The 238,441-nt window shown below is 41.3% G+C and overlaps 2 protein-coding genes, 2 long non-coding RNA genes and 1 pseudogene across 8 annotated transcripts; 4 read left to right on the top strand and 1 right to left on the bottom strand.

The window, feature by feature from the left end:
- The first annotated feature begins 46,978 nt into the window (after positions 1 to 46,978).
- Positions 46,979 to 83,206, top strand: KIF3C (kinesin family member 3C). The gene is made up of 9 exons (XM_086325924.1): positions 46,979 to 47,243; positions 47,532 to 49,290; positions 65,689 to 65,790; positions 66,406 to 66,528; positions 67,613 to 67,731; positions 68,191 to 68,307; positions 80,043 to 80,151; positions 80,311 to 80,483; positions 80,721 to 83,206. Exons 2-9 carry the CDS (start codon positions 47,752 to 47,754, stop codon positions 80,815 to 80,817), a joined length of 2,379 nt encoding a protein of 792 aa, XP_086182050.1. The 5' UTR covers positions 46,979 to 47,243; positions 47,532 to 47,751; the 3' UTR covers positions 80,818 to 83,206.
- Positions 83,207 to 102,731: 19,525 nt separating this feature from the next.
- LOC147362851 (uncharacterized) lies at positions 102,732 to 117,697 on the top strand. Its single transcript, XR_015136546.1, has 3 exons — positions 102,732 to 102,872; positions 112,480 to 112,595; positions 117,591 to 117,697. It is a non-coding gene; the product is annotated as an uncharacterized LOC147362851 (long non-coding RNA).
- LOC147362852 (uncharacterized) lies at positions 109,575 to 112,583 on the bottom strand. The gene is made up of 2 exons (XR_015136547.1): positions 112,445 to 112,583; positions 109,575 to 109,973 (listed from the first exon to the last, which is right to left on the bottom strand). It is a non-coding gene; the product is annotated as an uncharacterized LOC147362852 (long non-coding RNA).
- Positions 117,698 to 124,418: 6,721 nt separating the features above from the next.
- On the top strand, positions 124,419 to 124,893 carry LOC147362850 (small ribosomal subunit protein uS8 pseudogene; annotated as a pseudogene). The gene has a single exon (XR_015136545.1). The product of XR_015136545.1 is annotated as a small ribosomal subunit protein uS8 pseudogene (transcript).
- Positions 124,894 to 128,313: 3,420 nt separating this feature from the next.
- On the top strand, positions 128,314 to 237,638 carry ASXL2 (ASXL transcriptional regulator 2). 4 transcript variants are annotated; one of them, XM_086325923.1, is made up of 13 exons: positions 128,314 to 128,614; positions 168,116 to 168,198; positions 197,537 to 197,645; positions 201,262 to 201,412; positions 208,308 to 208,423; positions 211,793 to 211,922; positions 213,000 to 213,146; positions 215,152 to 215,315; positions 220,340 to 220,436; positions 224,173 to 224,278; positions 226,742 to 227,453; positions 230,963 to 232,241; positions 233,016 to 237,638. In XM_086325923.1, exons 1-13 carry the CDS (start codon positions 128,558 to 128,560, stop codon positions 233,438 to 233,440), a joined length of 3,576 nt encoding a protein of 1,191 aa, XP_086182049.1. In that variant the 5' UTR covers positions 128,314 to 128,557; the 3' UTR covers positions 233,441 to 237,638. The 4 variants fall into 4 exon arrangements, with proteins under 4 accessions (XP_086182049.1, XP_086182045.1, XP_086182047.1 ...); XM_086325919.1 differs by having other exon boundaries at positions 230,963 to 237,638; XM_086325921.1 differs by lacking the exon at positions 168,116 to 168,198 and having other exon boundaries at positions 230,963 to 237,638.
- The last annotated feature ends 803 nt before the right edge of the window (positions 237,639 to 238,441 follow it).

Below are 238,441 nucleotides of genomic sequence, written 5' to 3'. Positions count from 1 at the left end.
AGCTGTCATATCTTTTAAGTCATAGTTCAACTCCTACACATAATTTTCAGGTGAGTCTAAGGCTCAGGTTAGGGAGTTACGAGAGGTCACACTGGCAGTGGCAGAGCCAGCACTGTATGCTAAAGGGAAAAAGAAAGAAAACCTCTACAGGACATCATATTGCATGAAGGCAAGAATTGGGAGGCTCAGCCAGTAATGTTTGGCTTCTCTAAAATTAAAAGTTTTGCTGGAGTGAAGCCTAAGCCTCAAACCCTACTTACCACTGAAGACCACTAGAATGATCAGGCATGATCTCTGATTCTGGTGGGGGTGGAGGGTGGGGAGAATAAAATGAGAGTCTATGTAGGCCTAAAAGGTAAACGTAGAGTTGTGAAGTAATGTTTGATAATAGTTGAAATAGTGAAAGAAATTACCGATTTAGTACTAGCTTAGGTTTTATACCTTTAAAAAAAAATTGATCTGTATAGAATCTAGTCCAAATAAATTGAAAAACCAAGAAAGAAAATAGGTGTATTTATATGTTCATATCAGTAATTATTGGGCTTCCCTGGTGTCTCAGTGGTAAAGAATCCTCCTCCCAAGGTAGGAGACGTGGGTTCAATCCCTGGGTTGGGAAGATGCGCTGGAGAAAGAGATAGCAACCCACTCCAGTATTCTTGCCTACAAACTCCCATGGACACAGAAGCCTGGAAGGCTGCAGTCCATGGCGTTGCAAAAGAGTTGGACACAACTTAGCGACTAAACAACAAACCAGTAATATTTAGGTATTATTTCTATATTTTTCTAGAAAGTGCACAGCTAGCCAGCACATGGTTCCACTCTTCAGCTTCAGCTTTCAGGCCCTGCCTCTATAGCATGTAAGAAATCCCTGCCTGAAAATATATTGACTCAGGATCATCTTTATCATTCTTCCCACTTATATTTTCCAGTCTCTCTCCTTGATTTCTTCTCCTTTAATCCTTCTACCCCTTGCTTGCTCTGAAGAATGAAGTCTTGCACCTTTCCTCATGGTCTGGTGGTTAAGAATCCACCTTTCACTTCAGGGAACGCAGGTTCGAGTCCTGGCTGGAAAACTGAGATCCCGTATGCTGCAGATTAACTACGCCTGAGTGCTCCAACTAGAGTCTAGAGAGTCCAAACACAGCAATGAATGCTCCCATGTGACGCATCGAAGATCCTATGTGTGGCAACTAAGGCCCAAGGCAGCCAAACAAATAAATTTTCTTTTACCAATTAAAAAAAAAAAAGAATTACATCTTCCCTCCAATGGCAACGCCACTGCTAAGTCATCACCTTACTGTAACACCTACCCCTCCAGTCTCGGACTTTGCCTGACTTCTACTACCTGGTTCCTTTGCTTCCCCTCCCATTCTGCCTAGGGCCATCTTAGAGGAAGGTCTTTGACCTTCCTGATGCTAGGTGCTGATTGCGCAGAGGCGACCAGTGTTCTTATCACCATAGCCTGTCAATATTCTGCTCTGCCTACATATCTTGATTTAGTCCAACCTCCTGTTAGAGAATGATTGCCCCATGAGCTTTGCCCAGCGCACTGGATGTGTTTGTCCTAGTCTCCTCCAGGGATATCTCAGTTCTGAAATGCTGGCCTCCTCACCTTGCACTTAAGGAACTCCAGTAAACTATTTCCTACCCTATCTTCTGCGTACTAGCCTCTAGACAGTCTGAACTAGTCACCTTCCTCACAGTTATTAGGTATCCTCTTGATTTCATGCTCAGTTTACTGTGGTTTTTCTCCATGTAAAATACACCCTCAGGACTTTGCTGTCAGTTCAGTGGTTACCACTCCGAGCTTCCAATGCAGGAGGTAGTGGGTTCAATCCTTGGTCAGGGACTAAGATCCCATATGCCATTCAGCGCAACCAAAAACATTAAAAATACACTTTCTCCTCACCCCACTTACATCCCTTTGGCTTAAATGTTCTCACCATAGCCTGTCTCGCCCAGCACATTCTCCTGTGAAGGAACTTGTTTCCCTTTGAACTTCCATAGCACTTTAAAAAATCTGGTATGTTTCCTCCTTTTCATTTCCACAAATAACACACATTTACTTTTAGAAACGTAAAACCCACATATAGGGGACTTCCCTGGTGGTCCAATGGTTGAGGATCTGCCTTCCAATGCTGGGGACATGGGTTCAATTTCTGGTGGGGGAACTAAGATCCCACATGCAGCAGGGCAGCTAAGCCCATGTGCCACAATTACTGAGCCCACACCCCTCAAGGAGAGAGAAGCCCATGCACCACAACTGCTGAGCCTGTGCCCCTCAAGAGAAGCCTATGTGCCATAACAAAGACCCTATGCAGCCAAAAATACATAAATAATAATAAAAAAAAAACCTATAGGTAAGCAAAACAATACTAATTTGGAGAAATAATTTGGAGACATTTTCAGAATGTTTGGGGAAATTTTTGAAAATTCAAGAGAAGTGAATGAGAAGTTAATACATTTAGAGTAATATTTTATTAATTTTAGAAAATACATGAAGAGCTTACTTAACTCCATTACAGAGTTTATTTCTATGAACATGAAATACCAGTAGAACAAATGGTACATCTGTGATATAGTGGAATGAACACTAAATTTGTAGTCAGATAACATAGACTCAAGAAACAACTCTCCTACTGACTGGCTCTATGATTCATTTAACCTCACTAAGCCTATTTTCCTCAGATGTCAAAAGGATATAATACTTCATGAGACTGATTTAGAAATTAAATAAGAGAGTGCAAGTAAATGTACTTTATATAGCATAAAACACAATGCAAATATAAATGATTACTATTATTACTAAGAGGTAAGAGCTTTGCACCATAAGGAAAAAGAAAGCAGAAAATTACAAGTAAAGTTAGAATAGTTATAAATTATCAAAGCAACAAGCCAGGTAGGAAGAAAAATGATGCCATAGGAAGTTGAACAAGAACAAGAATAGGTCATAACAAGGAATGAAAGATTAAAACTGAGAGAAACAAGAATTGGAACTGACGAGCTGTGAAGCTTTCATGGAATTATCAAAAGGAGACAAAAAGAAAAAATTCAGTGGCTGAAAGTAGCAGACAACTGCCCCCAATATAAAAAACTTCCTACCATCAAATCCAGCCATGAATCTCTATTCACCTCCATTGGAACAATTGATCCAGTCCCATGGTTATAAACATGGGTCTTGAGTTGGCTTCCCTGATAGCAGGCGGTAAAGAATCTGCCTGCAATACAGGAGACCCTGGTTCAATTCCTGGGTCAGGAAGATCCTCTGGAGGAGGGATAGGCTACCCACACCGGTATTCTGACCTGGAGAATTCCCTGGACTATATAGTCCATGGGGTTGGAAAGAATCGGACACAACTGAGTGACTTTCACACTTCACTTGAGTTGGCTAGACCTAAGATTCTATATCTGTCACATTGTTAGAGATCTTGGGTGAATTACCTAACCTCTTTCAACCTGTTTCCTCATCTGTAAAGTGAGAACTAGATAAAAACTACCATAGGGTTGAATGAGGATTAAATAAGACACAGTGTTTAGTCTTCAGTTAATGTTCAGAAATGTTATTACCACCACAAGAACAGAGAAAACTTTTTCCATTTGCAGGTCATTGACTTGTTGAAAAAAACAAATCTAGACGAACATAGATTTTTAAAAATCACATATTTTTGAGGCATGTAACATATTCTGTTAATCCATGGGGATCTCAAAAGGGAAGGGAAAAAATTCCTCTAAATCCATCTTTTGCAACTTTATGCCTACTCTAAAAGTGATTATCAATTAAGCAGGAACCCTACCCAGGCTAGGGACTGTTTATTTACATTTGCATGCTGCTGCTGCTGCTAAGTCGCTTCAGTCATGTCCGACTCTGTGCGACCCCATAGACGGCAGCCCACCAGGTATACTAGACCCCTGAATGAAGCAATACAAAACAGGGCTATCAGGCACACTTGTGCTATCAGAGGAAAATTGGGATGTTTATGGCAGGAGGGGTCAGAGCTCTGAAGAGCAAAGCTAAAGAGGCTTTCAGTAAACTGAGAGAAAAGGTCAGAGAGCAAAAATCATGGCAACTTGACCTGCGTGAGACAACTGGAAAAAAATCCTAGTAGCCATGAAAAGTTGGGACAGAATAGAGTTGGAGAGAAAAGGCACTTTCTAAAGGCAGAACCCAGTGCTTCCCAGGTAGCGCAGTGGTAAAGAATCTGCCTGCCAATAAGAGGCGCAGATTCGATCTCTGGATTGAGTAGATCTCCTGGAGAAGGAAATGGCAACCCACTCCAGTATTCTTGGCTGGGAAATTCCACAGACAAAGGAGCCTGGCAGGCTATAGTCCATGGGGTTGCAAAAGAGTCAAACACAAATCAGTCACTAAACGGCCACCACCAAAGGCAGAACCCAGGGGAGAGTTGTCAAAGTGAGGAAAGAGGTCTGCTTAAGGAAAGATTTGAAACCCAAATGGAACGGAAACTCCAGCAAACTTTATCTCGAGAATCAAGACCTAGAGAAGGATTCATCATACTTAAAAATACAATGACAAGAAGAGAATGCTTTAACTCTCTGCCAAGTCAAGTAATGTGAAGCTACACTTAAGACATAATTCATAGACTCATGGCATGGTATAATGAAGTCATGGGGATCTGATCTTGATTATTTGTTCCATCTCATTTTAGCTGATTCATCTAGACCATTGTTTAGCATTTTGAACTTCAGTTTCCTCATCTGGAAATTGAGGTTATCAGTAGCTACCAAATTCAATTTATTGTAAAGATTAAAATAATCTATGCAAAGAACCTGGCAGGTGGACAAGGGATTCACTAAATATTGATTCTCTTCCCTCTGTAAGATGTAAACCATCTAAGGAACTATTGTTGCATCTCTTATCTCTAGCCCAGTATCTTGCATGTAATAGGGACTCAATAAATATTAATTAGGTTGAATTGCATCTGCATTAGAAGAAAGCTTGGATGTCATCTAACCTAATTTCTGTTCCGTGAAGAAATGCCATAAGCAACCTATGTCCGCCTCTGCGTGAACATAGCCCCTGAGCTTGCTGATATCAAGAGGACTGATTTCAGGGATGAGAGAAACGTCTAAATGTGCTCCCATGTAATATCATCCATTTATTTTAATTCTGTCCTCTGGAGCAACACAGAATAAACCTTTCCCTACATTCACATGACAACTCTTCAACTATTTAAAGACAGCATTGACATTTTCCTCTAAGCTGCTCTGAGCTAACCCTCTTCAAATAAGATGACCCTTAGATAAAATAGTGCCACCATTCTGATTTGCCTATTTCCCTTTCCAAATGTGGTATCTATCATTGAACGCAGTGCTGAGTTGAGAACATAACACCTGTGAAAATGCCCAAATCAAGCTACCACCAGCAGATTATATTGATAATATTAATGGTAAGGTCTTGTTGGGATACTCTTTAAAACTGAGATAGTTTGGTAACTGATTGAGAAGAAACTACCTTCCAGATCAATTTTGTGTTGAAACCATTAAGTACATTACTTTGCCAACAAAGGTCCATCTAGTCAAAGCTATGGTTTTTCCAGTGGTCATGTATGGGTGTGAGAGTTGGACTATAAAGAAAGCTGAGCGCTGAAGAATTGATGCTTTTGAACTGTGGTGTTGCAGAAGACTCTTGAGAGTCCCCTGCACTGCAAGGAGATCCAACCAGTCCATCCTAAAGGAGATCAGTCCTGAGTGTTCATTGGAATGACTGATGTTGAAGTTGAAACTCTAGTACTTTGGACACCTCATGCGAAGAGTTGACTCATTTGAAAAGACCCTGATGCTGGGAAAGATTGAAGGCAGGAGGAGAAAGGGATGATAGAGGATGAAATGGTTAGATGGCATCACCGACTCTATAGACATGAGTTTGGGTAAATTCCTGGGGTTGGTGATAGACAGGGAGGCCTGGTGTACTGAGGTCCGTGGGGTCGCAAAGAGTCAGAAATGACTGAGCGACTGACTGAACTGAACTGCCAATAAACTGGTTCAGTTTATTTATTGAATAAAGTCATTCAATAAATTAGCATATAAATTACATTTTACGTATACAAATCTAAAATAGACAAAGGACAGCAACAGCCGATTCACTGTCATAAGAGAAGAATATGTGAAAAAAATGTTCAAATTTTCTGTAATCAGAGAAATTCAAATTAAAACAATAATAAGGTAAAATTTTCTACCCATGAAAATGGCAAAAATTAAAAAGATGAGTAATACCAAGTGTTGGTGAGGACGCAGAGAGATAAAAACTCTCATGTACAGCTGGTGTGAATACATTCGATCCAGCCATTTTGGAAAGCAATCAGGGAGTATTTTTTTTTTAATTTTATTTTTAAACTTTACAATATTGTATTAGTTTTGCCAAATATCGAAATGAATCCGCCACAGGTATACATGTGTTCCCCATCCTGAACCCTCCTCCCTCCTCCCTCCCCAATACCATCCCTCTGGGTCATCCCAGTGCACCAGCCCCAAGCATCCAGTATCGTGCATCAAACCTGGACTGGTGACTCGTTTCATACATGATATTATACATGTTTCAATGCCGTTCTCCCATATCTTCCCACCCTCTCCCTCTTCCACAGAGTCCATAAGACTGTTCTATACATCAGTGTCTCTTTTGCTGTCTTGTACACAGGGTTATTGTTAGCATCTTTCTAAATTCCATATATATGCGTTAGTATACTGTATTGGTGTTTTTCTTTCTGGCTTACTTCACTCTGTATAACAGGCTCCAGTTTCATCCACCTCATTAGAACTGATTCAAATGTATTCTTTTTAATGGCTGAGTAATACTCCATTGTGTATATGTACCACAGCTTTCTTATCCATTCATCTGCTGATGGACATCTAGGTTGCTTCCATGTCCTGGCTATTATAAACAGTGCCGCGATGAACATTGGGGTACACGTGTCTCTTTCCCTTCTGGTTTCCTCAGTGTGTATGCCCAGCAGTGGGATTGTTGGATCATAAGGCAGTTCTATTTCCAGTTTTTTAAGGAATCTCCACACTGTTCTCCATAGTGACTGTACTAGTTTGCATTCCCACCAACAGTGTAAGAGGGTTCCCTTTTCTCCACACCCTCTCCAGCATTTATTGCTTGTAGACTTTTAGATCGCAGCCATTTCAGGGAGTATTTAATAAATGATGTACATGCCTGTGACCCAATAATACCAGTGTTGGATATGTCCAAGGGAAATTATCACATAGATTCATCACCAACTTTCTTTGTGGCAGTGAGATGTTGGAATCAATCTCAGTGTGTACTGCTAGGAGAATGAGTAAATAAAATGTGGTGAATGCAAGTTGAGTTAGCCCAGATCATAAAGACTTGGCTTGGGCTTAAAAATTGGGTAATATGACAACTCAGACCGGGTCAGGATTGTTATCATTTTGGTTTACTAATAAATCAGCAAACATACCAAGAAAAATGTCTTCTTAGTTCCTCACAGAAGCATGCCCAAATTCTGGTGATCAGTGTAGGCCATTCAGAGGGAGAGAACTGGGCCTATAAGTTCGTTCAGTGAACACTTTTGTTAGATTAGGCTTGGAAAGAAGCTAGGTCAGCATTCAAGGGTCTACACTCTACCATGAAAGAAGATTCCTGTGGCACTATTGGGCCTATTGCAGGCCTGACCATGGCCTACCCCACATACTATTGAATACCTTATTGCAAGATTAAACTACTGACTAGCTACACATTCAGCAACATAGAACACTGAAACAATAGAAACAGAAACTGACTTATAGTACAATGCCATTCATGTAAGTTAGAAACATACAAAACTATATGTTATGAGGTTTCATACATATTTAATAACATCTAGTCCATGGGGCGGAGAAGGCAATGGCACCCCACTCCAGTACTCTTGCCTGGAAAATCCCATGGATGGAGGAGCCTGGTAGGCTGCAGTCCATGGGGTCGCTGAGGATCGGACACGACTGAGCGACTTCATTTTCACTTTTCACTTTCCTGCATTGGAGAAGGAAATGGCAACCCACTCCAGTGTTCTTGCCTGGAGAGTCCCAGGGATGGGACAGCCTGGTGGGCTGCCGTCTATGGGGTCACACAGAGTCGGACACGACTGAAGTGATTTAGCAGCAGCACCAGCAGCAGCATCTAACAAATCTGTAGAGGGAGAGGGCATTGAGAAGGGAGGAAGGGAAAAACATTAAATGAAATAAAATGAGAGGGGGAAATTCCCTGGTGGTCTAGTGGTTAGGACTCAGAGCTTTCACTGCCAATGCCCAGGTTCAATCCCTGGTCGGGGAACAGAGATACTGCAAGCCACACAGCATGGCCAAGTAAATAAAACAAAGACTTTTTTAAAAAGTGAAAGAAGGGATTAACATTGTATATGGAGATAGAGGAAACATTGGTACTCCTTATAGATACAAGAATACTAGCAAAGTAGGGACTTCCCTGGTGGTCCAGTGGTCAGAAATCAGCCTTGCAATGCAAGGGACAAGGGTTCTATCCCTGGTCTGGGAACTAAGATCCCACGTGCCTCAGAGCTACTAAGCCTAGAGAATGCAAATACCTCAATGAAAAATCCCACGTGACACAATGAGATGTCTTGACTAAGACGTGATGCAGCTAAATAAAAAAAATTTTTTTTAAAAAGGGAACATGTTCCTCCTTTAAAAAAAAAAGAGTAATATAGCAAAATGAAGGAAGAAGTCTGGTTTGGTTTGATAAAAAGAATACAGACTCTGGTTGTTTGCTTTTAAGTCTAACTGACTCATAACATAACAATAGTTATGAGAATTTTAAAATTTGTGGCAAATTGATTTCTTCACATTGATTTGATCACGGAAACTCAGACTTCAGGGAATTGGCTGTTCCCAAAGCTTGAACTCAGCTGTCACCTGTCAGCTCTCACCCAGCCCTGACTGGTTCCAGCTTTTCGGACTAAGCACCCAGTTATTTGCAGGCTGCCCAACCTCTTTCCTGGAGCCAGAGAGAGTGAAGAAGCACAGGGTATTAAAAGTCCTCATGCTACATACCAATTGAGTTAGACACTGCCAAGATAATATCTGAGCTCAGCCATCTCTTTTGTCCAAAATACCCCCAAGAGGAAGCCAGGCTCTCTTCTATGTAGTGTGAATATCCAGCATTCTGCTACCTTTCGCCCTAACTCAGGGGTCTGGTGTCCCTGACAATTGTACAGAGATCCTGTTTCTTTGCCTTGTTCTTACCAGCGCCAGTCCCCACCCCTCACGCGTAGTCACACTCACTTCTCTGTGTAAAAGGCATTTGTCAGGTCTTTGGCTGCCCAGCCTTGAACCCCCTTCCTTTGACTAAGAAACTCCCCACCATGAGTTTTCAGTATGCAGAGCCCTCCTCCCACTATATTCCTGGCCATAGCACCCACCCCCACTGCACGTCCAAACACACACCTACACTGGGGGACATGAGCAGGCCTCTTCTAGTCTGAAGCACCAGCTCAAAACCTTGACAAAGGGGCTAAGGACACAAAGAAGCAGGTACAGTGGGGTGTGTACTAAGAAGGCAGTAGGGTACAGCAGTGGCACCTGGCTTCCAGGGCACCCGTGGGCCCCAAAACCAGGTGGTTTTGTCCAATGCTGGCTGCTGGCTGCAGAATCTCTTTAGTGCCTGTGCTCGCTCAGTCGCTCAGTTGTGTCCCACTCTTTTCTATCCTATGGACTTTGGCCCACCAGGCTCCTCTGTCCATTGAGTTTTCCAGGTAAGAATACTGGAGTGTGTTGCCATTTCCCGAGCCACGGGATGTTCTGGACCGAGGTTTCGAAACTGTGTCTCTTGCGTCTCCTGCATTGGCAGGTGGATTCTTCACTGCACCACCTAGAAAGCCCCTTTAGTGCCTAGAGAGGGCAATGATGGCCTCATTGGCCTCAGCAGACTGCATGTGTGGCCTGTTTCTGTACCTCATTTCCTTAGCCTGGTTCTCCAGACCACAGTAATTCTGAGAGTGCCCCAATAGCCCTTCAATAAATTAATTTTCTGCTTCTATTTGCCAAAGTTAATCTGTGTTTGAAACCAAGATTTCTGATGAACACGCTTTTTTTCTGGTAGTCCCTGGGGTAACTCTACCTTTGCCTGACATTCCCATCATATCCACTTCTATTTCCTGTCTTCTGCTGTCCTTGCCACTTGGACCTGTCTCAAACTTGACCCCTGTCTGCCAGTCTCTCTCCCAAGGTGGCTGTATTTATTTATTTCTTGACTGCACCTTATGGGATCTTAGTTCCCTGAGCAGGAATTGAACCTGGACCCTTGGCAGTGAGAGTGTGGCGTCCTAACCACTGGACAACCAGGGAATTTCCAGGCTGCTATACAAAGGAGTACGTCAAGGCTGTATATTGTCACCCTGCTTATTTAACTTATAGGCAGAGTACTTCACAAGAAACGCTGGGCTGGAGGAAGCACAAGCTAGAATCAAGATTGCCAGAAGAAATATCAATTAACTCAGATATGCAGATGACACCACCTTTATGGCAGAAAGTGGAGAAGATCTAAAGAGCCTCTTGATGAAAGTGAAAGAAGAGAGTGAAAAAGTTGGCTTAAAAATCAACATTCAGAAAACAAAAATCATGGCATCCAGTCCCATCACTTCATGGCAAATAGATGGGGAAACAGTGGAAAGAGTGAGTGACTTTATTTTTGAGGGCTCCAAAATCACTGCAGATGGTGATTGAAGCCATGAAATTAAAAGACGCTTACTCCTTGGAAGGAAAGTTATGACCAACCTAGATAGCATATTCAAAAGCAGAGACATTACTTTGCCAACAAAGGTTCGTCTAGTCAAGGCTATGGTTTTTCCAGTAGTCATGTATGGATGTGAGAGTTGGACTATAAAGAAACCTGAGCACCGAAGAATTGATGTTTTTGAACTGTGGTGTTGGAGAAGACTTTTGAGAGTCCCTTGGACTGCAAGGAGATCCAACCGGTCCATCCTAAAGGAGATCAGTCCTGGGTCTTCATTGGAAAGACTGGTGTTGAAGCTGAAACTCCAATACTTTGGCCACCTCATGTGAAGAGTTGACTCATTTGAAAAGACCCTGGTTGGGAAAGATTGAGGGCAGGAGGAAAAGGGGACGACAGAGGGTGAGATGGTTGGATGGTATCACCGACTCAATGGACATGAGTTTGGGTTGGCTCCGGAAGTTGGTTATGGATAAGGAGGCCTGGCGTGCTGTGATTCATGGGATCGCAAAGAGTCAGACGCGACTGAGCAACTGAACTGAACTGAACTGTTACTTTTGATCCCTCTTTCCTGTATCTCCACTGTCTCCTTCCAGCTCCCTCCCTAGGGCTAATGCACCCTGTCCTGAAGCCTGGACAGCTGGGCAGTCATCCTAACTCTTTAGTGCGTCAGCACTGGACCTAGTACTGACCAGGGAGAGAGGCCTCAGATGGAAAGGAAAGAAGGAAAGAAGAAAGGAAAGGAAAGGAGGAAAGAAGCACAGAGGCAGAGAGATGGGAGGGTAGCAGATATTTTCCTGTTTCTATCTTTTAATCTAAATAATGCAAGTTATCCTTTACTGAGTTCCCATAGGCTGGCCCTTTATATGCATGACCTCACATTAATACTTTGAGGCTGGGTACAATATTTTCAAAGGACCAGACAAGAGTTTAAAGAAATAAAAAGGGATGGAATGAGATGTTGTCTGGGATCTCCTTTAAAATAATTGGAGGGATGGGAAATGGGCAGGATGTGGATGAGATAAGAAGCCCATGGGTTGATAAGTGTTTAAGCTGGATAACAGGCATATGGAAATTCATGATACTATTATGTTTCATTGGTATACATTTAAAATTTTCCATATTTAAAAGTATATTTTCTTTTAAGTTAAGAAATTTGATCAAAATCATACAAATAATAAATGATAAAGTCAGGTTTTGATCCCAGACCTTCCTGACCTCAGCACCTGCTCTCTTAACCTCTACCCCAGATTCCTGGCAAGGTACCTAAAAAGATCTAAGAGGGCAAATTTGTGATTTTCAGAGGATGCAAAGGGAATTCATAAGACTCTTAACTAACTTCTGCTCCTATTTTCTAGGTACGTTAAGGCAGGAATCAACAGGGTATGGTTAGGTTATTAATTCCCCACTCCTGCAGCTTATTATAAAGAAGATGCCCTCTTTTTCTCTGCCTGCTTCTGAGTAGGTGCAGAATCAGCCCATGAGAGAAGCTTTGGCAGCTAAAGTTTTCTAAAAACACCCAGGCAACAGCTGTCCTTGGCGGTCACCTGACTCGCCAGGCCCTGAGTCAGCACCACTCACCCACCCAGCCCCCTCCTGCTGAGCCAGATCTGACTTGCCCTTTCCTGGCTGGGCTGAACTGGTTGGACCAGCCCAGCCCAGCCCATCTGGTCCCAGCCTCCTCCTCAGTGGGTGGCTTCTTGCTCCCTTACTCTCACCAGGGATTCCCATCCTTGTCTTCCCACCTTCATGCCTGAAACTTTAGCTCCAAAGGGAGCTGAAAGACCACCCCTGAGCTGCTGGAGATGTGGACAGGACTCTGGAACCCATCCCTGAGTAGAAAGGATGAGCTGGACCCCAGCATCTCCCACCACCTACCAAAATAGTCTTCCTTTTCTTGGCAACTTGGGTTTGCTTTAGGGGAAAAGCAGAAGAAAATAAAAAGGCACCTCCCATCTCCTACAGAGGATTCCAGGCTTAGGCTCAAGCCCAGAAGAGACCAGGACTAGGGCAATATGGAGATCAAAGTCTTGATCTATGTTTTTGTGGAGAATGCTCATTGTCCTCTTTATTTTTTTTAATTTTTTTTATTGAAATGTAGTTGATTTACAATGTTGTGTTAATTTCTGCTTTATAGCAAAGTGTCTCAGTTATATCCATATATATGGTCTCTTTAAAAAAAAAATGTATTTGTTTATCTTTGGCTGTGCTGGGTCCTTGTTGCTGTGCGTGGGCTTTCTCTGTTGCGGTGAATGGGGACTACTCTTTGTTTTGATGTGTGGTGGCTCACTGTGGTGGTTTCTCTTGTCTCAGAGCACAGGCTTTAGGCGCCCGGGCTTCAGTAGTTGCGTACATGGGCTCAGTAGTTATGACACATGGACTTAATTGTTCTGTGGCATGTTGGGTCTTCCTGGACCAGAGATTGAACCTGTGTCCCCTGCATTGGCAAGTGGATTCTTTTTCTGGTTCACTGTACCACCAAGGAAGTCCTACATATATACATTCTTTTCCATATTCTTTTCCATATGGATCAAGGATATTGAATACTGTTCCCTGTGCTGTACGGTAGGACTTTGTCATTTATCCATTCTACGTAACATCTGGTGTCTGCATCTGTAATCTCAGCCTCCCAATCCATCCCTCCCCATTGTCCTCATATCATACCCTTTTCTTGGTCTAGATTTGAAGCTACTGTAAGTACTGACATGATATATTCCCCAGGTGTTGGTGCCCTGGCACCATGACTGGGAATACAGAGACTGACCCCAATGCTAAGTCACTAAGGTTAGCTTCTTCTGATGCCAGCTCCATCCTTCAGGACTCCAGGCCAGCCTGCTCTGAATCCTGGCCCTGTCACTTAGATGCATGTGACCTTGGGCTAATAACTGACTTCTATGAGCTTCAGTTTTTATAAAATAGGAATAAAATACCTACCGGGTAGGTTCATTGTGAGGGTCAAAGTTGTGTATGTATAGCACATAGTAGGTGTACAATACACATCACTTTCCCTCACTCTACTTGGGGACTGGCTCCTGCTCAAATTGGACTGACATCAAAGTTTTCAGGCCTGAGACCTAGTGCTACCCCAGCTCTTGTGTCTCTAGTCTGGGGATTCAGACCTACTTTCCCACATGGCCCAGTGGTTTTCTGATCATCTGCCAGCCCAGACCACACTACCCCACTGTCCTGACTTCATGATTCTATACACTTTTAATTTGTCACCACCATACAGTTGCCCCTGATACTTTCTTTTTTTAAAACCACATGCTTCTAGGCACTGAGCATGCTTTTCTGAGGCTCACTCCCACCCTTTAAATATTAATTTATTTACTGGGCTGTTCCAGGGCTTAGTCGCAGTATGTAGGATCTTTAGTGGCCATATGGGGGTTCTAGTTGGACCAAGGCTCCCTACATTGGGAACACCAAGTCTTAGCCACTGGACCACCAGCAAAGTCCCTTGAATCTGATTATTTCTGTGTCTCCCACTAACTTCTTCTTCCCTTTCTTTAACTTCAGAACTCCTAAATGTAATGTTCCAGGGTCACTTCTCCCAGCATCATCACCTTGTGCATGCCCAGTTTCTAAGAACCCTCTGCCTTGAGTCACACACGCAGATAAACAGCTAGCTTCCCACTCCCTTCTCTACTTGCCACTCTCTGGCCAAAGGAAGTGTGTTTCAAGTTTCCTACCAGGATCAGGGCTTTGTCTACACTCACGAGTTTTCAGTTCCTCTGAAAAACTGGATTGGGAGCCACAGTCAGGACAATATTCCAGGCAGGGTTTGAGCTGGTGTGGTAGAAAAGACCCACCACGTCTCATGGTATGCATAGGTACTGGGGTTAATGTAACCTAGGCGTATGGACTTGGACTTTGGCAACTGTGTCATAGTGTTGAGTATTTTAGGTTTGTGGCCAACTGAAAATCCTAGGCTTTTATTCACAAACTACAAGTGTCTCTTACATTTTGTACTGTTACAGCTGACTTTATAAGATCTAATTTTAGTATTACATCTATTTATTTCTACTGTCATTTTGTTATCAAGATTATTTTGGTTCATTAACAAACAAATTGCAAGGTAAAAAGTGGCAGAGGGAGCAACCTATAGAATAAAAGAGACCTCACATCAACCAATTACAGGGTATGGACTTTGTTTGGATCCTGATTTGAACAAATAAACTGCAAAAAAAATTTAATATTTGTGAGACAATTGGAAGTTTAAAAAATGGATGTTTTATGATGTTTAGAAATTATTGAGTTTTCTTTTTAATGTAATGATAGTGCTTGAGTTTTGTTTTTAACAAATAGACTGGGATTTGCTTCAAGATAAAATGAGGGAAGGGAAGGTGGGGTGGGGGAATAGGAGAAAGAAGATTGGCCATGAGTTGAAAATTATCCAATCTGGACGATAGGTTCAGTTCAGTACAGTTCAGTTACTCAGTCGTGTCTGACTCTTTGTGACCCCATGAATTGCAGCACGCCAGGCCTCTCTGTCCATCACCAACTCCCGGAGTTCACTCAAACTCAGGTCCATCTAGTTGGTGATGCCATCCAGCCATCTCATCCTCTGTCGTCCCCTTCTCCTCCTACCCCCAATCCCTCCCAGCATCAGGGTCTTTTCCAGTGAGTCAGATCTTTGCATCACGTGGCCAAAGTATTGGAGTTTCAGCTTCAGCATCAGTCCTTCCAATGAATACCCAGGACTGATCTCCTTTAGGATGGATTGGTTGGATCTCCTTGCAGTCCAAGGGACTCTCAAAAGTCTTCTCCAACACCACAGTTCAAAAGCATCAATTCTTCGGTGCTCATCTTTCTTCACAGTCCAACTCTCACATCCATACATGACCACTGGGAAAACTGTAGCCTTGACTAGACAGACCTTTGTTGGCAAAGTAATGTCTCTGCTAGATGGGGTTTATTGTACTATAATAAAATGTCTATGTTTGTGAATGTTTGAAATTATCGAGAAGAAAAAGAAAATTATTTTGAACCTTGCCTCTGTCATCCAACATATTAACTGCTCTTAGTCTTGTAATCTCCCTCCATCCAATAAGTATGACTTCTGTATCAGTATCTAAGTAGTTAGTAAACAGGTCAACCAGGTCACGACTAACAGCAGATCTCTGGGATCCACCAAGATCTACTAGGTTCACTTATTCATCAGTCCTTTTTGGAAATGGCTATCAATGAACCATGACTCCAGTTAACTCAGTTATCCAGTCTTTGTTTACAAAGATATCATGAAAAATTTGTCTGGCACCTTGCAAAAATCAAACTGCAAAATGCCAAGCATTTATCTGCCTCTTTTGCAATCTGTTTTTTAAATTAATAGTTTGATCCATTTGTTTAAGTGAATTAAAGGTGACTTGTTTTAAATAATTCAATTTTGAAATTTATAACATCAACAATAACTCACTATATTTTGCACCCTATCATAATGCTGGGCCAATATGCACCCCCTTTGCCACACATATGACCCAGGCCACAAAAGTCACACCTAATCCTGGATTTTTGTTGAGAAACATATTTTCTTTCCCTGCTAAATTAGGTTGTAATCCCATAGACACCGGTGGCCAACTTGCCATCATTTGGAGACAGTCTGCCTGAGAATGAAACCAACATAGAGGAAAGCAGAGCTGAAGGGTGGAGAGAAGGGGATTCTTGGATTACAGCATTTGAGCTTCTGGATTTGACTATGCCTAAAAGTCAACAACCCCTGTAATTTTCAGCTACGTGAGCCAGTACATTCTATTCTTTTCTTAAACCAGTTTAAACTGGATTTCTGTCACTTGCAGAAGAAGACTTGACTAACACAGTGTGTGTTTGGTTGAGCAATGAAATACATAATCTAAAATGTTCCATTTTGTGGGGCTTCCCTGGTGGCTCAGTGGTAAAGAACCCATGTGCCAATGCAGGAGACATGGGTTCGATATCTGGTCTAGGAAGATTCCACATGTTGCGAGGCAACTAAGCCCGTGGGCCACAACTATTGAGCCTGTGCTCTAGAGCTCGGAACTGCAACCACTGAGCTCACCCACTGCAAGTACTGAAGCCCGAGAGCCCGAGAGCCCACGCTCCACAATGAGGGAAACCTCTGTAACGAGACATCCACGTACCACACCTAGAGAGTGGCCCTAGTTTGCTGCAACTAGAGAGGGGCCTGCGCAGCAACAAAGACCCAGCACAGCCAAAAATAAAATAAATAAGATAAAATATTCCATTTTGTATACAAGTTTTTTGTTTTTGCATTTTATTTTACTTTTATTATTTTAAAATATTTCTTTATTTGGCGGCACCGGGTGTTAGCTGTGGCACACGGGGCCTTTAGCTGCAGCCTGTGAACTCTTAGTTACAACACGTGGGATTCAGTTGCCTGACCAGGACTGAAACTGGGCCTCCTGCGTCGGAAGGGCAGCGTCTTAACCACCAGACCCCAGGGAAGTCCCTAAGAATTTTTTGTATGGTCACATGAATAGGCAACATTTTGAAAAAACAACTTTATTGAAATATCATTCATACACCACAAAATTCACCCTTTATTCAAGTCAGTGGTTTTCAGTATAGTCAGAATGGTGTGCAACTATTACCACCATCTCATTTTAGAACATTTTCATCACTCCCCCAAAGAAACTGTTATCTATTAGCCGCCACTTCCCAACTCCAGTCCATGCCCTCCCCCCACAACCTTCCTTTACCCCCTGCTGCTGTTGCTGCTCAGTCACTCAGTCTTGTCTGACTCTTTTGCGACCCCATGGACGGTAGCCCACCAGGCTTCTCTGTGCTTCAGACTTTCCTGGCAAGAATAGCAAACACTAATCTGCTTCCATCGATATGAATTTGCCTATTCTGGACATTTCATATAAATGGAATCATACAGTAAGTAGACTTTCATGACTGGCTTCTCTAAATTAACGTAATATCTTTAAGGTTTTTGCATGTTGCAGCAAATGAATAATATTTCATCCTGTGGAAATACCACATTTTGTTTATATATTCCTCATTGACACGCTTTTGTGTTTTTTCTACTTTTGATTGTTATGAGCTATGCTGCTGTGAACGTTTATGTACAAGTGTTTGTGTGGACATGTGTTCAGTTATCTTGGGTACCTACCTGGGAATGGAATTACTGAGCCGTATGGTAAATTCTTGTTTAACTTTTCGAGGAATTGCCAAACTATTTTCCAAAATAGCTACACCATTTAAATTCATTCTAGCAGTGTATAAGGGTTCTAGTGTTTCCACCTCCTCAGCAACACAAGTTATTTTGTCTTTCTTATTTTAGGTGTCCTAATGGGTGAAGTGAAGTGAAGTGTTAGTTGCTTCAGTCGTGTCCGACTCTGCGACTCCATGGACTTAGCCCGTCAGGATCCTCTGTCCATGGAATTCTCCAGGAAAGAATACTGGAGTGGGTTTCCATTCCCTTCTCCAGGGGATCTTCCCAACCCAGGGATCAAACCTGGATCTCCCGCTTTGCAGGATTCCTTATTGTCAGAACCACCAGGGAAGCTTATGGTTTTGGTTGGTGTTCCCCAAATTAATGATGTCGAGCATCTTTTCATGTGCTTATTGTCATTTGGAGAAATGTATATTCAAAGCCTTTGCCCAGTTTTAATGTTTAATAAATATTTATTTATTTTATTTAATTATTTATTTGGCTGTGCCGAGCCTTAGTTTTGGCACATGGAATCTTTAGTTGCAGCATGTGAGATCTAGTTCCCAGACCAGGGATGGAACCTGGGCCCCCTGCACTGGGACTCTAGAGTCTTAGCCATTGGACCACCAGGGAAGTCCCCTGTGCTGTCTTTAAAAGAAACACACATTTTTCCTTTTCTTTGTTTATGGCTGCACTGGGTCTTTGTTGCTGTGTGCAGGCTTTCTCTAGTTGCTGCCAGCGGGAGCTGCTTTTTGTTTCACTGTGAGGGTTTCTCATTGCGGTGGCCTCTTTTGTTGCTCATGTGGAATCTTCCTAGACCAAGGATTGAACCTGTGTCCCCTGCTCTGGCAGGTGGATTCCTAACCATTGGGCCACTAGAGAAGTCTGTGTTTTCTTTTTAATTTGTAAGTTATTCATACAACCTCTTATCAGATATGTGATTTGAAATATTTTCTCCTAGTCTGTGGGTTTTCTTTTCACTTTATTGATGGTATTTACTGAAGCATAAACATTTTACATTTTAATAGAGTCTAATTTCCCTTATTTTTTTCTCTCACTTATGCTTTTGGTATCATGTCTTAAAAAAACCATTGCCTAATACAAGGTCAAGAAGATTTACTCCTCTTTTGTGCTTGAAGCACTTATAGTTTTGGCTCCTACGTCTCGGTCTATGATCCATTTTAAGTTTATTTTTAAACGCTATGGTGTGGGGTAGGGATTCAACATCATTCTTCTGGGTGTGGCTATCCAATATCCCAGCACCATTTATTGTATTCTTTCCCCCCACTAATACAACATTGCTTTTGTAAACACGTTTTATTTAGGACAACATTAATGTGAATTTATAATCTCTGAGCACACCCTACTTGCTTCTGGCAGCAATGTGGCCTCTGGAGATTGGGAAGGAGAGTGATTTTTCTGTGGGCGATAAAACACTGGACTAGAATATGCTGAGTATGTGTACGATGTTACATGCGATGCCCGATGTTAGGGTGCATCATAATCACCTAGGTAAATTTTTTAATAGGAATTCCCAAGCCCCACCCCAAACTACTGTATCAGAATTTCCTGGTAACATTCTGTCTCTTACATATATAGAATCACAGAACGTTAAAACTGAAAGGGCCCTTAGGGTCATAAATATACCTCCTCATTTTTAAGCTGATGGTCAGCTTTTGCTTCTCACTCTCTCTAAACATCAAGGCCAGACTGAGCAATTGGTTTGTATCCCCTCCAATACATTCAAATTCAAGAATATTTATGACTCATGAAGTTTTACTGAAGGCTTCATGGGAGCATGGAGAAGAGGATTACATCACACCCCACAATGCAAAACAATTAGATCCTCCATGTGACTAGCTAGACCTGTTCTTCCTCCCAAAGTTTTCTCCCTTGCTACCCTACTGTCAAGTCTCTTCTCTTCATTTCTCTCACCATACATCTTCTGAAATTCCTCCTTTTTTCCCAAACTAGTCGACGATGATCTCAAGTTTATACCCACTCAACAAAAGTATGCTAACTATCTGAAAAACAATCAACTACTTTTCCCCAAGCATGCTCCTTGGGAAATTGGGAAGTTTCCCAATTCATTCCACAGTCATAGAGCCATATCATATGATTTCTCATATCCTAACATTTCCTGAAGGGGCTTCTCTGGTGGTTCAGTGGTAAAGAATCCTCCCACCAAAGTAGGAGACTTGGGTTCGATCCCTGGATCTGGAAGATACCCTAGAAAAGGAATTGACAACCCACTCCAGTATTCTTGCCTGGGAAGTCCCATGGACAGAGGAGTCTGGTGGGCTACAGTCCATGGGGTCGCAAAAGAATCGGACACAACTTAGTGACTAAACAACAACAGTGTTTCCTGAAGGCTTACTGAGAACAAGATACTGGGCTAAGCATCTCACAAAATGACTTAACGTCACATAGCTCCTTAATGGCAAATCTGGTATAGAACTTTAATTGTAAGGGTCAAAGCGCAACTTCCAAGGCACTCATATTCACAGCCTTCAATTTTTTTTGCTTCACAGTTCTGTAGGATACATGAAAAAGGGTCTATTATTTCATCTTTCAAAGGTAGGGCAACTCAGGTCCAGAGACAATGAGTAACTTTGCAACTCATTTAGTGGAAGGTCTTAATTTGGGGTCTAGGATTGTTTATCTCGAGCAGGATATGTGAAATTGTGGCTGAAATCGCCCCAGGAAGCCGCAATGGGAAATGTAACCAATAGGGACACTGTGTAATCCTGGACACTGACATGAAGTCAGGCCTAAAGGACTGAGGCGTTATGACTGACAAGGAGTATGGAGCAAGGGGAATGGGGCAGGACAGACTGTCAGTATTTCTCCCTCAGTGACAGGAAAGGGATGGTGGCATTGGGCAAGGCAGGATCCTGTTTGGCAAGGGACGTCCGTCCCCCTGTGGGAAAGCGTGACTCGTTGGGGTGCCACAGCTCAGTGACACAATCTCTTAAGATCTTTCAAGTGCCCTTAGTCCACTCTGTATTTACCAAGCAACCCTCAGATCTACTTTTGGCTTCTAAAATCTGCCTTCCCACAGAGTAAAGAATGTGCTGACTGGGGTTTCTTCAGGCCTATTGTCAATTATATTTTACAGGATGAATGAATAATGCTATATCTGGTCTCTCCCTCATGAGTTTGGTTTAGAGTGAATTTGTTCATTCAATATTAATTCAACATATATTTACTGAGTGCCATCCAGGCATCAGGCAAGCCCTTGTGATACAAGTCAGATAAGATCCATATTCTCAAGGAATGCACACTCTAATGAGGGGTGCCATGTAGCAGAAAAGCAAACAAGTGGATAGATCATTTCATACCGTGACACTCCTCACCTAGGATTACTGAATTCCTTCCCACAGGTTCAGCTATCCCCCGGGTTCTGCAAACCTTCCCCTCTCATACTCACCTGGGAAATTTAAAAGAGGCTTTAGCCTAATCTCAGAGGCTGCTGCATCAGATTTCCTTTCTGGTCTGACCTGGACCTGGGTGTGTTTCAGTGAGACCCATTGCCTCCCTTTCTGCTGGAGGTCTAGCCCCTGGACCTCAGTCAAGTATCCTAGGCCATAACTTGATAACCTTATCCATTTGTTTATGGAATAGATACTTTCTGAACTCTTGTATGCGTGTGTGTGCCTGCTAAGTTGCTCAGTCATGTCTGACTCTGCAGCCCAGTGGGCTGTACCCCGCCAGGCTCCTCTGTCCATGGGATTTTCCAGGCAAGAATAATGGAGTGGATTGTCATGCCCTCCTCCAGGGGATCTTCCCAACCCAGGGATAGAACCCAGGTCTCTTATGTTTCCTGCATTGGCAGGTGGATTCTTTACTACTAGCGCCACCTGGGAAGCTCTTCTGTACCCTTGCTGCTGCTAAGTCCATTCAGTCGTGTCCGACTCTGTGCGACCCCAGAGACGGGCAGCCCACCAGGCTCCCCCGTCCCTGGGATTCTCCAGGCAAGAACACTGGAGTGGGTTGCCATTTCCTTCTCCAATGTATGAAAGTGAAAAGTGAAAGTGAAGTCGCTTAGTCATGTCCGACTCTTACTGACACGACTAAGAGTCACTAAGAGCCCCCTAGGCTCCTCCGTCCATGGGATTTTCCAGGCAAGAGTACTGGAGTGGGGTGCCATTACTCTTACGGGGCACCAATAATTTGGGGCTGGGGACTCAGAAGTGAATACATCGTGGTCATGCTTTTCAGTTCAGAGTCCAAGGCAGGAGGCACATAAGAATGATTTCTGTGCTTCTTCTGTGGGTGAGGAGCAGGGCGCTGCTGGAGAAATGGGTGATCAGGGAAAGTGTCTCTGAGGAAGGAATATTTAAACTGAGGTTTTGTTTGTTTTAAAGTAACTTCTCTTTTATTTCTTTACAAAAATAAGTAATGTTGAAACTTCACAAAATACAGAAAGGACAGGTGTTTAAAGCCAACCATAAAGGCACCATTGGTAACAATTTGGTGGTATGTATCTTCCAGTCTCTTCGCTATTTGAACTTAGTTTTTAAAAGTTAATTAATCGTTTATTTATTTTTACTCTTTTTTTTTTTTGGTTCTGCTGGGTCTTCATTGCTGTGCTCGGGCTTTCTCTAATTGTGGCGAGCAGGGGCTACTCTTCTTTGTGGTACACAAGCTTCTCATTGCGGAGGGCTCACCTTGAGGTGCACAGGCTCTAGAGCACAGGGGCTTCAGTAGTCGTGGCGCAAGGGCTTAGTTGCCCCAAGGCATGTGGAATCTTCCTGGACCAGGAATCAAACCAGTGTTCCCTGCGTTGGCAGGTGGATTTTTATCCGCTGCACCGCAGGGAAGTCCTGGGCTTGATTTTGAAGGGCAAAAATTTACCTTGACAGTGAACACAGGGAGCAGGAAATATTTGGTAAAAGCAATTGTCCTTAGGTTGCTTTAAAAGACCTGATGTAATAAATAAAGGCATGAAAGTATATAATCATATATATATATATATAATGTCTTTTGTTCACTGAAATATCTCTGGCACCTAGCCAGCAGATGACAGACAGTAGTTGCCAACACAGATTTGTTCATTAAAAAAAAGAGGAACAAGATATAATGGAAAGATGAACCTCTGACTATTAAAGCATAAAACACAATTCCATCTTTGAGGCCCAGCATCGGCCCAACGGAAAAGATGTCCCATGCTAGGCTGAGGTCCTCTGTCACTTGTTAGCAACAGTGTGAACTACAAAGACAGTTGTCCATGCTGTTCCGGGAGAGAACGTGTCAGAGGGAAGGAGGAGGCTCCTGAGTCGTCAGGTATGAGGAACAGAGGAGTCTCTGTATGCTGTGGCCTGGCCCCGGAGATGGAGGTAGTCAATAGGGGATGCTTATTTATCCCGCAGCTTTCCTTCTGGTACTGTTTGGAAAAGCTGGCATGGAGACTTTGAGTCATGTATAATATAACTAGCATTCAGGAAGATGTGGAAAGAAAATGTTCAATAGATTTGATACCTCTACCTATTGTTTCTCAGATGACTGGGAGGGGTTTTTCCTTCCGGAAGGAGAGGTTTTAGGGATCTTTATCCAGGGATACCAGGTACAGTGGTTCAGGCAGTGCACTGCACAAAGGCACCACATTGAAGGAGGCAATATTCATGGCCAGACGCACATATACCAAGCTGAATGAGAATGGGCAAGCTGTGCGGATAGTCTAGGCCTCCTGCTCCTGGGAGCAGCCCCACCTATGCAAACCCCACTTACAGACACCGCCATGCGCAGACTTGACAGCAAATGCTTGCACACACTCACAGCCGTTGCACAGCCATGTCTGCCTTAAGCACACTGCGGGTGGACCTGAGGTCTCTTTTCTCACCACCCATGCTCTCAGAACCCCAACTGCTAACACTCACTCCTCCCCCTCACTCTACACTTGACATAGTTCACCTAGGAAATTGGGGGAGGGTGGAGTTGTGGCGGGCTCGCAACTTGACAAGGGGAAAGAAGTGGCATTAGGCTATGTGGGAAAGAGCAGGGGTGTGAGCAGGCCTGAAACCAACCCTGGATGTTCCCCGCTAAGACCCTGACAGGCTCCCTGGGCCAAGCCCAGGAGTGGAGCCAGCACACACTACTGCACAGCTTGAGCTGGTTTTAAATGTTTTTCACTTGAAGAAGGGAACACTTTTCTTAACTCACAGAACCTAGTGGCAGTCATGGCCTTGCCCTATGTTTCCTCCCTATGTTTCACAGCCTAACAAGTTGTATAACTTTTGTTTCCTCCTGGGTTCCAAGGAGACAAAGTTCTGAAAGGATCTCAGTCAGAGTAACACATTAAATAAAGTATGTGAAAGAGCTTCAGAAACAAAGAACTAGTCAGAGACTGCAAACTCTCGTGGGTGCTGGAGGCAGAGAGGAAGTAGCAAGAACTTAACCTACATGTGTAACGCGTGCATGCTCAGTCCTGTCCAACTCTTTGCGACCCCATGGACTATAGCACCCCAGGCTCCTCTGTCCACAGAATTTCCCAGGCAAGAATACTGAAGTGTGTTGCCATTTCCCTTCTCCAGGGGATCTTCCTGATCCAGGGATCAAAACTCACGTCTCCTCTATTGACAGGCAGATTCTTTACCACTGAGTCACCTGGGAAGCCCTATGTGTGTCAAGTGAACCTTTATTTATTTAATTTTGGGGGATAAGCTTCACTGAAGTGTAATTTACATACAATAAAATTTACCAATTCAATGACTTGACAAGTGTATTTAGATATGCAACCGCTACCACAGTCATGATATTGTTGTTCAGTTGCTAAGTCGTGTCTGACTCTTTGTGACCCCATGGACTGCAGCATGCCAGGATTCCCTGTCCTTCACTATCTCCCAGAGTCTGCTCAAACTCATGTCCATTGAGTCAGTGATGCCATCCAACCATCTCATCCTCTGTCGCCCCCTTCTCCTCCCACCCTCAATCTTGCCCGGCAGCAGGGTCTTTTCCAATGAGTCAGTTCTTCACATCAGGTGGTCAAAGTATTGGAGCTTCAGCTTCAACATCAGTCCTTCCAATGAGTGTACAGGGTTGATTATCACAATCATGATATAGAATATTTGTTACATCAGAAAGTTGCCTCATGGTCATTAGCAATCAATTTTTTCCCTCTAACTTCTGGCCTTTGGCAACTACTTACCTACTATCTATCACTGTCATTTTGCCTTTTCCAGAATTTCGTGGAAATAGAAGCGTGCATTCTGTAGTCTTTTGTGTCTGGCTTCTCTATCTTGGCATAATGCTTCTAAGATTCATTCATATTGCACATATTTCAGCTGTATTTTATTTATGTATTTTTGGCTGCCGTGGGTTTTCATTCCTAGTTTCCCAGGCCATGGGATTGTGTGTCTTGTGAACTTATCTGCCCTTTGTGTGCAGCCTGAGACATGCTTGGCTCTGGGCTCAGTCTGTCTACTTACGCTCGCTCTCCACTACTTGCATAGCGCCAGCTTCAGTTTCAGTTCAGTTTGCCTTTGGCTGGTCTGCTTTGTGTGCTCCATTCATGAGTCAGCAAGGGTTCAGAGAGGTAGATAGTCTGATTCTGTTCTTTCTCTAGTATCTTCAGGTAGTTCCTTTTTGTATTGAGCCAAGATTTTACCATGTTTTCTTCAGGGAAGAGTCATGTGGTAGGGTCTTAATCTATCACACCCAGAAGCAGAGTCACAGCTTACTTGTTTCTATTTCACCTTCATTTTTTTAAAAAAAATATTTATTTGGCTGCACCAGGTCGTAACTGTGGCCTGTGGGATCTTTGATCCTCATTGCGGCAGACAGACTCTTTTAATTGTGGCATGCCGGATATAGTTCCCTGACCAGGGATCGAACCCGGTCCCCCTGCATTTGGAAGTTAGGTATCTTAGCCACTGGACCACCAGAAAAGTTCCGCATTTTTCTCTTTATCATTGGTTTTTTTAGCCATTTGGTTGTGACGTGCCTTGATGTGGTTTTCTTCATGTTTTCTCTGCTAGGAGTTTGTCGTGCTTCTTTGATTTGTTAGTTTGTAGTTTTCATCAAATTTGGAAATGTTTCAGTCATTATTTTTTCAAATATCTTTTCTGTCCTCTCCTGTACACACCCCCCCCTCTTTCTGGGACTCTAGTTGCATGTATATAAGGCTGCTTAAACCTGTAACAATTCACTCATTTTCTGTTCATTTTTTTTTAATCAGTCTTTTTTTTTCCCCCTGTGTTTTATTTTGAATTGTTTCTATTGCTGCATTTTCACAGTCAATAATCTTTTCTTATTTAATGTTTAAACTGCTATCAATCCCATTCAGTGTATTTTTCATCTCCAGGATTTTGATTTGGGTCTCTTTTATATCTTCTATTTACTCTCATGATGCTTGTGCTCGCCTCTCCTTTCTTGAACATCTGGTTTCCCTGGCCATATCTGGTTTCCCATAGCTGTTTTAATGTCCTTATATACTATCAGCAGCATAATTTCTGGATCTGCTTCTATTGGTTGATTTTTCTTCTGCTTTGAGTGACAGGTAATTTTTAAATTGGATGCCAGGTATTTTGAAATTTATGTTGTTGGATACTAGGATTCTTTTTAGAATTTTTTTCTTTTAGATACTTGGGGAGTTTGGAATTGGATACAGTTCAGTTACTTGGGAACAGTTTAACCCTTTTACTGTGTACTTTTAAGCTTTGTTAAGGTGGGGCCAGACGGAAAAGGCAATGGCACCCCACTCCAGTACTCCTGCCTGGAAAATCCCATGGACGGAGGAGCCTGGAAGGCTGCAGTCCATGGGGTCGCTGAGGGTCGGACACGACTGAGTGACTTCACTTTCACTTTTTACTTTCACGCATTGGAGAAGGAAATGGGAACCCACTCCAGTGTTCTTGCTTGGAGAATCCCAGGGACGGGAGAGCCTGGTGGGGTGCTGTCTATGGGGTCACACAGAGTTGGACACGACTGAAGTGACTTAGCAGCAGCAGGTGGGGCCAGAACACCTCTCAGATGGGGGCTAATTTGGCTTGGTATTGAGGCAGTCTCTTTCTAAGTACTCGTTGCCCAGTGTGTTGTGAAGTCTTTAGCTGGTGGGAACACCAACTCTTCAGGAGTTCTGTCTCTCTGTGTGTGGTAGCCTGGGAACTCTCTCCAGATGGTGAGCTGGGACATTGGTAGGACTCATCTCGTTTGTTTTCATTCTCTCAGGGATCACTGTCCTGCCTATTATCCAATGCCTTAAAACCATTGTTTCATATATTTTGTTCAATATTATAATTGACTAAGAGAGAGGATGATATTTGGGCTTCCCTGATAGTTCAGTTGGTAAAGAATCCACCTGCAACGCAGGAGACCTGGTTTGATTCCTGGGTTGGGAAGATCAGCTGGAGAAAGTACAGGCTACCCACTCCAATATTCCTGGGCTTCCCTTGTGGCTCAGGTGGTAAAGAATCTGCCTGCAATGTGGGAGACCTGGGTTCAATCCCTGGGCTGGGAAGATCCCCTGGAGAAGAGAAAGGTTACCCACTCCAGTATTCTGGCCTGGAGAATTCCATGGTCTGTATAGTCATGGAGTCGCAAAAAGTTGGACACGACTGAGCGACTTTCACTTTCACTTTCAAGGGTGAGTCTAATTATAGATCCTGCCACTTCATCATGGTTGAAAGTAGACATTGCTCTTATTCTTTTTAAAAAAATTATTTTTTAATTGAAGGATAATTGCTTTATAGAATTTTTGTTTTCTATCAAACATCAACATGAATCAGCCATCAGTTCAGTTCAGTCGCTAAGTCATGTCCAACTCTTTGTGACCCCATGAATTGCAGCACGCCAGGCCTCCCTGTCCATTACCAACTCCCGGAGTTAACCCAAACTCATGTGCATCCAGTTGGTAATGCCATCCAGCCATCTCATCGTCTGTTGTCCCCTTCTCCTCCTGCCCCCAATCCTTCCCAGCATCAGGGTCTTTTCCAATGAGTCAGCACTTCATACGAGGTGGCCAAAGTATTGGAGTTTCAGCCTCAGCATTAATTCTTCCAGTGAACACCTAGGACTGGTCTCCTTTAGGATGGACTGGTTGGATCTCCTTGCAGTCCAAGGGACTCTCAAGAGTCTTCTCCAGCACCACAGTTCAAAAGTATCAATTCTTCGACTCTCAGCTTTCTTCACAGTCCAACTCCCACATCCATACATGACCACTGGAAAAACCATAGCCTTGACTAGACAGACCTTTGTTGGCAAAGTAATGTCTCTACATTTTATTTTATTTTATTTTATTGTCTCTGCTTTTTAATATGCTGTCTAGGTTGGTCATAACTTTCCTTCCAAGGAGTAAGCGTCTTTTAATTTCATGGCTGCAATCACCATCTGCAGTGATTTTGGAGCCCCTCAAAATAAAGTCACTTACTGTTTCCACTGTTTCCCCATCTATTTTCCATGCCATAGGTAGCTTTTATTCTTTTAAGTCCTCTTTTTTATTGAAGCGTAGCAAACACACATAAAAATGTACAAATTCTAAGTGAATGGCTCAATAACCTTCCACAAAATAAACACACCTGTGTAACCACCTCCCATATTAATAAATGGAACGTCAGATCAGTTGCTTAGTCGTGTCTGACTCTTTTCGACCCCATGAATCGCAGCACAACAGGCCTCCCTGTCCATCACCAACTCCCAGAGTTCACTCAAACTCACGTCCATCGAGTCAGTGATGCCATCCAGCCATTTCATCCTCTGTGGTCCCCTTCTCCTCTTGCCCCCAATCCCTCCCAGCATCAGAGTCTTTTCCAATGATTCAACTCTTCACATGAGGTGGTCAAAGTACTGGAGTTTCAGCTTTAGCATCATTCCTTCCAAAGAAATCCCAGGGCTGATCTCCTTCAGAATGGACTGGTTAGATCTCCTTGCAGTCCAAGGGACTCTCAAGAGTCTTTTCCAACACCACAGTGCAAAAGCATCAATTCTTCGGCGCTCAGCCTTCTTCACAGTCCAACTCTCACATCCATACATGACCACAGAAAAAACCATAGCCTTGACTAGACGGACCTTTGTTGGCATAGTAATGTCTTTGCTTTTGAATATGCTATCTAGGTTGTTCATAACTTTCCTTCCAAGGAGTAAGCATCTTTTAATTTTATGGCTGCAGTCACCATCTACAGTGATTTTGGAGCCCCGAAAAATAAAGTCTGACACTGTTTCCACTGTTTCCCCATCTATTTCCCATGAAGTGATGGGACCGGATGCCATGATCTTCGTTTTCTGAATGTTGAGCTTGAAGCCAACTTTTTCACTCTTCTCTTTCACTTTCAACAAGAGGCTTTTGAGTTCCTCTTCACTTTCTGCCATAAGGGTGGTGTCATCTGCATATCTGAGGTTATTGAGATTTCTCCCGGCAATCTTGATTCCAGTTTGTGTTTCTTCCAGTCCAGCGTTTCTCATGATGAACTCTGCATAGAAGTTAAATAAACAGGATGACAATATACAGCCTTGACGAACTCCTTTTCCTATTTGGAACCAGTCTGTTGTTCCATGTCCAGTTCTAACTGTTGCTTCCTGACCTGCATACAAATTTCTCAAGAGGCAGATCAGGTGGTCTGGTATTCCCATCTCTTTCAGGATTTCCCACAGTTTATTGTGATCCACACAGTCAAAGGCTTTGGCATAGTCAATAAAGCAGAAATAGATGCTTTTCTGGAACTCTCTTGCTTTTTCCATGATCCAGTGGATGTTGGCAATTTGATCTCTGGTTCCTCTGCCTTTTCTAAAACCAGCTTGAACATCAGGAAGTTCACGGTTCACATATTGCTGAAGCCTGGCTTGGAGAATTTTGAGCATTACTTTACTAGTGTGTGAGATGAATGCAATTGTGCGGTATTTTGAGCATTCTTTAGCATTGCCTTTCTTTGGAATTGGAATGAAAACTGACATTTTCCAGTCCGGTGGCCACTGCTGAGTTTTCCAAACATCACTAGTACCCAAAAACCTCATGTTCCTTTCCAGGCCTTTACCTCTCCTCCCAGAGTAACCACTATTCTAATTTCTAGCATCACAGAACATGTTTTTGAGCTTTTATAAATGGAATCATGTAGTATGCACTCTTTTGTGTCTGGCTTCTTTCACTCAAACTTACTGTGTTTGTCAGATTCATCATGTTGTTATGTGAAGCAATAATTAACTCATTTCCACTGCTGTGCAGCATTCCATTTTATGAATATAGTGTAGAAATAGTGTTAGTTGCTCAGTCATGTCCAGCTCTTTGCAACCCCATGACTGTAGCCCAAAGGGCTTCTCTGTCCATAGAATTCTCCAGGCAACAATACTGGAGTGGGTTGACATGCCCTCCTCCAGGGGATCTTCCCGACCCAGGGATCGAACCCAGGTCTCCTCCATGGCAGACAGATTATTTACCATCTGAGCCACTAGGGAAGCCCATGCTGCTGCTGCTGCTGCTAAGTCGCTTCAGTCATGTCCGACTCTGTGCGACCCCACAGACAGCAGCCCACCAGGCTCCGCAGTCCCTGGGATTCTCCAGGCAAGAACACTGGAGTGCGTTGCCATTGCCTTCTCTGGGGAAGCCCATATACCACATTATTTATCCTACTGTTGATGGGCATTTGAGTTATTTCCAGTTTGTGGGCTATTATTAATAGTACCGCTATGATCATATTTGCACATATTTTTGTGTGTACATATGTATGTATTTTTAGCAATAGAACTACTTAGTCATAAAGCTAGGCATCTTTTCTACTTTAGTGGATAACACCAAATAGTTTCCAAAGTAGTTATCCCAATTTACATTCCTACCAGGATTGTATGAGAGTTCTAGTTGCTCCATACCCTCACCAATACTCACTATTTTGCCTTTTGCATTTTAGCTATTCTGATGGATTTTACTTACATTGCCTTTCAGAGCACCATACAGACATAATAAAACTACTGAGTGGAATGAATTAACAGTGTGCCAGTTTGAGATTCCTGTATATAAGCTGTTTCTTTCCAATGGCTTTGAGTATTTCTAAAAGCATCCCGTCACTACATTTGTGTTCATCAACATTATTTGAGCAGAATTTGAAAGCTAAGTGTTTGATGATTCACTAGGTGAAGATATGGTGAGAGAGAAGGCAAACAAAGGGCATTCTTGGCAAAGGAAGCAACATATGGAGAGAAAGTCATAAAAGGACTTGGCTCAGGGCTGCCTGGTACAATTGTGCATGACTCTAAGAATTGTTTTACACTTCTTTGTCTGTGTGAATGGCACCTCCAGGAATTGTGCAGTGCACAACCCATCAGGCTGTACACAGAAGCCATACCTGTAATGGTCAGAGATGATAAGAAGTTTGCTGTGACCAGAGGGTAGGGTGGGTAGGGTAGAGAAGCAGAAGTCAGATCCAGAATTGGGGCAATATAACTGACTCAGATTTTGACAGAAGCTTACTTTAAAACTCCACCCTGCCCCCACCTCTACTAGATGAGGGATTATACAAGCTTCCTCCTCTTGGATCCCTCAGCCTCTGAGCCAACACGGCTGCCACTGAACTGAGGCTGAGGTGAAACTCATGCCAGGAAGGAGAAATGCTGAGCGTGCTCCAGCTTGTCTTGCTACATGACTCTGATGTCAGCAAGTTGAGGAACCAACACCCTGTCCTTCCTCACTCTTGGGCTTCCTTTATTGCTCACAGCCTCAGCACACTCCTATGCCTGGGAAAACTGGGTAACCCTGGATGGGAAGCCATGCCCACCCACCTACACCTAGGTTTGTGTTACTGAGTCACTGGAGGTAGTTTCTGAAAGCACAAGAAAGTGAAAGGAAAACCCCAGGTCCCCAAATATCTTGGGGCTTCCCAGGTGACTTAGAGGTAAAGAATCCACCTGCAGGAGACCCAAGAGTCACCAGTTGGATCCCTGGGTCAGGAAGATCCCCTGGAGGAGGAAATGACAACCCATTCCAGTATTCTTGCTTGGAAAATCCCATGGACAGAGGAATCTAGAGGGCTACAGTCCATGGGGTTGTAAAGAGTCGGACATGACTGAGCACAGAGCACAGTACCACATATCTCCCCATGACCTGCCAGGGTGAAGGATGTCCCTCTGAAACACTGTCTGTAACCCCTCACTGCACTTTGTGTATGTGTGTGTTGCATGATTAAGGGCATTAAATAGTTGAAGTAGGGTCCCTCTGTTGGGATAGAAGGAACTACTCACTGTCTGTCAGAGAGGGCAGACTCTTTTCTGAAAGGTGAGGTTCATGTTCAAGTTCTGCCTTTCTTCCAGTTACTTGGACAAAAAGTATATTCCTTAAAGTAGAAACTGGGACTGATGGAAGGGCTCCAGGGAATGGCAGAGTAAGACTCAGTCTTGGGTTTGGCAAAAAAGGGAGTAGCTCTAAAGAAATAAATGGTAAGATGGCACCTTCCCAGGTGGGCACAAAAGGAGCACAGGAGAGGTTCCACGGTTGCACCAGAGCTCTGGGACTAGAGTGTACATGATGAAACCAGATATCAACTGGAGATTCGGATCTGGGACTAAATGAACAATAATATAAGTAGATAGATACCTTTCCAACCTAGCTTTTTAGTTTATTTTTCTGCTTCTTCACAAGATTAACTTTTTTTTTCCTTGAGTGCTCCATGTGGCATGCAGGATCTTAGTTCCCCGACCAGGAATAGAATGTGCACCCCTTGCAGTGGAAGCACAGAGTGCTAACCACTGGACGAGCCAGGGAAATCCCACAAAGTCAGCTTTTAAGTCAACCAGCGGGGATATACAGCACACTCAATGTGTGTTCCCTGTGACTTGAGGCTTATGAGGAGCTGAGAAGGAGAGACACAGGGTCTTCCCTCATAGAGAGTACTAAGTAACCAGAGAGAGGAGAATAAGGCATGTGAACTGCCTAAGGGATAGTATAACTGATACAACATTTTGTTTCTATTTGGAGCCAAAATGAAAATTAGTATGAACTCCCTGAGCACCAGCTGGGCCACAGTGAGAGTGTAAAGCATCCCAGGAGGAAGGGAGGAGCTATCCTGATCCTGAGATCAAAATTGTTTCCAGTTCATCCATAAGTGTTGACAATCCCTGTGTGAACTATCAAAGAAACTGTAGTAGCCCTAAAAAACAAACCAGCAAGATAGTGAAAGACCATAGCTAATTAAATACTAAACTGTGTGGGCTGAGGGGATCCACGGGTATCCAAGAGGCTCCAGGTGCTAGAAAAGGTCCCATTCTCTAGGGCTGAAGGACGGGTATGTCTGTGCAGTCACTCAATCATATCCAACTCTTTGCAACCCCATGGACTGTAGCCTACCAGGCTCCTCTGGGGATAAGCAAACAAAGGGCATTCTGGACAGGTGAACAGTATGGGGAAAAGGCAAAGAAATAATTACCTTCAAAATCACTCCCATTTCCATTGAATTTTAAAATTTTCAAAGAACCTTCATAGCCTCAATCTTTTTTTTAAATCTTTTCAGCAGCCTCAAACATTTGGCAGAAGAGAGATTCCCACTCACAAATTAAGTCTTCTTGATTTAAGCCAGTTTGAATTTGATTTCTGTTACTTGCTACTAACAGAGTCCTGGATGATTCAGAAAGCTTAGACAATACATTTAAATTCTGATCCTGTGTTCTTAAAACTATTAATAAGTCTAATAATTAGAGTGACAGTATTATAAGAAAGGATTATTAAGCATGGTGGAGTCTGCCTGGTTCAGATCAGTTTAGTCCAGTCGCTCAGTCGTGTCCGACTCTTTGTGACCCCATGAATCGCAGCACGCCAGGCCTCCCTGTCCATCACCAACTCCCAGAGTTCACTCAGACTCACGGAAGTCAGTGATGCCATCCAGCCATCTCATCCTCTGTCGTCCCCTTCTCCTTTTGCCCCCAATCCCTCCCAGCATCAGAGTCTTTTCCAATGAGTCAACTCTTCACATGAGGTGGCCAAAGTACTGGAGTTTCAGCTTTAGCATCATTCCTTCCAAAGAAATCCCAGGGCTGATCTCCTTTAGGATGGACTGGTTGGATCTCCTTGCAGTCCAAGGGACTCTCAAAAGTCTTCTCCAACACCACAGTTCAAAAGCATCAATTCTTCAGTGCTCAGCTTTCTTCACAGTCCAACTCTCACGTCCATACATGACCATTGGAAAAACCATAGCCTTGACTAGACGAACCTTTGTTGGCAAAGTAATGTCTCTGCTTTTGAATATGCTATCTAGGTTGGTCATAACTTTCCTTCCAAGGAGTAAGCGTCTTTTAATTTCATGGCTGCAGTCACCATCTGCAGTGATTTTGGAGCCCTCAAAAATAAACAGGGGAATAGTTATGGCCCATATATGTTCACTCAATTATACACACATGTTTTTTACTCTCTTCTGAATAAAATCATGATACAATGTATACTTTTGGAAAATGAAAAAGAAAATAATGTGGAGGTAGTGAGTGGAGAAGGAAATGGCAACCCACTCCAGTGTTCTTGCCTGGAGAATCCCAGGGACGGGGGAGCCTGGTGAATCCCAGGGACGGGGGAGCCTGGTGGGCTGCCGTCTCTGGGGTTGCACAGAGCCGGACACGACTGAAGCGACTTAGCAGCAGCAGCAGTGATTACAGAATGGAATGGAGAAGAGAGACCTTAAAATCAGAGATGCAGGAAGGAAGCTGTCTGAGATGGAGGCTTGGGGTAAAGAAGGATAAAGTAGAGCAGTGGAAATATGGATGGAAGCAGGTAGAGAGGTAAGAGATGCTTCCTGCATGAATGAGGGCATGAGAAAAATACAGCTCCAAATACTGGTAATGATGACAGATAAGGTAGCTGAGAGGGAAGGACCTGGCTGGGGATGTTAAGGGGGTGTATGCGGTTATATTTTGAACTTATTCAGGTGGGAACATCCCAACAGTGGGTCTGTAATATCAATATCGTTTGGTGGGAAGGAACAGAACCCTTGTTGAGTTAACTCATGTGGGGATCTGGGAAGTCAGAAATGGAGGCTCTTCTCTTTCTATCTCTGGGGCGCACGTGATCTTTCCTTGGCTCTCTTCTGCATCTGCCAACCAGGTCCTTCTGCCTCCTCAGAGGGATGGCCCCCCTGGAAGAAGCTGGAGTGCCCTGGGAACCTCACAGGTAGGCAAACCCATCGTTACAGCAGCTGAGTGAAGGCACCCCGTGGAAACTCTGTCCGAAATGTCTAGAAATGACCAGCTGGGTGACGAACAAGTCCTGGTGTGGACAAGGTGTAAGGTCTATGTTCAAGGAAAACCACAGGAAAAAGAACTTGGTTTGAGCCTGGGAAAGAGAAACAGCAAGGTTGAGAACAGAGGCCAAGCGTTGCTGATGCAGACAATGGTGCAAGAAAGGCCTTGTGGCCAGTGACGTTCTCTATAGGACTCTTGCTTCCAGCTCACACAGGCGCTCCCACCCCCAGCCTGCCTCCAGTTCCCCTTTGCCTCCCTTCCTTCACTTCAAACTCCTTCAAAGCTGCCTGTGCTCCCTGCTCCCCTCCTCTGCACTCCTCTACCCTCAGTCCAGGCCTACCCTGCTGGCGCTCCTAGAAGCATGCCAGCAAGGTCTCCAAGGACTTACTGGTCGCCATATCCAGGCAACAGATAATCCTCAACTCTAATCTTATTTCACTCATTCGTTGGTCATTCATTCATTTATTCAAAGAATATTTGTTAGGAGCCAACTGCCTGCCTGGTGCTGGGGATATGATATTGAGCAAGACCCATTAGGTACAATTTCCTGACAGAGAGTGTCTACTTCTTCCTAAGATGCCATACACTCATGCACACACACTCAGGCATACTCAGACAGGCACACACAGTTGCTTTTTCTGTTTACACCTTCCCTGGAGCCTCTACTAGGGATCCAGCTGCTAGGCATGCAATCTACACAGGACACAGACAAATGGGAAGGAAGTTGGGCCAGTAGCCTAAGGAAGCTGGGAGGAAGAGGGCCAGACGGCCTGGAGGGGCACCCCAGGATGTTCGAATCATCACTTGGCCATTTGGTAGGGCCTGGGGAGTGTGTGACTCTGAGCGGCAGACACCCAGTGGAGAAGGGCACACAGCCAGGATCTCAGGTTCTGGCCACTTCAGGCAGTTGTCCAGGCAAGGCGCTTCCCAGAGGGCCAGGGAGGAACCTGGGGGACTGATTGCAGCCTTTGGGGAGGCAAGCCATCTGGGCGCATGCCTGCTACATCATACTCCTTCACCGAACACTGGCTTTGCTCCTGGAGCATGAAACTCCTAGAACTGTCCCCATGAGGAAGGGAGTCTCTGGGAGGGACCCTGGATTCTGGGCTGGACACCGACACCCTATAAATTCAAGGAGCCAGCCTGTCAGGGGCCTGGCTGGTTGAACACTCAAGGGTTTGGGTGATGGAAGGTCCCAGAATTTTCCGCTCTTTCTCTTCCTAGGGAATTATATAAAGTAAATGAAGAATAAAAAGAAGGAGAAAGAAGATGGGGGAAGGAGAAAAGGAGCAGGAAAAAAGGAGGAGATGGAGAAGAAAAGCATTTTTTAAAACACCATCCAAATCATAGTACTAATATTTCTCTGCTTAAAACCTTTAAGTAACTTCCCATTGCTTTTTGAATAACTACACCCCTCCCCTCACCCCTCTCCCCCTCCCTCCTCACCCCTTCCAGTCATAGGAGGCCTGCTAGGATGTGTGCACACAGGTCTTATGGGAAATTCCTTCATGTGGTTGCAAGTGAAACAGAAGGAGCAGCTTAACAGGCTCATCATAAGGAACTACAAGAAGGGGTTTTAGGGGAACACCATGGCAGTTCAGTGTTTAGGACTCAGTTTTCACTGCCAAGGATACAGGTTCAATCCCTGGTCAGGGAACTAAGAGCCCAAAAACTGTGCAGGCAAATGGGTCAGTAGCTTAGTTGTGTCTGATTCTGCAAACATGGACTATAACCCACCAGGCTCCTCTGCCCATGGGATTCTCCAAGCAAGAATACTGGTGTGGGTTGCCATTTCCTTCTCCAGGGGATCTTCCCAATCCAGGGATCAAACCTGGGTCTCATGCATTGCAGGCAGATTTTTTTTTTTACCATTTGAGCCACCAGGGAAGCTGGCAAATAAATAAATAAATATATATATTTTTTTAAAAAAGAAGGGGGCTTTAGTCCTAGATGTGTGACTAGAGGACTATGGGAAAATCATGGCCTAAGCCTCCTTTTCTTTACCTGGTCAGTGATCAGGGAGGGTAAAACCTGCCCTGCCGGCCTTGCTGGGTTATTGGGAGGCTCAGGTGAGATAAAGAGCCTAGAAACCTTTGTGAACTATCAAATACTAAACAAATAAAGGATTGTTCCTGCTACTGAGGAAACTACCTTGAGAAGTGTCAGAGGCCCACACCTCTTTCAGCTCTCAGTGCTTTCTTTCTAATAATCCTTTATCACATTATAACACCTTACGCCTTTCAAAGTACTTCAGTATATACATTGTGTCATTTGTTCTGAGCCATTCCTGCACAGTGGCCAGGCAGGGCTGCCCCTTGCTGGGCATATAAGGGCACAGGCTCAGAGGGGGTGAAGTCACCAGAAGGGCCAGTGCCACGGGGAGTGTTGTGGCCGAGCCAGGCCTGAGCTTGGGTTTCCTGACCACAGTGCAGGGCCTGCTCCCAAGTCCTGGAGCCACTCTGCTCCCAGCACATACTGATGTTATTCTTTTAAATTCTAAACCTTCACAGAGGGTGCAGGCAGGCTCTTCTTAGAGGATGAACTTCCCCATGGTGGTTAGCATGGCCTTTGAAAAGTAAAGTGAAAGTGTTAAGTCGCTCAGTCTTGTCTGACTCTTTGTGACCCCATGGACTGTAGCCTGCCGGGCTCCTCTGTCCATAGAATTCTCCAGGCAAGAATACTGGAGTGGGTTGCCATGCCCTCCTCCAAGGGATCTTCCTGACCCAAGGATCAAACCTGGGTTTCTTGCATTGTAGACAGATTCTTTACTGTCTGAGCCACCAGGGAAGCCCAGCATGGTGGGGCTATTTCAGGGGACACTTGAGCTTTTGCAATGAGACAGGCTGGGTTTTGAGGATCTACTTACGTGGGGCCCCTAGGAGTTTGCCCAGGCTGCTCTGTCATTACTCTGCGACAGTGGTCAGCCAGCTGTCAGGCCAGAGGTGTGCCTTTTGGATCGTATTAGGATCCTCCTAACCACAAAGAGTGCTGTTGCCTAGTGCTGCACAAACACCACTCGATGGCTCATCTGCACAACCAGGGCGTGTCAGCCCCGTGTCGCCTCTGGGGTAGGGCGAGCCCGCTCCCTGTCCCCAAGTTCTCACAGTTGGAGACACAGCAGCGCACGGGCAAATAACAGCAGAGAGTGGCGCGAGCATCCTCTCAAGCCAGGGACACTGTGATCCTCCCGGATAAGACAGAATGAGCTCAGAAAGACCGAGACCTCTGGGGACTGGGAGGCTGGGAGGAAGCTTCCTGGCTCAGGACACCGGGTCCCCCTCCCCTAAGTCGGTCTCCCGGTCTGACTGAAACATTCTTGCTGTTTGTGAATCACACCAGGAAACCGCCTCTGCAACATTCCAGGATGCGAGAGCCACGCCCTCGGTCTGACTGCTGATTGGCGGTGGCGTGAGTCAGGGGAAAGGGCACGGGACGGGCAGTCTGGAGATGCGGGGCTCTGCGCCTTGATCTACAGCAGAGCCAGATCAGCCAAAGAGATTGGGGCGCGTTTCCTGTCAAGGTCAAATGGCTGGGTGGCCCCGGTCTGGCCTCAACCCAGGTCTCCTGAGTTTCTATTGTAGGAGCCTCCCCGCAAGTCGGTGGTGATGATGACGAGCATTCGAGAGGGGAGGGGGCAGGCAGGGAGACGCGATCTGGAAGGAGGGCGAGGCTGGAATGATAGCCCGCCGGGTGGGCCATTTCTCCCACCCCACCGCAACTCCACTTCCTTTCCCCGAGTCCCCCGAGGGGCTGAATGAGACTGAGAAGAGTGATGGGAGTTGTTCCCACGACATTTATAAGCGTTAAAAAAAAAAAAAATCAGGCAATCTAACTGTGCAATATGGAGAGTGATCTGAAATATATCCTAAAGTAACCATTCAAAGCAAAACTTTTAGAAAATAGAATGTGTTTGTGACCTTGGGGTCAGTTCAGTTCAGTTGCTCAGTCGTGTGTGTTTGTGACCTTGGGGTCAGTCAGTTCAGTTCAGTTGCTCAGTCGTGTCGGACTCTTTGCGACTTCATGGACTGCAGCACGCCAGAGGAAGAGTTTTTAAGCATAAGGCAAAAAGTGCTGATCATGGAAAAAGATTGATAAATGTTGTCTACATGAAAATGAAGAATCCTGGTTTTAAAAAGGTAACCACTGCACCAAAAGCATGAAATGTCAAGCCACGGTGCCCTCCTGCAGAGGATCTTCCCGACCCAGGGATTGAAGCCACCGCGTCTCTTGTGTTTCCTGCATTGGCAGCAAGATCTTTATCACTAGAGTCACCTGGGAAGGCCGGGTAAGCAACAAAAGGCTCAAAGCCAAAATAGAAAAGAAAAGTGACGGAGAGACTTGAAGGGAAGATTCACAAAAGAAGACACAATAGTGCTATATTAAGCATGTGAAAAGGTGCTCAACTTTATTTGGTGTCAGAGAAGACCAAACTAAAACCACTTTGAAATACCACATATCTAAAACTAAGAATACCAATATTAAGTGTTCTGGTTCTGGTGTGAAACCCCTGGAACCCTTGTACACTGCTGGTAATGAATATTGCTATTCCCGTGTTGGAAAATGGTTTGACATTATTAACTGAAGTTGAAGAGATGGCTTCCCTGTAACCCAGCAGTCACACCCCTGGGTATATGTGCAATAGAAATGTGTCGAGTGTGCATAGAACACATGAACAAGTATGCTCGAAGCGGCACACTTTGTAACAATACCAAAGGAAACAACCCACATGTCAGTCAAGAGACAATGATAGGTGATACATTCACACAACAAAATATTACGCAGTAGAAATGGATGAACGACAGCCAGACACAAGAACACGGATGAATCTGTCAAATAAAAGAAGCCGGAAGAAAGCCAGACACAAAAGGATACACACTTATGAGTTTATGTAAAGCTCAAAAAAGGGCAAAAGAAAACCATAATCTTTAGATGGTAAAAGAACAAAAAGAAGCAAGCAAGTGATTACCATGAAAGTCAGGAGAGGGGTTACCTTAGAGAGGAAGAAGGGATTGTGAGTGCAGACGGTCCTAAAGCAGATTCCTGAGATGGTGGCCATGTTCTGGTCTTGGCCTTGGTAGTGGCTACCCGAATGTTTAATGATAATTCTTTAAGTGGTATATTCATGTAATGTAGTGTTCTGAGTGTGTGTTTTATAGTGCTGAGTGAACTATGTGAAAGTGACAATATTCAACCATTCTAACCTAGTGGTTGGCTTCTCCGATGGCTCAGCAGTAAAGAATCTGCCTGCAATGCAGGAGACTCAGGGGACACAGGTTCCATCCCTGGGTCAGAAAGATCCTCTGAAGGAGGAAATGACAGTCCACTCCAGTATTCTTGCTGGGATAATTCCATGGACAGAGGAGCCTAGTGGGCTGCAGTTCATGGGGGTCACAAAGAGTCGGATATGACTGAGCAGGCAGCTAACTTAATCTAATGATTAAACCTAACAGTGATTTCATACGGTTCAACCTAATGTTTCATAATTTAAAATAACACCTTAAGTGAAGCAGTCTTTCAAAATGATGATCACGAAGGCTATTAATAACTTCATTCACTCATTTACCCATCAAACAAACATTTCCTGGAGGCTTGTTGTGAACAAGCCATTTTTGTAAGCACCAGGATACAGAATAAAGTTCTGCCCTGGTGCTCACATTCTAATGGGAAGATAATGCATAAGCAGATACTGAAACATCTAGAATGTCATATTGTGATACGTGCTATGAAGAGAAATAAAACAGAGCAAGGAGATAGAGAGTGATGAAGGGAGATTTCAGAAAGCATGGTCAGAAAGGCTTCTCTGAGAAGATGACATTTGAAAATGCAGCTGAATGAAGTGAGAGAGAGAAACCACGTGCAGCCACAGGAGAAAAAGCCTGTGGCGGAGGAAAGAGCAAGTGCACAGGCCCTATGGCTGGAATGTGCATGGTAGGACTGAAGAACAAGGAGGCCAGTGTTACTGGATTGGAGGGAGGGCAGGGGAGAGCGTGAAGACACGAAATGGGAGAAGCAACCAGGGACCTGTCACAGAAGGTGGACGCAGCTTGGCAAGGGAGTCGGGATTTGACTCCAAGAGTGATGAGAGGCTGCTGAAAGTTGAGAGCAGGAAGTGGTATGATTTGATTTGCAGTTTAGAAGGAAGACCTTAGCTGTGCTGTGGAGGAGGGAGTCTAAGGCATGGATTCCTCTTAAAGGCTACCGCAGTGTCCAGGCAAGAGATGAAGGTAGCATGGACTAGAATGACCGTGGTGGTGGCACGCAGTACTTTGGAGTCAGGATCAATAGATTTTTGTAGAAAGAACCCAGACAGGATTTTTTATTTATTTTTTTTAATGGATGGCATATAAGGGAAGAGGAAAAGGAGTCAATAATAAATATAATATTTTTCTTAAAAGGACGCATAGTTCTATAGAGGATCCAAACTCTTCAAAACATGTTCTTAAATCATTTCTGTAATGAGAAACTTAAATACAGCAGAGTCTAAGAAAGGCGGCTGGGGGACAGGATATTTTCATAGATGGATGGATAATACCATTTAGAAAAAGCAGAAGCTAGGGACTTCCCTGGAGGTCCAGTGGTTAGGACTCCAAACTTCCCCTGCATGGGATTCAGGTTCGACCCTAGGTCAGAGAACTAAGACCCACATTCCACACAGTGTGCCCCCCAAATTTGAAAAGTTAAAAAAAAAAGCAGAAGGTAACTGCCATAGGAGGTAAGGAAAAAAGAGACCCTCTGAGGCCTGGAGTAGGTAGGAAAGTCTTTACTGAGGAGGCTGAAGGTGAAAGGGGTACTGAAAGAAGAAAGCAAAGTTAGTCCAGGTGGGACGCAGACTGAGAGCTAAACCTGGGGGTCTAGTACAGGGTGGTGGAGTTAGAGAAATTAGGCTTATGAGCCAATATTGCCCTTTACCGATTGGGTTAGTGTGAAGGTTAAATAAGACAAATGTAATCCACCTGTTAGGTGCTCAATAGATGGTAGCTACTAAGGACAGCTCTTTTTAGTATTCAGATTTTTTTAATTTTCAGATTTTTCTTTATTTTGGGGGTTAGCAGTTGGCTCAAATTCCATTTACTAGAACTTACCCATGGTAGTGTATATATGTCAGTGAGGCTCTCATAAAGCAGAGGGAGCTCAGCTCGGTGCTCTGTGATGACCTAGAGGGGTGAGATGGGGGTGGGAGGGAGGCTTAAGCAGGAGGTGATATATACATGTAGCTGATTCACATTGTTGTACAAAAATAATATTGTAGAGCAATTCTCCAGTTTAAAAAAAAAGAAAGAAAAATATTACAGCACAGACAGGAAAAAATAAGCTTCTGGGAGAAGAGGAGCTATGAGTAATATAGACTTGGATACAATTGGAAACCCTCTAGTTAGATAATCTCACAGTGATTGAGAGCCCAGAAACTTGCAGCCCATCTAGTGACTTTGTCACATAGTCATATCTCCCTCTGCTGGTAGAATTTGTTTTTGCAAGGTAAACAAATACTGATCGACTTAACACGTGAAAATTTGCAGGCTCCAACCCCACCCTACACCCAACCCTGGTGGGTTACTGAAAAGCCAACTCTGCCTTCTTAACACAGTCTCACTCTGACTGTTACTGAGACCATACCAGAAGAAGATGCTGGTTTGGGAATCCCTTGGGAAAAAAGAACTTTCATTGTCAAAGGAAATGCAGCAAAGGGAGCTTCTTCCTCCCTCTAAAGAGATGATGAGTCTGGACTCCTAGGAAACTGTCATTCAAACCAGAACTAAGAAGCAACTGTTCTGCCATCTTCACAGTACGCTCTCCCCATGACAAAGAGGAAAGACCCAGGGTTTCAGTTTGGGAGTCTGAAGACTGACTGTGCCACTTGGTGACTGGGTTTCCTTCCTTAGTTACTTGATTAGCCTGAAGCTTAGAGTCCTCACAATATGGGGACATTAATATTTTCTCTTTTCCTAGGGGGTTGATGTGAGGGTAAAGTGAGTAATGTATATGATCATACTCTATTAACTGAAAATCACTCTACAAATATGAGCTTATTACTATCACTTCTTTGTCTTGCCTCCCCATTTTCTTGTCCTGAACTCTCATTCATTTGCTTAGCAACTGATACTGATTACTTTAAAAAAAATTTTATCAGCACCGGATCTTAGTTGCAGCATACAGGATCTTCAATCTTAGTTGTGGCATGTGGGATGTAGTTCCCTGAACAGGGATTGGACCCAGATCTCCTGCATTGGGAGCACGGAGTCTTAGACACTGGACCACCCAGGAAATCCCAGACAAGGGTTTTTTGGTTTTTTTTTTTTTTTAGAATATTTAAATAATATTGTATTTTTTATTTTTTTAATTTATTTTTATTTTTTTATTTTTTTCCCCATCCTGAACCCTCCTCCCTCCTCCCTCCCCATACCATCCCTCTGGGTCGTCCCAGTGCACCAGCCCCAAGCATCCAGCATCGTGCATTGAACCTGGACTGGCATCTCGTTTCATACATGACATTTCACATGTTTCAATGCCATTCTCCCAAATCTTCCCACCCTCTCCCTCTCCCACAGAGTCCATAAGCCTGTTCTATACATCAGTGTCTCTTTTGCTCAGACAAGGGTTTTTAAAAGAATATTTTATAGAGAATGAATGGGTAGAAGTAAGAATAGACCTAAGGAGATCAGACTGGACACTCCCGTGGAAAGCCAGGCCAGTGAAAATGATGGCTTGGGTCATGATATTGGCTGTGAAAAGGGAGAAGAAGCTGATAGATCTGAGAAACATTTAGGAAGTTGAGTCAATAGAATTTAGCATTTGAACAGATGTGTTGAGGGTAGGGAAAGAGCTGTTTAGAGGCCTAGGGACATTCTTGGAGGAGCAAGTGTGGAGGGAGAATGATGAGTTTGGTGTTCACAAGTACAACTTCAGGTACTTGGACCATCCAAGTGGCTGCATGTATTAGAGAACTGGATATATAAAAGTAGAGAATAGAGAAGTTTGGACTGGTAGAAATTTAGGTATCATTTAAACACAGAGTGAAGCCATAAGCTATAGTGATCACTAGAGGGTAGCATTGGAAGGAAAAGAAGACTTAGGACCAAGCTTTAGGAAACTCCAACATTGAATGTCGGAGAAGGCAATGGCAACCCACTCCAGTACTCTTGCCTGGAAAATCCCTTGGACCGAGGATCCTAGTAGGCTGCAGTCCATGGGGTCGCTAAGAGTCGGGCACGACTGAGCGACTTCACTTTCACTTTTCACTTTCATGCATTGGAGAAGGAAATGGCAACCCACTCCAGTGTTCTTGCCTGGAGAATCCCAGGGACGGCGGAGCCTGGTGGGCTGCCATCTGTGGGATCACACAGAGTCGGACATGACTGAAGCGACTTAACAGCAGCAACAGCAACATTGAATGTTGGGGTTCAAAGAGGTCAGTTGGTTAAGGACTGCCAAAAAAGGGAGACACAGAATGTGAACAACCTTACATAGAGAGCAGAAAAGGAAGGAAAACTACTGTTTCATGAATATGTTCTATGTCCTAGGAGTTTTCACATACATTATCTGACTTTATTCTCATGTAAACCCCGTGAGTCAGTAAGTGTTCCTATCTTCACTTTTCCCACTGAGAAAATAGATGTTCAGAGAAGTTGAATAATTTACTTAGGGCCACACAACTTATAAGCAATAGTCTCCTCCAGTCTCCCTCCCATGTGGGAGGATCTGGGCAAATGCCTTGTCAGGTGGTAACATTCGGTGGAGAGAACAGGGCTGGAATCCCCTTTATTCAGCACTCTACTGCCAAGGTTGTAAGCCAAAACAGAGAAAGGGTAGTCCAAAAACCAAAGCCAAGTGCAACAAGAAAACAGTTCAAGAGCCAAATGGTCCATTCAGAAGTCAGGTCACCAAAGCCAAAACCTCACCCAGTAATTGGTTCAAAAGCCAAGTTAATCACAAGCAGTAGAACTTGGTCAAAGAGAGGGCTGAGAAGGTCAGGAAACTTCAGAAGCGGGGAAGCCACCAGCTAAGCTTCAAGCTTCCAGCTGAGCTAGCATTTGGGTACTGGGGATTTGAAGATGGGGAGGAGGTGAGGAGACAGGTTTTGTAGAATTGAAGAACTGAGCAAATAGAAAATAACATGACTGGAAATGTTTTGTGAAAAGATTCTTCTGGTGACTCTGTGAAGAAGGGCCTCAAGATGGGAGAATAAGGACAAGTCAGACCCAATGCATAGATTCAACTCCCCTCTGCAGAATGGAACAGAGGTAGGACACTGGCTTGGTCCCTGGACCTGAGAAATTATACTTGATTTGTATCCTAGAGGAAAAAAAAATATGATGATCCAAAAGTGGAATGCCAAATGTAGACCTGGTCTGTCCAGGATACTTAAGGAAGCAGAGCTGTTGGGCAAGCCATGCCAGGACACAGGTATGTCTTAAGGGCTTTCTTAAAAATGAGTCTTCTCGTTGGTACAGTAGTAGCATTTGAACTTCACAACCATTTTAAAACCAATGGCTTTAAACAGAGGAGGAAACTAAGGCTAGGGCAGGGTAAACTGTGTGCCAAAATTCACACAGTTGGGTGGAGACCGGAACTGTAGCTCGAGCCCAGGTTTTGTTCTATGCAAACTCTGTGTCTCTGTAAAAGAAAAGAGATTGGTCAGGGAAGCTTCACAGAGGCAAGGGCAGGGCACCAAGTACAGAAGAGTAACAGGCAAAGGCACAAAGATGTAACAAGAAACAGCCAGAAGGCAACAAAATCTGGTTTCTAGTATTGTAAGCGCCTTGAGGACAAGAAGGTCTAGTTCCTAGAGTGAGGCCTGGGGTTTACCAGGCGCTTGTTGTTGTTTGTTGTTCAGTCACCCAGTTATGTTCGACTCTTTGCAACCCCATGAACTGCAGCACGCCAGGCTTCCCTGTGCCTCACCATCTCTCAGAGTTTGCCCAAGTTCCTGTCCATTTCATCAGGGATGCCATACAGCCATCTCATCCTCTGATGCCCTCTTTTCCTTCTGCCCTCGATCTTTTCCAGCATCATGGACTTTTCCAATGAGTCAGCTGTTTGCATCAGGTGACCAAACTATTGGAGCTTCAGCATCAGTCCTTCCAATGAGGGAAGGAAGAAATCAATTCAGGATTGATTTCCTTGAAGACTGACTGGTTTGAACTCCTTTTTGTCCAAAGGACTCTTAGGAGTCTTCCCCAGCACCACAGTTAGAAGGCATCAATTCTTTGGTGCTCTGCCTTCTTTATGGTCCAGCTCTCACAAACAAATGTGACCACTGGGAAGACCATAGCCTTGACTATATGGACATTTGTTGGCAGAGTGATGTCTCTGCTTTTCTGTTCAAAGGAATGAATGTCTAGAACACAGATTCTCTATAGGAGAGTAGCTGGAAGTGAGGCTGGGAAGTGGCAGGAGTCAGAAGATGGAGCGGCTTTTATACAATATGGAAGGCTGGTGTTGGAGGAGGGAGGGGACCAGAGTGCATGTGCAGAAAGGATGCTAAGAGAGAATCAGCTGGGAGGTGGTTCCAGGAGAGGGACAAGGAAGGCCAGAAGTAAACCAGGGCAGGGAGAGGAGAAGACAGTCAAGAAGAATTTCTGCGATAGAATGCCTGGCAACATCCTGAAGGGGAGGGGGTGACATATAGGGGTCTGCAGGCGGAAAGGCAGAGCAGGAGAGATAGAGAGGATGCTGGCTGTGGAGGAAACAGGTGTGGGCAGTGGATACCCCGCATCCTCCAGCAGCTAGGCTGCAACCTCAACAGTGACTCCTGAGGCTGCAGGCCAGAGAGGGAGGGGCCTCTCGGACTGGAGAAGTCATTAGCAACCTGCCAGAACCGGGTTAACAAAGGCAGGACTACAACTCCCAGCATGCCGCGCCCCAGTGGGGTGACGGCGGGCGGTGGCTGCGCTGCACCCGCTTGGTGGGCTCAGGACCTGGGTCGGCACCGGAGCCTGTCATTCCGGAGGGGGGCGGTCTGCGTGGCGGGGGGGCGGTGCGGGCGGGCGATGCACCCGAGTCCCCAGCGCACTGGCCGCGCCGGGCTTGCGTCTCCCGCCCCGCGGCCCCGCCCCTTGCCCCACCCCAGTCGGGCGGTTTAGCTGGGGCCGCAGCGCGGCGGCAACATCACTCTCGCCGCGGCTGCTCCGCCCCATCCCCTTCTGTTTTTCTCTCTCATTCTCCGGTGGCGACGGCGGGGAAGGCGGAGGCAGAGGCTGCAGCAGCCGCTCTGGCTGCAATGAATGATCCCCCAGCTGGGGGAGAGGACTCCAGGTGAGCCTCTGCCCTTGGGAGGGCCGGAACCCCCGGCCCCCCAGAACCTGCAGCACCCTTCCCCCCACCCCCCGCCATGGATCTCTAGAGGAGGAGGAGGACAAGGACGAGAAGACAGCTCTGCCGCCCACCCCCATCCCATTTTCCTCTTCCTTTATCTCATTGTTGCCGTCGCTGTTTACGGCAGCGCTCCCTCTGCCCCAGCATGGGGCGGGCTCTGGGTACTGCCGTTCGGCAGGCGCTGCTCCCGCGGCTGCCCGGCGATTCTGCCTAATTCTCCCTCCGCAGCCGGTGCAGCGAGGACCGGAGAGCGGTGGAGGCCCGGACTGCAGCAGCGGCGGGGCCAGCTCCCAGCATCTCCACCCTAGGAGGCTGCATGCGGATTGAAGAACGGTGCCTGGGGGCTGGGCCGGCCCCGCTGATCCCGACCTAGGGCGGACAGCAGGACTAACGAGGCTGCGGAGTGGGTCCGGGGGTGGGGGGTGTGCAGGAAGGACAGAGCAGAAAGATGGCCAGTAAAACCAAGGCCAGCGAGGCCCTGAAGGTGGTGGCCCGGTGCCGCCCCCTCAGCCGGAAGGAGGAGGCTGCTGGTCACGAGCAGATCTTGACCATGGACGTGAAACTAGGCCAGGTGACCCTGCGGAACCCCCGCGCTGCCCTGGGGGAGCTGCCCAAGACCTTCACCTTCGATGCCGTGTATGATGCCAGCTCCAAGCAGGCAGACTTGTATGATGAAACCGTGAGGCCCCTGGTAGACTCGGTGCTTCAAGGTTTCAACGGCACCGTTTTTGCCTATGGACAGACAGGCACGGGCAAGACCTACACCATGCAGGGGACCTGGGTGGAGCCCGAGCAACGCGGGGTCATCCCCAATGCCTTTGAGCATATCTTCACCCACATCTCGCGCTCCCAGAACCAGCAGTACTTGGTCCGGGCCTCCTACCTGGAGATCTACCAGGAGGAGATTCGAGACCTGGTCTCCAAGGAGCCCGGCAAGAGGCTCGAGCTGAAGGAGAACCCTGAGACAGGCGTCTACATCAAGGACCTGTCCTCCTTCGTCACCAAGAATGTCAAGGAGATAGAGCACGTGATGAACCTGGGGAACCAGACCCGGGCAGTGGGCAGCACACACATGAATGAGGTCAGCTCCCGCTCCCATGCCATCTTCGTCATCACCGTGGAGTGCAGTGAGCGTGGCTCAGACGGCCAGGACCACATCCGTGTGGGCAAGCTCAACCTGGTGGACTTGGCTGGTAGCGAGAGGCAGAACAAAGCAGGCCCCAACACCACTGGAGGGACCGCCACACAGCCCACTGGTGGTGGCGGTGGTGGAGGGGTTGGTGGCGGTGGTGGAGAGAGGCCGAAGGAAGCCTCCAAAATCAACCTGTCACTGTCTGCCCTGGGCAACGTGATCGCTGCTCTCTCGGGTAACAGGAGCACCCACATCCCCTACCGGGACTCCAAGCTGACCCGGTTGCTCCAGGACTCTCTGGGGGGAAATGCCAAGACCATCATGGTGGCCACCCTGGGGCCAGCCTCTCACAGCTACGACGAGAGCCTCTCCACCCTGCGCTTCGCCAACCGGGCCAAGAACATCAAGAACAAGCCCCGGGTGAATGAGGACCCAAAGGACACACTTCTGCGGGAATTCCAGGAGGAGATCGCCCGCCTGAAGGCCCAGCTGGAGAAGAAGGGGATGCTGGGAAAGCGACTCCGCAGAAAGAGCAGCCGCAGGAAGAAGGCCGTGTCAGCCCCAGCCGGGTACCCGGAGGGACCGGTGATCGAGGCCTGGGTAGCCGAGGAGGAGGATGACAACAACAACAATCACCGCCCGCCCCAGCCCATCCTGGAGACGGCCTTGGACAAGAACATGGAGAATTACCTGCAGGAGCAGAAGGAGCGGCTAGAGGAAGAGAAGGCGGCCATCCAGGACGACCGCAGTCTGGTGAGCGAAGAGAAGAAGAAGTTGCTGGAGGAGAAGGAGAAGATGCTGGAAGACCTGCGGCGGGAGCAGGAAGCCACAGAGCTGCTCGCTGCCAAGTACAAGGTAAGAGTCCCCAAGGGAGCAAGGGCTCTCCAGAGGCCCCCAGAGGGATCTGGGCTGGCAGGCTTTGCTTTGAGGGTCTGCGATCTGGCCTGAAGCAAAGTGTCCTGCCCTTCTGCCAAGTGCTCCCCTGGAGAAGCCAGGCAAATTTCTGTGGCTCTGGGCTGCCAGGCAGAGCTGCTGAGGAGCACCTAAAAGGAAACACACACTCAAACACAGAGCAAAAGCAGGCAGGCAGTGTCTCAAGCCAGTGAGCTTGGACTGGCCTCACCTGCGGCCTGGCAGTCTCTGCTGGTGGCCCCCAGAACCAGTCAGGTCCATGGACAGCCAGGCAGGCGTTCAGCCTCATTTAGGTGTGGGTTCTCACTCTTGCTTAGCTGCCTCCCTTGTGATATCCTCCCTTTGCAGCACCATCAGACCTCACGCTGCTTTAATACCTGACATTTGGATAACACTTCATGGTTTCCGTAACTGTGTATGTGCTCTCATTTGATCCTCACGGTAGCTATCCGGGGTCCTGGTTGTTAAATCCCCATATTTACAGGTGAGGGGCTAAGGCTCAGAAAAGTGACATGAGGTTCCATCCTACAAAGTAGCAGAGCTGAGCTGGAACCAGTGGCCCTTGGGCCTTTTCAATTCTTGAATGGCAAAGTGGGACTATGAATGGGTCCTGCTCCCTGTGAAGGCAGTCCAGCAGCCCACAGGGCCTATTGCTTGGAATCTTAGAAAGGAGATCATGCTGAGGGTAGGAGAGCGCCTCCAGCTCTACACTGGAAACCTGGAGTCTAGGGCTAGATGTACTATAGCTCATTGAGTGACCCTGTGTTCATTGTGTCTTCCTTTCCTCAAGCCTCAGTTTCCCTTTTTGTAAAATAGAAGGTTGGCCTGGGTGATCTCTGAGGTTCTTCTATCTGAGCAGCAAACCAGCTAGCTCCTAGTAAGACCCAATTCCCCATTGCCCTGAGAGGCCTCAGGGCCTCAGCATTCCCCCAGCCCCAGGGACACCTCCAGGCCCCAGTGGAGCTAAGCTGCAGAGGTCCCCCTGCCTGGCTGGCCACCGACCTGTTAAATTTTGTTGTCACAGATGCCAGGAGTCCCTGTCCCAGGCGTTTCCAGGTCCATAGAGTCCTTAACACTGAGGATTGGAGGAAGGATGCAGGGAACCATGAGCTGATGTCTTGCTGGGGAGAGCAAAACACTATCGTTTCTTAGTCCCTCTAATGAGTGTGGGCTGGAGCTCAGGGAAGCACCGCCTGGGAGGGAGTGTGGCAGCAGCTGGAAGAGGGACAGTTGAGCTGCACACCATTGTCTGTGTTATGAGAATGTGCTGCTGCACCCTGGGGGTTCTGGCCTTGCTTCTTTAATATTTAATTCACCACCAGGAGCTCAGCAAGGGTTATGCTGAGCTGCTTCCTCAAAGAAAGGATCAGGGGCCTGGCATATTGGGGCCCTCCTGGAAGAAGCAGGATGTGAAAGCCAGGACAGTTAGACTCAGCTCTCCCAGGAGAAAGGAAATCTAGGCAGTCCAGTGCTTTCCACTGGGAAATCTTACAGGGGTGGTGTGTCATCAGTTTCATTACCAAGAGCCTCACCACCACTACCCATTGCTTTCTGCCTCCACCCATCCTTAAAGCCAGGGGGCAAAAGAGGCTAAAAGTGTGCTCTTTGGCCTTAGGAAATGGGTAGAAGGGATGGAGGGAAGGATCCACTGGGATCCTTTCCACTGGGAACAATGGATCTCCCATTGCTGGCTACTCCCTGGCTCCCTCCATAAGATTCTTGAAGCACAGATAATGGGGCAGTCAAGAGATCAGTGGCCAGTGCCAGAATTCTTGCAGTAGAGGCATAGCCCACTGAATCCCCCTTCTTACAACTGCCAGAGGCCTTGGGAAACCGAGGCCCAGACTCACCTAGGGCCACACAGGTGAGTTAAGGAGAGCCAGACTCGTTATACTTGGTCCAGCTTCTTTCTATTACACTGCTGTTGTTACCTTGCTACTTGATAATCAGAGTAATTCATTTTTATGTAACTCTTATATTTTGATCTCATGGAATCCTCGCAGCAACCTCCAGAGATGAGTATTACTATTTCCATTTGACAGTGATGAAAGCCAAGGCTGGTGACGGTCTCAGTGACCTGAATTGATAGGTGGCAAAGTCAGGACTGGAACCAGGTCTATGCTGTGCTGTTACCAAGTCTTCACGAATCCCTCCATGTGTGCTGTCTGTGTGACTCGTGACGAAGCCCTTTGCCTCTCTAGGCCTCAGGTTTCCATTTGCCTAATGAGGGGAAGTCTGACGCAGCTCCTTGGGGACTGGGTGACATGGTCATTATGTGCCAGGCTTTCGGATATAAGCAAAGGGGGAGGGGCGTCTGGGAAATTCCAGGAGAGGAATGATTCCACATCCTGTGACTTCTTGTCACACCCAGCCCAGGACCAACAGCAGCCAGCAAGCCCAGAACGGAGGCTGGACAGAGGACCCCAGCCTCCCTAAGGCACTTCTGGTTCAGAGTTGGCTGTTTGTAGGATGGAGGAAACAATTTGAGGCCCCTTGAGGGATCCACTGGGTAATGAGGGGAAGAGCATGGTAGAGTCATCCCAGGCCTGCCTGGTTCACAGGCTTATGCTGAAGATGAAGTGAGATCATTAGTGTGAGGGCATTTGAAATAAGTTGAAAGCACTAAATAAGTGGAGGGCATTAACAGCCACTGGGTGGCTTCTGTCTGCCAAGCAGGGGTCCAGTGATCTCCAGGACTGACATCTTTATTTCTGGCTTAAGGCTTTCTTTCCCCTGCCATCTCAGCTGCCTTGCCATAAACCTGCAGCTGTGGGAGCAGAGCCAGGTGAGAAGGATCTAGGAGCCCTCAGAAGGCTGGTGCTCAGGTCCCTCCTGGAAATGAGTTTCTGCTCCCCATGTTCGACACATTCCAGTTCCCACTTTCTGAGTTATGACATCAGCTCCCCTTCTCATTGCCCCCCCAACCCAATTCCCTTCTTCCCGTTCACACTGCCGCTGGGGGCAGTTGAGCAGGAGCTGACGCGACCCAGTGCCCTCATTCATTCTCTCTGACTCATCTTATAGTCTGTCTCACCCGTTTTTCCTGCCCACCACCTCTAGGGTCCCCATTCCCTTTGTTCTCCCCTCACTGTGTACAAACACCATGCCTATCTCCTAGGAGTCTCCTTTCATCTCCTCTCACATTTACCTTGAGCCTTACTTAGGGGGTTTGAGGTGTGCAAACGTGTGAGGGTTTGTGATTGTCATCAGCGCCCTGTTCTGGGTAGTCATTAGCCATCCACACTTCTGCCATGTCTCTGCGGGGCTTGAACGCGTACCAGACCTGAGAGGTAGGGGGAGTTGGTCAAGACCCACGGCTGAGGTTATGGCTCTGCACGACAGCAATTCCAGTGTTTGTGCACAGTGCAGTCTCACTACCTTGAGAATATGCAGTGTGTGTGGGTGGATCGAGAGAAAGCCGACTTTCATTGTGCAAGGAACATGTTTTAATGACTGTTTTCATTTTGAGCTTAATTTTTTGAGGGCTTGGACTAGATAATTTCTAAAGCTTTGGTTCTAGATCTTTAGGGGGAAAGAAGGGTGTGTAGGGGAGCCAAGGCCTGCAGATGATACAAAATGCAGGCTCGAAATGAAGAGAGGACTGGAAGAGGTAGAAACAACACATTGCTTGTTGATCCCCACATAAGTAGGTCTGGAGGGAGTGGAGGGAGGGGGCTGCTTGGCTAGAGCCCAACTCTCTCTATAGTGGGTGTGGGAAAGAGACCCTGCAGAAGCCGCCCCTGAAGCCAGAGGGATGAGGTCACTACAGAGAGTACAGACTGCTTGAATTTTCATTGTCTCTCTGTCACTGCCTGTTCTTCCTCCCACTTCTCAGCATTGGGGTTCACCATAGATAGTTTTGCAATAGAAGGAGTCTGACGCTCGAGAAACAACAGTAATAGCAAGAATCATGCTATTTACATAGCTCTTGTCATGTGCCAAGCCCTATACCATATATTGTATCCAGATTATCTCATGAAATCCCCACAGACACCTTCCAAGAAGGTGTTATTACTGTTTCCATTTTATACTTGAGACAACCAAGATTTTGTGACTTGCTTAAGGCCTCGTGGTTTGTATATGGCAAATCTAATTGAGTCCAGGTCAGTTTGACACAAACTCTGATCCTCTCTTGTGCTTAAAGAATTATGAATCCGAGGACTGGTTGCTGGGGAGGTGGTGAAGAATGACAGCAGTGGGTGTAAATGTGTTGAATTTGAGGTGACAGAGTCCAGTGAACAGTGGGAGATGGAGAAGGGGAGGTTTGTTTTTTTTTTTACGATTTTTTTGTTATGGATCATTTTTTTAAAGTCTTCATTGAATTATTTTACAATATTGCTTCTGTTTTATGTTTTGGTTTTTTGTCCACAAGGCATATGGGAATCCTGGCTCCTGGACCAGGAATCAAACCCACACCCCCTGCATTGGAAGGTGGAGTCTTAACTACTGGACCGCCAGGGAGGTCCCAACAGGGGAGTTTAAAAACAAGCACAGGACTGGAAATGGAGTTGAGGGGTCATCGGTAGAAGGTCTTTGCTGACCTTTTTTTTAGAATGCTGTATTCAGAGGTGATATCAGAGTCAGGCCGGCCTGATTTACCAGTTCTGAGACCTCAGTTTCCTCAGCTATAAAGTGGGATAATAATACTACCTATGTCATAGCGCTCTTGAGAAGGTGACAGTCAACATTAAAGCATTTTGCACAGTTCTTGGCATGTAAGCGTTCATAGATAATAACTTCATTACTGTTATCTTCAATTACCTAATGGATGTCTTCACTTGGCCATCTTTCTGATATGTTAAACACATCACATTTTGGTTTGGCATTCAAGACCTACCAGAGCCTGGTTATCGCTCTCCAGTGTCACCTACCTAAGAAAGCGATAGGAGAACCTAACAGCCAATTCCTCTACCCCATACTTTGAACTTAGGATGTTTCTCACTGCCCTTCTGCTGTTATATCCCAGGTTGTCCTGGTAACCAGGGAGTGGGAATTACGGCAGCAGGTTAAACTCAGTGTAACGAGCTTCTTGATAGTTAGGATTGATCTGCTTCAAGAGATAATGTCTCCGATTCTTGGAAGTGTCCAGGGAGAAGCTGAACATCACAGTTGCTCTAAAGGGATTCAAAAGCCAGAAAAGCCACTGAACTAGGTGATCTTTAAAGTTCCCTCCTCTTCAAAGTTCTTTATTGTTAAAAGTAGTATTTTTTTTAAAAGCAAAATATAGAGTGTTCAGTTCATCTTTTTGAAAATTAAGGTGATAAGATTTAAATGTTAATGTATGAATTCAACCAATAATGAAAGATATTTTCAGCTCTCCATCATGACTGGTTAGAGACAGACAAAGAGAAGAAGAAAATGGGAGGAAAGACAGGAAAGAAATAGAGAGGAAAGACAAATGGAGTCAGATTTGGGGAGAAAGATGGAGAGAGAGAGAGAGTGGGTGAAGAGATGGACAACAGAATTTCTGGGGAGAAGAAACCCCAGTTGGGAGAGAAAGTGCGTTAGAGGAGAGCATGAAGTAGTATTGTTCCACTAGCATGATCTTGAGGTTAGTCTCCAAACAGGGGTGTGTCCAGTCTCTAAAGAATCCCCAATAATCCAGGGAGCACCTATGTTCCCAAAGCTGGTCTGGTTCCTTCTCCATATCCCCAGGGACACTAGCCCCGAGTCAGACCCTCTGAAACTTATAGGGCCAAGAGATCAGGGAACTGTACACTGCCCTCCCCACTCCCCACCACTGCCACCACCCATTCCAGCTGAGTCCTCTGTGATCCTTGAGAGAAGCAAGTAACCAGAGCTCCAGGCTGCGTCTGGCATCTAGGTCAGAGTCCATGGCTTCTTGGCACCACTGAGAGCAGTGACTTACATTCCTTCCTGTCCCTGGTGGTGTGATCAGTTAACAGAATTGCCGTGAGCTGGGTGCATTTTGTAATATAAAGATCTGACCTGCAGGAAGTATGTAAGACATTTCCATCAGAGGTTCTGGGATTCAGGTTATGTTGGGACTCAGCAGACCTTTTGGTCCAGTCTTAGGTTTCTCTTTCTGTGTGTTGGCTAGAGGAGTGTATTATCATATTGCCCTTAGTCATCTCCAGCCCCTAGACAGCACAAGATTGGATGAAGTGGCGATTATAATGTTCTTATTGTGCACTGAGGACTAGGAGGAAGGGCCTGGAATTCAGCAGTAGAAGGGCACGCCCTCCCATCTGTGCCCTGCCAGTCTGCTGCCCCTGGCCAGTCTGGGGGCACTTCTGGGGCTGACTGGGCCTGAGAGCTGCTGAATCAGGTAGCCTGAGCAGATAAGAAATGGTCTCACTTCCAACCCAGTCTAACCTTTCAACCATGACAAGTCTGCGTAAGGCGGATTCCAGTGCTCTGAGCTTGTAGGGGGGTTGGTGTATATCTAGAATTTTGAATATCCTGAGAAATTCTTGGGCATTAAATTCTGGTCAGACCCAAGACTTACTTTCTAGTTGTTTCCCTTTGCTATCAGATATACTCAACTGAGGGGTACCAGGCCCTGGGCTGAACTGTGTCTGTAGTGGTAAGGAATGGACCTGCAGGCTTTCTCTTTCTTCAAGTGAGCCAGCAGAATAATAACAACAATTAGAGTAATAATAGTAGCCACCATTTCTTTAGTGCATGCTTAATGTCAAGTATGGGCTCCCTGGGTGGCTCAATGGTAAAGAATCCACGTAGCAATGTGGAAACACAGGAGACATGGGTTCAATCCCTAAGTCAGAAAGATCCCCTGGAGAAGGAAATGGCAACCCACTTCAGAATTCTTGCCTGGAAAATTCCATGGACAGAAGAGCCAGGCAAGCTGCAGTCCACGGGGTCTCAAAGAGTCAATCATGACTGAGCATGCGTGCACAATGTCTAGTACTCAATATATTCTCGAGTTGTTTTATTTAGTCCTCACAATAGCACCATGAAATAGTAGTGTTTAAATCTCCACGTGACAGATGAGGATACTAAGGCACAGTAATGAAAGAACAATCCGAGGTCACATGCTTATGAATGTTAGCCAGGAATATGAGCCGATATCTGCTTGATTCCAAAGCCCATGATCTTCCCTCCATCCTGTATCACCAACTCAGATCCCTGGCTAATAGACCCCAGTGGGAGCTCTTGTCTGCTGAGATGCTTAACTCATCTCTGTCCTTACACATGATGCAAACCCCAGCCTCAGGCCTCAGTCTGAGGCCGTTCATTTGTATAATCAACAAATCTTCTTGAACACTATGGCCAAGAATATAAATCAATAGGTAGGGTTAACTTTGTCTTTAAATTGTTTAAATTTCTGGAGTGAATCACAGGAACTCTCTAATAATGGTTATCTCTAGGGATTTTATTAATAATAGGAAGGAGGCTTTTTTCACTTTTTTAAAAAAATTTGAACAGCAAGCATATAGGGCTTCCCTTGTGGCTCAGTTGGTAAAGAATCCTCCTGCAATGCAGGAGACCCTGGTTTGATTTCTGGGTCAGGAAGATCTGCTGAAGAAGGGATAGGCTACATACTCCAGTATTCTTGGGCTTCCCTTGTAGCTTAGCTGGTAAAGAACCTGCCTGCAATGTGAGAGACCTGGGTTTGATCCCTGGGTTAGGAAGATCCCCTGGAGAAGGGAGAGGCTACCCACCCCAGTACTCTTGCCTGGAGAATTCCATGGACTGTATAGTCCATGGGTTCATAAAGAGTTGACTGAGTGACTTTCATTCACTATATTAGTTTGTTAAAAACAAATCTAGAATTTTTAAGGGAGAAAAATATGTAAAAGAAATGTGTTAACACATGGTTGGAAGATTGGCTTAAATGAATAATTGAGGGAGACCCAGGGTCGAGAATAATTCTTAATGGTACTCAGTTTTTGGTAATCCTGTGACTTGGACAAGTCAGTTGCCCTTCTGGTTCTGTAAGAAATGATCAATCAATGATTCCTTGCTTTCTGCACTATTTGCTGATTCACAGTGGAAGCAGCAGGTCAGGAGCCCAGGTTTAGAGACCAGCCTGGATGAGGAACAGTGAGGGCTGGAAAGGAATGACCAAGCATTGCCTGGAAGCTGGAGGCTGAATGACCCAGGGTCTGTAAACTACCGAGTCTATGCTTTATGCATCCTTAGGTCTCATCCAGTTCTGACATTGTATTAATACCTTTCTTTAGTCTGACTGGATTTTCTTCCCCAGTGTTGGAGAGAAACCCTCTAGGACAATGCAAATAAGTGAACAAAGTAGAGGAGAAAGACAAAGTTAAGGATCAGATCTGAAGTGATCATGGTTTTCCTACTCAAGCAGATGAGCTGATTTTTTTCTTCCTGTTTTTCTCCAACGTGGACTGAAGCGTTTCTGGGCATCCATATCTTGTCCAGTGCAAGACTGGAAGTAGAATACAGCTCATCTCATTCTCTGGCCAATATGTTAACTGATCTCTAATGGTTCCTCCTTTTTTTTTGACTGCATTGGGTGTTTGTTGCACGAGGGCTTTCTCTAGTTGCAGTGAGCCGGGGCTACTCTTTGTTGTGGTATGAGGGCTTCTCACTGAGGTGGCTTCTCTTGTTATGAAGCAAGGGCTCTAGGCACATGGGCTTCAGTAGCTGTGGTGCTATGGCTTAGTTACTCTACAGCATACGGAATCTTCCTGGACCAGGGATTGAACCCATGTCCCCTGCATTAGCAAGTAGATTCTTATCCACTGTACCACCAGGAAAGTCCTAATTGTTCCTTCTTCTGGATGAGAGAATTACTAGCATGTAGTGTTTTGAGGCATCCAAGGAGACCCAAGGCAGGAAACTCAGACTCAGTTTCCTGATTTATGTTCCTGAGGGCAGAGAATCACTGAAAATAGCATTCTTCTTCCCCTCGCCATTGTTTCTTTCATTTCTTCTTCCCTTACTGCTAGTTCCTCAAGATCTATAACCAGAGGCCACAGAAGGAGAAACAGGTTTGTGACTGTAGGCATGGCTGTATTCCCTAAGAGGTGGGACCCAGGATTGCTACGCTGGTTGTTTGTTCTGTTCTGTGTGATGAGTGGTGGATAGATGTCAATCAGGTACTGCAACAGGAGGTAACCTCTGACATTTGATTGTACATTATCATTTACTAGGTATTTCTTCACCTGTTATCCAGCTCACCATTCTTACCAAAGCTGCAAGGTTAGTGAATATTTGCCCCGTTTTACAGATGAGAAAAACAGAACTCCAAGAGCTAATGCCCTAGATTTCTTAGCAAATAGGATGGCAGAGTGTGTGCCAGGATTCATGCTCTCTGATTGACAGGCCTGGTGCTCTTTGTTTCTTTCCACCATGGAACTTGTGAGGTGGCCCTTCGTGTGAGCATTTGGGCTTCCCCCTCTCCCAGGGACCCTAGTGATACTGATGCCCTCCCCACAAGCACACACTTAAGAGCCCTATCCCACTCATCTCAGAGGCCCCCATAAGAACCTCACACAGGCAGAAGCATCTTCAGCAGAACCCCTCCTGTTTCATCTGAAAGAGAAAGAAATGGTGCCCTGAGCTTTCTTGATGATTCCTAAGTTGGCAAAGGTGCAAAGACCAAATGCTGCTTTCCCCCAAGGTACTTTCCTGCCCAAATCCAGGAGAAAACTGTGGCACAAGCACTTGGAATCAGGAGGCTGGTGTTTAAATACTACTATTGCCATTTACTATCTCCATAACCTTAATCTAGTCACCTCACCTGTCTGAGGATGGGATCAGATCCCTTATCTCATGAGGGTCTTGTGATGATTAAATAGGATGATGATAAATGCAAAAAGGACCCAACCCAGCCATAGGCATATGGCAAGTGGCAGCCAGGACTCCTGTCTCTTGCAAAATGTCGTAGGTTAGCTGGCAGTCACAAGGCAGAGCCTGTTTGGCTTCTCTGTAAAATCATACTTGATGGTATCTCCTCAAAGGGTGGCTGGCTGCGCCTGGCTGTCTCCTTGCTGGTTTTCCAGACCAGCATTTAATGAGCACTGGGCCTCCCTTCTACTCCTGATTTTACACTTCAGTTGATCCTGAGATGGGAAGAGGGGAGCTTCTGAATATCCCAGGCTGTATCTGCAGGCTGGCCTGGTCCCTGTTGTGATCCTGGCTATTAACTGGGGGAATTTTGCAGGAACTAATAATGCTTGTGGCTGGTGGTTTGTTATCTAAGTGAATACTGAAATACTCCAGTCAGTAATGTTCGGGTAACAAAAGACGTGTTAATATGTCTCTGGTCAGTAAGTTGCTAATTGTCACAGCAGCTGACCTGCCTCTAATACCCTAATCAAAGGCCCTAATCAAATTGGGAAATTATTTGGAAAGTGTGTAGTCAGTATAGGAACAGATACACATGTGCGTGTGTGCTCAGTCGCTTTAGTCGTGTCTGACTCTTTGCAACACCATGGACTGTAGCCCACCAGGCTCCTCTGTCCATGGGATTATCCTGGCAAGAATACTGGAGTGGGTTGCCATTTCCTCCTCCAGGGGATCTTCCTGGGCTAGGGATTGAACCCGCGGCTCCTGCACTGGCAGGCAGATTCTTTTATCACCAGCACCACCTGGAAAGCCTCAACAGATACACGTATCGACTCCTTAATTATGAGTTCTAGACTTAGAAGTCTTCATCTCTGGGCCTCAGTTTCCTCCTCTGTGAAGCACAGGGCATTGGGGTTGATGATTCCCTGAGGTCACCTTAATTATCCCGTGATTTGTTTCCCTCTCACAAGAGTCAGACCATGTCCTTGCAACTCCCTGCCCTGTTTTCCGCCCCCACAGCCTCTGCTGGCCTTTTAGTTACACTGGACATATTCAGAACCAGTAGAACCAAACCCAGCCCTGTCTACAGGCTCCACCCACCTGGACTCTTTTCCCCTGAGAAATCGCAAAGGCAGCATTAACTGGGGCAGCTAAGAGCTCTGGGGAACTTTTCCTGGGAACTGGAAACCCCATATTCTGCTTTGTACCCTTCCAGCCTGAAGTGGGCCCAGGGATTTGAGACATCCTTGTCCCCTGCCCTCCTTAGGTGATAAAGGCAGAGATCTCTGAGGAAAAGAAGGAGATGGTTACTGGTATCCTCAGAGAAATGAGAAAAGAAAAAAAGAAAAAACCACCAGAAAACTGTTTCAAAACAAAGAACCGAAGTCACATATGACATGTCTCAGAGCATGGGGTGATCCAGGCAGCAAAGGACTGAGGCTGGAGAGAAGAGGGAGCTCAGATTCTGCACCTGAATTGGGGCTCACCCCCAGATTTTTGTGCCAGGACCAGCCCCCTTTTCTAGCACAAGACAGGTTCTATCAGGCTGGCTTGACTGACAGTGTAGGCTGGGCCAGTGGACAAGACTTGGCAAGAAACCGATAAGGCACATTCGGCTGTCGTTCAGACCATGTCTGTGCTGGGTCCTGGCAGGTCAGGCAGAGACGGGTAGGAGCAGTGGACGAATGAAATGGGGTGATACGGGCAGTCAGGCATCTTCCAGAAATTCTCTGCCTGGAGCCCAGGCCCTGGCCAGAAGGAGAAACCCTGAAACAGAGTTCCAAGTCCAAGGAGGAAGCCTAACACGAAGTCTGATGAGAAAAAACCAGGACAGAAACCAATCCTGGGAACCATGGCATGGGGGTGGCAGTGGGAGGAGCCTCGGGACTTGGCGGCCCTGGTAGCCTCGACTGATGCTTCAGATTCCAGACCTGATGGGCAGCATAAAGTCTGCCTGTGTCCAACTTCTTGAGCTGGGTGTGCATAGCCAGAGAACGTGGGGGCTGAATAAACAAAGAATTGTTTTGAGTCAGGTCCATCTCCTCACTTTAAAATCACCAACACACAAAAAAGCAAGCATAAAAGAGCATGTTGGAAAAGGAGAGAGCAAACCTTTGCAAGCCTACCACAGAGGTACAGAGAATATAAATAGGAGACTCAATTTTATATCTATTATTAAGCCAAATTTAAAAGCATGATAATACTTCATGACTATGAATAAAAGTGGTTCCATTATTTATTGCTGGCAGTGGTTTTAAGTGGTAAAACTGTTAGAAAGGTAACTGGACAGTATGTTCTAAGATATACAAAATGTTTATAACTTTTTGTCCACTTCTGTAATTTCCTTGTAAGAAAATCATCTAAAAGATAAAGAATTGGGAATTTTCTGGCAGTCCAGTGGTTAGGACTCCACTCTCTCACTGCTGTGACCCAGGTTCAACCCCTGGTCCGGGAACTAAAAGCCGATAAGCCGAGCAGCATGTCCAAAAAAATTATATGCATAAGAGTGTTTATTGTAAATATTAACTAGCCAAACAAAATTTCTTATAATGGGGTTTATATTATAAATTATCCACTCTAAATATTATGACTCCTCTGTCCATGGAATTCTCTAGGCAAAAATACTGGAGTAGGTAGCCATTCCCTTTTTCAGGGGATCTTTCTGACGCAGGTATTGAACCCGGATCTCCTGCATTGCAGGCAAATTCTTTACTGTCTGAGCCACCAGGGAAGCTCAAATATTATGCAATCATTAAAGTAACAGAAAATTCTTTTGTTTTTAAATTTTTGTTGGAGCATAGTTGATTTACAATGTTGTGTTAGTTCAGGAAATTCTTGAGCTATTTGATAGTGTGGAAATAGCAGGATATAAACTTATATTTCGGAGAAGGAAATGGCAACCCACTCCGGTATTCTTGCCTGGAGAAGCCCAGAGACAGAAGAGCATGGTGAGCTGCTGTCTGTGGGGTCACACAGAGTTGGACACGACTGAAACGACTTAGCAGCAGCAGCAGCAAACTTATATTTATTCTATGTCTATAGATATGAAAAATGATGTGTGCATATGGAAAAATCTGGGGTAAAAAGCTAATATGTATGATGAAGAATATGTGAATTTTTTTTCCAGTTTGTTTTATTTCTGTGCTTATTTTGACATTAGTGAAATTTTTTTTCTGAAAGCAGAGAAAGTCAATAAAAGGTTAAAAATATGTCCCCATAATCCCTTGATGAACTGTGAGTTATTCAATCTAGTACTCCTGAGATATCACATTGCATAAAATTATTACCTTTGTAAAGAAGAACTTCCCTTTTGTCCTGAAAATTCAAGCTCTTATTCTCCCTACCAGACGTTGATTAGAACAGTCTAGATCTTTGCTTTTCACATCTTTTGATGGTATAGTTTCCAGGTCCATTCTCTTAGCCTTTCTCTGTCTTTGCCAACTAAAGAGTCCTATTTTTTCTTTTTTAAGCCCTTGCGTGGTTTTAGCTGCCCTTTTCTGAATCCTCTCTCTCCTTCAGGTCCCCAGAGATGCAGTAAGAGAACTATACACAGTACTCCAGATTCAGCTGCATCATGGTTTTATATTAGGGTAGAATGATTTTTGTTTTGTTTCCAAAAAAGCCTTGGTGATGGTACCTGGCCAGATACTATGGGCTTTTTTAGCTGTGGCAGCATATTAAGCCATTGTATTCTGGGAACCATAGAGAACTACTCCTCGCTTTTCCTCTTTTTGTGGTTTATAACTGACTGCTCACAGCTATCATTTAATGAAGATTTAGGATTACTTTTTTCCCCAATGTAAAACTAATTGAAGCATTTTTTGGTCCGTTCACATGGCCTAGAAATTCTCCTGCTCTTTCCCACCTGCAGGGATTTGGGGGCATCTGTGAAGTTGGAATTTCACGCTGTGCACCCTTTCTTGCGATTTCTGACATTTGAACATTTTTCCATCTGGAGAGATGTCTGTTTGTTTCCTTCCCCTCCTTCCCCTCCCCTTTCTCTGTTCCCTCTCCCCCTCCGCCACGGAGCTGATGTAGGACTGCGCCAGGAGCATTTTAACCTCTTAAGTTCTGGCCATTGGCTTCCTCGTGGACTGGAATAATCTATTCTGTCCCTGAGGGAACTCTTGTAGAGTAGTCAGACATGAGTCCTCTTGCTGGAAAATGCTGCTTTTCTTTTAGCAGGTTCTGCTTCCTAAAACACTGCACAGCGTCTGTGGTAGGAAGAGCCTGGGCTTGGGAATCAAGCAGACTTGGGTCTGGAGTCTCCGTTTATATGCAACAGCCATGGTGTGACCTTGGATGGATTACTTAACCTCCCTGAGCTTTCATCAGAAAAATGATGGTGCTTATAGTTTGTCCTTAAAGCATGTCACACAAGTTACTGGAGGGGGTCTCAGATGCTGATTCACTAGGCCTGTGGAGGGCCGGAGATTCTGCATTTCTAACAAGTTCTCAGATAATGCTGGTTCTGGGGACTGTAGAAAGCAGTGATTCTCCAATTTGATTGCACCCCCAAATCCCCTGGGAACCTTTAAAATCCACCGATGCCTGGACCTCACCACCTCCCTGCTGTTGCTGCTAAGTCGCTTCAGTCGTGTCCGACCCTGTGCGACCCCATAGACGGCAGCCCACCAGGCTCCCCCGTCCCTGGGATTCTCCAGGCAACAACACTGGAGTGGGTTGCCATTTCCTTCTCCAATGCATGAAAGTGAAAAGTGAAAGCGAAGACACTCAGTTGTGTCCGACTCTTAGTGACCCCATGGACTGCAGCCTACCAGGTTCCTCCATCCACGTGGTTTTCCAGGCAAGAGTACTGAAGTGGGGTGCCATTGCCTTCTCCCCACCACCTCCCTACCCACCTCCATTTCCAGTTTAACTGGTGGTAGGGTATAGTCTGGGATTTCCCTGGTGGCTCAGACTGTAAAGAAACTGCCTGCAATGCAGGAGACCCAGGTTTGATCGCTGAGTTGGGAAGACCCCCTGAAGTAGGACATGGCAACTCACTCCAGTATTCTTGCCTGGAAAATTCCGTGGACAGAAGAGCCTGGAGGGCTACAGTCCACAGGGTCACAAAGAGTTAGTTGGATACGAATGAGCGACTAACACTTTCAGGGTGTAGTCTGGGCATTGAGCCTTTTAAAAGCTCCCCAGGTGATTCTAATGTACACCAAAATCTTGAGATCCATTATTTAAAGGGTTATGAGCAGAAATAAGTGTGAGACCCCTGGCACATAGCAGGTGCAGAGAAAAGAATTGTTTTCTTCTTCTTGATTCCTTGCCCTCTGCTTCTCTCTCCACCCTCATCCCCAGTCTTTAAATCAGGTAGTAAAAAGCAGGGCATCAGCTGTGGCCCTGTGCCTTCCTCACTCAAATCTTCTCTAGAGCATCTGGTTTGGGAGAAGCCCCACCTCTGACCCCCTCCAAAAGCCACCTTCAACTCCTGTCCTGCTCTGTCGTCCATGATGTATGGGACACAGGGACCCCCCTGCTCCCCTATTCTGCCAGCACTCACTGCTTTGAGAGCCCTCAATTGGTCAGCAACTTCCACTGGAAAGAATTCCAGTGGGGAGGCAGCCAGTTTCTTTTGGTGGCTCAAGGTGATTTCAACCTTCCAGGAGGCCTGGGATGAAATCAGAGAACAATTGGGCAGCACCCTCAGACTAGCAACAGTGAAAATGTATTTTATGTAGTCACAACTGGCACAGTTTATCTGTGGCTGTTATTCTTTAAGCTTCAGATTCAATAAGCACCTACACAATGTCTGTGCCAAGCACCAGGTGAGGGGCTGTGCATAGCATAGGGCTCAGTGGGGAGACTGGTTCACCTCTTTGTTAACCAGCTGCATGACCTAAGGCCAGTTGCTCTTAGCTTCCTTCCTTGTTGATTGAGGTCTCTCTGGGGGTAAAGTTTGAGGCACCTGGCCAGTAACGCTCAGCGGATGTCTGCTGGCTATCTTTCTCAGAGCAGGGGTGGCCCCAGGGTTACAGATGTGAGAGATGAAGGGTAATTGGGCTGAGACCTTGCAGTGAGTGGGTGGAGCTCAAGTCTTTCTGGCCCTCTCCAAACGCCTGCTGCTTCTGGGGCCCCAAATGCCCTTCAGTGCTGTGGAGTCTTCTCCCTGTCTTCTGTTTTTCAGCTGAAGAGCAGACCCTTTCCTGCTGCCTGAATGAGAGCCCCCTTCCTGAGTCAGGAGCCAGTTAGCTAAAGGGCCAGGCTGCTCAGGAATTGTATCCTGCATCTCCCTGCCTCCTGAACACCAGCTGGTCCTGGTTGCCAGGATTAGATCGCCGCCTGCATTCCCTTCCCGAGGCATGGTGAACCAGCCTTCCCTCCGTATCCAAAGCAAACAGATCAGGTGCCCTGTATTCTCTGAGGGCTTCCCTGCCTTGTCTCACCTAATGGTCTTGCTAACAATGGGAGCCTTGTGCTGGGGCCCACAAAGCTAGAGGGGAAAACTTCCTTCTTGGTGAGGGTCATGAGCCCCCATCTGGGACATATCTTCTTTTCCCGCCCTGAAGGGCAGGGAAGCCAAACCTCTCAAGCTGCAGCTGCTCTGGCCCTTTGAAAACCCATCTCTTCACCCCTCTGTGTCCCCAGGCCATGGAGAGCAAGCTGCTCATCGGGGGCAGGAACATCATGGATCACACCAACGAGCAGCAGAAGATGCTCGAACTAAAGAGGCAGGAGATTGCCGAGCAGGTGGGGCTGGGGGTTGCATGGCCTTGAGGTCAGGTCTGGGGGGCTGAGGGCAGTGAGTCTTCTTGAACTCAGGGTCCCTGGAATTACAGTGCTGAGAACCTAACGCTCTGCATCCCATGGGTCCACCCGCCCAGGTGCTGGCTCTCCATGATGTCAGCCTCTACAGGGCACCCAGTCCTAATTCCCAAACCTTCCACAAAGGTGTGAGTTCTTCACCAACTGTAGGGCTGTTTCTGAAAGCATCAAGAACCACAGTTTGTTGGTCTTGCCCATCAGCTGTGATAGTACACAGGAGAGGCTGAGACAGCTGAAAAGCCAGTACCTGGGCATCAGTGGATGTGGTCGACACCCCTGGAAGCCCCAGTGGTTAGGGGCGGGGTCTCCTTCCACGTGGGGCAGTGCCTGCAAAAGCACGGCCCTGTGAGCTGAGAAGAAGTTTCAGAGAGGCCTCCACTGAGGATGGGGTGGGAGTGATGGACCTGGGCTGTGAGAAACTCTCTGTGTCCTCCTGGCTCCTGTGGCCACGACGGAGCCAGGTTCCATGACAGGCAGAGCTCCCTTGGGTCTTGCCAGTATGTACTGCTCCTCTGAGCCCTGTCCCCTGCCCTGGCCTAGAAACGCCGTGAGCGGGAAATGCAGCAAGAGATGATGCTCCGGGATGAGGAGACCATGGAGCTCCGGGGCACCTACACGTCCCTGCAGCAAGAGGTGGAGGTCAAAACCAAGAAACTCAAGAAGGTAAGTTGCCACAGCAGGACCCCGGGTCCAGGTGTGTGAGGGCCTGGCAGTCACCTGCCCAAGGAGGGTTGTGCTTTAGCGACCCCTCCCCACTTTGCTTGAACTGCTGACCCCTTGAGTTACGTTGCCTGGGTGCTGGGGTGAGGAGCCGGGGGATGCGGGGGTCTGGGTGGAATAGAACCTTTTCTCTTGCTTCAGGAGGGGCCTGAGAGGCTGGGAATGCCTTCACTTCCGCTCTGCAGGGTGGCTGCCCTCGTGGTCCTGGGTCACTTGCCCCTTCCCTGTGGTGTCACCAGTGAGTCACCGTTTGGATAGTCAGGCACTGAGCAGGCCAGGGGAGTGGAGACTTGAGCCCGGGAGAGCTCAGAGAGGAAGCACAAGGCACTCCAGAGATGAGAGTATTGGCCATCAGGACCCTGTGAGGTCCATGGCCAGGGAATGGCATGCGCATGAGCTGAGGGCCTAGGGCAGGAAGCCGCAGATTCCAGCCTGGATTCTGGAAGAGCCTGGAAAGCCCTTAGATTGCTGAGGTGGCTGCCCCAGAGCAGGCCCGGCAGAGGTCCAGCTCCAGCGGCAGTTTCCAGTTTCCACACCTCGCGGTGTGTTAGGAGTGGGATAGACGGTGGGGTTGGGGTGCCCTCCCCACACCCCTCCTTTTAAGAGTCACTGGAGAGGCTGGAGTGGGATGGGCCACCTTCCAAACTGGCTGAGGCTCCCCTGAGCCCTGGACCAGTAGTCCTGATACTCGGGTCCTGATTCAGGCTCTTCTGCACCTTGTATGTGACCTTGAGCAAACCTGTTCCTGAGTTTCCTATCTATAAAAAGAGGGTGTTGGACCAGAAGGTTCCCCAGGTCCCATCAAACTTGAGCATTGCACAATGTGGACAGCAGCTGAGAGTGAGCGGTGTAGGAGGGATGGGGCAGCTCTTAAAATAACCCGATCCGATGGATGGAGGGACATTCACACGGGGACCCTGGCCTCATCCTGCACTGAGCTGGTGGACCCTGAGCCTGCAGGCTGGGGGAGTCGAGCCTCATTGGGTGCCACTCCTTACCACCTCTGAGTTGCACCTTCCCCCGCCAGCTCTACGCCAAGCTGCAGGCGGTGAAGGCGGAGATCCAGGACCAGCACGACGAGTACATCCGCGTGCGGCAGGACCTGGAGGAGGCGCAGAATGAGCAGACCCGGGAACTCAAGCTCAAGTAGGGCCCCTTCTCTTCCCAGCTGGGGCCCGCACAGCCATCTCTCAGGCTCCGGGTCTCTCCCTGACAGGCTCCTCTCTTTCCTGAAGGCTTCAGTTCTGTCTCCTCACCCCTGTCCGTGACCCATAGGAATGGATGGGGGAGGGACCCATTGGAGTATCTTCTACCTCCTGTTTTCTCCTTTCTGTCCTCTGCCTGCATTAGATGAACCTTGTAAAGTCATGCTGGGTGTTGCCCAGAGGTAACTCCTAAGGCCCTGAGTCTATAATCTTTGCATGAGAAGCAGTGATTTCCAGGCTCTGTTGTTACTCTAGGGACCCCCTCCCCCCGACTTTTTGGTTTTTCCATTTTCTCTGTTCCCTCTGCCTCTTTGTGTCTTGCTGCTTCTCTTTCAACCTTCACCTACACTGCGTGGTCTCACTGCCCACACCCCCATCTCTACCTCATTCCTGCTCCCAGGTACCTGATCATCGAGAACTTCATCCCCCCAGAGGAGAAGAACAAGATCATGAACCGGCTTTTCCTAGACTGCGAAGAGGAGCAGTGGAAGTTCCAACCCCTTGTTCCTAGTGGAGCGTGAGTCTCTCATCCTGCTGTCTGGGCCTAGGGACTCTCAAGCTCGCCCCTGGTTGGGGGTGGCCAGGCGCTTGGGGGAGATGGAGGATGGGTTTTTTCAGGACCAAATACAGGGATCTCCGTGAAGGAAGGAACGTCAAATACAGTGTCTCGGCCCAAAAAATACTAGCTGGCTAACATTTGGCCAGTCTGGTGAATATTCGTTTGTCAGATGCCCAAAACAGCATCGATAGATACTATTGCCAAGCACTCACTGTGTGTCGGACACTGTGGGAGACTCTGCAGACAGAAGGTCAATAAGACACAGTCAGAGCTCACAGTCCAGTGGGGAGTACAGAAAAGGAACCAGATCAAGAAATGATAGACAGGTGAGGTCTTTGTAGCCTTACTCAGCTGGGTGATTCAGCATTTCCACCTGTTTCCACATCCTAGCTCTTAGTTTGCATCCATTGGCTGGGTGTGCAGCTCCCTCTGCTGGTGGCCCTGAAGAACAAGACTGGACAGGCACACCCATCAGAGTGACTGCCTCACCCAGCTGAACCACTGTCCCTTCGTTGAAAATCTGTATACAGGGGTGCTCGGGAGGCTGGATACCAGTGCACTTCCCTGGCGATTCTTTATCTATCCTAGGAATATTAATACCAAGTTAGGGCAAAAGTCTCTCCAGAGCTGGAGTGGGAAGCTAATTTTAGGGATCCATAACTCCTCACTGGAGCATCAGATTGCCTACTTGATTTGCCTGCTTTCTGAAGGGCTGATCCTGCCCAAGTCCTGCAGTCAGTATCTTGCTTACTGTTGAATTATTGCATCTCCTAGCCTAGTAAGGCAAAGAGAAAGATTCAGTGTTTTCTTTGTCATTGAGAAGCCTAAAAATTTGGCTCATTCCTCAAAAGCTGCTTGCTTTAGCTTACTCTGCAGTGTTTTCATTTCCATGACTCTTTGGGAAGAACAAATCTTGACATACATACCCCATGTGTAAGTTGGTAAGCAGCCAGTTCACGAGTAAAGGACTTTTCAATGGTGTCAGTTTGGGTTTAAAATCCACCTTTCCAATCTAAGTGGAGACCTGCAGTAGTATATCATTTATTGCAGATGTTCTCCACCCTGGCTGCATCTAGAATCACCTCTGAGCTGGGCTCCAGAGAATCTGATTTAAGAGGTCTTATGGGTGGATCCCAGGACTTTTTTTAAAAAAATTGTTTTTTCAAAGCCTCCAGCTGATTCTACTGGGAAGCTAGGTTCAGAAACTACTGTTTCATTGCCATCTACCGGAGGAAGATGCTGGTGAAGCTTCTGCTTTGTAAGGTTATTTTGTACTTACAAAATTCTTGAGCTGAAAGTTTGTAGGTAGAGGAATTTCTTTACATTAGACAGAGATGGATGAGAGAAGCTCTGAAAAGGTATGTTGGTTTTTTTTTTTTTTTCCCTTACTGGCTAACTTTATTTAAACATTTTTTTTTATTGGGGTATAGTTGATTTATATTTGAATTTTTAATTTTGAAAATCAAGAATAATACAAAGAATTCCCGTGTGCCTTTCACCAAAACTCCCCAGTTGTTAGCATCTTGCCACATCTTGCTTGATTAATCCCCTGCCCCCAACAATTTGAGATTAAGTTGCAGGCAGTCAACCCTTTACCCATATTTCCTAAGAACGAGGACATTCTCTTACATAACCACAGTACAGTGATCAGATTCAGGAAATTCTGTATTGACACCAGACGAATACACAACAAACAATATTCAATTTTAGCCAGTTAGCTCAATAATATCCAATAAGGCAATTCTTCCCCACCCGCACCAGCCCACCTGTGATGGTGCATTGCATTTAATAGTCATGCTTCTTCCTTTAATCTGGAACTGAAAAGGGATCTTGATTTGAGTTTTGAAAATTTCATGCTTCAGAGGAGTTTATTCGTTTCTCAAAACATTGTCCCTGCAATTTTTACTTGACTGCATAAGCACACAATCCAGAGTTCAAAGCATAGTGGTACTTTGCCTGAAGCTAAAATACACTTTCTGCTTAATGTTTATAAATTTCCATTCTTTATTCTATTTTTTTTAAGTTTACTTTCTTCCTTTTACTCAAATAACTTTAATATTTGTAAAAACTTTAAAAATAACTTCTCTTTTTGCAAAAATAAAGTGGTATGCATACATTGGAAATCCATCAGATCAGATCAGTCGCTCAGTCGTGTCCGACTCTTTGCGACCCCATGAATCGCAGCACGCCAGGCCTCCCTGTCCATCACCAACTCCCAGAGTTCACTCAGACTCACGTCCATCGAGTCAGTGCTGCCATCCAGCCATCTCATCCTCTGTCGTCCCCTTCTCCTCTTGCCCCCAATCCCTCCCAGCATCAGAGTCTTTTCCAATGAGTCAACTCTTCGCATGAGGTGGCCAAAGTACTGGAGTTTCAGCTTTAGCATCATTCCTTCCAAAGAAATCCCAGGGCTGATCTCCTTCAGAATGGACTGGTTGGATCTCCTTGCAGTCCAAGGGACTCTCAAGAGTCTTGTCCAACACCACACTTCAAAAGCATCAATTCTTCGGCGCTCAGCCTTCTTCAGAGTCCAACTCTCACATCCATACATGACCACAGGAAAAACCATAGCCTTGACTAGACGAACCTTTGTTGGCAAAGTAATGTCTCTGCTCTTGAATATGCTATCTAGGTTGGTCATAACTTTCCTTCCAAGGAGTAAGCGCCTTTTAATTTCATGGCTGCAGTCACCATCTACAGTGATTTTGGAGCCCCCCAAAATAAAGTCTGACACTGTTTCCACTGTTTCCCCATCTATTTCCCATGAAGTGATGGGACCGGATGCCATGATCTTCGTTTTCTGAATGTTGAGCTTGAAGCCAACTTTTTCACTCTCCACTTTCACTTTCATCAAGAGGCTTTTTAGTTCCTCTTCACTTTCTGCCATAAGGGTGGTGTCATCTGCATATCTGAGGTTATTGATATTTCTCCCAGCAATCTTGATTCCAGCTTGGGTTTCTTTCAGTCCAGCGTTTCTCATGATGTATTCTGCATATAACTTAAATAAACAGGGTGACAATATATAGCTTTGACGAACTCCTTTTCCTATTTGGAACCAGTGTGTTGTTCCATGTCCAGTTCTAATTGTTGCTTCCTGACCTGCATACAAATTTCTCAAGAGGCAGATCAGGTGGTCTGGTATTCCCATCTCTTTCAGAATTTTCCACAGTTTATTGTGATTCACACAGTCAAAGGCTTTGGCATAGCCAATAAAGCAGAAATAGATGTTTTTCTGGAACTCTCTTGCTTTTTCCATGATCCAGCAGATGTTGGCAATTTGGTTTCTGGTTCCTCTGCCTTTTCTAAAACCAGCTTGAACATCAGGAAGTTCACGGTTCACGTATTGCTGAAGCCTGGCTTGGAGAATTTTGAGCATTACTTTACTAGCGTGTGAGATGAGTGCAATTGTGCGGTAGTTTGAGCATCCTTTGGCATTGCCTTTCTTTGGGATTGGAATGAAAACTGACCTTTTCCAGTCCTGTGGCCACTGCTGAGTTTTCCAAATTTGCTGGCATATTGAGTGCAGCACTTTCACAGCATCATCTTTCAGGATTTGGAATAGCTCAACTGGAATTCCATCACCTCCACTAGCTTTGTTTGTAGTGATGCTTTCTAAGGTCCACTTGACTTCACATTCCAGGATGTCTGGCTCTAGGTGAGTGATCACACCATCATGATTATCTGGGTCGTGAAGGTCTTTTTTGTACAGTTCTTCTGTGTATTCTTGCCATCTCTTCTTAATATCTTCTGCTTCTGTTAGGTCCATACCATTTCTGTCCTTTATCGAGCCCATCTTTGCATGAAATGTTCCTTTGGTATCTCTGATTTTCTTGAAGAGATCTCTAGTCTTTCCCATTCTGTTGTTTTCCTCTATTTCTTTGCATTGATCACTGAAGAAGGCTTTCTTATCTCTTCTTGCTATTCTTTGGAACTCTGCATTCAGATGTTTATATCTTTCCTTTTCTCCTTTGCTTTTCGCTTCTCTTCTTTTCACAGCTATTTGTAGGGCCTCCCCAGACAGCCATTTTGCTTTTTTGCATTTCTTTTCCATGGGAATTGTCTTGATCCCTGTCTCCTGTACAATGTCACGAACCTCATTCCATAGTTCATCAGGCACTCTATCTATCAGATCTAGGCCCTTAAATCTATTTCTCACTTCCACTGTATAATCATAAGGGATTTGATTTAGGTCATACCTGAATGGTCTAGTGGTTTTCCCTACTTCTTCAATTTAAGTCTGAATTTGGCAAGAAGGAGTTCATGGTCTGAGCCCCAGTCAGCTCCTGGTCTTGTTTTTGCTGACTGTATAGAGCTTCTCCATCTTTGGCTGCAAAGAATATAATCAATCTGATTTCGGTGTTGACCATCTGGTGATGTCCTTGTATAGAGTCTTCTCTTGTGTTGTTGAAAAACCATACACAGACTTAAAAAAATTAAAACAGCTATCTTAAAATAGCACATGTTAAATAATATTTAGAGTAGATACCAGTAACAGCTTGTAAAATAGAAGAAGTCCTCTACTTGGTATCTTTGCTTACTGTTGATTTATTCCCTCTCCTGCCTAGTAAGGCACCTGGAGAAGGACATGGCAACCCACTCCAATATTCTTGCCTGGAGAATCCCAGGGATGGAGGAGCCTGGTTGGCTGCTGTCTGTGGGGTCGCACAGAGTCGGACACGACTGAAGCGACTTAGCAGCAGGAGCAGCAGCCTAGTAAGGCAAAGAGATAAAGATTCAGTGTTTTCTTTGTCATTGGGAAGCCTAAAAATTTGGCTCATTCCTCAAAAGCTGCTTGCTTTAGCTTATTCTGTAGTGTTTTCATTTCCATAACTTTTTTGGAAGAACCAGTGTACATACCCTGTTAGCTTAAATCTGCATAGAGTTGTTCACCAGCCCGCATTTGTATGTCTCCATTAGCAGCTTTCTGACTGGATCCCAAATGGACTGTGTTTCCATAAAATTTTATATTAAAATTGTAAACATATAAATACTTTCACAAGCTTTTTCAAAGTTACAGTTAAGTATATTCACAACCATGCTATTTCATACAGAATCTGTATGTACCTCTTCGGAATGCAGAGTATATATTTTGTGTAGAAAATAATCTGGGTAAGGGTAAAAAGTATTAAGGCAATTGTGACATCCCAGTGTTCTCCACTGTACTTAAATACGGTTGATATAAACAGGTATTATAGATTTCTTTAAGAAAAAATTCCAATAAATAAATTACTTCAAAAAGACTTATTAATAAATACCAGGTAGTCAACTACATGCTATTCTGAATTACTGCTCCAAATTATTTTCTTTTTTAATGTCACCTGTCCATTGTCTGATAACTGCAATAAATAATATTTATCTCAGAGCTTTTAAAAAATCACAAAAATACAACAGAGAAGTAGTAACAGATCTAGGAAGATTTTTATGAAAGCAATTTTTTTCCATAGCAGTTGGTGGTTAAAGTAAAAACACTTTCCTCCTAATTGGAATTCCCAAGTGAGATAATGACTCAGCACAGAGCGCCCCAGGGTAGCATCCTGGTGTCAGAGTCGTTGGCCTGGATCTGTGCCCCAAGCCCCTCCTTTCACAGCCAGAGAGGGGAGGGCCTTGGATGCAGCTTCCCCCGTTTCGGGGAGCTCTGGGGCCTGAGACTGTGGAACAAGCTGCCTCTCTGGGAGGACTGGGTCCCACTGTTTGCAGTATAACTTGATCAGGGCCGAGAACCTCTTCTGTCCCAAAACACTTAACTAATGAAGGCATTGTCCCGATTGCTCAATTCACCTGTGGAGTATTCCGCTTCACTTTGGCCTGTGGCGTTCTGGGGATGAGACACTGAAGGCTGCTCAAAATGAGAGGACGAAAGCATTGTTGCAAAGAAATTACCTAAAGTCACGCTGTCCCTCTAGAAAGCTTTTGCTGGAAAAAACCTTTCCTCTCCTCCTTTAGCTGCAGGCATCTACCCCCACACTCTTCCCTGCGCTTCTTTCTAAAACAAGGAGTTATTGTTGGGGAGCTCTTGAAACACAGTCATATCAACTTATTTTGGAAGTCTGTCCCTTTTTCTTTTTTCTCCACTGTCTCTCGCTGATATACAATAATTTCAGGTGAGGTCTGTTCCACAATCGCAAATAATTTTGGGTATTTTGAAAAGAAAATTATTTTGGTTACTTTGAAAAGAAAATCTTGGCAGCCACCTTCAACCATCACAGTTTTACAAGTAGAACCTTTTATGTTTGGCTTCTCATAATGGACTTTGTTTTTAATTGCATTTATACACAACTGTCTTCTAAGGGTTGTATACTTGGCAGTGTCTATAGCCCATGGTTTGCAGTTCAAAAATTCTATTTGTAACTTTAGCCCTTTGCTGTTTGCATTCCTGGCCGCTCTAGATTCTTTTCAGAGTGTCATGGTGCAGTAGAAAGAGACTGGATTTGGGATGTAGAACATTCGGAATTCTGGTCCCTGCTCTGCCTTGAGAAGGTTTCTTAACTTCTCTGAACTCAAGTTTCTTCACCTCCAAAGTCAGGATGATGAAACAAAAATCCCTGCAGGACTGTCAAGATTGAAATGAAATAATGCACGTGTGTCTGTGTGTGTTGGGGAGGTGGGGGGCTGTTCTAGGCCACTACCTCGCACAGAGGAGATGGTCCATAAATGGTTGCTGTCATACCAGGAGGCCAACATGATGATTTGGGGACTCCAGAGAAACCAGTTTGTCACCATCTCTTACAAGTGCCATAGAAGGGCAGTTTGATTTGTTGCTTTTGTTTTAGATTTTGATTTTTAAATCAGGCTGCCTCCAAGTTTAGAGAGAGCATTCCTTGCTCTAAACAGAATAAGGATAGAAGGTTAAGCTGGTTTTGTTACAGAGGCAAAGTTTACCTCAGTCAGAACATTCTCTGGTTGAGTCCCTAGATTTGTTCCCAGGCCTGTGAAAACTGAAAAAGAATCTGAAAAAAGAAGTTTTTGCCTTCCCAGGCAGGCGGTGAGCCATGCAGAGGGGCCGTGGGAAGGGGGCACGGGTAGTTTAGATGTGCTAAGGGACGCTGCAAGGTGGACAGCTGACCTACAGGGAAGGGGGTACCTGATCGATCATGGAGAAAAGTCAGATTTGCTGTGGTGGGTGCTTGTAAAGGATGGATGTGCAAGGAGAAAACATACCCTGTGATGTTGACTGCTGGTTTTCAGAACAGAAGAAAGGTATGGTGAGCAGACAGCTGGCAATGAGATTGGGATCAGCCTCTGAGATGGGACTGATATTTTTAATATTAAGGGGAGAATATATATAATCTTGTGATAGAAGCTATGTGGAGAGAGGGTCCTAAGAGAACTCTGAGGATCTACTAAGCACAGGATAACTGCTGTGGCTTTCTTTCGGGAGGGGTGGATACTCCAGAGCCAGGCCTCCATTCTGGGCTGTCAGCCACAACCTGCTTACTACAGAGGGATCAATCATGGAAAGTAGGCCTGGGGCAGAGAGAGAAGAGATGGGAAGTTTGGTGTCCCAATTACAGACTCCCCTCCCCCACCCCCTTCTTCCCTCCTGCCGCCCAGAATAGCCCTGGCATCTTTATTGGGTCAGGCTGCCAATTCACACTGATCCACGGCTCTGCTCGTCCAGCCCTGTTCACTTGTCCCGTTCCCAGAGCCTGCAGCCTTCGAGGCACGCCGAGGCCCAGACAGTTGTGTGTGCGCTCCTGAAAGACAGAGTGGTGTCCTAAAAGGAGCATTTGGGAAGGTTCCGTTCCCAGTCTCTTTCTAGTTGTATGACTTTGGGCGCACAAGGCATTTCACTTTTCTGAGCCTCAGTCTCCTTGTCTGTCCCATCTGAACCTCAGGAGGTTGTTGTAAAGTTTGAATGAGATGCACCTTATAAATGATAAGCTATTATTTTACTGATTTTCCTGCTCCTCTCCGCCAAAAGCCGCCTCCCCACCTCTCAGAGGGTCCGCAGCAGCAGAGCAAGCTGGGGCTTCTACAGCCTCCTCCTTCCTTCCTTTTCATCTGTGAAGAGGGGTTGATGGGAACCCCAAGTGGAGTCCAGCATTCTTGTAGATAAAACCTGAGACTATGGTTCTTCACTATTGCTGTGCAGAAGGCTGGCATTGTTCTGCCAGGGCCTGCACGGTTTGTTCTCCTAGTCAAGGACAGAATGTCCTATCTCTGAGTTACTCAGCCTGTTTCTTCTCTTCTGTCTGCCTTTTGGCTTTTTGCGTTGCTCGTTCGTATCCCTGTTTGAAATTAGCAAGTGGAGCTGAGAATAAATAATCATCACAGCTGCCACGTAGTGAGCCCTTGCCGTGTATTGTGCTGTGTGCTTGTCTTGTTAATCTCAGCAGTTCTGTAGGATGGTGATGAGATATCTGAAGCTCAGAGATAATAAGCTGCTTCCCAAGGTAACAAAGCCTAGGGGGTAGAGCCAACATTCAAACTTGGATCTGCCTGACTATAAACCCTGTTAATTTTTTAGTGGAAATAACTGTCTTGTTTTCTTTCCTATTTGTATTTGTTTTGAATAATCAAATACCTCACACTCATTAGGTTGCTGAGAGTACAAAGTCTAACATAGTATGAGTTGGCCAGAATATACGGCAATGGGAACTTTCTTGTCAGTATATAGCACTTAGGCAATATCTAGTAAAACTGGAGATGCACGTTGGAACCATGCCCTTCCTGGGTATATACCCCAAAGAAACTGTTGAATATATACTTAAAGATACCTGTACATGCAGAAATCTTTACAACAGCACTGTGTTAAATAGAAAGGGAGAGAGAAAAAGGAATTGACCTAGATGTCCATCAATAAGGGAATATATAAAAAACATAAAATGCTGTATTGAAACCTTAAGATAATCAATATAGTTAAATTGTAATCATCTAATCTAGAGCAGTATGGATAAATATAAAAGACATGTTTGGGCACACAAAAAATGTATCTGTACTATACAGTACAAAATTTAGAAATAGGCATACAATACTATGTATGTTGTTTATGAATATATACATATATAAGTAAATATAAAAACATGCCTGACATTAATAATCACCAAATTCAAGATAGGGATTAATTCTGGAGAAGGAAAGTCTTAAAAACTGTGCCTACATTTTCCTTCTCAAAAAAGATTTGATGTTAAGTATAACAAAATGTTAAGATTTAGCAAAACTGGATGGTAGGTAAACAGATATATATTATTTTCTGTGCTTTTCTGAGTATTTGAAATAACTTATTAGATATAAACTTATACATTTTAAAGATTGTAAAGCCATCCAAAGACAATTACTATTAACATTTCATTGAATATCCAAACTTCTTTCTAAGCATCCACATATGTGTACACACTTCTTTAAAATCAAAACAAATTTCATTTTTTTATTTGCTTTTTTACTTAATATGTTGTAGAAATCTTTTCATGGCTACATAAAGCCAAAAACAATATGACTGCATAATATTCCTTCACGTGACTGAATAATAATTTAACTTGTCCATCCTGGTGCACATTTAGTTTGTTTCTAATTGTTTGCACTTGTAAATAATATTGCAGCAAACATCCCAAATTTTTGACCCATTCTCTGATTATTTCCTTAGGGAAATTCCTAGGAATGGGAATTTGGGTCAAAGAATATGCATGTTTTAAAAGCCGAGCCTGAGTTTTGTTTGTTTTATAAGTAATAGCTTTATTGAGATATAAACCATATATAAAGTTCACCATTTTAAAGTATGTTCTTCAGTGGATTTTAGTATATTCACAGTTATGTAATAACGCCACTGTCTAATTCCAGAACATTTTCATCACTCCAAAAAGAAACCTCAAACCCATTAGCTCCCTAGTGTCCCCATCCCTAGAAAACCACTAGTCTATCCACTTTCTGTCTCTATGGACTTGCCTATTCCAGATAGTTCATATAAATGGAATATTACAACATGTGGTCTCTTATATCTACTGTCTTTCACTTAGCAAAATGTTTTCAAGTTTCTTCCACATTGTAGCATGCATCAGTCCTTCATTCCTTTTTGTTGCTGAATAATACTCCATTCTATGATATTCCACATTTTGTTTATTTTTCATAAATGAATAGTCATTTGGGTTATTTCTACTTTTTGGCTATTATGAATAATCATTCTTTGAACATTCATGTACAAGTTTTTGTAGAGCATATGTTTTCAGTTTTCTTGACTATGTACCTCTATAATGGAAGTACCAGGTCATGTGGTAACTCCATGTTTAACTTTTTGAAGAACCGCTATGCTGTTTGCAAAGGGGCTGCATCATTTTATATTCCCACCAACAATGCCTGGAGGGTCCAATTTCTCTGTATTTTCACCAACATGTGTTATTATCTGTCTTCAGGATTATAGTTATCCTAGTAGCTAATGAGATATCATGAAGTGGTATCTGACTGTGGGTTTGATTTGTATTTTCGTAATAACTAATAGTGTTGAGCATCTTTTCATGTGCTTATTGGCCATTATATATTTTCTTTGGAGGAATGGCTATCCATATCCTTTGTCCAGTTTTAAACTGGATTATTTGTGTTTTTATTGTTGATTTATAAGAGTTATTTATAGATTCTAAATACAACTCATATATCACATGGATGATTTGCAGATAATTTCTCCCATTTTATAAGGTCATGAAGATTTACTCCTTTGTTTTACCTAAGAGTCTTATAGGTTTAACACTTACATTGACGTCTATGATTAATTTTTAAGTTAGTTTTTTGTATATGGTACAAGGGAAGAATCCAACTTCATTTTTTTGTGTGTGGCTATCCAACTGTACCTGTGCCATTTGCTGAAGAGACTGTTCATGCCCCATTGAATAGTCTTGGTACCCTTATAGAGAATCAGTTGCTTGTAATAAATATAAGGGTTTATTTCTAGATTCTTAATTCTGTTCCATTGATCCTTATGTCTTTCCTTATGCCAGTATCATACAGCCTTCATTACTGTAACTTTGTAATTTTTAATTTTTTTATTAATGTATAGTTAAATTACAATGTTGTAATAAGTTTTGAGGGGCTTCCCTTATAGCTCAGTTGGTAAAGAATCTGCCTGCAATGCAGGAGACCCGGGTTCAATCCCTGGGTCAGGAAGATCCCCTGGAGAAGGAAATGACAGCTCACTCCAGTATTCTTGTCTGGAGAATCCCATGGACAGAGGAGCCTGGAAGGCTACAGTCCATGGGGTTGCAAAAGAGGGACACAACTTAGCGACTAAACCACCACCAATAAGTTTTGAAACTGGAAAAATGTGAATCTTCTCCCTTTGTTCTCTTTCAAGATTGTTTTGGCTATTTTGGAACTCTTGCATTTCAAGCCTAAGTTTCTAATCATTTTATTGTGTTAAAACCTATGAAAAAAATGAAAAGCAGAACCACTAATTAATGGTTTTGTGTAGTATGTGAAGTCAGTCTGTGAGTCTGACAGCTAAAATAAGATTGGATTGCCTTTCTTCATTCCAGTCTTCAGTCAGACCTTTTCACTGTGGGAAAAAATGGAAGCAACAAGAGTGAAGAAATGTCTTCTTGTGTTATTACTCTTTTGAGTTGTCAGATTGTTTTAGAGCAAAGAGAAGCAAATTCCAGAACTCGCAGTCTGTGCGGCCTCCTGACTACCTGAATGATATGTAAGCCTTCATATCACTCTCCCTTTGTGTTCAGAGGAAATTGATTTAAAATATAGCCTTTTCCCTACAGCAATAGCAGCCAAATGAAGAAGCGGCCAACTTCTGCGGTGGGCTACAAGAGGCCGATCAGCCAGTATGCTCGGGTTGCCATGGCAATGGGGTCCCACCCCAGGTACAGGGTAAGAAGCTGGGAAATAGAAAGGGTGGGTGGATGCTTGCAACTGCTGCTTCCTCTACCTGCCTCATCACCCTTGCTACTCCCATTATCTCCCCGAATGCCCAGAAGATGCTGGCCGTCAGGACCAGTGCTCACCTTTGGCCTCATATTCCCACCGCAGGCTGAGAACATCATGTTTCTGGAGTTGGATGTGTCTCCGCCAGCAGTCTTTGAGATGGAATTCTCTCATGACCAAGACCAAGACCCCCGTGCACTACACATGGAGAGGCTCATGCGGTTGGACAGCTTTCTGGAAAGACCTTCCACGTCTAAAGTCCGGAAGTCCAGATCCTGGTCAGTACCATCATGGTCAGGGTGGGCAATGGACTTAGCGTGGAAACCACAGTTGGTGAGGTGGGAGCTGGTGGATGTTGAGGAGGGTTGTGGTTGTACCCAAAGGGCGTGAAGGGAGACTGATAATTGGGGCTGCAGGGGCTGAGTTCCTACAGCGACAGGATGAGGGAAAGAAAAGTTCTTACTTTTTCTGTTTCCTGCACCCCCAACCCCCCAACCTCATCCACACCCCTGCAGGTGCCAGAGTCCTCAGCGGCCTCCACCTCCCACCGCACACGCCTCGCTGGCCGCCTCTGCTGCTCTGCGCCCCACGACAGTGCTCGACCACGAGTGACCACCTTCCGTCGGGCTTGCCCCGTCCCCCCCGCCCAGACCCCCAGGGACGGGGTGGCCAACCCTGGCTCATCTCGCTGCCGCTCGGTGTGCGTGCGTGCGTGTGCGTGTGTGGGCGCATGTGCGTGTGCGTATGTTGGGGGGGACCCCGGCAGGCGTGCCTCTGCCGGCTCTTAGCCTCCTTTATTTAATTAATGTTATTTATTCGTGGAACTCAATTCGTGTGGGAAAGGAGCCCTCGCCTGACCCTGCCGTGCTCACCGCCCAGCCACCTCCTCCTCTTGACTTTAGATCCCACCCCGCTGCCCCAGTCAGACCTCATTCTCCTTCTGGTCAGTTGTGCCCAGAAGGGAAGACGCAGGTGCCTGTGTGTATTTTTTTCTACCTGGCTTGTCCCGGAATCTGCCATCTCCTCCTGTGCCGCTGATGAGCAGCTGCTGAGCGCTTTCTGGGACTAGAGAAATACAAGATGTGTGCTGAGGACAGAAGACATCCATCTTGCTTATGGTGAGCGTGTGCTCCTGGCGGAGGGAGAGCCCCCCTCTCCGCTTTCCAGGCTTCAAACAGCCTCTTTCCGCTTCTCGGGCTCCTTATCAAGGACTCCAGTGACTCCATCCGCACAGCCCATGCTTTTCAGCTTTGGCAAGAACTCATGGCTTCCCGAACTGCTTCCTGCCCACCTTCCCAACTCGGGGAAGGGAACTGTGAACCGACCAGTCGCTGCCTCCTGGGGACCTCCGGGACATGGAACAGTAATGGAGACGGTGTGGACAGTCATCAAGGGACCGTCCATTTGTTTCCGTTCCCTCTGAGAAGTCATTTTGGCCGACAAGGAATCAGGCCAACTCTCCATCTTTGAGATGCTGCTTCTTCCAGCCCTCATCATTCCTTGCAGCTGCCTGTATCCCCACTACTAGTAGGAGGATCAGTGTCCTCCCTCTGGCTAAACAAAGGTACCGGAATTTGATGCTTCTCCCGGCTCATGGAGCACAGGAGATGGAGACCCAGGCACAACCCACCAACTCTGCCCATTGCCCCTGTCCCTGAATCACATTTGTTGGGCACTGTTTTGTTGACAAGACTGACCCTTCAGCATTGTGCAAATTGGTCCCTAAGGAAATCCTCTCACTTCCCTTTGTGACATCCCAAGATGTCTCTGGGTATCTCGGGTAAATTTCTACCAAAAAGAAAGATTAATTTTCATTGACTTACCTTTTAAGTGTATATTTTGGTGGAAGAGTGAAGAGGTAGTCATGAATGAAAACACATAGTTTGGGACTGCAAAACGACCTAATATGAAGTCTCCAGTTACTAGAATATGAGAAGTTTAGTCACTGGGGAAAGGCATGAAGCTGACAGGGCTGCCTGAAATTTGGTGTGTGGGAGGTGGCGGTGGGGATTGGCTACCTGGTTATTCTCTTTCCATCAGGAAATGAACCCTTCTTGCACACAGCTCAATTTCTGCTCTGAGGACCAAGCTGTGGTTTGGTTTACTTGAATGATGCTGTCATTGCTGCTGTAACTATGACACCAGGTGGTTGGGCCATTCATTTTCCACTGACTCCTGTCCTTCAGGGAAACAACATTTTTCATCAGAGCCCAGAAGATGGTTTGAGACAAGGGTTTCAGATCAGAGATTTGGCTATGGCTAGGACAGGAGTGGCGTGTAGAAATTTTCCAGGTGGCCTGGGCACAGAGGGACCTCCAGGCCTGTGTTGAGCAGCCTCTCCCACTGACCTCTTTCTTGTTTGTGGGTGAAGCCTCACATGTTATCCTTGTTCATCACTTGGACACATCAACTCTGCATTGTCTGCTCACTTGACCCTCACAGTCTTATAGCACAATGTACCCAACTTCCCCACCCCCAGTCGGAGGGCTGGGCCCAAGGTGTGGTCAGAGGAGGAGCTCCTGCCTGCAGTTTTGTGTATGTGTGTGTGTGTGTGCGTGTGTTTGTGTGTGTGTGCGTTTACCTCCACAGGGGACACTTTACACTCCGTGTAAGATATGCTGGGAACAGGGCCACCGGGGTGGCTGGATCTCAGTCTCTCTGTCTCTTTCTCTTCTTTTCCTTTTGATGTATCCAACACTTGGTTGACAAAGTAAGGGCCTTGATTAGGACCAAATTTCCATGTCTGTTGCTATGGTCTTTATTTAGGACAGCGATTAACAATGCAGTGGCCCGTTCTTTTCACTCTATACAGTTGACGATACAGGACATATGTAATATATAAATATATATATAAAACATTACCCTCTGTCTCCTTGGCTTAGGATGAGATCTCTCTGTCAAGCTGAAATGCACCTGCAGCTCAGTGCTGCCAGCAGCCTGCAGGCCCCAGCCCTGTTCAAATTAACACAGTCGATAATAAAGGAATGAGTATCGTTACAAAGTTGCTTGCCTGCCTTCTCTTCCTTGACTCTTTCTACGTTTCTTTTTTATGGTCTCCCTTCTTTCTCTTCCTTGGTTTTTTCCCAGAGGGGTTCAAGAGTATTTGGAGCCCAGCAGGAGTGATCAGCACCTGGGAACACTGGCTACTTCATAACAGGGGCTCCATCTGAGCAGTGGGGCCAAAGGGACGGGTCGGGCTCTAGGCTGAAGCCTGTGCCTGAGTTATGGCAGCAGCTGTTCGTGTTCTAGGCTAGCAGTCCCCTCCCAGTTCATTTCGAGTATGAGCAGATTTCAGAACTGCCTAGATGCTGTCCACATTAGCTGTCAGTATCATTTCACAGCTCTGCCCCTTCTGTTTCTCTGTTTATCAGCCAAGAGAGATTAAAACAGGCAATAATGTGGGAAAAGCACACCCGTATGCCTGGCACATGGTGGGTACTGAATTAAAATAATTAAAAACTAGCTTTCCCTCACCCTGTCTTCCCAGGGCCTCTTTTCCTCCCTCTGAGTTCGTCTGCTGGCTCCCTGTAGTGTGGCAGTCTTATAGGAAATGAGAAGTAGTTGCTGCTAAAAAATGTAAAGCCCAGGGAGTTGCCTGGCAGTCCAGTGGTGGGGCCCAGGTTAGATCACTGGCCAGGGAACTAAGATCCCACAGGCCCCATGGCACAGCAAAAATAAAATGGTGACACTGATGGTTTCCTGCAGGGGCCTCCTTCCTTTGCACTGGGCTCCAGCCCTGAGATCTAAGGGGGTTCTAGGGCTCTGCTGCTTTAGGGATTTGTCAGGTATTTTTAGGTATCAATAATTTGCTATCATGCTAAGTTGCTTCAGTAGTGTCTGACTCTGTGACCCTATGGACTGTATCCCCCCAGGCTCCTCTGTCCAAGAGGTATGGACTGTAGCCCGCCGGGCTCATCTGTCCAAGGCATTCTCCAGGCAAGAATACTGGAGCGGGTTGCCATGACCTCCTCCAAAGGATCTTGCTGACCCAGGGATCGAATCAGCGTCTCTTATGTCTCCTGCATTGACAGGCAGGTTCTTTACCACTGGTGCCACCACCTGGGAAGCCCAATCTTTATACATCTATTGTTCTCCCAGGTAGGAGTTATTGTCCCTAGTTTACAGGTGAGATATATGGAAACTAACTAACTTGGCTAAAGATGTGGGCTTAGTGATGAGGCTGTGAAGCCTGTAATTTTTGATTCTGTGCCTCATCTCATTAGCTCATCTGCACCTCGGAACTGATAGGCACCCTACATGTTCTACAAGTAGTGCAAGCCTGGGACAAAAGGGAAGAGTGGTGGGAATAAACCAAATCTCCAGACCCTTATCCTTGAGATCCTGTTTTAAAGCCACTCATTCCTCCTATTAGCTGTGGGCTCACTTGAGTGGCTGAGTTAGGTGGTTCCAGAACTCCAGTGAAACAGCCAGAGGGCAGAAGCTTACCCTTGGCTGGAGTCTCTTGGAGACAGCTTTGTTGTTGATAAGGCAACTGCCAGGTTTCTCTTCTTCCTTCATGGCTGGGCACCTGATCTCCACAGAGTCACTTCTTTGTGTTTTCAGTTGCCTAAGGCTGAGTGTGTGTTAATTAGAACTCTTCCCCACAACTAAAGATTCACTTAAGCTGGCCTGAACAAAATAAGGACGCTCAGAAGCATGCTGTGGACCCCCAAGGGCAAGGACGGACTAGTTCTCAGGAATAACCCAGTACCAGGGGCTCAGACCCCACAGGGACCCTCTCTATCTCACTGCACTTCTGTCCGTGTGAGGTGCATGATCTCCTCAGCTGCTCCAGGCCGGGACTTAGGAAATACATCTGCCAACAGCTGTGTTTACATGACTTAATCATTCAGAGAGACTTAGAAGTCCCAGTGCCAACTTCCTGGGAATGTGATTCCAATTCAGTGGTTTAGGTCCGATAGATGGGAACATGATATATGAATGTGACCTCCAAGAGTCCTAGTTCTGTAACCACACGTACATGGGGTGATGATGGTAGAAACATATTCCTCACAAATGTTGGCGGGGGTAGCAGTCAGGGTGGAGTATGCTCCGGGCAGTCAACAAAACAGATGTTCACAACCAGTGTATCCATCACACAGAATGGCTTAAGAAAAATTTGCTCTGGGATCATCTTTTTCTTCTTTTTCCTGTCTATTTTTCTTATAACCTGCACTAAAATTACCACCCTCAGAGATTCTGCCTTATTACCTCTAGGATAGATCTATATGGTGGACACTGCAGTTTGCCTTTCCAATATCCATTCTTCCCTTCTTCTTTACTTACACAATAATTTTGTTCAAGGAGGGCAGTGCATCTAACTGAAAATACTCATATTCTCAGACTCTGTGCAGCGATGACACCCCTAGGGCATGGTTTTGGCCAAGGAGATGTAAGTGGAAGTCAGCTAGAGATTTCTGGAAATGTTTTTGTTTTTCCTGAACACCGAGTTTTCCTCTTCCTGCCTAGAATTCAAACACACCTCCTGAAGTACATTCTTCACTGAAAAAAAAAAACATTTATTGAGCACCTGTGACCCTTGTATTCTAAGTTCTGTTCCAAGTGCTTGGTGTACATCAGTGAACAGGGCAGACAGAAGCCCCTGTCTTCATGGTGCTTAACTCTAGGATGGGGAGAAAGACACAAACAAGAAAAACCTCTTGTAGGTTCGGGTGATATGTGTGACCACGAAAAAGCAGAGAAAGGAGACGGGGAGCTCTAGGTACTGATGGCAGTGGTAATGGAGGTGGTGATGGTGGGTTGTAGCCATTCCCTTAGTCACTTACTAAGAAGGTGACATTGGAATAGAGTCTTGAAAGACACAAGGAAGTGGAGTCCAGGAGAGAGAAAGCAAATGCAAACTTCATAGATGAAAGTGTGTCAGACTTGTTCAAGGAGCAGCAGCCACATTGCAACCTTGAGGCAACAAGCAAAACAAGTAAAGATTTATGGAGTGGAGAGACCATGAGACCAAGTCCTTGGGTGGCGGGGGAGGACAGGGGGTTGTGCTGCTGCACCAGCTTGAGTCTGTCTACTTCTAGACTTCTAATGGTGCCAGACAAACCCCCAGAGGTTTAAGCCAGTGTTAGGTGGATTTGCCAGGGATCTGCTTGTGAGAAAAGCACCTCCAACTGATTCCAGTGAAAACTCACTCAAGTCCGAGAAAGGTGGCTGAAGCCATTTGTGATTCTGAGTCATGCGTGGGGCTGCCCTTCAAGCACCACGTCCACCTGCCTGCATAAACACCAGAACTGCCCTTGAGGGTGGTAAAGGCAAAGGACATAGAGGGCACTTCAGAGCCCCTGTGCTCAACCACATGCCCCCTCTTCCAAACCAGTGGAGTGAGGTGGTGAGGGGCTGCTACCTTGTTTGGGCTAGAAGACCAAAGTGATTATTTGTTAATATCCAAAACTCCCTTTTTGCAATATTGAAGGAAATGGCAACCCTCTCCAGTGTTCTTGCCTGGAGAATCTCAGGGACGGGGGAGCCTGGTGGGCTGCCGTCCATGGGGTCGCACAGAATTGGACATGACTGAAGTGACTTAGCAGCAGCAGCAGCACACCCAGAAAAGGAAAGTAATTTCCCCAAAGTCACATGAATGGTGTGCAAGCTGGGCCTGGGGAGCATAAGGACTTGTTTTCTAGACACACTATGTTTTTTTGTGTTCTTAAAAAATAATTTAAAACTTGTAGAAAAGTTGTAAGAATCACACTAAGAACTTCCCTATACTCTTAGCAATGGCAACCCACTCCAGTACTCTTGCCCGGAAAATCCCATGGACAGAAGAGCTTGGTAGGCTGCAGTCCATGGGGTTGCTAAGAGTCGGACACAACTGAGTGTCTTCACTTTCACTTTTCACTTTCATGCATTGGAGAAGGAAATGGCAACCCACTCCAGTGTTGTTGACTGGAGAATCCCAGGGACGGGGGAGCCTGGTGGGCTGCCGTCTCTGGGGTTGCACAGAGTCGGACACAACTGAAGCGACTTAGCAGCAGCAGCAGCAGCATATTCTTGGCCCAGAGATCCTGTTCGAATTTTGCCAGCTGTCCCAAGAATGACCTTTATAGCAAAAGGATCCAATCCAGGATCATGTGTTGTATTTAACTGTCATGTCTCTTTAGTCTTCTTCTTGATCTTTACACCTACCTTAATGTTCTTGAATGTTGCAGGCCAGTCAATTTGTAGACTGTCCCTCAATTCAGATTTGTCTGAAATCTCCCTTGATTAGAGTCAGGTGATGCACAGAAGTGATGCTGTGGTCCTTTCATTGTATCCCATCAGATGGAACATGATAACATTGCTTTGTCCTGTACTGATAATGTTCAGTTTGATCACTTATTAAGGTGGTGTCTGCCAGGCTTCTCTACTGTAAAGCAGTCACCCTTTATCCATTTGTAAGTAATAAGCATCTTGGGAGGAGGTACTGTGAAGTTATGTAAACATTCCACTGCTCTAAATTTCACCCATGGTTTTAATATCCATTGATAATTTCCTGCTTGAATGAACTATTGTTATATGGTTGACAAACAGTGGCCTTAAAATTCCATTATTTTTCCTATATTTATTAGTTGACATTAATGTGTTAGAAATTTGCTTTCTCTTCTCCTTATCTGGTTTTTGCTTATTTATATCAGTATGGACTCATGGATTCTTTTGATATTCATAGAATTGTAATCCATCATTACTATGAGTTTCTTTTTTTTTTTTTTACTGTGAGTTGTTTTGACACTCAGATTATCCCAGATTTGATCAGTGGCAGTGCCATCAAGCTGGCTTCTGTGTCCTTTTGAAATTAATGTTCCTGTTATATATATATTTAAATTTCTTTATTTATTTAGCTGTGTAGGGTTTTAGTTGCAGCCTGTGAGCTTAGTTGCCCTGAAGCATATGGGATCTTAGTCTCCCTAATCAGGGGTCAAACCTGCATTCCTTGTATTGGAAGGCAGATTCTTACCCACTGGACCACCAGGGAGTCCCAAATGTTCTCACTATGTTTTAATACATCCTTTCAGTTCAGTTCAGTCGCTCAGTCGTGTCCGACTCTTTGAGACCCCATGAACCACAGCATGCCAGGCCTCCTTGTCCATCACCAACTGCCGGAGTCCGCCCAAACCTATGTCCATTGTGTTGGTGATGCCATCCAACCATCTCATTCTCTGTGGTCCCCTTCTCCTCCTGCCCGCAATCTTTCCCAGCATCAGGGTCTTTTCAAATGAGTCAGCTCTTCTCATCATGTGGCCAAAGTATTGGAGTTTCAGCTTCAACACCAGTCCTTCCAATGAACACCCAGGACTGATCTCCTTTAGGATGGACTGGTTGGATCTCCTTGCAGTCCAAGGGAATCTCAAGAGTTTTCTTCAACACCACAATTCAAAAGTATGAATTCTTCGGTGCTCAACCTTCTTCACAGTCCAACTCTCACATCCATTCATGACCACTGGAAAAACCATAGCCTTGACTAGATGGACCTTTGTTGACAAAGTAATGTCTCTGCTTTTTAATATGCTGTATAGGTTGGTCATAACTTTCCTTCCAAGGACTAAGCGTCTTTTAATTTCATGGCTGCAGTCACCATCTGCAGTGATTTTGGAGCCCCACAAAATAAAGTCAGCCACTGTTTCCACTGTTTTCCCATCTATTTGCCATGAAGTGATGGGACTGGATGCCATGATCTTAGTTTTCTGAATGTGAGCTTTAAGCCAACTTTTTCCACTCTCCTCTTTCACCACAGCGGTAAAGAATCTGCCTGCAATGCAGGAGCCACAGGAGACTCAGGTTCGATCCCTGGGTCAGGAAGATTCCCTGGAGAGGGAAATGGCAACCCATTCCAGTATACTTGCCTGGAGAATCCTATGTTCAGGGGAGCCTGGTGGGTTATAGTCCACGGGCTCACAAAGAATCGGACATGACTGAGCAACTTGTCACATAGCACACGGGGCTGCCACCCTGCTCAGCTGTCCTTTTCACATGAGTACCAATATCTCTGGGAGGCCATGGTCTGCATAGCCATGTTTAATGACCAGATTGTGAAGGAGGGAGGCAGAAGAGGATGGAACTGGATGGTGTGGAGGGAGAGGGAGACACATTATATTTGAATCAAAAACCTTCCAGTACTTTATATTTTAGAACTAACACCCAAAAAAGATGTCCTTAGGATTACCAGATCAGATCAGTCGCTCAGTTGTGTCCGACTCTTTGCAACCCCGTGAATTGCAGCACGCCAGGCCTCCCTGTCCATCACCAACTCCTGGAATTCACTCAGACTCATGTCCATCGAGTCAGTGATGCCATCCAGCCATCTCATCCTCTGTCGTCCCCTTCTCCTCTTGCCCCCAATCCCTCCCAGCATCAGAGTGTTTTCCAATGAGTCAACTTTTCGCATGAGGTGGCCAAAGTACTGGAGTTTCAGCTTTAGCATCATTCCTTCCAAAGAAATCCCAGGGCTGATCTCCTTCAGAATGGACTGGTTGGATCTCCTTGCAGTCCAAGGGACTCTCAAGAGTCTTCTCCAACACCACAGTTCAAAAGCATCAATTCTTCGGCGCTCAGCCTTCTTCACAGTCCAACTCTCACATCCATACATGACCACAGGAAAAACCATAGCCTTGACTAGACGAACCTTTGTTGGCAAAGTAATGTCTCTGCTTTTGAATATGCTATCTAGGTTGATCATAACTTTCCGTCCAAGGAGTAAGCGTCTTTTAATTTCACGGCTGCAGTCACCATCTGTAGTGATTTTGGAGCCCCCAAAAATAAAGTCTGACACTGTTTCCACTGTTTCCCCATCTATTTCCCATGAAATGATGGGACCGGATGCCATGATCTTCGTTTTCTGAATGTTGAGCTTGAAGCCAACTTTTTCACTCTCCACTTTCACTTTCATCAAGAGGCTTTTTAGTTCCTCTTCACTTTCTGCCATAAGGGTGGTGTCATCCGCATATCTGAGGTTATTGATATTTCTCCCGGCAATCTTGATTCCAGCTTGGGTTTCTTCCAGTCCAGCGTTTCTCATGATGTACTCTGCATATAAGTTAAATAAACAGGGTGACAATATACAGCCTTGACGTACTCCTTTTCTTATTTGGAACCAGTCTGTTGTTCCATGTCCAGTTCTAACTGTTGCTTCCTGACCTGCATACAGATTTCTCAAGAGGCAGATCAGGTGGTCTGGTATTCCCATCTCTTTCAGAATTTTCCACAGTTTATTGTGATCCACACAGTCAAAGGCTTTGGCACAGTCAATAAAGCAGAAATAGATGTTTTTCTGGAACTCTCTTGCTTTTTCCATGATCCAGCAGATGTTGTCAATTTGATGTCTGGTTCCTCTGCCTTTTCTAAAACCAGCTTGAACATCAGGAAGTTCACGGTTCACATATTGCTGAAGCCTGGCTTGGAGAATTTTGAGCATTACTTTACTAGCGTGTGAGATGAGTGCAACTGTGCAGTAGTTTGAGCATTCTTTGGCATTGCCTGTCTTTGGGATTGGAATGAAAACTGACCTTTTCCAGTCCTGTGGCCACTGCTGAGTTTTCCAAATTTGCTGGCATATTGAGTGCAGCACTTTCACAGCATCATCTTTCAGGATTTGGAATAGTTCAACTGGAATTCCATCACCTCCACTCGCTTTGTTCGTAGTGATAGCAAGTCAAGAAGGACCTGGAGTAACAGGCAAATTTGGCCTTGGAATACAGAATGAAGCAGGGCAAAGACTAATAGAGTTTTGCCAAGAAAATACACTGGTCATAACAAACACCCTCTTCCAACAACACAAGAGAAGACTCTATACATGGACATCACCAGATGGTCAATACTGAAATCAGATTGATTTTATTCTTTGCAGCCAAAGATAGAGAAGCTCTATACAGTCAGCAAAAACAAGACCAGGAACTGACTGTGGCTCAGATCATGAACTCCTTATTGCCAAATTCAGACTTAAATTGAAGAAGTAGGGAAAACCACTAGACCATTCAGGTATGACCTAAATCAAATCCCTTAGGATTATACAGTGGAAGAGAGAAATAGATTTAAGGGCCTAGATCTGATAGATAGAGTGCCTGAGGAACTATGGAATGAGGTTCATGACATTGTACAGGAGACAGGGATCAAGACCATCCCCATGGAAAAGGAATGCAAAAAGGCAAAATGGCTGTCTGGGGAGGCCTTACAAATAGCTGTGAAAAGAAGAGAAGCGAAAAGCAAAGGAGAAAAGGAAAGATATAAGCATCTGAATGCAGAGTTCCAAAGAATAACAAGAAGAGATAAGAAAGCTTTCTTCAGCGATCAGTGCAAAGAAATAGAGGAAAACAACAGAATGGGAAAGACTAGGAATCTCTTCAAGAAAATTAGAGATACCAAAGGAACATTTCATGCAAAGATGGGCTCGATAAAGGACAGAAATGGTATGGACATAACAGAAGCAGAAGATATTAAGAAGAGATGGCAAGAATACACAGAAGAACTGTACAAAAAAGATCTTCACGACCCAGATAATCATGATGGTGTGATCACTGACCTAGAGCCAGACATCCTGGAATGTGAAGTCAAGTGGACCTTAGAAAGCATCACTACAAACAAAGCTAGTGGAGGTGATGGAATTCCAGTTGAGCTATTCCAAATCCTGAAAGATGATGCTGTGAAAGTGCTACACTCAGTATGCCAGCAAATTTGGAAAACTCAGCAGTGGCCACAGGACTGGAAAAGGTCAGTTTTCATTCCAATCCCAAAGAGAGGCAATGCCAAAGAATGCTCAAACTACTGCACAATTGCACTCATCTCACACGCTAGTAAAGTAATGCTCAAAATTCTCCAAGCCAGGCTTCAGCAATATGTGAACTGTGAACTTCCTGATGTTCAAGCTGGTTTTAGAAAAGGCAGAGGAACCAGACATCAAATTGCCAACATCCACTGGATCATAGAAAAAGAGATTCATGGGGTCGCAAAGAGTCGGACACGACTGAGCACTGGGCCTCATGGGTGAATTGGCTGTAGCAGGGCCCCTCTCCTGTATGCCCCTAGTCAAGTCATCCAACTCCCTGGGTCATCTAAAATAATGGCTTTTACCCCCTCACCAGCAGTTACTCATGGTAAGAGACACTCTAGAATTTAGAAAGAATAAAGAGCCCTGTAAGTGTAAGGGGTTATTATTATGGTTGTATCAGGATATTAGATTAGCTGCTTAAAAGGGCATCCCAAATAACCGGGGTTTAAAAAGACAGTTTGATCACTCTCCCATATGGTTATATTGGTATAAGTGGACCTGGGCTGGTTTGCTGACTGATAGGGCTATTCCATGGGATTAGAAACCTACGTTCTTTCCTCCTTGTTGATTCAACATCTTTAGAGCGTTATTCTTGTCCACAGGGCCAAGACACTCATCACTACATCTGTGTTCCAGTCCCTGGAAAGGGAAAAAAGGAGGAGTAGAGGGCATGTCCCGATCCTTAGTGGGACCTGGAAGTTGCATAATCCCATTGGCCAGAACTTTGTCATGCTCACCTTCAAGGTGGGAGTCTGGGTCTTTATTCTGGGTTGCTAATAATCAGAGATTTTATTATGGCACAACTGTGTGGACTGGCCCTGTTCCTGGTCACAAGGTGAGCCCTGTATTCTCCGGATTCCTGCAAATTCCAGATGTGTGTTTCTGTCATGGACAACAGAGCCAAGATTTGCAGGACTTGGACCTTATACAGTTTTGGGGAGAGAAAGGAGAGCTCTAACCAAGAAAAAAGCACAAAGTTAGCTACAGAAGTGAATAGGCAGAATGAAAACACATAGCACTAATTATACAATTTAAAAGCTGGCAAATATCGTATCACAAAATTCAGAAAAATAGTATGTTATGCTTAATGTTTAAAAATCTGACAGACTTCTCTAAAGCTTTTTCCCTGCATTTTCTGACTGTGCACTTTTTGGATGCATCTGAATAACTTTGCAATATTTTCTTTGCAGTAACCATAACTTTGCAATATTTTCTAGCCAAAAAAGCATACAAAAACCCCAGGTGCATAATTAATTCAGTGTCTCTTTTAAAATGGTTGACTGAAATTTTAAAAATATTTTTATTGAGAGTTTAGAAAAGTTTCTTTCTGCTTCACTTCATTATTGGTGCATCCATGCTAACTTCAGCGGTGCTGAACTCGTTGCGACCCTATGGTTTGTAGCCCACCAAGCTCCTCTGTCCATGGGATTCTCCAGGCAAGAATATTGGAGTGGGTTGCCATACTCTCCTCCAGGGGATCTTCCAGACCCAGGGATGGAATCTGAATCTGCCTCCTGTGTTAGTAGGCGGGTTCTTTACCATTAGTGTCACCTGGGGAAGCTGTCATATATTATTTTAGAATTATGACTAAATTTGGGAAAACCTCTATCAAATTTCTTTCATATATGTGCTACCGGATTTCAGGACATTTCAAGTTATTGGTATATGTGTACAATAACTAATCTTAGATACTGTTTGAAATAATAATGCTCATTGACCAGTTTGTTGATGATATCCTAACTGTAATGGTTTATTATTAATTTTTTATATCTTCATATGTCAGCATTGGGGGGATGCAGAAAACATACAACATACACACAGATGTATTAGCTGTTTTAGTACTGCTGCAAGACTGTGTCTGTAAACACAAGAATTCTAATAAATTCTCTTTTGCACAACTTCCATCAAAAAGAGGAAAATGAATTGTGTGTTTATGATTAGAAACACTATGTTATGTATATTCCTGACAGGAGGGAATTTTCATTTTGATCAAGGATTGATGAGAACCAAATCATCTGCTTATACTATTTTGCATGTCTTAAAACTGGAAGAATTTTCTACAGACGAGCTTTTGGCTGGGTAAATTTCAGACCTTGTCTCTCCTTCACTATCCACCTATGTCTGGTGCCAGGCACCGGAGGAATCATTGTTACCAGTTAACGGTCTCTGGCCCTGCACTTTAATATTTTGTCACCTGAGTGAGTGGGCAGAGTGAGTCATGAGAGGACTCTTGGCAGGTCTTCCTACCCTATGTCAGATAGCAATATTCGTCTATACATTTAGACTGTGCACCACATAAATATATCCCATTGAACCAAGCTAAATATGCCCCCAACTCAACTTCCTTTTAGTTAGATCTAAAATATACATGTAGCCATGTCTTGAGGGTGTCAGGGAATTAGGAGTGGAGACAGTGGTTTTAAGTGACCACAGTAAAAATATCTTACTTTTAGAATTCTTTTCCAATTTTATTTAATTAATTTTGGCAGAGGGGCTTGCGGGATCTTAATTCCCTGACCGGGGATTGAACCCAGGCCATGGCAATGAAAGAAAGTGCCAAGTCCTAACCACAGGACCACCAGGGAATGTCCCCAGTTTTATTGAGATATAATTGACATATAGCACTGTATAAGTTTAAGGTATATAGCCTGATTATTTTATTCACATCCATCATGAAATGATTTCTACAGTAAGTTTAGTGAACATCACCTCTTATAGATAAAAAATTGAAAAAATAGAAAAAAAATATTTTTTTTCTTGTGATGAGTATTCTTAAGATTTAGTCTTTATGGGCTTCCTTGGTAGCTCAGTTGGTAAAGAATCTGCCTGCAATGCAGGAGATCCAAGTTCGATTCCTTGGTCAGGAAGACCCACTGGAGAAGGGATAGGTTACCCCCTCCAGTATTCTTGAGCTTCCCTTGAGGCTCAGCTGGTGAAGAATTTGCCTGCAATGCAGAAGAACTGGGTTTGATCCCTGGGTTGGGAAGATCCCTTGGAGAAGGAAAAGGCTACCCACTCCAGTATTCTGGCCTAGAGAATTCCATGTACTGTATAGTCCATGGAGTCACAAAGAGTCAGACATGACTGAGTAACTTTTACTTTCACTCTCTTAAAAACTTTCATATATAATGTACAACAGTGTTAATTATATTTATCCTTAGTTCTTACTTATCTTCTAACTGGAAGTTTGTACCTTTTGACTGCCTTTATCCAATCTGGTTCTCCCTGACTTCCCCACCCCTTTACAACATGTAACCACAAATCTGTTCTGTTTTTCTAGGAGTTTGTTGGTTTCCTCCTTTTGTAGGATAAGTGACCTACCACACAGTATAAGTGACCTACCACATGTTACTTTCTGGTACGTAGCACAGTGATTCGATATTTCTCTACATTGCAAAATGGTCACCACAATAAGTCTAGTTACCATTTACTTTTATAATTTTTTAAAGAAACATGTGACTATATGATTACATTGTCAGGGCCCCTCATTGGCCCCTGCAAGCAGGGTTTCCTGGGGTTAAAGCTTCCAAATGCACTGGTCATAACAAACACCCTCTTCCAACAACACAAGAGAAGACTCTATACATGAACATCACCAGATGGTCAATACTGAAATCAGATTGATTATATTCTTTGCAGCCAAAGATGGAGAAGCTCTATACAGTCAGCAAAAACAAGACCAGGAGCTGACTGTGGCTCAGACCATAAACTCCTTATTGCCAAATTCAGACTTAAATTGAAGAAGTAGGGAAAACCGCTACACCATTCAGGTATGACATAAATCAAATCCCTTATGATTATTCAGTGGAAGAGAGAAATAGATTTAAGGGCCTAGATCTGATAGATAGAATGCCTGATGAACTATGGAATGAGGTTCGTGACATTGCACAGGAGACAGGGATCAAGACCATCCCCATGGAAAAGAAATGCAAAAAAGCAAAATGGCTGTCTGGGGAGGCCTTACAAATAGCTGTGAAAAGAAGAGAAGCGAAAAGCAAAGGAGAAAAGGAAAGATATAAACATCTGAATGCAGAGTTCCAAAGAATAGCAAGAAGAGATAAGAAAGCCTTCTTCAGTGATCAATGCAAAGAAATAGAGGAAAACAACAGAATGGGTAAGACTAGAGATCTCTTCAAGAAAATCAGAGATACCAAAGGAACATTTCATGCAAAGATGGGCTCGATAAAGGACAGAAATGGTATGGACATAACAGAAGCAGAAGATATTAAGAAGAGATGGCAAGAATACACAGAAGAACTGTACAAAAAAGATCTTCACGACCCAGATAATCACGATGGTGTGATCACTGACCTAGAGCCAGACATCCTGGAATGTGAAGTCAAGTGGACCTTAGAAAGCATCACTACAAACAAAGCTAGTGGAGGTGATGGAATTCCAGTTGAGCTATTCCAAATCCTGAAAGATGATGCTGTGAAAGTGCTACACTCAGTATGCCAGCAAATTTGGAAAAGTCAGCAGTGGCCACAGGACTGGAAAAGGTCAGTTTTCATTCCAATCCCAAAGAAAGGCAATGCCAAAGAATGCTCAAACTACCGCACAATTGTACTCACATCACACGCTAGTAAAGTAATGCTCAAAATTCTCCAAGCTAGGCTTCAGCAATATGTGAACCGTGAACTTCCTGATGTTCAAGCTGGTTTTAGAAAAGGCAGAAGAACCAGACATCAAATTGACAACATCCGCTGGATCATGGAAAAAGCAAGAGAGTTCCAGAAAAACATCTATTTCTGCTTTACTGACTATGCCAAAGCCTTTGACTGTGTGGATCACAATAAACTGTGGAAAATTCTGAAAGAGATGGGAATACCCGACCACTTGATCTGCCTCTTGAGAAATCTGTATGCAGGTCAGGAAGCAACAGTTAGAACTGGACATGGAACAACAGACTGGTTCCAAATAGGAAAAGGAGTTCATCAAGGCTGTATATTGTCACCCTGTTTATTTAACTTATATGCAGAGTACATCATGAGAAATGCTGGACTGGAAGAAACACAAGCTGGAATCAAGATTGCCAGGAGAAATCTCAATAACCTCAGGTATGCAGATGACACCACCCTTATGGCAGAAAGTGAAGAGGAACTCAAAAGCCTCTTGATGAAGGTGAAAGTGGAGAGCGAAAAAGTTGGCTTAAGGCTCAATATTCAGAAAACGAAGATCATGGCATCTGGTCCCATCACTTCATGGGAAATAGATGGGGAAACAGTGGAAACAGTGTCAGACTTTATTTTCCTGGGTTCCAAAATCACTGCAGATGGTGACTGCAGCCATGAAATTAAGAGACGCTTAGTCCTTGGAAGGAAAGTTATGACCAACCTAGATAGCATATTCAAGAGCAGAGACATTACTTTGCCAACAAAGGTCCGTCTAGTCAAGGCTATGGTTTTTCCTGTGGTCATGTATGGATGTGAGAGTTGGACTGTGAAGAAGGCTGAGCGCCGAAGAATTGATGCTTTTGAACTGTGGTGTTGGAGAAGACTCTTGAGAGTCCCTTGGACTGCAAGGAGACCCAACCAGTCCATTCTGAAGGAGATCAGCCCTAGGATTTCTTTGGAAGGAATGATGCTAAAGCTGAAACTCCAGTACTTTGGCCACCTCATGCGAAGAGTTGACTCATTGGAAAACACTCTGATGCTGGGAGGGATTGGGGGCAAGAGGAGAAGGGGACGACAGAGGATGAGATGGCTGGATGGGATCACTGACTCGATGGACATGAGTCTGGGTGAACTCTGGGAGTTGGTGATGGACAGGGAGTCCTGGCCTGCTGCGATTCATGGGGTCGCAAAGAGTCGGACACGACTGAGTGACTGATCTGATCTGATCTTCATAGTATGTCTTCCTGGTGGCTCAGTGGTAAAGAATCTACCTTCCAATGCAAGAGACACAGATTGGATCCCTGGGTTGGGAAGACTCCCTGGAGAAGGAAATGGCAACCCACTCCAGTATACTTACCTGGGGAATCCCATGGACAGAGGAGCCGGACACAACTTTGTTGCCTGGACAACAACAACAACAGCAGCAACATCTTCATAGTAAATCCACCTCAGTACCCATAGGTGTAGACAGAGCTTTCATGGCAGTGATTCAAGGTAGAAACCAACTTTGCATTCCCCTTGGTAACCTAGCCCTGCTTTTCCAGCTCTCCTCTTCATACCACTTCCCTTCCAATGCACGTTCTGAAGACTTCTCTCTTCCTGATAAAGAGGATAGACAATAATACGCAAGTATCACCACAGATAAATTTCTTAATGGGAACCTTTTTAAACTATAAGTTTTAAACCAAGTCAGAACAGTTAAAATAAATAAACGAACATATACACACATGTGCACACACATTACAAACTAAACAACATGTAGATAAATAATCTTAATAGTTTATCTATGTAATTAGGCCACTATTAACAATGGGCAGCTAAGAGCTGGCCAACTCACCCTGGGACTGCGCCCAGGCCCTGTTCAAAGGCATCATTCATGGAAGCCTGAACTTGTCCAGAGTGTTGCTTCTTAACCTGTGGTGTGTGTGTGTGTGTGTGTGTGCATATGTGTACTTGTATGGGCACACACAAGTATACACACCCATGCTATACAGCAGGTACTGTGGAGAATGTGCTCTCTATTTGGTTGGCAATCCTCTTTCAAAGATGCTTGTTGAATATGTGCTTCCTCACACAGCCCTGTGTTTGGTCTCTCTCCAAAGATGAGGAAGAGTTTCTAGATCCCAGGTATTCACACAGACATTCATTTTTAATGCCAAGCCTGTGTGACCACCGTTTCCAAAGCCAGTGCCGAACCTGGAATGCAGCTGATTAGAGAACATCTTTATTTAAAAATACGAGTAAAGTCTGATAAGACAGGCTGCTCTCACTGTAGGGAATTTAAGTGCTTGGGGTTGGCCTTCCTTCCTTCCTTCCTTTTTTACCACACCTCTTTGTCTGTCTGTCTGTTTCTGTCTCTCTGTCTCTACAGCCAATGGCCTACAAAAGGGAAATCAGTACTTGAAAAAGAAAACACGGCGGGAAGGGATAAATTAGGAGTTTGGGATCAATGGATACACACTACTACCTACAAAATAGAGAAACAACAAGGACCTACTGTATAGCACAGGAAACTATATTCAATATCTTATATAACTTACAATGCAAAAGAATCTGAAAAAGAATATATTTATATATATGTTAAGGGAAGCACACTGACTGAAACTGCCTACCCTGGCCAGGCACCATAGTAACCATTTGCATGAGTTGTTTTATGACAGGAGGTAAGGAACCTGGTGAGGAACACGGAACTAATAAGCCACCACCAACCCGAAGAGTTCGGGAAAGGTCAAAAGGAGACACCACATGTCCGACCACCTCCCAGGATCCTCCTTGCTGGCATCCATCACCAGGAAGGACTCTGAGTCTGAATGATTGGCTTAAGACAACCCGGAAACTAATCCCATCACCATAAAACCCGAAACTGCAAGCCATGTGACAGAGCTGTTCTCCTGGGTTCCCTTACCCTACTGCTCTCCACCGGAGTGCTCTTTCCCAATACAATCTCTTGCTTTGTCAGCACATGTGTCCCCTTGGACAATTCATTTGCGAGTGTTAGACAAGGGCCCAGTTTCAGGCCCTGGAAGGGGTCCCCCTTCCCGCAACATATATGTACAACTGAATCACTTTGCCGTGTACATGAAACTAACACAACATTGTAAATCAACTATACTTCAATAAAAGAAAAGAAAAAAATCCTCAAAAACAAACAAACAAAACAGGATTTTAAAATATTTTTTTGAGAAAGCCATGATAATATATTTTACCTGTCTACATTTTTAATGAGGAATGAAGAACTAACAGTTTGTACATTTACATATAAAACGTATACTTTTTTATGTAAAACTAATAGTCAAACATATAAAAAAATTCAGTTCTACAATTCAGCTGGTTTTGTACTTGGCTGGTTAAGATACTCTTAGAGAGAGAATGGAAATGGGTTTGCAGGAAAGAGAGAAAGAAAAATGTGAAAGAGCAATCTTAGGCTGTCGTCTAGAAAACACGGTACCAGGAAAGTACAAGAGCGAGTGATGAAGTGATGGGGAATGAGAAGGAACCAGCAGGAAGAGCTTCGGGTTCATGCACCAGATTCTACCCTCCAGGATCCTGGGACCTAAAGCAAGTGGAAGCTGACCTTTGAGTCCTTTTGACGTCTTGCAGGTATTTCAATTCCATCTTTGCAAGAAAAACAGATTTTCTGCTTTTATGATTACATGTTTAACTTTTGAAACTTCATGCTGAGAAAAAGGGTTTATTTCCCCAGGGAATTCTAAAAGTTTTGCTAGCACTGGAAGGCACGACTTGTGTTTCAGAGATCTTCCTCCCTACTGAACATGGCTGTCAGTGGAGCAGTATGACAGCTCCCTTTGATCTGCAGAAGCTGCTTGACTCATCTTTGTTTTTGCAGAGCTCAGGGCTGTCACACGCCACAGAAGTTGTTCCTGGCCCTTTCTCCTTGTGAAACTCAACTCATATTTTGATTGCATTTCATTATAGTTGCAAGAGATGCGGTAGAAACAGTAATAAAAGCAGTTCAATGAAAACGATCCAAAGGAATAAATGGATTTTTGCCCTAAGTGCAGCAGGGAAGAAGCACTCCTCACCCCCAGCCTCTCCCAGCAACCAGAGCCTCAACTAACTCCTTCCAGCTCCCAGGGGAACTGCAGAGCTCCCAGGCCGCCCCCACTCAATTTGCTTTACAAAGAGAAAATAATTCTTAAGGAGCCGTTGGAAACCTGCATTATATCTGAAAAAGTGGGGGAGGGTAGCAGTGAAATATTTAAAAAGAGAGTTGGAGAATGGAAGGGGATACGATATCCAAAAATACCCAACTAACATGCACTCACATACACCCACACACACTTACCCAAAGCCCCATTCCCAACTAGAAAATGAAATCTAGCTTAGGAATGATAATTTACCATATTCTTCAATTCCTCAGGGAAATGCAGAGCTGTAGTCATGGTGTTTTAGAAAGGAAGGGAGTTTCATTCATTCATTCATGACTACTTACTGAATACCTGCAAGGAGCAAGGCTTATGCTAAGCCTTTAGCATTGTTGATGTCATTCCCATCAACAATTCCTCACCACCCACATAGCTACCATTTCTCCCTATTTCCACTGCAACTTCCCCTCCCCCATCAAATCCTACAAGTCTCCTAACTGGTCTGTCAGCTTCTACCTTCCTCCTTTTCTCCTTGCCCCATCCCCATCCCTGTCCCCATGGTACATTCTCCACACAATAGCCAAAAAGATATTTCACAGCAAAGAGTTTATATTTAAAATGTAAAATAAAATCATAAGAATCCCCTACTTAAAACTCTCCAATGGTTTTATGTTACCCTTTAAAAACTGGGTTTTGTTTTTGTTTTTTTACAACTGCCTTCAAGGTCCTACACAAACTGACTGCATCTATACTTTTATTACAATCTTATATCACGTCCCCCACCTCAAAATACTCAGTATTGACACTGGCACTTTTAATTATGTATATGGTGCCTCAGCTTTGCTATGCTTGTTCCCTGCTCAAGGCCTCTGCACTTGCTATGTCCTTGTCTTGGGATACCCTCCCCCCGACTTGTAGATGCTCCTTTTCACCATTCATATCTCGCATCAAATGTCACCCTCTCGGTGAGGTTTTCCCCAAGTGTCACCTTCTCAGTGATGTTTTCCCTGGCCACTCAGTCTAAATTGATTGCTCTTTCTACACCATTACCCTTTTAAATTTATTTTCTAAAAGCTCAGCACTTACCACTATCTGAAGGTGTTTTATTTGCTTGATTTTTGACATAATAGTTTTTACTGTGGTCCCAGGTTCATAAGTTTTGGCATCACCTGGAAAATCATTAGAAGTGCCTGTTCTCAGGCCCTACTCTAGACCTACTGAATCGGACATTCTGGGGGTGGGATCCAGAGATTTGTAGTTGTACAAACCCTCCAGGTGATTCTGATGAGAATTAAAGTTTGAGAACCACTGGCTTTTAATGATTACTGCTTCTCTCCCTCTTCCCCCTCAGAATGTAAATCTAAAAGAATGGAAGTCCATCTGTCTTATTCAGCACAGAGCTACCAGCACCAAACACATAGCAGGCGCTCAATAAATTGTTGAATGATGACAGAATGAATGAATGATTGATTGGTGTCCTGAATTCTGTGTCTGGGGGTCACATGGGACGGACTTGGCAGAGAGCCCTGTGGACCAGGCCCCAGGAATCTGCTTTTGTCTGTATAACACATTGATCTTGCAGGCTAGATAAACCCGAACAGGGAGTTCTGAAGTTAAAGAAATGCTTGAAAAGTATTGTTCAAAATGTTATTAACTACAGTTTGGAAACTAGGAGCATATTCCAAGGTCCTTCTCAGAGAACCAGATGCTTTGTAGATTGTATCCGATTAGAGGACAAGGAAAATATCTTTTTCTTTCAATTCTGTACAGTTCTTACTACGTAAATCCCAGAGCAGGCTGCTGATTGACAAAGTGGCTTTCTCTTCCCTCAGTCATTCTGCTTTATATCAATCCTGGAATCTAAAAAAAAAAAAAGAAAGAAAAAAAAGCTCTAAACCAATTAATTCTGCCTCCAGCGGTTTCTAAAAGCTTTCAGTTTGAAACACCAGGTCAACCTCCAGCCCAGATGAAGGAGGAAAAACACCATCTTTGCAAAAGACATTGAACTTTAGAAAAGGTTAGATCAACAAGGAGAACAATAGAAAGGCCTTGGGAACCTCTTCTTAGAAATAATCTGCTGGCTTGAAGCAGATACTAAAGGGCAGACGCCATGCTGGGTACTGGGGTTACAAAGACCAGGAGAGTAGGGTTCATGTCTTCAAGGAGCTCACAATCTGAGGAGAGAGACAGGTACGTACACAAAGAGAGCAGAGAGTCAGTGCTGAAGTGATGACTAACTGTGAAGGTTTGCAAAGGAAAAATTCCTGGAGGAGGTGATATTTGAACAGATCTGGAGAGCTGTTGTCTCACTGGGTAGGCAGGAAAGGGCAGTCCAGGCAGAAAACACAAATGTGAAAGCACAAAGATGAAAAAGGGCAGGGAAGAGTTCAAAAATGATTAAGAGAAATGACTGAATTGGTTACAAGATATATATAGATAGTTAGAGAAATTTAAATACTGACCGACTGTTTGATATTAAAGTTTATTGTTAATTTTTAAAGATATATTAATGATTTGTGGCTATGTTGTGAAAGAGCTCTTATCTTTTGGTGATACATATTGAAATATGATTTCTGGTTAAAAGAATATGGTATCTGGAATTTGCTTCAAAATAGTACGGGAAGGGCAAGTGAGGGTAGGGATAAAGATGAAAAGAGGTTGGCCCTGAATTTTTGTTGAAACTAGAGGATGGATAAGACAATGGCATCCCACTCCAGTACTCTTGCCTGGAAAATCCCATGGGTGGAAGAGCCTGGTAGGCTGCAGTCCATGGGGTCACTAAGAGTTGGACATGACTGAGCGACTTCCCTTTCACTTTTCACTTTGATGCATTGGAGAAGGAAATGGCAACCCACTCCAGTGTTCTTGCCTGGAGAGTCCCAGGAACGGGGGAGCCTGGTGGGCTGCCGTTTCTGGGGTCGCACAGAGTTGGACCCGACTGAAGTGACTTAGCAGTAGCAGTAGCAGAGGATGGATAAACTATATTTTATATGTCTATATGTTTGGAATTTTTTATAATAAAGAAGTTGGGTGCTGTGAGAGAGACTGCCTAGGGCTGTAGCTACTGTTGTAATAACCATTCAACAAAGATTTATTGCTTTTCTCGCGCTCTTGAATGTGTCATTAGATGTGATAACCATATTACTACTTATAGGCACAAGCTGGAGGAAAAAGCTAGGTAAGTCACTGATGCTTTTTCTAACCCAAGTCCTACTTCCCAGAGGTTGCGTTGCCCACTGTTTGAAGCAATGGCCCCGCAAGAGTTGCCCTTGCTTTCTGTTATGCATGGGAGGGGTGGTTGGTCTCCAAAGTGAATGCAGGTTTGTTTCCAAGGGATCCTGCTGAGGGCCACCCTGAGAGATGAAACACACTTGATCAGGGCTCAGCTGGAGCTCCAGCTCCTGGGTTCACAGAGGGGCAGACAGCTCAGCCTCTTCAGGGTCTGCCTCTCTCTTTTACCAAGGACTGAGTTCAGGCTTCCCTGGTGGCACAGATGGTAAAGAATCTGCCTACAATATGGGAGACACAGGTTCGGTCTCTGGGTCGGTAAGACCCCCCAGAGGAGCAAATGGCAACCCACTCCAGTATTTTTGCTTGGAGAGTCCCCATGGGAGCCTGGGGAGGAGCCTGGGGGCCTCAGTCTATGGGGTCACAGAGCTGGACACGACTGAGCACATAGCTAATGCTCGCACGAGCTTAGGCAGGTGAGAAGCATCCCTGGGGAATCTTCTGCACATGGTGTAGCTAGGACACAGGCCTTAAGTGAGGAAAAAGTCAGTGGAGCGTAGGCAGAGGGGACGCTTCTTATCTAGACTCCAGGGTCTATGACCTACCATTTAGGGAAAACTAAAAAACAGAAAAAAAGATTGTGGGAGAAGGTGGATATAGAATACACAAATTGCTGTTTTCTGAAAGAAGTCTCATTGGAAAATTGGAATACCCAAGCAGGGCTGTACTGCTTTACAGGTAGGCTAGATGACTGAGCCACTCATGGCTGATTTGAAGGGACCTCAGAATAGACTCTCTGCAAACAAGTCCCCTAAACACCACAGAGACTAGAAACACTATCATTAGAGAGTATTTCTTTCATATTAAAATTCACAGGAGGAGAAATACATTGTGCACATATTAGTTATAATTATTATTCATAATTTTCTGCTAATAATATCTTAAATTCATGGAGTATCTTTTAAAAAAATGTTTTATTTTATTTTTTTGCTGTGCTGGGTCTGTTTTGCTGAAAGCAGGCTTTCTCTAGTTTTCTCTAGTTGCAGCAAGCAGGAGCTACTCTTTGTTGAGTTGTGGGGGCTTCTCCTTATGGTAGGTTCTCTTGTTGGACACAGGCTCTAAGCACTCCGGCTTTAGTAGCTGAGGCAGGCGGGCTCAGCAGTGGCAGCTTCTAGGTTCTAGAGCGTAGGCTCAGAAGTTGTTGCACTGGGGCTTATTTGCTCTGCGGCATGTGGGATCTCCCTGGACCAGGGATTGAACCTGTGTCTCCTTCATTGGCAGGTAGATTCTTAACCCCTGGATCACCAGAGAAATCCCAGACTCTCTTTTGATGGGAGAAGTGGCAAGATATATTATAAAGTGGTATGGACATAGGGAGGCATGATTCATTAGGAATTATTTTTCTTTATTTTTTTTTTAAGCTTTTTTAAGCAGAGATTTAAATAACAGAATAATTGTGGAGATAGTTTGGAGAATTTTCAGATACTCTATATCTACTATTAACATCTCACATTATTAATATGATATATTTGTTACAATTTATAAATCAATAGTAATACATTATTATTAGCTAAAGCCCATTCTTTATTCAGATTTCCTTAGATTTTGCCTAATTTTCTGTTCCAGGATCCCATCTAGAATGCTACATCACTTTTAGTCAGCACGACTCCTTTGATTCCTTTTGACTGTCACAGTTTCTCAGACTTGCCTTGTTTTTGATGAACTTGTCAGTATTACTGGTCAGGTATTTTATAGAACGGTCCCTCTATTGGGCTTTGTTTGATGGTTTCCTCATGACTAGACTGTGGGGTTTGGGGAAGCTGAGGCTATGGGGTTTTGGGAAGAACACCATAGAGGCAAAGTATCATTGTCATCACATCATATTAAGGATACGGGGTGTGTGTATGTGTGTGTGTGTGTGTGTCTTAGTTGCCCAGTCACGTCCGACTCTGAGATCCCGTGGACTGTAGCCTACCAGACTCCTGTGTCCATAGGACTCCTGTGTCCATAGTAGGCAGAAATGGAGTGGGTTACCAGTCCCCTTTCCAGGGGATCTTCCCAACCCAGGCATCGAAACCAGATTCCCTGCATTGCAGATGGATTCTTTACCATCTAAGCCCAGCAGGGAAGCCATATATATAGCTGCACCACACAGCACGTGGGATCTCTAGTTCCCTGACCAGGAATCGAACCCAAACAAGCTCAAAGTCTTTACCACTGGACTGCCAGGGAAGTCCCTAGGGTACATACTACTATTAACATGATTTATCACTGTTGTTTTGACCTTGATAACCTGGCTAAGGTAGTGCTTATCCACTGTGAATTTACTTAAAAAAAAAAATCTATTTATCTGGCTGCCCTGGGTCTTAGTTATGGAATGTATACTTTTATTTGTGGCATGTGGGATCTAGTTCCCTGACCAGGGACTGAACCCAGGCCCCTTGCATTGGGACACAGTGTCTTTGCCACTGGATCCCCAGGGAGGCCCCTGAAATTACTTTTTTTTTTTTTAACTTTCTTTCTTCTATGTTCTTTGGAAGAAATCACTATGTACATCCCACATTTAAGTGGTGAAGAGTTATATTCTTTGCAGCCAAAGATGGAGAAGCTCTATACAGTAAGCAAAAACAAGACCAGGAGCTGACTGTGGCTCAGATCATGAACTCCTTATCGCCAAATTCAGACTTAAATTGAAGAAAGTAGGGAAAACCACTAGACCATTCAGGTATGACCTAAATCAAATCCCTTAGGATTATACAGTGGAAGAGAGAAATAGATTTAAGGGCCTAGATCTGATAGATAGAGTGCCTGAGGAACTATGGAATGAGGTTCATGACATTGTACAGGAGACAGGGATCAAGACCATCCCCATGGAAAAGAAATGCAAAAAAGCAAAATGGCTGTCTGGGGAGGCCTTACAATTAGCTGTGAAAAGAAGAGAAGCGAAAAGCAAAGGAGAAAAGGAAAGATATAAACATCTGAATGCAGAGTTCCAAAGAATAGCAAGAAGAGATAAGAAAGCCTTCTTCAGCGATCAGTGTAAAGAAATAGAGGAAAACAACAGAATGGGAAAGACTAGGAATCTCTTCAAGAAAATTAGAGATACCAAAGGAACATTTCATGCAAAGATGGGCTCGATAAAGGACAGAAATGGTATGGACTTAACAGAAGCAGAAGATATTAAGAAGAGATGGCAAGAATACACAGAAGAACTGTACAAAAAAGATCTTCACAACCCAGATAATCATGATGGTGTGATCACTCACCTAGAGCCAGACATCCTGGACTGTGAAGTCAAGTGGGCCTTAGAAAGCATCATCACTACGAACAAAACTAGTGGAGGTGATGGAATTCCAGTTGAGCTATTTCAAATCCTGAAAGATGATGCTGTGAAAGTGCTGCACTCAATATGCCAGCAAATTTGGAAAACTCAGCAGTGGCCACAGGACTGGAAAAGGTCAGCTTTCATTCCAATCCCAAAGAAAGGCAATGCCAAAGAATGCTCAAACTACCGCACAATTGCACTCATCTCACACGCTAGTAAAGTAATGCTCAAAATTCTCCAAGCCAGGCTTCAGCAATAATGTGAACCGTGAACTTCCTGATGTTCAAGCTGGTTTTAGAAAAGGCAGAGGAAAAAAAAAAGAAAAGAAAAGAAAAGGCAGAGGAACCAGAGATCAAATTGGCAACATCCGCTGGATCATGGAAAAAACAAGAGAGTTCCAGAAAAACATCTATTTCTGCTTTACTGACTATGCCAAAGCCTTTGACTGTGTGGATCACAATAAACTGTGGAAAATTCTGAAAGAGATGGGAATACCAGACCACCTGATCCGCCTCTTGAGAAATCTGTATGCAGGTCAGGAAGCAACAATTAGAACTGGACATGGAACAACAGACTGGTTCCAAATAGGAAAAGGAGGACGTCAAGGCTGCATATTGTCACCCTGTTTATTTAACTTATATACAGAGTACATCATGAGAAACGCTGGACTGGAAGAAACACAAGCTGGAATCAAGATTGCTGGGAGAAATCTCAATAACCTCAGATATGCAGATGACACCACCCTTATGGCAGAAAGTGAAGAGGAACTCAAAAGCCTCTTGATGAAAGTGAAAGAGGAGAGTGAAAAAGTTGGCTTTAAGCTCAACATTCAGAAAACGAAGATCATGGCATCTGGTCCCACCACTTCCTGGGAAATAGATGGGGAAACAGTGGAAACAGTGTCCGACTTTATTTTTGGGGGGCTCCAAAATCACTACAGATGGTGACTGCAGCCATGAAATTAAAGACGCTTACTCTTTGAAAGAAAAGTTATGACTGACCTAGATAGCATATTCAAAAGCAGAGATGTTACTTTGCCAACAAAGTTTCGTCTAGTCAAGGCTATGGTTTTTCCTGTGGTCATGTATGGATGTGAGAGTTGGACTGTGAAGAAGGCTGAGTGCCAAAGAATTGATGCTTTTGAACTGTGGTGTTGGAGAAGACTCTTGAGAGTCCCTTGGACTGCAAGGAGATCCAACCAGTCCATTCTGAAGGAGATCAGCCCTGGAATTTCTTTGGAAGGAATGATGCTAAAGCTGAAACTCCAGTACTTTGGCTACCTCATGCGAAGAGTTGACTCATTGGAAAAGACTCTGATGCTGGGAGGGATTGGGGGCAAGAGGAGAAGGGGATGACAGAGGATGAGATGGCTGGATGGGATCACTGACTCGATGGACGTGAGTCTGGGTGAACTCCGGGAGTTGGTGATGGACAGGGAGGCCTGGCATGCTGTGATTCATGGGGTCGCAAAGAGTCGGACACGACTGAGCGACTGAACTGAACTGAACTGAACTGAGTTATATTCCCTTTCTTTGAGGGTGGAGTGTCATCTACAAAAATTATTTGAAATTCTTCTACATGAGAACTCTGTCTCTTGTCCCATATTTATTTATTTTTTAATCATTTATTTATGTCAGTGTAGACTCACAAAATTTATTTTATACTTTGGGTTATTCATTTTGTTGCTCAAATTATTGGAAGTCATTTTTTAAAAATTAATTAATTTATTTTAATTGGAGGCTAATTACTTTACAATATTGTAGTGGTTTTTGCCATACATTGACATGAATCAGCCATGGGTGTACATATGTTCCCCATCCTGAACCCCCCTCCCATCTCTGTCCACATCCCATCCCTCAGGGTCATCCCAGTGCACCAGCCCTGAGCACCCTGTCTCATGCATCGAACCTGGACTGGTGATCAATTTCACATATGATAATATACATGTTTCAATGCTATTCTCTCAAATTTTTGGAAGGCATTTTTAATCATTTATGTCACTACACTACAGAAATAGAATTCTAGCTGTCCAGAAGCTCCCATCATCGTGTCTTCCAGTCACTATTCTGAACTTGTGATGACATCAATCCCTGGGGTCTGCTGTTGCACTGTATATAGTTGGAATTACGTACTCGCCTGTGCTTGGTTTCTTTCCCTCAGCATTATGTTTGTGAGATCTACCCATGTTGCTACACTTTGCTGTGGAGAGGCCTTCTCACTTTGTGGTTTTCAACTTTAGACCTTCCCACCCCAAGATTCTGAAATGGGCCACACTTCCCAAACTTATTTCATTGCAGTCTTAGGTAGAGGTTACCAAAAACAGGCTTGAGATCAGAACATAAGTGTAAATAGTCCATTGGGAATTGATTTCAGGAAGCTCTGGTCAGGGTGTGAGGAAGGAAATACAGAAGGGAGGAAGCCAGGCAGAGGAGTTAAGGAGCAACTCAGTGGAGCTCAGTCTCACAGGGTCCTCCACTCAGTGGGGGGTGGTTCTCCAGGGGGTCCTACCTGGGGGTTCTCCATGGGGGGCCTCCATGGGGTGGGAATGGTTCACCAGGGTATCAGGGGGTCCTCTATGGGGGTCCTCCCTGGAGGTTCTCCACAGGCTGGTGTTCTCCTGGGGGTCCTCCATGGGATCATCCATGTGGGGGCTCTCCACTGGGTCCTTCTTGGGGGTGTTCCACGGAGGTCTCCACGGATTCTCCAGGAGATTGTGTAGAACTTGTTTCAGAGCTGTCCTGCAGAGAAGCAAAGAAACTTCAGGTATTTATAAGCCAATTCCTTTCAGTTATTGTTTGAAAGTTGAGTATATTAACACACTAACAATCACAGTCTGCCCCTAGTGTGGGTTAATATGCACCTGTGCCCAGAGAAAGCTCGTAGGTAGGCTCAGGGTTACAGGTACCAGCAAGAAAAAGCCATCAGAGTGAAGGAGGTCTAGGCCAAGGCAATGGGTGTATTGCAACTGTTAACACCTTTTCCACCCTGATCTATTTGGATCACACATTAAGTCCATTTTGTCATGGACATTTTATGCTGGTAGCCAGCAGCAATAACTACAATAAAAATTAATTGACAGATATAAGGCACCTGTCAAAATGATACAAATTTTTAAAAAGCGGCAACCACAAAGAGTGATTTGGGGATGTGGAATGAGTATTTTCAAACTTTAATGGTAGAACTCTTAATTGTTTATTTTTTGCGGAATGAAATCTGGCAATATCTGTTAAAAATAAGTATTCCAGAGATGATGGATGTTCATTAAACCTATTGTGGTAATCGTTTAATGATGTTTGTAAGTCAGAGCATTCTTTACGTTGTACACCCTAAACTTATACAGTGCTGTGTTATCAGTTATAGCTCGGTAAAACTGGGGATAAAATAGGTATTCCATTGCAACTAGTGTATAAATAAGTTCTGGAAATTTAATGATAACACAGTGATTATAGTCAGCAACACTATATTTTAAACTTCAAAATCACCATGAGGTTAAATCTCAATTGTTCTCAATACAAAAAGAAGCAATGATTATGTGACCTGATGAAGGTGTTAGCCAACCCTACTGCAGTAATCATAGTGCAATATAGAAATGTAGCAAACCAACAAATTTACACCTCAAATTTATAATGTTACATGTCAAATATAACTCAATAAGAAAATTTTTTCAATGAGAAAAAAATGAGACTAGTTAATAGAAGCAGTCTCAGCTCCTGTACTGCACTGGCACTGTGACTGTAGTGTTATTTTACTTATCACTTCCCTCCTCTGCCACTCATTCTGGATCCCTCTCACCCTCAGTTGACGTTTTTGCCGATCTTGGTTGCTTGCCTCCATCCTTGAGGAGTCCTGAATCTTGGTTACCCAGCCTTTGCTTGAGAATTTACTGCTCCAACCCAGTAGTTCCTCCAATAGGGGGCCATACTGGTGTTTTGAGACTCTTGGTGTCAGTGTGAACTGTGATCTCTTGAAAAATCTGAATATCCTCTTCCTGCCATTGTTCAGTTATTCTAGTAAATGACCATAAGTCCTTTTGGGGAAAGATTATAAGGGAATTGCTAGTGTACTGTTGCATCATTTTAGGGTTCATCCTCAAGGGGACTTGGTATCTCCTTCAATTGATGAGCTCTGGGTATGAGAGCTCATGTCTAGAAACCATAAGGGATTGTGATTTTTCCATTGTACTGGCAGAACTCAGCTTTCTACTCACTTGTATTAGTTTTATATTCCTCCCAAACAAACCACCACAAACTCAGAAGTTTTAAAAACAACTCCTGTGTTAATATCTTATAGTTTCCCTGTTTCAGAAATCTGGGTATAGCTTAGCTGGATCCTCCACTTAAGGTCTCACAAGGTTGTAATCAAGGTGTCAGATGGGCTCTGTTCCTTTCTGGAAATCTCTTCTGGATGGAGCTTCTTTCTAGAGCTTAGAGTACTCTTCCAAGTTGACATGGTGGTTGGTTGAACTCAGCTCTTTGCAGTTATAGGACAAAGGGGGTGGCTCTCGGTACAAGGCCCTCTCTCTTATAGGCTGCGGCTGCTAAGTCACTTCAGTCATGTCCGACTGTGCGACCCCATAGACAGCAGCCCATCAGGCTCCCCCGTCCCTGGGATTCTCCAGGCAAGAGCACTGGAGTGGGTTGCCATTTCCTTCTCCAATGCAGGAAAGTGAAAAGTGAAAGTGAAGTCGCTCAGTCGTGTCCGACCCTCAGCGACCCCATGGACTGCAGCCTACCAGGCTCCTCCATCCATGGGATTTTCCAGGCAAGTGTACTGGAGTGGGATGCCATTGTCTTCTCCGCTCTTACAGGCAGTTCACCTTTTATCAGCTTGCTTTTTCAAGGCAGTAGGAGAATCTTAGTCCAGTTGGCAAAGCCTTTTATAATGTAATCTAATTAAAGCAGTGACGATCCCATCGCCTTTGCCATACTCTATTGGCTAGAAGCAGGTTGTAGGTTTTCAAGGACAGGAGATTATATGAGTATGACTCATGGGAGGAGGTGCTTCACCCTAAAGTGTGTCTGTGTGTCTACCACATTCATTCTTGGTCTTTTTTTAAAAGTTAGGCAATATCCTTATTGTCCATCCATCTATCTTATTCCCAGGAACACCATGGTCTATTAACCATTGTCACTTGAATCTGGAATGGTCTTGTGACTTGCTCTGGCCAATGGAAATGGCAAAAGTGATATTGTGGAGGGCCTTGAGATACCTTACAGCTTTTGCCTTTGCCCCCTTGATATGCAGAGATCTCCACAGGACAAGGAAAGTGGTCTAACCTGGAAAAGGAAAAAAAAAAAAAAAGCCATATGAAGGAACATCAAAGTGTCCCGACTGAACAGCCAGTGCCAGCTGCAAGACATGTAAGTGATACCAACTTGGACCTTTCAGCCTGTCTACCTCTGCAGTTGAACACTGGCAAACTAGTGAGCCTGGGCAAACTAGAAGAGGCACCATGCAGCCCACCCACAGAATCATGAAAAAAAACAAATCACTGTCATCTTAAACGACTGGTTTTGGAGTGGTTTATCATATGGCAATAGGTAACTGAAATAGGTGTTTCTACATCAACTGCAATCACTGTTTGAAGGTTGCTCCTAGGGGCATTAAGACCCTGGCTTTTCTGGTCTGCCCTGTTCCAGACTCAAGTACGCTCCAGTGATCAGGGAGAAGTCTCAGGCAGAGTCCCAGACGTTTTCAGGAAGGAGCTGTCAGCAATACATGAACGCTGAGTGTTAGGCTGATATGAGAGCTGCTTTTATTACAACCTCAAAATCTTTTTTTTTCTCCAACTTGTAAACATTATGTGGAATGGGGCCGGGGGTAGAAGCAAGATGTTTCTTTTGAGGAACCAAGAACATTGGAGTAGACGATGCCTTTGGGAGACACTATCAGCTAGGGGTGTCTCCCAAAGGCATCATCTACTCCAGTGTTCTTGGTTCCTCAAAAGAAACCTCTTGCTTCCACCCCCGGCCCCATTTCACATGTTTACAAGTTGGAGAAAAAAAAAGATTTAAGGCAATGCCAAAGAATGCTCAAACTACCACACAATTGCACTCATCTTACACGCTAGTAAAGTAATGCTCAAAATTCTCCAAGCCAGGCTTCAGCAATATGTGAACCGTGAACTTCCTGATGTTCAAGCTGGTTTTAAAAAAGGCAGAGGAACCAGACATCAAATTGCCAACATCCGCTGGATCATGGAAAAAGCAAGAGAGTTCCAGAAAAACATCTATTTCTGCTTTATTGACTGTGCCAAAGCCTTTGACTGTGTGGATCACAATAAACTGTGGAAAATTCTGAAAGAGATGGGAATACCAGACCACCTGACCTGCCCCTTGAGAAATCTGTATGCAGGTCAGGAAGCAACAGTTAGAACTGGACATGGAACAACAGACTGGTTCCAAATAGGGAAAGGAGTACACCAAGGCTGTATATTGTCACCCTGTTTATTTAACTTATACGCAGAGTACATCATGAGAAACGCTGGACTGGAAGAAACACAAGCTGGAATCAAGATTGCCAGGAGAAATCTCAATAACCTCAGATATGCAGATGACACCACCCTTATGGCAGAAAGTGAAGAGGAACTCAAAAGCCTCTTGATGAAAGTGAAGGTGGAGAGTGAAAAAGTTGGCTTCAAGCTCAACATTCAGAAAACGAAGATCATGGCATCCGGTCCCATCACTTCATGGGAAATAGATGGGGAAAGAGTGGAAACAGTGTCAGACTTTATTTTTCGGGGCTCCAAAATCACTGTAGATGGCGACTGCAGCCATGAAATTAAAAGACACTTACTCCTTGGAAGGAAAGTTATGACTGACCTAGATAGCATATTCAAAAGCAGAGACATTACTTTGCCAACAAAGGTCCGTCTAGTCAAGGCTATGGTTTTCCCTGTGGTCATGTATGGATGTGAGAGTTGGACTGTGAAGAAGGCTGAGCGCTGAAGAATTGATGCTTTTGAACTGTGGTGTTGGAGAAGACTCTTAAGAGTCCCTTGGACTGCAAGGAGATCTAACCAGTCCATTCTGAAGGAGATCAGCCCTGGGATTTCTTTGGAAGGAATGATGCTGAAGCTGAAACTCCAGTGCTTTGGCCACCTCATGCGAACAGTTGACTCATTGGAAAAGACTCTGATGCTGGGAGGGATTGGGGGCAGGAGGAGAAGGGGACGACAGAGGATGAGATGGCTGATGGCATCATTGACTCGATGGACGTGAGTCTGAGTGAACTCCAGGAGTTGGTGATGGACAGGGAGGCCTGGCGTGCTGCGATTCATGGGGTCGCAAAAAGTCGGCCGTGACTGAGCGACTGATCTGATCTGATCTGATCTGATCAGCTAGGGGAAGAATTTGCAGAACACAGAGCTCAGGCTATCAGAGACTGAGATTGACTCCCTACCTTGTTCTTTTCAATGTCTCTGGCTTTGTATAAGGGCTGCAGTTCTCACAGCCTGCTGTCAGACTACATGCCTAGAATCCCTCCTTTTGTTTTCTCTCAGATGCTTCTCTCTGCCTTCCAGTAGATGAGCTCACCTATTATCCCTTGCTGAACTCCTCACTAGCCTACCAACCCAGTTGTCTTTCACCACTCAACACTTACCTATCTCCTAGCTGCTGCCTTGGAGGACCCCTCCAACTGCAGATCCTGTCCTGTTCAAATCTAGTTCATTCAGCGTTTCTGCCATGTTCCATATCAGTATCAGTACTTTTTGGTATCAGAACTTCTAAACCTTGCAGAGTTTTGAAAAAGGACTTGACAAAAAGATCTCGTCGGTGAGATGAAATTACAGGAAATTTCAGGTGTGATTTCTTCCATTTCTGTGTGGCAAGGGAGGTTACATTGAAAGTTGCAATAGATGTGATAGCCTAGGCTGCAGAATTGTTCCCAGGTACCAGAGGTGGGTGAATTAACATTTCAAAACATCTTTGGAAGGTTACCAGAAAAAATCTCTTTTTTTTTGTCTGAACACCCCAAAAGATGGAGCAAAATTTGAGTATATACTAAGATAAGCTGTATTCCTGTATTTGGAATATAAGGAAGTGGTTTTACAAGAGACTGACCAAAGACATTCACTTTCAGTTTATTAAGATCACAAGAGCAAAAACTACAGCGTATTTTATTAGGTATACAAAAACACTCAGGGTTAAAATATTCAAAAGCAAAAAACCCCCATCCTACCTTATTTTAGAAGAAAACCTTAGTCTTAAAGCAAATATCAGAATACACAATTATTTAGGTGCTCCTATGAATTGCAAATGGTCACAAAAATAATTGAGCATGTTGCATTTTCCTCATCTATTTCTTCTCTTATGATAGCTAGTCAACATTTTCAAGCATCTACCATGTATCAAAAACTGCCATTCATCTAGTCCTCAGAACAACATCTACTATGCCAACTAGTTCTAGTTTAAATTCATGACCACACGTCTCAAAAGGAGTCTCAATGCTGCCAAGCAACCCTACTATACTTCCCCAGTATGTTCCTTGCCCATTCTCCAAAACAAGGATTTCACACATTTTCTGCTCTCCTCAAATATCCCACATCCTCTTCCGCCTCCTCAGTCCTGCCTACCTCTTCCACTTCTTCCCAGATCCCTCTCTGCCTCCCTCAGTTCTTCATCTTTATATTCCACTGATGTACCAAATTCTTTCCTCTCCCTTGAAGCCTTTGAAATTCTCTTTCCCTCTCATTGGAATGCTCACACCTCATCTTCATAAGACTGGTTCCTTCTGCTTGTCTAATCTGCTGTCTCAGTTCCGATGTCAAATTCTCAGACAGTCTTTCCTTGTAAGCTAAAGATGCCACCCCCCCGCCACCCCTCTCTCTTGCATGTTAACTTGTTTTATTGTCTCCCAGACATTTATCAACACCTGATACTATGTTGTCTGTTTATTTCTCCCCATCTCCACTTGAATAAAGCGTCATGACAGCAGGGCTTTACTTTTCTGGTGTACTTCTGTATTCTCAATATCCAAATCTGAGCTGTCACACAATAGAGTCGAAATGAATTTTCATTGAGTAAATGATCCCAATTTTTGATAGATGAGGAAACTGAAGATTAGGCAATCTAAATAAATGACTTAAGTTCACGCAGGTAGTAAATGACAAAGCTAGGACTTGAGCCTAAATTTTTCTAGATCTGGGCTCTATCCCATCTATGTAAAAAAATCTCTCTTGCTAGGATGAACATTTAAAAATGGATTTGACCTCCGAGGAGTACTTGTGAATGTGAACAGCATTTAAGACAACATAAGAATGAATAGTCAATTCCCCAGGCAGAAAACCAAGGAGATGCTGAGGACATCTGGCAGGACAAAACCCATGGTAACTAAGGAGCAGCGCAGCCTGGCTATTCCCAGCTTGCTCCTGGCTGGCCTCCAATTCCTCCGTCTTCCTTCCTGCTTCCTGCATCTCTAAGTCTCTGACCACCTGCAGTTCAGTGCAGTTCAGTACAGTTCAGTGCAGGCTCTGGTTTTCCCTTCATGCCCATGAAGTGAGTTAGTTCATGCTTGTCAATAGTATCCAGACTCATGCTTTAGAGAAACTGGAATAGGATTTTTTCTATGGGGGTCTATCAGCTAAATCTGTGTTTATACAATAACCTAATTATCAGGAAGTTGCCCTGGTGTGTGTGTGTGTGTGTGCAGAAAATGAAAACCTTGTGCTGACTCTTCATTGATCCTTAAAGGGACTTATAAACAAAAGGGGAAGAGGAGAAAATGAGGACTCTTTTGGCTGTTGCCTTAATCAATGTTCAGGGAAAGCTTCATATATAGGCTAAAGTCCCTAGAAATGCTAGATTTAAGGGTTTGTTCTTTGGATTTTCTTCAGAAACCAAGATCAAAACAGTTATAATATTATCAGTTATTGAATGTTTATATACCTGCCATTATTATATGCTCTTTATGTATACTTTATCTCTACAACAAACTGATGAAATAGACGCTAGCAATATTATACCCATTTTCCACATGAGAAAACTGAGGCCAAGTAGGATTTTTTTTTTTTTAAATGTTAGTGTTAGTCGCTTGGTCATGTCCAACTCTTTGTGACCCTATGGACTATAGCCCACCTGGCTTCTCATCCATGGAATTCTCCAGGGAAGAATACTGGAGTGGGTTGCCATTTCATTCTCCAGGGCATCTTCCTGACCCAGGGATTGAACCTCGGTCTCCTGAACTGCAGGCAGATCCTTTACCAAATGAGCCACCAGGGAAGCCCTGGTGAAGCCCTGAAGTCACACACTATTGATGAAATTAGAATTTCATTTATTTGATTTGACTCTGGAGTAGAGGTTCTTAATCATCCCACCACATGTTTTAATGTTTGTTTGCTTCTTTGTTTACCACAGGTTCCTCTGGCAGTCTGTTGAAGCCTATGGACTCCTTCTCAGAATCTCTTTCTATGTGTACATAAAATACAGAGGATTACAAAAAATAAAAGACATTTACAATGAAATACATTGATCAGTTTATTAGAAAAGCAAATTTATGATATGGTGGTATAGGTGCTTCATTGTTAATGCCTCAAATAACAGTATCTAGTGGCAGATCGGAGAAGGAAATGGCAACCCACTCCAGTATTCTTGCCTAGAGAATCCCATGGACAGAGGAGCTTGGTGGGCTGCTGTCCCTGGAGTCGCACAGAGTTAGACATAGACTTAGCATGCATGTATGCATTGTGCCCATGGACGGAGGAGCCTGGTAGGCTGCAGTCTATGGGGTCGTGAAGAGTCGGACACGACTGAGCGACTTCCCTTTCAATTTTCACTTTCATGCATTGGAGAAGGAAATGGCAACCCACTCCGTTGTTCTTGCCTGGAGAATCCCAGGGATGAGGGAGCCTGGTGGGCTGCCGTCTATGGGGTCACACAGAGTCGGACACGACTGAAGTGACTTAGCAGCAGCATGCATTGGCGAAGGAAATGGCAACCCACTCCAGTGTTTTTGCCTGGAAAATCGCAGGGACAGGGGAGCCTGGTGGGCTGTCGTCTGTGGGGTTGCACAGGGCGGAACACAACTGAATTGACTTAGCAGCAGCAGCAGCAGTGGCAGATCTAGTAATCCAGAAATTGTGAAGTTATGATAAATACAAAAGCATTTCTGTAATATAATATGAAAATATCTGAGATTTCTGTTCATAACAAAGTCATAGGTAACAAATCAGTTTAAAGTTAGTGAAAATAACGGAGAAGGCAATGGCAACCCACTCCAGTACTCTTGCCTGGAAAATCCCATGGACAGAGGAGCCTGGTAGGCTGCAGTCCATGGGATTGCTAAGAATCGGCACGACTGAGTGACTTCACGTCCACTTTTCACTTTCCTGCATTGGAGAAGGAAATGGCAACCCACTCCAGTATTCTTGCCTGGAGAATCCCAGAGACGGGGGAGCCTTCTATGGGGTCGCACAGTCTGACACGACTGAAGCGACTTAGCAGCAGCAGCAGCAGTGAAAATAAAGAGGTAATTTCATCTAAGCTAATTGGCTCCCCTCTAGGCCCCTGGTTAGGAAGCCTGATTTAGAACCTGAGAATGTAATGCCCTCTGGAAGACCAGTTATAAAGCCCTTCTAACTGATTTTCCTGTTTCTAATCTCAGTTACTATCCCTGCCCCATCTACTCTCTTCACTGGCTGTCACTGTAAATCACAATCTAAAGGGCTCTTCCTATAGCCTTGCTGGACACCCTCCCCACCCCTAATCCTCATAGAATTTATCACCTTTTCATCCATCTCACTTTAGGGTTTTGCATGTATATTTATGACTGCATGTAGGGCACTGTATCATCATTAATTTGTTTATATATCTTTTTTACTTTAACATTAGCTACTTGGGAGTAGGGGCTATGTCTTGCTCATTTACCTACTTTTTCATTTAATAAAATTATATTGAGCATCTCCTGTTACAAGGTGTTATTCTAGAGACTGAAAATATAATAATGAACATTATAGACATAGTCTTTATCCTTCATGTTTTGCCCTCTTGCACTCATTTCTGGTCCTCAGTGTTTGGCTCATGGTTGGAAGATACTAAATTAATCTGTTTAATTGAATTGTCTTGTGTATTTTCAAGATCATATTGCTAGTTGGCAGAAATTGCTCCTAAGAGAAATATTTCTTGAGAAGTTCTTCATCTTCATATCCTCACATAAATTGCAGGTATATAACAGACATTCAAAAGTCAATTCTTTTCTTGTCTTTTCCTCTTGCTAGTCACCAAGTAAGTTAAATCTTGTTGCATAGTAGAGAAATGGAAACAGGGTATATATAAGTTTTGCAGGAGGGAAGAAGAGTTAACATCTACTAATAACATGTGTGCATTATTCGCTCAGTCGTGTCTGACTCTTTGCAACCTCATGGACTGTAGCCCGCCGGGGTCCTCTGTCCATGGCATTTTACAGGCAAGAATACTGGAGTGGGTTGCCATTCCCTTCGCCAGGGGATCTTCCTAACCACGAGAATCAGGAGAATCTGGGTCTCCCACACTGCAGCAGATTCTTTACTGAACTACCAGGGAACTACCAGGGAAGCACTACCAGGGAATCACTTGTAACATACAGTTCTATTAGGCCTGAATGAGTAAAAGATGTAAAGCGCTTCAATAGCACCTGTTACATTGTAAGCCAGAAACAAATACAAGATACAATAGCTAACATTTGTTGATGGCTTACAACATACCAGGTGCTATTTGAAGCCCTTTTTACATCTAATACTTCACTCAGATCTAGTAGAGAGAACTGAGGTTTAAAAAGTATAAGTGACTTGCCCAACTTCTGATAGGCAGAACGTACTTAGGTGGAGGAATTCCAGCCCAGTTAGAGTCTGGCACCTCTTTCTTTGTGTAGCCACTGCTGTTGACCAATGTAGGGTCAGAGGCAAGGACTTTGAACAGGATCCACTAACAGCCTGCATCCTGGTCATGACCTAAGTCAAGGTAAGCATGTTTGAAATGACAAAGTGATTAAGGCTGAAGTCTATGGCTAGGGTAGAGCTAACAAGGGCTTCAGAAGACCTATGCTCTGGTGCATTCTTGCTACACTGTTTATTCAATATTATCTTTTAAAAATGTTTATTCATTTATTTTTGGCTTTGCTGGGTCTTCATTGCTGGGTGCGGGCTTTTCTCTAGTTGCTGCCAGTGGGGGCTACTTTTCGTTGTGATGTGCAGGCTTTCGACTGCAGTGACTTCTCTTGTTGCAGCTTGCGGGCCCTAGAGTGTGCAGGCTTCAGTAGTTGTGGCGCACGGGCTTAGTTGCTCATTAACACGTGGGATTTTCCCATTCCAGGGACTGAACCAGTGTCTCCTGCATTGGCAGGTGGATTCTTAATCACTGGGCCACCATGGAAATCCACTATTGTCTTTTTAAAACAACTGTTTCTCCCTGAAATTAATCTAGGTTCTACCACTTGTGAGGCTACAGGAAAATTTTTCTTAAAAAGGAAATGTCCTTGGATTACCATTAGACAGAACTGAATAATTGTACCAAGCTGGGGCATTTTTCTACAGTTCAGTTCAATTCAGTTCAATCGCTCAGTTGTGTCTGACTCTGCAACTCCATGAACCGCAGCACACCAGGCCTCCCTGTCCATCACCAACTCCTGGAGTCCACTCAAACCCATGTCCATTGTGTTGGTGATGCCATCCAACCATCTCATCCTCTGTCGTCCCCTTCTCCTCCTTCCTTCAATCTTTCCCAGCATCAGGGTCTTTTCAAATGAGTCAGTTCTCTGCATCAGGTGGCCAAAGTATTGAAGTTTCAGCTTCAACATCAGTCCCTCCAATGAACATCCAGGACTGATCTCCTTTAGGATGGACTGGTTGGATCTCCTTGCAGTCCAAGGGACTCTCAAAAGTCTTCTCCAACACCACAGTTCAAAAGCATCAATTCTTCAGTGCTCAGCTTTCTTTATAGTCCAACTCTCACATCCATACATGACTACTGGAAAAACCATAGCCTTGACTAGACGGACCTTTGTTGGCAAAATAATGTCTCTGCTTTTTAATATGCTGTCTAGGTTGGTCATAACTTTCCTTCCAAGGAGCAAGAGTCTTTTAGTTTCATGGCTGCAATCACCATCCGCAGTGATTTTGGAGCCCCCAAAAATAAAATCAGCCAGTTTCCACTGTCTCCTCATCTATTTGGCATGAAGTGGTGGGACCGGATGCCACGATCTTAGTTTTCTGAATGTTGAGCTTTAAGCCAACTTTTTCACTCTCCTCTTTCACTTTCATCAAGAGGCTCTTTAGTTCTTCACTTTCTGCCATAAGGGTGGTGTCATCTGCATATCTGAGGTTATTATTTCTCCTGGCAATCTTGATTCCAGCTTGTGCTTCCTCCAGCCCAGCGTTTCTCACGATGTACTCTGCGTATAAGTTAAATAAGCAGGGTGACAATATACAGCCCTGACGAACTCCTTTTCCTATTTGGAACCAGTCTGTTGTTCCATGTCCAGTTCTAACTGTTGCTTCCTGACCTGCATATAGGTTTCTCAAGAAGCAGGTCAGGTGGTCTGGTATTCCCATCTCTTTCAGAATTTTCCACAGTTTATTGTGATCCACACATTCAAAGGCTTTTGCATAGTCAATAAAGCAGAAATAGATGTTTTTCTGGAACTCTCTTGCTTTTTCGATGATCCAGTGGATATTGTCAATTTGATGTCTGGTTCCTCTGCCTTTTCTAAAACCAGCTCGAATATCTGGAAGTTCACAGTTCATGTATTGCTGAAGCCTGGCTTGGAGAATTTCGAGCATTGCATTACTTTACTAGAGTGTAAGATGAGTGCAATTGTGCGGTAGTTTCTACAGTTAATTATAATGAATTCTGATTACCATGTGCATTATTTACCTAATCTACACTCAAACTGAAACATAAAACATAGGTACAAAGAATATCTAATTATCTTTTTAACATATGAACAAAAGTAACTTTAAGATATTTTTTCCTTCCCCAATCAAAAGATACAGAGTTGCTGAATAGATAATAAGACCCAATTATATGCTGTCACAAGAGGCTCACTTCAGCTTTAGAGGCACGCACAGACTGAAAGTGAAGGGATGGAGAAAGATACTCCACTTTCACACAAATGAAAGCCAAAAGGAGCAGAGGCTATACTTATATCACACAAAATAGACTTTTTTCCCCTTACTGTTTTACCTATTTCCCCCTATTTTTATTGAGAAATAGTTGGCATACATCACTGTATAGGTTTAAGGCATACAGCATGACTGTTTGAATTATATATATTGTGAAATGATTACCACAATAGATTAACATCCACCACCTCATATAGATAAAATAAAACTAAAACTTTTTCCTTGTGATGAGATTTATCTGACTTTTTTCACTGATTATGATTTAAGACTCATCTATGTTGTTGGATGTATTAATATTTTATTCCTTTTGCTTGCTCAGTAGTATTCCATTGAATGCATAAAGCAGACTTTGTTCACCTGTTCACCAGCTGATGGACAATGGTTTTTCATGTTACCCCTTTACAGTCATACCTATTTCCCTCCCTCCACTATCTCCAAACTCTCACAACCAATAATTTATTCTCTATCTCTATAATCTTGTTATTTGCACACAAAACAGACATTAAGCCAAAAACTATAGCAAGATACAAAGAAGGTCATTATATAATCATAAAAGGATTGATTTATCAAGAGTATAACATTTTTAAATATTTGCATACTCAACACAGGAGCACCTAAATATATAAAGCAAATATTAACAGATTTTAAGGGAGAAATATACAGCATTACAATAATAGTAGAAGACTTAAAAATACGATTTTCAACAATGAATAGGCCATCCAGAAAGAAAAGTCAATAAAGAAACTTTGGACTTAATGCCATGTTAGACTAGATGGACTTAACAGACACTTACTGAACATTCCATCTAACAGCAGCAGAATATACATTCTTCTCGTGTGTACATGGAACATTTTCCAGGATAGATTATATGTTTGGCCACAAAAACAAATCTTAGTACATTCAAGAAAACTGAAATTCTATCAAGCATTTTTTCCAACCATAATGATATGAAACTAGAAATCAATTAAAAGAAGAAAACTGAAAAATTCACAACTATGCTGAGACTAAACAACATCCTCCTGAACAAACAATGGGTCCAATAAATCAAAAGGGAAATTAAAAAAAAAACCTTGAGACAACTGAAAATGGAAATACAACATAATAAAACTTCTGGGATGCAGCAGAAGCAGTTTCAAGAGGGAAGGCTACAGAAATAAACTCTTGCATTAAGGAAAAAAGAAAGCTCTCAGAATTCCCTGGCAGTCCAGTGGTTAGGACTTGGCATTCTCATTGCTGGGGACTTTAGGTTCAATTCCTATTTGGGGAACTAAAATTTCATAAGCTGCATGCATGGCAAAAAAAGAAAAGAAAAAAGAAAGATCTCAAATAGACAACCTAACTTTACATCTCAAGGAACTAGAAAAGGAAGAACAAGCTAAGCTCAAAGTTAGTAGAAAGAAGAAAATAACAGAGATCAGAGTAGAAATGAATGAAATAGAGACTTAGCAGACAGTAGAAAAGATCAATGAAACGAAGAACAGTTTTTTAAGAAGATAAACAAAATACACAAACCTTTAGCTAGACTAACCAAGAAAAAAGAAAGAGGACTCAAATAAAGTTATAAATGAAAGAGGAGACATTACAACTGATACTACAGAAATATAATGAATCATGAGACAACTATGAATAATTAATCAATCCTGAGGATCATTGGAAGGGCTGATGCTGAAGCTAAAGCTCCAATACTTTGGCCACCTGATGCAAAGAGCCGACTCATTAGAAAAGACCCTGATGCTGGGGAAGACTGAAGGCAGGAGGAGAAGGGGACAACAGGGGACAAGATGGTTGGATGGCAACACCTACTCAACGGACATGAGTTTGAGCAAGCTCCAGTAGATGGTGAAGGACAGGGAAGCCTGGTGTGCTGCAGTTCATGGGGATGCAAAGAGTCAGACACTACTGAGTAACTGAACAACAAGAATAATTATATGCCAACATTTTGGACATCCTAGAAGAAATGAATAAATTCCTAGAAACAGATAGCCTACCAAGACTGAATCATGAACAGATAGAAATCTGAATAGACTTACTACTAGTAAGGAGATTGAATCAGTAGTCAAAAACCTCCCAACAAAGAAATGTCCAGCTCTTTCCGCCATCTTTCCCTGCCGCCAGAATGGTGCGCTTGAATGTCCTGGCCGATGCTCTCAAGAGTATCAACAATGCCGAAAAGAGAGGCAAACGCCAGGTCCTTATTAGGCCATGCTCCAAAGTCATCGTCAGGTTTCTAACAGTGATGATGAAGCACGGTTACATTGGCGAATTTGAAATCATTGATGATCACAGGGCTGGGAAAATTGTTGTGAACCTTACAGGCAGGCTAAATAAGTGTGGAGTGATCAGCCCTAGATTTGATGTGCAACTCAAAGATCTAGAAAAATGGCAGAATAACCTGCTCCCATCCTGTCAGTTTGGTTTCATTATACTGACAACCTCAGCTGGCATCATGGACCATGAAGAAGCAAGACGAAAACATACAGGAGGGAAAATCCTTGGATTCTTTTTCTAGGGATGTAATACATACAAATAAAATGCCTCAGAGGACAAAAAAAAAAAAAAAGAAATGTCCAGGACCAGATGCCTTCATGGTGAATTCTACCAAACATTTAAGGAAGAATTAATACCAAGCCTTCTCAAGCTTTTACAGCAAATGGAAGAGGAGGGAACTCTTCCAAAATCATTATACGAGGCCAACCTAAACCAGACAAGGACACGACAACAAAAGAAAATTAGAGACCAGTATCTCTGAGGAACACCCATGCAAAAATCCTCAACAACATATTAGTAAACTAATTTCATGGTATATTACAAGGATCATATACCATGATCAAGTGGGATTTATTCTAGGGATGCAAGGGTGGTTCAATATCCACAAATCATTGTTACACTACAACACATTTAACAAAACGAAGGCTAAAAACATACGATCATTTCAATAGGTACAGAAAAAGCACTGGAAAAAATTCAACATCCTTTTTAAGATAAAAATTGTCAATAAATTGGTATACAGGGAATGTACCCCAACAAAATAAAGGCCATATTTGATAAGCCCACAGCTATCATTCTCAATGGAGGAAAGCTGAATGCTTTTCTTCTAAGAATAGGAACAAGACAAGGATGCCACTCTTGGCATTTTTATTCAACATGGTATTGAAGTCCTAGCCAGAGAAATTAGGAAGAAAAAGACATGAAGACATCTAAATTACAAAGGCAGAGACAAAACAGTCACTATTTGCGGATGACAGGATTTTATATATGTTAATTGAAAATCCTAAAGACTCCACCAAAAACTATTAAAACAAATAAACAAATTCAGTAAAGTTGCAGGGTACAAAATCAATACAAACATCTGTTGCATTAATTTTTGTTTTTGGGTTTTTTTTTTTTGCCATACCATGTGGCTTGTGGGATATTAGCTCCCCAACCAGGGATCAAACCCAAGTCCATGGCAGTGAAAGCCCACATCCCAACCATAGGACTACCAGGGAATCCCCCTGTTGTATTTTAATACACTAACAACAAACTATCAGAAAGAGAAATTAAGAAAACAATCCCATTGACAATAGCATCAAAAAGAATGAAATACTTAGGAATAAATTTAACCAAGGAGGTAAAAGATCTATACCCTGTAAGACATTGATGAAAGAAACTGAAGAAAACACAAATAAAAGGAGATATTCTACGCTTATGGTTGGAAGGATTAATGCTGTTAAAATGTCCATACTGCATATAGTGATCTACAAAGTCTATGTAATCTGTATCACAATTTCAATGGCATTTTTCACAGAAATAGAAAAAAAAAATCTTAAAATTTGGGCTAGATGGCAAATCCCAGTCAACAACTGGGAATGGAGATAGGCTTCTTGAACTGACCTAGGCTTTAGAGTGACATGGTACATACCTAGAGTGTTACAGAGACTGTTATGAGTTATTAAAGGAATTTGTGAAAATATATTTCTTACCAGTTGCTGCTATGGGGTTGTTTGCTCAATGACTGAAGTAGAAAAATAATGAAGTATCTAGATGGCCTCTCATACTCCCTATTAAGACTTTGTCTGCTAGTGTGTAACAGACTCCTTTTATTTCTTTTGGCTGTACCTCCCACCAACCAGGATCTTAATTCCCTGAACAGGGATCAAACTCATGATTGCTGCATTGGGAGCACCAAGTCTTTACCACAATGGCACCCCACTCCGGTACTCTTGCCTGGAGGATCCCATGGACGGAGGAGCCTGGAAGGCTGCAGTCCATGGGGTCGCTGAGGGTCGGACACGACTGAGCGACTTCGCTTTCACTTTTCACTCTCATGCATTGGAGAAGGAAATGGCAACCCGCTCCAGTGTTCTTGCCTGGAGAATCCCAGGGACGGGGGAGCCTGGTGGGCTGCCGTCTCTGGGGTCGCACAGAGTCGGACACAACTGAAGCGACTTAGTAGTAGTAGTAGTAGTAGTGGTAGTACCTGGTAAATCCCCTGATCCCTTTTAAAAACTGAGGAAAGGTTATAAATTCTTTTCTCAGAAAATGCACAGCTAATACACACAAAATATTTTTCATAATTTCAGGGGGCCACATACTTCTGAAATCTATTCTGGACTCCAAGATAAGGACTGTTCTCAGCTATGTTTTCTCCGAAGAGTCAGCCCAACTCTCAGTCCTATTTTATTTTTAAAAAATATTTACGTAGCTGCACTACATCTTTAGTTGTGGCATGTAGGATCTAGTTCCCAACCAAGAATCGAACCCTGGTCTGCTGCATTGGGAATGGAGTCTTAGCCAGTGGACCACCAGCGAAGTCCCTCAGTCCTATTTTAGAATATAGTAAGTTTCAGTTCAGTTCAGTCGCTCAGTCGTGTCCGACTCTTTGCGACCCCATGAATCGCAGCATGCCAGGCCTCCCTGTCCATCACCTACTCCCGGAGTTCACCCAGACTCACGTCCATCGAGTCAGTGATGCCATCCAGCCATCTCATCCTCTGTCGTCCCCTTCTCCTCCTGCCCCTAATCCCTCCCAGCATCAAAGTCTTTTCCAATTTAGTAGATCAGAAGCAGGTTCTGGAAGCAGGTGGGTTTGGGAGATTACTAGGCATTACTATACATTCTATTTACTTTGCAAAGTATATAGACATGAACAATGCGACGGAAGATGCCACATTCTGGATCTTTCAGGAGGTCGTTATGGTCACTACAAATAATGGTTTCTGACCACAGATCCAGCTGAATCATTCAGCAAATATTTACTGGGCGCCTGATATGTACAGGCACTGAGCCAGGCAATGAGCTCACCAAGATAAAAAAGACACCATTTGTGTCCTTGATGAGACATTCACATGAAAAAGCATGAATGTAGTTATTGGTGGCCTGAAAATAAAGGTTACCTAAGACTGAGAGGCATTCTGAGGTGACGGAAAGGACTCTGAGTTTGTGATTTGATTTTTGGCTTCACCTCATTCTAGTGTGGCATCACTCAATCTCAGATTGCCTCATCTATCAAGTGCGGCAAATAAGTAGATGAGAACTGTGGCAAATTTTCAAAAAGATAACCTTTAAAAAAATTAACATGGACAAACAGAAAAGGCAAGTTACAGGCTTATCGAAAATGACAGCTGAGAGAGTCACCCCCAAAAGGAAGAGCCTAACTCTTCCCAGGCTCTACGGACACCACCGCGCCCCGCACGCGGTCAGAAACCGCCCAATAAACCTTCCCGGACGGATCAAGTTCCGCTTCCGCAGGCAGGTTTTCGCTATAGGCGTGAGCGAAGGACGCCAGACGCAACGTAGCGTCGGACCTCCCCATTGCGCATGCTCTGGAGGAGAGGCTGAGAACGGAAGGACGGGGGAGTGGCCAGACGCCGCGGCCGGCCGGCTCGCTCTCCCTGTGGCCCCGCGCGGGAGGCGGGGGCGCGCACACGCTCGTTCGCGCGGCCGGCTGCGTACAGTAGTGACGGCCGCGCGGGAGCGGTCACATGACCGTAGCGGCTGCCTGTACAGTAAGGACCCAATATGGCAGCGGCGGTAGCAGTGGTAACGGCAGCAGGAGGACCGGCCGCCCCATAGACCGCCCCCAGCGCACCACCCCCGTCGCTTCCTCTGCTCCGGTGCTCCTCCGGCCTGACTTCCCCTTTCTCCCACCTTTCCCGGCACCGCGGGAAGAACAGCGCAGAGCAGAGCAGGCAGGGAGGGCGGCCGGAGCCCGGACACGGGAGCCTCCCAGTCAGTTCAAGACCCGACATGAGGGAAAAGGGCCGTAGGAAGAAGGGCAGGACCTGGGCGGAGGCCGCCAAGACGGTAAGGCGGAGGGAGCGGACGGGAAGGCTGGGAGGATTTCGTTCCCTCGCCGCCCTCCCTCGGTCGCAGGGGAAGGGAGGTCAGTGGCACTGCGACCCGGCTAAGGGGGGCACAAAACCGCGCGGCGAGGGCGGCGGTTTGTGTCGGGCTTGTGGTCCCTGTGGGAATGGAGGCGCCTAGCGGAAGAGGGTCGCCGCAGGGCTGTGGCTTCTCCCCGCGTCTGCGGTGGTTCCTCTATGGTGTTTTGAAGCTGCCTGTTGGAGTCACTGCGCTCTCACCCCCACTCTGTGGTAGCCCCTGCCCCAGCATGGGGAAGTCTGTTGTGCTTGCACAGTAACCGGTTCTTCTCCCTTGTGCGGCTGAGGAGCCCCCATTGGATGCGGATAGGAGAAGGCTTGTGCATGCACCCAGCCCCAGAAAGAAGAGGGGAGCGGTGGAACTGGGTAGAATTGACCCGCTGTAGCAGGCACACCGCTCGACTCCGGGGCCCCTGCTTGTCTGGGCTCCTGGATCCGGCCGGAGGTCACGAGGCTCTTGTTTTATGTTTGCTGTTGGAGCCGAAAGTGCAGGAGGTGTTTAGAAACGAAGTAACAGGTGGGACTTGTAGAATTTTTTTTTTTTTTTCCTGTTTCCGTAGAGACCTACTCTGAACAAGGCAGCAATGCATGGTGGGACCTGTAGTTTTACCCGGCCTTGATTTTTCCGTAGCTAAAGTGGTGATGGCCTCACGAAGTTGTGATTAGTGGATAAAACCATCCTTTTTTTCCTTCTAAATTTATCTTAACGAAATTTAGAAGTAGGTTTAAAAAACAGAGTATTGAGGATGAGTGAGAACTTTTATGTTTTTTTATGAAAAAGTTAAAAGCGTCCATGTATATATATTTAGAAATGAAAGGTTTGGAGAAAGTCAGGTTCATTCCATCTTCTGAGGGTGCAGCAGAAAAGTAATAGGACGTGAGACAGCAGCGTTTTAGTGTTGGGAGGCGAGAAGGATGGAAGCATTATTTTTAATGGTGAATCATGACAGTAATACTTGTACAACCTGGAGAGCCCCTCTGAATGAAGCCCCTCTTTATGGTGTGTTGTATGTTTTATTTTTTAAAGGGGAGTTTTCTGAAGTAACAAATGTTCACTGTGGGAAAGTTAGGGAAATTATAGTATTTTAGTATAAAGAAGGAAATAAGTCATGCATTTAACCAAGCTCTGTTAACATTTGATATATTACCGCCCCGTCTTTTTTATTTCCCCAAATCTGGGTATTTTTGTTTATTCATTCTTGCACATTTGCTTTGTAAATCTTGTGCATTTGTTTTGTAAATGGTATGTTTTAGAGGATTCATGAATCTTAAACTTGTTTGTCTGGGTTAGTAGGAAATGTGTAAAAGTTAGTGAATAAATAAAAGCACATTTTATTTGTTGAGTGCTTTCATTTACAGTGTACCTTCATAACTGTAATTGCTGGTCGTTTCCCTCCAAAGAAAAAACTCTAGAAATAATTTTGTTGGGTGGTGGGGAAATTCCTCCTTCACAAAAGGAGTGAAGGAGGAATTGTTCTACTTGATCAACACTACCTCAAGACCTCTTTTAAAGAAGGATAGTAAATTTTATTCATAAGTAACCAGATCCCAGTCTTCATTGTGTTAATTAATTTTAAGTCTCTAGAATTTCATGAGTACTTTATGAATTATCTCTTTGGATAAAACAGTCTAATCTTTGGGAGATTGTGACAGGAAAAATTTGCATCTACAGTCTATTTTCCTATAGTAAATAATTATGTTTGCTCATTTATAACAAACATTTCAAGCCTTAGCTAGTTATGTGCAAGTAATATTTAGAAGATGTAAAGACTAGAGCTAATCAGTAGATCTTTGAGTGAGTTCCTGAAGCGATTGGTGTATTAGTGGTTTGGTATTTTTATTTGATTCTGGCAAATATATAAGAGCTCAGACTAAATAAAAATGAATTTTAGAAAGAGAATGGTAACACTAAAACTTCTTTTTTCTAGTATCCAAAATCTAGAAAACACTCTACTCTTTTTTATCATCTATAAAGTATTTAAACCTCAGTGGTCAAAGGTTTCTGTTTACAGGAGAAATAGGTAGAAGTAAATGTGAGAAGAATAAACAAAAGTAAATCTTTAATATTTTCAGATGCAGAGTAATGAGATCAGAAAGTTAGTGGTTTGACAGAGATAACTTTGACCTAAATTAGGAAACTGTATATTTTATAAGATTAAGAGAACCAGGAGAAGCAAGTCTTAAACTTACCTCATAGGCATTAAGGCCAAATGTTCTGTGAACAGAGTTTCAGAAAGGATATATTAAAATTATTCATTGAGTATAGGCAATGTCTACTTCATATTTTATTATGTTCTTGGTACCTACATTGTAGAGCTATCCTGTTTTAGAGAACGTTACTAAAATGGGGTTGTGTTCCTGACCAATAATAGAGCAATAGATAAAATTACTCACGTATATATGTATTTATATCACATATGTTTGTGATTTGGGGTTTTGTGTGTATGTGAGAGAGCTACACAAATTGATACAGGATTGCTGTGAACAACCTGAAAAAGGAAAAATAATGTGATTCATAATTATTATATAATTATGAGATTATGCCAAAGTCTGCTTAAATGTAGAGAATAGATGAGTTCCAATAACTGAAGACATCCCACAGAGAAATAATGGAATTAAGATTCAGTTGAACTTGAATGCTCATTCACAGCACTGGATTGTGTCCCTACTGATCTTATATTTGTCTCATAAATACACTAGGTATAAAAAGCATTATTCAAGTATTTAGTTAACCCTATTACATTTTAAATTTATTTATTTATTGGCTGCACCCTGTGGCTTGCAGGATCTCAGTTCCCCTACCAGGGACTGAACCTAGGCCATGGCAGAACCCAGGCCATGGCAAGACTGGAATACTAACCCCTAGGCCACCGGGGAACTCCCATTACGTGTTTTAAATTTTAAAGGTAGCAGTGATAGTGGTGGTGATGTGATTTGGATGAGAGACCTGCAGGATAGTATTTGGTGCAATTAAAACAGAAAAATTTGTAGTAAGCCAGAGATACTGAAAATCTTTACATTGACTTTAGAACTGTGTTCGAAGTTCCGCTCATTTTTTTTTTTTTTTTTTAAGCAAAACAAAGCATTGTATCATGTACACATTAGGTGACATCCCTGAGGAATTTAGCTGTTTTTACAAAATAGAACTTTCAAAAGAGTATAATTTTGGTGATACTTTTTTTTTTTTTGACGTTTTCCCTTGTCACCCACCACGGCTGGGGACACATCAAAAGGGAAAAATGTCTTTTTTGGACAAGTTTGTTGTGATTGTAGGTGAAAGAGAGCAGCAGACCTTAGAGACTGCATTAGGTTATCTTTGAGGAGTGAAGTGGTCAGAGTGTAAGTGAAGAATGGGTGTTAGAGGTGAGGAGAATAGCAGGCGAGTGTAGATCTTTAGCATGTGATATCTAGACAGAAGGAAAAGTTTTTTTTTTGTATCTAGACTTCACTTAGTGGTTAATACTGTTTGGAAGGTACATAGGTTTTAAAATTTGTGTTATTTACCTAAAGTCATTTGGGCTTCCCTGGTGGCTCAGTGGTAAAGAATCTGCCTGCAGTACAGGAGCCACAGGTTCTAGCCCTGGGGTGGGAAGATCTCCTGGAGGAGGTTATGGCAACACACTCCAGTATTCTTGCCTGGAGAATCCCCATGGACAGAAGAGCCTGGTGGGCTACAGTCCATAGGGTTGCAAAGAGTCAGATACGACTGAAGCGACTTACCACACTCGCCTAAAGTTACTTAACTTTAGGGAATAGAGTGGAAGAAAATTTGTATTAAAGGAATAATTCTCATAAGCTAATTACCTTTCTGTAGGAAGTATTGAAAATAGAAAAGAATTACTTAAAAGTAAAATGATAAAGTACATGTAACGATTAGAAAGAAAAAAGTCTTAAAATATACTTTAGAAAAAACAGATGTATTAACTTAAAAAGTTTCAGTTCTTTTAATCTTGACCATAAGTAATTATCTTCTGCTAGGAGTATGGCCAGGCCTGGGGATATCTCCTTGGACCTGTATTGGTTGGCCAGAGTCTTTTTATGTCTGTGTTTGTCTTATGTTTGTACTTGTAAATGTTAGAATCTCCAGGAGAGTGTGCATCTTGGAAAACCATACTAAAGAAATATATTGTTTTTGTAATATTGTTTTATAGAAGGTAAAACTGGACAAAATCTTCCTGGAATATGTTAAAAATAGAATGAGAAAGATTGTGAAGAGCATGGGTGAAAAACTGAGAAACTGCTCTAACCCATACTTTTCAAAATTAACCAGTTTTTTTTGAGGTATAATTGACATAAAATTATAAGATATTAGATATGTTTATGAGATTTCCATCTGCAGGTCTGTTTGTGCTAGGGCATTCTTTGCTTGAGAGAGCTTCATTTTTGCTTTAATACCGAAGTAAAGTTCCCTTGTATTTTGCCCTTATATTTTGTATTATTATTTTCAGTTCATCCTTCCTTCTCTCCTCTTCTCATGTTCCTGTCTTGAAAGGCCACAAACTAAGGAAAAAGGAAAGAAAAAAATCTTTTTTGAACATATAAGTTAAAAATTTCTGTGGAAAGTGCTGCTGCTGCATCTCCTAGAATTATGACAGGAGCTGAGAAAATGATGTCAAATTTGCAGAAGTCCTTACTCTTTCCTCATCCACAAAATCTATCTACTTTTAAAAGACTGTGCAATTTTGCTGTCAGTGAAAGGGCATTATGTTTTCACTACAAAAGCTATCTGGAAGGAGGCCAGTTGTGTGGAAGATAGAACTACAGGAACCTGATAAGTAAGGTTTGTCTGCTGTCTTTATCCTTTTTATTAATATATGCATGCATACTAAGTCGCTACAGTCATGTCCTACTCTTTGTGACCCTATGGACTGTAGCCCGCCAGACTGCTCTGTCCATGGGATTCCCCGGGCAAGAATACTGGAGTGTGTTGCCATGCCCTCCTCCAGGGGTTCTTCCTGACCCAGGGATCTAAGCTGCATCTTTTATGAGTCCTGCATTGGCAGGTGGGTTCTTTACCATTAGGGCCACCTGGGAAGCCAGAAGACTTGGAATGCTCCACCAGTTCTGTTTTCTTTCTTTCCATATCTCATAGAGGCCATCCTCATAGTTTATAGTGTTGTAGTATTGTGCGATTTAGTACTTTTAGTACAGTTTGATTTATCATGTTTTTAAAAGGTTTTTGAGCGTACTTAAGTTTCGAATTCTTTAGATAAGACTTAAAAACAATAGTGTTAGTTTTCTATTACAGTTATATAGGCTCTTTTAAAAAATAACTCATTCATTCATTCATTTATATTTGGTTGTGTGGAGGGCCTTTTCCTTGCTGCCTGTAGGCTTTCTCAGGTTGCGGAGAGCAGGAGCTACTTTTTGTTCGGTGGTTTTTCTCCTTGCGGAGCACAGGCTCCAGGCACACGGGCTTCAGTAGTCGCAGCACATGGGCGCGTTAGTTTCGGCTCTCCTGCTCTAAAGTGCGGGCTCAGTAGTTGTGGCGCATAGGCTTAGTTGCTCCTTGGCATGTGGAATTTTCTTGGATCAAGGATTGAACCCATGTCCCCTGCATTGGCAGGCTAATTCTTACCCACTGTATCACCAGGGAAGTCCTAGACTCATTATTTTTAAAAAAGTAGAACGGCAGTATGTAGAGAGTCTTGGATGAGTCACTATACTGAAAATAGGAATTAAATGCATATGCAAATATTGAAAATAATTTAGTTACCAAACTGAAATTAACGTGCTTAGTCACTCAGTTGTGTCTGACTCTTTGCGACCCCATGGATGTAGCCCTCTAGGCTCCTCTGTCCATGGAGATTCTTCAGGCAAGAATACTGAATTGGGTTGCCACGCCTTGCTGGATCTGTTGTCTTTGCCATTTTGGTACATTAACAGAGCATTTCTTTAGTAGTTTTGTTCAGTAGAACTTGATGGAAATGATCTGTATCTGTGCTGTCCAGTACGCTAGCTACTAGTCACGTGTGGCCATTCAGCACTTCAAATGTGACTAGTGGGACTAAGGAACTGAATTTTGAATTTTACTTAATATTAATTAAGCTTAAATACCTAGGTTTGTTTAGTGGCTGTTATAGAATAACTTTCTATGCTTATTGACTTTCTGTGTATTTTTCAGTAAACTCTTTTTTTTTTTTTTTGCTTCCTGGTCTTTTTTATTCTAGTTTCTAAGAGTGCAGTGTAGATGAAGAAAACTGGCCCTTTGTGATACATGTCACAGATCTGTTTCCCAATTTTGGCTTTGACTGATTTATGCATTTTTTTTTTCTGCCCAGACATTTTTTTATGTTAATATATTAATAAATAAATTTGTCAATCTTTACCTTTTGTGTTTTTCTAGGTTTTACGTCCTATTAAGAACAACATTCTCAAAGATTATAAGTGAGTGCTTTAAAAAAATGTTTAGCTGTAAAGGTGTATATTCCCCACATAAAATGCATATTTTGTTATGAACAAGTAGGAAGAAATTCAGTTCATATGTATCAGTAAGACTGTGCTTCTTGATGGCAGAGACTTTTCTTTTAAATGTTTCTACCTGCAGAAATGAGTGCTAAATCTTTGTTGTTGTTTTTCACCTTTTTTATTGGCGATAAGACACTGTTGTCACTTTAAAGAGAGCACAATTTGAGTAAAATTAGTCAACTATATTAAGTATTGTTTGCCAGGAAAACTGGTTCAGTACCTCTCTCTTGTTTGTGAAAGAAAGTTATTTCAAGACACACCATGGTATTTGCCTTCCAAGACCCTTTTGAATTACATTTGGATATTTCTGTGGTAATTTTACTTCTGACCTTGCTTGGCAAAACTAAAATTGGTTAATTGTAAAAACACATGTACTGAGTCCTGAACATCAAGGGACACTGTAAACCTAATTAATTACTGCATCTTCTCGGTAATTTGCTCTTTTAGTAAAAATTATGTTGTGAAACACTTGTCATTTGAAAATTCTTTTGCTGCTGATGTTTAGCAGCAAACATCATTGATACTGCATTTAGAATGGACTTTCAATAGCTTGGGGTGGCCCACATCATCTTGAATCTTTAACCCACTGATGTCTGAATTATTTAGTAGTTGGTTTAGCCATATTCAGTTTCAAATAAAGTGCTTAACGATGTTAGTGATTTATTCTAAAGAGTAACATAAAAATTTTAATGTATTGCTATTGATTTTATAGTTTCCTATATAATTTGAGTGGTTCTGGCAAATTTTGTAAGTTTAAATGGATGGTACCCACGAAATTGATATTTTTGGAAAGGTTTTCTCTTTGACATTGTGTTTGTGTGTGTGTGAGAGTGGTGGAGAGGGGAGAGAAGGAGAAAGAAGATGTCAAAAAGGTGGATTACAAGATAAAGATAATGAACACTTTTCATGTATATCATTAAACACCTATGAAAGATGTAAAGAGGAATATAGGTCTATATATACATATATATATATTTATATGTGTGTGTGTATATATATATATATATTTTTTTTGGCATCTCCCGAGCAATATGCAGGATCTTAGTTCCCCAACCAGAAATTGAACTCATATCCCCTGCATTGGGAGCCCAAGGTCTTAATCATTGGACCTCCAGGGAAGTCCCAAGACTATTTTTATTAGCAGCTTGGGAATAACCTTAACAATCTGGATCTGATTTTGGTTGTTTAATTTATTGAGCCTATTGTGTCAGCTTGGACAAGTCATTTAAATCAGTGCTCAAACACTAGTGTGTATAAGAATCATCTGGGAAGCTTATTATGATGTAGATGATTATTCAGTAGGTCTGCAGTGTAGCCAGAGATTCTGCATTTGCAATAAGTTCACAGGTGATGCTGGTGCTTTGGTATAAGGACCACTTTGGGAGTTGTAGGGACTTTAGACTAACTGTTCTCAATTTCCCCCAACTTTAAGATAGAGATAATAGAATTTACCCTAAGTCGCTTCAGTCTTGTCCGACTCTTCACAACTCCATGGACTGCAGCCCACCAGGCTGCTCTGTCCATGGGATTTTCCAAGAGTACTGGAGTGGGGTGCCATTGCCTTCTCCGATGATTAGGCTAGAACATGTGAAAAATTCTTTGACGATACATGGTATGTTGTTGACTTTCCTGGTGGCTCAGTGGTAGAGAACCCATCTGTTAATGGAGGAGATGCAGGTTTGCTCCCTGGGTTGGGAAGCTGGAGAAGGAAATAGCAACCTACTCCTGTATTCGTGTTTGGGAAACCTACTCCTGTATTCTTGTTTGGGAAATCCCATGGACAGAGCAGCTTAGCCAGGTATAGTCCAAGGGGTTGCAAGTGTTGTAAGCATGGTTTGTTAATGTTACTGAAAAATTAATAAATGTAGATCATCTTATGTTTCTGAATGAGAAAACTGAATATTGTACAGATGTTATTTCTTATCAGGTGTAGAGGTTTGAAACAGTTCTAATGAAAAGCTTTCTAGTCTCAGGGACCCCATTTGCCACTTGTTTCCCAAGGTCAGTGTGGAATGAATGACAGAGACCTGAACAAGCTGTAGACAAGTTTGGGAACGCAGTGGAAGCTCTATATCGTGCTTTAGGAGATTGTGTGCCAGATCCCACTCTCTTGACTTAGACTTTGTGAACCGCTATGGAGAAAGCACGTAGCAAGGAATGGCAGGCAGCCTCAAGTTTCTGAGTGACTCCTGGCAAAAAGTCAGCAATAAAACAGAAAGGGACTGAAACCTGCCAACAAGTAAGGTTCATGGTAAGCCTGGAAAAGAATCCCAAACCTCAGATAAGTTCACAGTCCCAGCTGTCACTTCTGTTTCAGCTCTGTGAGACCCTCAGCAGAAGACCCTCTTAAGCCATGGCCAGAATCCTGCACAGAACTATTAGATAACTTGGTATTGGGTTCACCTAAGTTCATCATAAACCATAATCATACCATAAATTTGAGTTGTTGGGGTTGTATAATAGCAAACTAAAAGTAATATTAAAATCTAGTGGAGGAAGGAACATGGAAAGGTTGGTCTCAGAGAGGGTTTGGCCTGGATATTCAGGGGTGAATATGGATAAGGGTATTCCAGGCAGAAGGAAGGCTGAAAAAATGCAGCGTATGTTTTATGCATGCTGATTTACCTTTGAGTCTTATGAAGTGTAGTAAAAGATAAGGCCAGAAAAGACAATCTAGGATCCAAATGTGGAGAGTTGTAGAAGTTGAACTGACAGATATTTTTGTTTTAGTAGTTGTAATGTTTTTCTGCAGGTGACAACATCATTGTCTGTGTTTGGGGCCATTTGTGGGGTGTATTGTAGAGAGCTGAAAAGTCTAGCTACAGAGAGGTTATCAGGGTTAGAATAGGGCTCTTGAATTAAAAGGATGCCTAGGGGTATACATTTTTTCCCCCCATCATTCAGTGTTTCTTATTTTATACCCATTCCATGTACACCTCTCATGCTTACAGGTCTCCAACAGAAGCCTATGCTTAAGATCTGCCAGTCTCCTGAAATCTTGACCTAATAGGAGGTTCTGGCATGTTTTTCAATACAACTGAATTGTATGATTTTTGAGAGGGAAAAAAGAAAGCAAACTCTTTTCCCACTTAATTCTAGCTCATGTTGATTTTTCTTTTCTCTAAATTCTTATGTCACTGTTCTTCCTGTTCCGCTCTCCTCTGTGCCGCTGGTCTTCTGGGTTGTTGAGGTGGTAGAATCAATCAGGAGTCTGTGTTGCACAACTCCAGGGGGAGCCATTCATATTCACATATTGTATTTTATGTGAATATTGCTTTCTAGAGTTGTGTATCACAGTGACTCTGGGTTCCATGATGCTTTTTGTGAAAACATCATTAAACATTAATTTATTTGGACTTCCCTGGTGGTGCAGTGGATAGGAGTCTGCCTGCCAATGCAGGGGACATGGGTTTGATCCCTGGCCCGGGAAGATTCCACATGCTGTGAAGCAGTTAAGCCTGGGTGCTGCACTACTGAGCCCACGCACCTGGAGCCAGTGCTCCTCAGCGAGAGAAGCCATGGCAAGGAGAAGCTCATGCACCGCAACTAAGAAAGCCCACGAGCAGCAGTGAAGACCCCGCGCAGCCAAAAATAAAAGAATTGAAAAAATACTGGGATATTTCAGTTCAGTACAGTCACTCAGTTGTGTCCAACAGGTATATTTATTTCTGATCAAATTTAGAATATTTTTGCTAGGAGAAAAACAATTATAGGTTTGTGATAGAAAAGTCACACCTTGAGAACAGATGGGTGGGCAGCAAGAAGGGCAGCTTTTCCAGTCTTTTTAGTATTGGATTTGCTTCATATGTATTTCCCAAGTCTGTTTCCTGCAGACAGAGGTGGTAGCAAATGACAGAGGTTTGATGAACGTGTTTTTTGTGAACACTTTACTTTTTAGACTTTTTAATATGGTGGATTACATTGATATTTCAAATTTTGAATTGGCCTTGCTTTCCTGGGGAAAGAAACCTTACTTGGTTGTGTATTATACTTTATATATATTGCTGGGTTTGTTGAGGACATTTATAGCTATGTTCATAAGGGATATTAATCTGTAGTTTTTTTGTGTTGTTTATGACTGGCTTTGGTATCAGGATAGTGTTGACCTCATAAAAAAGGAAGTCTTCCTTCCTACTCTGTTTCCTGAGAGAGATTACAATTGATCTTCACTATTCGTGGATTCAATACAGTTGACCCTTGAACATCTTGGGTGTTAGGGATGCCAACCCTCTCTGTACAGTCGAAAATCTTCAAGTGACCTGTAGGCAGCCCTCCATATCTGTGGCTCCTCATCCATAGATTGAACCAACCTTGAATTGTGTAATACTGTAGTTTTTACTGTTGAAAAAAATTCCTTGTATAGGTGGACCCATGCAGTTAAACCTGTATTGTTTGAGGGTCAGCTGTATTTGTGGATTTACCTGCTTGCTAAAATTTACTCCTCATCCCAAAATCAGTACGTGGCACTTTGGTCTATTCATGGACATTGGCTGAGTGGCAAAACATTTGTCACCTGACGCTGAGATCTCTGCTGAAGTCACACAAGGTGATGCTGTGCCTTCTTGTTACAGCTCTCATAGTGAAAAATGTGCCTTTTGGCGGTCTATTTAATGTCATGGTGTGCGCATTTTTGTGCTTTTTGTTAGGCTCTCACTATTTAAAATGGCTCCCAAGTGTAGTACTGAAGTGCTGTCTAGCATTCATTCTTAAATGCAAGGAAACTGTGCCTCATGGAGAAAATACCTGTGTTAGATAAGCTGTGTTTAGGTGTGAGTTACAGTCCTTTTGGCCATGAGTTCAAAGTCAGTGAGTCAGTAACATGTATTAAATAAGATACCTCCAAACAGAAGCATGTAAAACAAGGTCACATTGACAAAAACATGACCAGAGGCTTGTAGGAACTTTGTATTTCACTTAGGAGCAGTGGATCAGTATTTGCTAATTTAACATTCATGGTGACTTTGTAGAGCATAACTATTGTGAATAATGAGAATGGACTGTGTATAGAACTGGTGTTATTTCTTCTTTAAATGTTTGATGGAATTAACCATTGAAGCATTCTGGGGTCTAGAGATTTCCTTGGTGGGAGCATTTTAACTACGAATTCAATTTCTAGTATAATTATAGAACTATTCAGACTTCTTGTGTAAATTTTAGTAGTTTGCAGTTTTCCAGGAATTGGTCCATTTCATTTAAGTTGTTGAGTTTATGTCTGTAGAGTTGTTGGTAGTGTTCTCTTATTGTTTGCAGTCTGTAGTAATATATCCCCTCTTTATTCTTGATACTGGTTATTTGTCTTTTCCCTTTTGTTTTTTTTGGCTAGAGATTTATCAATTTTTAAAAATCAATTGAAAGAACCAACTTTTGGTTTCATTAATCTTTCTCTTTTTGTTTTCAGTCTCACTGATATTCATTATCTTTATTATTAGTAGTAGTCATTTTTCATACTCCCCCCCCCCCCACCCCCCGCCCCACTAGCCTCTGGTAACCATTAATCCTTCTGTGTCTTGGGTTTGCCTGTTCTGGACAGTCCATATACATGGAGTCCTACAACATGTGGCCTTTTGTGTTTCATTTTTTTCACTTTAGCATAATGTTTTCAAAGTTCATCCATATTATAGTGTGTATCCTTTTTTGTGGCTGAATAAATTCCCTCATGGCTATACCACCTTTTATTTATCTGTTTATCAGTTGATGGGTATTTGGATTGTTTATACTTTTGGCTATTATGAATAATGCTGCAGTGAATATTTTGTGTACAACTTTTTGTGTTAACGAATGTTTAATTCTTTCTGGTATGTAGGAGGGGAATTGCTAGGCCATATGTTAACTCTGTTTAACTTTTTGAGGAATTGAATTATTTGTCTTTTTGTTGATTTCTAAGAATTCTTCATATACTGCATCAGTTCAGTTGCTCAGTCGTGTCCAACTCTTTGCGACCCCATGGACTGCAGCATGCCAGACTTCCCTGTCCTTCAGTATCTCCCAGAGCTTGCTCAAACTCATGTCCATTGAGTGTCAGTGATGCCGTCCAACCATCTCATCCTTTGTTGTCCCCTTTTCCTCCTGCCTTCAGTCTTTCCCAGCATCAGATGTCTTTCCTGTGAGTTGGCTTTTCACATCAGGTGGCCAAAGTACTGGAGCTTCAGCATCAGTCCTTCCAATGAATATTCAGGATTGATTTCCTTTAGGATTGCCTGGTTTGGTCTCCTTTCAGTCCAAGGGACTCTTAAGAGTCTTCTCCAACACCAGGTTCAAAAGCATCAATTCTTCGGCACTCACCCAGCCTTCTTTATGGTCAGCTCTCACATCCATGCATGATTACAGGAAAAACCATAGCTTTGATTATACTGCATACATGTACCTTATCAGACACACAATATTGTCTTTGTGGGTTCTTTCACTTTTTTTAGAAATGGTCTTTAAAAATATTTTAATCAATCACTTAATTAATTAGACTACACTGGGTCCTGGTTAGGCAGTGCAGGATCTTTAGTTGCGACACGTAAACTCTTCATTGGGGCATGTGGGATCTAGTTCCCTAACCAGGATCCCTGCATTAGGAGCTCAAGAGTCTCAGCCACTGGACCACCAGGAAAGGCCCTTTACTTTCTTGTCCTTTAGCACACAGTTTTTTTTTTTTTTAAGTATTTTAACTTCTATTGCATTAATTTTTGACTGTGCTGGATCTTCATTGCTATGCAGGCTTTTCTCTAGTTGTGGCAAGCAGGGGCTGCTTTCCAGTTGCGGTGCGCTGGCTTCTTACCGTGAGGGCTGCTGCTTCTGTTGTGGCTTCTTCTGTTGCGAGGGCTTCTTCTGTTGTGGAGCACAGGCTCTAGGCACACAGGCTTCAGTAGTTGTGGGGCGCAGGCTGTAGAGCATAGGCTCAATAGCTGTGACTCGTGGGCTTAGTTGTTCTGCAGCATGTGGGATCTTTCCAGATCAGGGATCGAACCTGAGTCTCCTGGGTTGACAGGTGGATTCTTTACCACTGAGCCATCAGAGAATCCCCTGGAAGCTGACTTTGGACCAAACATTTGAAAGAGATAAAGGAGCAAGCTTTGCAGATAATCGGGCAAAGAGCCCTCTACAGAGGGGGAGCAGGCGTTACGAGGACTCTGAGGCAGGAGTGTGCCATCTTGGTCTAGCAACTATGAGGAGGCCAGTGTAGCTGAAGTAATGTGACTAAGGAAGAGAGATATAGGAGTTGAATCGGGAGGCAGCGTGTTCATTATTCGGGCTATACTCCCATTTCCTAGAATTCAGGGTAGATTTTCCTGTCTTCTTGTTCCAGTTTACTGTCCAACTCCTCTCATACCAAATGTCCTCTGGAGTACTTTTGGATTGGCATTGGCCTGTGGAAGGTAACATCCTTCTCTGTGACAGGTGATGGCCAAGGTTTCAATAAAAACTGTCAAGTCCTTCAGAGGTTTTCAGAAAATTATGACTTTTTAAAAAAAGTTTTAATACTGACATTATTCAGGATATATCAGCTTCCTGGTTTTTTCGGTGTTCTTTATGCTTTATTTCTATAGTAAATTACTTCTGTCTGTATAATGGCAACTAGGATCTGTATATCTGTTGGATTAGGTATTGTTGAATTTGTTGTCTCAAATTCCCTTCTGACAGGATAGTGCTTTTACTCTTAAAATATTGAACACCTACCATGTATATAATAGAAATAAGCTAACTAACTCATCAGATCAGATCAGTTGCTCAGTCGTGTCCGACTCTTTGCGACCCCATGAATCTCTTTTTCTATGATCCAGCGGATGTTGGCAATTTGATCTCTGGTTCCTCTGCCTTTTCTAAAACCACCTTGAACATCAGGAAGTTCATGGTTCACATATTGCTGAAGCCTGGCTTGGAGAATTTTGAGCATTACTTTACTAGCGTGTGAGATGAGTGCAATTGTGCAGTAGTTTGAACATTCTTTGGCATTGCCTTTCTTTGGGATTGGAATGAAAACTGACCTTTTCCAGTCCTGTGGCCACTGCTGAGTTTTGCAAATTTGCTGGCATATTAAGTGCAGTACTTTCACAGCATCATCTTTCAGGATTTGGAATAGTTCAACTGGAATTCTGTCACCTCCACTAGCTTTGTTCGTAGTGATGCTTTCTAAGGCCCACTTGACTTCACAGTCCAGGATGTCTGGCTCTAGGTCTTTGATCACACCATCGTGATTATCTGGGTCGTGGAGATCTTTTTTGTACAGTTCTTCTGTGCTCATATTGAAACTCATATTTTAACAAACAGGCTAAAAAGAAAAGGAAAATAAGCTAATTTTACTAAGCAATCGTGTATGTAAATTATAAATACAGCAATATAGTAAAACAACACACCATGATTAATCAGAATGTATTCCAGGAATGAAAGTTCCTTTTGTTATTAGGAAATTATTAATTCATCAAATTATTAGGTTAAAAATGAGCAACTGTATGTAGAGATGGTACTTGCCCAGCTCCCTAGGCAGGGATTTTATTTTTTAGACCCCCTTATCTAGGTGGTGCCAAGTGACTGTTTTGGCAGGGAAATGTGAGCAGAAATAATGTGTCACTTCTGGGTCAAGGTATTTAAGAGCAGGGTGTGCCCACTGAGTAGGAATCAGGTGCACTGAACTGTTAATAATATGTTCACAGCTCAATAACTGTTTATAATGTAATAATAACTTGTATTGTGTTACGCTAATGAAATTTTGGGATTTGGTTATAGCACCTAGTGTTACCTCACAGGTATGAGCTATATGATTATCTCACATGTTAAAAAAGCAGTTATTTAAATTCAGTGTCTGTTCAAAACCTTTTGATTATACATACACATACCCAGGAAGGTAAACTTAATTAGAATTTCTTTCTGTGTATGGATGACTTAAATATAACTGACTCTGTGTTTGGCTTATTTAAATTTATTTTCCTTCTAAAATAGCAGTCTTGGCAATAGCGGAAATAAAACTCAGCATATTGTCCTTTAAAAAAAGAAGGACTTACCCAAACTTCCATTACCTGACTGCTTTTGTTTTTTTTGTTGTTGTTTTTTGAGTTTGGGCAGAAAGATATTTTTATAACATAAAGAAAATTTCAGCCTAGTAGCCAACATCACAATGATAGTGAAACACTAGAGATAAACATATGGAAAAATGAAAAGTATGACAAGAAAATTTGCTTTCATTATTTTATTTAACATTGTTTTAGTTATTGTAGCCACTGTAGTTAGGCATGAAAAATAAATGAGGTGCAAACATTAAAAGAAGAAAAAAGTTGCTATTTGCAGATACTGTGACTGCTTATTTATTAGAAATCCCCAAAGTATCAACTAAAAAATCTAGGTAAGAGTTTAAAAAGATGATTGTTAAAGTAAATATATAAATAGAGTACCTATATCCCAATAATTTGGCTTCCCAGGTGGCGCTAAGTGGTAAAGAACCTGGCTGGCAATGCAAGAGATGAAAGGTGCTGTTTTGATCCTTAGATCAACAAGATCCCCTGGAGAAGGAAATGGCAACCAATTCTAATATTCTTGTCTGGAGAATCCCATGTACAGGGGAGCCTGGCAGGCTTCAGTTCATAGGCTTGCGAAGACTCAGACACAACTGAAGTGTCTATTGTCTATGCATGCACACACAAAGTTGAATAAGGAGTGTATAGAATCTAGGTGAAGAAAATACAAAATCCTGGGAGAGGATGGAGAATAGACTTGGAAAATCAAAGAGAGTGACGTTGCACCTATATTTGAAGAATCAATAAAGAGATTTTAATTCTTGTCAAGTAAATTTATAAATTTAAAGCAATTCCACTCTGACAAAACAAATCAAACCTCATCTGGGTTAGACTAAGAATACATTTTTTTAAAGAAGTGTTCAGTTCAGTCACTCAGTCGTGTCTGACTCTTTGCGACCCCATGAATCGCAGCACGCCAGGCCTCCCTGTCCATCACCAACTCCCGGAGTTCACTCAGACTCACATCCATCGAGTCAGTGATGCCATCCAGCCATCTCATCCTCTGTCGTCCCCTTCTCCTCCTGCCCCCAATCCCTCCCAGCATCAGAGGTCTTTTCCAATGAGTCAACTCTTCGCATGAGGTGGCCAAAGTACTGGAGTTTCAGCTTTAGCATCATTCCTTCCAAAGAAATTCCAGGGCTGATCTCCTTCAGAATGGACTGGTTGGATCTCCTTGCAGTCCAGGGGACTCTCAAAGTCTTCTCCAACACCACAGTTCAAAAGCATCAATTCTTCGGCGCTCAGCTTTATTCACAGTCCAACTCTCACATCCATACATGACCACAGGGAAAACCATAGCCTTGACTAGACAAACCTTTGTTGGCAAAGTAATGTCTCTGCTTTTGAATATGCTATCTAGGTTGTTCATAACTTTCCTTCCAAGGAGTAAGCGTCTTTTAATTTCATGGCTTCAGTCACCATCTGTAGTGATTTTGCAGCCCCAAAAAATAAAGTCTGACACTGTTTCCACTGTTTCCCCATCTATTTCCCATGAAGTGGTGGGACCAGGTGCCATGATCTTTGTTTTCTGAATGTTGAGTTTTAACCCAACTTTTTCACTCTCCTCTTTCATCTTCATCAAGAGGCTTTTGAGTTCCTCTTCACTTTCTGCCATAAGGGTGGTGTCATCTGCATATCTGAGGTTATTGAGATTTCTCCTGGCAATCTTGATTCCAGCTTGTGTTTCTTCCAGTCCAGCATTTCTCATGATGTACTCTGGGTATAAGTTAAACAAACAGGGTGACAATATACAGCCTTGACGCACTCCTTTTCCTATTTGGAACCAGTCTGTTGTTCCGTGTCCAGTTCTAACTGTTGCTTCCTGACCTGCATACAAATTTCTCAAGAGGCAGATCAGGTGGTCTGGTATTCCCATCTCTTTCAGAATTTTCCACAGTTGATTGTGATCCACACAGTCAAAGGCTTTGGCATAGTCAATAAAGCAGAAGTAGATGTTTTTCTGAAACTCTCTTGCTTTTTCCGTGATCCAGCAGATGTTGGCAATTTGGTTTCTGGTTCCTCTGCCTTTTCTAAAACCAGCTGGAACATGAGGAAGTTCACGGTTCACATATTGCTGAAGCCTGGTTTGGAGAATTTTGAGCATTACTTTACTAGCGTGTGAGATGAGTGCAATTGTGCGGTAGTTTGAGCATTCTTTGGCATTGCCTTTCTTTGGGATTGGAATGAAAACTGACCTTTTCCAGTCCTGTGGCCACTGCTGAGTTTTCCAAATTGGCTGGCATATTGAGTGCAGCACTTTCACAGCATCATCTTTCAGGATTTGAAATAGCTCAATTGGAATTCCATCACCTCCACTAGCTTTGTTCGTAGTGATGCTTTCTAAGGCCCCCTTGACTTCACATTCCAGGATATCTGGCTCTAGGGCAGTGATCACACCATCGTGGTTATCTGGGTCGTGAAGATCTTTTTTGTACAGTTCTTCTGTGTATTCTTGCCATCTGTTCTTAATATCTTCTGCTTCTGTTAGGTCCATACCATTTCTGTCCTTTATTGAGCCCATCTTTGCATGAAATGTTCCCTTGGTATCTCTAATTTTCTTGAGGAGATCTCTAGTCTTTCCCATTCTGTTGTTTTCCTCTATTTCTTTGCATTGATCACTGAAGAAGGCTTTCTTATCTCTTCTTGCTATTCTTTGGAACTCTGCATTCAGATGCTTATATCTTTCCTTTTCTCCTTTGCTTTTCGCTTCTCTTCTTTTCACAGCTATTTGTAAGGCCTCCCCAGACAGCCATTTTGCTTTTTTTGCATTTCTTTTCCATGGGGATGGTCTTGATCCCTGTCTCCTGTACAGTGTCACATCTACAGGGCTGTATTAATGTATATGTATACAGTACAATTAATGGGTGCTTAAGGATACAAAGAATTTACATATCTAACTCTCTTACCAGTAGAAAACAGTGATAATGGTTTAAGATAACTTTCTTCACATATGTATAACACCCCCCTCCATAAGGAGTTAAATGACATTTACAATTCTGCAACTTGCATTGTTCACTTGATGATGTCTAAATGTCTATGCATGTCTGCACATAGAGTGCTGCATTGTTCTTTTTCTTTACATTATTTCATTAAGAAAAAATTAAAACACACAGCAAATTTGAATGAATTTTACCCACCGTATACCTACCACCTAGATTCTACTCACTAACATTATCTATCCACAATTCTCCTTTTAAAAATGTGGTAAAATGCACATAAAATTTACCATTTTGATAGTTTTAAGCTGTACACTGTTAAGTATGTGCCTGTTGTCCATAGACTGTAGAACATTTTCATCTTGCAAAACTTAAACAACTTACCAACACTCCCCTTCCCACAGTTCCTGACAAATGTGTTGTGTTAGTCACTCAGTCTTGTCGATTCTTTGTGACTCCGTGGACTATAGCCCACCAGACTCCTCTCCTCCATGGAATTCTCCAGGCAAGAGTACTGAGTGGGTTGCCTTTCCCTTCTCCAGGGGTTCTTCACTATTCTACCTTGAATTTCTTTGTCTTACCTCATATAAGTGGCATCATGCAGTGTTTGTCTTTTTATGACTGGCTTATTTCATTTAGCATAATGTCCTCAAGGTTCATCGTGTTACAGCATGTTTCAGAATTTCCATTTTAAGGCTGAGTAATTGCATTGTATGTGTATACCACAGTTTAAAATCCATTCATTTGTTGATGGACAGTTGGTTTGTTTCCGCCTTTTAGCTATTTTGTAATACTGCTGTGAACATGAGTATACACAGATCTCTTTGAGATCCTGCATTTGATTGTTCTGGATATATAACCACAAGTGATATTGCCAGATCATAGAATAATTCTGTATTTAGTCTTTTGAGAGGAACCACCATACTGTTTTCCATAGCCGCTGCACCATCTTACATTCCCATTAGCAAAGCACAAGAGTTCAGATTTCTCGACATCCTTGCGAACAGTTGTTATTTCCTGTTGTGTGTGTGTGTGTTTTTTCATACCAGCCATCTTAGTGGGTGTGATGACTTCTTATTGTGATTTTGACTTGCATTTCCCTAATGATTAGTGATTATTTTTATATGCTTCTTGGCCATTAGTATATCTTCTTTGGAGGAATGTTTTATTCAGGTCCTTTGCCCATTTTTAATTTGTTTTTTCTATTGAGTTGTAGGAGTTCTTTATATACTGAATACTAACGCCTTACGATTTGCCAGCTATTTTCTCCCATTCTGAAGAGTGCCTTTCAGTGTTGATTGTCTCCCTAGATACAGAAGAGTTTTAAGTTTTGATGTCGTTCACCTTCCCTGTGTTTGTTGGCTGTGCTTTTGATGTCCACATTGCTTTTCTTTGATGGTGGCATAGACGATTATTTGGCTACTTAGCAATCTATTTTATTACTTATTGGAATTTAGGTAATTTTTAGCTTCATGATATTACAAACATGGCTTTCTAGTAAATATTGTTGTTCATATTTATGTACTTGTAAGAATATAATCTTCAAATTAATTTTTGTATCTGGGAATTGTCAGGACAAAGGTGTAGCCAGCCAAGCCTAGAGAGTGCCGTATTATTCTTGAAGAGTTGTTCCTTTTTACAGCACTGGCTGACAGTGCCTCCTCCCTACACCCTGTCCCATGCTGAACTTTCAGTCCTTTTCATCTTTGCCTATTTAGTGGGTGAAAAAAATATGGTTTTGATTTCAATTTCTATATTTAGAGTTGTATGGCTGTGGTTGAACATCTTTTTAGGTATTTACTAACCACGTGTATTTCTGTTTCTCTAAACTGTCTTCATTGCCAGTTTTTTTTCTTTGAATTGGTGTTTTTCTCCTTGATTTATAACATCTTCCTCTGTATATGGTGTGTTTCCCAATTTTTTCAACTAGTTTTCCTTTGAGTTCAGTTCAGTCACTCAAATCATGTCTGACTCTTTGCGACCCCGTGGACTGCAGCACACCGGGCTTCCCTGTCCATCACCGACTCCCGGAGTTTACTCACCTTCATGTCCACTGAGTCGGTGATGCCATCCAACCATCTCATCCTCTGTCGTGCCCTTCTCCTCCTGCCTTCAATCTTTCCCAGCATCAGAGGCTTTTCCAATGAGTCAACTCTTCACATCAGGTGGCCAAAGTAGAGTGTTAGCCTCCCAGGGTCAGTCAGTGACCGTGTTACAAACCAATGATGCTTCAGTGTCAGTCCTTCCAATGGAGATTCAGGACTGATTTCCTTTAGGATTGATCGGTTGGATCTCCTTGCAGTCCAAGGGACTCTCAAGAGTGTTCTCCAGCACCACAGTTCAAAAGCATCAATTCTTCGGTGCTCAGCTTTCTTTATGGTCCAACTCTCACATCCATACATGACTACTGGAAAAACCAAAGCTTTGACTAGATGGACCTTTGTTGGCAAAGTAATGTCTCTGCTTTTTAATATGCTGTCTAGGTTGGTCATAACTTTAGACTCTGCTTATAGGTTTGTGTGTGTGCTTGTGTGTGCATGTGTGTACAGGCAGTACCAAGTTTTTCATTTTATATAATGTAAGCCCATTTGGTAAGATTTTTTTCTCATATTGTTCTGGGTTTTGTGTCATTCTTTGAAAAGCATACTTAACAAAAGCAGAATCCATAAAAGACAAGATTTTACCACATAAAAATGAGAAAACCTTTCTGGATCAGAATAATACTTGTACATGATAGAAAATATGGGGAGGGTAAAAAGGAAAAAAGAAATTACCCACAGTCCAGTGGCAGTTACCATTGATATTTCAGCTTAATTTTTTTCCATTTTTTTCCCCTACTTAACCTCGTTTCAGTTTGTGGAGAGTCATTGGTTTGTAACTTGGTCACTGACCTTGGGGGGATAACACTCCACTCATTGATTGTGGAGGAATGGAGATCTGCCTCTTATTTCTTGCTTGAACTCTAGCACAGTTCACTAGACCTCCTTTTGAGTAGTAAGGAGTTAGGAAGGGCAGAAGCTAGAGCAGGGAGTGTTGGTGTTAGAAGGTCATCATGGTGAGAGTCAGACATCTGTTTATATAAAAGTGACTACAAGTTACAGTTTCTTTCTCCTTTATTGTACAACTTTCCTTCACTATTTAGTAAAGTTCTCGTTTCATAGTGCCTCTGGGTTTTTTTTTCTTTTACACTGTGCAAAGGCAGAAAAAGGGTATTTTAATCCTTTGAACCAGAGCTTTATTTATTTATTTTGTTTTGTGTGTGTGTGTGTGTGTGTTTTGTTGTTATACCTGGTGGCTTGTGGGATCTTAGTTCTCTGACCAGGGATTGAACCTGTGCTCTGGTAGTGAAAGCACCAAGTTCTTGCCATTGAACCACTAGGGAATTTTATTATTTTAGTTTTTCTGATGTATGATTTTATTGTATAACAGTAAGAAAATGTTTGAACTCTTCGTGCATACTAAGTCACTTCAGTTGTGTCCAACTGTTTGCAATCCTTTGGACTGTAGCCCGCCAGGGTCTCTGTCCATGGAATTCTCCAGGCAACACCGGAGTGGGTTGCTATCTCCTCCTGCAGGGGGATCTACCCAACCCAGAGATCAAACCTGATTCTCCTACATTGGCAGGTGAGTTCTTTACCACTAGTGCCACCTGGGAAACCCTGAACTCCTTATGGTTTTTGTAATTAATGATGTTTCCTAATAAATAAGCAATTTTTCTAACAGTTCCATTAGTGAATGGGAGAAAAAGAACTTTTGAAGAGTTTGATATATCTTTGAATTCACCCTTACTGGCTTTATTATTCATATACTTCTATTTCTGTCTTATAATCATAAATGAGAGCTGTAGTAGATGGAAGGTTGGGATAAGAGATGCACCCTAACTTTAATCAGGATCTATGATTGCTATCCAAATTCCATTTTTTAGTGAATGGTTTAGGCCACTTCATTTTATTGGACATTTTTTTGAAGGATGGCCTAACAACCCTAGAATTTGGAACTTGCTTTTTAGCTGAGATACAGTCCTTTTACTGAAATTCTTCTGTGATAGTAATACATTATATTTGCAGAGTGATACTACCCGCATTGGTTTCCTCCTCTGGTTCCTTATTCTTTGTTGGCTGAACCCTGTATGAAATTTTGTTTCTCCAATGTGGACAAGAGTTGGGCAAATTAGAAATATAAACAAAGGAAAATTATACATCTTGAGCTGATAGAAGTATTTTAAGGAAATGTCTCAATATGCAGGTCCTTTAATTTTTTGTTAGGGATTCATTATTTATTTTTGTGAACTGTGGACACTTTTAACTAATTTCCCCTTTTTTCCCCTTGATTATCTGGCTAGCAGTGTGCCTTGTGGAAAGTTTAAAAACAAAAGTGTAAAGAGACATATTCTTAGTCGTTTCAGGGTCAAAGTTCCCCTTTGGAATTTAATGAAAGCTGTGGTTCTTCTCTTCAGAAAAAGATACAGACACTAAATACTATACAAGACTCCAAAGGAGTTCATGTAATCCTGAAGCCAACTTGTGTTCTATCGGCCTAGACTGTAAGTTAATAACTCTGATCTAAGATAATACTATCAACATTTTGACATTAGCTGAAATCTTATGTTGTAACAAGTTTTGCTTGTAGTTTTTGTATATCATTAGCACTTCCTAATCATCAAAAGCTCTGGTTAAAGAAATCTTTGATGATGACATACCATTGTTTTCAATGTAGAAATAATTTATTGATTTCCTCCCTGGTGGCTCAGTCAGTAAAGAACCTGCCTGCATTGCAGGAGACCTGGGTTCAATCTCTGGGATAGGAAGATCCCCTGGAAGAGGAAATGGCAACCCACTCCAGTATTCTTGCCTGGAGAATTTCATGGATGGAGGAGTCTGGTGGGCTACAGTCAGGGATCACAAAGAGTCAGACATGACTGAGTGACTAACACTTTCACTATGTTTCAAGTATTGTCTAATTGGAGGGCCATAAAGATAAAACAGCTTGTGGTTTCTGCTTTGCTCTTGAACTAAAGATCTCTTTATGAGGAGAGTTAAATTGATTCACTTTATTATCTTAATGTTGGAAGTTAAGATGGTTTATTTTTACCATTGTTACAAATAGTACTACAGGGATCACCTTTGTGCCTAGCTCTCCTGTATATTTCTGTTGTTGCTTTTGTAATCGTTAGAAGAAAAGTTGCTGGGTAAGAGGATGTCCGCCTTTGGAAGGCCCTTAAAGTTACATGTTCACTAAATTGCTTTCCAGAAAGGTATGTCAGTTTACTTTCTCAGGTATGTAATGTGTTAGTGCCTTTCTTACTTAACCCTTGAAGGGTTGATTATTACCAGTTTTGGAAATTTTTGCTGTTTTGTTAGATGACAGATAAACTTTCAGACATAGAAAGGAGTAGGAAGTTACGTCAGGTACAGAGAGCTGCACTGTGAGAGGTGGGACGTCGGCATTGTGAGTGTTGCAGGACATTGGAAGACTCTGTTACAGTTTATTTCTTACACAGCTAGCACTCTGTATTAAACCCACTCTTGTTACCAGTTTCTCAAGATAGAGGCTGACGGGAGTCTCTAAAAATGACTTAATACAGGGTGGTTAACAGATTAAGCTGTGGTCTGTGTGACAGCAGCAGGTTCTAAGACCATATATTCATTTCGCTCCAATTCCATCTATTCTGGATTTCCTTCACCCTTGGCCAGACTTCAGCTAATCTGAGATCCTTGCCTGGTAGGGTGACCCAGACTATCGTTCCTGAAGGGGCTGAACCCCTGTTTGCCTTTCTCTTATCATGCCTTTGCCTTGTGCTGCTGTTGCCTGTTATTACCACCCTTGTAAGCATTGAAAACCACCTAACTAGTAATGTTAGTTGCCCCAACATTATAACTCCTTTTTTTTTGCCTCTTAGTCCATCAGCATGAGGAGCCCAAAGTGACTGACAGTTGTTAACTTCAGATTCAAAGTCCTCTGATTAAAAATGTTGGCCCATGGGAATAAAGATCTCTGATTTTAGCAGAGCCTAAAGTTGCAGGAATGGGAAACAGATTCTTTTTTTTTGCTCACTAGGGTTCTAGGAACAATCCTATTTCTGTTCATACCACTGGATTGTACTTTCAGGATGCACTTACTGCAGTGTACCCTAAAAGGCTTACTGTGTCTTGGTCGCATAGCATATGTGATATGAGTGCTCAGTGCCCGTGGTTAAATTTTCCTCAATGTAAGCACGAGTCATGTGGTCTGAGGTAGTCTTATACCCCGTGTTGTTACAACTAGGTACTTTTGGATAATGGTGCTGGCTGAGGCACTGAAGGCAGGGAGGGCAGACTTATCAGAATCATTGTCAGTGCCAGTGAGGGCAGATTGCTGCCTTTTGAGGGTGGAGGATGCCCAGTGTTGTCAAGTTGCCATCCAGTGTTTAGCTCATCTCTTTGAGCGGTTGTACCAAATTGGAGGCTCAGGGTTTGCCTTTGCTGATGACTAGTTTTGGATACCCAGCAGCAGCAGAAGCTAAGCTATGCAGTTTTGAGAGAAGAAGGCTGTACTGACTCCCCAGCAGTTGGTTTGGAATTGCTAACTCTGGTAAGAATGCTTATTCCCCTGCTGTTCTGAACTGGGCTGCTGTGCTGCTGTTTGGGCTCCCTTTGGGTAAGAGAAGTTCCTGAGGCAGAGAAGTGGAGAGACTCATGGAACCTTGAGATAGGCCACTATCAGCATGAAGTGGAATGGACAGTCAGTGTTAAGTGGGAACTGCCTACAGCAAATGAGGCCGAGTTCATCCGTGGGCTGAAGAGATATGATACAGGGCAGCAGTTGTTTCTCCTGGATACTAATGCAAAAGAAGGGAAGCAGTTATCTAGTCCATCATTAGGAGACTGGTTAAATAAGTTGTGGTATATCCACATAGTGGAATATAATGCAGCTGTAAGGGAAAAAAAGCTTTCAATATACCATAAGGACCTTCAAGATACATTCAATGAAAAAGGTCATGTATTGAATATTATATATAACTTGTTGCCTTTTGTTTGTAAAAGTGAGAAAATTTTTTTTGCTTGTTTATGGTTGCTTTGATGCTAGTAAGTATCTGAGGAGGAGAGGATGGGTGAGAATGGGAGGGAGATGGGACATGGGGGAGGAGCTAGGAAAGAATGGGAAAGAAAGAAAGATGAGAGATGAAACATTTTCTTTAATGCTTGTTTAAAAAATGTTACCTGGTTTTTGTTTGTTTTGTAAGTGAAACCTCTTACAAATGATGAAATGTTTATTATTAGTTTGAATTTTATTTTCCATGTGACTTTATAAACTAAAACTTCTCATGGCCTTTGAACTAATCAAATACATATTAAATATTCCCATGCCTGGCAACTTGTCACTCGTTTGTCAGCTTGAATGTTGGGTGGTCATTGATCCTGACTACTCAGCTCTCTCTCTTCCCATTAAAATTGTCTCATTAAACTCATCGCCCTGTTTTATTTTATTGCACTTAACTACTATCTGAAAATTAAAAAAATTACTGTACTTATCACTTTTATTTTGTTCATTGTATTTATCACTATCTGAAAAAATTTTTTTTTTTGCTTACGTATTTATTGTGTGTTTCTACCATTAGAATACTAACTTCTGGGGACTTCCTGCTGGCCCAGTGGTTAAAACTCCATGCTTCCAATACTGGGCATGGGTTTGATCCCTGGTCAAGGAACTAAAGTTCCTGTATGCCACATGACCAACCCCCCACCCCAAAAAAAGGAATACTCACTTCCTTAAAAGTAAGGACTTGCTGTATATTGTCCAACATTTTTTGGCATCCCATTTTTATTTTTGTTTGTGTATACATGGATGTGATATCTTTTACCCTAAAGATTTATTTACTTATCAAGCAGAGAACTTACATCTTTTCTTCTCACTTGCCCTGCCTACCATCCCCAACCCTCTTTATTGGGTATCAGTTCACTGCCTCTTGCTTTGGTCATTTTAGGTATTAAAACAGTTTCATGTTCAGGTATGAGTAAGTTGAGTTCTCTGGTTGGTAAGTTGAGTTCTCTGGTTACTTGTGTAACCACCACCCTAATCAAGGTATAAAATATTTCTGTTCATTTCCCTTTGTGGATTTGACAAAGCTTGTTAGTTGATACTTCAGTGTTTTATTATTTTGTCGTTTACTCTGCATTTGAAATACTGCATAATTTTTATAGGAAGAATTAATGTTCTTTACCTTTGTTTCCATAGTTCTTTATAGATGTTATCAGTGTTTCATCTCTTGTATTGTAAATGTCCATCTCTCTTTTCCCCTACTCAATCTATACCCTAGCAGTGAACTACAGGGCTTGATTCTTACTCATTTTTGTATATCCAGTTTTTGGCACTTAAGAAGCACTTAGTAAATGTTTGTTAAGAGTTAGTGTTAGGAGTAGTGTGGATGTATAACTGATTGAGAGACTGTATAGCTTAATGCTTAAGAGCAAGGAAACTTGTCTTCCATCAGATCAGATCAGATAGATCAGTCGCTCAGTTGTGTCCGACTCTTTGTGACTCCATGAATCGCAGCACGCCAGGCCTCCCTGTCCATCACCAACTCCCAGAGTTCACTGAGACTCACGTCCATCGAGTCAGTGATGCCATCCAGCCATCTCATCCTCTGTCATTCCCCTTCTCCTCCTGCCCCCAGTCCCTCCCAGCATCAGAGTCTTTTCCAATGAGTCAACTCTTTGCATGAGATGGCCAAAGTACTGGAGTTCCAGCTTTAGCATCATTCCTTCCAAAGAAATCCCAGGGCTGATCTCCTTGCAGTCCAAGGGACTCTCAAGAGCCTTGTCCAACACCACAGTTCAAAAGCATCAATTCTTCGGCGCTTAGCCTTCTTCACAGTCCAACTCTCACATCCATACATGACCACAGGAAAAACCAGAGCCTTAACTAGACGGACCTTTGTTGGCAAAGTAATGTCTCTGCTTTTGAATATGCTATCTAGGTTGGTCATAACTTTCCTTCCAAGGAGTAAGCGGCTTTTAATTTCATGGCTGCAGTCACCATCTGTAGTGATTTTGGAGCCCCGAAAAATAAAGTCTGACACTGTTTCCACTGTTTCCCCATCTATTTCCCATGAAGTGGTGGGACCGGATGCCATGATCTTTGTTTTCTGAATGTTGAGCTTGAAGCCAACTTTTTCACTCTCCACTTTCACTTTCATCAAGAGGCTTTTGAGTTCCTCTTCACTTTCTGCCATAAGGGTGGTGTCATCTGCATATCTGAGGTTGATATTTCTCCCGGCAATCTTGATTCCAGCTTGTGTTTCTTCCAGTCCAGCGTTTCTCATGATGTACTCTGGGTATAAGTTAAACAAACAGGGTGACAATATACAGCCTTGACGAACTCCTTTTCCTGTTTGGAACCAGTCTGTTGTTCCATGTCCAGTTCTAATTGTTGCTTCCTGAGCTGCATACAGATTTCTCAAGAGGCAGATCAGGTGGTCTGGTATTCCCATCTCTTTCAGAATTTTCCACAGTTGATTGTGATCCACACAGTCAAAGGCTTTGGCATAGTCAATAAAGCAGAAATAGATGTTTTTCTGGAACTCTCTTGCTTTTTCCATGATCCAGCGGATGTTGGCAATTTGATCTCTGGTTCCTCTGCCTTTTCTAAAACCAGCTTGACCATCAGGAAGTTCACGGTTCACATATTGCTGAAGCCTGGCTTGGAGAATTTTGAGCATTACTTTACTAGCGTGTGAGATGAGTACAATTGTGTGGTAGTTTGAGCATTCTTTGGCATTGCAGCCCTTGTGAAGCCTAAACCAGTGGGCAAGACAGATGATTTAAGATGCAGTTATAATAAATACAGTGTGATAAACACTGCAGGTGTGTATGGAGTCCTTAGTCCATCTACTTCTTTACTTGCAGATTCTCACATCCAGCTAATACAAGGATATAAAATTTATACTTTTCAATATTCAAGAATTATATAAACAGGTCCTATATTTGGGTTTGATTCTCACCTAATTAAAAGCAGTATTTGGAAGCTATGGGAGGATGAAAATGTCCAAGGAGAGTAGAAACTGGGGATAAGAGAATTTTGAGAAAGATCAACTTTGTGGAGAACGAAAAGTTGCTAGTGGAGAGATAGGAGGGAAGCAAGGAGAGTCTGGTGTCAAAGAAGCTGAACAGAGGAGTGCATCTCAGGACAGAGTGATCAACAGATACTGTTCAGTAGGCAGGTAAGATGTTTGGCTCTATCAGCTGTTCCTTCTGCCTTAATTCCATATTTCCATATTATCTGTTCAGCTCATGAACTCATAGTGTTTGTATAGTGAGTTTGGTAGGTGAGGAATACTGCATCCTCTGACTTCATTTGTTTCTGAGTGTCACATTGTAAATAGCACAGGTTTGGGAAAAGAGAAATTTGTCAAACTCTCCGAAGCATTTGCCTCTCAAATTGGCATGGGAAGAGTTGGTATGGCTAAGGGATGCCTCTGTTCCTTACTTATCCTGTTCAGTGGAACTTGTTCAGGTCCATTTGACAAAACAGTTATTCCTTGATTCCATGTTTTCCTTCACTGTTTAAGAAGAGTTGCTTTAACTCCTTGTTGCTACTCCTGGACCTCCCATTCAGTGCTAAACCTCCTCAAGCTTGATTTCTTCCCTCGTGATTAAATGGAATCTGAACTTGTAAAGCTGAGAACTTCTTGTTGCTAAATACAGAAGACTTTGAAGTTGCCATCTCAACCTCTAGGGGGGTTTTGACATTGCTGATCACTTTATCCTTTTTAAAATGCTTCTGTCTTTTCTGAGGCAATGTATTCTTCTGTATTCCTTCCTATTTCTTTGGCTACTCCTTTGTTTATTTGCTAGTTTTTCTTCTCTGACCCTTTATCATTGGCTCTTACCACTTCTCATTCTGCATGTTTCCTGGTGGACTTCATCCACTACTGTGACATTAAATTAAAGCTTTTGGATAGTGAATAAGCCACAGGGCACTGATGTAAATCTGTAAAGATTAGCATGTTTTCATATGTATATTTTAAATGTAAAGTAAAATTTTCTAGATAACACAAAATTCAGGCTCTACATATCTGCTCCTATTTGTAATGAACTCAGAAATGCAGCAGTAATTGAAATACTGCTTTTAATTAGGTGAGAATCAAACCCAAATTTAGGACCTGTTTATATAATTCTTGAATATTGAAAAGTACAAATTTTATATCCTTGTATTAGCTGGATGTGAGAATCTGCAAGTAAAGAAGTAGATGGACTAAGTACACTTTAAAAAACAAATTTATACTTTAATTCTGTGTAGTGTTGATTTTAATTCTTCTCAACAGTTACTCAGTTTGTTATAAAATAGTTTCTAAAAATTGTTTTGTAAGTTCATGAACAATTCCAATAGAATGATTTTTTGTTTGATAAACACTGCCCTCCTGTGGTTAAAGTAAACTAAATGTTTTGTGAAACAAGCAGTCTTTCCAATTAAAATTAATTCGTGGTAAAATAATGTAATAGTAATAGCTCTACAGTAATAGTATTGTAGTGATAATGTAATGGAGTATGGTATTTTTGCTAACAAATAGACGTGGGCATTTTATTTTCCTCTTCATCTTTCCCATTTGGGTTTCTCTAGTGTGTCTGTACATTTTTCTGTTTATGTACATTTTCTTATTAAAAATTAAGGGAATTAAAAGTTAAATGCAAATATTGAAAAATATTAAGCTATTGAAGGGAGAATAAACATAGGTGTGCTTAAAGAAATCAAAAGAAAAGACTAATGAGCTATAATATGTGAAACCAATAAAAGCCTCCATGGAAAAACAACAGTAATGAAAAGATGAAGAATAAACTGGAAAAAGTATTTGCAGTAAATGTGACAATAGAAGTTTTAATATATTTAATATGAAAATGAGAGCTCATACAAATGGTATATACACAAGGGATAGTGGTTGTGAATAACCAGTTTATAGGTTAAATGAGAAAACACAGTAATTAAAGTGTAAAATATATTAAAATTCATAATGGCATTACATAAAATTGTATTCATAATATTCCTAATGGTATGTCAAAGAAAAAAGCCATACTCACCAGTCACTGTTGGCGTATACTAGAAAAACTAGCTAATTATTCTGATAATAAATAGAAGGATAGATTCAAACAGTTATCCTGCTTTTTTCTATATGAGTTGTCGTCCTGATTCATCTTGACGTCTCAGAAAAGAGACCATAGCTATCCTGTGTATTCTCGTGTGTGTGTGTGTGGCGGGGGTGGCGTGGAGGGGGCAGAGTAAACAACACTGTGATGTTCTTTCGGTAAAATAAAATCTGGATCTGTGCAGCCCTCTAGGTAATTCTAATTTTCAGGAAATATGTTCAGAGTACATACAGTTAGCAAAATACAGAATGTGGGAAATTATAGTTTTCTTGTTTGTTTGGTTTTTTTTTTTCAGTAAATAAATTGGAAGATAAAAAGGGAGAAATCCATAGATAAACATAGTTTTCTCTTCCCCATGAAAATTGAGGACATTGTCTAAATAATTTGATAATTAAGGAACTATAGTTACATTCTGAGGAGTAAAGTGGTATTTTTTATTTTTAAAAATAGTCTTTATCCTTTTTTTTTTTTTCAGTCCTTATCCTTTTTAAGAAATCTATAGTAAGTATTTTTGGATGAAATGTTGAGATTTGTTTCAGGATAATCCACTTTGTATGCTTCCCACCCACATACAAGGATCCACCTGCAATCCACCAGGAGACCCTGGTTTGATTCCTGGGTTGGGAAGATTGTTGGAGAAGGGATAGCCTACCCCCTCCAATATTCTTGGGCGTGGCTGCAGGTATGGCTGAAACAAAATAAGCCATGTGTTGACAATTGTTGATTGTAGTGTTCTCTCTGAATTTGTGTATGTTTTAAAATGGTCATACTTAAAAGTTAATGAAGTGAAGTGCGTGCATACTCAGTCGTGTCCAACTTTGCAACCCCTGTGGACTGTAGCACACCAGGCTCCTTTGTCCATGGAATTTTCCAGGCAAGAATACTGGAGTGGTGCCATTTTCCTACTCCACAGGATCTTCCCAACCCAGGGATGGAACCTGCATCTCTTGTGTGTCTTATGCACTGGCAAGCAGATTCTTTACCAACAGTGCCGCTGGGAAGCCCCCCAACTCCCCCCTCCAAAAAAAGTTAATAGAGTCCTTGTATTTAATTTATCAACATTTCTTTTTTTCCATCAGACTAAATAATATATAGTTCTAAATATTGAGAAAATTTAGCATAAATTTCTAAATTAAGATTAATTTAAAATGCTTAGTAAGGTATTGGTCATAAACTTTTATTTTTTTAAAGGAAAGTAAACATCTCTTAAGCAGTTTTAACTAATTGGCTTCCTCTATTTTATTTCATTAAAAAACAGTACACCTAGAAAATCAATGAAAATAATTTTCATTAAGAAAGAACACAGACTGTATGACACAGGGAACCCAAAGCTGGTGCTCTGTGACAACCTAGAGGGGTGGGGTGGGGAGGGAAGTGGGAGGGAGGTTGAAGAGTGAGGAGACATATGTATACTTATGGCTAATTTGTGTTGATGTATGGAAGAAACCATCACAATAAAGTAATTATCCTCCAATTAAAAATAAAATTAAAAAAAAAACACAGAAATTTCACGTCTCCATTTCCAGTAGCTTAATGTCTTATCAGCATATTAAGTATTTATATATAAATAGTAAAGTTCAACCATATTAAAGTAATTCCTTGCTCTGGATAATAAATTAGAAAATACTTTTATTATTACCATTACCATGGATAATATAAAAGTTTTAAATTCTAAATAGAGTTCGTTTCATTCTGATAGTGGATTAATTGTTACCTTTCAGTTAAGATTTGATATTCCAAAGAAATTTTTATTAATTTCCACTTCATAGCTCCTTGGACAGAAAGCCGCTGGTTCACATGAACAGTAGGGCAACCACATCCTCCAGTTTGCTCATCACTACTTTCTGGTAGAGTTGGGATTTGGACTCTGATATTCTGCCTCATTATGATTAATTAACCAAAGTATTCTTACATATGAATGGGGCTTATTCTGTGATATTTTACCCTTGCTTTTCTTGCAGAATAGCTTACTATTTTGTCTTTTTTTCATTTGAATATTTATAATGTAAATATTAATAGAACATATAAGTGACTTTATAGGGAGTGAAGTCTTGGGATTTAACTTAATGTTGCTTCGTATTTTTGTAAAGTTTAGTTCTTGCCTAATGTTTAGTATTATTGGCAGTCTAGGGCATTGAAATAAGCCAGACAGAGAAAGACAAATATTGCATCATCTCATTTATATATGAAATCCAAAAAAGTTGAACTCATAGGAACAGAGTGTAGATGAATGGTTACCAGGGGTTGAGTGGTAGAGGAAATTGGGCTATATTGGTCAGAGGATACAAATTAGCAGTTTTAAGATAAATGCGTTCTGGGGTATAATGTTCAGCATGGTTACTGTGATTAACAATACTGTATTATAAACTTGAAATTTGCTTAGAGAACATATCTGAAATGTTCTTACCACACACCCAAAAAGGTGCCTATGTGAGACAGTGAATGTGTTAAGTTAGCCTTAATGTGTGGCAGTCATTTAACAATATATACATGTATCAAGTCATCACATTGTACACCTTAACTTACACAGTGTGTTGTCAGTTATATTTCAGTAAAGGTAGGGGGAAAATCTGGCTAAAGTAATAAAATTGTGTGTCTGTAGGGATGGTGTTGCTTGTGAGTGTCTGAGTGTATTTTAGAGTGGTCAGGAATATCTCTGAAGAAGTGAAGTGAGGGAGAGAGTCCATGAATTCCTGAGGAAAAGTATTGTAAGAGGAGGGAGCAAGAACAGAGGCCCTGAATTAGGAATGAACTGGTTATGTTTGAGAAAGGGCAAGAGGGTAATCTGAGAAAAGTGAGATGAGAGTTTCATGTAGAATTTCTTAGACTCTATTAGGAATTCAGATTTGTTTTGATTTTAATATTTTAAAAAGTGACGGGTTGAAAATCAGAGGAATATGTAATTTAAGTTTTAGGAAGATTACTTAACTGTCATGTGAATAGACTGATGAGTCATTTAGGCTGGTGTAGAAGAAATTGCGGTTTTACATTGTTGAAATTTGCTGTTTCATATTGGAATACATTCTTAAATGTAGTTATGTTATACATCATTTTAATGCACATTTTTCATTTTTTAGCTAATACTTATTACTTGCTGTTTATTTTATGTTGGACTATAGAAATGATGCTAAACAAAAAGCAAATTTAAGTGATTTTTTATTTGAGTTTAAAATGAGTCATAAAGTAGTGGAGAACGACTTGCAGCATCAACAATAACATCTGGCCCAGGAACTGCTAGCTAATATACAGTGCAGAGGTGCTTCAAGAAGTTTTGCAAAGGAGGTAAGAGCCTTGAAGATGAGCACAGTGGCTGGCCATTGGAAGTTAACAACGACCAGTTGAGTGCAGTCACGAAAGCTGATCCTGTGAAAACTACAGTAGAAGTTGACCATTCTATGGTCATTTGGCATTTGAAGCAAATTGGAAAGGTGAAAAAAGTTGATAAGTGAGTGCCTCATGAGCTGACTGCAAATCAGAAAAACCATCATTTTGAAATGTTGTCTTCTCTTACTGTACAACGAACCATTTCTCAATCAGATAGCGATGTGCGACGAAAAGTGGATTTTATGACAACTGGTGACAACCAGCTCAGTTGTTGGGCCAAGAAGCTCCAAAGCACTTCCCAAAGTCAAATTTTCATCAAAAAAAGGTGGTCACTATTTGGTGGTCTGCTGCCCATTTGATCCCCTAATAGCTTTCTGAATCCTGGTAAAACCATTACATATGCTCATTAAATAGATGAGATGAACCGAAAACTGCAGTGCCTGCAGTTGGCAACGGTCAATAGAAAGGGCCCAGTTCTTTTCCTCGACAATGTCCATCCTCATATTGCTCAACCAACACTTCAAAAGTTGAACGAATTGGGCTATGAAGTTTTCCTCGTCCAGCATTATTCACCTGACCCCTCGCCGACCGACTACCAGTTCTTCAAGCATCTTGACAACTTTTTGCAGGCAAAATGCTTCCACAACCAGCAGGAGGCAGAAAAGTCTTTCCAAGAGTTCCTCGAATCCTGAAGCATGGATTTATGCTACAGGAATAATAAACTTACTTCTTGTTGACAAAAATGTGTTGATTGTAATGGTTCCTGTTTTGCTTAATAAAGATGTGTTTGAGTTATGATTTAAAATTCGTGGCTGAAACTGCAGTTACTTTTGTACCAACCTAATAGTTAGATATGGCTTTGGCTGCATATCCTCTTGAGAAATCTGTAGGCAGGTCAGGAAGCAACAGTTAGAACTGGACATGGAACAACAGACTGGTTCCAAGTAGGAAAAGGAGTATGTCAAGGCTGTATATTGTCACCCTGCTTATTTAACTTATACGCACAGTACATCATGAGAAACGCTGGACTGGATGAAGCACAAGCTGGGATCAAGATTGCCGGGAGAAATATCAATAACCTCAGATATGCAATGACACCACCCTTATGGCAGAAAGTGAAGAAGAACTAAACAGCCTCTTGATGAAAGTGAAAGACAAGAGTGGAAAAGTTGGCTTAAAGCTCAACATTCAGAAAACGAAGATCATGGTATCCGGTCCCATCACTTCATGGGAAATAGATGGGGAAACGGTGGAAACAGTGGCTGACTTTACACCGTTCTTAGGGTGTGTCCTTGTCTGTATGGTTCAGAATGACTTGTCTTCTTCATTTTCAAGACAGGGTTAAGGAAGGGCCAAAGAGGGATGTGTCCCTGACTTTTGAAAATCTGAGTTGTTGAAGTCACTCTGCCCCACATTGTGTTGTCTGGTACTTGGATTCCACACCTAGATTTAAGTGTGTGTTTTCTTTTCATCTGTAGCTATATAATATTCACTTGTGTAAATATACTGGTTTTCTTAATATCTTTTTATTAGATAAGAAACCTTTAAACTTTTTTCTTTATTGAGTAACAATGAATATTTTCTTATATTATCAATAGTTTAAAGTTGAATGTTGAATAAAGTTGAATTTGTACACTGGATTATGTGTACATATCCATTTCATGGTGTTGTTTTATTATTGCCATGTTTTTGCTGTCCAAAGTAGCAGGGAAAAAACCATTGAAATGTGACTTTTTTTTTTGCATTTGATCGTTTGTGAAATCAAGCATTCTTTGTTGTTTCTTCCATAAATTTTTATTATAGGATATTGAATGTGTACATAAAAGTCAACAGTAATATAATGAATATTTTTGTACCATCTTATAGTTTCTATAATTATTGACTTATAGCCTGCCTTGCAATACTTAATCTCTATCTAAATTTTCTCCTTATAACTTTGAAGCAAATCTCCAACATCATATAATTTTATCTGTAAGTATTTCAGTATGCAAATGTTACTTTATGTTTTCTGTTCAGTTGTTTTAATTATTTTATGAGCTATCTGTGTCCATGATGTATTTTTCTCCATTTTTAGTAACTTTATATGATTTTAATATATAGATAGTAAATACAGGTCCAGTTTTCTGTTATAGGCCTTAAGTTGGATAAAGGTAGTAAGTTAAATTCGGGGCATGTTAATTTTGAGATAAAACATACAAGGTTGATGTTTAAAAGCAGTTATAAACAGACTGTGCTGCTGATTTTCATTTATCAAAATGGGAGTGATTGATGAAGTCTTGGGAATGGATGATTTTATTCAGGGAGAGTTGGAGTGAAAAGGAAAAGCTCTAAAATGATGCTTGTGAAATATTTAGGGGGTGGCCATAGAAAAAGACTGGAGAAGGAAATGGCAACCCACTCCAGTATTCTTGCCTGGGAAATGTGTTGGACAGAGAAGCCTGGCAGGCTACGTGGTCCATAGAATCTCAAGTCAGACATGGTCTAGCAACTGAAGAACAACGAAAAGACTACGGAGAAACATATTGGAAAAAAAGAGTCTGGAGAGAGCAGTATCTTAAGAGGGAAAGGTTAATAACATCTGATGTAGCAGAGAGGTCATGGAAGATGTAAACAAGTTTATTTGTTGGATTTTATGGTTAAGCAAATGAGGAAAGAGATGCAGACACAGGACACAGTGCGCTGGAAGCTGCAAGGTAGACCTGAGTTTGAATTATGACTCCCACTTACCTTGCTGCATTATGTTTGGAAATTTGCTTAGCTATTAGCAAATTTACGATTTGTTATCTATAACAATAGATAACTATCCTGAGGGTTAGTTATCCCACTTCTTAAATGGGAGTAATGATGCTTCCCTTTTAAGGTTGCTGAGACATTTAACTGAGAGAATGATTAGCACTTGTTTGTGTCTTCTTTATAAATGATAGTTGCTGATATCACATCTTGATACCTTAGTGGCTGATCTGAGATATCTGACTTCAAGTGATATCTATTACATAAATCTTGTATCTATTGTTTGTGATACAGTTGCTGTGCTAATTGATAACTCCTTTGATAGTATAATGTAGATTGGTTCAATTTTAGCTTTCACTTTCATCCACTAATTGCCAAGGGTTCCAGGTTTAGAATGGAAAATGATTCAGGTAAAGAGTTTCTGCCTAAAATTTGTATAAAAAGAAAAGGAGGAGTACAAAATTGACTTATAAGAAAGCAATTTAAAGCAAGTCTGTTAGTGGAAAATATCCTTCATTTTCCTTTAAGAATGTCTTAATTTCTTCTTCATTCTTAGAGGATATTTTTGCTGGACAGGAGTGTTTTAATTACAGTCCTTATCTTTCAGCACTCAAAAATGTACTTCACTGTTTCTGCCTTTCATGGTTTCTGATGAGAAACCCACTTGAGTCACTTGAATTGTTGTTCTCCTAAGTGAAATACTGTTTATCCTTGGCTGCTTTCAAGATTTTAAAATTTTCTTTGGTTTTCAGTAATTTGGTTGTGATATATCTGGGTATAGATTTCCTTGAATTTTGTTGTTTGAGATTCATTGGTTCTCCTGAAATTGTAGGTGTGTATCTGTCACCAAATTTGCTAAGCTTTTGCTGCTATTCCTTTACATTATGTTTTGTGCATGCTACTCTTTATTTTCTCATTTTGGGACTCTAGTGACATGCCCATTGACTCTGTTCATCTGTTTTTTTGTTTTCTCCCCCTGTAACTTTTCTGTTTGTCAAATTGAATAGTTTCTGTTGCTCAATCTTCAGGTTCACTGACTCTCTTCCCCTGTTACCTCCATTCTGCAGTTGAGCCCCTCTAGAGAATTTTGGATTTTACTTTGGATTGTAGTTTTTAGTCTTTTATTTTAATTTTGTTTTCTACACCACACAGGTACACACACAATGGTATAATCAACCTTACTTCTTTGCTAATACTTCTGTTTTTTTCCCCCCAAGAATAGTCTTCTCGCTTCTTTTTTTTTTCCTCTTCTTGCAGCATGGTTATAATAGCTGCCTTAAAATCTTTACCTGAAAATTCCAGCATTTGTGTCATCTCAAGTTTGTTGTCTGTAGGTTGTCTTTTCCTTTGTTGAGTTACTGAGATTTTTCTTCATATGTCAAGTGATTTGGGTTTGTGTATTAGACATTTTTTTCCTTTTGTGACATTTCTGTTGCAGTAAAACTTTGATACTGTCTCATTTGAGTCCTATGGAGAATGTTGTTGGTACTTTATTTTGAGGGATTGGGGGTGCTTTTTAAGCAGGCATTTGGCCTTTTAGGTTCAGGTCCCAAGTTTCGGCCTATCTTCTGTGCACTAAAATTCTAGTGTCTAGTTTTTAAAACTTGTTTCTATCTGTCCTGCATGTGCACCACTGAGTGCTAACTTTGGGAACCGGATAGTGTGTTTAGGGTTGTGTCCACATATGCTTAGTTCTTGGGTGACCCCAGGAGTGTTTGTTGAACTTCTTGGTGTCACTTTTTGAGTTCCTTTCTCTTTGCAAGTTTCCTGACACTTTCTGGCTCCTAGAGAACTTTCTTCCTAGTCCTATGGCTAAATAACTCATGTTTTCATCTCAGCGTTTTGCTACACACTTCCACAGCTGCATCTGCCTTTGATGCCAAGCGACAGGATGGTAGAAAAAGGATATAAACCTTAGGAATTCCCACCACATTCATAGGATTGGACGGAACCCGCTTTCTTGAAGTTTTAGGTCCTTGTCCAGCCACTGCTGGTATCATCACTGCCACAGCTGCTGCCTTTGAATTGCTTGGGAGCGGGGTCTGAGAGAAAGGGAAAAAACCAAGAGGATCTTCCTCCCCTTTTGGGGCCCCCTTGACTGCTTTTCAGACAGAAAAAGGGAAGACTTCTTTTGAAGCCATTTCTGTCTGCACTTACTGTGCAGTTCTGATTTGGGGCTGCTTTGAAGTCTGGACTGAGTGATCCTAGGGGAAATAAAACCAGGAAACTCACTGCTGGGTTAGTAGTACTTCTGGTTTTGGTTTCCTCCTCAAAACCAACTGCTTCCATTTTCAGAGTCCTCAGAAAACTAGCTGCTCTGTGTACTCTGTCCAGGTTTTTAATCATATTCAAGAGGAGAGACAGGATAAACTTTGCTTGTATCCTCTTTACCAGAACACAGATACTGTTTAATTTCATTATATTGTTCATTTATTTTGGTTAGGAAATTACTGAGCATCCAAAATGTACTAGACTTTGTTTGGAAATGTTAAGGTGGATACTCCTTAAGCTATTTCCAGTAAATCTACAAGTAGTTATGTTATGTGGTGTTGGAGGCAGAAAGTAAGCATAATTTCATATTATGCATTCATAATAATTAGTAATCTTTTTTGACTTATTTCTGCTTTGGGATTTGATGTATGGTTTGTGACTGAAGAAAAGAATGTCCTATTTAAAGAATGTCCATTAATTTTTCATTTATTATCCCAAAATTTAAGGGATGAAAGGTCTCTGGATTTGTATGTGCTGGATGAAATTAATACATAGCTATAATAAGAATAAGAAATATAGTTTACATGCATAATTATAAGAATTTAAGTAAATAATTTGTTACTATATACTTGTTTCTCAGGTCTTAGAAAAATATCCCAATACACCCATGAGTCATAAAGAAATTCTTCAAGTTATCCAGAGAGAAGGACTAAAAGAAATCAGGTGAGTTATTTAAGTGTTATTTGTAATAATTATAATACTCGATTAGAATATTTTGTAGTATATAGCAGTCTTCAAAGATTATTTAGTAATAATTGCTTTATTAATTTATGATTTGTTGAATTCAGATCTTCGGAGTTTTCAGTCATAGCACAGGTAAAAAACCAAAAGTAAGTTAGAAAAAATTTCTTATAAGATAGCTATTGCCACACCCATGCACTTTAATTCTTAGGAGGCCTGGAGCCATTTTCATCCACATCTTTTGATGTAATAAGCTTGATCATTAGCAAATAAAAAATACTCTAAACAGTTCAGAGAATGGTAGATGTAGTCTAGGAAAAAATAACCTTGGCCAAAAAGAATTGTGGAAAAAATATATAAAGCAGTATGTGTTTTAAGTAATAGTCTTATGTTCAAATAAAACAGCCAGGGTCAATTATTATAGGACCAAAGATAAAACACACTTTAATTTTTAAGAGCTTTATTATATTACAACAGGACATAATGGTCACTGTTCATAGTCAAGACCCTCTGTCATCAAGAAATATTAAAGTTATGTTCAATATACTTTATATGTTAAGGCAGAAATCTGGGTGTCTACATTAGAGACATTTTCATTAAGAGAAAGAGGTTGCTGTGCTACTAGTTGTTCTCAGTCAGGGGTGAAATTTGTGTAACAGCCATAGGGAAAGTGTTCAGAATTTTGGGGGACCATGACTAGATTTTGATTATCACCATGACTAGAAAGGAGGGAGCACTGTGGTGATAACGGGAATAGAACAAGGGTGCTAAATGTCTTCCATGCACATTGTGCTGGACAGCCCTTCTCAGGGAAGAATTGCTCAGCTCAGACGCCAGTGGTGTTGCTATTGAGAAATAGTGAGCTATACTGGAATATTTGTAGATGGATTGTATATTTTTTGATGAATAGCCATTGCACGTTTGAGATTTTTTAATTTTTATTTTCTTTAACATGAAATTCCAGATTTTTTAAGTTGGCTCTTTTTTAGTAATACAGTTAAAAACTTTGATATGTGGCCAAATGTCAGTAGGTTGGGGACAAATTAGCTTGCTCTGTTAATACTAAATATGAAGTAAAAGTTTATCTCTGTATAATTAATATGTCCTAAAAAATATGTGATCATTTGTAAATTAAACCATTAAAATGTGTGAAGAATGAGTCTTAAACATATTTCTTGTAAATTATTAAAAGATTAATCACTCTTAATTTATCAATGACATTATTCAAAATTTTTATTTGAGTTTGGCTAGACTTACTAGAGTAAAGCATAATCTTCTAATCCTAGATATCTGTATAGGCTACAGGAGAAAATGATAGTGATTTTAGTTACTTTGAGGAACAAATTATGCTAAGGCATTTTAATATCTTTTTTGTGACACAATAGAATTTTCTAGAATAGGAATAAGCAAGAGATTTCAATTCTTTTCATAAAATTAGACTTTTGATACACACTGAGGAAATAGACCAGGAAACCTGTATAAAGAGATCAAACTCTTAACAATGCCCTAGGTCTAAATGACAATTGCAGGATCATCCATCTCTAACATAGTAAGGCTCTGTGGCTGTAAACTTGTCATTATTATTTCTAGAGAGTAGGCAGGAACAGTGAATAAGAAAGAATACTAAATAAGAACAGAAGGGAGAAAAAAGGAAGAACTTAAAAAATGTAGCAAGATGGTGGAGTCATCAAAAATAGCTTCTGGCTTCACTCAGTGACAACTTACAAATAGCTGTTCTTGATTAAGCTATTGTGGTAATACAGTTATGTGACCACAAAGCAGTACTTTTTAAGTCTCCAGTGACTTCCATTTTGTTACCTTACAGAACTTATAGTTTTGCCTGTCTTACCACTCAGCATTATTTAACACAGATGACTGCTATTAATACTTCCTTCTTGAAATGTTTCCTTACTTGAAGTGTCCACAGATATTCTAATTTTCTTTCTTCCTCTGTGAACTTTTCCTCTCAGTTCTTTTGCTCATTATCTTCTCTCCAACTCAAGTGCAATTTTGTCCATTCCCATAACTTTGTCGGGGGTTGGGGGGGTCACTTTTGTTAGTTCCCAGTTTTGTAGGGATGGGCATTCCCACCTAGCCTTTGTACATGCTGACCCCTTTACTTAGTTAACTCTTATTTTTTTGGGGTGTCAACTTGAGTATGTCTTTTTCAGAGATCTTTGACTTCCTGATCTATTAATAGATCACATTTTCCATTTTTAGTTTCTTAATAGTGTTCTGTGTTCTTTTTTCATAGGACTTAAGATTTGAAATTGCATATTGTTTTGGTCTTAAAATCATGTATCTTCTCTATAGCTTACATTAAGCTAGTAGCTCCATGAAGGCAGGACATAATCTCCATCCACTTGGCATTCTCCTTCCCCTCCCCCTTTCCCCCCAGGCTTGGCACGTAGTAGACATTGCTCACCTACTTGTTAATGAGTATATGAAGTATCAGTGATTGGAAGGTCATATTCACAAGTAGATATAGCCTACCTTCTTGCTGCATGACGTGTCACATGGTAGTCTTACAATCTTTAGACCTTTAGGTAGGTTATGAGATGAAATAGATACTTTGCTTATTGAAGCTGTGCTCCTTTTTAGTTTTACTTTCATTCCTTAATCCTTAATACAAGCTTTTCCACTTTTTCCATTTTCTCTGTTCCTCCTATTTTGAAGAATCTTGCTTAATTTTAGTTATTTCCTACTATATTGTTTCATTTTAAAATATGTTAAAATGGAAGCTGCTCCAATGTCTGTCAGCAAATGAATGGATAAATAAAATGTGGTATATACAGTCTGTGGAATATTGTTCAGCCTTAAGGAGTGAGATTCTGATATATGCTACATAGATGAACCTTAAAAACACACTAAGTAAGTATATGTATAATTGAATCACTGTACTGTATACATGGAAAGTAACACAACATTGTAAATCAACTATAATACAACAAAAATTTTAAAAAAGAATATGAAAGAGAATGTGTATATAGATAGATACCTATGTATTTTAAAAAACACATGGTGAGTGAAATAAGCAGACAGAAAAAGGCAAATATTGTACAGTTCCACTGACATGAGATACCTAGAATAGGCAAACTCAGAGAGACAGGAGATGGCATAGAGGTTACCAGCGGCTGAGAGTAGGGAGAATAGGGACTTACTGTTTAATTGGTACAGAGTTTCTCTCTGGGATGATGAAAAAGTCCTAGAGGTGGATAGTGGTAATGGTTGCACAACATTGCAAATCCGCTTAATGCCACTGAATAGTACACTTAAAATGGTTAAAATGGTAACTTGTATATTATGTATATATTTTGCCAGAACCAGTCAACAAAAAGAAGTATTAAAAATGAAGTGATTGGCTCCTGGTTGAGGAAGATTGTAGTCCCTTTGAGAAGTTAGGTGGTAAGATTGAAAATCATTTACCCAAAGTATGGAATTTTGAATGAATTAATTAGAAACATGTACAGTATTCTTAGAATATTATAACATTTGAATTAAAAGCTCCTTATAACTATAAAGCATACCAGCATTTTAAAAAACAGAGAAAAAGAAGGTCCATGAATTTTCCCCCTCACAATAACTTATGATTTCAGGCATTCCATTATGTTTGTTTGCTTTTAATTCCTAAGTGAATCCCTTTTAAAGATAGAGTTTCCCAAGGAAGTCCCAGGGAAGAAAGAAGATATGGATTTTGTTGTTTCAGGTGAAAAGAACATTTTGGAGTGTTCTAAAAGTAGCTTAGTTCTGTTGAGAACAGATAAGAAGATGTGAAAAGAGTTGGAATAACCTTTGGGAAGAAGAAAAGATAAAAATTATTTTAAAAAGAAGAATTTGGAACTTTTAGGTTGTAACAGTTATTGGTAATTTAGATAGATGCTCTGTGATATTTGGTCATATGTTTAAAAAAAAGTTTCTGTACTGTTTGCCAATAAATAGTTATTTCAGAAAATTATAAATGGCTTTTAAAAATTTGTTGTGACTTCTCACTTCCTTGTTAAATTTTTCATGCCTAAAATACAGCCTAATTGTTTTTTCTCTTAACTTACATAGGAATGATAACTGGGCAATAGTTCCCTAGTCTTGAGCTCTTTGACACAGAATTGCTTGTTCCAAAGTTGAAGTTCTGTCAGAACCTTTACAAAAAATTCTGTAAGCTTTTAATCATTTATTTTTACCTATATCGTTTCCTTTTTACAGTTAGTATTGTTCACTGGGTAAAGATTTTATTTATTGGGTTGACTTGGTTGAAAAACCCCCATTCTCACTTTAGCTGATGGGTTATTGATTCTAGATCATGCTATACATTTAGGTGACTCTAAATATTGAAAGGATAGCTATTTTTGTTTTCCTCTCAAGACACTGCAAATGAAATCAAGGATTCGGAGAGACATGTATCCATTTGAGAGACATGATACCATTTGACTACTTTAGTTTCTAAGAGAAATTATTCAGGGTTTTATTTTATCTTGAACCAGTTTAACTTGTATAGCAAATGGCTGTCCTTAGCCATCAGTATTTAAAATAGTCTTTCAAACACTTAACATGTTTCCTTTTTGTCTGATGATGTAGATTTTCCAGTTTACAGGAAGGCTAACTCAGTACTCCCCTCCCCTCTATTCCTCTTTTCTCCTCACTTGAGTCATTACTTCTTCCTGTGATTGCAAAGTATCCCATCAGGCATGCATACAAACCCCAGAGGTAATTCAAACTCCAGCCTCCTGAATATACTCACACAGCTTCTTGGAGCTGTTTCTGGGACTTGGGGCATTCTTTAAAATCTTTTAAAATTAGGTGTGTGAAAGATCCCTATCTTTGAGTTATAGTTCTGTAGTTCTCAGGGTCCAGTCAGCAGACGGAAGCTACCAACACATGGTTTAACAGGGAAGTTACGAAGTTAACTGGTGATTAACTGATCAATATTAACTAGTAACCAAGAATTAACTATTAAAAGGTAAAGATAACGTAGAAGAATACAGTAATTACAGACTTGGGAAGCAACTGTAGGACTAAGGCAGTGTGCCCTAGGAAAGAATAACTTTCATGTTCCCAGATTCAGCTCTCCATGGAGAAGATGGGGCTCTGGTTCAGTGGATGACAGAGTTCACTGGTGCCATAGCCTGAGGTGGCACATCGGAAGCCACCTTCTGGGTACTAAAAGAACTTGCTGGAAAGCCTCCTGCTGGGTGTTCAGCTGGGGAGCCAGCTGAGCCATCAGCAGAATTTTCTGGGGAGGTACCCTTAGGCTTTCTGCTGAACATTGCTGAAGGGTGAGCCACTATGGAGTGTCCCTCATATTGTTGGGTGCTGCAAGCTCAAGAAGAAGCAGGCTAGAGTACACTAAAACCAGAAAGGAGAGACCCCATTGTTTCTTTTTGCAGTGTCCTCCCAGCACTCTACTGACAAAATTTAACACTGAGCCAGCTGGCAAAGGAGAAATGTTTCTAGAATCCAACTTCATTATCACAGAGAAGGGCAAAGAAGGTTGGATTTGGAGCTAAAACTCAATAAATCGATAACTGGCACAGAAAGCGTCAGTAATTTTTCATGAGTAACAGGTCATTGACTGGTCCCATGTACCACTTTTGTTTAGTTGATTTCCTTCCATCTGTACCCCAGCTAAACTGGTACAGTGCTGTTGACTGTTTAGGATCTGAAATTTCTTATCTGTACTCAAGACACTAAGCCATCATTTATCCTCATCTCTTATGAAAGAATCTTGAAATCTTTCAAAGTCAACTGAGATATTACCTCCACAAAGCTGGTGCCTTTTTCCTCTTCAGTTCAACATATCTTCCTCTCTCAATATTTTTCTTTTTTAAAGAAGATTTGGCATGCAGGATCTTAGTTCTCGATCAGGGATCAAACCTCGAGGAAAGTCTCCTGTTTTGTTCCTGATGTTGGTGATTTTTATTTTCCCTTTTGTCTTTGTCAGTCTTGCTAGAGATATGTTAATTTTTTTGGTTTTTTTTTTTTTTTAAGCGACCAGAGTTTTGTTTCTTTGCTTTTTCTCTATTGTTTTGTCATTGTTTTTCCATTAAAAAAATCATTTTATGACTATGATGAGGATATGGTCTCTGTTGGGATTTTAAATGTTCCATACATGCTTGAAAAGCCTGTGTATATGTTTTCTCCTGGTTTGGGGGTAGAAAGTGAAGTTGCTCAGTTGTGTCCGACTCTTTGCTACCCAATGGACTATAGCCCACCAGGCTCCTCTGTCCATGGGATTTTCCAGGCAAGAATACTGGAGTGGGTCGCCATTTCCTTCTCCAGGGGATCTTCCCAAACCGGGGATTGAACCCAGGTCTCTCGTTTTGCAGGCAGATGCTTTAACCTCTGAGCCAGCAGGGAAGTGGTTACATCTCATACATGGACTTCCCCACCAGACAATGTTATTATTTGCTTTCTGGCCCTAAAGAGCTGAAAGACTATTTTTATCCAGATGTTTACCATTTCATGTGCTCTTCATTCTTCCCTTAAGTTCCACATTTCCCTCCAGTATCATCCTCCCTTCAGCCTGAAGCACTTCCTTTTCAGTATTTCTTTAAGAACTGCTCTGCTGGTGATGAATTCTTAGTTTTCCTTCATTTGAGAATGTCCTTTGGGAGGGGTAGTGTAGGGGAGGCTTTCATTTTGAAGAATTTTTTTTTGGGTACAGAATTTGATATTGATAGCTCTTGTATTTCAATACTTTAAAAATGTTGCTCTATTGCCTTCTGACCTCCATGGTTTTTGGTGAGAAATGCATGCTTGTTTCAATTATTGCCCTCCTGTAAGTAATACTGATACACTGTTTTCTCTGGTTGCTTTCAAGATCATTTCTTTTTGCTTAGTTTACAGCAGTTTGATTTTTTTAAAAACATATCTAGGTGTGGATTTCTTTGTGTTTAAATCCCTTTAGCATTCACTGAACTTCTTGAATCTGTAGCTTTATATATTTTGCCAAATTTGGCAGATTTTCAGCCATTCTTCAAATATTTTTTCTTCACTACATTCTTTGTCTTCTTCCAGTGTCATGAGTCTGCTCATTTTTCCTCAATCTTTTTCTGTCTGTATTTCAGATGGGATGATTTCTGTTGCTCCTTTGTCATATCTTCTGACACTTCTCTCATTGTTCTGCATTCAGCCACTGAGCCCATCCAGTGATATTTTTTAAATTTCTGATATTATATCCTTTAATTCCAAAATTTGTGTGTTTTTTTTTTTTTAATAGTTTTCGTTTCTTTGCTGAAAACTTCTGTCTTCCCATTAATTTCAAGTTATCTTTGCCACATGGATATAGTAATAATGCTTTAAAGTTTCTGACTGTTAAGTCCAGCATCTGGGTAATCTCAGGATTAGCAACTGTTGATTGTTTTTTTCCTTGAGAATCTGTCACATTTTCCTGAACCTTAGATTATTGAGAAATTTAAGGTAGTATTCTGGACATTTTGAATAATACATTGTTTTATGTTCTGTTTTTCTTCTAAAAACTTCCGTAGAATGCTGATTTCTTTTCTTTTCTTTTTTTAAATAGCTCAATTATTCACAGACTACATGTTCTCTCTTCTGTGTTAGTTTGATAATAACTTCATCTTTTAAAGCCTTCGCTTTGCTCTTTTGGATCTGTTCCTTGTTAGTCTGAGATGTGAACAGGGATTCAGTTCTAAAAAGCCTTTGCTGTGTTGATGGGAAATGTCTTGTGTGCCAGCTTAGAGATGAGCCCAGGCCTTGTGAGGGAATTAGGGGAGTCCCTTCTCTGGTTCTTTTCTCTTAGGAATTCCATACCCCACAACCCATTCTTAGAATTTTACCTATCCTCTACAGTAGGACATCTCCTCAGCTAGGTCGTGCTTTTTAGTCAAAGTGGTGAGAAATAAACCCCAGAAAACTCACTCTCTGAGAGTTTAGCCAACTGAAGTTAGAGTATAGTCCACATGACTACCCTCACTTTATTAGACCAACTACGTAGTTCACAGATTTCCTTTTTTTAAAAAAAAGTCTGTATTTATTTTATTTTTGGCTGCACTGAGTCTTTGTTGCTGCATGCAGTGTTTCTCTAGTTACAGTGAATGGGGGCTACTCTTTAGTTGCGGTGCACGGGCTTCTCATTGCAGTACCTTCTCTCACTGTGGAGCATGGGCTCTCAGCATGTGGGCTCAGTATTGTGGTGCATGGGCTTAGTTGCTCTGCAGAATATGGAATCTTCCCAGAACAAGGATTGAACCTGTGTCCCCTACATTGGCAGACGGATTCTTAACCAGTGGACCACCAGGGACCACCAGGGAAGTCCTCACAGATTTGACGACTCTCAAGGCTTGATAATTTGCTGAAAGTACTTGTGTAACACTGAAAATTGTTAAGCATTTGGTTTTGGAAGGATACATATTAAGATTTGTCAAGGGAAGAGACACACAGAGTCAGGGTGCAGTACCCAGCGCAGAGCTTCCAGTCATCCTCTCCCCATGACTTAGGATAGTGTTAATTGTCAGCATCAGTGTGTGACAGTAAGCAGAGTATTGTCAACCAGGGAAGTTCACTTAAGCCTTGGTGTCCAGAGTTTTTATTTATTGGGGGTCCATAATATAGGCATTATTCAGTTTTCAGTGTCCAGCCCCTCTAGTGGTCAGCTGATAGATACCATGTGACCCAAGCCCCCACCTTAAATCACATTGTTGGTATGTATCAAAGCAGGGTTTTGATACATATCCAGATTGCAGTGTTTCTATGTGGCTGGCCCTCATAGGGCCTGCTGTTGCTACTAAGTCGCTTCAGTCGTGTCTGATTCTGTGCGACCCCAGAGACGGCAGCCCACCAGGGTCCCCCATCCCTGGGATTCTCCAGGCAAGAGCACTAGAGTGGGTTGCCATTTCCTTCTCCGATGCATGAAAGTGAAAAGTGAAAGTGAAGTCGCTCAGTCGTGTCCAACTCTTCATGACCCCATGGACTGCAGCCTACCAGGCTCCTCCGTCCATGGGAATTTCCAGGCAAAAGTACTGGAGTGGGGTGCCATTGCCTTCTCCGTCATAGGGCCTAGTGATATTATTTCTTAAGCCAAGGGCAAGGCCACCCTTCTGTGGGTAATGGTAAATTTTATACTGTATGATCTCATGTGAATTAGGTTTGACTTCCCAGCGTGCCAGCTATCTTAATTTTCAGTGTTTTAAGTAGTTGCTTTTTTTTTTTAGTCTCTAGACTTTATTCAGACTTTGCCATTTTTTTTTTTTTTTTCAAATGGCCTTTTTACCTGTCTCAGGGCACAACCCAAGACACCACTGTGTGATTAACTTTAAAAACTCAAATGTTGGGAGTTTACATTTACATCTCTGCTATACTTTGTCATTTTGTTGAGATAATTTTAAAAATTGACATATAGTTCACATACCATTGTGGTCTACATTTTAGAACATACAGCTCAGGTGTTTTTTTTTTTTTAAAGTTTACTTACCCAAAACACTTTCATCACCCTGGAAAGAAGCCATATACTCATAAGCTGCCACTCCCCTTCCTTGTCCCCTGCAACTCTCCCCCTGTCCCAGCCCTAGGCAATTAGTAATGTGCTTTTTGTCTCCATGGATTTGCCAATTTTGGATATTTTGTGTGATGAAGTTATATAATATGTGGTCTTCTATGACTGGCTTCTTTCATATATGATGAATTTGAAGGCTCATTCATATGGTAGCATTTATCAGTACTTCATTCCTTTGTTGCCAAATAATATTCCATTATATACATACGCCAGATTTTATTTACCCATTCATCTGTTGATGGATATTTGGTTGTTTCTACTTTTTGGCTATTATGAATAATGTTACTATGAACAAGTAATAATGTTACTTGTACTCATGTACAAGTTTTTTTGTAAAAGTTGCTTTTTATATTTTTGTCTACAGTCTTTTGGTGTAACAGGCAGATAGGCTGGCTGTTGTGGGCCTGCTTTGTCTTCACCAGTACCAGAAGTCCTAGTCAATTTTAAATCGTGAAATTGGATTGAGCTTTAAATTCATGGAATCTTCCATGGTGAACCACAAATTTCGAGTTGGAGAATCCTGGTGTTTTTCTTTGGCTTTGAATGGAATTCTAGATTTTGGTGTAACCTTTGTTTTCCAGTCATTTTTAAATTGCAGTAAGGGGGGTTGTCACAGTTTGGTGTAGGCCATTTAACACAGGTGTTTTATGACTAGGTGTTTGGAACCTCAGTGTCAACTAGTTCTATAATTGGAGCCTGGCTTTTCCAAAACCAAATAAGTAAGTGGATGTGAATAGAACACAGTAAACCAGTGTGAGTCCATTGGCATGGTTAAGCATGGCTCTGTCCAAATGGAAATACTAAGCCTACCCTGAAACATTTACATCTGAAAATTACAAGACATGTAGTCTGATATTTAGATATAATTTATAAAGGGTGTGCTGCAGCATTTTGAGAGTTGAAGGGATTGAGGAGACAAAGAGGACTTTTACTAGATTATGCAAGATATGGTGTGGTTTAGATTAGGGTGAAGAGAACAGACAGATTTGAGATCATGTTTCAGGACTTGCTAATGGATTAGATATGGGAGGTATAAGGAAGGGAAAAATGAAAAATTATTTCTAGGATTCCTTGATTGTACAGCTGCCATTTACCATAGGGAGGAAGAACAGAGGAATAAACTGGGAAAGTGAAGGGGGTTAATTAGTAAAGAATCCAGTGAGCATATTTAGTGGATTCAGAAAAAAAGTTTTGAACATTATGAGGGGTGAGGAGAAGTGTTCAAGTGTGGGGAATGATTTGTTATACGTGTTAAGACAGCAGTTTAAAAAAAAGGTAGTGATGACTGGAGCTGTAGAGTTAGGTATCTGTTTTTTGGATGTTGTTGAATAAATAGTTCCAGGTATGTTATAGAATCTAAAAATAAATTCTTTTTCAAGTCTAGGTTTATAAGTTAGGTACTGAAGACAGTTTTTTAATGTATATTTTTACTTTTGGAAAATTCCACACTAAAAAGTGTGTATCTACCACATAAATTATAAATAGTTCCTTCACCGCAGGCTGTTTCAGGGTTAATTTCAGATATTTTATTACTTCCAGTATGTACTTAACACATAGGAACTTGAGAGACTATGTGCTATTTGGATATTCTGTTTTGTTTTTAAAAACAGACCAACTAAACATGGACATTATGCATACATACTATTGATAAAACATACAGAATAGTACATAGTACATAAATCAAGTGCTTATGTATACTTTGAGAACATTCTGGCTAACCCTTAAAATGTTACCATTTTTTACTACTTCTATCCTTAGTCTTTTGTACAGATTTTCTTTGCCTATCACCTGTGGCTGCCATTATTATTTACAAATGTGCTTTTACAGCGGTGAATTTAGGATTTCAAGCTTTCCTTCTAAAGTAGCCATTGCTTTTAATAACTGCCCCTCCACCCCCGAATTCTTTTACCAGCTTTGCTCATTCTGTTGGCTGTATTATCTTGACTCTTTTTTATCAGTATATCACCTAGTAAAGAAAGAGTTTTTAGGAAAGAAGAAAATAGTATTCATTTCCTGAGACCCGTTCTTTTTACTAGTTTTTGGTTGTTTGCTTTTTGGTCTTTCCATTCATGAGTAGAAGAGGAAAGAGAAATTTAAAAGATTCTGGGTATTCATGAATTTTTTTATCCACAGATTTAGTGTTTTCTGAGACCATTTATGAGTGGTCCCAAGTGAGCCCAAGGGTTCATGATATATAATAGTAATTTTGGTGAGGCCTGTATGAATTTGAATCTTTTACACCGTAAAATTGGTGTGAGTGGGTAAATTGTACAGCTAATAAATGAGCATAGCCAACTGCCTAGCTTTTAAATTAGGTTGATCATTGCTGATTTGCCGCCTCTGAAACAAGTTGGGAAGTATTTAAAAGCATTGATTCTTTATGGAGGAAGACTGGAAAGGAAGACTTAAGTGTTAGTTACTTAGATGTGCATTCCTTACAAAAGGAGTCTGTCTAGTTCTATTTTACAGCTTTATGCCTCTGATTAATAATACTCTTGAAGGGGTACTCTCTTTTGCATTCCTCATCCTCTTCTCCCTCTCCCAACCTCTTTCCCAAAAACAGTCATATGATTTCAGTCATAGAATGATACAGCTGGAAAAGATAATTAGGATATTACAGTTGTATCTCATTTTATTATTGAAGAATTAAGGCCCATGGAGATTGAGACTTGGCCAGGGTAGCACAATTAGCCTCAGTGAAACAAAAAGTCAAGCTTACTGCTGACTTTTGTTCTTTTTTTTTTTTTAGTATATACTGCCTCTTCATCTATCATTCTCCCTTCCCTCTGACTAGTATATTTGCTTTATTGTTTTTCAAATAAAACTTATACCATGTGCTATCATAGAACATTAGGTTAGTGGCTATCTAACTGTAAATTGGTCTCTGGAAGAATTTGAAGTAAAAACTCCAGCCATTATAATAACTTGTCTTCTCAAAGGGCCAGTAGGTTTTTTTAAATTTTTATTTTATGTTGGAGTATAGCTGATTAACAATGTTGTGATAGTTTCTGGTGGACAGCACAGGGACTCAGCCGTATATATGCATGTATCCATTCTTCTCCAAACTCCTCTTTCATCCAGGCTGCCACATAACATTGAGCAAAGTTCCCTGTGCTATGCAGTAGGACCTTGTTGGTTATCCATTTTAATAGAGCAGTGTGTACTTGTTGATCCCGACTCTGTGACTATCCCTTCCCCTCATAGGGCCAGTACATTTTTAAAGAACTTTTCCTATAGGAACATTTAAACAGATCTTTATAGTGTTATCTTACAGAGCTCAAAATTGTTACCTACAGGGAGTTTTTTCTTGTGTTTCAGTCTTGTATCCCAAGCAAGCCCTTTCAGAGTTAGAACTGTAAAGCTCTCTGGGAACCATCTAGCAAAAATTATGCTTAATAAACATCTTCCAGATTAAAATGTTACCTCTTGGGAGGAGTCCTGATTGTATCTGATTAGTATTGAATTCATTTACTTATGTGCAAAATACTCTTCCTCACGTGGTATTTAAATATGTTTTAGTTCACTTCACACCAAAAACTAATCCAATTACCTAAATTTTTTTCTCACCTCTTATATAAAAGTGTATAGCAAGGGAAATGAAGATTCTCTACTACTTTGCGGCAGAAATCATCGCCACAGAGCAGATAATTTGACTGTGAAACTGAATTGCCTTGAGATGATTTCACTAGAAGAAGCTCAGTTTAAGAATAAAGATTATTATTAGTTAAATTGATACCGTATTTATCTAAGGTTAGCTGATACCTTTGAGTTCAGCCTGTATTTTCTTTACCTCCTAATTTTAGTCTGCTTCCAAGCCCACATACCTTGTAGGGATGTCAGAAGGATTAATTATGAAAAAAACTAATAAAACACAAAAAACTTGGATATTAAAAGAGTATTTTTATCTATTATTATTTAGCTTCATAATGAGTTAGTTACATTATGGAACAAAGGGATGCTAATAAACCTTAGAGTCTATAGCTGATTGCTTTATGATGGTTCCTTGAAATTTGAAATGCATGGGAAGGATGTCAAAGAATGGGGTATATTCAGTGTATCCACATTTAACTTTAAGTTGCTGTAATAGTTTTACTCTGCCACATAATTGAGGTACTGCAATTGTTATCTTAAATGATTTAGACTCTTTAATTGATGTATTTTAGACACTGATATTTGAGACTAAACTTGTAAATTCTAAAGAAATTAATGTTTTATATAGCAAAGTATGGGGGAGAGTACTAATTTGAAGAATTACGGATATTGTTGGGAAGGGAAGGGAGAATTTATTTTTTTGGCTTAATTGTTGCTTTGTAAAGAAAAATTAAAAGCTCTTTGTTTTTTTTTTTTCCTTCTTTGATTTTCTTGGGGTGCATTCCAACTCCAGAAGGTAAGAATTACTTTATTCTAAAGAAGTATTATACAGTTATAAAGCACTCTTTTTTTTACAAGTTTAATTGAACTTACTCTTGGATGCATGATGTTTACTTTATAAAACTAATTAGTCTAGAAACTAAGAGTGATATTAATATGTAAATATTGGTTGTATATGCTTTTTTGTTGTTCTTTATAATTTGTAATAATCATTGGTTATACTTTTAAAAACTCAGTCTACATTTAGTTTCAAGATGATTATTTGACTTTCTAGCATTGGAATACCTAAAATTCTACAGACTAATAATGAAAATATTTAAGAGGTTGGAAATGTGTGAGCTAACACTTTCTGTATGGCTGTAAGATTGAAAATGTACGTTTATGCTCTTACTGATTTAGAGAGAGTATTGGTAAATCCTTTAAAGGAATAACACTTATTTAAAACCAGGCCCAAAACAGGTTAAAATTCACCATCACCGATGCGATGGACATGTGTTTGAGTAGGCTCCAGGAGTTGGTGATGGACAGGTAAGCCTGGCGTGCTGCAGTCCATGGGATCACAGAGAGTCGGACATGACTGAACTGATTGGTAAATCCTTTAAAGGAATGACACTTAAACCAGGCCCAACACAGGTTAAAATTCTTAGTCTGAGTCTTCACTGAATTGGCTTTTTGTCTCCCATTTTAGATACACCTCTGTTACAACAGTTCCCATGTTAGAGGAGTTATATGCCTGCGACACTTGACAGTAGGAACCACATCCATGTGTTTTCATTTCACTAGGACATGGCATGTTTGGCTTTTAGTTAGAGCATAGTAGATCTTTTTAATTCCAGTTTAATTTCTATTCCATTAATTTTGTTTATAAGAAATTATTCATTTTTGAATTTTAGTTTATGGAGGAAACCTTATTTCAGGTCATACAAACAGTTAAAATTATAATTTAAAAAAATTTTAAATAGGCAAGAAAAAATTTTGTTTTTTTGAGGGGGTCTTATACTTGGTTAAATTCTTTTGGTATGAATAATAGGAACCAAATGTGAATAACTTTATCAAAATGAGATTTATTTGAATATGGGGTAGCTAACAGTTTCAGAGGAAAGAAACAGGCTCTGGAATTTAGAGAACTAAGTTAGATCAGGCAGCTGACACTTGAAGGATGGGCTCATCAGGGCCCTCCAGCTGGGATGAATTAGTCTATGTCTACTTTGCTCGAGGTTAAAAATTCAAGGAAGACTGGCCTAGTGTCCAGGGATGGTGAGACATCTTAATGGACAGTCCTACAAAGACTATTTCCAGTGGGGTAGGGCATAGTTCCTCAAAGCAAGATTGCATGTTCTTTTCCGGAGGAAGAGAGAATATATTGACTAGGCAGAGACAACAAATGTCCACGACATGGCTTACTGTAGAAGATAAGAGTACAACAGAAAAACTTAAGCCCCAACAATTGTAAGAACTGTCTGTTTATACAGATTCTCCCAGTGGTAACGTTGTGCATCACCACAGTACAGTATCACAGGAGTATATTGCTTTTGATACAATCTACCTGGCTTTATTTATATTCATTTATGTATGTAGGTGTGCATGTGTGTGTGTGTGTGTGTATGTATGTGTTTTAATTCACTCTGCCTATCTTTGCCTTTTAATTTGTATATTTATGCCATATTTAAGATAATTATTGATATTTTAGAGTTTATGCTTACCATTCTGCTGTTTTTCCATTTGTTTCTTCTGCTTCTTGGTTCTGTTTTTCTTTTCTTGCCTTGCCATGGGTTATTTTTAGGATTCTGTATTAGCTTATTTATACTGCATTTCTTTGTGTCTCTGCATAATTTTCTTAGTATTTGCTCTGGGTATTACAGTATACACATGTGATTTATCACGTATCCACATTTTCCTATATGAGCTTTACCATAACTCTAAGTTACTTCTGTGAGTTGGAAAATGCCAAGAATTGGTACAATTCACGTATTTCAGTTTACTGTTTCAGAACTCTAGAGCTCGATATGAATGAGTGTCAGGAGTGACAGTTCTTGTTTAAAAGCAGAGAATAATGGTAATCAGTAGCTTTAGCTATTTAGGTAATTAAAGTAAAAGTTGCCCAGTTGTGTCTGATTCTTTGCGACCCCATGGATTGTAGCCCACAAGTCTCCTCTGTCCATGGAATTCTCCAGGTAAAAATACTGGAGTAGGTAGCCATTCCCTTCTCCAGGGGATCTTCCTGACCTAGGTATCAAACCTGGGTCTCCTACATTGCAGGCAGATTCTTTACTGAGCCACCAGGGAAGCCCATTTAGGTGTGTAATCTTTACTGTTAAATGAACAAGAATACCAAATAGAACAGAGATAGAAAATTACAACAGATTCTTACTTTCTGATGTACTTAATCAAACCTGATAAAATTTTATTCTTCTCTAGTTCATTTCTTTCAGGACTGTTTCTGTGACTTATGTTGACCAGTATTTTGTTTCCAGTTTCTGTTATCCATACTAATTCTTTTACCTCAAGTAATATATACTCACATGTGACTGTCTGTACTTCTTTAGTTCAGAAACATACTGCTTTTTTGAAACTTGACCCAGCCAGTTAAGAAATGTTAGTATCTTGATGAGCTGAAATAAAGGCAGTTGATACTTTTATATATGTAGCTGTTAGAGTGACCTTTTTAAGCAACTTGTTGTAGTGAAACCAGTAGAGGAAATGGCTGTGGACTGATAGGAGTCAAGCACTTTATATTCCGTATATTTACTTTAAAATAAAGCACAGAAACACTGGACTCTTCCCCCCCGCCCCCCGCCTTTTGAAATGATTTTGCTCATATCTTACTGGTAATGGACAAGCTACACTTTTTAAAAAGCAATAGTGGGAAAAAAGACAACAATAGGAAGGTGAAGAGACTGAAGATTTACAGTGAAGTATTGAAAGGATAGAGAGAGTGTATAAACACAGTTTCTGAAGGATCTTTTTGTTTCTATGACCTCCCTCTCTATGCTATTCCTAGATTGCTCTCTTATTTATTTTGTGCCCTTTGCTGCCCTGTTCAGACTTCTCATTTTGTGGTCCCAACTGGGCCTCCTCCTCCCAGCATGCCTGTGTAAAAGTTTATCTGCATACCCTCTTACCCTCTCTCCAGGGGTTTTATTTCCATTTATTTAACAACATGTTTGGGAAGGAAAATAGTTTGAAGAAACTAGTTCTCTAGAGAATAGATGAGTAGATGCTACTTTTTACATTTAAAACCTACATTTATTTCTTTTTAAGAAGTAGATTAGTAGTTCACCCAGATGAACTTCTCATTGGAAGAATTGCAGGTAATATGACCAAGGGAAAGCAAGCAAGAGGTTTTAATGAAAGAGTTTGTAAGAGTACATACACAATGTTTCAGTGAATTTAAAGCCTACTGAAACTATTAATTTAATGATTTCTAAACACACCATTTTCCATCATAAGGACACTGTTGTGTTCAATTTGCTTTGTGTGCTCTGTCAGGGTAAGCATGCCACAGATCAGCTGTTGATTTTAAAGTTATGTAGTGCTGATTTTTTTTTGTTAGTATGTGGGTAATGAGTGTGTGTGTGTATGTATATTATGTGAGTGAAAGATTCTTACGAGTTTATTGTTTTTTCACATTTAATACTGACCTGATGCTTGCTGCTAAGTCACTTCAGTCGTGTCCAAGTCTGTGCGACCCCATAGACGGCAGCCCACCAGGCTCCCCTGTCCCTGGGATTCTCCAGGCAAGAGCACTGCAGTGGGTTGCCATTTCCTTCTCCAATGTATGAAAGTGAAGCCTCTCAGTCATGTCTGACTCCTAGCAACCCCGTGGACTGCAGCCTACCAGGCTCCTCTGTTCTTGGGATTTTCCAGGCAAGAGTACTGGAGTGGGTTGCCATTTCCTTCTTCGAATATTGACCTGAAATAGGGTTTATTCAAGCATCTGTTTGGGGAACTAGATAATTTTACACCTCTTTTAACTTTGAAACTCAGGAGTCTATTATTTAATCCTGTTGAGATTCAGGATATTAAACTTTGAAGGAAAAATATAGATTGTGTAATAGTTGAGTCAGAGATAGGTAAGCTGATTATGTCCTAGTTTTGACAGGGCCATTCTGTAGAAAGGAGTATAGAAAAATAAACAAGAGATTAGGATTTAAGTTGAGATAAGGCAGGGTGGTCTGTTGCAAAGTGGAGTATCTAGGAATAAGTAAATAAGACTGGAGTCATTTAAAGCTCTTTGCCAAGGGCTTGAACTGGGGATAATAAATGTTGGAAGACACTGGTGAATTTTGAGGATGAATTGTAGAAGTTTATTATATTAGATTTCTTTAGCTTAGTTGCTGGAGAGAGGATGCCAGTGAGGAAAAAAGAGGCCAAAAATCTGAAAAAGTAGACTTCAGGGCTTCATGAAGAGTCTTATTAAAGTGCTTGAAGGGCTGTTATCTGAATTAATGAAGAAATAATTTCTTTTCCTCTCCACTTATAAAGATGGTTTATTACAAGGTCATTTAAGCAAATTCAAACAGTAGAGAAAATCACATAGAGGAAAGAAAAGAACCTTCTAAATTTTCCACCATGATGACCACTGATTTACATCATAAAATCAGGACTGATAAATGGAGTTAGAGGAAGATGCATTTGGCTTAACTTAAGGAAGAATTTATGAATAATTAGAAACGCAGAGAGTTTCCACCAGCACATTATAAGCTTGTGCAAAAGACTGTTTAGGATGTTTTAGGAGGGGATATAACATGTGTAGGAAAATGGGCTTCATGACCTGTGAAGCTCCTTGTCAGCCTATGGATTTTACCTGATTCTTGTCTGTAGATGTTTGCACCTGAGAGATGGTTTTGTAAAGTGAAAGTAAGGTAAAGGATGATTAAAAGTTGTAGGATTTTATTTGACCCAGCAGTTCCACTTCTCTGAATACACACAAAAGAATCAAAAGCAAGGACTTGAATAGATCGTTTTACACCAGTGTTTATAGCAGCATTATTCACAGTAGGCAAAAGGTGGAAACAACTCATGTTTATTGACAAATGGATAAATAAAATGTGGCATGTACAGTCAATGGAATATTTTTCAGCCTTAAAAAGAAGGAAATTCTAACATTCTACAACATGAAATGAACTTCAGAGATATTATACTAAATGAAATAAACCAGACAGAAGAGGGAAAATACCATATAATTTCACTTCCATGAGAGACCTAGAGTATAAGTTATATAGAGACAGAAAGGATTAATAGGAAGGTGGTTGCCAGGGGCTGGTGTAGGGGGAAAATAGGGAGTAGTTTTGTAAGGTGAGAAGAGTTCTGGAGCCTGGTGTTGTAAAAATGTGAATGAACTTAAGTGGAAGTGAATTGTACACTTAGAAGTGGTTGAGATGGTAAATTTTACGTTATCTATGAAACTGCAGAAGTGTTAGTCGTTAAGTCGTGTCTGATTCTAAGTCGTGAGATCCCAAGGACTATAGCCTGCCAGGCTCTTCTGTCCATGGTGATTCTCCAGACAAGATAATGGATTGGCTTGCCATTCCCTTCTCCAGAGGATCTTCCCAACCCAGGGATCGAACCCAGATCTCCCGAATTGCAGGCAAATTCTTTACCATCTGGGTCATATTTTGCCACAATAAAGTTGTAGGATTTTGTTGTAATTTGAGTAGGATACATTTTTATATAATGTGGGAGAAACAACCACTGTAGGAAAGAAGACAAATGGCTGAGGTAGAGAGGGGATGAGCAGAGGTTACTTCTTTAAACTTTTATAGACGGTAATTTTTCCCTGTCAAATTTAAAATATAGGCAGTGATAGAAGGTTGTAGAAAAATATGAGTGAATTAAAAAAAATTTCTGCCTACAGTGTGATGATACAGAATCAGTATAACAAGTGGTAAGAGTGCTATAAGGGTCTTCAGAATTAGGAGAGTTACAGACAAGATTAAAAAAGCTCAAGATTTTTACTGAGAGTTGATGGGCCTTATATATTTATGAATACTTTTGCAGACTTCACTTACAGTTTTATTTGTATCTTCAAGCTCCAGAAAGAAACTGAAAATGAAAGAAAGCAATAGTGAAAATGTCCAGACTTTCAGTGGAGAAATTTGGCATGATTAGTTATGGGAAAAATTATCAGTTAATTTTTAGAAGAGATCTTTAGTAAAATCTAAACCTAAGTTTCTGATTCTGTTCAGTTCTTAAGTTGATAGCAAAATTGCAATTGTGGCTAAATTTTTTACATTACTGGACATGGGAAATGTGTACCAACTTGCCTCATCTCCCTGGTGGGAGGGAAGTGTTAATTAATCATAAATTAAACGATAACTATAGTGTGTGTGTATGAGTGCACATTGGGAAATAAGGAGATCATATCATTTGGCTTCACTCAGTCCCAGTTCATTTATTTTTACATTAAAAGGTAAGAATGTGTACTTAGGAAACTTCCACTTTATTTTTTATATCACCAGCACTTACTGCTGTGCAGTTACATGGTAACTATTTGGTAGATGTTCAGTGAATGAGAAATCAAGTTAGTTTCTTTTCCACATCATCTTTTTCTAAAAAACTTTTATTGAGGTATATTATGCATGCCATAAATTTCACCTATTTTGACTCTGAGTTGTGCAACTATCACTGTAGTCCCCAATAAGATTTTTCATACTTGTATACAGTTAGTACCAGTTTCCACTGCCATCCTCTAATTTCCTTTCTGTCTCTGTTGGTTAGCCATTTCTAGACATTTCATTTCATTTCATTTCAAATAGAATCATATAATTTATGGTCTTTTGCTGTTAATCCATATTGTAGCATGTGGATTAACCTCAAAAGACCATAAATTATATGATGAGATGGTTGGATGGCATCACTGGTGCAGTGGACATGAACTTGGGCAAACTCTGAGCGATGAGGGACAGGGAAGCCTGGTGTGCTGCAGTTCATGGTGTCGCAAAGAGTCGGACATGACTTGGTGACTAAACAACAACCGTCACCATATTGTAGCATTTATCAGCACTTCATACTTTTTCATTGGTGCATATTGTTTTTATAGATTTCTATATATGATGCATATTTTTTAGCTTTTTATTTGAATTTCAGACTTAAGAAAAGTTGCAAAAACAATAAAATTAAAAAAGCAGTATATAAAAATTTTTATGTTACTTTACCTAGGTTGCACGAATGTAAGCATTTTATATACTTTATCTGTCTAGTTGATGTTTCTGAAATGTGTAAGAGTAAATTGTAGACGTGCCACCCCATTTACATTTAAACACTTCAAGAGTATACTTTCTAAAGGCAATATATTCTTATGTAACCACAGTGTAATTGTCAAAATCAAGATATTAATATAATACTTTCTAAGCAACAGACTTTATTTAAATTTGACAATTCTTCTGCTTATGTCCCAATCCACGATCACACATTGCATTTCCTTTTAGCTTTTATGTATCTTTATAGTCTCCTTTAATGTAAGAACATTCTTTTAGTCTTTGTCTTTTATGACCTTTACATTTTTTAGAGTTCAGAACAGCTGTTTTGTAGACTGTCCTGCAATTTAGGTATGTCTGATGTTTATTCATGATTAGATTCAGGTTGTACATTTTTGACAAGAATGTCAGAGAAATATGTCATTTTCACTACATCATATCCAAAAGTATGTGATTTCAGCTTATCCCATTATTGGGATATTGGATTGATTACTCCAGTCCCTCAGTTTATGTGATGTCTGCTGTGGTTTTCCATTAAAAAGGTGTAATTTTTTCCCCTTTGTAATTAGTATCTTTTGTGTAGAGGGAGATACTTTGAGACTGTGTAAATACCTTGCTTCTCATTATGTCTTTGCTCACTAGTTTTAGCATCTCATTGTTATTTATCTATTGCTGCTTAACCATATTCATAGATTTAGGAGCTTAAAACAACACACATTTATTATCTCAGTTTGTATGTGTCAGCAGTCTGGGCATGGCTTCATTGGGTTCTCTGCAAGACTAGCCAAGGTGTTGACCAGGGCTTGGTTCTTATTTGAGAATAAGAGAAGGATTGGAGAAGGAACCACTTCTAAGCTGTGTGGTTGCTAGCAGGATTCAGATCCTTTATATTTATCAAAATGGAGTGCCTCAGTTTCCACCTGGCTGCTGGCTAAAGGCTGCCCTGAGTTCTTTGCCACCTGTGCCCCCCCAACCTAATATGCTTCCCCAAAGCCAGCAAGGGGAGAGTCACCTTGCAAGAATACTGCAGTCTTTCGTAATGTAGTTACTGCTCTGCCCCCTCTGCTGTATTCTGCTGGTTAGAAGCAAGTCACAGGTCCTGCCTACATCATGGGGAGGGAGTTACACAGGAGGTGAGTAGAAGTGGTGATAATTAGGGGTCCTTTAAGAGTATATCCACCAGAATGTCCACTGATAATACTTGTCTGCAGTGTCGTGGCCACACATGGTGGTTTTCTAATTCTGTCATTTCTTTTTTGTTAGAATTATATGGCAATGAATTCTCCCCCATTCATTGATTTGTTCTTTTATTTACACTAGTATGAACTCACTGGAGCTTCCCAGGTGGTGCTGGTAGTAAAGAACCCCCCTGCCAATGCAGGAGACGTAGGAGACGCGGGTTCTATCCTAGGTCAGGAAGATTCCCTGGAGAAGGAAATGGCAACCCACTCCAGTATTCTTGCCTGGAGAATCCCATGGACAGAGGAGCCTGGTGGGCTACAGTCCATAGGGTTGCAAAGAGTTGGACATGACTGAAGCGACTTAGCACTTATGAGTTCATGCATGAACTCCATAGATTGTTCGTTTATTCTCTGGGTTATTTTCTACTGTATTTGTTTATTTTGTTGCTTGAGTAGTAGGTAGCAGTTTAATCCCTCTCTACACAAACAGGTAAGAGAAGTCTTTTGCATGGGTGCCTAAACAGGTTTGTGATATAATGAGTCATTTATCAAAATAGACATTTGAAAATTGAAAATGTATTTTGACTTAACAAACTTTTCGAGTTGTTATCAAAATGTCATTGCTTTTATATTAATATTATTCAAGGGAATCGCTAATTTTCTCCCTAAATATAACTATCCTATAATTGAAATGATTAAATGTTTTGATGATAATGAACTAAACACACTCATTCTGAAACCACTGGATCCTCCCACCCAGCTTCTTCACCTTGGGCTTGTCTCTTGATCTTTAAATGCTACGCATAGACATCCCCACTCTTTGCATTTGTGAGCATCAATGACTGTTTTTGAGTGTGTCTCTTCTAGTACTCGGTGAACAAATGCCTTGCTAGTCAATGTGTCTTTTCTCTTTGGACGTCTCTCACTTCAGTCTGTGTATAGTCTCTATGCCTCTTTACCTGCTGTTCTAGTTTTCCTTTTAACTAGCATGCTGTTAACAAAGGAAGTGATTTTGAAAAAGAGCCTTATTCTCTTTTAGAAGTTACATTGTTTTAAAATTTATTCATTTATTTTAGAGTATTTACTATAAAATTTTTGTAAAAATGGTTCCTAATAGCCAAAACCAGGTCAATCAGTAATGAAAAAATAAACACTGGAAAATACCTGAAATTCAGTAACCAGGAATTACCACTGGTTGATTACCACATTTAATTGAAGAAACTAAGATAATTGCTGTACTAATTTTTTCCATGAAGATTAGTAATATACTTCATTTAGGGTATTAATTTCTAAATGATCTCTGAAGTTGAGGAAAAAGAAAATAGAAAAATTCTGAATGTGCATTATCACGTGCTAAAAAAAATAGAAAGTATTTACATTTCTCTTTTATCACCATAATTCCAACTTTTTTTTTCCCCTCTAAATGTTTCTCCACTCCTGAGTTTTCTTTCTTTCTTGGCTAGATTTAAGTTAATGGATGATCTTTTCCCTGAGTTCTCATGGACTTAATATTTTTCTATTACTTATTTGTTTGAGTGATATCTTAGCTAGCTAGCTAGCTAGCTAGCTAGATATATATATATATATATATATTTTTTTTTTTTTTTTACTGTCTGGCATTGAGTATTGGTAAGAAGGCAGATGTTCCCTGCATTATACTGGGCTTATCAGTCAGTTTTTGCTGCATAACTGTCTTGGTTTCAGTGGTTTATAACAACAGATAGTTCCTTTTCTTCTTCATGTCTTTAGAAGAGCTGGAGATTAGTTATTGCCTAGGCTTGGCTCTCTGCTGTGGGTTCTGAAATCAGTGGCCTGCTCTCATGGCAATCAGGAGGAAGTCAAACTGTGCAAGCAGCTGCTAGCCTCTGGTTCTGACATTTATGTTACCATTGTATTGATCAAGTCTTATGGCCAAGCCCAAGAGGGGCAAGGGAATAAATACATTTTATTTACTGTAAGGTGGCCTGATAGAGGGAGTGAATGATTACCTAAAAACAGTAATGTACTCTGCCCACTTTTGTTTTTCATGCCTAGATTTCAGCTTGATTCTTAATCCTTGAAGTTCAAGATTTGGAAAAAAAATTAAGATAAATATTTTGGAGTATCTTGGGTCAGTTAGGCTGTGCATGTTGAGTAGCATGTTGCCTCTCCTTCCATCGTTCAATATACACTGTTGATTCATACACATAATATTTTCTCATTGATAGGAGGGAGTTGTCACCTTTGAATATTCTCCTATATTTTTCTTCTTTATCCTTTTCATATCTCTGTCAGTATGAATGCTTTTGATCTAGATGCTTTGTCATTTACGATATTTTCATTTGTAAATAACAGGAAATGCAATGTAAACTGGCTTAAACATTAAAGGAAATTAATCATGTGATAAAAGTGAAAATACCTGGCAAAACTTGATCCAGGTGCTCTGGCAGTTTGATCAGAATTTTGGCTCTACTTCCTTCATTTTTGCTCCATTTTCACCAGGTTGATCCATCATAGTTGCAGGTGGAGCCTGTATGCTTTGGGGTTTGACTATAGAAGAAAAGAGAGAATCTGCTTCCCAGAGCTTCAGTGAAAATCACATGCTATTGAATCTGGCTGGTCTACAGTAGAGCCACATGTTAAATTAAAACTTTTTCATGACAATATGTGTAGTTATAAATGAAATATATTTAGGAGAAGTATTGATTCTATACATTGAGATGGCTTCCATAAACAAGGTACTTAAGGCTGAAATCTGAAGAGTGAATTAATTGGAGTTTCTAAGAAAAAAGGTGAGGGTTATCATTGCAAGCAGGAGCATTAACTAGTACAAAGGCCAAGAAGTCAGAAGAATTGTAAGTTACAAAATGAAAAGAAAACTAGAGTAGGCCAGAGCAGAGAGGGTGTTGCAGGGGTCAGATTATTTTGATAATTCTGGGCTTTATTTTAAGCACATTGTGATATTATGGATCAATTTTCAGCTGGGCAGAGATGGCACAATCATACATATTTTTAAAAGGTCACTGGCTTCAGAGTGGAGAATTGATGAGGGTGAGTGAAGTTATTGTCACTTAAGATAGGTAGGGAACACTGGAATATTATGACACTGGGGTGGGAAATAAGTGAAGGTAAATACCACAGTTACTCAGTCACTTCTCTGTTGCATATACTTGCTATATGTAATTAAGATTCTGTACAGATTATGAAGCAGATAGTGTTTCTTCTATTTCACAGATGAGCAGATTAAGGATATTTACTGACTTGCCCATGATATACTCAGATCTGAACTCTAAGATTGGTCTGAATATATAAATCTGGCTCCTTAGGCCGCACAGTGGTCTCTTTTCATGAGTTGCTATGTTTGTTTCCTCTGAGCAGTGTTAATTATAGGCCTCAGGTCTTTCAGCCCTGCTGGCTACTGTTAACCCCCTGTACTGCAGAGAGAATCAAATAAGGCTATTGGCAGTATGACTGAAGTTACTTCTGTTCTTAGGCCTTGTGTATGAAGCATCTTGGTATATTTCCTTCATGAAGTGTATCAGCATAAAATTATAGCACTACACTTACTCCTTTCCTTGAGAAATGCTCCCCACCCTCCAACCCCCAACCCCTACTCCAACCCCAATCTCTTAAACATGGACCAAAAAAATTAGAAACTAAATTATCTCATGATAGTTATGTAATCTTTTGAGGTATTCTTGCTTCAGCTGCTTCAAACCCGTATTATACTTACTTGACTTGACATCAGTATTCATTTCCTCTGTACCAGGGTTTTATCACTCATGCAGGGGCTGTCTGTTCCTTCAAGTTACTCAGTTATTTTTATTTAGTTACGTCATTCTGGAGTTACTTCCCTTGAAGATATATTCCTGCCATCGTGGGCAGTGTAGCCTATTTTACTTCTCTGCCATTGCTTCATTATTCATAAAAATGAATTTTTCAAGGGTTCTCTGGTTTTTTATATTTTCCTGAAATCAGATCTAAATTTTTGTTTTAAACAGTGTTAGTGTTCTGTATATCTTGTGGGTTTTTGAAACTTTCATATTTCCTTCAAAGGAAAATTACACCAGATTTGTGAGGAAAATATGATGGTGTCTGTATCTGTTACATCTTTTCACCAGATGTGTGTGCCATTTACTTTCATTTTATGGGTTTTACCGTAAGAGATTTTTTTGTTTTGGTTTGGTTGGCTTGGGGTTTTTTGTTTGTTTTTTGGTGTTTTTTTGTTTGTTTTGTTTTAGGTTCTAGGTACTAAGCTCTAGATGAGACTATATGTTACTTTCTCTCAGACCTAAAGTGCTGTGTGTACAAGCCTCCAATCTCCATTCCATAATGCCAAAATCCAAAATGCTTGAAAAAGGTTTTTCAGTCTTTTGGTACCAAACTTCCCTTTGTCAACAATTCTCTTCAACTGTTTTTCCTACTTCGTGTGAATATTCATGTATTTTACTGTATTTGGTTATAGGATTGCTGCCCCCGATCTTTCTGGTGATGTTACATAGTATATGGCATATCATGTTGCCTTTCAAAAATCCAGATTTTTATGTCTGAAGCAATTGGCCTTAAGTTTTTGGGGTCAGGGATCGTGCACTTGCATCTGTATTGGCAGCACTGGTTGCAGTGTGCCGTGGCCATTTGTTCCCTTGTCTAACAGTCCTGATAAACTTTGAACAAGAAAGCTTTCCTCCTTGGAGCCACAGACCCTAGTTTATTGAATACTTAATAAACAGTACTAAACAGAGTGGGTACTTAATACTGAAATTGAATACCAAAAATTAGGGCAAACCTTTTACCAGATAGGTTATTGAGCTACAGATTATAGCATGTTTTCTTTTTACTTAGTTATATGTTCTTTTTAAGCAGTTTCTTTCCTCTTCTGCTTCTTTCTTCTTACTGAAATTTTGTCTTCACCACTTACAAAGCACTATGTGATCTTGAACCAGCTTACTTATTAACACCTCAGTATATTCGTTTGTTCATTTGTAAAAATGGTGTAATAATTTTGCTTACCTCAAAGGATTGTTGTGAGGTCTAACCAGAATGCTTCCTGGAATTTAGCACTGTTTTTGCTGTTAACGTAGCTGTTATTGATTCATATCCTGTTGGTTACCTTACTAACATATGGTCAGCCATTCTTTTATTGACTTTGAAGTCATTTTCAGTGCTTTGACACTTTTAACAATGCTGAAGTTAATCCTTGCATGTATGTTTGTAGGTCTTTGTGGTCTTATTTTGGGGGGATTGATTGAAGTAGGGTTGTTGAATCAGTAGCCCCTAATGGTTTTAATTTTAGTGGATACTTCCATGTTACTTTCCTAGGACGGAATTGAGGTGGGGAATAGGGGGTGGCAGTTTTCAGTCCCACCAGCAGTCTTTAAGAGTGCTCATTTTCCTGTAATCTTACCAGCAATGGGTTTTATCAGTTCACTTTTTAAAATGTAATGATAAGCTTATGGGAAATTATAAGAATAGTCCCGTGTGTACCTCACCCTGCTTCCTCCAGTAGTAGCCTCTTAAATATAGCTGTAGTATGATATCAAAGCCAGGAAACGGACGCTAGTACAGTACTGCCAACAGAGACTTGACTATATTTGATTTCTCCAAGTCTGACCAGTGGTGTCTCAGTTTCATTTGTTTTTGTTTAACCACTGTTAGGTTTGGGCAGCTTTTCATGTATTCTGTTGGCCGTTTATACTGCACGTTCATATCCTTAATCCATTTTTTTCTAATTGGTTGTTTGTGTTTTCCTAAAAGAAGCTCTCTTAGGATTATTCATTATTTTGTCTGCCATTTGTTTTGCAGTTACTTATTCTAGCTTTGTATGTTTTGTGTAATTTTGTTGATGATATTACTTTGCTATACAGAAATATTTATTTTTTATTTAGTTATTAAGGTTTTCTTTTGTGGTGTTGGAGTTTTCTCTCTTATGTCAAAAGTTTGCTCTATCCTGTAGGATGCCACACATTTCCATTTAGGAAAATGAATTGATTGCAATTAGAAAGGAAAATGTTATATATAACTTTTCTACAGATAATTTATTATATAGCTAAAACTCCAGAAAATATGATAAATGTATATTAACTTCCCTGGTGGCTCGGTGGTAAAGAATCTGCCTGTAATGCAGGAGACATGAGTTTGAGCCCTGGGTTGGGAAGAATCCCTGGAGAAGGAAATGGCAACTCATTCCAGTATTCTTGCCTGGAAATTCTCGTGAACAGAGGAGCCTGGCAGTCTGCAGTCCATGGGTTGCTTTTAAAAGAGTCCCACACAACTTAGTGAATAGACAACAACATATTAGTAAACTTTTAATCAAGTTTCTACATAGAAGATGAATATTCCAAAGCCTGTTTTATGTCTTTTTAAGTGATCTTATGATAGGTCTAAATATAAGAAACCATTATAATATAGATAAATATGGAATCATTATGTTACACATTTGACACTAATGTAATATTTTATGTCAATTATATCTTGGTTTAAAAAAGGCCATGGAAATATGTTCTTTCCATGACTAACGTTCATTCTGGTACAGCAGTATGGAAGGAGATTAATATTGTTTATTTCTCTTTGTGTTTTCTTTTTCCTCCCTGTTTACTTCTGAACAGGCTTGTGCTAAGCGAAATATATTTAAAAAATTTTTTTTCAGCTTTATTGAAGTGTGTTAACAAATAAAATTGTAGGTAAAATAAAATCTTTACAGAATGCTTTTGTGATACTTCTGTGAGAGAAATTTTTCTTGACTTAAATGTTAGATGCTGACTTGGGATTAAGAAAATTATAAAATTATTTTTTCTTTAGATATCTGGGAATTAATTTTACATCCATTTTCTCCATGGTCACCTCTCTAGATTTATAGACTTTTTATAGTTTATTGGAGAAGGAAATGGCAACCCACTCCAGTATTCTTGCCTGGAGAATCCCAGGGACAGGGGAGCCTGGTGGGCTGCCGTCTCTGGGGTTGCACAGAGTCGGACACGACTGAAGCGACTTAAAAATGTGTTTTGTCAAATGAGTGTTGATCCATTAATTTTATCTTAATTAGAAACTAATCATGTGTTCATTTTGTTTTGTTTTTTTGACAGTGGAACTTCCCCTCTTGCATGTCTGAATGCCATGCTGCACACAAACTCCCGAGGTGAAGAAGGCATCTTCTATAAGGTTCCAGGTAGAATGGGAGTATATACTTTGAAGGTAAATATTTTTGTTAGGGAGTCATTTTAAAAGTGAAAACAGGAAGTGACTGTATATAAATAATACTTGAATCGTAGAGACAGAATTCTGTTCTTGAAGAGCTTACTTTCAAGAAGAAGTAAAAATTTCAATCCCATGTCCAGTACTTTTTTCTTTAATTAATCTGTAGCCATGTGTAGATAGATTGGAGAAGTAACTTCACTTCATTCTCTGCCACAATATTATTTTGAAAGGATGAATTGAAAATTACTTCCAGTGACTTTAAAGGGCCTCACATCATTTAAATAATAATGAGTGTTACCGTGGAGCATATAGCTTTAATGCTTTATACTACTTTCTCATTTAATTCTCCGTTACAATTCAGAATTGTGATTATTATTTCTTTATTATAATGGAGAAAGCCGAAGTTCAGAAGATTGGATTTTCTTGCCCAGTGTTAGCCAGATAGTATTAGAGCCAGAATATGAACTCAGATCTGACTGAATTTCCATTTTCTTTTACCATAACAAGCTTGCTAATTTCTAATTCCTGCACTAAAAAGGGATCTTGACTTATTATTGTCCTTACAGTTATAAACAGAAAAACCAACTCAAATGAACTTGAGGAAAACAGAGAATTTATTAGTTCATGTAGCTCAAAGTTTTAGGGAAACTCAGCCTGAATTCAGGAGCTCAAATGATTGTCATCAGAAATGGGTCTCTCCGCTTTCTTTTGGCTTCATTCTAAGGCAGGCCTTCTCATCTACATGACTTCACTCCCAAGCCCCATTCTGCACGCTGTAAGCCTGAGGGGAAAGAGTCTCACAAACTGAAGCAGGAGCCCTTTTAGTTAGTTCTGTTGTAGCTTAATTGGTATGGCTTGGCGCAAGTGCCTGTACCTAAACAATCACCTTTGCCAAATGTATTGAATCTTCTGATGGCTGCCCTTAGGTTCATGATCACCCTTGATATGAAGGTGTGGTTAAGCCCTCTCTATCCAGATGGATTGAGGAGAGCTTTATTTCTCAAAGGAAATTTATCATCAGTGACTTATGTCCACATGTGTGTGCAACTCTTTTCCCCTCTTACCTTTTTAGCTTTGGCTGTAGTCATCACTGTGCTTGGTGGTTGTGTGTAGCATGCTAATTTTTAAAAGATCTAACTCACCTTTAATACCTTCTTTTAAAACACCTTGTTCAACTTCTTGGGGTTACAGGGATCTAGCCCACATGGAGCTTTCTATGTTTCTTTTAGGTTTGAGCTGTTGTAGACCTCCCATATTGTTAAAAATATTTATTAAATGCCTACTCTGTACTGGACACGTAGAGGCTATAAAGAAGGATAAATTAAGGTTCCTGATCTCTTAAATCTCACATAGTTACTAAAATAATTAGTGACAGAATGTACTGTGCTATAAAGTGCTGTTACAGTGTAGAGAAATAAAGATTCATCTTGAGTAAAGGAATTTAGAAGTTTTTGTTTTTATTTTTGCTATTTTAAAGTTGTAAAATTTGAGTTGAACTTTGGTAATGGGAGGAAGGGCCTTCCAGGACAAGGGGATAGGTTAAGCAGAGGCACAGATAAAAGGATTCAGAATGGACTTGGGAGTAAATTGGAGTGGTTAGACCATAATCTGTGTGTGGGCTGGTGTGGTAAGGAGTTGGGGTGGGGTAAATGTTAGGTGAAGAACACACTTTGGAGGCTTTTGAAAACCTGACTGAGGAGTTGGAGAGAGGAGGAGGGAGAGTAGTCATGTGTTGAGGAAGTGGCAGAGGCTTTCAGGAGAATAGCATGATCAAATCCATGTTTAGGAAGATAATTCAGTTAGGATAACACTTAAGAATTAAGCAGGGAAACTTGTCAAAAAGATGGTTATGATTGTTTAGAAGTGATAACTGGGCTGTACTATGAGAGTGATTGGGGCTTCTCTGGTGGCTCAGAGGTAAAGAATCTGCCTGCAATGTGGGAGACCAGGTTTGATCCTTGGGTCAGAAAGATCCCCTGGAGAAGGGAATGGCTACCCACTCTAGTATTCTTGCCTGGAGAATTCCATGGATAGAGAAGCCTGGCAGGTTATAGTCCATGGGGTCGCAAAGAGTCAGACACGACTGAGCGACTAACATTTTTCATGAGACTGCTAAAAGATGGAGGCAAGGAACATTAGAGAAATAAAATGTGAACTCTTGGGAGTAAATGAACGGATGCAGTGATTCTAAGATGTGGGGTGTGAGTTGATCCTGGAGGGATCACAAGTTTAGGAACATAGTTATATTTGTACTAAAGTATTTGTTGAACTTATGGATCAAGAGGTCTCTTTGGCAACTAATCTGTAAAAGTTTCCTGCATTTTGAAAGAAAGAATAGAAAAATAAGGGATATGTATTTTTAGAAAATGTATAACATGTGAAATGGCACTGGAGTATAAACATAAGTGAGAAAAAACAATTCCTTACCAGATCAGAGGTTGCTGTCTTCTTTTTTTTGTTGTTGACCACACCCTGCGGCATGTGGGATCTTAGTTCCCCCATCAGTAATCAAATCCATGCCCCCTCTGGTGCAAGCTCAGAGTCTTAACCACTGAACCAAAAGGGAAGCCCCCAGAGATTACTGCCTTGATTATAATGTTGTGAGTGCCAGTTGTAGGTAGAATGGTCATGTGTCAAAATTATTTTTGATCTGATAATAAAAATAAATTATGTGGGAAAACAGAAAATATATTCAGAGGAAAAAAGAATCATTCCTAGTTTTATAACTTAACATTCACTAATGTATTTATATTTTATATACTATATAAATACATAGCAGCCAGCTAATATTTATTGAACCTTATCATATGCTAGGCACTGTACTAAGCATTTTACATTTATTAACTCATTTAATCTCAGAATGATCTTTTAAGGTAGGTACTATTACCTCATCTTACAGGGAAGCTGAGGCATGAGCGTTTAAGACTTTGCCCAGAGCTGCATCATTAGGAGAAGATAAGGCCAAAATTCAAACCCTAGATTCTTAATTTTACAGCTTCCCTGTTATATCTATCATACTGTGGCTGACACAGGAATCGTTTGTGATTAGCATTCTCACTATGCAGTGCAGAAACCAAAGATTCAATGAATTTTTTTTTTTTAATGATTCCTTTTATATTTGACTCTTGCTACTTACGCTAGCGAATTTTTGGAACCAAATAGATTCAAATAATTGCCATCTCTTTCTTGCTGTCCAGACTCTTAATTGAATTTGTAATACATAAGGGCACTTATATACACACAAATATATATACATTATATGAATGATGGGTATGCTTACATTTTTAAAAATTGTTATTGTGTACCTTTTATAGATTTCATTTCATCATTTACCTGGACTTATATATAGCAAGTTTTTGTCTAAGGCTCTGTGTTGTACGTGCATAAGATTGTCATGTATAATTTTTATCTTTGAGTATAGAAGCAAACAGTAGCTAATTCTACACAAAGAAGAGAGGTGACAGGAATCAGAAATTGCTGGTTCTGCTACTGAATCTTACAATCCTAAAAAATAATCAGCACAATTGCAAGTCACAATAATGCATATCAGAAATTTAATTCCTGTTTGCTGAAATGGTAATGATTAATCCTAATTGGATGCCTACATTTTCAGAAAGATGTGCCGGATGGGGTGAAAGAGCTTTCAGAAGGTTCAGAAGAAAGCAGTGATGGTCAGTCAGATTCCCAGAGTTCTGAGAACAGCAGCAGCAGCAGTGATGGTGGCAGCAACAAGGAGGGAAAAAAGAGCAGGTGGAAAAGGAAAGGTAAATCCACCTGACCCCTCAATACAGGACTGAATGCCGTAGGATAAACGCCCTGGTTAATAGTTCTTCTTCTTCTAGACCCCGGCTCGGTTATTCCCTTTCCTTTACTAGTTAGATCAGTACTGTCCCATGGAATTCCCTGCAGTGATGGAAGTGTTCTATATCTATATTGTACAACTCAACAAAGTAGTCACTAGCACCATGCGTCTTTTGAGCACTTGAAATATAGCTAGTGTGACAGAGGAACTGAATTTTCACTTTATGTTAACCTGAATTTAAATAGCCACATGTGGCTAGTCGCCATCACATTGGACAACTCTAGGTTTTTACCTGGGTTTATTTTCAGCTCTTGGCTACCTGTAACCCTTCTTAGGATGCTATTATGTTATTTACCTCTTTAATACTCTCTTCTAAAATTTGAGGACTTAATTGCTTTAACAGCTCACTCCTTACTAGGAAAAGAATGCTTTTCATTTCTACTAGCAAAGACTAAATTTAGTCTGCTAGTCTTTGCCCTCATCTCCTGCTTGGTTTCTGCTTTATAGTTTACCCCAAACTGTTTTTTTAGAGAATAACATCTTTGTTGCTGCAGCTTCCCTGGGATGAATTTTCCACTTAGAGATACATTTTATTACCTAGTCTTGCTAATTATCTGTAGCTTCTTTTTCAACAGTCTTTTTGAAGAGGCAAAATCATTTTTACCCCAGTATTGGTAAATTGAGCCATATATGGCAGGACAGATTTTAAGCCAGCTCATGCTGGTTACTTTATAAGGACTGATGTAGTGATATGCCAGAGCAAAATAGACATCCAAGAATTTCCCTAGCTTGGATATCCTCTTAGGTTTCAGTTGTAGGTGAGTTGTCTTTGAATCTAGAATTTAGAGTTACACTTATTAGAATAATTGACTCAATGTTAAGTGCTAGTAGAGCTATTGATTTTTGAACTGTATCAGAAAAGTCATCAGGTTTATTACCATTTCTGTGTTAATGTGTGGATTACTCTTGGAGAAAATTTAGATAACTGGTTGTGTTATCTGAGTTCTCTCATAGCAGCTGCTACACATGTTATTTGGACAAATTTTGAAACCAGGGGGTCTTAGCTTTAAGATCACAACCACTTAGAGAACAGCCCAGACCCTAAGTGTTATGAACAAATGGAATAAAGGCAAGGCAAGATTGGGACCTGTGACCAACATTCTTAAAAAAAAAAAAAAAAAGATTTATTTGTTTGGCTGTGTAGGGTCTTTCCTAGTTGTGGTACACAAGATCTCTGCTGCAGTGTATAAACTCCATTTGTGGCGCATGGGTTCCAGAGTGCACGGGCTTAGTTCCCTGATCAGGCACTGAACCCACGTCCCCTGCATTGCAAGGCAGATTCTCAACCACTGGACCACCAGGGAAATACTCAGTATTCTTGATATGTATTTTTTAAAAGTAATCCCAGTCAGTAGTGAAGAGAGGTGTGTCCAATGTCTTAACGTTTCTCAGATTATACTAAAGGACCCCCCCCCCTTTTTTTTCTGTTCTTTTTTTTGGAAGATGGAGCCAAAAGTATTTAGGCCTCTTTCTCTCCTCTGCTTCCCCCCAGTTTACATTTTTCTTTTTAAGTTTGGGAATTGTTGATCTAGGATTAGAAACCAAACCAGGTCATCAAGCAAGAGAAACAGATTCATAATTGCTGGATGTGGCTGGAAACAGGGAAATCAGCATTAAAAATGGTCAGTAAACTGGGAACAAAGTCACGGTTGTGTAGGTCTTTGCTTTTTGGTAGCTCATAGGCTGGAATAGCTGTTTTAGGTAGTGATTGTTACATGGTTGTGAAAGGCTATCTATGAGGTACATGTGTTGTGATTACAGGAGGATTTAAGAAATAACAGTTGAACCCCATTCTCAGTAGCTTCAGTTTAGTCGCTCAGTCATGTCCAACTCTTTGTGACCCCGTGGACTGAAGCACTCCAGGCTTCCCTGTCCATCACCAACTCCTGGAGTTTACTCAGACTCATGTCCATTGAGTTGGTGATGCCATCCAACCATCTCATCCTCTGTCCCCTTCTCCTCCTCTCAGTAGCTTAATGGCTAGACTAAAATATTACAACCTTGCCCCACACTTGGCATAATAATAGAAAATATTAACATCAAGGTTATAGCAAATTCAAAATTGTAGTCAACATAAATTATTTTCTAACTGCCTCTGATGCATTCTTCTTGAAATTGTCACAGTATCAACTACTTAGCCTCAGTTTATGTTGAGATCTTAAGATCTTTTCTGATTGTAGCCTGTTAAACTGAGACTAGGATGAATGCCATGTGGTGTTTGAAAGGTGGAGATGAGAAGTGTATGTGATGTCATATGGAATTCACATCGACTCTGGCAGCTCTGATATCTTAAGAAATGGATAAATGCTAAGCTAGCAATAATGAAGAATGATTTAGTCTCTCATAGGATGTACTTCTCTCATTCTTGAGTCATGCATATGGCATAGGCATAGAAGTGTAGTTTTAATTTTCTGTTGTATACATATGAGTATTTTTGTAGTCCAGTGCAAATTAAAGTGGAAAACTTGTAGTTAGCAGTGATAGTAGTAGCATGCTGCAGAACAATTCTAAGTCAATTGCAGTTATTAATAAAGGTGAAACAAATGTGTCTATTCCGTTTTCTTATTTAGAGCTTTTACTCTCAATCTGACATCACTTTATTTCAAATGCATTGTAAGACAGGAAGAACACTGAGATAGTATCGAAACCCACTTCCTTTTATGTACAAAAATAAAGAGCTCTGACAGCAAAACTGATACTTCTAGTTGGAAATCGATAGAGACTCTCTTGAAATAGGTATACCTTTCAGCCAGATAGGAACAGAGAGTAGAACCTTGAAATTCAGTCAAATGTTAAAACTAGTTTATTGATTTCTATGTAAGGTGGAAGAACTTAGAAGTTTGTAGTTTTGGTTCCTAATTTCCAGACAGGAAACAATGTTCAGAGAAGAGCTTTATGGAATTCCAAGTCAAGGTAAGATGGAATAACACCAGAAAAATGATTAAAATCAACCTTTTCTGTTGCTTTTTGGGTAGGATCGTATCTAAGTGAAGTCTGCCTTTTCCCTGAAATATGATATTGCAGCATGAAATAACTACATGTATTATTGTTTTTATCTTCTGATAAAATTATTTATTATTATTATTGTCTTTATATATTTTTAATAATAAAATTATTTTTATTATTAATTTGTGAAAATTAAAACTCTCCCTTAAGAGAAGTATTGCTCCTTTTGACCATGAAGACGATTTGGGGAACTTAAATTGTTATCAGTCTTTCAACGATTAATCCTTTAACTGTATAAAGCTCAGTTTCAATTTTGGTATTACTGCTCCATTATTTCTGATAGTCCCTCTAATACTTCAGAGGGTCTCACTGAATATCTTCAAGATAAAAAATAAAATACTAAGAGATTATTTACTAATTCTTTTAATTCAAGTGCATTTAATATGAATAGTCCATTACCCTTTGGACCTTGTTCCATATGATAATCATTTGTTGAAATGGAAAATTCCCAGTGCTATAGTGAAAAGTGGTGCCTTCTGAGCTTATACCTAGTGGATGGTACAGATCGATCCAACAAGCTGAAACTACTTCAGTAAACTATATAAGTAAAACTGGTTTTGATGAGCCTCAAGTTCTAAATCACTTTGGAAAGCTGGCTTCTCGGTATATTATAGTTGAACATGCATCAGAATCACTGGGAGAGCTCATTAAGACAGATTCCTGGGCCCTACCTTCACAGTTTCTTGTTCAGTAGAGTTGGGTTGGGATTCAGTAATTTGCATTTTGTAGATAATAATGGTATCATTCTTGGTACAATACGTTAGAAACCAGTGTTTAAAACAGTGTAATAATAAGAGCAAAAGACTAGAAATTACTAAACTACTCATCAGAGTCCAGTTGAAGAAATTATGATACATCTGCACAATGGAATTTTATGTAGCTATTAAAAGGACGATGATCCTTCAGTCTCTGCCTCTGTGAAGACATGGACTTCTCCTCTGTGTTTGTCTTGTGTTTAAGGTAACTCATCATTTGATTTTAAGACCCACTGGGCTCATCCAAGATGATTTCCTTGTCTCAAAATCAATTATATCTGCCAAGTCTCCTTTTCCAAATAGTATAACATTTCTGGGGGTTAGGACATGAACACTTTTAGTGGACACCACTTAATGCACTGCAAGTACTCAGTCTTCTGAAACTGTGCAAAGTTCAAATGTTGGTTGTGCTCCTTACTACCTGAGTCCTTTTGCAGGCTAATTAAATTTCCAGATAAGGAAAATTTAGATAATACCATCACAATATGCAGGTGTTTACATTTAATATTTATATATAAATACACATCCTTGAAATTTTTTCATATTTTTATTTGCATAGAAAAATGTCAACAAGGATACCAATCCAAATATATTATTTAGTTATCTCAGAGGGTAGAATTGGAGGAGATTGGGTGGGAATAGAAAGAAAGGTTGTACCTACCTTATTGTTCAAGTCGCCAAGTCGTGTCCAACTGTTTGCAGCCCCATGAAATGCAGCATGCCAGAGTTCACTGTCTCCCAGTTTGCTTAGATTCATGTCCATTTAGTTGGTGATGCCATCCAACCATCTCATCCTCTTTTCTTGCCCTCAGTCTTTCCCAGCATTACAATCTTTTCCAATGAGTCGGAGTTTCGCGTTAGAGGATGGTTATAAGAGTTCAGTGAAATTCTGTTCAAATGAACCTAGCACAGCATTAGGCGCATAGATGATGTTTAATTCTTGGTTACTCTAATAAAGTTAATGTGTCTTAGAGATAATGTAGGCACTAGAATGATTAAAAGAGATGAGTTTATCAACGTGTTTAAATCGTGCTTGCTCTTTGTAGTTCTGAACCTTTAATATTTGAAAGTTTCATTAAAGTTGTGAGACCGGTATTTGGCATTAAGTCAACTCTGGGAGATTTTCCTCATTGGTAGGTCCTGGAATTTTCTTGATTTATTTTAGTTGGCTTCAAGATATGTTTATGGATTCATTTGCTAGAAAGGGCTTTTGCCTTAAAGGGAAACATTCCAAAGGTTTGCCCTGGTAATCACAGATAGCTTTATTGTGTGTTTTCCAGGCCACAGTTAGAATTATTGCATTCTTTAATGGGGTCATTTTGGTTGGTTTGATTTTTGTTAATTTTTAGATATTGGGGCAGTTGAGGACATGTATATTCTCAGATTTCCACAAACTATTAAAAAGAAAGTAAATATAGTTAAATCTTAATAGTTTTTTAGCTTTATTTTCATAATGTCCATTAAAAACATTGGTCAAATCAAGAAGACAGACAATAGCAAGTGTTGACAAGAGTGTGGAAAAATTGGAATACTCACACATTTCTGACGGAACTGTAAAAATGGTGCAGCCATTTCAGAAGTCAGTTTAGGACTTCCTTAAAAAGTTTAAACATAGAGTTACTGAAAAACCCAGCAATTTCACTTTTAGATATGAACCCAGGAGGGTTGAAAACATATGTCCAACACAAAATCCTGCTAATGAGTGTTCATAACGGCCAAAAAGTGAAAACAGCCCAAATGTCTGTCGGCTCATGAATAACAAAATGTGGTATATGCATACAATAGAATGTTATTTGGTGATAAAAAGAATAAAGTATTGATACATGCTGAAACATAGATGAATCTTTAAAACACTAATTTAAAAAAAAAAGCCCATCACTAAAGAGGGAAGTCAGTTAGGGGGAAAGAAGAATGACAGCTAACCAGTACAGTGATTCTGATGATGGTTGCACAACTTTGCAAATATTTTAAAAGCCATTAAATTTTACACTTCAGGTGAATTGTATGGTATAGGAATTGTATCTCAGTGAAACTGTTAGTGCACTCAGATGCTGACCAATTTTTTAAAATAACAGCACTAAGAATTTAGTTTCTTTTTGTTGCTTAACCATCTCAAGAATTATCCAACTCCATTTTTTGTTTTATATGTTACAGTTAACATTTTTTTTTTTAACACCACACTTTCTTTCCCATATATAAACCCCCAGTTCGGGCTGGGATACAAAGCTGAAGTTAAGTATGATGAGTCTTCTTAATATTGTCTACTGTTGTCTTCATTTTTATTTTTGAGTCTGGGTCAGCAATTTCTTTATTATCTTGTATCATAAATTATACACTGTCGAACTTTAGAGAACATGAAGATCTTAATTGTGTTTATTATAAGAAGTATAGACCCTTTCTGGGGAAAACTCTTCACGCAATACTGAGGTTTGGCCGAGTCTGATAAAACAGCTAGTGATGAAGTAGAGAGTGGTTCCATCCCATGTATCCCTACACTGATTTCATCAGAAGTCCTAAAGCACCCTTTCACATGGATATCAGAGTTGAAGGAATATAAGAATTAGAGAACAGTAGTGTTTGAGGTGGAATGACCTTATTGCCTTCATTTTAAAGATAAGGGAAACTGGAACCCGTTCTATCAACCCAGGGCTCTTCCACAATACCATGTTGTTACTAGAGGTAACAGTAGGTTCCAGTGGGTTCTAGAATCTTTTCTAAACTTTACCTTAGTTGATGACTCATGGTTTATATTCTGCTTCCTGCTTCTTCAGTCAATTCTATTGAAAAAATTAAAGAATGAGAAGTGATGAATACTAACATTCATCCCTTCCCCATCCTGTCATCCTTCACTAGAGCTTTCTGAGGAAATAAACTGAAAGGGGAGGCTGTTTGCAGTAGAACTCCAAAAAGAAGATCCTTCTCAAAAGTGTTTGGTCACAGTTCTTAATACAGGTAGCACTATATGATTGGGAAAGGAATGGTGCTTGATATCGCCTCTGATAACAAAACTTGGAATTGTCATTTTTCTCCCCCTAGTATCATCTAGGCTGTCACAGCCATCTTCTCCTCATTCGGGCTGCCCATCTCCTACCATTCCAGCAGGTAAAGTCATTTCTTCATCACAGAAGCACAGCAAGAAGGCACTAAAGCAGGTAATCATGCTATTCTGTGTACAGAAGTATACTCTCATATATTAAAAATGCATGCTTCTGGCAGTCAATGACAGTTTCTTGAAAGGACATTAAGTCCTTTTAAGGAAAAATTTTATACAGTTTCCCAGTTTGTTTTTAATAATTTATGCATCTCTGCGTTATAGCTTTGTCGTAGATACTCTTTATATCACACTTCAAAAGTTCCTCATTGGTTTCCAGTTTGCTATGAGGGGTGTGTGTGTGTGTATGTGTGTGTTACAAGTAGGTATTGAATTTTTTCAGGTTGAATTTTTTCAGCATTTATTAAGTCATCAGGTAACTTTTTAAGTCAGCCAGTATGCAGAATTCCAGGGCTAGATTTTCTAATGTTAATCTATAGTTAACTCTCTGGAATAAGCCCTATTATGTTTGTTACATCATTTTTAATATATGAGTGGAATTTTCTTTTTTATGAGTTTAGCTTAGATTTTGTTATTTTCTTGTACAGCTTTGGAATCAGGATTGTTCTTAGCATCTATTAAGTTCTGTAGCTCTCTATATTTTTCTAGATTTTTGGAAAAAATAATAGAAATTAGTCTTGCAGATCTTACCTTTTACTGCTAGGGTGTTTCAATTTCATTTAGTACTACTCTTGATTTCTGATTCTTTTTGGAAATTTATTTTTCTTAAAAAATGGTCTAGTTCACTTGATTTTTTTTTTTTGTCAAATATTGGTATAAAGTTGTACATAGTATTTTTGTATGTGTGTGTGTCTTTTGTTCCTCAGTGTACTTTGTTTATAATGTATCTTTTCTCAGTGTTACTTGCTGACTCTTTTACTGGGCTTTTCAAGGAACTAGCTTTTCATTTTTTTGAAATGCAGCTTATCAATACGTATAAATTTGACTAATGATTAAGAACACAGACCACTTCTATCCTTTTGTTGCTGTTGCTAAGTCACTTCAGTCGTGTCCGACTCTGTGTGACCCCATAGACGTCAGCCCACGAGGCTCCCCCGTCCCTGGGATTCTCCAGGCAAGAGTACTGGAGTGGGTTGCCATTTCCTTCTCCAATGCAGGAAAGTGAAAAGTGAGAGTGAAGTCGCTCAGTCGTGTCTGACTCTTAGCGACCCCATGCACTGCAGCCCACCAGGCTCCTCCGTCCATGGGATTTTCCAGGCAAGAGTCCTGGAGTGGGGTGCCATTGCCTTCTCCACTTCTACCCTTAGGTTGGTATATATAATAGAGCTTAATTATAACATAAAGCACTGTCAAGTACATGGGAGAATGACTCCTTGTAGTTTGCTGGTAGAATATAAATTATCATAGCTGTTTTGGAGAAAAATTTTACAATATTTATTAAAATTTTAAGTGCACATACCCTATGACTAAGCAGTTAAATATTTGGAAACTTATCTTAGAAAAATGCATGTATTCATACATTCACACACAGAAAAATGTTTGGATTAAAGTTTATAATAGGAAAAATGTATAAGTAGAGATACATACATGAGTTGCTTCATTAAGAGTGGCATATCCATACATTAGACAGTTATATAGGATTAAAAGTTTACTTTGTAATGAAATTATTCTGCACATATAAACATCACCACACTATAATGTTTAATAGTTAAAATCAAGATGTGTTACAGCACTCATTAAAAACATACACATATCTGACATACATACCCAGAACAATAATTCATGGAAACATGAATATGTATATATGCACCAACACATATAATGTAAGTGTAGAAGAAACTCAGTAAGGAACAATAAGTTGATGACTATAACTTGTTACCTTATTCATGACATAAAAACTACTCTGTATTATTTTCTTGTAATCTCAGGAGTCAGATACTGTATTTTCTTTAAAGAATATCAATATGGGAAATTAGGTAAATTAGATTGTTGATATGTAAAGTAAAATTTTTGCCTCCTGTCTATGTTTTTCATATTATTAGGTGAGAAAACATTTCAGTATAAGTTATCCTTTACCACAGTGAAATTTCTTTTTATTGTTTGTTTTTTAAATTTTAAAATTAGGCACAGGGTTTGTATCCTACTGAGGGAGGGGGAAACTGAATGCAGTTCTTAAAACAGAGAAGCTGTAAGTTGTTTCGTTTTTATCTTATATCTGAATTTATGTGATCATAGCAGAAACAGATAAGATCAAGTAGCTCTATTAAATTTTGCATTAACCTAGAATGACCTACATACTGCGAATAGAAAGAAAGAAATACTAGTGGCTGCCACACAGGAAGCCTACAAACATTTTGTATTCTGATTGCAAAGAATGAGAGATAAGCTGTCATCAATGATCAGACAAAACTGACATTATATTTCTGCCTCACCTATTATAAATGTTATAAGTGAAAGGTAAGCCAGATATGAGAGACTCTGAGTATTCTTTTCTTCACTGACAGCTTAGATCAAGGAAATCAAGTGTTGCCACTGTGCCTATATGGCATAGCCAGAACTACATGTGAATGTGAAGTAGGAGAAAACCGTATTGTGAAGAAAGAATCTGAAACAAGTAGGCAGTTGGTTATTCCACACTTTTCTACATGATGGTCTTGAAAGTTAAAGCTTCAGCTGACATTTTAGTGAGGTCATAGATGTTCAGCCTTTTCCTGAAATGTAGTTTTAGTTTGTCTTTTTTTTTTTTTTTTTAAGCTCTTGAATTAAACAGTTGCCTTTATGTATCTTCATGATTAAAACCTCGGGAGCTCTTTATTTTTCTGTTCGTTCTAGTTTAGTATATTCTATAAGAACATTATAGAAATTAAAATATTCTGAAGGAACCAGAAGGAACCACACTTCTTATTAATAGAACCAGTGTTTTCTAATCTTCCCTCCCTTCAGTTTACCACATTGGTATAAATCGCTGAGATTCATTTGATCATTGGGCCAAATCTTACTGCTTTTACACAAGAGCAAATTCAAGTAGTTATTTACTACTTTTTGTTCAACTGTAGCAACTCTGAAGCATACATAAGGCAAATATTTATATTTCTAGATAAAGTTGATACAAATGAGAACTGTTCTTGGTTCAGGGCTTAGAATTCTGTTTCAGAATGATCGTATCTAATTCTCTGTTACTACAAGTTTGAGAAATCCCTGGCTTATTGGTGATTTTTAAGTTCTAAAAAAATGTTAATGACAGTTTCTCAGATTTATGTACAGGAGAATATTGGTGAAGGAAAAAAATCCAAATTTTAAGGCTCATTTAGGCCTGTATTTAATTAGTTTAATTGAGATTTTTGTTTACTTGGATAGATTTCACAGAAATTGTATAGTCAGCATGGTCCTTACCACTTAAAAGAAGACATTTATGATTTGTTATTACTAAAAACTGATTTGTTTCTCACAGTCAGTTTTCTCTTTCTAGGCACTAAAACAGCAACAACAGAAGAAACAGCAGCAGCAGCAATGCAGGCCAAGCATGTCCATCTCCTCCAACCAGCACCTCTCTCTGAAGACTGTCAAAGCATCCAGTGACCCTGTACCTGCCAAACCTGGTAGGCAGACCAAGTGTCTTTTCAGCGAAAGTTTCTTTTCCAGTATTTTTGTATATAAAACCCATATAGTCTGTTATTTATTTTTCAATTATTGTATTTGTTTACATAATCCTTATACTGCCAGATGCTCAGTATAAATCCTTTTAGGGTAAATGGAGAAATTTATGCAGTGTAATCATACAGTTATTTTAAAGTACATCATTGGGATTTGCACGTTAGAATAAGATCAGTGACTCATTCCCCAAATGTCTAACAATAATATTTGGAAGCCTCCGATTAGTAACCTTATAAAGCTGATGTTTCCAAGTTGCTCAAGCTGAACTCTACAGGTTCTCTCCTTTAAAAATATAAATCCTTCCTAAGAGTACATAATACCTTTGAGTTTCCATTGGACATATCCACGGGCCTTTGGATTTTTTGTTACTGTTGCTTATTTTCTTTTCAATTTAAACTGGTTGAGCTATAGGCTTTTTTATTACACAGTTCAATGCCAGCTTATTTATGGGTTTGCCAGATTTAAACCATGTCTTGTAGAACTTTGCATTTTTGTTAGAAAGGAGATTTACCACTAGAAGCAAATGTGCTGGGAGGAAGAAAGGGATTTTATTCACTTTTGACTCCTAATTCTCAGACTCAGAGCACATCTGCAGGGTCACATTGCCTCAAACATAACTCCTTTTGGTTTGTTGTTGTTCAGTTGCTCAGTCACATCCGACTGTTTGCAACTCCATGGACTGATTGCAGCATGCCATCTCCTTCACCATCTCCTGGAGCTTGCTCAAGTCAGTGATGCCATCCAGCCATCTCATCATCTTTTATCCCCTTCTCCTCCTGCCTTCAATCTTTCCCAGCATCAGGGTCTCTTCTAATGACTCATTTCTTCGCATCAGGTGGCCAAAGTATTGGAGCTTTAGCTTAAGCATAAGTGCATCTAATAAATATTTAGGATTGATTTCCTTTAGGATTGACTGGTTTGATTTCCTTGATAACCTTTTGGTTAGCATTGTATAATTTAATTGTTCTTTTGATTGATTAGTTTCTATCTATAACTTCAGGGTTATATATTTTTTCCCCTAGCGATATGGGAAGGAAAGCAATCTGATGGACAGTCAAGCAGCCCTCAGAACTCAAACTCTAGCTTTTCTTCTTCTTCGGTTAAAGTGGAAAATCATTTGCTGGGCCTGGGGAAGAAGTCATTTCAGAGGTCTGACAGGCTCCACACAAGTAAGTTACTTTACTAAGGACTCAGTTCTCAGACATTAAATTGTCAACTCTGTGTTTGAAATTTGTTACCTGCCAGGCTTAATTGCTGCTTCCTGTTCACCTTTGAGCACTTGACTATTTTCATGTTCTTCCTTTCCTGCGTATCAAACTTCATTTCAGAATAAGATCTGTTATCAGCGTTTTTGTGGTTAATTTTTCTTTCTGACAAGGGGTTTCTTTATCCAGCATTATTTATATTTTATCTTTGTATACATAGAAGGGCTTATAATTGAACATGGCAAACTGAACCACCTTTCCTGCTCCAAGTCCCACTAAAGCAAGAATATGGAAAAACCATATTAAACCCTTAAGAGTAAAGAAAACAAGAAGATAACAGATGGACAGGCAATATCACCAAATTTTGAAAGATAAAAACTGGATAGAGTTTTTCACAGAGCTGAGGAGCAGGTGCCAGTAGGAAGCAAGCCAGCTGAGCCTGTAGAACTCCAGAAGGGTTTAAGAATTGGAAATACCATGTCTTAGAGAAGATGAAGCATTGGGTTGAAAAGAAGAACCTTCTTTAAAAGTTAATAAGAAGCAGTTTGATGCCTTAGCCTAGCAGGAGACAAGAGGTTTATTTTGAGGTGAAATTAAATCTTACAGACTTTAAGTTTAGAGACACCATACATAACTGAGGACAGATAAGGAGGCAGTATACTGAAATCAGGGAAATGAAATAAAACACAAATATAGAATAGATCCTCCTGCTTGCTTGGTGTCCAGAATGTTAGTAGTGGGGCATGTTTCTATCTCCGTTACTTTGTTCTTCCTCCCCACCTAAGCTTCAGCAGGAGATTGAGGGATTGGTACTGAAAGAAATTGAATAGCCTAAAAAAAAAAAACAACTGCGCTGGCAAATGTATTGATTGCCAGCTAAAAGAGATCATCTGGAAGCTACTTCTGTGCAGCTCGTCAGTCTGCAAGACATACCCGGGCACCAGAATTTTCAGTCAGTCTTCTAGGACCTGTTTTTGCTTGTGATTACCTTTGAAGAAAACCTCCATCATGAGAGGATCTGAAATATAGACTCACAAAAGTAGAGATAAATCAGGAAGGAGAAAATGTTAAGTAACTTTAAAAGCTATGGTATTCACAGAAAGACATAAAAGATGATATCACATCCATGAAAGAACAGAATAATACTGTTTTTAAAAATCAGAAAATAAAGAGTTCCAGGATATTAGATACTATGGGAGCAGAGATAAAAAATTCTAGTAGAAGTACTTAAAGTTAGAGGTGGAAAAATTTCCTAGTACATAGGTCAAAGGAGAGATTCAAAAAGAGAAGGTAAAGTGGGAATGTGAGTCTAGCCTGTCCAATGTCTTAAATAGTGGAAATGTCAGAAAGGCCAGAAATTGAAAGGGGGGCAATAATGCAAGAATACAGGAAAAATAATGTGAGAAAATTCTGTAGAATTGAAAGCCACAGATTCCATTTATGTTTTAAACTGTGTTCTCAACTCTATCAGTGTCTAGAAAGACTGAAACCTTCCTGTTGTGAACAGACTTTCTGTAACTGCTAAGCTGTTCAATTGTAACATTTTTAGCTAATGCAGAGAAAATTGATGAAAATAATTATGGGAAGAGAAAAAGAGCCTCGGTGTAATTTATAGAGATATTTGAATTTTCTACTTTTCAGTCATTCTATGTATGTGTTATAAACTTCTCAATTCCATTAGGGAAATGATCAAATCTCAAACATAAAATGCATTTTTTAGTATGACAAGATTCACTTTTACAGTTTATTCCAGTTTTGCAGGGGAGATAACATATTTTTTTTTTATCCCTTATGAATGAACAAAATTTGCTTTGTTTATTTCTAAGAACCTTAAGTGTTATCTTCTTCATAGTGTGATATTTTAAAGTAATGACAGCCATGACATTTTTGCACTGCAGAGCAAGGTATAGTTTAGAAAGAAACAGGAATGTGAAGAAGGCCCAGGTGATTCTTCTCCATGTTTTTACAGGGCAAATGAAGAGAACTAAATGTGCTGAGATTGATGTTGAGACGCCAGATTCCATTCTGGTTAATACAAACCTACGAGCGCTAATCAACAAACACACCTTTTCAGTCCTTCCTGGAGATTGCCAACAGCGACTGCTTTTACTACTTCCAGAGGTGGATCGACAGGTGTGTTCTTTCAAGCATATCAGCAGTTTTCTAACCCTTCTGGGGCTTCTTTCAGCCATCACCTTTAGAACTCCTTAAGATTTTTAAAATGGTTTTTGTGTGTACGTGTAAAGAAGTGATATCAAAGGTATTAATAAGAAAAACAATATTTCTTGTAAGTGTTCTTAATTGGGTGGCCCTGTAAGGCTTATAAAGAAAAAGAACCCTCTTATCAGAAATGTCAGGATTTGGAATAAAATTTGTCTAGCTATCATATTAGGATGTAGACATCCACAGAGTATAATTCAGAAGGAAGAATTGTCTTAAGACATTACATGGGGTGTTTCAATGAATCTTTTGATGAGATTAAGAATGTTATTTTCATTTTTTGTTAAACTTTTCTAAAACACTTTTTGCTTTAATAATACACTTATAATGTCAGCAAATTTGGAAAACCCAGCTGTGGCCACAGGACTGGAAAATGTCAGTTTTCCATCACAATTCCAAAGAAGGGCAGTGCTAAAGAATGTTCAAACTACCAGCCATTTGTGCTCACTTCCCATGCTAGCAAGGCTATGCTCAAAATCCTTCAAGCTAGGCTTTAGACTTGGATCAAGAATTTCCAGATGTACAAAGTAAGTTGCCAGCATTCTTTGGATCATAGAGAAAGCAAGGGAATTCCAGAAAAACATATACTTCTGTTTCATTGTCTACGTGAACACCTTTGACTGTGTGGATCACAAAAGACTGGAAAATTCTTAAAGAGATGGAAATACCAGACTATCTTATCTGTCTCCTGAGAAACCTGTATATGGGTCAAGAAGCACAGTTAGAACCTTACATGGAACAACAGACTGGTTCCAAATTGGGAATAGAGTACAACAAGGCTGTATATTGTCTTCCTGTTTGTTTAATTTATATGCAGAGTAAATCATGAGAATTACTGGGCTGGATGAGTTACAAGCTGGAATCAGGATTGCTAAGAGAAATACCAAGAACCTCATATGCAGATAATACCACTAATAGCAGAAAGCGAAGAGGAACTAAAGAACCTCTTGATGAGGGTGAAAGAGGAGATTGAAAAAGCTCGCCTAAAACTCAGCATTAAACAAACTTAAGATCATGGCATCTGGTCTCATCACTTCATGGCAAATAGAAGGCGAAAAAATGGAAGCAATGGCAGATTTCTCTTCTTGGGCTCTAGAATTACCGTGGATGGTGACTGCAGCCATGAAATTAGAAGACGTTTGCTTCTTGAAAGGAAAGCTATGACAAACTTAAGACAGCATGTTAAACAGCAAAGACATCACTTTGCTGACAAAGGTCCGTCTAGTCAAAGCTGTGGTTTTTCCAGTAGTCATGTACGGATGTGAGAGTTGAACCCTAAAGAAGGCTGACCACCAAAGAATTGATGCTTTCGAACTGTGGTGCTGGCGAAGACTCTTTGAGAGTCCCTTGGACATCAGGGAGATCAAACTAGATATCCTAAAGGAAATCAACCCTGAATATTCATTGGAAGGATTGTTGCTGAAGCCGAAGCTCCAATACTTTGGCCACCTAATGTGAAGAACTGACTCATTGAAATAGACCCTGATGCTGGGAGAGGTTGAATGCAAAAGGAGAAGAGGGTGGCAGAGGATGAGTTGTTTGGATAGAATCAGTGATTCAGTGGACATGAACTTGGGCAAACTCCAGGAGATAGTGAGGGACAGGGAGGCCTGGTGTGCTGCAGTCCATGGGTTCACAAAGAGTTGGACGCGACTTAGTGACTGAACAACAACAAAATCCAAAATAGTTTGTACTCCTTAATAAAACTAAATGGTACCTAGTAGAAACACTAAAGGTTTGGAAGAATCTTGGCAGGGACCAGAGAAATTTAAGTTGGTCAGGAATAAGGCATAGGTTCAAGACCTAGGCTTTCATCGAGGAAGGAGGAGTGACTAGCAAGTCATTCTCCTTTTTGATCTTCTGTTTCCTCTTCTGCAAAAGGTTCAATATGATTTTGTAAAGTTTTTTTCAATTCTGTGGTTTCTTTAAAAGATTAATGATTATTTCCAAGTATGTACTATGTTCTAAGCAATCTGTAAGGCATTTCACTTTTTTCTAATCATTTAAAAACAGGATGGTAGAGATTTGTTTTACCTGTATTATAGTAAGAGAACTAGATATGTCCTCTAGTTTGTAGTAAGAGATTATAAGTAAGCTATACAGATCATTATAGCTATTTGACTATAAAGTCAAAACTAAATTCTTTCTTATTCTGAAAATCATCTTTCTACTAAACTATATTGATACCAGTTTTTATATTGCTATGAATTAGCACGTGTGAAAGGTCAGATTCCATTTCTGGGGAGTCAGATAAGTCAGTGTACTACCAGCAGTAGGGAAAGGAAGTAAAATGGATCCTTCCCAGCTATTGCTCTCCCTGCCTTAACATTTCTTGGAGAAATTGCAGATTTGGGGATCCCCAGTTCTTGGTTAGAACAAGTAAGGAGACTGAAGTTTTGGGAGAGTTTTTAAAGAACTTCTCTTATTGCCTGGTATTGCTCTCATCATTTTTAAAGACTCAAGTTTGTAGGTTGGGGCTAATAACACAAGACCTAATAGAGAAGGTCTATCTGTAGAACTTTATTGTGGGTTTCTTTAAACTGTCTTATGACTAAAATGAACTGTCTTATGACTAATGGTCCTTGTCCTCTGTTAGAGGGGATCTTGCTATCTTCAGTTTTGAAATTAAAAGGCACCTTAGAACTTACAGGCTTTCTGTTGAGTGCAGTCCTGTTGTGTATGCTTAATAGGAGGCTGCTTGACTGTCGTTTTCAGTTACTGTGGTGGGAAGGCACAGTAATCTGAGAACAGGGAGTATGGAATTTATTAATGAAATTATTAGTGAATGTTTTAGTGATTCTGCCTCATTGTCCGATGAAATTTGGAGTTTATCCAAAATTCTGGTTATTATTAGCATGAAACATTGGACACCATATTTCAGTGTATGGAGTACCCAACAATGAACAGTAGGGAAAGCATTATGTAGACCAGAGGAAAGAATAAGGAAGGAGTGTGGATTAAAACACCTCTCTTCAGATATATTTGAAGGTCTGTCTATGGAAGAGGTAAACTTCGTTTCTCCAGGAAACAAATTTGGAGTCAAAATAACCTTAAAAAAAAATAGAGCTCTTAAACTGTAGAATGGACTGACTTGTTTTGGAGTAACTTGCTCAACACTGCAATGTTCAAGGAGATGTTGAATGACCTGTTCTCATAGGAAAGTCAGTTACTCCTCTGCCAAATCTATAGAATACAAAACAGCAGTCAGCAAGCTTCTTAGCATGCAGGCCAATTTCAGCCCACTGCCTGTTTCTGTAAATAAAGTTTTATTGGTATTCAGACATTTCAGTTAGTTTCTGCATATTATCTATAGCTACAACAGAGTTAAGCTGTTGCAGCAGAGACCATATGACCTATCTGTCCTTTAACAGAAAAAGTTTCTGCTCTAGAGCCAGAGGAATATCATCCTGGCCCAGATAGATTTAGAAAGTAAAGTGAATTGAGTTCCTTAATCCCTAAGATGTCCCAATAGTTACCTAAATTTTCTTCAAAACTTTGTGACTTTAAACTATTAATCCATCAAGAATATTTTTTATGTTGCTCTGAAATTGTGGTTCAGCTTTATTTTCTACTGACTAGATGGCCAGCTATTCCAGCACTACATGTTTATATAACCATCCTTTTCCTCTCAGTTTGAATTACCATCTTTGTTATATATTCTTCTATTTACATGCAGTATGTATTTATAGGCAGTCTTCTCCTTCAGTTATTTCTTTGCTCACTCTAATGCTAGTAATAAGTGTTTTGATTGTAGTTACTTTGTGTGGTATGTTTAGTAATTAGGCAGTTCCCCTCTCAGTTTTCCATATAAATTTTAAAATCATTTTATTAATGAAGAATCTGCATAGGGGTTCTGGTAGGAATCTAGATGTTACCTTTGAGAGAATGGCGGTTAATAACATTGCAAGTGTAAAGAAGAATCTTAAAACCTTTTGGCATGACATCACAAATCAGGTCAGTAGACAAATGAAGGAAATACCTTCAAATTATGTGGCTGTTTTACTGTGCAAAAGTAAACATGCAAAAGATTCTCACAAAATAAAGATAAGGAGCCTTATTGAATAATGAGCAGATGATAGGAATTAGCCTTTCACTAGATGGCAAATCTAAGTAGTCAGTAAACAACCAGAAAGACAGATAAAACTAGTAGTCAGGATAAAGGAAATTTTTATCATTTCAAACTCATTAATAGGTAGAAGTTAAATAGTGTGTTAATATCTCTTGTTGACAAGATAAGGAGTATGCTCGTATATTTCTAGTAGAAATGTGAATTGTTTTAGCCTTTTTAGAAAATAATCTAACAGTCTTTAGTTTTATACACACACAGATATTTCTTTGCTTTCAAAACCTGTCCCATAGATAAAAAGAACTAGTATATTCATCTTTACTGGAATGCTTATTGCAGCTTTGTTGATTATGGGAAGACACTGGAAACAAAGTGTATGTTTATGATTAGGAAATTGGTACATGAATTGAGGGACATTCATACAATGAAATAATCTGCAGCTATTATAGTGGAACTAAAACTATGCCAGTTGAGACACTTTGACATTGTATTATGTAAGAAAAATAAGTTTCAGAGTAGTGTGTAATTTGTCACAGTTTTAGAAAACAAACAATGAACCTTTTAGAAAAATCCTCTTATATATGTATTTATTTGCAGAAGATTCTTTAAGTATAATTAATCAATAAGAAATAGAATTGAGAGGAAGAAAGAGATGAACCGGAAAGAAATTTTTTAGAAAACAAAACAAAACAAAACAGTATTACATTATAAAATATTCAAAGTATCCATAATCAGCATGGTATGATTTAGTCTTGTTTCTGTAAAATTTAATGTACACACATTCTTTTCTAAAAAAGACAGGAACATCAAATTCCACATGTTAACATTTGGTTGTCTTCCTGAGCTTTCTGTGGCTTATTCTTTGACCCAGGTTGGTCCAGATGGTCTGATGAAGTTAAATGGCTCAGCCCTTAATAATGAGTTCTTCACTTCAGCAGCCCAAGGCTGGAAGGAAAGACTTTCAGAAGGTAACTGTTAACTTATGTGTCTCCTAGAATGTGTATGCATGGGGAGGGCATATTGGCAGCTCTGAGCCTCAATAGGTGTTTGCCCAGTTTGGGAAGGCAAAGGACAGAACATTTCATAGGGAAGAACTAGTGAAATACATTGCTAGACTTTTATCTAAAGCACATAACCAAGTTTGGCTCCAGATGGAGTTCAGCAAGATGTTTGTTCAAGGATTTAAACTTTCCTGGGAAGCTGAAAATATACAGATTTTTAGGCCCTATTTCTAAAGATTCTGTTTCATTATTTCTAGCTTCATGCTTGGCAGTTGATAGAGTGAGTTATTTCATGGCATTATGAATCATGGTTTGGTAAACAATGAGATAACTTCTTTCTCACTGCCCCATATCAACGAAACTAACAGTAAAAAGAATTACTAAGAACTTTTAAAAAATCTACTTTATTGAGAAATGTTTTATGTACTATAAAATTCACCCATTTGAGGTGTACAGTTCAGTGGCAGCTAGAGTGCTTTAATAAATACAAATTACGACCAAGAATTGCTAACTGTGGTCATTGGTTTGCCATGTTTCTAATTCTGATCTAACGGTTTTACAGAGGGTAAATTATAAAGCATAAAAAGAGTAATTGACTGTGTTTGCATAGCGTATAATTATCAGTCACTATTAGCAGTTCTTAAGCCTGACTGCTCATTATACTCACTTGTGGTATTTTTTTTATACTGACATTTGGGCCTCACTCTCAGTTTTTGTTTTGCGTGGAGTTTCAGTGGGGGTTTTTTGTTTGATTTTTTTCCCCAAGTGATTCTAATCTTCAGCCATTATTAAAGCCACTGACTATTTTTTTTTTAACTTTTTATTTTGTTTTGGGGTATAGCTGATAAACAAACAATGTTGTGTTAGTTTCAGCTAAACAGTGAAAGGACTCAAACAATATTATGTTAGTTTCAGCTAAACAGTGAAAGGACTCAAACAATGTTATGTTAGTTTCAGCTGAACAGTGAAAGGACTTAGCCATACATATACACATATCCATTCTCCCCCAAACTCCCCTCTCATACAGTCTGCCACATAACATTGAGTTCCGTATGCTATACAATAGGTCCTTGTTGGTTATCCATTTTAAATATAGCAGAGTGTACATGACCTTCCCAAAGTCCCTAACTGTCCCTTCCCCCTGGCAATCAAGCTGGTTCTCAAAGTTTGTGAATCTGTTTCTAAGTTCATTTATATCATTTCTTTTTGGGTTCCACATATAACATGTAACTGTTGAGTTCTCCCAGCACCATTTGTTTAAGAGGCTGTCTTTCCAACATTGTGGAATCTTGCTTTCTTTGTCATAGATTAATTGATCATAGGTGCATGAGCTTTTGGAGAAGGAAATGGCAACCCACTCCAGTGTTCTTGCCTGGAAAATCCGAGGGACGGGGGAGCCTGGTGGGCTGTCGTCTCTGGGGTCGCACAGAGTCGGACACAACTGAAGCAACTTAGCAGTAGCATCATGAGCTTTGGAAAAGGAAATGGCAACCCACTCCAATATTCTTGCCTGGAGAATCCCATGGACACAGGAGCCTGACAGGCTACAGTCTTTGGGGTCGCAAGAGTCAGACATGACTAAGCAGCTAAGCATAGCACAGCATGGGCTTATTTCTGGGTTTTCTATCCTGTTCTATTGATCTGTGTTTCTATTTTTGTGCCAGTACCATACTGTTTTGATGACTGTAGTTTTGTAGTATGTGACTGTATAATTTTTATTTCAAATACTGTATGTGTCACTGTGTCAGTACACATAGAATACAAAATAACACTTGAAAATTATGGGAGGTTGTGCCAAGGAATTAGCTTTGTGAAAACAAGTGTGAGCAGCTTTAAAATAAATACAGTTATAAGGGGAGCACTGGGAATGCTATTCATTGCTCATTTTTTGTCAGATCACTGATGGAGCTAATTGACCAGCTAATTAATATTTATATTTTTCATTATAGTTGTTATAGAAGTGATCACTACAACTGTGTAGAAGGGATCACTTACTGATTACTTTTGACCTTTCTCTTGAAGATTTCTATGAACAGAGACCCCATTTTTCTGAAGGAGTCAGAATCACTTGAGCACTTTAAAACATATCTGTTACCAGTACTTTTTTTTTTTTTAAGAATAATTTAGATTTATGTTCCCTACTCCCCAACTTTTTAAAGTAGATATTATAAACAGTGCTACCTCTATTATTATGTTACTTTTTTTAAAAATATGAGCAGTCACTGCTATACCTGTACATGCTATCATATTTTATGAGTAGCAAAAACTTGGAACACTGTACACATGTGAACAGAGTTCAGTATTATTTATCCCTCTTTTTATTAAGCCCAGTAGACACAACCAAAAAGCAGAAGTTCTAGGTGGATTCTGATGGCTAAATCCCTCTTCTTCCACTCATATGCCCAAGACTGTGATAAGTGTTTGGAGAAGGCAATGGCACCCCACTCCAGTACTCTTGCCTGGAAAATCCCATGGACGGAGGAGCCTGGTGGGCTGCAGTCCATGGGATCACTAGGAGTCGGACACGACTGAGCGACTTCACTTTCACTTTTCACTTTTATACATTGGAGAAGGAAATGGCAGCCCACTCCAGTGTTCTTGCCTGGAGAATCCCAGGGACGGGGGAGCCTGGTAGGCTGCCGTCTATAGAGTCACAGAGTCAGACATGACTGAAGTGACTTAGCAGCAGCAGCAGTGGTAAGTATTAGATGCCCTCTAACACTTTTCCTTCCCCTCTCTTCTTATACTTCTAAGACCTAAGAGGTCTTATACTTCAAATACACTCTTTCCACTTATTCTTTGATGTCCTGGGTATTAGAGAATTAACAGGAAACAGCACGACTGAAATGACTTAGCAGCAGTCTGTCTCAGGAACAGGTTTTAAGATGGCCTACCAAGCACATTCATTGTTCTGTACTGATGGAGTGGGAAAGATTGAGATGTAATTGGTAGTATATGAAAATAAATGGCATATTCAGAGCAGCTGAGTCTTTGGCATAATGAGTGTCTTGTTGCTAGGGCACTAGACTCATACAGTTTCTGGAACAATTAGAAAACTGACAACTCCAAAAATAGCTCTCTACCTTTTCACTGGAACCTCAAAATGTCTTTAAGCAGGGCCATAGGTGTTCATTATGCTATTAAAGCTAAAAGGCCTAAAATACAAGTTGTCTCAGAGAAAGTGAAAGCGAAAGTCGTTCATTTGTGTCCGACTGTCTGCGACCTATGGACTGCACAGTCCATGGAATTCTCCAGGCCAGAATACTGGAGTGGGTAGCCTTTTCCTTCTCGAGGGGATCTTCCCAACCCAGGTCTCCTACATTAAATAAAACTCAAATAATAAAATGTTCAGTGTCATTGTTTACCAAAAGCATATGACTCTCTTTTCCAGTGGGAAAAAAAGTTTATAAAAAATCTATAGGGAATATTAGGAGCTGGAAGGGAATGATACAAGGAAAATCCAGAGAAAAAGCCCACTTAAACTCAGCTGAGTACTGGAAACTACATGGGGTGGGATGCAAGTGTGTATGTTTCAACTTATGGCACTTACGGAGTTCTCCCTTACAGTGAGGAATTTGGGGAGATTTCTGTTACTTTCACATGATAATATTATTCCTTCATGATTCTATCATGATTTGCCAGTAGTGGAAAGCTGCAAACAACACATTCCTATTGAACATCTCTTTTTTCTGGTACATCGTAGGTGAGTTTACACCGGAGATGCAGGTGAGAATTCGACAAGAGATTGAGAAGGAGAAGAAAGTAGAGCCGTGGAAAGAACAATTCTTTGAAAGCTACTATGGTCAGAGGTAATATCAAGACAGGTTTTATAAACCAAATCTGTTAATTCCTATATATATGTCATGTGTTACTTCATCTAACTACCTTCCCAGAAAATCTAGTCTGCAATTTTCTTCATTTTTTTTTACCAAGAATATTTTTTCTTCTTATAATCCTTAGGTACACAGAATTGGATTTCTCATAACCTTGAACTTTTAACACATTGCCATTATAGATGGTATGGTTTCTTAAAAAAAAGAAAAGATTTTATTGTCTTGAATTCGAGTCCTTTCTTTGGATAGATTGGCTTTTTTTCCAGTAACTTTTTAATATATAAGAATACAGAAGTTCTATACTTCTTTTTTTTTTTAACTATAGGCAGTTATCCCACAATAGGATGACTTATCCAGAATCACTAAGGATCCTATAATACATGCCATGATGTTCAACATGTAATTAAACAGCCTTTCTTCTCTAAAAGACACTCTGGGAGATACACATAGCTCAATCAAGATACAGACTCTTTTCTCAAGGCACTGTAGTCTGAGTCTTGTTTTTTCCTTAACAGAATCTTAATGGGAGGAATTCCCTAGCAGTCCAGTGGTTAGCACTCAGCACTTTTACTGCGATGACACAAGTTCAAGCCCTGATTGGGGATCTAAGATCCCACAAGCCACAAAGCATCCGCCCCCCACCCCCCAGAAAAAAAAAAAACTTAATGGGAACACTTAATAGATAACAATGGAGCTGTATTGTTTGAAATAGAATTGAATACCCAGAGTCTTAATTGTCTGTTAGTTTCTCTTCCTTCCTTATGTATACCTAATGGCAACCTTTAAGGATACTCCATAATCACAGCTTGAGAACAAACGGCTCTTTTCCTTATCTCCCAGTCCTTATCCTCTCTGTGGTCATTTCAGAAGTGATTCTTAATGAAATGAAGAACCCAGTACACTGATTTTTTTACCTTCTTGGTGTGAGCTTTGAGCTGTTCTACAGAAATCAAAGTGAATACATTTAGACCATGATCACAGGTGGCAGTTATTCTATAAATATTGTTCATTCCAAGCGTTACAGCCATTCTTGGGTCTTTATGTTTTTAGCTGTTACTTTCTGCCAGCTTTTTGGGGAGGACTACATTTGATTACTGTACAAATTTGTCCCTAGCCATTCCATCTCAGGGGTACAGGACTGATTATTTGAAGTCACCAAAGAGGACTATCTTACTTTTACTTGTACAGTATTCTGAGACATTAGGGGAAATCTGTAGTGAACCCTCCAGTGTAGTCTGGCTGTTAGCCAGGAAGTCCTACTTGGCCTTCATTCCCAGGATAGCTCAGAGGCATTTAATCTCAGAATTTTAGAGCTATACCAAGTGAAATTTAAACAGATTTTCCAAAAATTCAGTTTTCATTTTCAACCTCTGGAGATGAGTCAGCTCTCCTACTGTTTCCTCTGGTTTCCTTAGATTTCTTGGGCCAGCCTTTCTACGGGTACTTCAGAACAAAGCTGTTCAGTTCAGTCGCTCAGTCGTGTCTGACTCTACAGCCCCATGGACTGCAGCACACCAGGCTTCCCTGTCCATCACCAACTCCCAGAGCTTACTCAAACTCATGTCCGTTGAGTCGGTGATGCCATCCAACCATCTCATCCTCTGTTGTCCCCTCCTCCTCCTGCCTTCAGTCTTTCCCAGCATCGGGGGCTTTACCAGTGAGTCAGTTCTTCGCATTAGGTGGCCAAGTATTGGAGCTTCAGCTTCAGCATCAGTCCTTCCAGTGAATATTCAGGACTGATTTCCTTTAGGATGGACTGGACTAGTTTGATCTCCTTGCTGTCCAAGCTGATGACAGTCCAAACCCACAATCCTAGGGGACATGGGTCTTTGGCTTCTTTCACTTCTCTGTGGGAAGTCTGTGGTGCGTGCCTCTAGACAATGTAGCTCCTTTGTAAGCAGAAGTAATAATAATAATAATTAACATTACATTGAGGATTTATTATGTCCTCGGTACACTGTTCTAAGTACTTTACATGCATTAGTTACTTATCCTAGCAACACTGTGAAGTGATTAGCCTTAATGTATTATTAAAGAAATGAGGTGGTTGGATAGTATGACCGATTCAATGAACAAGAATTTGAGCAAACTCTGGGAGATAGTGAAGGACTGGGAAGCCTGACATACTGCAGTCCATGGGGTCGCAAAGAGACAAACATGACTTAGTGACTCAACAACAACACTGCTAAAGAAACTGAGACAGAGAGGCTACTCACTTACTTAATATGACATGGATAGTAGGTATCAGAGCCAGGATTTGAATCTAGGTGCTCTAGCTCCAGACCTTTCACTAATATTAATAATAGTGATGTTAATATATAAAGATTACTGACTAAGTATCACAGGTTCTTCCAGATATTGCCATATACATTATCTCATAATATATTCAATAACATAGGCGATTTCTCAACTACAGTATTTTTTTCTTCCACCCTTTAGTTCTGGCCTGAGTCTTGAAGATTCAAAGAAATTGACAGCTTCACCCAATGATCCCAAAGTAAAGAAAACCCCAGCTGAGCAACCAAAATCTACGCTTCCTTCAGAGGCCTCGCCTGTCAGTGTAGTCCCAGTAATTCCCCAGTTAGAATCTAAAGAGGAAGTACTGCAGATGCCATCACCAGTCAGAAAAGAAGAGCATGAAAGCCAAGATAAGACGCAGCCACACTCCACAGAGCCCCTTCTTTCCCCAGCTACCAATACAAATGAGCTTAGCAGCATTCCTCCCATCAAGTGCCCGAAGGATGAGGCTCTTGTGGAGCAAAAGCCAGTTGCCTCTGCTGAACAGGAATCTGAGAAAAAGAATCATCTCACTACAGCTTCAAATTATAATAAAAATGAAAGCCAGGAAGCTTTAGTTACTTCGCTGAGCAAACCCAAGAGTCCTGGGGTAGAAACAACAGTAATGAAGCCCACAGTAGAAGCAGGTCCACAGGAGACAACTATGAAAGAGCCTCCATCAACTCTGGCTGATCACAGCCCAGAAAGCCTCAAGAGGAAATCTTCTCTCACCCAAGAAGAGGCCCCAACAAGCTGGGAGAAAAGGCCGCGTGTCACTGAGCATCGCCAGCACCAGCAGCCATTTCAAGTCTCCCCACAGCCCTTTCTCAGTAGAGGGGACAGGTTCCAGGTGCGGAGAGTACCACCTCTCAAGGTAAGAAAGCAGGAAGAATTGAAGAAGAGAGATGGTCTGAACAAGTTTTTGGTTTTGCCTACTAAATTTCAAGTGTTTGTGATGTTTCTTAATGTGGAAGCAGTGGTATGTATTTGATATGTGTGTAACCATGGTCATATATGAGTAAAATTATTAAGAAACAGGCATTTAGAAGTGCATCCTTACAAATCTTTATTGGGATTTGAATACTTATTCAAATATCTGAAAATCTAATGTAATCCACTTCCACCCACCCTCCCTGCTGGCTACTCTTGTATTTTAAGACAATTATGGAATGTATTCTGTAAGTATAATAGTAAACAGGAGGAGGTCATTGATGTAAGAGATCATGTATCTTTTTATCAAGAGCCATGATGTTTAAGTGTACCTTGACCCTTTTCTTGCTGCCATAACTGATTTGATGTTTTGAGGGTCTGAACTCCCTTTTAGTTCTGTCCTTTTATAGGAAATGTGTGTGGCTGCCATGAATCTCCACTGGTCACTTGAGGGATTATAAGATGGTATAGCCTTACTAAGCTCTGCTGCTTTGGATATGTGATTAACTTGTGCTTCAGCCATACACTGCTGTGTATCAAGATCTTTTAAATTTCTGTAGCAGTGTCACTACCTTCGTGTGTACTTGGTCTTGTGCCTAGCATCAGTTTTCAGTTCATTCTTCATTAATCATATTTATTGATTTAATTTTTTTATTAATAGTATTTATAAGTATTATTGTGTCTGCATGAATTCTGGCACTGGATATTATTCATTCACATTGGAATATAAGTTTAAAAATAAGCCAAATAGAAATACTTTTTTCCCGTTTTAAATTTAACTTAGGTGAACTGAAGTCCTACTGGAAATAACCCTTGAAATACTCCGTTAGAAGTACTTGACCTGTTTCATGCACTATAAGACTCCTCTCCATTTTGCTTCTTTTTACTAATACTATGCTGTTCTTAATTTTAAATTTTGTGGTTTCAGCACTCCGGAATCTCCTTTTCCTTTTTTTGATATTTTTCTACCATTAGCATACACTCTCATGCTTTGCTGGAGATTTTCATTTTATAATAATCACTTACTATTCTTCTTTAAAAATATGAGAAGCCTTTTTTTAAAGCTTAGCTTATCTCTAGACCTGAGAGCTGAGTTACAGTTTAGGTTTTACTTTATATAAATGACACTGGGTAAGAACCATCATTTCTGTTTCCACATCTTATCTGCTAATCCAAAGAGACTGTGCAATGAAAACTTAAATCTTTTGCAACCAAATTTATGTTACTTAACTGTTTTCCTTTTTTTTTTACTCCTTCCTCATTTCGAAGCTTTCTAGCAGAAGTGACTTTAGTATTATAACTCTCTTACCTTAGACCTTATCCAAATCCCTCTTTCTGAGACAAAGCTTAATGTAATTTAGAACAAATCTTTTAAACAAAACTTAAGTAGAAAAACAAAATTTGAATTTTATTATGAATGTCTTATTGTATAAAATTATATATGCACATGTATCTATCCTACATATATATAATACAAAATATATACATATATATATATATATATATCTACAGAGAGAGATAGAAAACTCAGACATACATTGTATATTTTCCATTCAGTATACAGTTATAACAGAAAGAATCTAATTCCTTTATTCTTTTTCTATACAAGGAGAGGGCTTCTCAGTAAGTTAAGTTGTTGGAATTGTTATCAACACCTAGAAACCTTGTGTGGTTTTCATAATTAAAAAAAAAAAAGTATTACATGTCATTTATTCTACATAAACAGGTAGTAGGACTAATTACATAAATAACTGAAATTATTTTTAAGCATTAAGAATTTTTATTTTAACCACTTTGAAGGATTATCCTTATTTCATCAACATGTTATTGATTTTTCAGTCATTATGATAGATATTTATTGTGCTGGATATGTTCTTCTCAAGGTTATTCTGATGTAAGATGGTTTGTTTCTAATCCTGTATATGATTCCTCTAAACACCTGTGCTTTTTACTTTCTTGTTTTTAATTTTCTAGTTTCATCTGTTTTTTCTCCCTATTAATTGTCTGTTCCAGATGGTATTACTAAGGGGTAATAATGACTTTACTCTGGGCAGCTTATAAAATACTGTGTGCAGTTGGATGTAAAATAGATGGAACTTTGAGATAGAGGTTCAGTATATCTCCAGATGAGAAATATATGGGCTTTATGACAAGTGTTACATAATCCCATAGGTCTAACTTCTGAATGAGAGAGAATTTTTCAGGACTGCTGACCTTTTCAGAAATGAGTATTGCCAGTAATGCAAAATCCTTAGTGACTTTATTATTCTCAATTAAGGAGTTCCAGAAAGATGCATTATCTTTGGGCTCTGTGGCTTAATTTTTTTAGTTAAATGCCCTAGAACATCTGTAACCATTATTTTCTGTTTTTAACTTTACCAACTATTAGAAGGTTTAAGATTGGTGCATTCTGATGCATTCCAATAGATTTCAAAGTGTTGTTTTGAACAGAAGTCAGAGTCTTTTCAAATATATTTTATGATATGAAAATCAGTGGTTTCAGACCTAACATTCAGAACCTCCTCACAAGGTTTTTAGAAATGCATTTTTTCTTTGGGAGTTCTCATGTTTAATTTTAGGGATAGGACTTAGAGCACATATATTTTTTTAAAGCTCCACAAATAAATATAATGCCAGCAGGCGGTGAGAATGACTTCGGTTCACAGTATAGACAATATGTACGTACTCCCTCTTGAGTGGGTGGGGTGGGTTACACATGGTCTTTCTTCTGGTGCTATCCAGAGGCCTCTGTAATTTGAGATAATTCAGCCTGTATGCTTAGCTGTACATGTGTGAGTGTGTAAAAGAGAACAAGAAATTTTCCCTGGACCTCGTGTAAAGCCAAGAAATGAAAGACAGGCTTCCCAGGTGGCTCAGTGGTAAAGAATCCTCCTGCAAATGGGGACACAGATTTGATCCCGGGATTGGGAAGACCCCCCTGGAGAAGAAAATGGCGACCTACTCCAGTATTCTTGCCTGGGAAATCCCATGGACAGAGGAGCCTGGTGGGCTGCAGTCCATGGGGTTGCAAAGAGATGGACATGACTTCATGGCTAAACAGCAACAATAGTGTGCTACTTTGTTTTTTCTGTTTCTTTTTTCTTGCTTTTACGCATATTTTAAAATACAGATATCATAGACAGGTCTGTATCTTAAATGATCAGCTGTTGTGAGTAGTAGTGACATTAAGACAGAATTGTGTTGAGAAAAGAGCTTTGTGACTGGGTGGGAGTGAATGTCAACAGAGGGAGAGTCTTTGGCACCAGTAGAGGGGGTGAAAAGACCCTAGAGACGGACCTGTGTGGCTGTCTCCATGGATTGGTCTCTTAGCCACAGGCCTCCCGTCCTTGTGATAGTGTTCACCCTATTCTCAGAATTTGTGTTAATTAAGTTTTGTTACTCTTATAAAAGAAAGCTAAGCTCTGTTGTTTTTTTTCCCCTTAATTCTTTCAGATCCCGGTCTCCAGAATCTCTCCCATGCCGTTTCCTACATCGCAGGTCTCTCCCAGGGCTCGTTTTCCAATCTCCATCACTAGTCCTAACAGAACAGGAGCCAGAACCCTTGCAGACATCAAAGCAAAAGCCCAGCTTGTCAAAGCACAGAGGGCCGCCGCCGCCGCCGCCGCCGCAGCCGCTGCTGCCGCCTCAGTTGGAGGGACCATTCCAGGACCTGGCCCAGGCGGTGGACAGGGTCCAGGGGAGGGGGGTGAAAGGAGAACTGCTAGAGGAGGGGATCCTGACTCAGACAAAGTCAGTGAGCCCAGCAAGGGCCCCACACTGGAACTGGCAGGAACTGGAAGCAGGGGAGGTACGAGAGAGCTTTTACCCGCTGGGCCAGACACTCAGCTCCAGTCTGAGACCAGGACCGCAGGCCAGCCACAGCCTCATAGTGGCCCTGGAGCACAACTACAGCAAACCCCCTCAGTGCCTCCCGCATCTGCCGTCGGTGGAGCATGCGCAGGTGTCCCCTCCCCAGCCCACATTCATGCACTCCCGCCAGCTTTAGGAAAATTAAGTAATGAAAAACTAAATCCCCCCAGGGTAACAGGCACGGTGGCCTCTCTCAGCCAGCCCCAAGGGCCCAGTAATGGTAGGCAGGAGAAAGCACCTCCAGCTCCAGCAGATCCTGCTCTGATCATGGGTGCCTCGCCTGTTCATTTTGCAGCTGCTGGCGCAGTGGAGCCTAAAGCAGGTTCTAGTAAGAATGCCCCCAATCCTCCGGCCTCAGCAGAGATAAGTGCTAGCGCCTCAGTGGATACAACTGCCTCCCCTTTAACATCTCTGTTAACAACAGCCACTTTAGAGAAGCTCCCTGTGCCGCAGGTCAGCGTAACAACAGCGCCTACTGGATCAGCTCCATCCTTGAGCACTTTGCCGGCAGCCTCTAGCCTTAAAACTCCGGGAACTTCTTCACATATGAATGGACCCATTTCAAGGCCAAGCTCTAGTATCCCTGCTAATAATCCTTTGGTAACTCAGCTGCTGCAGGGCAAAGATGTTCCCATGGAGCAAATTCTGCCTAAACCTCTTACCAAAGTTGAAATGAAAACTGTTCCACTCACTACAAAAGAGGAGAAGGGAGTAGGAGCACTCATAGGTTCCAGCGTGACAGAGAACAGCACCAGAGAGGAAGTTCATGAGAGACAGTCCCATCCAGCTGCACAGCACCTGGGTAAAACTTTGCAAAGTAAGCAGCTCCCCCAGGTTCCAAGACCCCTGCAGCTCTTTTCAGGTAAGGATCTAAGGGACTCTGGCATTGACACACACCAGTACCAAGAAGGACTCAGTAAGGCCACCCAAGATCAGATTCTTCAGACTCTCAGCCAGAGGGTTCGGAGGCAGAACATTCTCTCATTTGTGCAGCCCTCACAGTTCAACTTTACTCACTCAGGTTTCCCGTTAGAGGACATTTCCACAAGCCAGAGGTTCATGCTAGGTTTTGCTGGCAGAAGGACATCCAAGCCTGCGATGGCAGGTCACTACTTACTTAATGTTTCCACCTATGGCCGGGGTACAGAGAGCTTTAGGAGGACCCATTCTGTGAACCCCGAAGACCGATTTTGTCTGAGTAGCCCCACTGAGGCCTTGAAAATGGGATACACAGACTGTAAAAATGCAGCAGGAGATAGTAGCAGCGGGAAGGAAGATGATACTGACGAGGAAAGTACTGGTGATGAGCAAGAATCTGTCCTGGTAAAGGAGGAGCCACAGGCTTCTCAGAGTTCTGGCAAGTGTGATGCAAGTTTAGGACCCCACAGTAGAGAAACCCTGTCCACCAGTGACTGTTCCGCTAAAAAGAATGTGAAGGCAGAGACACCAGTGCCTGAGCAAACCCCTTTAAGTAAGGAGAATTACCTGTTCACTCGAGGCCAAACCTTTGACGAGAAGACCCTAGCCAGAGATTTTATTCAGGCAGCACAGAAGCAGATGGCTCATGCAGTGAGAGGTAAGACCATGCGGAGCAGCCCAGAGCTTTTCAATTCTACGTCTCTTCCTCTGCCTGCAGACAGTCCTACCCATCAATCTCTCCTCCTCCCACCACTGCAAACCCCAAAGCTGTACGGGAGCCCCACACAGATCGGGCCAAGCTACAGAGGCATGATCAACGTCTCCACCTCATCAGACATGGACCATAACTCCTCTGTCCCGGGGATGCCCGACTGTAGTCAGGTGTCTAGCAATGTTGGTGATGTCATGTCCTTTTCAGTGACTGTCACAGCCATCCCTGCCAGCCAGGCCGTGAATGCCGGCAGCCGCGGCCAGACCATTCCTGTTCAGGCCTTCCCTGAGGAGAGCAGCGTAGAGGACACGCCTTCCAAGTGTTACTGCCGGTTGAAAGCCATGATCATGTGCAAGGGCTGCGGAGCCTTCTGCCACGACGATTGCATTGGCCCCTCCAAACTCTGTGTCTCCTGCCTTGTTGTTCGGTAATGAGATCAGAAGGAGAGCTCTCTGTAAAGGAGACAGGAATGGGGAAGGGTTGACAGATGTGGTTTTTGCCGTTCTTTTGGAATCATAGAAATAAACTAGGTTTCAGTTTCAGTTGTCTTAAGAGACAAGTGTTGCTTAATCAGGAACACAGAGTACAGATCTTACATTTTAGAAAAAGAGCACCTTGTATAGTAAGTCCAAGTCAAGCAAGACTTTGTGAATTTGTGACAAGTTTGCACTTACAAAATCATGTAAATATGTCACATCTTGTTTTAACATTTTTCCAGGTGTTTAGGTAATGATGTATTACTTTGACTTCAGATTGCTGTTCCACTTCATGTGACTGAAAAGTTTAATGCCACACCTGGTAAAAGGCAGTGATTTCCCTTCTGCCCTTTCCTAAGAGGCTAGGAAAAGGAAGGAGTGGAGGAATGGTGTGAGGAAATGACTGTTCATGTTGATTATGTCTTGACAGTCTGACTGCAGGCTTTACATATAGATTCTTAAGCCTTTGCAGAATATAGATTGAGGGTTTACTCACTCCCTTTACCTAGGTGGAACCTGCTCCAGTTGTTATTTTTGATAAGGCATTAATTTCATAGTTAGTGTTTCTGACTCTGAAAGTTCTGCGTTGGTTCTTGGTTTCCACAGCCCAGTCCTGTTGCCAGGCATTCTGCTTGCGGTCTGTGAGGCCCTGCCATTCCCTACTCCCACTTCTTGCCCGGAAGAGAGAGTTGCCTCACTAGACCCCTCAGGTCACCATCCCCTGTGCAGGGCAGTGATTCCAGCAATAATCTTTGAGGATTCAGTCATTCATGGGAGCTTACAAACAAGTTTGAAATACTAGTAGAAAATTAACAGAGAAGTGTCAGTGATAGGGTGTTTTGTTGGGTAAGCGGAGTTAAGGTGCAGAAATTTTTGAACTGAATTTAAGGAACTTTGGAAGACAGTTTTAACACTAGAAACAAAGTAGCCCCTCTCTTTCCCCCTATTCTCTCCAGCCTGTTACCTAATGTTCTACAGTCAGCTGTATCTACAGGTAGAAAAACTCATTAAACCACATTTGCCCCATGCTGTTTTATCTGTTTTGACCTCCAGGCATTTGAGGAGCATGGAAATCATCTTAATTATATTACTTTGAACATATATGTGTGGCATACACATTGTAAAAGTCAGACACTTTTTCCTATTTTCCTGTTTTGGAAAACATGTCCCCTGTTTTGGATTACTGCTGTCTACACATTAGAAGTTTCTAATATAAAGGGTCTTTAGTGAATGACTAAGGGAACGTCTAGAAAGGAAGAGAAATCAGCTCCAAATTTTTGTTCTTTTTTTTTGTTTCCTTTTTGTTGAATCCTGTCTCGTAAATGAAGAATTTTTGAATACATGTGTTTAAGTCATGGTTAAAGAACATGAAAATAAATATACAATTTATCAGAATTTGGTATTAAAAAGTTGGGGATTGTCAGTGTGCATCGTTTGCATATTGATTTCAAATCTCCTAATTTCATGTGTGTAAAGGACATGTATCTGTGCCACCTAGCACAGTCATCGTGCTTAATATTCAGGATGTGATATATACAAAATGCAGAACAGTTTAAACTCCTTAATTAAGTCACATTCCAAATAGGGGAAAGTAGACAGTAATAATCTTAGCTTTGCCCCCACTGTACTACCCACCCCTCCCTATCTCACCTCTCAAATTATACATACACTCAATACTTTAAAACCCCACAAGAAACTATTTACTTCTGTTTTTTGTTTGTTTGTTTCTGAGTTTTTCATGGTTCAAAGCAAATAGAAGATTAATATCTGTGTTCTATTTCAGCCAAGACAATTTAATGTTCTTCTAACTTCCCTTTTTATTCCAGCACACACATAGCTAACAGATAAGAAATCTGCAAGGATCCAGGGATAAGGAGCAAGTTCTCCAGCCAGTAACCAGTAGAAATCAAAAACCATGGTTCTGTTCTCAAATTGTCAGTGCCCTGGGTAATCCCAAGGGGTGTTTAAAAGACCTGATGATAGTTAAAACTCTCTATTCCCAGCTTTCTCACTACCCACTTTAGTGGCAGGACTGAGGGATAGCCTGCCTGCCTGCAGTGGTTGACTGTTTGAGAACTGACCCTACGGTGAACTTGTAACGATCAATTTGGATTTTTTTTCTTCACGCCTTTCCTACCATAGTCTCTCCTCCTTGGTTCTCTTCATCAAAGGATGGACAGACTAACCAGGAAAGGAGGAAAGGCATCAGGGATTTTCAGGTCCATTTAGAGAGCAAACCATATCGTGCCTATTCATCTTGACCCAGGCCCTTGAAGAGAGGCCCTAAGCAGTACCGTTCACCAGATTCTCTTTACAAATAATCCCCAGCTAATAAAATAGTAATCATCAGCTAAGTGTACTGCCTCAATCTTGGCTAAATGAGAAAATAGATTCTGTTAGATTGGTACAAAATTGAATGCAGTCTGTTTATCAGTTTGTTTCAAAACAGTGGTGTCAGGTAGAAGGTCATCTTACAATGCTGACTGAGCTGAAAGAACAAAAAGTAGAATCTGGCTGTTTCAAAAACGAAGCAGTAGGAACAAGAAAACCTTTAAATTACTAGAATATCATATCCCAGTATCTTTAAAGCAGTTTTTAATCTTAGGTTTTCAGTTACTTTACCTTTCAGTTCAGTCTGGAATGTGTCTAATAAGCTGCTCAGCTTATTTTTATGGTATTAAGTTGCACTATTTCCAGAGACTAGTCAGGCATGCTGCCTGATGCTGATGCCTCCAGGGTATCTTCTCTGCCTTCAGATAACCTTCCACTTTGGCGGGTCACCTTGGGGAGATGGCATTAATGATGTATCTATCATCTCAGTCTCACTGACGAATATTCTAAGTTGTCTAGTAGAGAAGGCTCCCTGAATCTTAAAGATTTTTTTATTAAAATTCTTCCTCCTATTAAACAAACAAAAGGCCAAATAACCTGAAGTTGTTTGCCCTACATAATAACCCATGTTGAAGATACTGAAGCTGTCTGTAGTACCCCATGTAACATTTTTTAAATATTGGACCTGGCAGACGGGATGTTTTTCTTGCGGCGGGGAAGCATACTTATATGGGCTGGGAAGGCACACAGTGTAGATATCCCAAATTTAAACAGAAGAAGACCTTACTGCCTTCCGGGTGAAGGCATAAACTCATTCATAATCGGGTAGTTTACCATCCTGATTTCTTACTGCCTTTCTTCACCTAAGAGTCCTGAAGGCCTCTTGGGTGAAATTATTTGTTAAAATGAGGGGGTCTTCTCTGGTCTTGACATCACTGTTTAGAGCTCTGTCAGTAAGCAGTACTAGGGTTTTCTCTGCGACCTAGGGATTTCAATTCACAGCAAGGAGAGAAGTCTCCCCATTTCATTACAACAATATGCTAAGTAAAAAAAAAAACTTGGCCAAGGGTAGCTTTCAGCTCAATTCGCAGAATAGTCCAAAGAGACTCTGAGAAATATGGTAATAAGCAGGGATCTTTCCTACCGTGTTTCAATACCTACGTAACCTATTGAAATTTCGAGAATAGGTAAAACAGTTCCTAAAGTTGAAGAGCTTCATAGATTCTTGGTTACTTTATTTTTTTTAATGCTTTACATTTGATACAACTATTAAAGATCAATTTTAAAAAATAGCTTTCCAGTAATATATTTTAAGTAATATATATTTTAATATCTATGTAAAAAGTGACAGTGGAAGACTTTGAATTTCTCATATAAGGTATGTTTAATGTAGGACCTCACTGTTAAGGCACAAATTATTTCGAAGAAAGTTACTCAAAGATACTCAGATTATTTCCCAAAAAAAAAATGCAATAAGGGGAAGTTTTGGAGTTTATTTTTTATTTTAAAAGAAAATTGACTTATTTACCACAAGCTATTTTTTTTCCTTCTGGCTTAAAGGTTTGTAGAGACTGGTTTGGTAAATGCTAAACTTTTGTGTCTTGCCTTTTTAAAGGAATTGTTAACATTGGAATTGAGGGTATGTACAGAGAAGTTGGTGTCAACACCATTTAAAAACATATTTTTTCACAAGTATAGAAAAATCATTTTACATGAGAATTTTAAGTATTTGCAATAAATATATGTATATAGATTGTATGTATTCATATATTCTTATTTTTCATTTTATTATTAAGTAAAAGATAATTAAAGTGAAAATGAATACCCGTGGAGTTTTTGATGCATCTTGAGGTCTGACATCCATGTGAACGTGGTGTGGGTGAGGGCCCTCAGGTGTTGCCTTATACTGCTATTGGAAGATTACCAACAGACTGCACAGAAGAGAGTCAAGTGAGAAATTTGTGATAAATCAGGGTAGTGTGTTTCTTTCAGAACTCTAGTGAATTACTAAACGTTAAGTCCTCCCAGTCTGTCTGTCTCTGTGCTCTCACCCTTGAATTTGTTTTCTCTCCTAACCACCTACTGCTGGGAAAGTCGAAACACAGTGCATTCTTTTTTATGTAGTATGCTTCTAAGACAAAGAATGGTAAGAAAAGACCTGTAAAGGGGGAAGTAGGTTTTTGTTTTTCCACAGTGGTAATAATTCATTAACATTCTCTGCTACCACCTTCAAGCCATAGGGTTTACATGAAGAAATAATCTTGTGAAGATAATAGAAATCATTCTGTTTTCCTTCTTTGAGAAGTGAATTTCATAGCCAGTTTCATGTCTTTTCCAATTGATCTGGAGATAGAAGGGCTAAGAAAACTTGAATGTTGCTCTTCCTAATGCCAAGAAATATGTTTATGGAAATGAGGACTGAGCCAAATATTAGAGGAGAGGTTAACCACATACCTAGAGATAACCTGGAGTCCTGCTCTCCAGAAGTCATTTTGAGATTGTAAATACTAAGTTCTAGGATATGACTGAGGAGCAGGAGGATACCTAGTCAGTCGTTGGAAATAAAGATATATAGCCCATTCTTTAAAAATGAATAATATATAGCTTTATTGGTGACCTGAAAGG

The sequence above is a fragment of the Bos grunniens genome, chromosome 11 (genome assembly GCF_055505025.1).
Source record: "Bos grunniens cultivar Pamir isolate PY7600 chromosome 11, Bosgru_T2T1.0, whole genome shotgun sequence".
Taxonomy (NCBI): Eukaryota; Metazoa; Chordata; class Mammalia; order Artiodactyla; family Bovidae; genus Bos; species Bos grunniens.
Note: the sequence above shows the minus strand (reverse complement) of the source record. Positions and strands in the feature narration are given on the sequence as shown.

What these genes read in the sequence shown, in the direction of transcription:
- KIF3C (XM_086325924.1), top strand. Translation starts at nt 47,752, where the DNA reads ATGGCCAGTAAAACCAAGGCCAGCGAGGCCCTGAAGGTGGTGGCCCGG. An exon ending in CCCCTTGTTCCTAGTGGAGC is followed by an intron (nt 68,308 to 80,042) that starts GTGAGTCTCTCA and finishes TTTTCCCTACAG; the next exon opens with CAATAGCAGCCAAATGAAGA. An exon ending in GGTCCCACCCCAGGTACAGG is followed by an intron (nt 80,152 to 80,310) that starts GTAAGAAGCTGG and finishes TTCCCACCGCAG; the next exon opens with GCTGAGAACATCATGTTTCT.
- ASXL2 (XM_086325919.1), top strand. Translation starts at nt 128,558, where the DNA reads ATGAGGGAAAAGGGCCGTAGGAAGAAGGGCAGGACCTGGGCGGAGGCC. An exon ending in GAGCAGGTGGAAAAGGAAAG is followed by an intron (nt 201,413 to 208,307) that starts GTAAATCCACCT and finishes TTCTCCCCCTAG; the next exon opens with TATCATCTAGGCTGTCACAG. An exon ending in GGAGAGTACCACCTCTCAAG is followed by an intron (nt 227,454 to 230,962) that starts GTAAGAAAGCAG and finishes TAATTCTTTCAG; the next exon opens with ATCCCGGTCTCCAGAATCTC.